Source organism: Bubalus kerabau, chromosome 3 (assembly GCF_029407905.1).
Source record: "Bubalus kerabau isolate K-KA32 ecotype Philippines breed swamp buffalo chromosome 3, PCC_UOA_SB_1v2, whole genome shotgun sequence".
Classification (NCBI taxonomy): domain Eukaryota; kingdom Metazoa; phylum Chordata; class Mammalia; order Artiodactyla; family Bovidae; genus Bubalus; species Bubalus kerabau.
In genome coordinates, this window is record NC_073626.1 from 157,085,458 (window position 1) to 157,373,815 (window position 288,358).

A 288,358-nucleotide genomic window follows, 5' to 3' on the forward strand; every position below is an offset into this window, starting at 1 on the left:
CTTTCTGATTACCATGCCTTTCCTCTGTAGCTTAAGGCATTTATATGCTAGTAGGGTGAGCTGGCAGGACAGTAACCCAGGAGGACAGGGTATTAGTTTAAGAAGGGATTTGCTAAATTTCTTTGACTTTTCTCCTTCCATTTAGTAGACTAACAATCTAGCCTGGAAAACTAGGGAGTAAGTTCAGAATTACAGAGTTTTCTTGTCATGTAAAGAAAACACATTTTCTGTCTTAAGATGTGCTGTTCATTTGTAGAATGGGGATCAGATGTAGACAAAGCTCGTTTGTTCTCCATCCTGGGTAACTAAAGGTAGGAGAAAGGAGAGAGAGTAGGTAAATGGAGAAAAGAGTGAATGTAGCGCTAATTTTCTGCTCTGGTTTTCATGCGGGAGTGTGTGTCTCTCTCTGTGTTAAATATTTATTGAATGAGCTTAATGTGGAAGGTGAGCCCCAGTGTATCATTTTGGACCTTACCACTTCAAAGTGAACTAGACCACACAGGACGACACAACGAAGGAGACATTAGGCCTCAGGGTAGCCACCTCAAGTTGAGTGCGACGTGGTCTCGGTCTGGCATGACTAGGGGACCTCTGAGCTAAGACTGAACTGTGGTGCCCATGGGAAAAAGGGAAGATGTAACAAACACTCAAGGGTGAGGATGAGTCAGCCAGGAAATATTGATATAACCACACGCTGATCAAGCCAAGAAGACCAGATCACAAGTTATTAAATATGTCAGCCCGACTTTAGTCATTAATCCTAACAAAGAAAATAGTGCCCAGGAAACAGGGGGCATTGCCCACCCCAGAGACTATTGTAGGCAGAAGACACTGCCCATGACAAATTTGACCCTTTCCATCACTCATTAGATCCCTTTTCTGACATAACTGGAAATTCCCCTCCAACCACCACCTGTTAATAGTTCTCTGCTTCCTTTCCCCTTTGTGGTTGTTGCTGAATCTCTATAGACTATAGCCTGCCAGGCTCCTCTGTCCATGGGATTTTCCTCCTCCAGGGGATTTTCCTGACTCAGGGATTGAACCCTTGTCTTCTGTATTGCAGGCAGATTCTTTACCACTGAGCTACTGGAGAAAGCCCTCCTTTACCCTTACTCTCTTGAAAAATTTAATTATATATTTCATCTTCACTTTAACTCCTATTTTTTTATTAAACTTATTCCTGGGTTTTTTTTTTTCCTTCTATCATTCTACAGAAATGTCTCTTATCAAGGTCACTCATGAGTATGTCAAATCCAGTGGTCAGTTTTCAGTTCTTATTTTAATCCTTCCAGCAGCTACCTGGACAAGGTCAGCCACTCCCTCCTTTTTAGAAACACTTCTCTTCTCAGTTTGCGTGTTACACATTATTTATGGATGTTCTTTCTCTACTTCAAAAATACTGCAGTGCCCCAGGATGCTCTCTTTAGATGGTTTCTCTGCTTTAGACACACTCATCTCCCTGAATAACCCCATTCAGACTTATGGCTTGAATGCCCATCTCTATGCCAATGATTTTCATGCTTTAGTTTTTCAGGATGGACCTTTTCCTGAACTCCAGGTATGTCTATCAGCTCATCAACATTTCCTCTAGATGTCTAATAAGCATCCTGAACTTAATGTGCCTTAAATCCAGCTCTTAATATTCCCTCCTAAACATGCCTTTGCCTCTCCAGTTTCTGCCTTCTTCAATAAATGATAATTCTATTAATTCAGTTGCACAGGTCAAAAACCTTGGATTCATTCTTGACTTTTTTTTCTTACACATTTCTCACTAATCTGGCAGTAAGTCCTATCAGCTATGCCTTCAAAGTAATACATCTAGAATCTGACCATGTCATACTGTCTCCACAGCTACCACCTTTATTCTGCTGTGCTACTTTCTGACTTCCACTTTACCTCCCTGTGGTCTGTCCTCCAAGCTACCAGAGAGGTCCTTCAGGCTTGCTGTACCTGTGATTACAAAATGTTCTTAGGACATGGTTTGTTATGCCACTTTTTCAGTTCTGCTGGTCTCTGCTTGACTTTATTAAGTATGTGAGCTCTTCCTATGTTGTAAACAAGATGGCAGTTGTGAGCCCTAGACTAACTCACTTCCATTTAGTTTAACAATCCCAGGAAAAGAAACTCTCTCTCTCAAAATTTAAATATTAATTCAAGGATGATTGACTCATTTTATTGGAGTCATCTGTCAACCTCTAAGCTAATCAAAGAGGTCATGAGAAACCTGGCCATCCTGGGTCATGTGCCCACCTTAACTGCTGGGATGGAGCAAAGTCACAGTCATCAACAACCTCACAGAGACAACCTGGAACAGCAGCAAGAGGACCTCAGAAATCAGAAAAGGGAACGAATGTAGATCAGACAGGAAATTTAGCTAACTACCATAATTGGACACACTGTGTTTATTTCTTGACTTGATTTCTGCATCTTGGGGCAATAACCCTAGGGTTGGAGGTCCAAATATGGTTGCTTCATGAAATATGAAATTATATGCAATATTTTATGCATTAGCTATTATTAAACTGAGATTAGTCCATCAGTGGCTGATGGATATAGATGGATACAGAGGACAACCCTTGATTACTTACTATAGTGGCATGAGTATGGACAAAAGTTAACCAAGGATTAACAATTTAAGAAGAGAGAGAGGAAGAAAACTCATCTTGAAAGCCAGGGTAAACAGGCTTGTTAGTTATACATTACAGCAAATGATGACTAGAGGTACATATTTTGGGAAGGATTATTTGAGGGAAAATGTAATCAAACAAGGCTGCAACCAAGGTGCTGGTCAGGGCTGGATTATTATCAGAATACTCAACTGGGGAAGAGTCTGTTTTCAAACTTGGATGTTTATTGGCAGCACTCAGTTCCTTGCAAGTTGTCAGACTGAGGGGCTCAGCTTCTTGCTGGCTGTCAGCTGCAGACCATCTCAGTTCCTTGTCAATTGTTGGCCAGAGGCTGCCCACAATTTCCAGCCAAGCGGCCCCCTTAACATGGTCTCTTACTTCATCAAAGCCACAAGGGAGAGAGGCTCCCAACAAGAAAAACATTACAACCGTGTGTAAGTAATCACCTTCACAAGAAATGGTTCCTGCCTATACTCAGTTAAGGGAATTGATCACTTAAGAACAGGAAAACAGGGGGTGAGGATAATTAGGGGCCATCTTAGACTATCTACTGTACTATAACAGCTTATTTTTCTCTCCTTGGTCAGATTTGCAGAAAATATAAGTTAAAAACAAAAACAAAAACAACAACTTGCCTGCAATGTGGGAGAGCCAGGTTCGATCCCTGGGTTGGGAAGATCCCCTGGAGAAGGAAATGGCAACCCACTCCAGTATTCTTGCCTGGAAAATGCCATGGACTGAGGAGCCTGGGAGGTTACAGACCATTGGGTTGCAAAGAATCAGACACGACCGAGCGACTTCACTTTCACTTTCTATACTCAATAGATGATACACTACATATGTAAGTCACATTGTGGTTATTGTTCAGTTTCTCAGTCGTGTCCTACTCTTTGTGACCCCATGGACGGCAGCATGCCAGGCTTCGCTGTCCTTCACCATCTCTCGGAGCTTGCTCAAACTCATGTTCATTAAGTCGGTGATGCCATCCAACCATCTCATCCTCTGTCATCCCCTTCTCCTCCCGCCTTCAATCTTTCCCAGCATCAAGGTCTTTTCAAATGAGTCAGTTCTTCACATCAGGTGGCCAAAGTATTGGAGCTTCAGCTTCAACATCAGTCCTTCCAATGAATATCCAGGACTGATTTCCTTTAGGAAGGACTGCTTGGATCTCCTTGCAGTCCAAGGGACTCTCAAGAGTCTTCAACACCACAGTTCAAAAGCATCAATTCTTCGGCACTCAGCCTTCTTTATGGTCCAACTCTCACATCATGTTATAGCTCCCCTATTCAGGGAGGGTTCTTGAAATGCTAGACAGGTCACACTTATTAAAAAAAGATGATCAACTCTCTATTTACTTTTTTTTAATTTAAATTTATTTTAATTGGAGGCTAATTACTTTACAATATTTTATTGGTTTTGCCATACATCAACATGAATCTGCCACGGGTGTACACGTGTTCCCAATCCTGAACCCCCCTCCAACCTCCCTCCCCATACCATCCCTAAACTCTCTATTTAAATAAAGATAAATTATTTAACAAAATAAGCTATACATTAATTTCATCATCCAGAGTTTGGGACTTCCATAATGGGAGAATACTTTTGAAGTTCAACTTGAGAAGGAGTCAGAAAAGTTCTTAAAGCAGTGAGAATAAAAAGTTAGCATAAAAAGAGAACATTCCCTAGCTTAGTTAATGTGTGTGTGTGCATCTCACCAAAGAATCTGACAAGAAGGTTTAGGGTTTTTCTGGAATCATATCTGAGGGTTTCCTTTGGTAAGACTTTCCATTTATTTTCTTCTTAATCTATAATGTACGTTGGTTGGGACATCTTGCTTACAATATTTTAGCCCAATAATATTTAGTTAATAAATATCTTCATTTAGTACTGAATTGTTTTAGACAAAGGCAGGGAAAACTTCTGTGATAGTAACTAAATGTTTTATTCAGCCTGGTTATTGGAAATTTTGAGGATTTTGGCCTATTATTCTACTGAGTTGCCAAGAATGGTAGTTTAAGTAAGGGGGCTTTCCTTTTTAACTAGAGATTTCTCAGGGGACTCCATGCAACAAGAATTGAAAATCTGTTCTGAGGTATTGAAAGAGCCACTTTGGACATAACTTGTTCAGGGCATAGACCTTTTCATAGTGCTGGCTCCATTACACTGGGAGTTTTATTCCCATTTGAATAGAATAATAAAAAGTAAAGTGGAAATAGATATAATGTGGGGAAATAAATTTAAAAATTATTTTATTAAAAACAATTATGTAAAATTTAAAAATAAAATAAAATTAAAAAAACAATAGTCAATATTTATAATAAATGTAAAATGGAATAGAACCTTAACGATTGTGAATCACTACATTGTAAACCTGTAACTTATATAATATTGTACAGCAATTACATAGTTCAATTACAAACAAACACAAAATCCCAGTAAGTATAAAGCAAACTCTTTTGAGCTCAAATAAATGTAAAGGATTAATAAATCTTTGTAGATGTAGGTGACACGGTCCTGGGTTTCTTTGTGAAGAATTTTGGGGTGGAGGAGGTAGGAGGGAAGATCAGAGTCTTCCTGAGGATTTCTAGGGGGAAAGTGTAGTCAGGGACAGAGTCTTCTTGTTTGTGCCAGAGTCTGTACTTCAGAAGTCAAGGGAGCAGTAATTGGGGCCAATAAGGTTAGTAGTTCTCTTATCAAGTCAATAAAGACATAAATATATCTCATTCTTAAATTATTAGTGAATTTACATTTGAAAATGTCAACATATTAAAGACTTTATTTTTATTTTTATTTTTTTGGTGGGGGGAGACTATGTCAGAATATAGTCTGTGGAGCCAAATTTACTTTTTTGTTATATGATTCTGAGCAAGATAATTACTTTTATTCCCAAAGTTCAGTGTCCTCGTCAATAAAAAGGGGCTAATGAATTGAAAGTATGTTGTGAGAATTAAGTAAGAATAAGTGAAGTGAAGTTGCTCAGTCGTGTCCGACTCTTTACGACCTGATGGACTGTAGCCCACCAGGCTCCTTGGTCTATGGTATTTTCCAGGCATGAATACTGGAGTGGGTTGCCATTTCCTTCTCCAGGGGATCTTTCCGACCCAGGGATCGAACCCAGGTCTGCCGCATTGTAGACAGACGCTTTACCGTCTGAGCTACCAGGGAAGCCCAATATTGACCTAGTATTTCACACATAACAAATTCTGAGTAATTGATAGCTGGTGTTTTTATAACTATTTCTGTCTTCACCTTAGTTTTTCCACTTGTGCAATGGGAGTGACTAAACATAACTCTATATTGGCAAAAGTATTTGCTTTTAAATATAATATTTATTTTACTCTTTGGGAAAATGCCACATTAAGCAGTACTATTAATAAAATAATGATATATTCAATGCTTGGCATTTTGATGAACTGTGCTTTATGCAGAAACATTTAAGTGTAAAATGTTTGGTCATATGCACATTTTCCCCTAGCAGTTAACATTAAAGTATAATAGCTAGTCTTATAAAGCTAAAACAAACATAATTGTGAAAAATACAGAGCAAAAATTATGAAAATATTTCTCAGTTGAAATAGACTTCATTGGTCCTTCAAAGATTTGTGGAACAACATACATTAGCACTGTGCTGGGTATGGTGGATACAATGAGGAAGGAATAACAGGTCACTATTCTTGAGGACCTTGGAGTGTAATGCGAAGAGAGAGACAGTAGAGAGATGCTTATAATGCAGTGGGAAATGCTTCTGCAGAGGCCTGAGCAGATTTTGTAGTGAGGGTGGAACCATGCCTGAGGCTCTCTGGAAAGATTTCCTTAAGGAAAAGACCCATGAGAAAGGTGAAGAAGAGGAGTTTCTAGGTAAAAGCTAAGTGGGAATAGGGAAGAGGTCTTTCAAGAAAAAAAGAGTAGTGTGAGCAAAGGAGCACAAGTCTGAGAAAAGATCTGTCATCATAGGAAACAGCAAGAAATGCATTGAAGTCAAACATAGACTGCATGAGGAAGAGATAGGTGACTGTGGCTGGATTATGAAACACTCTGCAGATCAGTTAAGGAGTTTGCATTTCATTCCACAAAGTGTGGAAAACCAGTCTGGGTTTATAAATAGGGAGGGATAGGATTAACTGTCACAAATAATGCCAGAGGAAATAATATCATTCCCTTTTGTTGTTCTGTCCTTAATTCGTGTCCGACTCTGTGACCCCATGGACTGCAGCACACCAGGTTTCCCTGTCCTTCACCATCTCTCAGAGTTTGCTTAAACTCATGCCATTGAATCGGTTCCCTTTTACCTTGTTGTTATTACACTTGAAAACTTAATGAAGCAAGCAGGCTCCCAGGGGCCCCTGGGGGTAAGGAGATGCAAGCCCGATGCACCTCCCTTACCCGCACCCAGGAGAGCATTTGCTGTTGTCAGGGAACTGTCATCTCTGAGGAAAGAAATGAATTGTTCAGGCAGATAGTATATTTGGAGAAAGTAGTTGTATATATAATTTTCCCAAAAGTTTTAGTATTATGAAAATCAGGTTTTATAGGTAAAGCAAAGATTGCCACCATCCTCAGAGGTAATTCAGGTGACTCATATGAAAAAGAAGGTTCTGTACAGGTTATCCAGGGTGGAGACAGTCCTCTGAGAACTGGGAATTCTCAAAACATTTTCTCTACTGCAGATAACCCGAAAGGGATGTGGGTTGAAATAGTTTCTTAATGTATGTCCCTTATTTATACATAAAAATGTGCTGTGAAACTCTTTTTTTAAAATTTATTTATTTTAATTAGAGGCTAATTACTTTACAATATTGTATTGGTTTTGCCATACATCAACATGAATCCGCCACGGGTGTACGCATGTTCCCAATCCTGGACCCCCCTCCTATACAGCATATCTTTACAGACAAAAAGGCAAGAAATAAATGTGCAGAAGCGTACAAAAGCAAAGCATTGGAATTCTGATTCCAAAGAAGGTACTCAAATCCTCCTATTCTAATGGATTCACTGTAATATCTGTATTATGGAATGTATTATGGTCATCTTTCCTTTTTCTTCTTCATAAGAAAACTACCTCATTGGAAACTTCACTACAGTTCATAAACAGAGTAGAAACTCCTGGTTTCCATACCAACCATGCCAGCTTCTCTTTGTTTCTCATTTATTTATATATTCATCCATTTAACCAACAAATATTTATTGTTACAAATATTTATTGTGTGTGTAGGTACTGATGGGAAAATCAGGAAGATCTAAGTAGATCTCCTGTCCTCATAGAGCTTCGTGTCTAGTGAGGGGGAGATACTACATAAACACCCAGTAGTGCAATCCCTGTCTTCCAGAGGCCAGTTTGAACTTGTCTGCCTTCTGAGAATGACTGGCTGGAGCACCCCCAGATCCATATCCTGGGGTCAGAAGCTCCGCTCAGCACATATGCAGACCCCTGTCATTCATGGCCTCCCCTCCTGCCAGGTTTCTCCTGTTCTGGGATGAAGCCTCCACTGTTCTGTGGTTCTTTCAAAGAAGATATTAACTCATCTCTTCCTCAGTTTCCACTGGACACTCATTCACATAAAGTGTTTGTAGGTAGGACTGACTTTAAGCAAGATTTGGGAGTAGGAGGACAGTCCACAGCATAGCTGCACAGCAAATGAATGTGAAAACATACTTGGATATTCATGGTTTTAGAAGTCCATTCAACCATCGAATTTCTCATTGGACTTTCATGTCTCTTCAATACTCAGCCTTCTGTCATATCACTGGTTCCTCCTTTCTCCACTTCCTTTCTCTCCTCCTCCTGTGTTTCCCTTCCCACAACTGCTCAGAAGCAAGCAACCAACCACCCCAATAACAAACACAATGAACAGTAAACAAATCCCTTTATTCTTTCATGGAGCCTGACCATTTTTTTGCTTATTTGAATTCCTAAAACACTCAGAATTACACTTTCTACTCCAAAAGGCTTATCTATGTATTATATGGAACAAGGATATTTTCTATCCTAAGAGAAATTCTGTTGCCATCTGTTAAGATATATATATATATATATATATATATATATATGTATATATATGTGTGTATATATATATATAGTTTAGTTTATCAGGATATATTACAAATTAGGATGCACACTCTAACAGAAAGTTGTTGCTTTTTGGTTGCTAAATTGTATCTGAATCTTTGTGACCCCATTGACTGCAGCATGCCAGGCTTCCTTGTCCTTCACTATCTCCCTGAGTTTACTCAAACTCATGTCCATTGAGTTGGTGATGCGATCCAACCATCTCATCCTCTGTCATCCCCTTTTACTCCTGCCCTCAATCTTTCCCAACATCAGGGTCTTTTCCAATGAGTCTGCTCTTTGCATCAGGTGGCCAAAGTATTGGAGCTTCATCTTTCAATGAGTATGCAGGGTTGATTTCCTTTAGAATGGACTGGTTGGATCTCCTTGCAGTCCAAGGGACTCTAAGGAGTCTTCTCCAACACCACAGTTCAAAAAAATTAATTCTTTGGCATTCAGCCTTCTTTTTGGTCCAATGTTCACATCTGTACATGACTAATGGAAAAACCATAGGTTTAACTATACAGACCTTTGTCAGCAAAGTGATGTCTCTGCTTTTTAATATGCTGTCTAGATTTGTCATAGCTTTTCTTCCAAGGAGCAAGTGTCTTTTAACTTCATGACTGCAGTCACCATCCACAGTGATTTTTGGAGTCCAGAAAAATGAAATCTGCCACTGTTTCATATGCACCCCCCCCCCCCCCCCACCATTATTTGCCATAAAGTGATGGGACGATGTTAAAGCTGAAACTCCAGTACTTTGGCCACCTCATGCGAAGAGTTGACTCACTGGAAAAGACTCTGATGCTGGGAGGGATTGGGGGCAGGAGGAAAAGGGGATGACAGAGGATGAGATGGCTGGATGGCATCAGCGACTCGATGCACATGAGTTTGAGTGAACTCCGGGACTTGGTGATGGACAGGGAGGCCTGGCTTGCTGCAATTCATGGGGTCACAAAGAGTCAGACATGACTGAGTGACTGAACTGAACTGATGGGACCAGATTCTATGATCTTGGTTTTTTGAACATTGAGTTTGAAGCCAGCTTTTTCACTCTACTCTTTTACTTTCCTCAAGAGGCTCTTTAGTTCCTGTTAGCTTTCTGCCATTAGGGTGGTATTATCTGCATATTTGAATTATTGGTATGTCTCCTGGCAATCTTGATTCCAGCTTGTGATTCATTCAGTCTGGTACTTCACATGATGTACTCTGCATGGAAATTAAATAAGCAGGGTGACAATATATAGCCTTGATGTACTTCTTTCCCAGTTTGGAACTAATCCATTGTTCCATGTCTGGCTCTGTTGCTTCTTGACCTGCATATAGGTTTCTCAAGCAGCAGGTAAGGTGGTCTGGTAGTCTCATCTCTCTTTAACAATTTCCCACAGTTTGTTGTGATCCACAAGGTCAAAGCCTTTAGTGTAGTCAAAAGAAAGTTAGGAAGTACAACAGAATACAGTTTTAGGACTGGGGAGTTAAACTGAAAAATTAGGGAAAGGAGTTTCCCTGAGAAAGAACAGCATTTCTGAAGTGCATTAGCTAGGCACAAATTGTGGCAGAAGGGGACTTCAAGCAGGGGGACACACTAAAATACACACAAAAGTGTGGGGAGAGGAAGGAGTTTGGTGTACTGGAAAAACCAGAGAGGGCAGTATGGCTACACCCCAAAGAGGAAGAGGAGAAAGAAACTGATGAAGGTGGAGAAGTAAGCAGTAGCTAGGTCCCATGGGACACTGCCATCCATATGACTCCAAGTTTTAAGTTTCTGGCTCTTCTCTAACAAATAAAATGACTTCATGAATTTTTTTTACTAAATGTTGACTTTATTGACTTTCAAAACAGAAAACAGTTGCACTAAAGCTGACAATTCATACAGACAAACAGACACACACACAAACACACACACACACACCCCGCCCCCACACACATAATATAGAGCACCTTCCCCAAGGGCCTCATGGTTTGGCATTATTACAAAGTCTATTCTGTGGCCATATATATGATTCTGGGTCAGCTGGGTAATTAACTGAAAATTATCTTCATATTCATTTTCCCTCCCCAGGAATGTTTCCCGCAGAAAGACCCAGAATATGAAGTTTTCTAGAACAGTTTTGAAAAATGTTGCCTGCCAGCAGCATGTGAATTCTCTATTGTCTTTCAAGACTTTTATCCACCCAGCTGACACATCCATTTCCCCTGAAGAGCAAGTAGCTTGCTCTGCCCTGTGCCTTACTATTGGCAAGGCGGTGCAGGAATACATTGTAGTCTGTTTACCACCAGGGTAAACTGCCCTTCTATAACATTCTTGCAGAAAGGCATTTTGGGGGGTTCAGTAAAGTCTCCATCTATTTACAGGTACTGAAAATAACATACACACACACTCTAGACATTGTGCCAAGGTTACTTAATCTTTACTGCCAAGGTTAATTAATCTGGCCCTTGGCACTTTAGACCTCACAACAGATTCATGTATTCATGATGATATCCATCCTGTTATTTTCTGAAAATAAATTATTTTGTATGCTTTCCCAATTCTACCTTCTCCAAGCTACCTTACTTTTCTTCTCCACTCTTACTTTTCAACTACTCATAACAATGCCTTTTAAGCTGTCATTTTATTGAAAGTAATAAATTAAGACATTCATCTTGAGCGGTTTCACCTTTGCATAAGATTCAGCAACTTACACACCAGCATGCTCACAGTGTTAAGCAGATAGGAATTCAATTCAGTAGCAAAAACATTCACTGACCTTAGAAAGAAAACTTTCCGATTATAATTACTGGCTAGTCTTACACAGTTGCAACTTTCTAATACGGTATAATACTTTAAGATTAAATATTTTGAGGAATTTGTATCTTCTGTGCTTCTTCCCCAAAACGAAGTCATGGGCCACTTGCTGAGACTGATTTTGCTGGAGGTACTGAGTCTACAGCTGGTCGTCTTGGGAATCAGTGCTTACAGTGGATCCTTGGCTGCTGGTGTCGACAGTTTCATAGCACTTTTGGTCTTTGGCAAAGTTGATGAAAACCTGATTTTTTCAAGGGAAATGAAGCCATTAGCACTTGTAAGCCAAAGGAAGAAATAAGGGGTGTGCATATGTGTGGTGTGTGCACAATGGGAGAGCAAAGAAAAAGAAAATTAGATTTCATAGTGCTAAGTTGCTTCGGTTGTGTCCAACTCTTTGTGACTCCATGGACTATAGCCCACCAGGCTCCTCTGTTCATGGAGTTTTCCAGGAAAGAATACTGGAGAGAATTGCCATTTCCTCCTCCAGGGGGTTCTCCTGATCCAGGGATCAAACTGGTGGTGTCTCTTACGACTCCTGCGCTGGCAGGCAGGTTCTTTACCACTAGTGCCACTTGGGAAGCCCCAGATTTCATAGGGGCACCCCCAAATATATACACAAACTCTCGTTAGGAATCCTTCCTTTAGGTATTGAAATTTAACTGGAGTTTGAAAACAGTACCTATAACTACATTTATAATCATAATAAAGGATAAAATCTAAAGCTATAATTGAATACCTATAGCCACATATTTGCATCTATTTGACCTGCATCAGTATCTTTCAAGTATAAATAAGGAGCCCAATCCAAGCTCCTATCAAACGTTTCCATGATGATGTTGAGAGAAATTTCACTAGTTTTAAGAGTTAATACACTGAAATAAAATTTGTATACAAATGTCACAGTATGTTTCTTATGCTTACTATTTAACAGGCAGCCATTTATGACTTTGTTTAAAATCATTCATTCTATTAGTCATAGATTCATCCAGAAAATATTGAGAGACATGATACTGGTAATTGGTTACAAGTCCAAGGATAAATCTGTGTTGGCAAAGCCATAACTGCCTTAACTCTCCATAAATAAAACTCTCTGTAAGACGCAGCAAGATTTGGAGGCCACTTTAGCTTCCCTTTCAGGCCCTCTCCAGTGACAGGTACAATCTGATGCTCTGTATGTCAGGTCAGTTGAACTGTATAGAACTAAAACAGTGCAAAGGTGAAGGAGGATGCTCCATGAAGCCTCCAGTTACTGTATATAAATGTAACTAAGACAGATGATTTGAATGAAACAAAAGAATCCTGCATTTACCATTTTGGTTGCCTGAATCTAGCAGATCTAAATCTCACTAGATAACCCCATCCTCCCCTAATCTAGGAAGCCAATCAATAGAAATGTTATTTAAGAAACATTCCAAGGAGAAAGGAAGGAAAGTGTTAACAGCTATTTGTTTTATAGATGAAAATAATTGTTGCTTTACATATACAGACAACCAATGGGTACAGATGTCTTAGAGAAGGAAAAAAATTTTTCTCTCCATTAAAATTAGTTAACTCTTCATATTTTTTTATAACATTCCAAAATGCACTTATAAATAAATTAAGCTAAGTTTTTCAGGTGTAAGATTAGATATTGCTTCAATTAAAAATAAATTGAAGGTCATTAAAAAGATGTAATTATGTACAATTAAATTTTTTTTTAATAAATAATCAGAATGTATTAATGTGACACTGTGTACATGGACCATGGTATCCAGCTTACCTCTTCCAGAGTAGTCTGACTCACTAAGAAATTTGTGATATTTAAAGCAGTCTTGTTGGCCTCCAGCAGATCAAAAATATTTGCTACTCCTCCTGCAGTGACTGGCACATGATATTCTAACATGCTGAGGTGCTGATCCTGTGGGAACCAAAGGGGAAAAAAAATTATTCCACAATGTCAGATAATACTGAGTAGACTAGACATAACTTGACAAAGAGCTAAGAAACACACTGAAATTCATTCCTCTGGAAATGATCAGTTCAGTTCAGTCGCTCAGTCATGTCTGACTCTTTGCAACCCCATGGACTGCAGTATGCCAGGCCTCCCTATCACCAACTCCCGGAGTTCACTCAGACTCACGTCCATCAAGTCAGTGATGCCATCCAGCCATCTCATCCTCTGTTGTCCCCTTCTCCTCCTGCCCTCAGTCTTTCCCAGCATCAGGGTTTTATCCAATGAGTCAGCGCTTCGCATCAGGTGGCCAACGTATTGGAGTTTCAGCTTCAGCATCAGTCCTTCCAATAAATATTCAGGACTGATTTCCTTTAGGATGGACTATTTGGATCTCCTTGCAGTCCAAGGGACTCTCAAGAGTCTTCTCCAACACCACAGTTCAAAAGCATCAATTCTTTGGTGCTCAGCTTTCTTTAGAGTCCAACTTTCACATCCATACATGACTACTAGAAAAACCATAGCCTTGACTAGACTAACCTTTGTTGGCAAAGTAATGTCTTTGCTTTTTAATATGCTGTCTAGCTTGTTCATAGCTTTTCTTCCAAGGAGCAAGCCCTTTTAATTTCATGGCTGCTGTTACCATCTGCAGTGATTTTGGAGCCCCCCAAAATAAATTCTGCCACTGTTTCCACATCTATTTGCCATGAAGTGATGGGACCAGGTGCCATGATGTTAGTTTTCTGAATGTTGAGCTTTAAGCCAACTTTTTCACTCTCCTCTTTCACTTTCAGCAAGAGGCTCTTTAATTCTTCGCTTTCTGCCATAAGGGTGGTGTCATCTGCATATCTGAGGTGAAATATCAAATATTATTGATATTTCTCCTGGCAATCTTGATTTCAGCTTGTGTTTCATCCAGTCTGGCATTTTGCATGATGTACTCTGCATATAAGTTAAATAAGCAGGGTGAGAGTATACAGCCTTGACGTAATCCTTTCCCAATTTGGAACCAGTCTGTTGTTCCATGTCCAGTTCTAACTGTTGCTTCTTGACATTCATACAGATTTCTCAGGATGTGACAGGTCAGGTGGTCTGGTATTCCCATCTCTTTCAGAATTTTCCAGAGTTTGTTGTGATCCACACAGTCAAAGGCTTTGGCATAGTCAATAAAGCAAAAACAGATGTTTTTCTGGAACTCTATTGCTTTTTTGATGATGCAGCAGATGTTGACAATTTGATCTCTTGTTCCTCTGCCTTTTCTAAAACCAGATTGAACATCTGGAAGTTCACGGTTCATGGACTGTTGAAGCCTGGCTCAGAGAATTTTGGGCATTCTTTTGCTAGCATGTGAGGTGAGTGCAATTGTCCAGTAGTTTGAGCATTCTTTGGCATTGCCTTTCTTTGGGTTGGGACTGAAAACTGACCTTTTACAGTCCTGTGACCACTGCTGAGTATTCCAGATTTCCTGTCATATTGAGTGCAGCACTTTCACAGCATCATCTTTTAGGATTTGAAATAGCTCAACTGGAAAAATAATATGTATGTTTGGAAACTAACAGCTTTCGAAGAAGAGATAAGTTTTGTGAATGTCTGAGAGAAAACAAATTTAAAAGCTAATAAAAATTCTAAAACATTCTACCTTCATGTGTACTTAGAAAGTGACTATAGTCTTGCCTAGAAAAAATATTGTGGAATGATATTGCTGGTGTCAGATTACAATAAGTTCACATAAGCTTTTTCAGAGATAACTTTTAAAAATTTCTTTTGTTTTAGTTAGAATTGTTCTAAAAGGCTAAGAATTAGTTCAATTTATATTGGCTAAAGTTGGCAGATTTCAAAAGCATTGTCTAGGGGAAATCTCATTCAAATAATGCCACATTCTTTCTTAACTCTAAAAATCTTTTCAATTTATTTAGTCCATGGTATTACCGTCAATTTAGTACTCTATTATTATTTCCTTGGAGTATCTTTAAACATCTTGCTTTTCTGAATATTTTATCAGTTATCATGTCCCATTTATTTTTCCCTTTAAAATAACTCTCAAATGTAACCATTCCTCTCTATGTGCACCATCAATATTATTAACTTGATGTTTATCATTCCATATCTGAGTTATTGCAACAGCCTCTTCAGAAGCCTAGAAACCATATACTCTCATGTGTTCCAACACAAAGTAGCTAGAATAATCTTTCCTAAATACTAGTTTGGTCAGGATGTTTTTTAACTGCATAATCAACCCCTGTAACCTATATGGGTCAGATGAAGATTGTTACTGGAAACCCCTCTTCTCACACCTTTGCTTACTGTCTAGCCCCTCTCCTTGATTTGTGTTTACATCACGCCTGTCACTGCAGTCAGGCCATCTTACTTATTTTTACTTTCAAATTATTGTTTTGCTATCTCCCTTTTTAGAGATCTGGAAACCATCATACACTTGTAAAGAATGGTCTACATAGGAAGACATCAAACTTTTATCATCACTGCACTTGTCTTGTAAGCTCTAGTCCCATGAGGAACAGACCAGGACAAATACAATCTCAAGTTCACTGAGAGAAAAAGCACTATGACCAATGCAATTTGTGCAAAAATAAAGCGTTCTTTAATTTTAAATTTGATTTTAATTTAGATGATAGAAAATGGTCCTTGATAAGCATCATAAAAGCTATTTCTTCCTGGAAAACTTAGTTTAGGTTTCAGAGGTTGAGGGAAAAGTATTTTGTACAGATAAAAGAATTGTTTTTAAAAACGCTCCCTATTTGGCTTTCCAGAATCACTTTATGTTAATATGGTGCCTGACAGTTCATGAAGCATCTTTGTGGACATTTTATCATTTAGTTCTCACACGAGTCTTGTGAAGTATATATCAAAAGTATTTATAAAATGGGAATATGAGGCTTAGAGACTTTAAATCTCTTGCTGGAATCACACAGGTAGAATTGGATCTCAGTCTAAGTCTTCTACTTTCTTTTCATCATTCCACACATGATTTTCGTTTTAAAACAATTATTTGCTATAATCATCTTGTACAAATTATCTGCACATCAGAGATGATATAATGATAACTTTTTTGTCAAGTGCATTTAAATGTGTATTACATGAGATTTATGTGTACGCATCTGTGTGTGCCCATTCTGTTAATACACATATGTAAGATTAAATTAATTGAGTCATGTTTCAGGTAGTGTGTGATTGAGAACTTGATTTCCAAGCAATTCTCCTCAAAACTTTGTGGGCTTATTTTTCAAATGAGGAAAGCAAAGGAGATAATCTCTTCTAGCTGTGACATACAGACAGGAACTCTGTAATTTTTTTTTTCTAAGAAGGAAAGCCCTTGGTCATATGTATCTGTCATCCCTCACTTCTCTAACATATATAACCAATAAACTACTTAAGTATACAATCCAACCTGAAAACTAATACAATATGGTCATAAAGCCTTTGTGAGGAAGAAATAATGGTATGTAAAAGGATTATGATATTCTTAAGCAGCTACAAAAATATATAACTTAATTTGAAGATTTTATTTGTTCATACTAAGTATGCTTCAGAATATCTTAACCATCTTGAACTAATAAATATATTAAGATGAGTAATAAAGGTATGGTCAACTTGAAAATGACAAACATCCACTACCCTATTACAGCTATCAAAACCAGTCAATCTCTTACTTACTTTTAAGTATGTTTTTGGAAAGTGCAGCTGCATGAACCTTGTGAGGGCCTCCATGCTCACTCTGGCATTCTTCACGTGAACCTTGACAGTAAATCCTCGCCCAAACCTAGAAAGAAGTGCAAAACATAATATGAGTTATGTTTTGCTGAAATAGCTCTTCTGGAATTCTAGATAATGAAACAGGACCCAAGCTGACAATTATAGGCCCTTTTCCTTTACAAAGAGTATCACTTTGCAATAAAAAGTTCAGGGCATGTTGCAAACTGGAAATAATGCACTGCTCTGACTTCTTATTTCTACCACTATATAAAGTCAGATCCTTTGGACAAAAGCTGCATTAGAAATGAAACATAAAGTCTTTCTTTGGCATTCATGAATTGGTGTGTCTTCTGTCCTTCAGTTGTGTCTGACTCTTTGTGACCCCATGGACTGTAGGCCATCAGGCTCCTCTGTCCATAGAATTCTCCAGGCAAGCATACTAGAGTGGGTAGCCATTCTGTTCTCCATGGGATCCTCCCAACCCAGGGATCGAACCTGGGTCTTCTACATTGCAGGCAGATTCTCTACCATCTAAGCCACCAGGAACTGATGTCAATTTTGGGGCTAAACACTTTCTAATTTAAAGCAAAGAAGGTCTTGATAGGCAAGTTATTGAAGATTTGGTATCAACTGTAAAGATTAAAATCATTGGGGTTTTAAAAATAAATAATAAACCAACATAACTGCTAACTTTTATACTTTATACTTTTGCATCAGAGTAGTGTTTGTAAACAAGTCACAGCAAACTCTCTGAGAATAACATATAAGTTCTTTTTCATTCTTTTTTCGTATCTTGATCAACTTTGTTTTATAAGAAAGTCAAGCTGTTGTACAGATAAAGATATAAAGGAATGTCATGGTGTTTGAAGATTAACATGGATATGTATAAATGCGTATGTACTCTGGCAAATATATTAATTTATTTTTAATTTGATAGTATGATATTTATGTACATCTCCCCAATGTATTTTTGGTTAAAAGGTTTTAAATGTAGTAAAAATGTTAAATAGCTTACTGAAAGCCTATGCAAATGACAAATGAACATACTAGACAAAAATCAATGCCTTCATGTACTTGTCAAGATCTAATTTGTTAGAGTTAACTCTTGAGAGTATTTTGGTTGGGGAATAATAATCATATCATTATTATATTATCATTATTATTAGCTTTTAGGCCTTCTAGGTTTGGGGGTTATTAATTAAAAAACATTCAATCCTCAGTACTATTATTTAACTTTAAAGTGAATCAATGGTTAGCTTCTCCATTCCAGTTTTACTACGCATTGTAGGATAGGCTGCTGAGATACTCTTTGAAGGCAAGTATAGCCCTGGTAGATTGATTACTCTACACCATGTGTTAAACATGCATTTGTTCTTTACCTGCTCTTAATGTGCTGCAATGATCCAATACATTGGAACCTTCCATTCACCATAATGGCCAACCTTGTACAGAGAGCCTCACATTCTTCCATGCTGAAAGGCAGAATCATGTCAGCATTCTGGGCACAGAAAATTGGCTTAAGTTCCTAAGCATAGGTTTAACTCTTTTCTTTACGGCACCTTAGGAATACTGTTTGAATATTTGAGTCCCTTAAACTGTCTTTTCCTTTGAAGAACAAAAAAATCTTTTAACATATAATGTAAATGTCTTTGCATAGGGTTTATTACTGTTTCTTTTCAAACTTGAGGACATCTTTCTCACCTGGATTGCTGCTCTATCAAACAGTATTTCTTTCAAGCTCTTTCAAGCTTTGACTTAAGACCTACATTTTGTAAGAAATATTTCCAAAATAATACTAAGTTGTTTTCATTATGCCTTATACTCAATATTTAGATGACTTTTTATTTATTTATTTATTTTGGCCACACCCCACAGCATGCAAGATCTTAGTTCCCTGACCAGAGAGTGAACCTGTGTCCCCTGCAATGGAAGCACAGAGTCTTAACCACTGGGCCACCAGGGAAGTCCCTCAGTTGGCTTTTATGTTTTTGTATTTATAACCAGTTAACCTGTACTTGATTATATAATTCTGACTTCATGGACTATGATACTGGAGGAGATCTTAGGTATCATCTTGAGATCTTAGGTATCACCCTGTCCACTTAAACACAAAAGTTAATGGAAAATCAGTGATTGGCTTCAGAACAAATACTGTGCTTGGGGGCAAGGTTAGTATATAGGATATAAATAAGTCTCAGTTCTAAACATATCTAGTTCTTTTTCTACTATATGATCATTATAATGAAAGGATAAACTTAATACAAGGCCAATCTTATAAGAAAGGCACAGATAAAAAGCTTTAGTAGCTTTTTTACTTAGTTGATTGGCAGGGTCTACTTTATGGAGGAGGCTTGTGGACTAGTTCTGAAAGGATTAGTAAGATTAGAATTTGGAAAGATTTTGTGTAAAGACCAACTCTAGTAGAAGGCACAGCAAAGACAGGGCATGGTGATAGGAAAGGGCAGGGAGTGTATGTGGAACCACGGATCACTCAGATTGATTGATAGGAAAGTTAGATGAGGTTGGATAATAAAAGGCCTTGCAAACTAAGCCAAAACATGCTAAATTTTATGTGATAGGGCAATAGAGAGGAATGATTGAGTTAAGAGGGTCAAAAGTTATGGAAATTTTATTTTTTAATAGATTGCTAGGCCCTACCTCCCCACAAGAGCTGGGATCTCACCGGAAAATCCTCTTGACTTCCTCTTTTGACTATGAACATAAAATACTTTAATCCAATTGTGGAATTCACTCTCAGTATATGTTACACAGGATTACTTCCTCTCATCTGTCATCTGACTCTAAAGTTCCACACCCAATTTACCTATGAGAAGTGAGGATGACAGAACATTTATTCTGGACTTCTTCTGAAATGATCTTCCAGAGGTGCCGTTTTGACTTAGGATCCATCCCAGAGCTTGGCTCATCCTTAATAGAAAGTTACAAGAAGAATTTATCAAATTAATTAAATTTTGATGAGGTTCTTTACATGAATCATTGCATCTCACTTGCCTAGAACAGAAATCACTTTTCGAGGTCCTATGACTAACTTATTTTATACTTAACAGGCTTTTTTCTGCTGCTGTCAAAAAGCTCAAAATTAATCATTTTAAATTGTCAATCTGTTTTAAACAGTCTCAGTGAAGTTGACACTCTGCTACTTTACACATGTCTCTTATATTTCTTTGGAAAAAAATCTGCTTCAATTACTGACAAAGCCAGAGTTTTGATATTTAATACTATATCATCACATATATATCTGAAGCTACATCAACAAGATTGCTGCCTTGCTCCTGATGGTAGAATTGTGCCTGTAAGTGATAGATAATATGCCATGTGAAGCACTGCTGCTGCTGCTGCTAAGAATGCATTTTTTTTGTTAATATGATTGAGGTGCATTTTCAGTTTTATGTTATTAATTGAAATGTAATACTCCTTGGGGAAATAAAAGTAAGATTTGCAGAAAATGCCAAATAGAAAGATATAAATTACATTTTAAAGTAAATGACGTTTTGAAAAATTATTCAGGCATAAAATTAGAAATGTAGCAATGGAGAACTAAATAAGCAATAATAGATCCTGACAGATGATTAAAAAATCAAACTGTAGGTCAAGATTAAGTAAAAATTAAAAATATATGTCTGAAATGGAAAGTATGCAGATAGGATCAGCAAAGGCTTATTTTTATAGCAAAGGGTTAAATTGAAATTTAAAGAAAGAAATAAGTATTAGTTTGGGGAAACAGTAAAGATTATATTGTCACTGTTCCTATTTTTGAAGACAATGGCATATATAGTAAGTATATATAAAAAATATATATAGTATCTTTCTCTCATGGCCTGATTTCAATTCAGCTCATTAATGCATAACATTTGCATAGAGCTTTTTAACATTTTAAAGTACTTTACATCTATTATCTCATAGGGGTGCCTAAGGATTGTTTTCTTAAATTTAAGGGACACTTATACAATAGAATTCCATTATGAGTGTCAATTGGCAGAAACATAATGCATTATATGCTTCCGGTATTATACAGAGAGGGCTTATGCATTACTCTATCTGGGCAGTTTAAATGATTTGATGTTCTATATTATTTAATCCCTGAAATAATGTGATGATTTATAACTGGTGATTTTATTGCATAGTTAGGCCTCTTTTGAAGTTTTGGAAGTCCTTGAATGAAAGGGATCTTCCAAAATAAGGGCAGCTTATTTCTCTGAAATAAACACTTTTCACAAGGTTTGGCTTGGGGACCAGAATGCTATGTCACCCCTAAGGTAACTTATATTTCCAGGTGATCAATTTAATTTTTCAGCTTTTAATCAAAATATTAACATGACATGTATTTCTTGCTTTCAAAAAATTCAGGTAAAATAGAATGGCATATTTTCAAGATTGCATCTCAAGCTAGGTAACTCATGTTTTTAAGCAACAAGGAGATAACATTTTAGGACAATGTGTTGGAAGCTGGAAAATGTGTTAATTCACCTGATCAGTTACCAATAGAACTGATTCCTTCAATAACTGGGAATTAAATTCTGTCATAGTTTTACTTACTCATCTGAATATCCTGAATTTGTTTCAGCTACTTCCTATTCCCATGTTTCCTCTTAAATTACCTGAGCCATAGCTTCAGACAAAAAATATTTTTGAGGGCATATTATTATGGCAACAAATTACCTGGTATAAATTTCCTTAATGAGACAGTATATGTGACGTGCTTTACATAATAACCACCACATAGTGATACCCAACCCAGGAATCAAGTGGAGGTCTCCTGCATTGTAGGCAGATTCTTTACCAGCTGAGCTACCAGGAAAGCCCCTAATGAGACCTCAGTAAATGCTTATTGCAATAATGATAATGAAATGTTATACACACAATTGGATATGTGATTCTAATTGGGCAGTAGCCTTTTTCACAATGATTCTCTTACCAGCAACAGAATGGAAGGTTTCCCTATCAAGGCCAGTGCAGTTGACAATTTTCTTTTTGTGCCGTAACTACACATAGAGGTAACTTTGTCCTTGTAGGGCATCAGGTGAAGTCTCCCAAGGAGTTTTTGAACAGTCTGCGGGTGGAAAAAAGGACTTGTTGATTTTCCCTCGCCAAAACCCTTAAAGCATTAAATGGAAAAAGAGCTACTTGTGAAAGGAGTTTTATAATGAAGAAATACATATTTTAATTTTATTTTCAAAGGTACACTTAAAGATGAATCGTTCATTTAAAGATAAACGCAATTCCATGGAGGCCCATTCATAAATACGATTTCTTGTCCCCCCAACACATGTGCGTGTATGTGTGTATGTGTTTACAATGGTTCTTTCTGCTGTATTGACACAGGATTTACTTTTAAGCTTCAAAGAGCTAAAACAGAATTCATCCCTTTACAAGGCAGGTTTCTTATTGATTGTCATCACTGTTTCATCTTTTTTCTTACTGTGGGATGAGCTGTCACAAAGGCTTTAGGTCTATTTAAAAATGACCCAGTATCAAAACTGTCGTGTATTAACTTAGGAATCTTGGGTTCTTGTGGCTATTTCAGTAGTTAAATAGCTCTGGCAAATAGTGGAATCCTAGGAGGATTTAAGAATTCCCCAAGGGGTGCAAAAATAGAGAAAACTGTCCAAAAGATTAGTCTTTCCATTAAAAAGGTAAATAATTGTAGTGAGGTATAAAAGCACATTTCAAAAATCAAATTGGAATCTATTCTATTTTACTTGGGCATTTTGTACATGCCCAGTCAACTACTCAGTTGTGTCCAACTCTCTGACACCCTATGGACCCACCAGGCTCCTCTGTCCATGAGATTCTCCAGGAAAGAATATGGGACTCAGTTGCCATTCCATCCTCCAGGGGATCTTCCCAACCCAGGGATCTAACCCACATTTCCAGGCAAATTCTTTACCACAAGTCACTTGGGAAGCCCATTTTGTAGGTAATTCCATGTTTCAAAAGTTATCTGAACACTAAAAGATATATAGGCATCACCAACCAGGGCTCAAGCCAAAGCCTAAGGCAAATCTCCTTCTTTATTTGACAGTTTTTAAAAGATAATGGAACAAATATGGGCCAAGATGTTTCTAAAGCTGAGTTCATAGGTGTGTTTATGATATATATACAATCAAGCTAATACTGCTTCCATTATCACTGTCAAGAGAAAATTGTCATAGTTTTCCAGATGTCAGCTTGGTCTTGAGTGTGGGTAGGTGGGAAGCATAAGCAAAAATGGTTTTCAAATAAACTAGTTCTTCACACTTATACTCACTTCTTTAATATCTTTTTCTGGAATTCCATGTACTCTAGCATAGAAATATAAATGTTCTTCTATGGTTACCAGGTCATCCAAAGCATCTTCCTGAGGACAGTAGCCAATTAATGAGCTGTGAGAGTTAACGTGAGCCAGAGACCTGAAGAAAAAGCGTCAAAAACATGAATGACTTTCTAAAGACATTTCCCTCCTAGCCCTCAGATGCTGGGTGTGTGTGCATGCTAAGTCACTTCAGTTGTGTCTGACTTCGTGCGACTCTATGGACTACAGCCTGCCAGACTCCTCTGTCCATGGGATGTTCCAGGCAAGAATACTGGAGTGGCTTACTGTGCCCTCCTCCAGGGGATCTTTCCAATCCAGGGATCGAATCCACACCTCTTAAATCTATCTGCTTTGGCAGGTGGGTTCTTTACCACTAGCGCCACCTGGGAAGCCCCTCAGATGTTGAGAGGGTAGTTCTGTTTGGGTTGTGGTGATTGGTGAGTCTGGTAAAAAGATATAAAATGATCCCACCATCATAATCACACTGAAAAATTTAAAAATTTCCACTCACTTGAGTAGCTGGTTTTCTCCTAAGGATTTAATAATATAACCACAAAATAACATCAAAAGTTCACTTTAATTATTTTTCTCATTTAATTATGTTGTGTTTGGTAATTTGAAGCACTTGTTTTTCATACCCAGTCTTATTTCTGATCAGAATGTTTCCACTTGTAGGAATTATGTCTCCTGTCAGCATCTTGAAGATGGTGGTTTTTCCTGCTCCGTTCACCCCAAGAAGTCCAAAGCACTGGTTTGAGGGAGAAAAAAAAATGTAAACTAATTCAAACCAAAGACAAGTTTCTATTATATCTCTTTTCTTCCTTTCCTTGCGTGAAATAAATTATCAAAGTACTGATTATTGCAGTGCTTTGCTGGCATTGATTGGATAAAGCTTTCACTTTTAAAACAAATGGGTACTTAGGTATCTTTTTTTCCTTTAACCATCTGAATATTTGTGTATATACCTAGGACTTGTTTTTACATATTATACTCTAGCACGCCTCTGTGTGACATGATAGAATATCCAATAAGGCAGATATGCTAACCTGACAAAGTAATTGTATTTATAAATTTAAAATTATTCACACAAAATCACAACTTTACTAAATAAGCAACTGAAGCAATAATCTCTTTATCCGATTGAATAAATTTGATGTGTTTAGTTTGCAGCCCTCCTCAGCAAAAAAGGAAATACCCACATTCTCTTTCTGCTTTCAAAGCTGTCTTAACTACTGCTTCTATGAAAACAGCAATATTATGAATATGAATGCAATTTAGGACCTCAGTTCTGACAACTGATTTCTATATTCTGTCTTTGCTGCTGCTGCTGCTAAGTCGTTTCAGTCGTGTCCGACTCTGTGCGACCTCAGAGATGGCAGCCCACCAGGCTCCGCCATCCTTGGGATTCTCCAGGCAAGAACATTGGAGTGGGTTGCCCTTTCCTTCTCCAAGAGGCCTAAAAACTAAGAGTTGAAAAGAGCTCCCTGAAGAGACTTCTTGACTGAAAGTCCACTCAAGAAGGATAGTAACTTGGGAAGGGGATCAGGATATGGTGAGTCCTCCCTGCCAAGAGGGGAGGGTTACAGGATAAGTAACACATAGACACATGTAAATTATATATATAGAATCCATCAAAATATTTAAAGGCTGACTTCATATTTCTAGAAAAAATTAAGGAAAGATAAAATTTTTGTCACTTACCATGTCAACATAAAGGATGCATGCATGCCTGCATGCTCAGTAATATCCAACTCTTTTGCGACCCCCATGGATGTAGCCTGCCAGGCTCCTCTGTCCATGGAATTTTCCAGGCAAGAATACTGGAGTGGGTTGCCATTTCCTCCTCCATATAAAGTAGACTTAGAAACAGAACATTGTTCCTTACCTCCCCAGCAGGTATCCCAATGCTGATGTTGTTTACAGCTATAATCTTTTTGTGGATAAGTTGGTAAGTCTTTGTGAGACGATGGAGTTGGACCAGGTCATAATCATTTGCACCTTTCTCAACTCGAAATCTTTCAGCCTGCACATCTTCATCTTCATCTATTGTCTCAATAACAGATGAAGAACTAAATTTTCTAAAGAAGAGTCTAAAAAATGAACCCGATGATTTTGCATCAATAATTTTGAAATGACACCACTCAGTTTTGACATCTTTTTAAAAGTTCTCACTTCACAAAAGTGTGCCAAGTTTGTTTTATATTTTTCATGCATTTTGCTAAATAACTTAAAAATTAGCATGGGTGTTCTTTATAATATTTGTTATAATATTTGAGAAACAGTTTTTGCTTTCAATGACTTAAATACTTACAGATTCCCTATTACAAGTCAGAATCTTAATTCTAGTAACAAAGAACTTTAGTTTGGGTTTGAAAGTTACCCCTAACAGAGAGACCAGAGTCATTAGTAGGACTCAACACCTACAAGACCATGATCAATGATCATCTTTTTTTTTAATTTGTCCTATTTATTCTTTGGTCATCAATAATACAAATGTTATTCTATAGTCTTTTTTTTTTTTTTTTTACTATGAATGTCTTACCTAGGACCTAGCCAATATATTAAGGTTATCAGTCCTGAAAACTCTAAGAAATCTCAAACCCACTTCAGTATCCTGTCTACTGAATACTGAAAAAAACAAACCAACAAATCAATTTAGGTCTTCCTCTCAATGTCCCTGTTTCTTTTAATGACATCCCTAGAGATTCCAATTGTGATATTTTCTTTGAATCTTCCCCAATCTAAAATCCACTCATGCAGTCAGCATCCTAATACTGGAAATATCTTAAAAACAGCCAGTTATTTATCATTTTCTGTTTCTGTTACCATCACAGGCTTTCATTTTTTTTCTCACTTAGGTTTATCCAGGAACCTCAAACTGCTTCATTGTCTCTGAATCTTTCCTTCCAATCTGCACTACCTCCACAAAATCACAGCTCCTAAAGCACCATTTGATCCTGTTGGTCTCTGTTAAAAAAACTTCAATGTGCTACTATTAATATTAGTTTATTGAGTAAAGTCCAAGCTATCACTCTTTAACCAAGCAATCAGTATACTCCATAATTTTTCAACCCCATGCTTCAGCTCCTACTCTTTCATTATATTTAGTCTATGCTCTAATCAAATTTTATTCCTTATTTCTCAAATATGCCACCCAATTTTTCAATCTTTGTTCTTGTCTTCCCTTTTATTAATTTAAATCTTAATTTCCAATAAGTAATACATGCACTTCATTTATTAAAATTAAAATGGTACTAAAGAATATTTAGGGAAAAGTCTCCTTCAAATACATACAGTTTTTTAGCAGAAGCATTCATAATTAGAAATAGTTTATGCATATATATGCATAAAAATATATTTCCTTTTTAAAACCCAAATGGTAATATACTTCATATGTAGCTCTGAACCTCGCATTTCTCATTTAACAAATATTAGAAGTAATCCAAAATATGATATAGTGAACTGCATCATTCTTTCTAATGGCTGCATAGTGTTTCACTTATAAATTATGAACATAATTTATTTAACCAGTCCCAAATGCAGTACATTTAGGTTATTTCCATTCTTTTGCTATTAGGAATGGTTACTATGATGAATAAATTTATATATACATAGTTCTGCATATTTGTTAGCATATCTGTAGGGAAAATTTCTAGAAATAGAATTGTTGGGTCAATGATGTTTATTTATGATTCTGTCATCATTTTACTCAATCTTCTTTTTCTGAATACATTGCTAGTATCTACATACTCAATTTTCTTTTCCCACTTCTACTTTCTATCCTTCTAAACACAACTCAAAGACTGTATCTTCTGTTTCTGTACATATTTTCTCTCTACCACTGAATTTTGATCTCTTTTAGACAAACAACTGGGCTTGTTAGTTACAAATTTTACTACCTCATTTTACAATACTTGCAGAACCATAGTAAGGCTTGAGAAATATTTACTGAATGAAAGAGATTGTGAATTGTGCGACAACTTTTAAAGTTTTTTGAGCAAAACATTCCCATTTCACTAATGGAAAAGCTTAGACTATTGACCCTTCTCTGAACATTTTGAATTGAGTTTTGTCATGGATGTCAAACACTGTTTTCATTGTATTTACCTGAGTTTATTTATTAGCCACTCATTGATTAAAAGTCGCAAGAAAAAGAACATGGTTCCCTGAGAAACTAAAGCCACAAACATTGCACCTAGTTTATCCATCTCAAAGGTTTCACTTGGATACTCCACTCCATATGCTTTTAAGAAGTCCAGGACCGACTGTTGTTGAGAAAGTTCGATCAAACCATAGCCAAAACAGAATTGTGGGAAAATCAGGAAAATGCGCTTGAGGGTTTCAGAAATAAGTTCTAAAGTCTGAAATAAGAGAAAAAAAAAGTAAATAAAGTTCAGTGTTAAGTTTCCAACAAATTGATGAAAATTTGAAACTAGATGTAGATAAATACTGAAACTTGAGAAGCTTATCTAGATTGGTAATTATTGCATGTACATGCTGAATTTACATATAAACATTTACTATAACCAAATGGTGTCAATTTATTACCAAAAGAAAAGCAGAAAAGGATTATATATATATTTGAGATGGTCTAAGGTGTCAGGTCAAACCCTGGGGACTTCAGAATGTAGTAATAGCAAGGTGATAGAGTACCTGTGGGGCTTCCCTGGTGGTTCAGGTGATAAAGAATCTGCCTGCATGTGGGAGACCCAGGTTCAGTCCCTGGGCTGGGACTGAAGGCCCTGGAGAAGGGAATGGCTATCCACTCCAGCATCTTTGCCTGGGGAATTCCACGGATAGAGGAGCCTGGTGGGCTATAGTCCATGGGGTCACAAAGAGTTGTACATGACTGAGCAACTAACACATAGGTAGGTGCCTGAGTAAAGAGGGATTTAGTAAACTTTTGGATCTAAGGTAATTCCTACTTGAAGAGGGAATAAAATGGTAAAATGACACAGAAGGAGAAACAACCTATCTCAAAGAGGAGCAAATGGCACATTTTCATGCTATTTATACTTGGGACCAACCACTTGCAGCTCATGAATTTTCTTATTCCTTCTGGAGTATGCTTGTCTATTCCTTACTTAATTTTAGCTTTATTCTTTTCCATTCAATTGTCCAGCATTGTTAGGGCTTCCCTTCTCACTAATCATAATTGTTAGCTATGAATGGAAAGTGATGCCTACAATGAAGTAGATTCCAATACATGACTGAAAGGGAATGAGTTAGGTTTTTTCTCTATGAATGTTCAAATGAATCTTAACTCACAGTCATACAACTAAGACATGTTGTCTTTGTCCCTCCCATACCACAACAATTTGTTAGTAAGTCATGGAAAAAGCAAGAGAGTTCCAGAAAATCATCTATTTCTGCTTTATTGATTATGCCAAAGCCTTTGACTGTGTGGATCACAATAAACTGTGGAAAATTCTGAAAGAGATGGGAATACCAGACCACCTGACCTGCCTCTTGAGAAATCTGTATTCAGGTTAGGAAGCAACAGTTAGAACTGGACATGGAACAACAGACTGGTTCCAAATAGGAAAATGAGTACGTCAAGGCTGTATATTGTCACCCTGCTTATTTAACTTCTATGCAGAGTACATCATGAGAAACGCTGGACTGGAAGAAGCAGAAGCTGGAATCAAGATTGCCGGGAGAAATATCAATACCCTCAGATATGCAGATGACACCATCCTTATGGCAGAAAGTGAAGAGGAACTCAAAAGCCTCTTGATGAAAGTGAAAGTGGAGAGTGAAAAAGTGGGCTTAAAGCTCAACATTCAGAAAACGAAGATCATGGCATCTGGTCCCATCACTTCATGGGAAATAGATGGGGAAACAGTGGAACAGTGTCAGACTTTATTTTGGGGGGCTCCAAAATCACTGCAGATGGTGACTGCAGCCTTGAAATTAAAAGACACTTACTCCTTGGAAGGAAAGTTATGACCAACCTAGATAGCATATTCAAAAGCAGAGACATTACTTTGCCAACAAAGGTCCATCTAGTCAAGGCTATGGTTTTTCCTGTGGTCATGTATGGATGTGAGAGTTGGACTGTGAAGAAGGCTGAGCGCCAAAGAATTGATGCTTTTGAACTGTGGAATTGGAGAAGACAGTTGAGAGTCCCTTGGACTGCAAGGAGACCCAACCAGTCCATTCTAAAGGAAATCAACCCTGGGATTTCTTTGGAGGGAATGATGCTGAAGCTGAAACTCCAGTACTTTGGCCACCTCATGCGAAGAGTTGACTCATTGGAAAAGACTCTGATGCTGGGAGAGATTGGGGGCAGGAGGAGAAGGGGACGACAGAGGATGAGATGTCTGGATGGCATCACTGACTCAATGGATGTGAGTCTGAGTGAACTCCGGGAGTTGGTGATGGACAGGGAGGCCTGGCGTGCTGCGATTCATGGGGTCGTGAAGAGTTGGACACGACTGAGCGACTGAACTGAACTGAACTGAAGAAATTTAGCTGACTGATTGGCTGCATGATTTCTCCAGTGTCATACAAAGTATCTGACTGAGTACCTCCATTCCCCTACTCAAGCCCTATCAAATGTCAATAGTTTTGTCATTGCATAAATACAATCAGGGAGCCAAATCCTTTGAGCTGTTTTGTAGATACTGAAACCCCACCAGGTGGTAGAAGTTAACTTGTAAGCTGCCCACAAGCACAAAGACCCCAGATGACTGGAATTAGAAGGCTGATGAGATTGACCCCAATTACCTGACCACCAGCCAATCAGAAGAATGTCCATAAGCTGATCACATACCCCACAACCTTGTCTGCCTCACCCTGTCTTTAAAAACCCTTCTCTGAAAGCCACCAAGGGAATTTAGGCCCTTCGAGTGTTAGCTGACTCAACTCTTTGCTTGGTGCTCTACAATAAAATGATGCACGTGTTTCACCAAAAAATACAATCAGAGACATTAAACTAGATAAATACAACCAGAGACATTAAATTAAAAATTCTAAAAAGAATTTTTAAAGGCCATAGTTTCCCTTCCACGACATTTAATACAATCAAATGAAATTCTTCTATTCTATTTAGAGAATGCAAAATACAAAAAATCTTTCCACCTTGAACATATTGAAGCATTTGATTCAATCACTGAAGTTTAGCAGACTAATAAGGGACCTTACCGCATCATTAGGCTTTTCCTTGGAAAGAAAGTACACCACCGACAGGGAAACAATGGAATTGATGCCAAAAAAAAGGTTGATGCAGACGTAAGTGATGAAAGCCATTCCTGTATCATGGAAGAGCCCAGCCAGCAAGTACATCCAAGAAAATGTGGCATACCTTTATAATAATAATACCAAGAATTAAAATCATACCATGATTACTCTTTTACTAAAGAAATAAATAGCTTAGATGGTGTTCCAAAGTGAAAATAAACATTAGGATGAGTTGTCAAGCCTTGTAGTTAGACCTCTTTTTTTATCTCTTTTTAACAACAGCCAAAAAAAAAAAAAGTGAAGCGCACACTTTTTTTTACCCTTACAATAAAGATGTTATGTATTTTACAATGTCACCATATGACTAAATCATGAAGCATACTTTGAAGGAATCTTCAGTAGTCGTTACAACCACAAATTAATTTTCACTCGTGAAGAGTCAGACACGACTGAGCGACTAAACAATACAGTACTGGTACCTCACCCAGTCAAGATTTTTTTGGGGGGTGGAAATATGAGTTTAATAGATACATGTATTATAATTTAAAGTTGAGGAAAAAAAATGACCTCATTGTTGGCTAGCTAAGAAGACAGAGCGTGCTTAGAAACTGCATGTCCTGTTTTGAGCAAACACTTGAGTGACCTTTGGGGTAAAGAAGTAAAACTAGAGACAGAGAGATCCTTCATCAGCTACAATTGCTAACTAAATGGATACTACTCATGCATTCAGGGCAGAAAGAACTGCTACTAAAGTATTGATATTGAACTGTACTGCTCCTATTAATTACCCTAATTCAGAAACAATTTTATGTTTGTGTTCTTAGGTATTCATCATAATAAAAATAAATATACATGAACATATTCACTTTTTAACATCATATATATTTATATGTACTCACAATTTGTTAATACATAAATTCACAAATGTCTATACATTTTTCTGATCATTTTGAAGAGTCCATTTGATGTAAATTAAATTACAAATATAAATCGCTAAGTGTAACATTCGGCACCCAGTTAAGTGCTCATTATTAATAGGTATACTATTAATAACAACATTAATTTTCACAAGTATTACACTTTACAAACTATGGACTAGCAAGTGTAATATATTGCTAATCATTACTCGTGGCAAATGAAACCCCAAGACATTTGTAAATTAGCTAAAGAGATTTAGGTTTGCATCTAGGAGCATTTAATTCTGTAAATTCTTCTTTCACCACAGCTTACCCAAACAGCAGAAGTAGGAGAGATACAGCGCTTAGGTTGTTTTCACTGTAGAAGGCAGGTAACTTGAAAATGGTAATGACACCAATTGAAAATGCTACAGGCACCAAGTAGAAGGCCTATGGGAATATGTAAAACGACGTTTAACATATGGCAAGTTTTTTCTTTTTTTGAATCGATAGCCCATCTAGTTTAAAACTGTAACAAATCAACCTAGAAACACTTCAAGAAATGAATTATTATCTATGTTCTTGTTGCTTGTAATGTTCAGTTCATTTTACATTGATTTCACTCTTGAATTCATCTCCTGCAACAAGAGGTCAAGCCAGTCTCCATCTTTATAGAGAGAGTCCGAGTCCCTGGCGTTCCTGCCTCTAGACTTTGAGACTTGGGATCATTTGGTGACAGAGGGTCAGTGAAAAAGATAAGACAGCCAGGTATCTTGGTATTAGATTCAGTCCTCAAAGTATTGATTTTATTTTGAACGCTGGAACTCTCTCAGATGGCGGATTTCTAAGGCTTGGTTATCAGTGTGAGCCACTCTGTGCAAAACAGCAGGACGGTGGATACTACACATTCTTGGAATCACAAGGACATGAACAAAGAATTCAATGTTTCACTGGCAAGAGAAATAGTAATTGCTGAAGAGTTTGTGGCAAGATGTACACAGTGAAAGAGATGGTAATTTAATTAGGGAGGAAATTGTCCTAATACTGGAATGAGCACCAGAAATATAACAACAGGATCTGAGTAGTAAGTACCCCTTCATAGGAGTGTGCACTTTTAGCTTTCTTGACACATTAAAGCTCCTATTAAGTCCACAGGACTCATTTCCATTTTTTTGTTTGTTTTTTTTTTAAGATTTGACTTCTACAACAAATGCATTTCAGACCTCACTGGAGTCATTAACCAAATGGATAGGCAGTTAATTACTCTTCAGTCCTTTGAGCCAATGGCCTTTACAGCAACTCAGACAATTTTGCCATAATTACCAGGCAAATGCATACCCATCCCAGGCATTTGGTCAAGGTTGGCACATTTGGAGTCAAGAAAATCCATCTGAACTTTGAGACCAATTTATGCAAATAAGAGAGTTATTAATGAAATTCATCCTTTATTTTCCCTAGTAATCTTCTCTAATGTGTCATTCAGCAGAGGCTATTACTTCAGATTTTTTACTATTAGTTGATTAAATTTTTATAAGCTTGTTTATGTGTTGCCACTAGGCAAGACTATTCTGCTTTAAGCTTCCATTTCTCTCCTTTCAAGCTTCAACATACTTAAAACTTGGTGAAGGGGTTGGAGCATATTTTCCAGGTTCCACTCCCAAGATACAGATCACATGAGTCTGGAGTGAGGACCAGTGACCTGCATTCTAGCAAGTATCCTGGGGAATCTGATATAAGTCCTCAGACCATGGAGATAAGGGCAGGGCAGGTGGATTTCTCTTTTTTCCAACCACTGGATGAATATAAGCCTGATGCAAATTTTTTTTCCTTAATTTACTGTCTTTGTGGTAATAATCTGAACAAACTGAGACAAATAAGTTTCAAACATAAAACTGTCTTCTTGGAGAAGGAAATGACAACCCACTCCAGTATTCTTGCCTGGGAAATTCCATGGACAGAGGAGATTGGTCTCCCTCACCCCTGACCTCTGTCAAAGCTATGATCCCTATATCCAGCAGCTTTCAGCAGGATGCCTGAGAAATAAAGTGTGAACTTGTTTTTTAAAAAAAAAACAAAAACAAAAACAAAAAACCTGTCTTCTAGAGTTGGACTATAAAGAAGGCTGAGCACTGAAGAATTGATGGTTTTGCACTGTGGTGCTGGAGAAGACTCTTGACAGTCCCTTGAACTGCAAGAAGATCAAACCAGTCAGCCCTAAAGGAAATCAACTTTGAATATTTGTTGGAAGGACTGATGCTGAAGATGAAGCTACAATACTTTGGCCACTTGATGAGAAGAGCCGATTCATGGGAAAAGATCCTGATGCTGGGAAAGATTGAGGGGAGGAGAAGAAGGGGACGACAGAGTATGAGACGGTTGGATGGCATCATGGACTCAATGGACATGAGTTTGAGAAAACTCTGGGAGACAGGGAAGGAGGGGAAGTCTGTAGTGCTGCAGTCCATGGGGTCACAAAAAATCAGACACGAACGACTTAGCAGTTGTACAACAACAACTATCCAAATCAGTCCTGTCTTTCTTGCAAAGACAAGTGACTCACCATGTCATAAATGAAGTTGGTTACCCAGTAGCAGGTGACACTGATGCCTGAAATGTGTTGCAGCTGCTTGGCTTTTGTCTGATGCTCCCGTACAACGTAGGTGACAAAGCTGGCAGTGGTGACAGAGTAGCCCATCAGGATGGAGAGTGCCACTAAAATATCGACCAAGCTGCTCATTCTGTAGTGAGCAATAGGGAGAGGAGAGCACACATAAGTTTGGGGAACTCTTCCTTTCAGGAAGATTCATGGCAAAAGCCATCAACAAAACAGTACAAGAGTTGGCTGTGACACAAATAAGTCTTCCTACAAGGCAGCCGGATAATATCTTCCACATGACTCGGCTGTGACCCCGGGATAAATAGCTTGAGTGCATCTGAATCGACTAGGGATATTTGATAGAAAAACCTGAGTCTCTAGGGGTTACAGGGTGTATGCAAGAGATACATAGATCTTGAGCATACTTAAATGCTATGCAGGGACGTTGAAATGATGAAGCACTTATGCACTTGACTTATAAAAGCAGCAGATTCTGTGAAGCTACAGTCAACAAGCTGTACTTCACAACCTCACTCTACATGCTTTCAGAAACTGCCTTTTATCCCAGTCAGTGACTTATATTACCAGCTCTTCTAGATTAACATTCATTCGGATACAACTGTGATTTCTAATTATAGCACTTCTCAATATGCCAAGGAGAAAGGAGTCAGGCCAGATATATCTGCTTACGTGGCTTGTTCTTGATCTTGCACTCCTGGATAAGGATGGCTATACATGATGATACCTTAAAGAGGAGACAGTTCTTTTCATTAGTATGTATTCAGTTAATCAGAAACATTAATTTTTATACATGCTACTGTATAAAATAGGTAACTAATAAGAACCTATTGTATAGCACAGACAGGGAACTATACTCAGTACTCTGTAATGGCCTATATAGGAAAGGAATCTTAAAAAAAACAAGAGGGTGGAGATATATATATATATATATATATATAAAACTGATTCACTTTGCAATACACCTGAAACTAACATAGCACTATAAATCAAGTATACTCCAATAAAAATTTTAAAAAGAAATACCAATTTTTACATGAATAGTATGTAATACTTGCAAAAGAATTTTACTTTGGTGATTATTTTTTTAAATAAAATGATCCCCTCTGCCCCCCAACCCCAATCTCATCAATACCATACAACTGATGGCACTCAAATGCACACAGGAAAAAACCCAAACCATTTTTCACATCATGCTTGGAATTTGGGGGGAAGGGATAAGAATTTACACTTTTTATATATAGCATGCTTCCCATATACTACATTTAAGTTATTATTTTCCAGTTTTTTATCTCCATCTGGCAATATGTATGTTTGTATTACGGCACTTTAGAAATGTATGACATTTGAAGAAACAAGTCAAAGCGAGACCAGTTACTTGAGGATCCCCTAAAGAACAGACACTTTCCACCCCGCCCTTCATTGTGCCATTGGTTGTCGTAGGGAAATACTGCAGCCTGAAAGGATCCCTTCTCCTCCTTTACTGCTTCTAAGATACCTATTGCTTTAGAACTCTACCAGGAGTACAGTTTGGGAGCTTCGGCTTCTGGAGGGGTTTTTATTGAGACAGAAAGATCCAAAAGGATTCAGAGAAACTAGCTGGCTCCAGAAAAGTAGTCAATTAATTCCGATACAGTCCTAGATTACTTGTGCCCCCCAGGGTTGGTTGTATTTTCTGAGTTAGGTAGCACAGTGCTTGCCTCCCTTTCCCAAGAAAATACTGTCTAGCCAGGGCCCAGATGGGCTGGGAGGTCTTGCAAGGGGCCACATTGTGAAGGCAAAGCCCATGCTGTCTGAGTAACTTTGGAAACAGTAGGGGTAGGAGGGAGGATATCTCTTACGTACTTTTCCCCGTATAGTCAAAAGCTGAGCAAGAACTTTCTAACTTACTGTTTATATAGTATATGTTCATTGTATTAGATATTAAGACTGTTCCATGGTACCAAATATAGATTATTCTAAAGCTCTATTCTTTCCACTAACTTAAATTTATAATTTTTACTAAGTAGATTATGATATGTTTTAAGGTTAAAATCTGCAACTGTTCTGTATTGAAGAAAAATATATAAAAGTTAAAGCAAAACAAAGAAACTAACAGCAATAATAATCATTTTGATGTATAATTTTAATTAAATCATTGGGGGAATGCATCTTTCTTATCTTTTGTGTAAATTAATGGGTTGTCTTTTACTGAGACTCAATTTTCCTTGGGACCTACTTAAACCTTGTTGCTGGATTATAATATAGGCAAGGGGAAGTCATTTCTCTTATTCCTGACTTATATTGATATTTCAGAATCAAGAAATACTCTATTTCACCAGAGAAATCTTTACAAATACATTTACTCCAATATGAAAAATGCTGCCGAAACAATTTTTTTCTATATCTTTGGCAGCAACATCAAGTTATCAGAGTTTAGAATCTATATTACCATCTTTTCTGTGGATTCTATATCAACTAGCACAATCTTGGGTACAGTGATTAGTCGATGAATGCTTATTGACTCTAATAAAACCTCAAAGTTTCAATTATCCCCCTATATACAATATACATGAAAAATAACACATTTTCTGTAGTTTCTACACTTGTAAGCCTAAAATGAGTAACTTCCCACTGACCAATGCTAGTAATGCAATAAGAATAAACATTAGGGTAGAGAGAACAACGTGTCAATATTTTTGGAGAAGAGCCTGGTTGTACAACATTTGTTAGTGAAAACAAGTAAATTTGTATTCTAGAGGAGGAAAACCGAATTTTCAAGTTAAATTAACCACTAGAGGGAACCACATGAATGTAACAGATATTGACTTGCAAAGCAAAGCTAATTAAAAGGTTTTTATTAGCATGTTAAAATTCAGAGAATCAATTTTACAACTAAAGGCAAAATCTCAATTCATGTAGAATCCAACAAAGATGGCTTAAAACAGCTCGTGTAGTACGGGGAGGTGGCAGGAGGCTATTTGAACTGATTTTAAAAAACAACATTATTATGGTATATCCCATACACTCATTACAATATAATAAAAGTATTTTAAGGTGACATGGTTTTCTTCTTTGAAAGAAAACAAGCTCCTTACTGATAGGGTAGAAAGTTACCACTTTCACAAGCCTATATAAGAAAAGTTAATAAAAAAAAATAGAAGGCACACTACTACCAGTCTCCACATGTAATTCAAGCTAAGCCTTACTTTTAAATTAAAAACATTTACTTTTAGGGTCAATACATAAAGTTTATGTTCCAGAATTCTTAATTCTTTATACTCTGTAACTTAAAAATACAAGCCTGCCGGGATCCAGAGTGATTCTGACTGCTTTCATCTTGGTAAAGAACACGAATAATAAATGAAACCTGAATATAGGTTTCAAAAGTTGATTCTTCAAAGTGGCATTGTCTCTTTTTCTTCCCTACATACCTTTGCAACGCTTCTTCCTAGTCATTTCTATGGTTCCTATACTGTTACAGCAACAAATATCTTTTGCTCTCAGTAAAACATCCTAGTGAAAGTCAGACATTCAATAGTATTTCAAACCGGGTTGCACTAGACTCACCTGGCTTTACTCATCATTTAACTTAATTTACCACTTTGGACTACACTCTTTATTGATGCTCTGGATCTAAGCACTATCTATCAATCTTGTCATTTTCTTCATGGTTCCTGCTGCTAGGAAAATGTCAAAGCAGTGGGGAAAAATACTGTTTTCTCATAAATGAAGACTCTGAAAGATTCTGTCCCTAGAATGAGTATTTGACTCTACAGTTTACTTCCACAATTGCCAGAATGCCCAGCACATGCTATTATGCCCGACAGTAGGGAGATGAAAGAAAAGACAACAGCATTTCTTTTTTAAACAGTCTGTTAGCCTATTTATTAAGCTAGAAACTATTGGTAAGCAAATATGTTACTCCATTTTCTCCATCTTTATTATTATTTTTGGGGATCTGTATGGGAAAATAATCTGAGCAAGGCTTAATAAGATGAAATGGAGAGTAATTTAATTAGGAAAAAAAAATCAGCCTTTTTTGAATTCCAAACCCTTTAAAAAAACTATGTGGAAGGGACTTCTCTGGTGGTCCAGTTCGATAAGACTCCATGATCCCAATACAAGGGGCCCAGGTTCGATCCCTGCTTAGGGAACTAGATCTCATATGCTGCAATTAACAGATCCCATGTGAGGCAACTAAGACCTGCTGCAGCCATATAAAGAAGTAAATATTAAAAAAAAAAAAGACTATGTGGAAGCTTCTTGAGAAACCCCAAAAGTAGACTTTGTTGAGTGTAGAGAAGTATTGGGAAAATGAAGCAGCAGGAGCCAAACAAACCTGGGTTCAAATCCCACTTCTGACTCCCAGAGAAATAATAGTATGAAACAATAATACTCATCATGAGAGGGTGCTAAGTATTAGCAATATTTTACACAAAGCATGTGTCCTTATGGTAAGTACTCAATTAATGGTAACACTTCGTTTCTGGTAGAACTTCTAAAGTTTTGTTTTCACATTTAGATTTGTGTATAATATTTATTGACATTATCACTTTATTTTTTAGCCTATGTACAAGTAAATAGTTATAAAATGCTTTCCTGTGAGATATAACTACAAGGTGTAAGAACAGAAATAAGTATAAAGTCAGCATTATTATCCTGACTTGATAAATGAAGAAGCTAAATTAACCTGAAATTGAGGAGATTATCCAGAATGTTCCATCTGGTGGTAGTTACTACTTCCAAACTCCTTTTAAAGATCTGTGGTTTAAATACCATAAAATAGCTGCCACAGGGAGGAAATAGGGTCTAATGCATATTTTCACATGGAGAGTAGCAAGAGTTTTAATACAAGGAGCTTCACTAAATAACTTTACCATGTCGGGCAGCATCATATTTTGACATGTTAACTCGCAGGAGGAAATTATTCAGGCTGTTGAGGTAAGCTGGAAGGGAGTGATAGCCTTCTGGATCATACCATACCTGTAACATTCCAAAAGAAGACAAGATCAGTATGGTGTTCAAATAAATTAGGCAGTCTTTATATCTTACAGACTATATAATTTATATTTAAAATAAATGCACCAGCTTCCCCAGTAACTTATTCATCTTGGCAGATTATGAACCATCCACCAGAGTGCTGACCACAAAACTCTAAGTTTCTAACCTAGAGATGGGTGGAGATCATGAAAACAACTTTTTCCTGCTTGATATCACCAAGTTAGTAGTTATCCTAGACTTTCTCTACAGGTAAAGCTTGAAATAAACAGAAGTCATTTTAAATTAAAAACATTTATTATCTTCATCTCTGTGACTGGTCTATGGTGATTCTCGAACTAGAAGTAAGGCAATCTGTCTCAATAATAATAATAATAAAAACAAATGGCGTATAGGCAAGGCTGTAGAAAGAAATAAAATATTAGTACATATACAAACATTGTGTCCTTAGCAACAAGATTGATAACCTTGAAATACCCCCACTAACTTTTTATTCCTAGTTACAACTCAAAAGAAAGCGAGTTACTTTATCTTCTATGTCAAAAGGAAAGGGATTTAAAATGTTGTTGTTCAGTCGCTCAGTTATGTCCAACTCTCTCTGATCCCATGGACTGTAGCTCAGCAGGCTCCTCCGTCCATGGAATTTTCCAGGCAAGAATACTGAAGTGGGTTGCCATTTCCTTCTCCAGGGGATCTTATTGAACCAGGGATCAAACCCACGTCTCCTGCACTGGCAGACACTGGCAGGCAGATTCTTTACCACTGAGCCACCAGGGAAGCCCATGTTTAAAATATTCAGTCCAGTTCAGTTCAGTCGCTCAGTCATGTTCGACTCTTTGCGACCCCATGAATTGCAGCATGCCAGGCCTCCCTGTCTATCACCAACTCCCGGAGTTCACTCAAACTCACGTCCATTGAGTCTGTGATGCCATCCAGACATCTCATCCTATGTCGTCCCTTTTTCCTCCTGCCCCCAATCCCTCCCAGCATTAGAGTCTTTTCCAATGAGTCAGCTCTTCGCATGAGGTGGCCAAAGTACTGGAGTTTCAGCTTTAGCATCATTCCTTCCAAAGAAATTCCAGGGCTGATCTTCTTCAGAATGGACTGGTTGGATCTCCTTGCAGTCCAAGGGACTCTCAAGAGTCTTCTCCAACACCACAGTTCAAAAGCATCAATTCTTTGGTGCTCAGCTTTCTTCACAGTCCAACTCCCACATCCATACATGACCACTGGAAAAACCATAGCCTTGACTAGATGGACCTTTGTTGGCAAAGTAATGTCTCTGCTTTTGAATATGCTATCTAGATTGGTCATAACTTTCCTTCCAAGGAGTAAGCGTCTTTTAATTTCATGGCTGCAATCACCATCTGCAGTGATTTTGGAGCCCCCCAATTTCCCATGAAGTGATGGGACCAGATGCCATGATCTTCGTTTTCTGAATGTTGAGCTTTAAGCCAACTTTTTCAGTCTCCACTTTCACTTTCATCAAGAGGCTTTTTAGTTCCCCTTCACTTTCTGCCATAAGGGTGGTGTCATCTGCATATCTGAGGTTAAAATATTGGTATACCTCAAATCAAGAAAGGCAATTAGTAATTCAAAATTACAAATCTGATTTAGAGAGAAATTATTTAATGTTCAAACTCCCTTATGTAAGAATATTTACTCTATGTGTGGAGAGAGGAAGAAAAGAAACAAGGGGGAGCATTCAAGTCCCTGGCACTACTATTTACATTCTACATGACCTTATAAAAGCCAGCTAAAATATACTCAATAGTATCTTTCTCTTGGGGATGTTGTGAGGATGTAAAGGTAGTTGGTATAAAATGTGACACTAGTGCTTCGTTTATAAGCCACTAAATGAGTATTTGTTTCTTCACTTCCCACAAGTTTGTACATGTCTCATACTAACAAATGAGAAATCTGTTATGACCAATTTAAGATTTAAAGACTACCTGTGATCATATGGGTAATCATATATGTCTGATTCTGTGACTGTAGCTTGTTTCAAATACAAAGCATAGATATAGTCTAGAAGCAAAACGTCAACAGAATTGTTTATATCATCAAATTCTGTCAAGTTTCCATGTTTTTTAAAAGCATTGCCTGGTGGCCCAGACAGCAAGAATATGCCTGCAATATAGGAGACCTGGGTTCAATCTCTGGATAAAGAAGATTCCCTGGAGAAGGGAATGGCTACCCACTTGGCTACAGAATTCCATGGACAGAGATGCCTGGTGGGCTACAGTCCATGCGGTCAGAAAGAGTTGGACATGACTGAGCGATTAACACATAAGTTCAGTTCAGTCGCTCAGTCGTGTCTGACTCTTTGTGACCCCAAGAACTGCAGCATGCAAGGCCTCTCTGTCCATCACCAACTCCCGGAGTTAACCCAAACCCAAGTCTATTGAGTTGGTGATGCCATCCAACCATTTCATCCTCTGTCGTCCCCTTCTCCTCCTGCCTTCAAACTTTCCCAGCATCAGGGTCTTTTCAAATGAGTCAGCTCTTCGCATCAGGTGGCCAAAATATAGGAGTTTCAGCTTCAGCATCAATCCTTCCAATGAATATTCAGGACTGATTTCCTTTAGGATGGACTGGTTGGATCTCCTTGCAGTCCAAGGGACTCTCAAGAGTCTTCTCCAACACCACAGTTCAAAAGCATCAATTCTTTGGCACTCAGCTTTCTTTATAGTCCAAAACTCACATCCATATATGACCACTAGAAAAACCACAGCCTTGACTAGACGGATCTTTGTTGACAAAGTAATGTCTCTGCTTTTGAATATGTTATCTAGGTTGGTCATAACTTTCCTTCAAAGGAGTAAGCGTCTTTTAATTTCATGGCTACAGTCACCACTACAGTGATTTTGGAGCCCCCCAAAATAAAGTCAGCCACTGTTTCCACTGTTTCCCCATCTATTTGCCATGAAGTGATGGGACCAGATGCCATGATCTTAGTTTTCTGGATGTTGAGCTTTAAACCAACATTTTCCCTCTTCTCTTTCACCTTCATCAAGAGGCTCTTTAGTTCTTCACTTTCTGCCATAAGGGTGGTGTCATCTGCATATCTGAGGTTATTGATATTTCTCCCGGCAATCTTTATTCCAGCCTGTGCTTCCTCCAGCCCAGCGTTTCTCATGATGTACTCTGCATAGAAGTTAAATAAGCAGGGTTACAATATACAGCCTTGACATACTCCTTTTCCTATTTGGAACCAGTCTGTTGTTGCATGTCCAGTTCCAACTGTTGCTTCCTGACCTGCATATAGGTTTCTCAAGAGGCAAGTCAGGTGGTCTGGCATTCCCATCTCTTTCAGAATTTTCCACAGTTTATTGTGATCCACACAGTCAAAGGCTTTGGCATAGTTAATAAAGCAGAAATAGATGATTTTCTGGAACTCTCTTGCTTTTTCCATGATCCAGCGGATGTTGGCAATTTGATCTCTTATTCCTCTGCCTTTTCTAAAACCAGCTTGAACATCTTGAAGTTCACGGTTCACGTATTGCTGAAGCCTGGCTTGGAGAATTTTAAGCATTTCTTTACTAGCGTGTGAGATGAGTGCAATTGTCTGGTAGTTTGAGCATTCTTTGGCATTGCCTTTCTTTGGGATTGGAATGAAAACTGACCTTTTCCAGTCCTGTGGCCACTGCTGCGTTTTCCAAATTTTCTGGCATATTGAGCACAGCACTTTCACAGCATCATCTTTCAGGATTTGAAATAGCTCAACTAGAATTCTATCACCTCCGCTAGCTTTGTTCATAGTGATACTTCCTAAGGCCCATTTGACTTCACATTCCAGGATGTCTGGCTTTAGGTGAGTGATCACACCTTCGTGATTATCCAGGTCATGAAGATCTTTTTTGTACAGTTCTTCTGTGTATTCTTGCCACTTCTTCTGAATATCTTCTGCTTCTTGTAGGTCCCTACCATTTCTGTCCTTTATTGTGCCCATCTTTGCATGAAATGTTCCCTTGGTATCTCTAATTTTCTTGAAGAGACCTCTAATCTTTCCCATTCTATTGTTTTCCTCTGCTTCTTTGCATTGATTGCTGAGGAAGGCTTTCTTATCTCTCCTTGCTATTCTTTGGAACTCTGCATTCAAATGGGTATATCTTTCCTATTCTCCTTTGCTTTTTGCTTCCCTTTTTTCACAGCTATTTGTAAGGCCTCCTCAGACAGCCATTTTGGTTTTTTGTATTTCTTTTTCTTGGGGATGGTCTTATTTCCTGTCTCCTGTACAATGTTATGAACCTCCGTCCATAGTTCATCAGGCACTCTATCAGATCTAGTCCCTTAAATCTATTTCTCACTTCCACTGTATAGTCATAAGGGATTTGATTTAGGTCATACCTGAATGGTCTAGTGGTTTTCTTCACTTTCTCCAATTTCAGTCTGAATTTGGAAATAAGGAGTTTATGATCTGAGCCACAGTCAGCTCCCAGTCTTGTTTTTGCTGACTGTATAGAGCTTCTCCATCTTTGGCTGCAAAGAATATAATCAACCTGATTTCAGTGCTGACCATCTGTTGATGTCCACATGTGGAGTCTTCTCTTGTGTTGTTGGAAGAGGGTGTTTGCTATGACCAGTGCGTTCTCTTGGCAGAACTCTATTAGCCTTTGCCCTGCTTCATATTGTACTCCAAGGCCAAATTTTCCTGTTACTCCAGGTGTTTCTTGACTTCCTACTTTTGCATTCTAGTCCCCTATAATGAAAAGGACATCTTTTTTGGATGTTAGTTCTAGAAGGTCTTGTAGGTCTCCATAGAAGAGTTCAACTTCAGCCTCTTCAGCGTTACTGGTCGGGGCATAGACTTGGATTACTGTGATATTGAATGGTTTGCCTTGGAAACGAACAGAGATCATTCTGTCATTTTTGAGATTGCATCCAAGTACTGCATTTGGGACTTTTTTGTTGACTATGATGGCTACTCCATTTCTTCTAAGGGATTCCTGCCCACAGTAGTAAATATAATGGTCATCTGAGTTAGATTCACCCATTCCCATCCATCTTAGTTTGCTGATTCCTAGAATGTCCATGTTCACTCTTGCCATCTCCTGTTTGACCACTTCCAATTTGCCTTGATTCATGGACCTAATATTCCGGGTTTCTATTCAATATTGCTCTTTACATAGTTGAACTATTCTATGGAAATGAGTTCATTCATTTCCATGGCTGAGAGTTCTATTGAATGAGTATATAACAATTTATTTATTTACTCTACTGTGTATGGACATTTGGGGTTGCATATTCAGCTAATATGAGATATCCTACTATGTGCATTTTTGTTATGTAACCTGGTGCTAAGATCATGGCATGACTTTATTTTTTGGGCTCCAAAATCACTGCAGTGGTGACTGCAGCCATGAAATTAAAAGACACTTACTCCTTGGAAGGAAAGTTATGACCAACTTAGACAGCATATTGAAAAGCAGAGACATTACTTTGCCAACAAAGGTCTGTCTAGTCAAGGCTATGGTTTTTCCAGTGGTCATGTATGGATGTGAGAGTTGGACTGTGAGGAAAGCTGAGCACCAAAGAATTGATGCTTTTGAACTGTGGTGTTGGAGAAGACTCTTGAGAGTCCCTTGGACTGCAAGGAGATCCAACCAGTCCATTCTAAAATTAATCAGTCCTGAATATTCATTGGAAGGACTGATACTGAAGCTGAAACTCCAATACTTTGGTTACCTGATGAGAAGAGCTGACTCATTTGAAAAGACCCTGATGCTGGGAAAGATGGATAGCAGAAGGTGAAAGGGACGACAGGGGATGAGATAACTGGATGGCATTACCGACTCAGTGGACATAAGTTTGAGTAAACTCTGGGAGTTGGTGATGGACAGGGAGTCCTGGCATGCTGCAGTCCATGGGGTCACAAATAGTCGGACACGACTGAGCAACTGAACTGAACTGAACCAGGTACTTGTGTATACACGTTTCTTTAGGTTAAATACTTAAGATTGGAACCACTGTATTATGGAGTATACATTATTCCAAATGATTTTCAAATCAACTGACCCATGTTTTATTTTCAACTCATGAAAATGCTTGAACATTTAAAGTTCATATTCTCATTTGTATGATATCCCAAAAGAATGATCACAATTTACCTTGGCAAGCGTTCTATTAGCTGGAACAGTCGTTACATCAAAAAGAAGGTCTTTAGTCAAAGGCAGTCCCAAACTCCAACCTCCATATCTACATGGAAAAATTGATATTTGTTTTAATGAGAAAATATTCATAAATAAATCTAAAATGTTTAACTAAAAGCTCATTTTTTTCTTTCCACTAAGTACACATTATAGTATGAAATAAATACAACCTGACAAATATTTTACAGTTTTATAGATTTCTTTTATCATATTTTTGTCTAAAGTGCACATTATAACTAGAAATTCATGGACTCTTAAAAATAAAAAGTGGATTTAAAAAATTCAAATAGAAATTTTAAGGAAAGGTTAGTTTAAATATTGACCAAATTAAGAATGGGTTAAATAAATAAATAAGAATGAATTAAATACTAAATAATATTTTAGTAGTTATACTAAAATAATTTTCTTGTGACTATTACCCTAAATGTGATGCTGCAGAGCTATATTTTTGAAGTGCAAAGAATACTACAGGATATTCTTCACATTTTTTTTTAAAGTAGGTTTTAGAATGGTTTGTTTATAATAAACCTCATTTTGTTGAAAATATTTAATGTATATTCAAGTGTACTTGCCACCCTTCTCTCCTAGCTTTATTAAGATATAATTGACAGATTAAAAGTGTATATATTTAAGGCATACAATGTTTTGATATATGTATATGTTGTTAAATAATCCCCACAATCAAGCTAATTAGCATATCCATTATCTCACATAGTTACCATTTTCTTGTATATGTTGAGAATTCTTCAGGTCTACCCATTTAACAAACTTCATGTAATAATCTGTATTCTTAACTAGAATTGCTGTACTTAGACATCCAGAATGTATTCACCTTGCTTTACTGAAACTTTGTACCCTTTGACCAGAATTTTCCCACCTCACCCTTCCCCCAGACCCTAATAACCCCTGTTCTACTCTTCTGTTTCTATGCATTTGACTATTTTGGATTCCCTATAAAAGTGAAATCATGCAGTATTTGTCTCTATTATTTCACTTAGTATAGTGTCTTCCAGGTCCATCCACGTTGTTGCAAATGTAAGCCTCTCACACTTGCATCTATGGCAAATGTTCAGGTGGCTTAGGAACGAGCCTGCGAACTTGCTCTACAAGAACACATTTTATTCACATGCAGGTATCATACTCCAAGTTTTGAGATATTCAAATTGGAACTAAGGACAACTGTCACCAAAAGTCATGCCTTAAAACTCTCCATGTTTGCACAATCCAGTCAACTTGTTTTTTGCTTTGAGAAAAAAATATATACAAATTTAACAATACATTTTTGAATCCCAAAACGATGCTTTACAATGTGCTCAAATAAATCTTAATTTAGTTATTAAATTAATTTACTTAAATTTTAATATATAAAGATGCTTAGATAAAACAGAATTTACCCACATAAATAATCAATAGATATATTTGCATTTTATTGTCACAAATTCAAGACAGTTAACTTAAAATTAGAAAACAAGATATTCTAAATTAAATTTTTTATAAACAGTTTTTTTTTTTTTTTACCTTTTTTGTGTAAACTCATTAGCAGTTGATATAAGATAATTTTCCAAGTGGTGCCCAGTGAGGTTATAAATTACTTGGGAAGAATAAGTTCTTCTATGAGGTGGTGAATAGTTAAATTTAGGACATTCCTGAAAAATAAGGTTAAAAAAGTTTATTTGGGACAATGCTGTACAAATTAAATAGACAATGTCAAGAAGCTTCAGTTTCATGATTTGTCTATATATGCAACTGGTAGAGTATGATAAGGGTGTCTTCTGCCTCTAAAGATCTGTGAAAAAGAAGTCATCTTGCCTTTGCCAAGAAATAACACAAAGTTATTATTTATATAGAGCACATACTTTGTTTAAGACTCACTTAAAGCCAAAAAAGAACACAAGTTAACCAATATTAGAGATTTCTTTCACTGTACTGACAAGCTTGATATGTCTAGAGAACAACATTAAATTTATGATGACTCAAAATTCTCTCAGTTATTCACAGGGAAGAAAAAAGTATCTGCCCCAAATTGAAAAGATAATATTAACAGAGATAAGTTCTCAGGAATGGACAACAGTGGATGAAAGAAGAAAAAAGAAAAGTCGCTCAGTCATGTCCGACTCTTTGCGACCCCATGGACTGTAGCCTACCAGGCTCCTCCCTCCATGGGATTCTTCAGGCAAGAATACTGGAGTGGGTTGCCATTTCCTTCTCCAGGGAATCTCCCAACCTGGGGATTGAACCCGGGTCTTCCGCATTGTAGGCAGATGCTTTACTGTCTGAGCTACCAAGGGAAGTCAAGTATATATTATATTAGTTTTAAGGTTTAACCTAAACCTAGGTTTCAGATTTCAATTTTACCCATATCTAAATCTAATTTATATATATGTCTTGTATACATGTTGCTTATTCATATATAAGTTGCAAACATAGTACAGAGAGTTCCTGTATGCCTGTCACCCAGTTTTCCCCATTGTTAGCATCTCATGTTACCATCAAAATTCAGTGCCTGGGTCCATTACTGTTAACCAACCTCAGAGCTTAGTTTAAACCCCTTATTTATAAGTTTTTAGCTCTCTGCACTTCCTGACTTCTTACTTTCCATTGGAGTGTATCATGCTTCGCTGCCATAAACTTTAGTTTGGGAAAAACCTAGCACTTTTCCAGTTTTTCCTCCCATCTTCCACATAGTGTCTCAGAGCTGAGACTAGTACCACATGTGTGGATCAAGAGCTTGCTCTAAAAAAAGAATGCTGAATTTTACCTTGCATCAAGTTATAAAATTTGAAGATCACATTCTATAATGCCTCTGGTTTCATAAAAAGAGATATGTATGAATGTAATTTTAGCTTTAATTTTTTATTGAATTATACATACAGAAAAGCATATATATGGATACTGTATGATAAATTTTGACAAACTGAAAACACCCTTGAACCAGCAACTGGATCAGAAAACAAAACAATGCTAGGACCCTAGGAGCCCCCCTCATCATGTTTCCTTTCAACCCTACCACTCCCCAAGTAACCAGCATAGAAGAGTTTTGTCTGTTTTTATATTTTATACAAATGTAATTGTATCATATATACTTTCTCACATCTGGACTTTTTTTCACTCATCATTTGTTTGTGAGAATATGATGTGTGTAGTTGTAGATCAAATAGAGGAAAACAATAGAATGGGAAAGACTAGAGACCTCTTCAAGAAAATCAGAGAAACCAAGGGAACGTTTCATCCAAAGATGGGCACAATAAAGGACGGAAATGATATGGACTTAAAAGAAGCAGAAGATACTAAAAAGAGGTGACAAAAACATACAGAAGAACTGTACAAAAAGGGTCATGGCATCTAGTACCATCATTTCATGGCAAATAGATGCGGAAAAATTGGAAACAGTGACAGACTGTTTTCTTGGGCTCCAAAATCACTGCAGATGGCTACTACAGCCATGAAATTAAAAGATGCTTGCTCCTTGGAAGAAAAGCTATGACAAACATAGACAGTATATTCGAAAGCAGAGACATCGCTTTGCTGATGAAGGTCCTTATAGTCAAAAGCTATGGTTTTTCCAATAGTCATGTACAGATGTGAGAGATGGACCATAAAGAAGGCTGAGCACCGAAGAACTGATGCTTTCAAATCGTGGTGATGGAGAAGACTCTTGAGAGTTCCTTGGACTGCAAGGAGATCAAACCAGTCAGTCCTAAAAGAAATCAGTCCTGAATATTCATTGGAAGGGCTGATGCTGAAGCTGTAGCTCCAATACTTTGGTGACCTGATCTGAAGAGCTGACTCACTGGAAAAGACCCTGGTGCTGAGAAAGATTGAGGGCAGGAGGAGAAGGGGATGACAGAGGAAGAGATGGTTGGATGGCATCACTGACTCAATGGACATGAGTTTGGGTAAACTCCGGCAGTTGGTTATGGACAGGGAGGCATCCATGGGGTTGCAAAGAGTCAGACACAACTGAACGACTGAACTGAACTGAAGTGATTCTACTGTTGCTGGGAATTTAGGAGGCTATTACAAATATTATTACTATGAGTATCCCAGTATATGTCTCTCGGTGAACTAGCACTTCTGATGTGTATATAATAGGAATGGAATTGGTGAGTCCATAGGGTATGTATATCATCAGCATTAGTAGATACTATCAATGCTTTTAGAAGTTGTTTACATAAATTTGGATTCCCATCAGCAGACTATTAAGTTGAAAAAATTTTAATCTACTTTTTTTAAAAATTAAAATCTATCCAGATTCTATTTTTAAACACTAAGTTAGTAGACTTTTACTATGAACTAAAGAAAACACACAAAGAATTAGTTAGGTTAGATGAGAGATTAGAAAACACTTTGAGAACTGGTTAAGAATAATACTTATAATGCAAGGATTTCAAAAGATGCTTGCTGGATTCTAGTTTTTATTGTTAGTAACTGTCTTACATGAGACCACAAAAAATGGTTGCATTTACTGAAAACACCTTTATTCTAAAATAGTGTACCAAGACAGTATAAGATGTAATCATATGGCACTTTGAAGAAAATATTGCTAGATTCCTCCCCATGGGGAAGTGTTGATAGCATAGTGACTCTCAGAAACTAACAGTGACCTCCTTTCTTCAGCAATCTTTAATTTCTTAAAAGTTTACTGAATTGATAGACCTAGGGCTTCCCTGGTGGCTCAGTCAGTAAAGAATCCGCCTGCAATGCAGGAGACCTGGGTTCTATCCCTGGGTTGGGAAGGTGCCCTGGAAGAGGGGATGGCAGCCCATTCCAGTATTCCTGCCTGGAGAATGCCCATGGACAGAGGAGGCTGGCAGGCTGCAGTTGATGGGGTTGCAAAGAGTCAGACATGACTGAGCAACTAAGCAGAGAAAACAAAAGTGTGTTTCTATAGAATACAGACAGGGTGTTGGTTGGAAAATCTTTAATGTTTCTTTCAGGACATGAATTATTCTCGCATCCTGGAGGTGTTGCTTGGAGGCATACCGAGTTCTGTTCTGGACTTAAACACTACTAACTTCCCAGCTGACCACTATGATAGCAATCTCACTGTGCTTTCAAATATTACGTTATGGAGGCATTTTGTTGTGTGAAACACAGAGCTTTCTAGTTACAACTTAACTGAGCCCCCAAACTCACTTTTAGTCAGTTTCCACAAAGACTGTCATAGAATTACCTACTCCAGGAAGTTTGTCCTAAGATGGATTTAAAACAGTGACCTGAAGTTCAGTGTTTCTGAGCTGTCCAGATCCACACCACTGAGCTACTAGCTTCTATAAAATGAAACTATATCCACTCTTTGGTAACCTAGAAAGATCTTTAAAGCTTTGATATTTATTCCCTTTTTTTTTTTTTTTTTTTACTTCACTGAAAGCGAATTCCATCTTACCTGGGTGTTTTCTGAGCAGGAGCAAACGCCAAAATTAGTGATAGGTTCTTCTCCACTGCTGTTCCATTTTCCCAGACTGTTTTTGTTTAAACACCTCCTGCAAGTAAGAATGATATTAAAGTGAGGTGTGTGTATATTCTCATGTTTATGTATAAGCGGGTATTTGATATTGAATTCAGGTATAGTTCTCAGTTCAATTTACTGATTTTTCACAACTTAAAAATACATTGCACTACCATTTCCAAGTGATCTGACATCTGATGGGGGAATGAGGGACAGCATTTAACGATTAAGCAGTGCTGAGACCAAAGCTCATTGCCTCAATGTGGCAGGATGGAACTTCTTGATCCCTTTATTTTCTTTGTTCTTTTCATCCTCTCCTCTGAAGAGAAAGGGATTTTTAGAAAAATAATGCACTAATGTCAAGTTTGCACGTGTCATGTACTATCTTGGAAGTTTGAATTTTTGTTGCTGTTCAGTTACTACGTCATTTTGAATAAGCAACACTATATAGTGCAAAAGTCTGGGGACTGGAGTCAGAAGACATGGGTCTTGGCTTTAGCTATACGACCTACTCTCTAGATTTCTTTTGACAAGTATCCTAGTTCACATGAGCCTCAGTTTCTTCATCTTAAAAATGAGATTAACAATTCACAGGGTGGTTGTGATTGTTTAATGAAAATATGTATACAAACAAACTTTACAAGTTATAAAGCACCTCTTACTATTTCAGTATAGCATCACCATGGAATGAACTAAAGGCGATTAAGTCTTAAAAGATAGACTTCAATCAGAGGGCTGACCTCCTCAGTCAAACAACGCACACTCACCCATCCACACTCTGCCACATACATGAACACACATGCATGCATGTGCACACACACTGGAATGCTGGAAAAAAAAAAAAAGAACTACTTACGGATCACTGATATTCAAACACATGTTGTCAATGCCAGGGAAGTTCCACATTGCTGAGACCAGGTCTTTTGTGCTTGGGTGATAATTTCTATAACATTAAAGGACAGAAACAAATTCATGTTTCCTTCACTAGAGTTCCATATTAAACTCATGCACATGAATAATTCGAAGAAATGACATATGCTGCGTACAGAACTATTTTCTTAAAAATCTAAGAGAGATGTAGACTCAGAAAGAAGGTCACACAAAAAATAAGCACATGTCTCTATTTGGCTGTCTTATTATTTTCCTGTCACATGCATTTAGTGATCACCTATTGCATATATAACATTATATTATACACAATTCTGATACTGCTATTCTGTATTTAATAAAAAGTTATTTGCCATGTATTACAACAGATTGAGAAGCCATACCTAATCTGGTTTTCCTGATTAAATATTCATTAAAAATAAAAATCTACCTTAACTTTATTTTTAGACAAATACAAAAACTCTTACAGTTGTTTGCTAGTGAGGGAAGTGTCATGTGATAAATAAAACTGTATATTCCTTTGGCAGGATCAGGAATTGTGGCTCCTGAGTTCTTTATTCTTCAGCATTTTATGACATTCATTCAGCCACAATGCACCTCTGGAGGCATTGGGAAAATGTTGTTTCAGTTAAAGGGAAGACACTTACGCATAGAATGTTGTCTGTTCCGAGGTACCATAAAGAGATGGGGTGATTTGGAGCTCTGGATAACTGTTGCTGGAACTTCTCAGCGTGCCGAGGCCCATGGCAGTTGTTACAAAGACAATGGGGAGAATAACCTGTGCTATGAAGCCCTTCCAGTTCCGGCGGGTGTGATGGAACCTCTTAATGAGAATAGCCATAATCTTCTTCAATAACAGTTCAAAACCAACCGATCTCTCTCCTCTGGTCAGGATTTTGTCTGATTTTAAAAAAAAGAGGGAGATTTAACCTGGTTATGGGAAATCTTGATAAATCAAGAAATAAAGTAACTTCAAAGACTATGGATCCTGCTTATTTAACTTATATGTAGAGTACATCATGAGAAACGCTGGGCTAGAAGAAGCACACGCTGGAATCAAGATTGCTGGGAAAAATATCAATAACCTCAGATATGCAGATGACACCACCCTTACGGCAGAAAGTGAAGAGGAACTCAAAAGCCTCTTGATGAAAGTGAAAGTGGAGAGTGAAAAAGTGGGCTTAAAGCTCAACATTCAGAAAACGAAGATCATGGCATCTGGTCCCATCACTTCATGGGAAATAGATGGGGAAACAGTGGAAACAGTGTCACACTTTATTTTGGGGGGCTCTGAAATCACTGCAGATGGTGATTGCAGCCATGAAATTAAAAGACGCTTACTCCTTGGAAGGAAAGTTATGACCAATCTAGATAGCATATTCAAAAGCAGAGACATTACTTTGCCAACAAAGGTCTGTCTAGTCAAGGCTATGGTTTTTCCTGTGGTCATGTATGGGTGAGAGTTGGACTGTGAAGAAAGTTGAGCGCCGAAGAATTGATGCTTTTGAACTGTGGTGTTGGAGAAGACTCTTGAGAGTCCCTTGGACTGCAAGAAGATCCAACCAGTCCATCCTAAAGGAGACCAGTCCTGGGTGTTCATTGGAAGGACTGATGCTGAAGCTGAAACTCCAATACTTTGGCCACCTCACATGAAAACTTGACTCATTGGAAAAGACTCTGATGCTGGGAGGGATTAGGGGCAGGAGGAGAAGGGGATGACAGAGGATGAGATGGCTGGATGGCATCACCAACTCGATGCACATGAGTTTGGGTGAACTCCGGGAGTTGGTGATGGACAGGGAGGCCTGGCGTGCTGTGATTCGTGGAGTCGCACAGAGTTGGACACGACTGAGCGACTGAACTGATGCACTGAACTAAAGACTATGGATGAATGGTGTAATGTGACCCAGTAGGAAAAGCTGATATCGTAGAGATTTGGCTTTGAGGTTCAGCTCTTCACTGATTGGGCTTCCCTGGTGGCTCAGACAGCAAAGAATCTGCTTGCAATGCAGAAGACCTGGGTTCAATCCCTGGGTCATGAAGATTCCCTGGAGAAGGGAATGGCAATTCACTCCAGTATTCTTGCCTGGAGAATTCCATGAATAGAGAAGCCTGGTGGGCTACAGTCCATGGGGTCACAAAGAGTTGGACACGACTGAGTAACTAACACTTTCACTTTATTCATTGATCAGCTATGGGCCTGAGTCTCTCCATCTTAAGAAGCACATGTAAAAGTTCTTTGAAAATTATAAATTACTATACACAAAATATTCTTTGTCATATACATAGTAATTTTAATGTCAAAGTGAAACATCTAGAATTTTATAAGTGAATATTGTCCCCAATCTCCTGAAGTCTCAGTGCAGAATCAATATGTATTACTGACTACTAATATTCAAGAGGTAGCTTCTATCAGGAGATTGGACTCAAAAAAAATTAAACAAGAGAGCAAAACATCAGTCTAGTATAACTCATCCCTGTTGTTGGTAACTTGGTAACGGTAAGTCTAATTGGCTCTCATTATGGGGCCCAATCGGAGAAACCGATGGCACCCCACTCCAGTACTCTTGCCTGGAAAATCCCATGGATAGAGGAGCCTGGTGGGCTGCAGTCCATGGGGTCGCTAAGAGTCAAACATGACTGAGCAACTTCACTTTCACTTTTCACTTTCATGCATTGGAGAAGGAAATGGCAACCTACTCCCGTGTTCTTGCCTGGAGAATCCCAGGGATGGGGGAGCCTGGTGGGCTGCCATCTATGGGGTCACACAGAGCCGGAAATGAATGAAGCAACTTAGCAGCAGCAGCAGGAGAAGCATGGGGCCCAGTGAAGTCACCATAAATGTAGGAAAAGGAAAATGCTCTCCTCCAAAGTACAATTCTAGTTCAAGTACTTATTTGTTGCATTCTTTTTAGAAATCTGGACTGACTATATAGCGTTTTAAAAACTCCATTTTTACCACTTCAATCACAGAAAAGATCTCATTGGAAAAAATGAGATCCTCCCTCCTCCCCAACAAGCCTACCCCACTCCCATGTCTTCTGAGAGTGAGAGCCACACAGTGGTGGAGGTCACAAACTGTGGCTTGGGTTTCTCAGGTGGCTCAGTGGTAAACAATATACCTGTCAATGCAGGAGTTGGGAGAGACACAGGTTCAGTCCTTGGGTTGGGAATATCCCCTGGAGAAGGAAATGGCAATCTACTCCAATATTCTTGACTAGAGAATCCCACGGATAGAGGAGTCTGGCAGGCTATAGTCCATGGGGTTGCAAGAGTAGGGACACAACTTAGTGACTGAGAATGCATGTCTCAGTAGTGCTCATACAACAAGTAATTTCAGCAGCCCCCTCTAAAAATAGTTTCAAATATGACATTTCTTCTGAAGGTCTGCCACCAAGCATTCCTTTACATGTGATAAAATGACAGTATTTGTCAACTCTGTGGATATTTTTAATCCTCCATCACAAATTATTCGGCACAAAAATCATGATCTTCATTTAGCTGATAAGAAAAAATACAACACTGCTTAATTTAAAATGAATTCCAATTAAATTGAGTGAACAAGTTTAAATGAGAACTCATATCTCTGCAAAGGGGAATTGCAGAAGGAGCTAAATATTGTAAGTTAATTAGTATGCTTTTCTGTTTCTTGAGAAATTACATGTCGATGACTTACAGGTGTATCAAATGGAGCAAATATGTGCTTTCTAAATGATAATGTCAAGGAGGGGAACATTCTGACTGAAGAATAGTTTCAAATTATGAGACAAATGCAGAGGCAAATGCATAACATTTGCTTCCTGAAGCAGCTGACCCCACTGTAAGTCCTCAATTCCATAGTCTCAGCAATGATGTTTCCAAAAGGTGACATCTGAGCAATCTAGCAGAAGACAAATGAGACTCCCAAGTTCCTGAGTTATACAAACACCAGAGATTATATTTTCTGAATTTTAGAGTCAAGCAAATGTTTAATCATAAGTTCTATTCCTAGAGATTTTTCCCAATTTAAGCAAACTCTTGAAATGACTACTCCATAATTTATACATGGTTTTACTATATGCTTCCTTAAGTAAATAGTATTTCCAAAGGCATAAACTAACTGTCAGAGTATAAGACAGGATAAAAGCTATTTTAAAAAGAGCCCAATTCCTCAAAGCTGTGACAAGTAACAGCATATTCCAAACATATCTTGTGTGAAGACTTGGAGGTGGGGGGGAACCTATTATTATAGATTCTTCACTGTTAAGTCCGACTTCATGAATTCAGTGCTTGCTCAGATGCTTCAGTCATTTAAACTCTTTGCAACCCATGGACTGTAGCTTGCCAGGCTCCTCTGTCCATGGGATTCTCCAGGCAAGAATACTGGAGTGGGTTGCCATGCCCTCCTCCAGGAGATCTTCCCGACACAGGGATCGAAACTCCATCTCATATGTCTCCTGCATTGGCAGGTGGGTTCTTTACCACTATTGCCACCTGGGAAGCCCTGTTGGACACCATCAATTATATGAAGTATTGAACTTATTGGACACAACTAGTTGGAATAAGTCATATCCTGAAAATGATTCCTCATAGCTAGACAGGATACACATCACTACCCTAACAAGGAAGTTCATGTTCTTCAAAATATTTTTGCAATAGGGAATTCAATTTGGTTTGAAAAATATTTTGTATATAAAAATGAAGGTTATATTTCTTTAGTCTTTTTAAATTTAGAAAGTATAAAGTTGAATTAAAAAATCTGTCCTGTGATTTTCTCATTTATGCTGTTCATTGGAATTAAGCAAAATGTGTACATTAGATTTATTTTACCATCTCTGTCTGTGAAATTGCTGCTGCTCACAGATAAATCATCAGGGGTTGAGATGCCATTGGTACTGGAACTTCCGATTTTCTTTGTTGTTAAGTGCTCAAGACTCCTATTATTTTTTTGTGACTCTTTAGTCAAGTTCAGAAAGACCTAGAAAGAGAAGCAGGAACACTTCATTAGCATAAAACATGCATGTGTTTTCTAGCTTTTAAGCTCAATTTTTATTTTAAATTTTGGTCACATTTATTGAGACTTTAAAGGAACATATTCATAATAAAAGATATGTTTTCTCTAAGTGAAGCAACATGCTTGTTCTCAGAAGTCAGTCTTACATAAGAATGGTACTGAGATAATTTTAAGATTTTCTGATTTGGTAAAATGTTTGTTTATAATTTTTATATAATCAAAACTGTCTTTATTTTTGTTTCCCTTTACTTCTTAAAACATTCATTACAAATTTTTTTTTCTTTTTAAAAAGAACTGTTCATATTTATTCTAGGGGAACAGCAAGTTAATCAGCCTCAAGCAAAAAGGAAATGTCCAGGTGTACCTCTTCCACGGTGGTATCTGAAATGCCATAGCACCCAATGTTGAGGTCACCCAGGCCACTGTCCAGGGCTCTCAGGAGTGAAAGATAGGCCCCCGAGACTTTGGTGCTAAATGGAGGAAGCACATAGACAAGCTCTCCCCCGATGTCCTCCTTGAGGTAGGCGTCAGGGAGATGTGACTGGATCATTGCCGTCACAGCTGCGGTGTCACACACTGTACTTGCATTTAGATTTGGACTCTAGAGACGAGAAGAGAAGTTAAACACTCCCTTGTCTTCACACTGTAGGGCCCAAGGGCCCCAGTCAAAGGGTGGCGAGTTCTTTTAGGCCAGTACAGACCTGTGCCAGGGAGTATATCACTTCTCTCTTGCTCCCTGTCCCACTGGGGGTCCCTACGGTTGTCTGTCAGTCACTATCCTAGGGCTTGTCTCCCACCTCACCCTGTCCCTTCTCCAGACTCCTTGCTCACCTCCTCCCTCTCTCTCTCACCCCAGAAACAACAAACGTTCGGTTATTCAATGCTTCAGGCTCAGGCGCGCTCCCTCCTTAGGGTCTTTGCAATTGTTCCTTTGCCCCAGATAGTGACAGGGCTCACTCTCTTCTTGGCCTTAACTCCTGGGTCATCTGTCACCTTCTCAGAGACGCTGTCTACTTAAAATGGCACTTCCTAGTGTTCCCTATGCCCTTTCCTCTGCTTTGTTCTACCCATAGCAGTTATCACTTGCTAATATTCTAAATTATATACTTATCAATTTTACCATGCGAATTCCCCACACTCCCATCAGAACATAAACTCCATAAGAGCAGAGATCTTAGCATCATCAGTTCACTGCTGTCTCCCCACTGCCTAAGACAATGTCTTGGGCACACATTAAGATATCATATATAACTAATAAATACAATTTTAATTGAATTAAGGAATGTGACAATGAACTACTTTTTCTGTTTTGGGAGTCACATTAGGATGATAAGATATAAAATAAATGAGAGTAGTCATAGCATAAACATCTTGCACAACACAGATAAATAGCACTATTTGAGATAGTAAGGGAGCCTTAGAAACTAAGCATTTTTGTTCTTTGAAGATGTGAAAGCATCACTGGTCTGGCTGAATTAGTCTCCACATTACCAGTCGAGGAACACTGATCAGAAAGTGAATATGTGACTGCATATTCCTTCATTTGCTTTTTATAGAGCAGAAAATCTAATTTTTAGCCTTACAGGCTGAAATGTAGGGGAACTAACAGGCTGATCATTCATCAGTAGCCTTAAGTATAGACTTTATCTAGTACATTGGTTCTCAATGTGCAATCCCAGACCAGCAGCATCAGTGTCATATGGGTAATGTGGACCTTGGTAGAAGTGTAGTAAATTCTAGAACCCCTTCCCAGATCTACTGAATCAGAGACACTCGAAGGTGGAGCCAGAAGTCTGGATTTAACCAAGACCTTCAGTGGTTCTGAAATTTGCTCGAGTTTGAGAAACATGAATCTAACTTATTAATAGTGAATTTTAGCAATGTATGAAGTTGGACAGATTCTACTTCTGTTTCATACCAAACTGAATTTATGACCCTACAATGAGGTATAGTTTCTCTCCTACAAACCTTTTTCTTGGTGAGTGTGAGGTGATACCCATCTCCAAATGCTTCCTTGAGATAAAACGGTGACCCGCAGCAGCGCAGCCCTCCTTGCTCCAGGAAGGCAATGCGGTCACTCAGAACTTCAGCCTCATCCAAGTGGTGCGTCGACAGAATGATTGTTCTGTCTTGAAAACACAGAGAACAACCCAAAATGAAAAATGAAGCTACAGTTGCCAAGATATACTGAGTTAAAATAAGTAAATACTGTGATTTATGGAGAGTCACATTTTATGAGCTAACTGAAACACTGATCAGAGGGGCTTCCAAAATGATCAAAGAGAAATTCAGAAGGGGTGTTCCTAAATACCTGAGGCGGGTTGTGGGGGGTGTTCTTATAAGTTGACAGCAAATATGCTCTAAGGCTAAATGTCCATACTCTGTAGTGGGGGCTGCTGCTGCTGAGTCACTTCAGTCATGTCCGACTTCTGTTAATCCCTTATTCTGTTCCCTTGGCTTCACTTCCATTCTCTCTTTCTGTCTCTCTCTCTCTCTTCCCCTCCCTCCTTTTCTTCACTATGAAAAAGCAGTAATTTTAAAGACTTCTTGAAAATTTCTCTCTGATTAATCCACTCCACTCTGATTGCTTCTTTGCCTCACATCCTGCTAGCACTTATTTAGTCTGTTTTCAGTTTATTTTCGTTTGTGTATGTTTGGTATCTCTAATTAGATTCTAAGCTCCTCTAGGCAGAATTTGGAACTTCTGTTGGATTTTCACACTCTTACAAAGGTCAGTTAAGTGCTCAATTCACAGTGGGCTCTACATAATTATACACTAATTGATCCAGAAATTTAGCTAGGAGAAGACAAGACCTGGGAAAAGGAAGAGCACACCTTAGATGTTTAACAGAGATTATAAACAGAAAAGACTTCAACTTGTGTGCTTACATCCCAGAAGGCAAAACTATAACTGCTGGCTGGAGAAGTTATAAGAAGGTACTCATACCAGTTTTGTTCTTGGATATAACATCCCATATACTTCGCCGAGAACATGGGTCAACACCAGTGGATGGTTCATCCAGAATTACCACCCTTGATCCTCCGATGAGAGCTATGGATATGGATAACTTCCTCTTCATTCCTCCTGACAGTGTTCCAACTCTCTTATGACGATGGCTATATAGTCCAGTATCTTTTAAAGTCCTTCAGAAATGATGGACAGTGGTTATGTTTTACAGACAGAGTATTTGAATTTTGGAAAAATACAAAAAGCACCCTAAATAAGAGGTATTCATTGAACAACTATTATGTGCTCAGCAAGGTAAACTATTGAGGATTCACGACATAGTTTTCTGTTGTTTATCATCTAGTTGGAGGTATAAAATTAACACTAAGAAAACACCATAAGGACTATATGGTTCATTATTTTATTCATTCATTTGACAAGTATTTATATAGAGAGTCCCTGCCTGTTTTCTGCCAGACTGTGTTTTAGGTGCTGTGGAACAGCATTGAGCAGATAATGTTCCTAACCCATGAGGAGATGATGATATAGTATAGTTGTGTATCAGGAATAATGCAGGGGAAATTCAGTTGATAAACATATTCCCAAGAAGATTATAATTTTCTATTTTATAAGTGTAATAAAAAAACAAATAACACCGGCTATATGAGATGAGTGCCTGGGGTGTGCTATTTTGGGCATCTGTTTCACACATGGTGGCTCGCTCAGAGAAGGTGACGTTTGAGCAGGGACCAGAAGGGGCAGAGTAAGTCTAAGGGCTGTCTGGGAAACGCTGCTGTATGTAGTGGGAACATGGGCAGCCCGGAGGCAGGAGCAGGCCCAGCGTAACTGAGCGTGCACCTGGGCGAGCATGCCTGGAGCAGAGTGAACGCGGAAGCAGAAGGAAATAAAATCAAAACCGAACTTGAGGGCAGGTCAGGAAGAGTCTCACAGGCCTCGATAAGGACATTCCTGAGTTTCACACTGAATGTGGTGAGAAACCATTAGAGGGCTTTGACAGAGGAGTGACATGGTCTAATCTGTAGTTTAAAAAGGTCACCCTGACTGTTCTTTGAAGAATAGACTGTACAAGGGAATGTAGAAGCCAGGGGTCCAGTTAAGACTTGTATGGTGGCCATGGAGATTGGAAACAGAGGAATGGGGGCAATACAAGACCAGAAACGAAGGCAGCTATTTCCAGTGTAATAACTGGCTGCTGAGGAGAATGTATACAATTCTCATAGGCCCTTATACAAACCCATAGGCCCTTAAATGTACACAATAGCAGAAAAGTAGAAAAACTGAAAACAATTGTTTCCTGAGAAACTGTTTCCTACTGGTATTATTATTGTAACTTGACATCTTTTTGAGAGAAGTTAACCAGCACATGTTCTCATTCCTGTCATATCTGACCTTTTCACTTCTTCATGCAGCTGCTTTTTAGTCCAGTGAGGAACTTTGATGGAGCCGTAGAGGAGAAGGTGCTCCTTGGTGGTGAGGTAACTGAACAAGACATCATGCTGCATGCAGACGCCCATGTTCTTCCGCACAACGTGCAGATCTGTTCTGATATCTTTTCCATAAACAAAGATGGTACCTGCCGAGGCCCCAAACAGTCCAGTCAACATGGAGCTGGAAATGAAGAAACCATAAGTTAGGTGTGAACCAAAACTTTGATCTAGGTTTTTGGACTAAATATATCTCTGTTGTTAGCAAAAAATGTTACGGTGTATCTTCCCAGGGCAGGTCAAGCTATGAAGTAAAATCGGATTAATTGGGAGTAAAAATTAAAATTGCTTTTAAGCTTCCAATACTTTAGTGTTACAGAAGCACTGCATGTGATGATGATGGTGGTGGTGGTGGCAATAATGACAGAAAGGGTTGGGCTTTTTAACTGCAAATGCACTCCCTCCTTCAGCAAGCTCCCACACATCCCTGGCATCAGGTAGTTCTCATAGGCCATTAAGCCTCAAATTTCTATTTCGCACGTGAACTTTGGTCATCTTCAGTCCCCCAGTCTGCCCTGTGACTAGAATATTCTCACCTACAGAACTCATCGTATTTCAGATGGTCAGTAAACTGAGCAGTTATTTAATATCCATCTTCTCCACTAAAATATAAGCCCCATGAAGTCAAGGAAAGGACATATATATATATTTTTTTTGTACCACTCTTACCATCTAACTAGTATCTTACACATAACAGATCTTAAAGGACTATTGTGGATTAAATAGGGAATCAATACAATGTGTGATTCTTCCCATAAAAATGCATTAAAATCAAATAATGTATTTCTTTATATATTCCTTATACTCAGAAAACTACAATGGGGACTTTCTCAGCTAAAATGATAGCCTCATCAAAATCCTTCTCCATCCCTTTTCTTTATTGTCCTCTTATTGCTTATTAGAGATCTTAATTTTTAAGCACTATATTCTCAGCATGGCAACCCACTCCAGCATTCTTGCCTGAAGAATCCTCATGGATAGAAGAGCTTGGTGGGCTACAATCCATAGGATCACAAAGTTGGACACCACTGAAGAGACTTAGCACAAACACAGTACATTCTCACTAGAAAGCCAACTCTGCATTGAAACAGGTCGTATAAATGAGAGCAGCTGCATGTTTGCTCTTTTCATAACTCTCTTTTGTCCCCTTTTAATTACTTAAAAATATGTTTTGGCAGTCACTGAGCTTACTCATGATGACAGTAAACAGCATATCTGACAATGGATACTTTTTCCCAAATAAGACAAGAACACCAGCAGCATCTTAGAGCTCACTCCAAGCAAAGCCTAATGGAGCACTGGAGGTGAGTCACAGAAACAATTTCAACACAATGTCACTTTTAAAACCATTCAAATCTTTTCTCCATCAGGACACAGGAAAATGCTAGTTAAGTGAAGAGAGAGGAAGAACAGCCCATGTACTGTTTGTGAACTTTTGATCTATATCTGATAGCTAGTGATTCTCTTCTTTTTTCCATGAATCAAGGCAAAGGATCCATTTAATAGAGCAGATGGGGCTGAGTGTGTTTATACCAAGATTTGTGAATCCAAACTGGTATACAGGCCAGGGTAAAAATGCAAATAAGTGAAACAGACTGACTGTATGAGGCAGTAAAGTTGGTGGGGAGCAGGGATGAAGAACTGTCATTAAACCCGCTTTAAGAACAGTCACTAATAAGTCCAAAACAATTGTCTCTATCTAAGCCTGTAGGTCCAATGTTTCCAAAACTTTCTAATATTTAAGAGATGACAGGAATGTTTATTTTTATTTGAAAACTCTCCTATTTTTATTTGAAAACTGGCACAGAAATAAAATATTTTGAGAAGTAATAGTGGGCCAATATTAGGTAGACCAAAATGAACCTATCTGGTGGGTCTGATCCAGACTTCGAGCTCACAGGCTGAAACTTGCTTCTACAGTAAGCAAGTTGAGGTATCTTAATCCATCTGGGAGCTGTAACAACTCTATTTTTATGAAAGAATTGGGGAAATATTAAGTAATATGCTTCCATGACACCTAAGTATTGAAAAGTAGCATACATGGTGGTAGTCTTCCCGGCTCCATTGGGCCCCAGCAATGAAGTAATATGACCTTCATAGAAGTTCAGATTGAGGTTATCAACAGCAATTTTTGAGCCATAGATCTTTGTGACCCCATGCAGAGCAACCCCAACTGTGAGATCTTTAGGTTCAGGCTCAATGTTGGAGGAAAATTTGTATTCAGGACCTGGAGAGAAATCAAGAGAAGAGTTGTAAGCTCACAAGGAAAGAAAATGCAGCTAGATTTAGACTTTTCCTTAATTAAAAACCAAAGACTATAGACACAAACCTCAAAGTAAAAAAATAATTCCAGATATAAATGGTCTATTATAGTCTTCCACCTTCTCACTTGTTTTAAAAACGAATGAGAGTGTTGGAACCACACTCTAAGGTTTATATTACCTGTCTCTGTCAGAAAAAGAAGTTTCAGAATATAGTATCATAATACTGAATTCTCCTTTATTCAAATCAAAGATCTCAAAAATTCAAAATACAAGTTTAAGGCTTGGTCTTCCAATTGAACAGGGTGATACTTATGTATAGAATAAATGTCTATACTTGGTGGACAATGCTTACTCAGATCTGTGGTTATAGAATCAGTTCATTAATTACTCTCTACATTTCCTTTATGCATCGCATATGGCTCATCCTTACTTTATAAAACTGACACTGCTCACCCAATGTCAGTAAGTCACAAGCCTTAAATTGTTTGTTCTTTCTTGGTAATGGGTTATGCTAAATTATCCATACTTGTTACTTGGTTACTCCTTATGACTAGTGACAGATGGCTGGAGTGAGGGGTGCAGACTGTGGCCAAGGAACAAAATTTTTCTCTGTGTGAATCTAACTGGACCACAAAGGGATCTGCAATCTTGGCCTAATTAGCACCATATGCTAACCAACTGAGTTAATGAACCCAGAAAAAGCCACGATTAAATCTCCCTACGAGTCCAAACACATATGTGTACACATATTCATCCATGACTAAAAGGATGATAATTTTGCCATTTAGAAAAACATAATTAAAATCACTAGTCATGTAAATTTTACATCACTTCTCTCATAATAATGCATGTTGTTGGCCTACTTGTCTTACTGGCAGATGGGTTGGTGTTTTGCATCATGATATTAGTAAACATAAGCCCATTGCTTTTCTCATGATTCACTTCTGCACATCCCAATCGTTCTTTCCAATAGGAAGGAAGGAATGGAAAATACCACGGAGCTGCCATACCATATGTACCTGTAACACAAATGTATTAGGAAAAGTAGTTTTAAATCGATTGTTAACATTAAGCATCAGTTGGGGAAGGAGGAGGGAGGAGGGTTCAGGATGGGGAACACATGTATATCTGTGGCGGATTCATTTTGATATTTGGCAAAACTAATACAATTATGTAAAGTTTAAAAATAAAATAAAATTTAAAAAAAGAAAAAAAAAACATTAAGCATCAGAAGTTAAATAACAGTATTTACTATGTAGTACTTAGGAAATATTTTCATTTTTTTGATACTATATAAAACTAAAGTTGTCTCAGTTTCCAAAGTAAAGTAAAAAAGAAAGCCAGTTTTTAATTCTTTCCTTTACAAACAGCTTCAGTGGTACAGTTATACACTATAAAATTTAATCATTGTAAATGCAGAGTGTGATGATTTCTAGTAAATAAAGTTTTGCAACCAGAACAACAATCCCCAGATTCCAATAACTCCAAAAAGTTATCTCATGTGCTTTGCAAATAATCCCTGGTTTCAACCCAAGTCAGAAGCAATCACTGATCTGCTTTGTCTCCACATTTTTCTCTTTTACAGAAATTTTATATAACTGGAATAGAGTAACAATCTTTCATTCATTCATAGAATCAAAAATGTGCAAATATAAATAAGACTTAATGGAAAAACTTCTGAGCATGTTGAAGTTTTAACCATTTGAGACCTTGGAGGGGAACCCCACTAGTCTTGTTCCATTAAATTTGATAAATTTTCCTTAAAATTAGGAGACTTGATTTTTGCCTTTTATAATATCTCATACTCCCATTTGGAAAGACTGGACTCCATGCTTCTTAATTCATTCTATCCTTTAAAGGAATATCAGAGGAAAAACTTCAACAGTGCATTATCTCAGGCTGGAAAATTTTGGTTAGTTTTGGGATGGAAGTATTTTTGGAGATGATATTTGGCAAATAAAATATTAGAAAATATATATTAGCAGTTTTATAATGATGACAATCATGAAAAGCATGTATGTGTAGGAAGAATGATCATACCTGGGAAAACGTTCCGGACATACCAAGCAATAAGGAAATAAATGAAAGAGTCAGCGAGGATTAGACAGCACAGCCAGCCAAATGAAGTGGTGTCATCCTGAACTGGGGAACTGTACATATTTTCCCACTGAAGACCTAAGTGAACACATACGTTTATTCTTCCGTGATACATTCTGTAGGTGTGAAAGATAAAATCCAGTTGAAAAGAAAGTGAACCTACCGATGCCTTGCTCCTCGTAGCGTGCAATGTACTGACCTGCATAACTGAAAGCTGTTGGAGACAGCAGGCTCTGTGAATAGAATCAACCACAATGATAGTTCTTGTAGGTTTCATACATTTCACCCAGAGAGGTCTTAACCTACTTCAAACTTTGGGCCCGTCTATAGGTAAAACTGACACTAACTCTGATCATATTTAAAAGCACAGAGGTCTCTTACCAAGCACACTACAACTTTGGAGGAAGAGGGGAGGCAATCACAGAAAACAAAAGAAGGAAAATTATAACTTGGAAAATATTTGTCAAAAATCCAAAATACATATCTAAACTTACTAAATGTTGTTCAGCAATTTACAAAACTGGTAATTATAGAGTAATGCAATGTTAAGATTAACATCAAATGAAAGGTTAGGGGCCAGAAGATGTTTTTACTTCATAGATTGTCTTCAAGTAATAGAAGTTTTATGCATGAAAATATATTAAAATATCAATTGAGTACTTATAATGCAACAAATAAAAATTTAAATGTTGTTTAAATACAAGGTGGCCAATGTCAAATGAAAGTTATTTGTCCCTATTTCCACGAACAACAAAGTTCTAATATGAGACTCAGTCAATGGTGAACTTAACTTCTGCTTTCCAAATTTCAATATCAGTGAACTTAATGTTTTCATTAAAGTTCTTAAATTAATTTGGTACTTTGAATTGAAAAAGCAGAAAAGAACTCAAAATTGATTGTATGCTATCAGTGCATTTGTTTTTATGCCTGTAGGTTACATGTCATAAAAACCACAAGAATTAGTCATATATGAGAACAATGCCAGTAATAGAGGTTCTAAGATATTTATGGAACTGGGCCAGAGATAAGTCAGAATTCTTGATGATCTTCAAAGCATGATATATTACATTCTAACTGCTCTTTCTTACAGCATCATCTATTATGATTTTAGAAACAGTGGAGGAAAAGTTTTCTTTTCATAGTCTTATGCTTGTATGGTAGACAATGATTAGGACAGTTATGCATATTTTGTAATTACTGCATTTGTACATTTAGAGGGTCTAAACACACACACAAAAGTTCATTCCTTTCATACCCTGGCCATTCAGTTGTGACAGCTGACTTACCATGAATACTTTTATTACATAGCTCAACTCATTTTCAACTGTAATCAGAACAATAAATGGAAAAAAGGCAATGATGTAAATGAGGCTTCCGATCAGAGCGGCAATGTTGGTGCTGTTGAAGAAGACACTGATCAGATAGCTCATGGCGATAACCGAGAAGCTGTAGTCCGAAAAATACAGGAACAAAATGAACCCATTTGTTTTAGGAAGAATATTGCCAAACTTGAGTATGATGATGAGGATGACAATGGTAATCAGTAAAAATGCAACACTCTCTATGAGCCAGGCGAAAAAGTGGCTGCAGGAGTTCACGCCCATCATCTTCATGTACTGTAAAGACAAAAACGTGTTAGTCTCTTCTTAAGCTAATATATTCTCAGATGACAATTACTCCTGTACCATTTCAAAATGTTCATGAGACTCTTCAAACACATGAAACTAGGCATTTTAACGATGTTTCTCAGGATAGCATTTGTCCACGCTCACTATGTGACATTAACATGGCTATTTATTTCAGTCCATCTTAGATTGTAGCTCCCAGGCTGCCCCAATGTAATGAATGATTTGGATGGTGAGGTTTGTTTTATTTTTTTGACAAGCTCATTTTATAACTGGTATCTAAGTGATGTTTCCAGATTAGTTGAGAATAGACACAAAAATTTATGTTATCCCCTGCAGAATTTTACAACATGAATTTGATATGTGTGCACGTAAGAATATTTCAAGTTGGTGAAAACTCATGATTTATTTCAAATTCAATGTATGGACTGAGATAATAAAACTCCATTATTTTCAACTAAACATTAATGAAAAATGCAATAATTATTCATATTCCTGTAATAAATAAAGTAGACCAGATTCCTAAGATGTTAAACTATGCAAGCTTTGAAGAAGACTTTCTGCTTTTTGGCATAATTTCCCTATCCTTAAAATCACTAACAATCTAGGTCAGGTTTGTTATCTTTGTTTTCCAAAAAAATTATAAAAGTCCATGCACCCAAAATGAACACATGCATCTCAGATAATCTACACCTCTCTCTCAACTGGTATTATGTATTATCTCAGTGATATCCTTAGTGGTCAAGGCATTCCATCAAGGTGGAAAGACAGACCAACATGAGGTGTTTTTGTGTTAACTCAAAAGGATTCTGAATGATCTGAAGCCCCCAGGACCTTGGGTGTTTTGAATCAGTGACTTGAGTTTGTACCCGGTTTCTAGTTGTAACAACTCTTGATTAATAGTAAGTTTATGAATCTAATATTCCATCTTAAAAAGAACAAAATAAATGTTCCACTAACAGCTTTGTAATCCACTATTTTTTTTTTTTTTTGAAAAATCAAGGACGTACAATGTCCTCCCCTTTAAATCTAACTTGTCTAGGAAAAAAAAATAGGGAATGTGCCAAATCTTTTACTATACAAGCAAAATATGATTTTTACTTTCTGCCTTTGCAATTTATCACATTTTGATAACTTTGTTGCTCCAGTTGTTACCATGGAAACAGCTACCTGACTGCCACTAGTCTAAGCTGTGGGCCTTAAGCTAATCACCACTAAGGAAGTCCCATGACTTCTCCTCTTAACTTTGCCCTTTTCCTCACTCTCTTCTCTCCCTACTACTCCTTTCCTCCCAGACCCTGCACACTTTACAGCAAAGACTCAACCTATGTTTCTATAGGAATAGATGTGTGTGTCAAAGTAAAAAAAAAAAATCAGCATGGAGTGAAGATTCACTATGGAAGGTTTTATCCAATTGCTATGTATCTATCATTGAAAAGAAAATTAGATTTTCGTGTGAAAGAGACCTCATAGATCTTATTTTAGCAATTTCCCTGTATCCCACCCAATTTGAAAAATTACTGTGTCATGTTTGATGCCTTCATTTCAGAGATACCAATTCTTTTTTGTATTTTGGCCTTTCCCATTATTTGTATTTTGATGTTTTTAATGTTTTTAATGTTATTTGAATATAATTATATGGGAAGTTATAGAACCCATGTAACTATCCGAAAGCTGATATTCACCACTTAATTTCATTTGGCCTATACAAAAATTTTCTCCTCCACCCAACAGCAATGTATGTCAGGAGGAGGCAGTACCACTATATTTTACAAAGTGGATATAAAGTATCCAGAATGCTATCAAGGACATGAAATGGAGCTGACTTCATGTTTATAAATGTGTTTTCCTTCCCTGACAGTAGATAGCTTCAGTATAAAACATTTATATATCTAGAAAATTCTCCATTCATAGCCTTGTTAAAAATAATTTAGCAAACCCAAAGAGCAGGCATGAAGGTGTTTATCGTAGTAATTTGGAAGTTTTCAAGGCTCAAGATCAGATTTCTATTCCCAAGAATTGGTAAAAGTTGGAGACTGATCATTGCTTTTTATCAAAACAGAACAGATTAGGTGCCTCCAACAGTGTTTACTACTTAGCATTCTAGCATCAAACTTCAGAGTTAAACTTCAGGATTTTATGCCATGAGAAGAACAGCTGTTATACATAAAGAAAAAAAGCAATGAGTGCATGTAGGTCATCCATAAATTATCCAGATTCACTGCCAACTTTGTGATAATCAACAAGACCAAGCTTGCTAATGGAAGGTGGCCCACAGAGAACGATGGGCTGTGCTGTCTTGGATGTCGTTGGAGTCTCCTCAGAGTGACAGATGCAAGTGCCAGCTTGTAATCAAACAGCCACTTGTCTCAAGTCTCCCAAACCTGCTGGAGCAATTCATCAATATCTGATAACCTGTTGCTCAGGAAAACCCCTCTACACAGTGATCAAACTCTGCTCCAGTTCTCAGCAGGAAATAATGAGAAGAAAGAGATTCTGTGAGATTTTAGACAAATGAGTCATCACATTCAAGAGAAGCTTATGCACAGGGACTGACATTAAATACTGTCAAGAAAAGAAATCATAAATATACATATATTTACTTGACAGCAAGTTTTCATTCAACAAGAATGTCAAGAACTGGTTAATAATATTTTTGTACTTCAAATTTTATATTCTCTTATAGATATTTATGTTATTGTTTTTAGTAGGATATAAAAGATATTGTGATCATTACTTGGAATATTCCATATTCTTACTAGTAGGATGAATAGTATATACCAATAAGACATAAAAAGGAGTAAACTGGTATTCAAAAAAAGGGGACAAAATTGCCTCAAGTGAAGTACCACAGAACTACAGACTTTTGCATAATTTTTGGCAATCATTCTGCAGACTATAGATATTTTAGGATACCTGTCTGAATTGAGAGACAGAACTCCAAAATTTTGTCTCAAACTGAATATAAACAATGAAATCCCCATAAATGACTTATTTTAGACCAAATAGATGAAAATAACCATAAAACCAAGAACACAGTGTGAAAAACAACTCTTCTGTGTGATATAAAATCAGCCTTTGTATAGTTTTATATTTTAATTTTTAAAAGCAAGAAATGCAGAATAAAGCTCAACTGATGGGCATTTTGAAATAGTTTTCTAACTATATGATTAATTTTATCAGTAAACTTATTGGGCATTAGTATTTGTACTAAGTCTCTTTAACAAGTTAAAGGAATTTACTAGAATCATACCATAATGAGGTCAAAGATGAATGCCTTCATTGAATTAGCAACTGACTTGATTTCTCTGTCTAAATGTGAGAACAATTACAGAAGGAAAAAAGATGTTTTGTTCTGTTTTTTACTTTTTTATTCAATTGGAATGAGAAGGAAGTAAAGAAGGGGCAGCTTTAGATCTTAGTGAATATTAAAATGATAATATTAAGATCTTGAGTTGCTGGTAATTTAAGAGATTGTCCACCATTATCTTCAAAAGTCTTAAGTAGTCTATGCTACTAAAATAAAATTGGGAGAGGGAAGTTAGCTACGATATGGAAAAGGACTAGTCAGAAGTGCTAAAGAACTGTTAACATATCTTGATTGTCCTCACCACATAAAAGAACAGATAACTACATGATGTGAATAGAGATATAACATAATTCTAGGGTGTTAAATATTACTGCAAAACATAAATGTATCAAATCAGCAATTTGTACACCTTAAATTTGCATAATGTAATACATAAATTTTCAGTAAAAAATAAATAGAATAAAATAAACAAGCTCTTAATTAAAAAAAAAAGTTTAGCATGGCAAAGTTCAAGAAATGGCATGCCTTGTAATTATCATTAACCAAAAATTACTCTAACTAAATACAACACAGAGATAAACACACACACACACACTGTTGGGGTTAAAAAAAGCCAGTCCAGATCCACCATTCACTAATCTATAGTCTTTAGCAAGTCATCTATCTCTTTCTGGGCTCAGCTTTTTCATCTCGAAAAAGGAGGAAGCTAGTTTAGAACTGTCAGGGGTGGAAGGAGGTGAGCAGGTGTATTAGGAATATTTTGCTTCCATTAATTCATCTCACAAATAGATCATATTCCTTTAAATTTAGGACACTGCTAATTTAAAGATGTGTCATTACTTTAACTGCCACCAAGAAAGAAAAATCGCTGCCAAATGAATTATGACACCCTATCAAATATATCTCAATTTCAGAAGCTTTAAAATGTGAACAAAAAATCATTATCTTCGAATTGATAAAAAATGAATAATTGAATGCCTCTTCTGTTCTGGCAGTGAGAAAGTACATTCTGGAAATATAATGCTGAATAAAGTCTAGATGACATGACTCAAAGAGTTTAGGGATTGGGCACAAATGAATATGAACTGAAAGACTCAAATCCTGATGTCTGATTCCAAGTTCAATAATCTTCCACTATGTAACTTTGACTCCCAAGACGAGCTGGTTAAATTTTCAAAGTGGATGCCTGTAAAATGAAGACACAGAGCTACCAAACAGAAACTAGTTCACCATTAAAAATGCCTTTCATATCTTCTATTGAGAAAAACTCTTTATTGAGCTTTGATATTTTTTGGTGACATCCATAGATACACTCAGAGAGTTCTATTTTCAAGCCAAAATAACACAATATGCATGTATTATACACACACACATATAGAATAGACAGATACATAACACATGTATATACACATGTACATATATGCTGCATTTCTAACATTTTAAGGTAGATATTTATTTTGCTGTAGAAAAGAACTCAGAGTCTATCACAGTTTTCTACTTCAGAGGTTTCCTTTAATTTGTAAAGATTCACTTCGGAGTACTAGGAATCAGACAGAAAAATATAAGGTACAAGCTTGCAACCAAAGTTATGGTTCAGGATGTGAATTTGAGCTTCTAAACTGGGGTTAAGAAAAGATTGTACACAGTCCTGAAAACAACACGGCTCAAACAAGTTGATGAGACTTTTACTAAACTATAACTGAAATATAAAAACACAGCTGAAGGTTACCTTAGGAAGCATCACTACGAACAAAGCTAGTGGAGGTGATGGAATTCCAATTGAACTACTTGAAATCCTGAAAGATGATGCTGTGAAAGTGCTATGCTCAATATGCCAGAAAATTTAGAAAACTCAATAGTGGCCAAAGGACTGGAAAAGGTCAGTTTTCATTCCAATCTCGAAGAAAGGCAATGTCAAAGAATGCTCAAACTCCACACAATTGCACTTATCTCACACGCTAGTAAAGTAATGCTCAAAATTCTCCAAGCCAGGCTTCAACAATACGTGAATTGTGAACTTCCAGATGTTCAAGCTGGTATTAGAAAAGGCAGAGGAACCAGAGATCAAATTGCCAACATCTGCTGGATCATCAAAAAAGCAAGAGAGTTCCAGAAAAACATCCATTTCTGCATTATTGACTATGCCAAAGCCTTTGACTGTGTGGATCACAATAAACTGTGGAAAATTCTGAAAGAGATGGGAATACCAGACCACCTGACCCGCATCTTGAGAAATCTGTATGCAGGTCACGAAGCAACAGTTAGAACTGGACATGGAACAACAGACTGGTTCCAAATAGGAAAAGGAGTATGTCAATGCTGTATATTGTCCCTGTGCTTATTTGACTTATATGCAGAGTACATCATGAGAAATGCTGGGCTGGAGGAAGCACAAGCTGAAATCAAGATAGCTTGGAGAGATGTCAATAACCTGAGATATGCAGATGACACCACCTTTATGGCAGAAAGTGAAGAAGAACTAAAGAGCCTTTTGATGAAAGTCAAAGTGGAGCGTGAAAAAGTTGGCTTAAAGTTCAACATTCAGAAAACAAAGATCATGTCATCCAGTCTCATCCCTTCATGGCAAATAGATGGAGAAACAGTGGAAACAGTGGCAGACTTTATTTTTTTGGGCTTCAAAATCACTGCAGATGGTGATTGCAGCCATGAAATAAAAAGATGCTTACTCCTTGGAAGGAAAGTTATGACCAACCTAGATAGCATATTAAAAAGCAGAGACATTACTTTGCCAACAGAAGTCCATGTAGTCAACATTATGGTTTTTCCAGTAGTCATGTATGGATGTGAGAGTTGGACTATAAAGAAAGCTGAGTGCCAAAGAATTGATGCTTTTGAATTGAGGTGTTGGAGCAGACTCTTGAGAGTCCCTTGGACTGCAAGGAGATCCAACCAGTCCATCCAAAAAGAGATCAGCCCTGAATTTTCATTGGAAGGACTGATGCTGAAGCTGAAACTCCAATACTTTGGCCACCTGATGCAAAGAGCTGATTCATTTGAAAAGACCCTGATGTTGGGAAAGATTGAAGGAGAGAGGAGAAGGCGACGACAGAGGATGAGATGGTTGGATCATATCACTGACTCAATGTATATGAGTTTGAGTGAACTCTAGGAGTTGGTGATGGACAAGGAGGCCTGGCATGCTGCAGTCCATGGGGTCGCAAAGAGTTGGACACTACTGAGCAACTGAACTGAACTGAACTGAAGAAGTATAGGCTCAAACTCTAGGACAACCCTCTAAGTCTGATGTTGAGCTAACAAAAACATGAAGCAGTGTTTTGTACTTTGTAAGGAGAAATAATCAATTGCCTAAAAGCACAGGAAATGTAAGTCTGAAAAGTACAAGGGCTAACAGGTTACTCTAATCTCATTATTTCAGATTGTCAGGCAGGCCTTGCAATAATTAGTGTGCCCTGGTTTTGAAACATTTCCCCTATCTTTTCACTTAACTTCATGAGTGTAAGAATGGGTTCATTATAGGATTAGCAGATAAAATAATTCTATTGCAATACAATCCAAAATTCACACAATGCTGTTTCATAAATCTTAAAAAGAAGTAAGATATTTTGGATTTGGGGATAATGATGAAGAACATGCTCCAGAAGAGATCATGCTTTACATCCCAAGTCATGTCTTTCATTGTCATATTATTAACATAATCAGTAGCATAACATGAAATTCTTAGTCTCTATAAATCACAATTCAGTGAGAGAGAACTGAAGGAGACCAATGGCACCCCACTCCAGTACTCTTGCCTGGAGAATCCCATGGACGGAGGAGCCTGATGGGCTGCAGTCCATGGGGTCGCTAAGAGTCGGACACGACTGAGCGACTTCACTTTCACTTTTCACTTTCATGCATTGGAGAAGGAAATGGCAACCCACTCCAGTGTTCTTGCCTGGAGAATCCCAGGGACAGGGGAGCCTGCTGGGCTGCCATCTATGGGGTCACACAGAGTCGGACACAACTGACACGACTTAGCAGCAGCAGCAGCAGCAAGTATACTAGAATGAAAATTTGCTTTTGGGGAACTGAAAAAAGACATATATCTTTGTCCATGTCCATGTCTATATCTATACCTATATCTATATCTGTATTTATATCTATATATCTTCATTTGGACTTAATTACTATGCCAACAGTTTTCCTGCGTTAGTTATTATTATTATTAGCATTTAAACTTCCTCTGTTAATGCCTAAGTCTTACAGGTAACTTCTTGGGCAAAAATTACTGTCAGAATTGTAAACTGTATTCAGACTTTATTCAGATTTTGGTTTTCAAAAACACTTATAAGACAACTTCTATGCAATTTTTTGGGAAGACAAAATATTGCCATATCAGCTGTCTTAATGATTCATAAAATATTTTTCCATCTAATTCACCAGATATAGGTCAGGTTTCTGAGTTTGCTCAGGTATTATGAAAATCATAGTCATTAATTATATATCCAAGTAGAACTTATTTGTAATAAGAGATTCTCAACATACCTCATGAAGCCGGAGGTCTTTCTCATAAACAAGCTTTTTTACAAATGCAGCTATAAATACAACCCAGGCAACCATGAGCACGATTGGAAGAGAATAAGAGACACTGGTAAGGAAGCTGTAAGGAAAAACAAAAACAAAAACTCAGTGGCCAAAATGAATGCCACATTTGCTGATTGTAATATACAAAGAACACACTCCCTCCTACATTGAAATTATTAATATGACTATTTTATTTATTAAGTGTGAAGCTGACTTAACAGTAGGTACATGATTTTCTTGCCATAATGCTGCAAGAGTAAAACAGTTCTAGATTGTTAGATAAAATTGCCAAATTGTTTAAAGGGTGTTTGAGTATGTCCTGTTCAGGAAAATAGTTGTTCTATAGATATAACTACAAGGCTCTAAGCCTTCTGTCTAAACTAAATTCTTATGTAAAAGGCAGATTCAAAGTTAGATGATGATTGGTTTATCTAGCTAAAAGCTGTATTTTCTCAAATTACTGTATTTACTACTCTTCAGAAGCTCTTGCCCGGAAAATCCCATGGACAGAGGAGCCTGGTAGGCTACAGTCCATGGGGTCACTAAGAGTCAGACACGACTGAGCGACTTCACTTTCACTTTTCACTTTCATGCATTGGAGAAGGAAATGGCATCCCACTCCAGTGTTCTTGCCTGGAGAATCCCTGGGACGGCGGAGCCTGGTGGGCTACCGTCTATCGGGTCGCACAGAGTTGGAGACACGACTGAAGTGACTTAGCAGAAGCAAACCAAATTTCCCAAAATGAAATAAAATAAAACTCAAATAATATTTAAAATGCAAAGAACTTGGATTCCTCAAACTAATGCTCTAGGGGATGTTTCATAAACAGTATAGAAATGTTTTGTTTTTTTTTCTGGTAATGTGCTAAACTAGCAGGTCATTGGAACACTTCATTGGACTGCAAATATATTCCTGAATTGTTGGCCCATGATACCTGAATGTTCAAATGAAGTGTTTATCAAAGTTGAACATACATCAGAATCACCTGAAGGGCTCATTAAAACAGATTTCTGGGCCCCACCCATAAGCTTCTGATTTATTATATCTGGGGTGGGGTGAGGAATTTGCATTTTAAACAATTTCCCAAGTAAAGCTGATGCTGCCAGTCCAGAAACTACACTCTAATAACAATTATTCTTACATTAGCCACTGACTATGGGCTAAGGCAAAGGAATAGCTTTCAATGACAGAAACTCTAAATTGAGCTGTTTTACACCTTGGGCTCATTCTTGCCTGGAGAATCCCAGGGACGGGAGAGCCTGGTGGGCTGCCATCTCTGGGGTCGCACAGAGTGGGACACGACTGAAGCGACTTAGCAGCAGCAGCAGCCACTGACACTTTCACTTGCAGAAATGTCCCAAGGCCATTTTCTTTTTAATCTAAAAGACCAAGGAATTACCTTCAAGTTCCCCATGAAAAATGCAAATATTAATAGAACATGACATCACCATCGTTCAGTTTCACTTTAGCATCAGAAGTGCATCACCGTCAGAGATATGAAGGATTTTTGGTGGGCAAGGACTGAGGGTTGGGGCCATATCCAGTTTTTTTTTTGTTCCTGGGGAATTGTCTGGCATGGGGAAAGCACTTAAAGAATACTTGCTGAATGAATTTTGTCTTGGATCAGATCCAGCCTTGATGCTGTTTCTGGCTCTAGAATTAGGCAAAGGACTTCATTCATTAATAACAACCCTCCACTAATGTTTCTTCAAGTGACTGTGTATTTTAGGTTTGATATAGTATGAAAGAGAAAATTCTGGTTTGTAACTTAAGGACCAGTGCAGTACCAGATATTCAACTTTGGCCAATTTACTTGGATTTCAATTTTTTCATCTGGAAAGTATGGCTGATAATATTTGCTCTCACCTTATGAGGTTGTTTGGTGTAACGAATGAACTAATATATGTGAAAGCCCTTTGTATGCAACAAAGAGTTTATATGTGTACGTTGAGATGTTAGTTTGTACTCCCATGAAGAATGCAGAGTACAGCTACTTTACTCTCAAAAGACACATCCCGGTACCCACCATTCTAGGTCCTAAAATTTACAAGGGGAAAAAAGTCAGCAGGAACACAGATGAGGATTTTCATTTAATTGAACCCACAAGTCTTTACTATTGATGCAAGCTGTTGCAAGTCACTCTTGGTTCATGCAGTAAGGTCTGGACTGGCTGCTCAGAAGCGGCTGACCTTGACAGCAGGCTGATAGAATCCTCGCCTGTCAGGAAGACAGAATCCTGCCGTCCCGCATCACTGTTGCACAAAGGGCTACATAAACTCATCTCCTCTAATGCTCTTAAAGCAGCCAAAGGAGACAGAAGCATTGATAGAAACAGAAAACAAAACAAAACAAAAAAACAGACTCATCTGAATTGTATATAAACTCTATAACTGGGCTGAATAACAAGTACAATTTGTTTAAAGTACTATTCAGCCTCAAGCTTTTGTACAGGAGAATGAGCTTGAAAAACTTAGCCCTCCAACCTTATTGTCTCACTGTGGTCAGATATGGAGGAACCATCCAGTGCCCACCTGACTGGCAAATACTGTTCAAACTCGACTTTCTAAAAGCAGGATCTTTACATTTTTTGTTCATTTAGAAAAAACATTTTAGAGAAAGATTCCTACCAAATACACAGTTTCAGATAGCATAATATTTATCTTAGAGAGTTGATCAATACTGTTTTATTAAACTTTTTCCTTAAAACTAACCCTGCACTCACAGATTTTTAATTAAATTTGAGAGTTGGAAGGGATTTTAAGATTATTTTGTTTAATACTCTCATTTGACTAGAGAAAAGTAAAACCAGTGGGTAACATCAAAATCATGCAGTGATGCACTCAGGTCTGGAGTCCAGCTCTTAACTTTGGGGACAAAGTACTTGGAAGGGTAAGGGTTATGATAAAGAAAACATGGATCATTTGGTAAGAACTTTAGCATCATTTGGGTAACAGTGAGCAGCTATAATGAGCTGGGCCCTATACTGTGAACCTTTCCCTGGATACAAGCATTTGACAAAGATTTGGTCAATACTATCCCTTCCACTTGATAGCATATGAATGAATGAGAAGAAATGAATTCCAAAAAGAGTGGTTGATTATGTAAAATGCCTGCAAGTGCAGGGACTTACTTGTCTTTCATGTAGCAGGGATAAGGAATTGCTTGGACCTGGACTGCTATTTCCTGGGAGTTCCTTCCAGTCTGCAATTCAATGATTGCTCTTTCAATACTATCCTGTAAGTAGACAAAAGCCCTGCCATAGATCTGGTTGTGTGATGGAGAATTGTGTGGCCCTGGGGCCCAAATCTTGGCTCTAATGTTTCTTGTGGTCTGTGAGGTCTTGAGACTCATGCGGATGGTGTATTTTACAACTGGAGGAAGAGAGACGTTTTCAGAGTCATAGCTTCTGTGCCGGCTGCTATTAGGAGGAAGCTTAAAAATAACACCTAAAAATAAAATGGCAACATCAGAAAGGTTATTTTATGGTTGACATTATCCTTTGTTTGGAGGGTCCACATGGGGGCAGCCAAACAGGCAACTGAGTTAGTAATGTGACAGTAAGTTCAGACTTTTAATTTACAGAAAAGATTGTTAATTGAAAGTGACAATCTCAAAGATTCAATGCAGGAGTTTGAGAATATAATCACAAACTAAGTGGCTACATTAAATATTTCACTCTAAGCCACTTACTGAAATTAAACACACATATACATTAAAATGAATAATCTTGACTGATTATAAGGATGGACTCAATTTTACCCTGTAATATGTAATTCTTTTCAGCTTTAATTTTAACCATATCAACAAAATTACACATATTGAAGGCTTCTCAACCAAGATAGTTGGTTGACGACATGAAAGGTTCTTATTTCCAAGGACATCAAAGGGGACAGTGCCCTCGCCCCGGCCCTGACTACTTTTTTTTAGGTCTGGATGAAAGAAGTGACGGGAAGAATTTGGCCAATTTTAGTACAAAGAAAAGCTCAAATTCTAGTAGAATAACACTTACTTCCAAAGAGTTCATTGCTTTTGTAGAGTCTTTTAGCCTCTCTTTCCATTTTGTCTACACTTTCTGCTGCCTGAATACGGTCATATAATACACAGGAGGAAATATTCACTGTCAGGGAAGATAGTATGCTAAGCTGATCAATGAGGTCAATGCTGTTCTCTAATTTCAGCCTTAGAATATCTAAAGAAGAAAAAAAAGACACAAAGCATATTATAATGTTGTTTCTAGTAGTAATGGGACAAAGATACTGATTTTTTTGGTACGTATTAAACCTTGAACTAGATTATAAATAATATAAACTTGCAGAATTTACTCTAAAAATGTCAAATACTCTATATCTGGGAAGATGTAGCCAGTTGTACAAACGCTTATTGAGAAGAATTTTGAATTAGTTATAGATACAGTAAACTCACATACGAAGAATGTATGTATGTGTGCTCAGTACAAGCTAATTCAAAAGCTAATTCTACTCTGCTACAATTTAATTAACCAAAGACTAAAGGTGAATAATTTTAAAATTATTCTACCTGAATTATTTAGGAAGAAAACTAAAAACTAGAGGTGAAAAGTTTGAATAAACAGAAATGCTTGCTTTGTTTGGGGAGTGTTGATGTAAGAATTTAAGCAACGAACGTCTATGCAGAGTGTGTGGAACAAATAAAAAACATCATTTAATAAGTTGTAATACAGAAGCACTTCTTAGCAGACTGTGACAATCTATGACACATAGTTACAACTTTCTGATATTGTTTGATTTAAAGTCTTCTGTGAGTTATCTCTACTCATATCTGTATTAATCTAGATGATCAAGATTTTATTTCAGGTAATTACTCTGGAAGAAAAAGAATTTAATTGCTCTTCAATTTCATAAATCTTTATGAGGAAATCAACTGAGACAAAGGGTAAATATAAAATTGTAAGTTCATAAATCACTTGGCCAATTAAATTTTCACTGACTTGATCATGAATACTGAGAAGGCTGTGAATGTCATAAATTCCTCTTTACAGAACCCATACATGTCTCTATCATCCTCCAATAGAAGATTAAATTTCTCACAGAGGGCAGCTTCTTGAAGGACATCTCTCATTATAACTTAAAATAAAATGTTTTGCTTGATATAGATGTTTGTGGGGGGAGGGGTAAAACTGTGGTTGAATAGTGGCCTCCAGTGGCCACTGAAAATCAACACACCTGCAAAGGATTCTTCAGAAATGCTGGTAGATGGAATCAAAAAGCTCTAAAGAGTCAGTGGCCTCCAAATTCGAACAGTATAAAATCTCTTTAATATTAAATTAAATATACAATTATACAGATAGCAAGTCTCACTTATATGGTTATTTTAATCTTATTTTAAACTCTGAGACTCATCTCCTATATCTAAAGTTAGGAATGAAAAAAAGTATATAAGAACTTTGTAGTTTATCCCTGATATTTTGATCAAGTGTTTCCTTACCCAAATGATACTTTTAGAGAATAAATCACTAATATCTTCATTTAATCAAACAAGGTTGATATCATAAAATACATACAATTATATATAATATAAATAGGCATAATTCCTCCCCACTGGTTTACAATTTAAACACTTAAGTCCCAGTAGTGCTGGAGAGGAGAAAGAGAGGCATTAGCTCTACTGCTGGCAAATTCTGATGTTTTCAATCCCTTCCTCTTACCCATGGTTGCATAGCAACCAGGAATCAGACACAGACTGAATTAGATATCTTGCATCCCTTAGGTTGAGGGTAGGAATGTGGTAGAGGGAATGCATAAGTTCAGACAGCTTTCTTTGATCCTTTTCTGCTTGTCCCTTTTAAACGATCACGAGAGGAGGACCTGACCTTGTACAGTGATTTAGGTTTATTTTCTTTTGAGTCTCCACATTGCTTTTGTTTTTCTCACTCTATAACCTCTTCTGGTTACATTCTGAGTTAGTCAAAGCAATACTAAGGCCAGTGGAGATAAAATTATAAATGTAGCAGAAATAAACCATTTCATCTTCTGCTTTTAAAGACTTGCTTTTCACCAAGTTACCCCCAAAAAGTGTCCTCTGGTAGAAATCTACCTGTGATTGAAGAACAAGCTGCATTTACACGGAATACATTGCATTATAATTATTGAGACCAACTACACGAACTGGGTATCCAAATAATCATTACGTTTAACTGTACAATTTACTAGGAGAAAGATGGATAGATACACTCAGGATTTTAAGATCTTATATGGGACAATGCTTTTCACATTTCTGACATGACAGGTAAATAAAGGTTTTTTTGAATCTGGACTCACCGAGTTCATCTATCTGTTTCAAAAGTTCAACAGCATCGAGTCCCACGGAGAATTTTACAAAAACTTGCACAAAGGGATTCCTTAGAGTATTCTAACAAACAATAATAGGGAGTCAGTTTCAATGGACATGTTTAATCACTGTCTCTTTACTAACACCACAATGAAATGAGGTATCACTACTGGGCATTCTCAGTCCACCGTCTTGGAAAGGGTCCCATACAAATCTTCGAGAAAGAAAGAGAAGGTTTGTGACTGCTAATTCTGAGTTTTTGCTCCTCTATAGACACAAATTTGTCACCATGTAGAAGTAGCCAGATATAGCCATAATTAACCACATAGAGAAACCATGTTTAACTGAAAATGCTTTTCCCCCATAGCTACTGTATCAATTGTTTTTAACATACGTTATAGAATTTTGATGGTTCATAATTGGACTTTGTTCAGTTGAAACAAACAAAAGAGGCTTTAAAAACGGTGGTGTCTATATGGAATTTGACATCACAACTGATTTATATTCTAGTCCTGCTATTTCCTAGCTGTGAGGCTTTCAGCAAGCACTCAGCCTTTTCCAGCCTCAGGTTATTTTTCTGTAAAGTAGAATCTAACCAGATTAGTCAAATGTAAATTATTATGGTATTGTTTTATTCTATAATAAGTGCAGCTGGGTGAACACAGAAAAAATAAACTGATCATAAAACTTAAAATTACTCCATACTGATGGCAAGACTGAAATTTTTTTAAAAAGTGTTTAAAATATAAAGACTCTTTTCTCCACACCCTCTCCAGCATTTATTACTTGTAGACTTTTGGATCGCAGCCATTCTGACTGGTGTGAAATGGTACCTCATAGTGGTTTTGATTTGCATTTCTCTGATAATGAGGGATGTTGAGCATCTTTTCATGTGTTTGTTAGCCATCTGGATGTCTTCTTTGGAGAAATGTCTATTTAGTTCTTTGGCCCATTTTTTGAGAAGCAACCTAGATGCCCATCAGCAGATGAATGGATAAGAAAACTGTGGTACATATACACAATGGAGTATTACTCAGCCATTAAAAATAATACATTTGAATCAGTTCTAATGAGGTAGATGAAACTGGAGCCTATTATACAGAGTGAAGTAAGCCAGAAAGAAAAACACCAATACAGTATACTAACGCATATATATGGAATTTAGAAAGACGGTAACAATAACCCTGTGTACGAGACAGCAGAAGAGACACTGATGTATAGAACAGTCTTATGGACTCTGTGGGAGAGGGAGAGGGTGGGAAGATTTTGGAGAATGGCATTGAAACATGTAAAATATCATGTATGAAACGAGTTGCCAGTCCAGGTTCGATGCATGATACTGGATGCTTGGGGCTGGTGCACTGGGACGACCCAGAGGGCTGGTATGGGGAGGGAGGAAGGAGGAGGGTTCAGGGTGGGGAACACATGTATACCTGTGGTGGATTCATTTTGATATTTGGCAAAACTAATACAATTATGTAAAGTTTAAAAATAAAATTAAAAATATATATATAAAGACTCTAATAGCTATCTCCCAAATTAGGAGACATAACTTCTACCACTGAAGTTATCTACTAGGTAATACTTATTGAGTTCTTACTATGTGCTGGGTACTGTCTAATAGAATATACCTTGATTTTCTCACTTAGTTTTCCCTAATACCTAGACATAAGTACTATTACTATCCCCAGTTCATAGATGACAAGGCTAGGACTCAAGAAGCTCTATAAATTCCTTAAGAATGTACAATTAATAAGGGCCAAAGGGAAAGTCGAAGAGAGAGACTTCAACTTGATTAAAGAAATGTTTATTCATCTTATGTATGAATTCATGACTTCGTTTTTATGTGAGCTAGGCTTAAGTTGTTTTCTTTTTAGAGGATAGTTCAGTACCACTTATTATTCTGTCCTTCTTACCATTATCTCATTTAGTTATCATGGAGGTAAATGATTAAGAATAATATGTATTAATATAGCATATATAATTTGCTAAACATATGGCTCCTAAGGAACCTAAGTGTAGTTGGCAGCATGAAGACAGATGGCTATCACACAACTATATACGATGATAACCCAAGTTTTTTAAAATCTAATTATTTACTAGGAATTTGCTCATTGTAGAAAATCTGAATCAGAGCATTACTAATAAACAAAGCACTATGTTAGTTCCAAGTCAGAGATGATCCAGCAAATTATTTCCACTCTCTTACTGTTCCTGTTACAATCAATCCTGTCTATGATATAGAATATTATTTTCAAATGCTTCCACACAATGTAATCTTCACAAGTCTGTGAAGCAGTTATCAACAGACCCATTTTAGAGTTTCATAAACTGTAAAAAGTATTTTAAGTCATTTGCCTATGATTTCACAATGGCAAAGCCAGGTCATGTACTAAAATCTTGAAATATCAAATTCTGTACACATTTTCAGGAATAAATTTTCCTCAATAATTAAGAATAATAACTTATTTTGGTCTAGAACAGAATAAAGATACTCTCATTAGATGGTGATACTTTTATGAACATGGTCACAGAACTGAATGATGATCCGTTTATGAACAAGGTCACAGAATTTTCTTCTTACCAAATTACTGTACTTTGGAACTATTATGCATAGATGATGTCCCTTGTTAATTCACTTCTTTAGCCAGCAAAACTTTCCTTAATGAAATAATATGTGTGGGATTTTTATCTGTTCACTGAAAAAAAGTTTCAGGAGAAAAGAGCAATTTCTCACTGAGGAAATACATGTGTCAATAAGGCATTGTTTATGTAGCCCTTATTATCTGAAACTCACTAAAAAAGGCCACTTGGAATGAACATTTGTGATTATCAGATGTAGGGAGTGGGTAGATGGGGAATTGGATGAAGGTGGTCAAAAGATACAAACTTTGAATTATAAGATACCAGGGATGCAATCTACAACATGATGACTATTAATTAATACCGCTGTACCACACAAAGGAACGTTGCTAGAATAGATCCTAAGAGTTTTCATCACAAAGAGAAAATTCTTTTTTCCTTTATTTTTATTGTATGTACATGAGATGATAGATGGTAACTAAATCTACTATGGTGATCATTTCGTAATGTGTGTGTGTGTGTTCAGTTGCTTCAGTTCAGTTCAGTCGTGCAGTCGTGTCTGACTCTTTGTGACCCCATGAACTGTAGCACGCCAGGCCTCCCTGTCTATCACCAACTGCCGGAGTCTACACAAACCCATGTCCATTGAGTCGGTGATGCCATCCAACGATCTCATCCTCTGTCGTCCCTTTCTCTTCTTGCCCTCAATCTTTCCCAGCATCAGGGTCTTTTCAAATGAGTCAGCTCTTCGTATCAGGTGGCCAAAGTACTGGAGTTTCAGCTTCAACATCAGTCCTTCCAATGAACACCTAGGACTGATCTCGTTTAGAATGGACTGGTTGGATCTCCTTGCAGTCCAAGGAACTCTCAAGAGTCTTCTCCAACACCACAGTTCAAAAGCATCAATTCTTCAGCGCTCAGCTTTCTTTATAGTCCAACTCTCACATCCATACATGACCACTGGAAAAACCATAGGCTTGACTAAATGGACCTTTGTTGGCAAAGTAATATCTCTGCTTTTTAATATGCTGTCTAGGTTGGTCATAACTTTCCTTCCAAGGAGTAAGTAAGTGTCTTTTAATTTCATGGCTGCAATCACCATCTGCAGTGATTTTAGAGCCCTAAAAAAATAAAGTCTGACACTGTTTCCACTGTTTCCCTGTCTATTTCCCATGAAGTGATGGGTCCAGATGCCATGATCTTAGATTTCTGAATGTTGAGCTTTAAGCCAACTTTTTTACTCTCCTCTTTGACTTTCATCAAGAGGCTCTTTAGTTCTTCACTTTCTGCCATAAAGGTGGTGTCATCTGCATATCTGAGGTGATTGATATTTCTCCCAGAAATCTTGATTCCAGCTTGTGCTTCTTCCAGCCCAGCATTTCTCATGATGTACACTGCATATAAGTTAAATAAGCAGGGTGACAATATACAGCCTTGATGTACTCCTTTTCCTATTTGGAACCAGTCTGTTGTTCCATGTCCAGTTCTAACTGTTGCTTCCTGACCTGCATATAGGTTTCTCAAGAGGCAGATCAGGTGGTCTGGTATTCCCATCTTTTTCAGAATTTTCCACAGTTTATTGTGATCCACACAGTCAAAGTCTTTGACATAGGCAATAAAGCAGAAATAGATGTTTTTCTGGAACTCTCTTGCTTTTTCCATGATCCAGCAGATGTTGGCAATTTGATCTCTGGTTCCTCTGCCTTTTCTAAAACCAGCTCGAACATCTGGAAATTCACGGTTCACGTACTGCTGAAGCCTGGCTTCATTCCAATCCCAAAGAAAGGCAACACCAAAGAATGCTCAGTTGCTTCAAGTGTGTCCATCTCTTTGTGATCCCACTGACTGTAGCCCACCAGGCTCCTCTGTCTGTGAAATTTTCCAGGTAAGAACACTGGAGTGATTTGGCTTTTCCTACTCCAGGGGATCTTCCTGACCCAGAGATTGAACCCGTGTCTCTTTGTCTCCTGCATTGGCAGGTGGGCTCTTTACCATGAGCACCACCTAGGAAGCCCAATCATTTCTCTATATATCTCAAACCATCTTGCTCTACACCTTAAACTGATACATTGATTATGTTAATTATTTCTCAGTAAAACTGTGGGGAGAAGGAGAAAACTGACATTTAATCAAAATAATATTGTGTTTAAGATCAGAGAAAGTAGGATATTTAAAAAATGGACATATTTAAAATCAGAACTACATTTAATAGAAAAGTGTGGGGAAGACATTTGATGAAAAGTTTATTTTAAATTATGGGCTTCCCTGGTAGCTCCTCTGGTGAAGAATCCACCTGCAATGTGGGAGTTCAGTTCAGTTTAGTCTCTCAGTCATGTTCGACTCTTTGCGACCCCACAGACTGCAGCACACCAGGCCTCAGGCCTCCCTGTCCATCACCAACTCCTGGAGTTTACTCACTCATGCCCACTGAGTCGGTGATGACATCCAACCATCTCATCCTCTGTCGTCCCCTTCTCCTCCTGCCCTCAATCTTTCCCAGCATCAGAGTCTTTTCAAATGAGTCAGCTCTTCACATAAGGTGGCCAAAGTATTGGAGTTTCAGCTTCAGCATCAGTCCTTCCAATGAACATTTAGGACTGATTTTCTTTAGGATGGACTGGTTGGATCTCCTTGCAGTCCAAGGGACTCTCAAGAGTCTTCTCCAACACCACAGTTCAAAAGTATCAATTCTTTGGTGCTTAGCAACGTGGACGGAGAAGGTGATGGTACCCCACTCCAGTAACTCTTGCCTAGAAAACCCCATGGACGGAGGAGCCTGATAAGCTGCAGTCCATGGGGTCACGAAGAGTAGGACTCGACTGAGTGACTTCACTTTCACTTTTCACTTTCATGCATTGGAGAAGGAAATGGCAACCCACTCCAATGTTCTTGCCTGGAGAATCCCAGGGACAGGGGAGCCTGGTTGGCTGCTGTCTATGGGGTCACACAGAGTCGCACAGAGTCGGACACGACTGAAGCGACTTAGCAGCAGCAGCAGCAGCAACGCAGAAGACTTGGGTTCAATCCTTGGGTTGAGAAGATCCCCTAAAAAAGGGAACAGCTACCTACTCCAGTATTCTGGCCTGGAGAATTCCATGGACCATCCTAGGGGCTGCAAAGAGTCAGACACAACTGAATGACCTTCACTTCACTTATATTAATTGTGCTAAATATCTATTTAGAAATTAGTGTTATATTTCTAATAAAATTTAGGTTGCAATTGTAATTATGAGTAAAATGCAAGTGAAGTGGCTCAGTCGTGTCCAACTCTTTGCAACCCAATGGACTGTACCTACCACGCTTCTCCGTCCATGGGATTTTCCAGGCAAGACTACTGGAGTGGGTTGCCATTTCCTTCTCCAGTGGATCTTCCCGACCCAGGGATCGAACCCAGGTCTCCCGCATTGTAGGCAGACGCTTCACCGTCTGAGCCACCAGGGAAGTCCCTAATTATGACTATTAGTCAAGATGGGTAAAACATCTTTTGGGTATAACTTTTTTACCAAAATTGTATGACACAAATTCTTTGTTCTATGTTTAACTTTTTGAGCCATGATTATAAAGAAGGGAATTTTTGTTGTTGCTGTTGCAAAAATCTTCTAGGGCTTAATCAATTCTCCAAGGGCCTCTATCAATTCTTGGACTATCCAATCCATACTATTTTGAAGTTCCTAAGTTGTCACCATTCCTGAAAATGTTCTCTTCTCCCATTGATAATGGGTCTAACTCTGCTGCCTGATGTTTGGGCATACTAAGTCGCTTCAGTCATGTCTGACTCTCTGCAACCTTATGGACTGTAGCCTGCCAGGCTCCTCTGTACAGGGGATTCTCCAGGCAAGAACACTGGAGTGGGTTGTCATGCCCTCCTCCAGGGCATCTTCCCAATCTAGTGACTGAACCCACATCTCTTATGTCTCCTGCATTGGCAAGCGGGTTCTTTATCACTAGCCTGATATTTAGCTGCCAATAGCTCTCTTGGTGATTGGAACATTCCCAACATTACTTGCATCCTCTTCAGAGATTTCTGCATCTTTTATGAGAATTGAGATGATACTTTTCAACTTGTGTGTGTTGTATTTGAGGTGTTTTGTCAAATATTTCAACCAAAGAACTACCTAAATTTAATATTCTTCTTCAGAATATCAGTACTTTAGGAATTCTGGTTTAGTTAAAATAGCAAAACATAACTTAGAGAAATAAAATAAGCATATTTTAAGTAGATTTTATGGCATTTTAGTTTTGGAAAATAGATTTATATCACTAAGTGTGTGTCAGAATTAACTTGTAAAATGATTTATCTCTGAATTACATACAGAGAAACTGTGGTATAAGGTGAGGAAGGTTACAAACATGAATGACATATCTGTTATCCTGTCTCACACCTGCTGTCTGGAGGAGAGGCAATTTTAATCTGTTGAATGTGGATTCTACATTACTAACTGCCCATTCTCCTAATGAAGGTGATTCAAATCTCAACAAAGTATAATCCATACAAAAGGGAATGACAGAACTGTCTCCCACCTGGAGCATTGGAATCGTCTGGTTTAACAGTTGGAAGGAATTCATGAAAAGCGGTGACTTATCCATCCACTCTTGAGATTTTTCTCTTAATTCTGCCAACTGCCTGAGGGTTATATTAGACTAAAAGACAAAGAAACAGAAATAAATCTGGCCCATTGGTATTTTTCCTGTATTTCTACAAGATATCTCAAGGTTGTTTTGTTATATAACTCTAAGAAACAGTTCTAAAAAGTAGAGTTAGTAAAACATTGTCAGAAATTTCCCACATGGTCAAAATTTTTTAAGTGGCAGCTTTTATAGGGTCAAGGTTACAAATAAAAATTCTGGAAAATTTAAGGTTTACTTTATGTCCACTGAAAATGTATAGCTGAAAGGAAAACACATCTTCTGGAATTCTCACAAGTTACCCACTTTTAGCAATGGTACATTTAACTTTACTACTAGAGAAACATTCTAGTTCAAGGATATAAGAAGACGGATGCTTTCTTGTAATGCTGGCGGAAAGGGATGTGTATAGCTTTTTCTGGAAAGCAATCTGATGACAGTCATTAAAATAGAATACAATATTCTTCAGTCCCTCAATCTTAAACATTCACCTCAGTGAAATAAAAATATCCCTGTGTCAAGTCATATACACAAAGTATTTGTTGCCACATTACTTACATGAACAACAACAACAAAAGTAAACACTAGAAATAAAAAGAATGTCCAACAACTGAGAATTGACAGAGTATGAAAAAATGTTCAGTCTTCAAAAAGAATGAATAAACTGTATCTACTGAATTGGAAGAATTTCCACAAGGTATTGCTGTGTGACTAAAGTAATATGTAGAAAAGTATTATAATGAAGCCTGATTTTAATAATGCAAACAATGACCATTCTGCATATGAATGCATCCAGAATAATAATATATAAAGGATTAGAGGAATGTACATAAATTATCAAAAGCCACATCTTTGAAAGTTAACATTCATTAGTTTACATGAAAGGAAGAGCAGGATCAAGCAAGGAGAAAAATATGAGAGGCAAGCAAAACAAAAAAACTACCCTTAGAAAATAAGCATTTAATGACTTCATTTGTGCAAAATTATGGAGAAGTGTGCAGCCAATAAAGCAAATAAGATATTAAAACACAAATAGTAAAAGCAAAGATCATTCTGGAAATCAGTGATGACTTCATGTCTATTTTTATATAGACCAATATTTACATAAACTATAGTTTAATGACCAAGTAATGATAAAGTATAATTTTTTTACCTTCACTCTTATCATTTTGAAAGTATCAAGTTTATAATTCAAATCACTAATGTCAAATTTAAGAATGAGAGAAAAAGGCTATTATGGTTATACTATGTAGTTGATAAGTATAGTTACTGTTAATAATGCTGTCTTTCTCAACATCTATCTTGTATATAATTATAGGATGTTAAATTGCATAACCAAATATGAATCCTATATGAATTGCTATAATTTAGCAATTGCTTTTGTTCAAACTAGCTATATATGCCCACTATTATTTTTTCTAGTGCCATTATTTTTACACACTTTGAAAGTTAGATGCCAGCTGTAGAAAAATTTCCTGCTTTGGGTGATAAATTGAAAAGTCTGAGGTCATGCTACAACTAACCTCATTCTCAAGTGTCAACATGGTTCATTTCTCTTCAAGGAGCTACTATCCAGTCTACATCGTTACACATATACAGGGCAGAAGTTGAGAATTGTTAAGAGTTTCAGAAAGCCAAAGGTAAACAGTATGTAAGCTAGAAAAATATCTGAGCCAACTAGAGTAAATTTGGAAGCTGACTGCTTTAAAGATCATCTTAAGATAGAAACTTTGAGTATTAATGGTCAAACCTTTTCCATTATCGCCTTTGTGACGGGGGTGTATGGTGCATACAAAATCCTTCCCAACAACATAGGTTTCAAGAAAGCCCAAATCACCAGTCCAGCAGGCATATTAATGATGTCCTTATAAAGGGAAAAGCAAAACGGTGCTGCAAAGAGAAAGCACAATAAAATCATTTAATATATATTTAAAATTTATTTATGGTAAATTGACAAAAATTATTGTTACAACACCCCAAAATACATGTCTTGTATGTCCTTTGCTATCAACAAATGCAAGGCATCTGGTATCAAAGTAAGAAAGCATAGTAACACATCCTTTTTGGGTGTAAGTTTAATCTAACAAGAAAGTGCATAATAAGTGATGGCATTTTGCCAAGAGGAAAGGTTAGAAAGGTTGAAAACCACATTTCAGAATGTCTTCCAACAGATCTTCTTCACTTAATTTTACAAAATATACAAAATTCTGCTATTGCAACAGATACATAAGAGCTGTCCAATAAATGTTTGCTGGATGAATAAAAAGATGTATAAATGTGTCAATCCAATTGCTCTACTAAACACCCCATATTGCTCGGAAGAACTCAGCTGATCATATTTCACATCTCAAAGCTTATAGATCAAATAAACAGCTTTGATGTGCCACTGAACATTTGTAGTTCTCCTACAGTCATGAAACTCTTTTATGTGTGAGACAAATTTCTAATTCTAAAAAGTTAAGAAAAAATACTGAGCAGATTTAAGGCACGTTATTGTATCATTCACTGGCAAGGTGTAGTGGTTAAGAAGCTAGACTTGGCGGCAGATTGCCTGGGTTTCAATCCTAGCTTTGTTTTTTCATGTTGGGCAACTGTGGCCAGGTTACTTAGTTACTTTGTGCCTCATTTCTCTTGCTAAGTTGCAGCTATAGTAGCACCTACCTCATAGGGTTGTTGTGAAGAGTGAATGAGTTGATATGCAGAACATGCTTGATGTGTGGCAAGTGCTATATGAATGTCTTCTTTGGGAAAATTAATGCTTCATTTAAAATAAAATGCTAAGATTACAACACACCATTTAAAAAAAAAATTAAAAATGGGGAGAAGACCTGAATAGTCATTTTTCCAAAAAGGAAATGCAGATGGCCAATAGGCACATGAAATGATGTTCAACATTGCTAATTAGGAGGGAAATGCAAATCAAAACTACAATGAGATATCACCTCACACCTGTAATGATGGCCATCATCAAAAAGAACACAAATAACAAATGATGGCAAGGATGTGGAGAAAAGGGAACCCTGGCACACTATTGGTGGGAATGTAAATTGTTACAGCCACTGTGGAAAACATTATGGAGTTTTTCTCAAGAAACTAAAAATAAAACTACTCTATGACTCAACACTTCTACTTCTGGGTATATACCCAAAATAACCAAAACACTACTTTAAAAAGATACATGCACCCCAATGTTCATAAAGACATTTTTTACATTTACCAAGATATGGATGCAACCTAAGTGTCCATCAACAGATGAATGGGTAAAGATGTGGTATATATATCCACAATGGAATTTTAGTCATAAAAAAGAATGAAATGTTGCCATTTGCAATAACGTGGGTGGATTTGGAGGACATTATGCTAAGTGAAATGTCAGACAAAGACAAATACTGTATGTCATTTATATGTGAAAACCAAAAACCACAACAAAATAGTGAATATAACAAAAAAGAAACAGACTCACAGCTATAGCAAACAAAGTAGCGGTTACCAGTGGAGAAAGAGAAGGAAGAAGAGACAAGAGGGTGTAGGGTACTAAGAGGCACAGACTACTATGTATAAAATAAGATACAAGGATTTATTGTACAACAGAAGGTATATAGCCAATAAAAAACAAAGACTAAGATTTAGTAGACAATGTTAGCAGGTGATATTATCATGCTGATTTTGAAGTATACTCACTGGCATGTAAGGGAATTCCATACTTTGCAGCAATTTGCTCTTTACTTAATTTATGAGTTAGAAAGTCCTTAGTGTGATTGCCTTTCTGCCTCTGAGAAGAGGGCAGCAAGGCAACTAAATATTCAGTGGTAATTCCTTGGGAGCACAGTGCTTGGGAAATGGTACTAAATGATCCCTGGGGAGTGTTTATCCGGTTGTTTCTGTACATTGCCTGTGAGATAAAAATACATGATTTATTAACATTATATGAGCTATAAATGCTATTGAAAACAATATGAAAAACCTGATAATGTTTGGAGAATTCTTTCAATTCCACAATTTCTTTAAAATAGTATCCCAAATGCAAATGCAAATGCTAAACTTCTGCAATTCAAGAGGCAAAAACTTTTGCCATAGTAGAAGAGTTTTTCTGAAAGTGACTTTGGACAACGTACTCTATCTGTAGCTGAAGGTATTATAACTAATCTCAAAAGTTAAGCCCCACTCCCATATTCTTGCCTGGAGAATCCTAGGGACAGAGGAGCCTGGTGGGCTACCGTCTATGGGGTCGCACAGGGTCGGATACAACTGAAGCGACTTAGCAGCAGCAGCAGCAAAAGTTAAGATGACAAAAGGAATTTTCCAGCACGAACATTACTGGGCGGCTTTTCTACCTGTGTTAGTGGAAAACTTCTGGGCAGATGCATTTGTTTCAGGGACCTCATTTTGTCTAGCAGCGGTCGTGTGCCAGAAGCCATCTGATTGAGGATCTCTTTTAGCCTTACGAAGAGTTCTATCATCTTTTCTATTGGCTTTTGATTTTCCCTAGGGAAAAATACCTAACAGGAACAAAAAAGAAAAGAAATTATTTTTTTTGTGGAGAAACTGGAACCCTCCCACACTGTTGGTGAAAATAGCAAAAGGTACAGTCACTTTGTAAAATATTTTGGAAGCTTACTAAATAAACATAAATTTACCATACAACCAAAAATTTGATTCCTAGATATTTACCCAACAGAAATTTAAAAAATATGCCCACACAAAGATTTGTATGGGAATGGCTATGGCAGCATTATTTAGAATAGCCAACAAGTGGAAACAATTCAAATGGATGGATAAACAAAATGTATGTCTGTAAACTGGAAAACTATTTGACAAAAGAAAGAAATTACACACTGACATGTTACAACATATATGAAACTCAAAACATTATACTAAGTGAAAAAAGCTAGATACAAAACCCACAAATTGTACGATTCAATTTAAATAAAATGTCTAAAAATGACAAATCTATGGAGACATAAAATAGATGAGGTGGTGCCTATGCTAGAGGTCAGAATAAGATAACTGTAAATGGACAGAAAGCTTCTTTTTGTGTTGAAAATTGCGTTTGGGATTGTTATAAAATCATATTGTGGTAACAGTTGCACAATTCTATAATTGGCTTAAAAAAACCCATTAAACTATACCCTTAAAGTGAGTGAGTTTTAAAATATATAAATTATACCTCAATAAATTTGCCAAAAATAGGTGATTTTAAAAGTCAGAAAGGCAAATGTCAATTACATAATTCTTCATGTACACTATTATTCAAAAATCACAATTGCTCCTTAAAATCAGAAAAGCTCTGTCAAAAATCTCACATGGTTTATCAGGCTTAATCATAATCCCACAATGCATTTCTGTTGCAGGAAAAAAATGCTGAAATTATTTTTTTAATGTACATTTTATTCTCTCATTCACTCATTTATTCAATAAACATTAATCGAGTGCCTGTTATGTTCCCAGCACTGGGTGAGGTGATGGGTATCAGTTCAGTTCAGTTCAGTTGTTCAGTCGTGTCCAACTCTTCGCGACCCCATGAATCGCAGCACGCCAGGCCTCCCTGTCCATCACCGAGTTCACCCAGACTCACGTCCATCGAGTCAGTGATGCCATCCAGCCATCTCATCCGCTGTCGTCCCCTTCTCCTCCTGCCCCCAATCCCTCCCAGCATCAGAGTCTTTTCCAATGAGTCAACTCTTTGCATGAGGTGGCCAAAGTATTGGAGTTTCAGCTTTAGCATCATTCCTTCCAAAGAACACCCAGGACCGATCTCCTTTAGAATGGACTGGTTGGATCTCCTTGCAGTCCAAGGGACTGGTGATGGGTATAGTAGTGCCCAAACTGGCATCATCCTTTCACTCAGGGAGTTTTGTATTAATAGGAAGAACAGATATGAGATAAATCAATGAATAAAAGGCTGGGTAATATGAGAAGGTAGGGAGTTTAGCTGAGAAATCAAAAGAAGTCTTTCCAAGATGACACCATAAAGGAGAGAATGAACAAACCATAGGAGGAATAAGGAGACATAGGTAGTAGAGGGGTAAAGATCTGTGAAGTTCCTCAAGAGGGAAAGCTGTTGACATGTCCAAGGGGGTCAAAGACCACTATTGTGAGCACAAAATTCAGTTGAAGAAATGTTACAAAGACAGAGCTGTCTCTATAACACAGCTATTAACTGCAATCAGATTCATTTTTTTTCTTCCAGTTCTGCCAAAATTCTAGGCAGTCCTACATTGATTTGAAATAAATTGATTAATGATGAGAAATTTTTCATTATTTTTATTTGCAGTTCCTGAAAGAACTGGGAGAAGGCAATGGCACCCCACTCCAGTACTGTTGCCTGGAAAATCCCATGGATGGAGGAGCCTGGTAGGCTGCAGTCCATGGGGTCACACAGAGTCGGACACGACTGAAGCGACTTAGCAGCAGCAGCAGCAGAAAGAACTAGGAATGGTCTTCTGCTTGTAAAATGCACATATTTAATTACTAAACAAGAAATAGTTTGATGTGTGCACTACAGAAACATTGTAAGATGAACATTAAAAGTTTAGATGAAAAACTTAATAATTGCAGTTTTTCTGCATTTTAAGTCATATTCATGCTCAGTCATATCCAACTCTTTGTGATCCCCTAGGCTGTAGCAAACCAGGCTCCTCTGGCCATGGAATTTTCCAGGCAAGAATACTGGAGTGTGTTGTCATTTCCTACTCCAGGGTATCTTCCTGACCCAGGGTTTGAAACTGCATTTTTTGCTTCTCCTGCATTGGCAGGTGGATTCTTTACCACTGCACCACCTGGGAAGCCATACATCATAGTTTATGTAAAATAACTATTGTTTAGTTAATGAGTATTTGCTAAGTTCTTCTATGGGCCAGGCACTGTTTTTGGTATTTGAAACGTTTCAGTGAACAAAGAGGCCCTTATGGAGCTTATAGCCAAATAGAGGCAGACAGAAAATAAACAAAAGTGAATATTAAATAGAATACATAGTATGCTGGAGGTGCACTAGAAAACGAACAGAGCAAGGAAAGGAGGTTTGAGAGTGCTGTAGATGAGGTTGGTTGTATTTTAAATAGGACTCTCATGGTACCTTATTGAGGTCAATGTTGAATAAAGACACATAGTTCTGGAAATCACAGGAAGGACACCTCCTAGAATGGTTCCATGCAGCAGCCCTGGACCCAGGGAGTAGCCACATAGGAAATGGGATTTGAGAAACAAGGAGAGGATGTGCAGACTCTGGGGCCCCTGCAGGAATCGAGGGTTACTGGGATAAAATGAGGAGCCATGGGGAGGTGCTGAACAGAGGAATGACATAATCTGATTCAAGTTTTAAAAGAATTGCTCTTGCTGCTTAGGGAGTAGTAGGGTGGGGTTGGAGTGGTGGGAACAGGCGTGGAGGCAAAGAGATAAGTTAGGAGGTCACTTCGAATATAAACTAGGATAATGATGACCTGGAACAGGATTATTTACAACTAGTCCTAAAAAGTCATCTCCTTTGCTACAATGTTTCAATAACACAAGTCTGCTGTGTTGCTTCTGATTTTATTTTACTTTAAAAAGAAAAACATTTTTTTCAGTGTTTTTAATAACATGTAAACAATTTTAACCTAGTAGAGATTTGAGTGAATATAGGTATTTAATTTTCTTACGTTTACATTTTTATTTCAGTTTTTTATTCACTAAGTACTTATAAAGCATCTATTTATTGCAAGATGGAGTTACTGATGACTTTACAGCTCTAATAATGACAATTTGTTTTGTTCTACTGGATAAATAATGGTAGCTTCTATCTAAATCTAATGAAGGTAAGACAAAAAAAAAATTTTATAATACAAAAAAAAATCCCTCAATTCTTTCACTTGAAAAAAAAAAACTTTGTTCTAATCTTTATTTTTATCCTATCAAATTAATGCTTATTCACTTAAAAAAAGTTATTGTAACATTTGTATTTCATTCTCTAGTGTATATTAAATTTAATTCCTGGTCTTGAATATACAAATTGAAAGTTAATAAGGCCATAAGATTAATTTCCTCATCTATTAAACATGCAAATTTGCAATATATGATCTCTAAGGTTCCACTTAGCTCTAAAATTAGGTTCAACTTAGCTCTAAAAGCTTTAATTCCAAAAGCTGCATAAATGGATTGCATTCCTTATAGTATCAGAGAGCATACAGGTATAATCAAATATTTTTATACTAAACAATAAATTTAAAAACATTTCATCCACAGTAACTTGCCTTGTATGTGAAGTTGTAAATGTCTAAGTAGTGCAGAAATGTAAGTCCAATGAGGTAAGATAGACGGGATCTCTCTGGAAGAGGCATGATGCAGAATTCCTTCATTGCATCTTCCAATTTGGGATTGGTCATATTACTATCACAAGAATGCAACCAGAACACACTAGAAATAATCTGCAAATTGGAAGAAGAAAAATACTTTAGCTTGGAATCCTTTCAAGCCACCTGTCCATTTGGAGTTTTCTTATACTTTTAGACTTCATTTTAAAAATAAGACAAATTAACCTTAAAAATCAAATAATTTTTTGTTTAAAACACTAATTGCTATCAATAGGCCTATAAAGAGTCCATGTGTGTGTTCAGTCACTCAGTCATGTCCAACTGTATGTGACCCATGGACAGTAGCCCGCAGGCTCCTCTCTCCATGGAGTTTTCCAGGCAAGAATACTGGAGTGGATTGCTATTTCTCACTCCAGGGGATCTTCCCAACCCTGGGATCAAACCCAAGTCTCTTATGTCTCCTGCACTGGCAGGGGGATTCTTTACCACTGTGCTATCTGGGAAGCCCAAAAAGAGTACATGAAAGTGAAAGTGAAGCTTGCTCTGACTCTTTGTGACCCCATGAACTATACAGTCCATGGAATTTTCCAGGCCAGAATACTGGAGTGGGTAGCCATTCCCTTCTCCAGAGGATCTTCCCAATCCAGGGATCGAACCCAGGTCTCCCACATTGCAGGAGAATTCTTTACCAGCTGAGCCACAAGGGAAACCCAAGAATACTGGAGTGGGTAGCCTATCCCTTCTCCAGTGGATCATCCTGACTCAGGAATCGAACCGGGGTCTTTTGCATTGCAGGCAGATTCTTGACGGACGGAGATATGAGGGAAATCCTTAAAGAGTACATAGTTCACTGGAAAGCTTAAGAAATATCATGGGAAAAGAGACAGAAGAAATCCATAGTGATTCCAAGATTTCTTGCTTGAAAGACTTGGTAAGTAGTGGTATCAAGAAAGAAAATTGGTTTGCATTAAGTTTGGGAAAATTACTAGTTTAAGACTCTTGCTGCCTTAAAATTTTATTGTTGCTTTATTTAAATTGCATTTCATTTATATAATCATTTGAAGTTATAATCTTACCCAGTAAACTCTGGGATCCAGAGGTGAATGGTGAAGAAAAAAAATTTAGAATCACACAATAGTATGAATCCTGGACAGTAAAGGTTGTTTGGAAAATGACGTGTGACTACAGGAAGTTAAGATGTCATTTCTATTTCTACCGAGGTGAAATAAATAAAAATGTTTATGAAATTCAAGAATATAGAAACTTTTCTCTTTCCTTTTTAAAGTAATATGAATGTATGCTCTCTTGTCTACCTGCTTTTACTTACTAAACTGAACCTGTTCTTCAGAAGAAATCACAGAAGATGTGATTGCTGAAATTAGATCTTTTAGGATCTTATGAGTGAAAGGTGAAATCAAGGGGTAAAGGTAAAGAAATATTAATTGTTAGAACTAGAGGAAGAAAAGTGAAGGTAAAGCAGTTTTAATTTTTGTCTGGGGGAACCAATTAAAAATGACACAACTAAACATAAATATTTCAAAGTCAGCCTTAAAGGATTTTAAAAAACTTTATCCCATATTGGAGAATAACTGGGTTGTGTTTAGAAATGACACACGGTGTCACACGTAAGTTTGAAATGGATGAGGTCTTAAGCTCTGCAGTTCTTCTGGAAAATTTCTATGACACTTCCAGACAATGAACTTGGAAAAGGGATAAAAGATAAAACATTTCAAATGGAAAACCCTATTATCAGCCTATGAGGAAATGCCATTACTCATTTTCACAGCAAAATACGTTTGGTATACCTACAAACTTATCCAGAGTTTTCTCAACCATATCTATTTATATACTCAGTCTTATCTCAGAGATAAAAAAAAAAAGAGTATTCATTTTTACTTTAGTTTCAACGAATTGTAAACAGTCTTCCTTTTTTCCCCTGATTACATTACTGAAACTTGCTTTGATATCATCATAATAAAATGTGAAAATTGACCTCAGCTAATGTGATTGTGATAGTGAACCGAAAGAATTACTGATGGCACCATTTATTTAAAAAAAGCATCTGGGGGTGAAGATAAAGAGAAGACAAAGAGGGCAAAGGAAGGGGAAGGAAAAGTAGAGGGAGAAGGAACAGACAGTGGTAATGTTCTTACTTCAGGACTTTTCCTTCTATTTTCACCTAAGAATTAGGCTTCTAATTTTATCATCTGCATGGAAAATTCTCCAGATTTGCATGCAGCTTCTCCGGGTTTTACTGATTAAGTGCTCAACAAATACTAAATGCTATTTAAACTTTTAAAAACCTGGATGTAAGTACAAACATATCCCATCCCACCTCAGCTCTGTTGTCAGGGATGGGAATGGCCAGCAAATTGTTGATACTCTGATTGGACATTCCTGTTGCTCTCCTCAGTTCTTCTTTCAGCTCATCAACATTTTTAAACATTTCTATTAACTGGCCTGCAAGAAAATAAAACAACACTTACATGTGGATTGCAATGTAATTCTTTTTAGTCATTCTAATATAAAGAAACCTTCTAGACTAAAGCATATACTCAACATATATGCCTTGTGTCAGGAACAGATGTCTCTCAGTTTTGGCAAACTTTGCATCTTTAGAATCTATTTCTATCTGATTTAGACTTATTCCTGTTATGATATCATTAACCCAAGGTAACAGATTGTTCTGGATTATAAATTTTCCTTAAATGTGTACAACGCAAGGTTGATTCAAAGAAAATATGGTTTCCTTGCAGACTTTGATCACACAATTTGCTAAATATATATCTCTCTATTTGATTTAAAACATCACACAAATTCAAGATGCTTTTTCACCTCAGATCACATAAAATTGTCAGCTTGGGACAAAGTTTGCTAAATCTGAAACATAATGCCATAGTGCATTTTTTTCTTAACTTTGCCCAGCACCTTGTTTTAGAAAGGGTTTTCATAATCATTATTTCCATTTTCAAATAGAATGTGTTTAACTTCTAACTCTTTTAGAATAGTTATTATAATTATGTCACATCTGGGTCATTTGATGAATAACAAACGATATTTTGACTTTATTTTAGGAGATTGTGATCTCCATTTTGTAAATGCCTTTTCAGTTTCTTTATAAAGTATCCCTCATGCAAATATACTTTCTTTATTTTTGGACTTAGTGCCCTTCCAATTTTGTGGCTGCCTGTTGTCCAAAATTCTGAATGTCTTTCTTTTCAGTATTGAGGTATTATGCAAAGAAGAAATGTATTGCATGATGCATCATGCTCAGAATACTAATAGGAGGTTCTGAATCAATATTTCTGTGGACACCAGTGCATCTTTATTTTTAAAATCAGATTATTCTCACGGAAGTAAATAAATTTCATCCTTGCTCTTGCAACCTACTATTTAATGTGCTTTAACATATGAGAGAAATAAAAGGTGAAAGGTCTAACTGGTTAAATTTTTGAAGACATTTTGCTATGAAATAAAATTTCACTATTTCATTCTCTGCTGGCTTGCTCCGTGTTTATTTTAGACAAGTGACCATATTTGAAAGCTTCAGGTGTCTCATGTATAAGGGCAGATACAAGGTAGGTTTCATTAGGAACTTTAAAATATAGCCTTTCCTATAAATTTATATTTAAAAAAAATAAAATAGCCTTTCCTAAACTGTAGCAAGAGAATCACACACATTCTAATAAGACAGCATTTAAAATATGGATGGGGAAACACCTGGTTTTTCAAAGGTGTCTGCACTGTTATTGACATGCAGCATGGCTTCTATGGTTGGCGTTAACCGTGTGATATTTTCCAAGTAATTCATTTGTAATGCCTGTTCTAGAAACCTGCAACAAAGCAGAAGAGGAAGAGAAATTGAACTAGGAATATCAATAATTATTTGAGAAGAGATTTTGCCAAGGAAGAAGACAATAAAAAAAACTCACCGATCCATATCTAAATTAATTTTGCTTGGATCCCCAGAAAGCAAATCCCTCAGTTTCTCAGGCAGAACACTGTCGTTATACAGTAAGCTGGTGGCTATTTCAGTGCCAAGCTCTGCTGCTTCCAGGAGCTGCACATGAAACGCACTCTCTTCACATAGCTTCCCAAAGTCCACACTGGAGAGCTGGCACATTTCCTCTATTGAATTGAAAGTTTCAGGTTCACAAAGAAGCTTGGTCAAGTTTCGAAGCTGAGACAGCTTTCCAGAGGGGGAAAGAGTGGGAAATATTAGTGACATTATTCTAAATATTTAGTATTTGATAATAAACAACCAAAATTGATTTACTTCCTAAAAACATTTTGCTTATGTGTTTAGTTAGTTGGCATATGGCAACAGCTTTACCACAAAGCACTGTTTTCTGTCATTTGAGTTTATTGTTCTCAAGAAGTTTTAGAAAACTTTTGAACCTATTAGACTTTTTTCTCAACAGTATTCATAACATAGATTCACAGGTTTAAAAAAATGTAGTTTAATCTCACTTAAACCACAAATACTTAAACTAATTTTATATTTTAGCATATTTTTAAAATTATGTGTAAGGGCAGACAGCAGAGCAGATTTGATTTGAAACTTCAAGAAGGTTTTCTTCACACTCACAGGATGGCTACTATCAAAACAAACAAATGAACAAACAAATAATAAAACAAACAAATAAACAAATAAAGGCAAAAAATAACAAATGTTAGCAGGACATGGAGAAATTAGAACCCTTGTGCACTCTTGATGGGAATGTAAAATGATGTAGCCACTATAAAAAAAATAATACAGTGGGTCTTCAAAAAATTCAGAATAGAATTACCATAATACTTAGCATTTCTGCTTCTAGGAATATACTCAAAAGTATTTATTAAAAGCTGGGTTTTAAACAGATATTTGTAGACTCATGTTCATAGCAGTTGTATTCATGATAGCCAAGAGTGGAAGCACTCCATGTGCATCGACAGATGAATGGATAAACACATGTAACTTGTATATGTGTGATGTGTATATAGTATACACATATAATGGAATACTATCCAGCCTTAAAAATTAAAGAAATTCTCTCACATATTACAATGTAGATGAGTCTTGGGACATTATGCTAAGTGAAATAAGCCAGTCATAAAAAGACATATGGAATGATTCCATTATCCAAAGTACTGAGCACAGTCAAATTAATAGCAACAGAAGGTAGAATTGCAGGTGCCAGGGACTAGGGGGTGAGGGGAATGAGAAATAGGTGCTTAATGCACACAGGATTTTTCTTTGCAAGCTTAAGAGTTCTACCATGTGTGTATACTTGACACAACTGAACTACAGAGTTAAAAATGGTTAAGGTGGTAAATTTTATGTTATATGTATTTTACCACAAGTTTAAAAAAATTAAAAAGACTTTCTAAAACTGCAGCATGAGAATCACACATATTTTAAAATATGGATTTGTATATACCTGTTTTTTCAAGTGTCTACACTGCTACTGACTGACATTATCTTCTATCCTCTTATTGATGGAGGGAAACTTTTGTTCTATGGAATGCTTAAAGGGGTCTAAAATCCTTTACTCAGAAAAAAAAGGAGAAAAATGAAAATCAACTAATTTCCTACCCAGTCAAGTATATTCCTCCTTGCAGTTCACTATGCTCTGTGTGTTCTGAGGATATATCCCCAAGTTATATATCCTAGGGGAAAACATTATGCCTCTGGGAAAGCTAGTTCTGTTGTGCTCAGAAGCAACCCTAGAGCTATTCATTTTAAGACGTGAAATAATTTGGAGCAACATCTAAAGAAGCAAATATATGTGCCATTCATTACAGCTCAGTTTCCAATCAGCAGCTGCATTTTGACAGAAATGATACAAGAAAATGTTCAGGAATATTTCTTTGCATATGTCAAATGGGAAAGGTACAATGATGCATCTTGGATGAGAGATTTATAGTAACTACATGTAGGCACTAGCAATTAAACACAAATCATTTTAGACAGTAAATATCATTGGTCTATTTAATATCTAATTGACTTCTGGGTTTGAACTATCTAAAACGGTTTCATATGTATTAAAATTCTAGTCTTATTGTTATGAGAAACTTTCCATTCTGCAACAAACTCAATCATATTACCAGTAATGATATACCAATAATGATATATTTCTCACTTGTTCCTTCCTTTGATTTTCCAAATATTAGATATGATTATATTTCTAATGAACTTCTCTGCCAGTGACTTTTATTTTGGTGATTTCTTAAATAAAAAGATAAATACTGGGAGCTCAATTTATTTTCTTAATTGAGCTTTTAGGGGTGTAGTAAGTTTGAATGACTTTACTCAGTAGAGGCTGAAATATATTTTTTAATTGCAAGTTTGACATACATGTATAAGAAACCAATAAAAGTCCATATAGAATAATCTTGGCTTGATAAGGCAAAATATATAGAAAGAGAAATTGGAAATCTAGCCCTGCTATTGAAGTAGAATTTGTCCTCTGAAATAAGAATTTAATTCAGGATTAACAATGCACCCTGGTGGAGAAGGCAATGGCAACCTACTCCAGTACTCTTGCCTGGAAAATCCCATGGATGGAGGTGCCTGGTAGGCTGCAGTCCATGGGGTCTCTAGGAGTCGGAAATGACTGAGCGACTTCACTTTCACTTTTCACTTTCATGCATTGGAGAAGGAAATGGCAACCCACTCCAGTGTTCTTGCCTGGAGAATCCCAGGGACGGGGGAGCCTGTTGGGCTGCCATCTATGGGGTCGCACAGAATCGGACACGACTGAAGCGACTTAGCAGCAGCAGCAGCAGCAGCACTGTGAGGCACAGCCATCAAGGAGCAACATGATGGTCACTTAGTATTTGTCATTAAGAGCTGAACGATAAGAAGGCTGAGCACTGAAGAATTGATGCCTTTAACTGTAGTGCTGGAGAAGATTCTTGATAGTCCTTGGACATTAAGGAGATCAAACCAGTCAATCCTAAAGGAAATCAACCCTGAAGATTCACTGGAAGGACTGATGCTGAAGCTGAAGCTCCAATACTTTGGCCACCTGATGTGAAGAACCGACTCATTGGAAAAGACCCTGATGCTGGGAAAGATTGAAGGCAGGAGGAGAACAGGATGACAGAGAATGAGATGGCTGGATGGCATCACTGACTCAATGGACATGAATTTGAGCAAACTCCGGGAGATGGTGTGGGACAGGGAAGCCTGGTGTGTCACAGTTCATGGGGTTGCAAAGAATCGAACATGACTGAGTGGCTGAACAACAACTACTTTTTTCTAAAAACAATACATGCATTAAACTTTTAGAAACTTCATAGTTTATTTGTACTCAACATACATTCAGAGAATTATAATTGTTTCTTCAAAAGTATGTGTCAAGTCCAGATTACAGGTTTGTCAAAGACTTATGTATCAAGACCCTGACCTACATAGTAAGGTCTCAGCCTAAACTTGAACGATGACCCATAACTAGCTCCATGTCCAGCTGTGATTGAATTCCCTTTCGTCTATGTTTCCTAATGTATCTGAATCAGAATTGTAAGTAACATGATGGCACAGACCTCAAAATATCATATGCATAAAGATGCTGAAACAGCAATGCTCCTGGGCTCTTAGAAGGTGAATAAAAAAAAAAAAAAGAGGCCTCTTAAAAAATGTGAGAGTGTTACAGTATAAATAGTGCGCTATCTGTATTTTTGCTTAATGTGGGGAATATCCATTTTATGAGTAGTTTCTCAATCAAGAGGTTATCCTTCCCACCTGAGAGACTGAAAAGAAAAGAGAAAACAGACAATGAAGGGAGGAGAAAACTCAAAAGCTCAAGAAGAGTAGAATGTTCAGTGCTAGAACAGAAACAAAGTTACCAGTGAATGACAGACATTGGCATTTTTGAGGGTCTAAACCTTCTTAGAAATATCATGAATAAAGAAGTTAGGGTGGGCCCTGACTATCACAATCAAGATACTAGTTACCAGGGAGGACAAAACAGGGGAGCAAGAACATATCTTGTTCTAGGAGTTTCTAGACAAACTCTAGGAGCTTGTCTTCATCCTTTCAATGTTATGTACTGAGTATTTTCCATGTGTTGGACTCAATGCCAGGTGCTGAGGGTACACAGTAAAACACACATTTATTCATGTTCCTATGGAGCTTGTAGTCTACGAATGAATAGGTTCTGTCAATTGCAAATCGCAGCCATGCTTGTTATAAATGGCAAAAGATTTTCTACCTAAGGAACAGAATTATAGTTTATTCATTCTGTGGCTTCTCAACCTTTTTTCATAACATAACCTACAAGGGGAGCAAAATACTCAAAATGTGGATGCTGTTTTAAATTATCCTTTGCTCCATTCCCGGGACATTAGTGCAAATGATGAGCATGTATTGTTTCCATTTCCCAGCGTACATTGTGTGCTGCCCAGTTACTCTGCAAGCTGAGAACTACAGGGAGTAATTGCCCTGGTAACACTATTACATCACCAGGGCTCTCCTTTAATGCCATCATTTTTTCACACATTTGTGAGTCCGGTCTTAAGATCCTGCTACTGCTAGATGTGATACTTTGAAAAAGCAGAAGGCACAATTTCATCAGATTTTACACTCTAGTTGGAGAAATAAATCCCACATATACAAGAAGTTATAATACTAAGTAGTAAATTCCAAAAGCCAGAAATCTCACTGTAATTGGAGACTCCACTTCCCTATGCCTCACATGCCACTGGCTGCCAAGCTGGGTCAGTTCAACCTCCTACAATGCTCTTGACATTTTTTTCCTTCTGTTCTCTGCCACTGACATCTTACAGGGCCTCACGGTTTGCTTAGGTTATTGCAAAAATAGCCCATTTTGCTTTCTTTCAGTCTGTCTTCCACAAGTCTCCTAGAGAGATCATTTTCTAAAATGAGGAATTTACCTTCTTCAAATTCACAATTTTAAGGATCAGATTCAAACTCCTTGACTAAACAAACTCCTTGATCCCCCAGGCCTTGGAGATCTGAGCCTCCTTTCCTGCCTCTCTTATAAGCACCTTGTGCTCTAACTGGACTCATGACTTCAGGTAACCCCTAGCTGTCCTTCATATTCACACCTCTGTTTGCTTTCCAACTCACATCACTATGTCTGGAATGTGGGACTATTAACATAATCCTACACAGTCTGGCAAGACTCAGAGTAAAGAGTATCTCCTTCATGAAATTTCTTCTCTCCACCTTCATCCTCTGCAATCGAAGTCAGATATACCACCTCCATATACAGAATCCTGTCCAACCACATACCACAACACTTGTCTCACTGTGTTATAATCACTGGTCTGCTTTTCCATCTCCTTCACTGGATTGATTACAAGGACCTCTGGGGTTAGAGATTATATCTTTTAAATAAATAGAGTGGCATTATGGGAGCACAGAGGATGGATGGAATGAATGAATGGGTAAATATGATATGTGCACAAAGTCATTATCCTTATTTGGAAACAGGGAGAAAGGAGATACTCTGATATTATAGGAGTGACATTTAAACTTGTCCTTGAAGGATGAGCAGGTCTTTTCCAGATGAATGCATAACTTCTTTCTTATTTAACTAAGACATAAGTCTCTCATATAAACTAAAATAGTGCTAAATTAAGTACACTAGAAATTTGATTCATGTAGATAGAAGACTAAGCCTACAATGTAAGTAATCTAGTATAACTAGCATATTTATTTGTAATATACAGGGACACATGTTTTCTTTGCCTGCTTAATTAAACCATGTTGACTATACAGACATCATCCTGCTTGCACTGAATAAACCAATTCTAATTTTACTTTATCCATGGCTACATAATCCAATTAAACTGCTGTTCTTACTCAGAAAGCTGCTTTCAAAATTTAATAGGGTTATTTAAGAAATAGAGTGGATTTCATGGGAACCTGCATAGTGTATGCATGAGCTAAACAAAGAAAAAGAGACAAATGCCAACCAATTCAAACTTCAGAGTTAACATTTTTTTCTGTGGCTTCTTCCCCCTTTCTTCAATATCATACATTTTAATATGATTTATGGGTTTCTGCTTCTGATGATAATAAAAATAAGGTGAGTCAATTTCTCAGATTTTTGCATACTGTCAAATCCAAAACATTTAGCTTTGAAATCAACATTTATAGCTTTAAAATCTAGGGAGATCTCAAATCAGAAATCAAATTTTTAATGTCTATTAAAATCATGTAGTTTAATGAGACAACTATATCAGGAGTCATTTCTTTACATATTGCATTCTGTAATTAGGCTCTTATGGGTCATTTCAGACAAAGATAGACACCAATTAAAAACAGAATACAATTACACAGCACCAACCAGAACTCGTCACCCCCTTTCTAGCATTAATCTAGAGTCAAATAAGACTAGGACTTATACAAAGTTAAAAATTACAAATATATCTTTCCATAGAATTACAAGAAGTATTGAGGGCTTTTTTTTTTTTTTTTCCCCTTTCATGGCTTACTTTTGATTTCAAGACTTCAGGAACTGGAGGGAGGTAATCCTCATAGGAACCATTTTGAAGAAAAGAATTTTTAAATCGAATTGTAGAGTGCAGCATTCTTAAACTTTCTGTAAAAGAGGAGAAAAGAATTACCTTACGTGAACTGCAAGGTCATTTAGGAAATCTATTTGAAAGACACCTTCATCCTAATTTATTACTACGTTTTTTCTAAGATAATAGCCTACTTGAATCTAACTATAAAATGAGTGAAAATTTAATCTTTCCTTGAACCATGGAGGGTATAGAGTTCATTATTTTTAAAATATTCATAGATATTCTGCTTAGAGACAAAAATATTTCCAGCAAAGGTGCTACACAGTATTGGTTCTTTGTGAACCGAATACGTTATTATTTTGGGTATATTATTAAGCTGAAGGGTTTGAGAGAGAATAGGTTGTATAATCACTGTGATACAAATATGCCCTTCCACCCTTGATTAATTCATGCCCGGTATAGAGAGATCATACTCAAATATTAGTTGTGCTATTTGCTTGCCATTAAGTCTCAAAAAAAAAAACCATTTTGGTGTAGGAATACTGAATGTATATCTCCTACAAATAGATGTTTTATCTTTAACAAAGAAAAAGAAATATTTGATTAAATGTAATCTTCACAGTTGTCCGTGTAGGTAGAAGATGGAAAACAAAGTGTGTAAGGATAGGAAGTAAAAAGTAGTCTGCTACAAAAATGCCTTTATTTATGTAATTTACATCTGCTTTTGGAAGTCTTCATTATCCTTTTTATTATTTTTTGACAACTAAGATTAAAGGTATAGAAAATGTCATGGAGAGTTATGTGAACTCCTAATTCTGGAGACATGGAAAGTTTATCTAGGTGGTCACTCTCATGTTGGGCTTCCTGGATAGCTCAGTTGGTAAAGAAAGCTGCTGCAATGCAGGAGACGCTGGTTTGATTCCTAGGTCAGGAAGATAAGCTGGAGAAAGGATAGGCTACCCACTCCAGTATTCTTGGGCTTCCCCGGTGGCTCAGCTGGTAAAGAATCTGCCTGCAATGCAGGAGACCTGGGTTCAATCCCTGGGTTATGAAGGTCCCCTGGTGAAGGGAAAAGCTACCCAGAATTCCATGGACTATCCATGGGGTTGCAAAGAGTCGGACACAACTGAGCGACTTTCACTTACTTACTCTCACATTATTTCTTATATGGTTATTATACATTAAAGTTTGTCCAGGTGGCCAGGTAGTACTAGCAGCTGCAACAGGAGTAGTAATGTAATAATATGATTAGATATTACTTCATATATCAAACCACTGAAACAGATGGATATGGAAACGAAGATTTTAAAAGTTTCTTCTGCTTTAAAGCAAACATAAGACTTTATTTTAGAACAAAATCAAAAACCATGAGTAGGATTTTGACTCTTAAGAAAGAAGAGCATTACCTTTTGATCCCCTGGCTAAATTGCCAGTGACATTTCTCACGCATGCCAAATAAGGAATATAAGGACTATCTGCTGATATATTTAAGAGGGCATTTTCAAACTGTTCCAGTATTAGGAGCCTATAGAATTAGAAAAGAAGATGCAAATTAAGTCATATAGAAATAAAGTAAAGCTATTTTGTTGTGATCCTGTGAGTCCCTAGTTATCTGGCACTGGTTGACTTGAGCATTGAAACCCTGGCAAGTAGGACATCTTCCCTCATCCAGCCCAACTGCACAATGGTAGCACTACTCTGGATTCTCTGAGTATTTACCTTTCCCATGGGCATTACCTTGATATTTAATTACTTTAATATCCAATCATAAGTGATCTTAAGATCATTTCTAGGCACGTTTACTTGAAAGAAAAATCACTGGGCTAGCGTTGCCAGATAAAAGACAGGGATCCCAGTTAAAACTGAATTTCAGCAAAATAACAAATAATTTTTCAGTGCAAGTACATCCCACAAGTCTTGCATGTTTCTTTCCTTTCCTTTCTCCTCTAAATCTGGCTACCCTCTCTCTGAACTTCCGCTTCCTCTTTTGTCAAATGAGAGATGGGAGCTAGGTGATCTGCTAGGTCCATTCCACTTATAACATTCTCTAAATAATTTAAATTCATGTAGTTGTGATTACAAAGAAATGGTAGAATCCAACTGAATAATGTCAATTCCTTTTTCTTCTTTAAGCAACCAACTCAGAGTTCCCCAATTAACCACTTTTTGTATCCCTTTCAAATTGACTGCATGTAAGCACATAGTCTAATATTTGTGAGGCAAACCTATGTGGGTAAATGTATGCACGTTACACATGCCCAGTCATTTCATCTGTGAGGCTGCATCTCTATTTTGTAATTTCTTCCCTTAGTGTCTATTACTGAATTTGATGTACAGCAGAGATAGAATAAATGTCAATGGTTGATTTGGGTACCATCTATTTTGAATCAAACTGCACAGCACACAAATTAACTAGTTATATTAGATGTTAACTTAGATTTTATTCAAATACTAATGGAAGAGACTCATCCTAGCATAGCCAATAAACATGTAGGATGATGTTTGCACTAACATTATAGTCTCAGGGTATTTGGATGTGGGTTAATGACACTGGATTATACAGTGGAAGTGAGAAATAGATTTAAGGGCCTAGATCTGATAGATAGAGTGCCTGACGAGCTATGGAATGAGGTTCATGACATTGTACAGGAGACAGGGATCAAGATCATCCCCATGGAAAACAAATGCAAAAAAGCAAAATGGCTGTCTGGGGAGGCCTTACAAATAGCTGTGAAAAGAAGAGACGTGAAAAGCAAAGGAGAAAAGGAAAGATATAAACATCTGAATGCAGAGTTCCAAAGAATAGGAAGAACAGATAAGAAAGCCTTCTTCAGCGATCAATGCAAAGAAATAGAGGAAAACAACAGAATGGGAAAGACTAGGGTTTAAAAATCAGAGATACCAAAGGAACATTTCATGCAAAGATGGGCTTGATAAAGGACAGAAATGGTATGGACCTAACAGAGGCAGAAGATATTAAGAAGAGATGGCAAGAATACACAGAAGAACTGTACAAAAAAGATCTTCATGACCAAGATAATCACGATGGTGTGATCACTGACCTAGAGCCAGACATCCTGGAATGTGAAGGCAAGTGGGCCTTAGAAAGCATCACTATGAACAAAGCTAGTGGAGGTGATAGAATTCCAGTTGAGCTATTCCAAATCCTGAAAGATGATGCTGTGAAAGTGCTGCACTCAATATGCCAGCAAATTTGGAAAACTCAGCAGTGACCACAGGACTGGAAAAGGTCAGTTTTCATTCCAATCCCAAAGAAAGGCAATGCCAAAGAATGCTCAAACTACCGCACAATTGCACTCATCTCACACGCTAGTAAAGGAATGCTCAAAATTCTCCAAGCCAGGCTTCAGCAATATGTGAACCATGAATTTCCTGATGTTCAAGCTGGTTTTAGAAAAGACAGAGGAACCAGAGATCAAATTGCCAACATCCGCTGGATCATGGAAAAAGCAAGAGAGTTCCAGAAAAGCATCTACTTCTGCTTTATTGACTATGCCAAAGCCTTTGACTGTGTGGATCACAATAAACTGTGGAAAATTCTGAAAGAGATGGGAATGCCAGACCACCTGACTTGCCTCTTGAGAAACCTATATGCAGGTCAGGAAGCAACAGTTGGAACTGGACATGCAATAACAGACTGGTTCCAAATAGGAAAAGGAGTACGTCAAGGCTGTATATTGTCACCCTGCTTATTTAACTTCTATGCAGAGTACATCATGAGAAATGCTGGGCTGGAAGAAGCACAAGCTGGAATCAAGATTGCCAGGAGAAATATCAATACCCTCAGATATGCAGATGACACCACCCTTATGGCAGAAAGTGAAGAGGAACTCAAAAGCCTCTTGATGAAAGTGAAAAAGAGAGAAAGGAGAGTGAAAAAGTTGGCTTAAAGCTCAACATTCAGAAAACGAAGATCATGGCATCCAGTCCCATCACTTCATGGGAAATAGATGGGCAAACCATGGAAACAGTGTCAGAATTTATCTTTGGGGCTCCAAAATCACTGCAGATGGTGACTGCAGCCATGAAATTAAAAGACGCTTACTCCTTGGAAGGAAAGTTATGACCAATCTAGATAGCATATTAAAAAGCAGAGATATTACTTTGCCAACAAAGGTTCGTCTAGTCAAGGCTATCATTTTTCCTGTGGTCATGTATGGATGTGAGAGTTGGACTGTGAAGAAGGCTGAGCACCGAAGAATTGATGCTTTTAAAGTGTGGTGTTGGAGAAGACTCTTGAGAGTCCCTTGGACTGCAAGGAGATCCAACCAGTCCATTCTAAAGGAGATCAGCCCTGGGATTTCTTTGGAAGGAATGATGCTAAAGCTGAAACTCCAGTACTTTGGCCACCTCATGCGAAGAGGTGACTCATTGGAAAAGACTCTGATGCTGGGAGGGATTGGGGGCAGGAGGAGAAGGGGACGACAGAGGATGAGATGGCTGGATGGCATCACTGACTTGATGGACATGAGTCTCGGTGAACTCCGGGAGTTGGTGATGGACAGGAAGGCCTGGCGTGCTGTGATTCATGGGGTCGCAAAGAGTCAGACATGACTGAGCGACTTATCTGATCTGATCTGATCTAATGACACTGGATCCTTGAGGAACTTAAACAAGAAAATCTATAGCAAGAAAAGTCTCTAACTTACCAGTCAGGGCACAGCTTATTGGTCAGATGGTTGACTTTCATTTAAATATAGTCCATAGCTTCCATGTTTAGAAAAACTGCACCCATTCCTGAGCTTTCTTGCTTTTGTTCAGGCACTTCTTTGACCAGAGACTCTCCTCTTATTACTGCCTCTCTTTCTTTTGTGTTTGTCTTCCTCTTTGTCATAATTATTATAGCATTGAGCCATTTCCATCTTAGTGCCATGCTCAACAGCAAAATATTTGTCTAACTTTTCAAATGAAATAGCACAAGAACTTCTCATGACAAATTTTCAAGCTTTAAATAGAAGAATGTTGAGCTAAAAGTGACCTTGAAATATCATATAAGCCATTATCTTAGTTCCATGAAGAACATCTGATTACCAAGATTTTTGAGATTATATTTAATATATACCAAAAGTTAAGATATATATATGCCAACTGTTTTGGCATAAACATCCCAAGTATTTCTTTAATCCATTTAATTTACATATTTTATATAAAATATTACCTACATCCTAAGAATGCTTACAAAAAAAGATGAACTTACAGATATATGCATGCATATTGTTCATATACACACACAACAAAAAAAAGTAACTTTAGTGCAAAAATAAAGAGAAGGGAGAAGAGCTATGAGGGAAAAAATATTTTTGAGCAGCTTTCCAAAGAAAATTCTGGACTACAAACACTTTTATCTCATGCTAAGTATTTCCACTCTGTGATTGTTTTAAAGTGGGAATGGAAAGGGAGCCCAAAGATAATAAATCCCTTAATTTCACCAATCTCAACAAGAGCCATCTTAAAAGTAATTAATTCTTCCTAATAAACTGTCAGCTAGCTGTCAGCAACCAACTACATTTGTTGTGTAATTTTCACATCTGAAGAACTAGCACTATGCATGCCCCCAAGGCTCTGATAAAGATACCTGGCTTTAAGCAATAAGTACCCAGTTGTCTGAAGTCAGAGGTTTTTTGTTTTTTGTTTTTAAATATTTTGCTGGCTATACAGGGAATGTGTTTAAATGACTTGATTATTTGGAATATGGAATCCTGTCTGGGGGAAAATTGCCCAGGATTGCAAGACTGCTTTTGGGAGAAGCATCTAGTTCAGGCACCTTAGAGGAAAGATGTGGGGGCAGAAAGAGAAGGTGGTTGTTGATGGAAGAATTTTGCCTAGAACTACCCAAAGTTGGGAAACTTCTCACTGAATAATAGGAAGTTTATAAACAATTGCATAGATTCTATTTTAGAAAAATAAATGAATGGTTAAAAATAAGGCCTACTATTTGTTTTTATTTGTTTCCATTTCCATTAGCCCACAAAAACATATCTTTTGGGACTAAAGTCAAATAATTTCAATAGTATAATTTATTAGGCCAAAACAACTTTTACATAACAGATCACCTAGTCTCTAAATTTGCCTTGAACTATGTGAATTTACTTCAGTGAGCTTCTAGAGGCAACTGCTTGAATTTTCTACCATAACTGTTAGTTATTTCAGAGAACTGCTTATGTTAACGGTCCTTAGAAGCCAACATTACTTCTGTTATTTCCACTGCCTATTCACTGTCTCAGGAATAGGTAAATATATAAACATTTATGTGAACCACAAATAGTCCAAAATTAAATAACTTATAAACACTTTGGCTACTTGAATACTACTAAAGCAAACAAAGTTTGCATTACCTTGGGGGGTCAGTTTTTAATGTCAATTTTTAAAAACCGAAATCAACAGTAATGTAAAAAGTTGGAGACTTCTACATCTTTCATATGAAGATGAAAGACTTTGAAAAGAGTTGGAAATTGGGCCTCCAGCTAGATTTTCTTCATAGACATAAGGTGACCTATCCAGACAGAACATGTGGGACCTAGTTATGCAATCTTAGAACTGAAAACCAGATCTTTATGTTGCGTTATCTAAAAATATCACTGAATAATACCAAAAAATAAGTTTCAACTTTACTGCACTTCAACTTTAACTTTTTCTTTCGTCAGTCAATAGTTGATTTTTTCTATTCTTTGGTCTTACACACTGATGAAAAGAATGATGTTTATGAATTGTGCTGCTTGCTTATTCAGTCAAGTTACTTACCAATTTAGGAACAAACCAACAAACCAACAAAGACTTACTGTGCAGCCAGGCTGCTTGGGGATAGTGACTGTCCATCTTCCTCACTCCACAAATGTGTTGTATTATCAGAGCCACCTAAAGAGATAACATTTAACATTTCATTAAAGGATTTATTTTTCTAAGTAAAAATCATCCCAGGTCAAATTAGTGGGAAGAAAAGCAGACAGTCTGCAGAATTTTTCTCCAAACGACTTTACAGAGATGTCTAAGCTCAGTTGGAAACATTTAAAATATGTATTTATCAATTGCCCCCCAAGTGAAATAATCCCAATGGTTAGGCATATGCATTTCTAACAAATTATTTCTCTGTGCATCAAACCATTACATTATTTTACCCTATGACCTGTATGCATAGATAACTCAAATATGATAATGCAGATTGACTACCTTGGTGACTTGTTAATCAAATTAAACCAATTTCAATCTCATGGGTCACTGGATTTTTTCATTTGTTTGCTTTCATTTGTCTAGAATGTAGCCTTAGGAAACATCTGCCATCACTAATCTATATTTTTTATCTTTCAAAAACCAGCCAGTGATTTCAATTGAATGCAGCTGTGAATGTAAATTAACTCATGTTTATAGAATCATTCTGAGTGGTCTCAAATAATGTGAGGTTTGGAGTATGGAAGGCAATCACTAAGTCATGTCTAATGGAAACCATATATGAAGGTCTAATTCAACACAGAGAATTGCCCCTAGAAGTTAAATGGGTCCCTGAGTCAGCTTGCTGCATAGCATTCTATCATTGCAGGGTGAGTGTAGCTGAGTAGTATTCCATATGTAACACAGGGAGAGCAGTCTGGCACTCTGTGGTGACCTAGAGGGGCTGGATGCGGGGAGGGGAGGGAGGCTCCAGAGGGAGAGTATATACGTATAATTATGACTGATTCATGTTGTATGGCAGAAACCAACATAAAAAGCAATTTTCTTCCAATTAAAATTTTTTTTTAAATACACTTTCCTGAATAAAAAAAAAAAAGTAAGTGCAACAACATTCACATGCAAAACTTAAAAATGGCTACTGCATAAATAAAAACATCAGAAATCCAACGCTTTCATTCAACTCCTTTAAAGAAATGGAATTACTTAGTTCACTCTTCTCTGTAGACACTCTTAATTCCTCATATATAATCCAGAAGTTCCAGTGCTGTCGTTTTTCAACACTGGCCTTATCATTTTCCATAGGGTACTTTATTGACAGCTTTAATACTTCTCCCATTGTCTCTAGTTAGTATGTTCTAAAGTCTTCTAAAAAGGTCGTAGCACAAAATTAGGCAGCCATCTGTACTTTTCTCACGCTGATCATTTTGTTTATTTAAATAAGGATGCGTGTAAAAGACTCAAAGATTTAAAAACCTCCTTGTCTTCCTCTGTATCAGTCATGTCTGAGTAATGTCTGTACCATCTCTAGTAACTTGGCAGAATTGCTTTTTCAGTTTTCCTCTCTGGCAGGAGTCCCTCTCTTCTCTGCTCAAGACAGCTAAGTATTATTGCTCTAAAGACAGCAATGCATCAGTGAGTGAGAGGACCAAGAAGAAGATATTCAGTATAAATAAACCTAGTTAATAATGGTAATAACCATTGTTTATTGGCATCCATATATAGAATTGGAGAAGGAAATAGCAACCCACTCCAGTATTCTTGCCTAGGAAATCCCATGGACAGGAGCCTGGTAGGTTAAAGTCCATGAGGTGGCAAACAGTCGGACACAACTTAGCAACTGAGCACATATATAGAATAATCCAGGATAGGACTCTGTGAAGATGTATGCTTCTGCAGTGTAAAAGTATATAAAACCATTTTTCCAAGATCAAATCTTGCTCACTTTGAACTCCTATGAGCTCATCAGTGTTTGTATATTATATGACTGGGTCCATTAGCATTTATATACTGTATGGTTATGGAATGTCTCTTCTTCATCAGATTATTAAAATGAATAACTAATAGAAATTAACTTTGTATATATCAATTATAGGCTTGACCTTGATGTTAAGTATGGACTTTGCCCTCTGGGCACTTGTCCTTCTCGAGTTTAAAGTATCTGAGAAGTACCATATTGAATGGGTTTTAATGAAGTGGAAATTGTTACAGCCCTTTAAAAAGCAAGGTTTTATTTTTATTTGTAGAATTAGGCATATATAAAAATGGTGCCCAAAGACAGAGAAAGAAATCTAGTGCACAGATAACCTCCTTTCACCAGTAAACATGGCTTTTTGTTTAAAGATGTAATTTAACACTTGGCAAAAGAGTAAACTTCAATGAGCCAAAAAAGGTAATCTTCACCCTCAAAACTCAGTTTTATAAATGGAAATACTAAATAGTGAAGCAGGGATCTTTACTGGGTCAGAGCTGAGAATTAGATTCCTTAAAACAGGAAGTTAAGATTCCTTAAAACATCTTCTCAAATGTTTATTAGCATCTCCATATTGTCATGGTTGCTGAGGAGGTTTCTGAAAAAACCTTGAAGTGTGTTCATAATCAAGGCTGACTCAAAAGTAGACATGAGGTGTGGAAGTTAGAATTAGAAATAGACATGGAGTGCAGAGAGGAATGGAGCAATGGCTACTGAAAAATGTATCATGTGGGAAGGAATCTGGCACAATGAATCACACTCTATGACTGGCCGAAAGTGGAGCCATTCTGAGGTTTTGTGGTGGCGAGTACTTGTGTGAGATATCCTAGAAGCAAGTGTGTACATGTCTCAGATGGTAAATACGAGTAAGGCCAAAGGATAACAGAGCTTGGGGACCTGGCTCTGGGCATAGACAGATTCAGGCTCTCAATCTCAGTTTAGTCACTTGCTGGATGTATAACATAGGCAAAGTGCCCAGCCTCCCTTTGCCTTAGTTGTTTTGTCTGCAAAATGGGATAATACATACCTCTTATAGAGTTGTTTTGATGATAGAAAGGACTTAAGATAATAAAATATTTATCATCGATAAACAAAAAAGAACACTACCTTTTTATTTTTTCTACTTTTTGTTTGAAAGAAGGGAATGAGACCTTCAAAGCTATCTGAGTCCTGTCAATCATTAGAGAGGACTCAAGCAAGCAACTCTGCTCTGAGTGACCATTTCACTCCAGTTTATTTAGTGTAAAGCCAAGGGAGGACATGTGTTCACAAATAACACTAAATGCTATAAAGAATACGCATGGGTGGCTTGGGCAACATGGCAGGTATTTGTACTTCAAAACAAGTTTGGGTTTCCTGAAGGATTCCCAGAAATACATGGAAGAATTTTTCAAAGGTCCTGAAATTTCTGCTCAAGCATGCATGCATGCAGGGGCTTGGGGTTAGTGACATAGCAACTGACCTTAATACTACTGCATTGGTATCTTTAGACTGATGAAGTCACATGTGTAGGAAATTTTTCAAAACAAATATAAGCACATCTAATTCTAAAAATAAAAACATATATCCTTAATGTATTAATATTTCCTTGTCATTCTGATTATCCAATGGCATGGTTTAACACATGGTTTAACACATGCTCAAAATTATGAGCATAATCATAGAAATGTGGCATGGCCATTGTTAAGTATTGAAAATTGAGCTATATTGTTCATCAGGAAAAGTGTTTTGCTGCCTCAGTTAATGAGAGGTTCTTTGGCTTCTAAGGCACTAAAGAACTTATGTCCTTTGTAACAAAAATTTCAACTTTATCCTTCTATACAATTATAAGGTGTGAGTCTGAAGATGAAAAGGAAAGGAATGGTAAGGAGAAATCTGAAGTTCTCAAGTCTTTAAAATGCAAACAGAAAAACGTACAGAGGAAATAATTAGTGTTTGTTATTGTACTGTCTGGTTTTTCTGGGCCGGACCTTTTCTTAAAAGCATAAGGCTTTTTTTTTTTTAACCCTAATGTTCATGAAGACCACTGAATTTAACAAGAATCAATCCTTCAAGCTAGTCATTAATTTTGTGACTGAAGGCATAAAAATTGTTGTAGACTAAGAAATTTGTATCCAAGAGTATGTTAGATTCTCCTTCAAGAAGTCTTAAAAGCCTTTAAAACCAGCATTTCATATGAAAACAGTTTAAGATCTTGTAATAAACAATCAGCTTTTGACCTGATTACTCATCTGTAATCCAAAAGTAAAGTCTACATACTTAAAAGCTGGCAAGCTCAGCTGAGAAAGCCTATTCCTAAACTCGTTCAGAAGCAGTAAATACTAACCAAATATTTCACTTGTGAAGTAGGGATTTATTCCTTATAGTCCTAAATGTATGTCTGTATATGGCTGGGTGTGTGTGTGTGTCTGTGCATTTCCATGCATGTGGTGTATAATGCTATTCTCTATATGCAAAGATGATCTTTTCTGATTCACTAGCAAGATGCTATGGTTTGTCTTACTGGATGGGAGAGTAGGTCTATACTGATCTATTCACGCTCTGATGTCCATCATGCATTTTCAAGATGGCTGGCTGAACGGTGAGTTTTATCCAAAGAAAGACTCATTCTAATTAAAAAGGCAAATTTGGGGGAAAAGGGCAAAAATACTGCAATTCAGTGTAGGCATTTGTTCAAAAAGTTGTGGTAGAAATCTACTTGTTGAGGCTTAGTCCCTTTCTCTGGTATTTATTTTCTCGTACCAAGCATAAACATAGCTTTATAATATAGTTAAGAGAGACCATTCTCATAAAAATAAAAATCCTAGAAAGTCACAGCCTCTTTTCCAACCATTTCTCCTTGTCTCCGCACTTTGGTTAGCTAAAGATCCAGATTTAGTGGTAACATATGTTGCCACCTAAGAATAATGTAGTGCATAAATGGTTGCTTCAGTTGCATTTTGTTTTTTATTCCTAATGGAACTGAATACAGAACTGCAATGCAGAATTGAATACAGAAAGATAGAAATACAATACCTTCAGATGGGGAGTCCAGGGTATACAGCAGATGTTTAACAGATTTATGGAGAGTTCTGAAACCTTCGTTAGTTGTGACACGTGGATAAACCTTCTGCACAACCCACAGCACGCTAACAAGTCGAAAAACAATTAAACCAGATTGCATTTCAACATTTGCAGACAGAAACAAAAGGTTATTCAAGGAGAAAATAGCTACAGTATTGAAAATTATTCTTATAACATAAAAGACAAGATGCTGCTTTGTCATTTAATTGCTTGTTTGTCTGTTCATGCACAAAATCCCAACAAAGTATTCTTGAACCATACAGGATTCTAAAGCCTAAAAGGTCTTAAAGTAAGGAGTGAAGTTCACATCAGTTTTTTGTTATTGTTATTGTTAAGATCTAAAAACTAAGTAGTTAGAAACAGCAGTTTCCAATAAAAGGATACCTCTTTTTTTGTTTTTAAAGGAAAAAAATTAAATATTGGAAATTATTTTCATTAAAAATCAAGCCCAGATAAAGGATCCACTTTCAGGAATAATTATTAATTAAGTATTTGATAAATATTTATCTTTTGCTAAACAAATGTTAATTTTTTTTTTTAAATGGCAGCCTGCCCTAATTAGAGATTGCATTCTATCCTCTAAGTAGCCCACAGGCATTGCTCCAGGGGGTAGCTCAAAAATTAATATCCAAACTAACTGGCACTGTCTTCCCAGGATTTTTATGTTACTAATAAGATGGGCAGCCTACACCAGGAATGAAAAATCAGCAAATTTACTGGTTCATGCTTAAGTTCATTCAGTATTTCCAAAAAATCAATTACCGACTTAAGAAATGCCTCTTTTTTTAATCTCCTATTGTCATTAGTACATTTAAAAAATGTTAGCATTGTACAAGTATGTTTGAATTTCATAAACACTGTGAGGCAATACATATAAATATATATATGAGTGGTAACTTTGAACAAAAGGCTTTGTTAAGGATTTGCTATTGTGAGGTTAAATGTAGTACATATTAGCTAATAGCTCTTCCATATGTATCCTAGTCAACTGAAAGGTCACATCAGCAACAGCATGTGCATATACTTTCTACAATATTTTTTGAATTTTTAATATTTAAATTAAGATCATTTTAATTTTAGCTCCTAGCTATGAATAACTATTACATTTAGAGCGCTAATTTTTTGAATGTCCTCTAATTTCTAGTAGGTATGTGTATGGATATATAAACATATATCTGTTTATTTATGGGCTTCCCTGGTGACTCAGTGGTAAAGAATCTGCTTGCAATGCAGGAGCTGCAGAAAAGGCTTCAACCCCTGGGTCTGGAAGATTCCCTGGAGGGGGACATGGCAACCCACTCCAGTATTCTTGCCTGGGGAATCCCATGGACAGAGGAGCCTGGCAGGCTACAGTCCACTGGGTCTCAAAGAGTTGGAGACAACTGAAGCAACTTAGCATGCATATTTATTTATAATATTATTTGCTTCTCTAATAATTCCAAAAAGTCAATTCATTTGTCTTGTTATGGAACAATAAAGTTCAAAAGTTAAATAACTTACACAAGGTTATCCAAATAAATAAAACTGGTTGTGTCTAATTTCAAAATTTCTGCTCTTTCTCCTCTACATTTTGACTCTGGTGCTTTGCCCCAACATGGCAGAGAAGAGGAGGACAGACCATTTCTGCACTGAGCCACAGCCATCATTAGCTTGTTTTTCCGGCTGCGTGTTTGGCCACGGTGGGATGGCTGAATTTTTCTCGTCTGTGCTCTGTATACATAACAGCCGATACCTCAGGCATTTTTATATTTGCCCCAAGAATATCCTTGTTCCCAGACTTTGAATTGTTTCTGAATCCTGGTGAGTATGGAGACCAGGTAAACGTTCTGAGACTGCAGATTTCTGCCAGCCTTCACCCAGCTTGGTCTCTGCTTGACTCAGCTGATCTTTCATCTCAAAGTAACACCTTCAAAGACTGAACATTTGGCAAGGTCATTGTCAGCATTAGCTAATAAAAATGTCAGTAGACATAATTCATCTTTTTCTATCAAAATGTGACCCCAAAAATGACACCTGATCCCCATCCTCTATGAGATCCTTTAAACTATTGATAAAGATAATTTTACTTCACTTCATTGGTTTTGTTTTCCTGTCCTATTTATCATATACAAATGGAAGTTATCCAAAACAAGTCTCCTTGTAAGGTAATTTAAAAAGGAGTTTTTGTGATTCATATATAAGTATACTACTTTCTTCTCATAAATAGTGACTATCACCTATGTTTTTTTAATATGTTTTTCTTGGTTTTTGAGATTGCTCATTTTTGCTAACCTCTGTCATAATCTTGACAGTTTGCAATCTGGATTTGGTGACTGAACTATATAACAAGTTACAACTTTATAAAACTGCTGGAGGATATAACAGCAATGAGTTTTGATAGGGTTTATTTGTTCATATTACTTGATCAACAAAGAGTAAGATAAACCAATGATTTGGTGACAAAATACAGTCATTTGTGGAGAATTTTAGTGACACTTTAATAATAATAGTTAAGAAGATTTGACTTTAAAAAATGGTTGACATAAAAGGTCTTTCAACAGAAATATAATGCAAGACATTTAATTTTAAATTTTGTAGTAGTTACATTAAAAATGTTAAAGAAACAGATGAAATTAATTTTAATAATATATTTTACTTGACCCAATATATCCAAAATATGATCATTTCAACATCTAATCAATATAGAATATATTAGTATTTTATCTTCTATTGCATTATCTTCAGATTTCACAGTATATTTTACACTAATGAAGCATCTCAACTCAGATGCTAAATTTTCATTGAAAATATTTAATCTGTATTAGAATTTCATTGCAATTACCAGTGAAAAGTAGATTCACATACCCATGTTGTTTCAAATATATTAGAAGTTTTTCTAATAAATTTAATTAAAAATTCAATTCCTTAATGATAGTAGCACACCAAGTGCTCCAAATCATGTGACAGCCTGTGCACCTTAAATTTACAAAATGCAACATGCCAAATTTATTACATTAAAAAATCCCACAAATAGCTAGAGGCTTTCGTGTTAGAAAGAACAAGTATATAAATTGGCAATAAAATTTAAATTAATTAATTAGCTAAATAATAAATAAGTAAAAGTCAGCTGCTTTAAAGAAAGTTATCCTGGTTAGAAAAAAGTCAGATGTCATCTGCTTTATAATAATCTGAAGCTATTTCTTTTAAAAGCTGTTTTCATTATTATGTAGACTGGTTTATAACATTCTAATCATTACCTGAGAACATATCTATGGTATAATACACTAATTTTATTTTAAATTTTAAGGGAATTAAAATAGCCACAGTGCAATGACCTTATGTAATTTACTCTATCAAAATGATGTCTAATGTATTTTTAATTAATTTATTTTTGACCAAAGGGTATTTTTTTGGATCTTCCACCTTTCAGTGAGCATTATTTTGTGGGAGTTCGGTTTTTATCTGTTGTTTAATAACCAAATTTCATTAAGGTATAATTCACATACAACATGATGAGCCTATTTAAGGTTATTATTCAACAAGCTTTGACAATATATACAATTATGTAACCACCATGCTAAATAAGATATAAATTATCTTATTTTAAGGTGATACAAAATATCACCTTAAAAAAGTTTTGTCATGCTTCCAACAGTTGCCCCAATACCCACTGTTCTGATTTCTAACACTATACATTAACTTTGTTAATAATACAATATCTATACATCTAGTATGTATTCCTTTTTTTGTGTGGTCTGGATTCTTTTGCCAGCATAATATTCATAAGATTTATCTGTGCTGTTGTGTGATTAAGTAATCTGTTTATTATTCTTAACTGAGTAGAATTCCAATTTTTCATCCATTCTGTTTATGGATATTTGTTTTTCTCTCAATTTCTAGCTATTGTGAATAAATCTGCTATGAGTATTAGCATACCAGTCTTCATGTGGGCATATGTTTTCATTTTCTTGGGTAAATAACCAAGGGTAGAATGGTACATCACATGGTTCTATTTTTAGCTTCATTAGAGCCTGTCACACTGTTTTCTGACATGGTTATATCACTTTACACTCTAACTTGCAATGTATGAATTCTATTTGCTTTACATTCTTGCCAGCAACTAGGGTTGCTCATCTTTTAAAACTGAACCCATTTTAGTGAGTGTTAGTGATATCTTATTGTGGTCTCAAGAATATCTTGACTGCTTTCATTGCCACACTGTACAATTCAAACAATCTCGTTTCTCCTTTAATTGATTTACCTGTTTGTTTTCTAAAATAGAATATACAAAGGAGGAAGAGAACCAAGTGTCAAAATGCTGAGTGAGTGAAAATTTCCTGAAGAGCCAAAATGAGAACCAAATCGAATTTACTAATATCTTGCTTCTTTTATAGTTTAGTTATGCTGCTAAGTCATTTCAGTCATGTCTGACTCTCTGCGACCCCGTAGGTGGAAGCCCACCATGCTCCCCCGTCCCTGGGATTCTCCAGGCAAGAACATTGGAGTGGGTTGCCATTTCCTTCTCCAATGCATGAAAGTGAAAAGTGAAAGTGAAAGTGAAGTCGTGTCCGACCCTCAGCGACCCCATGGACTGCAGCCTTCCAGGCTCCTCCATCCATGGGATTTTCCAGGCAAGAGTACTGGAGTGGGGTGCCATTGCCTTCTCTGAGTTTAGTTATGACATGTTATTTATTGTGGAAAGAGCACAGGACTTGGATTCAGATTCCTTGAGTTTAGGTTCTAGCTTTACCACTTACTTAGTTGTAGAACCTTGAGGAAGTCTTTTGACCTTCCTGAAGAAGTCATTTGACTTCCATGAAGGTGTGTTTTCTTTTTTGTTGTTTTGTTTTTGTTTTTGTTTTTTTTTAATTAATTTTATTTTATTTTTAAACTTTACATACTTGTATTAGTTTTGCCAAGCATCAAAATGAATCCGCCACAGGTATACATGTGTTCCCCACCCTGAACATTTTCTTTTTAATAAAATGCAGATATCTGTGGTCTCAATCTCAAAGCACTGTTATGAGAATCAAATGAAATTAATATACCAACATGAGGGTTTATTACAAGGTCTTTGAACAAATATAAACATTTAGAAGTTCTCCAGAGAAGATGAGAAAACTCCTTTCTGGTGCTTCAGACGTTAACCACGGAATCCACTGTGCTCTTAGTGACATATTAGAGAGGCATCCGGGTTCTGGAGTATAAAAACCCAGGTTCAAACTCTCTTAGCTGCAAGATCATCAATTATTTAATTTTTACAGCCCTCTATTATCTCATTTATGAAATAAATGATAGTTCTGTTGTTAAGTTTCAATGTGAAATATATGAAGGGTCCAGTAAAGTGTTTGGCATGTAATAGGCACCAGTAATTACTGGTTGTTGACGCAGTTGTTTTGTTTAATGCACATTTCCAAATTAGCTAGGCATCACAGCCAAAACCTAAGTATGTGTTCATCAAATTCTTAATGCTAGCATGCTCAGATCTCATTTATGAGGAAAATAGACTTTAAAGGGATTTCTTCTGCAAGTTTTTTAAATCTTTGTGTCATATATGTCAAATAAAGTCAACCCACTATGCAAGGTTGTTTTTTTTACTGTGTAGTACCAAAAATCCAATGAAATATTTTCATCTTGAGCATGTAAAATACTAGATGCACAGAGCCTTTGTGGTCCCTGAGTGAGACTGAGCCATTCCAATCAACCGTTGGTCCTGTTCTACCATCTTTTCAGAGTTCTGGGATATCAATTGACATTACTGATGTTATGATTAGTGTTCCTCAATTCCCTATATACATGTCAATAACCCTGATGACCACAGTGTATCTTTCTCCTTTGCTTATCTAATACCCTCACGTTCACTGCCAAAATCTGCAGTAAGTGCTGAAAGGTTATTTGCTGTGTTTAAATTAACTACTCAGCAGTGATCTTCAAGGTAACATTAGAAGGAAAAAAAAGAAGACTTCGTTATGAACAGTAATTCTTACCTGTTTGCATTTCGAAGCACATCAAATAGATTGCTTAGTGTGCTGTCATTCTGGAACACATTTGGAAAACTGGAGAGAAGCTCCCACACAGCTGTCTGTTCTTGTACTTGTGAGAAAAAGGATAGCACTTTAACCATTTCCTGAAACATTGTCTTCTGGTTGTTTGGATCACGTGATAGCTTAAAAAAATAAAACCACAGACAGGGTGAGACGAGGCTTCAATATTGTAACCACATGGCTGACTGTCTTTGAAAACACTGAAAGTTGAGAGTTTCAGTTAAGTAATTCAGATTTTCATTTCGTTTGAAGTAATCCTTTACTTCAGAGAAGGCTATGGCACCCCACAAGAGTCCACTCTTGCCTGGAAAATCCCATGGATGGAGGAGCCTGGTAGGCTGCAGTCCATGGGGTCGTGAAGAGTCAGACACAACTGAGTGACTTCACTTTCACTTTTCACTTTCATGCATTGGAGAAGGAAATGGCAACCCACTCCAGTGTTCTTGCCTGGAGAATCCCAGGGATGGGGGAGCCTGGTGGGCTGCTATCTATGGGGTCATACAGAGTCGGACATGACTGAAGTGACTTAGCAATCCTTTACTTGGAAAAACTATAACCATTTCAAATGTTCTTACATGTAATTTATTTTTGCTTTTATTTCCAATATTCTGGGAGGTGGGTCATAGAGGATCCTGCTGTGATGTATGTCAGAGAGTGTTTTGCCTATGTTCTCCTCTAGGAGTTTTATAGTTTCTGGTCTTACGTTTAGATCTTTAATCCATTTTGAGTTTATTTTTGTGTATGGTGTTAGAAAGTGTTCTAGTTTCATTCTTTTACAAGTGGTTGACCAGATTTCCCAGCACCACTTGTTAAAGAGATTGTCTTTAATCCATTGTATATTCTTGCCTCCTTTGTCAAAGATAAGGTGTCCATATGTGCATGGATTTATCTCTGGGCTTTCTATTTTGTTCCATTGATCTATATTTCTGTCTTTGTGCCAGTACCATACTGTCTTGATAACTGTGGCTTTGTAGTAGAGCCTGAAGTCAGGTAGGTTGATTCCTCCAGTTCCATTCTTCTTTCTCAAGATCGCTTTGGCTATTCGAGGTTTTTTGTATTTCCATACAAATTGTGAAATTATTTGTTCTAGCTCTGTGAAGAATGCTGTTGGTAGCTTGATAGGGATTGCATTGAATCTATAGATTGCTTTGGGTAGTATACTCATTTTCACTATATTGATTCTTCCAATCCATGAACATGGTATATTTCTCCATCTGTTAGTGTCCTCTTTGATTTCTTTCACCAGTGTTTTATAGTTTTCTATATATAGGTCTTTAGTTTCTTTAGGTAGATATATTCCTAAGTATTTTATTCTTTCCGTTGCAATGGTGTAATTTAATTTTTCCTATAATTTTAGATGTTGGCATATTTAATGTTTGGTTAACAAAACCATTTATACAAAATACTTTAAATTGGGTTTTGGGAAATTAAAATTAATTTCTTAAAATAAAATTAGCTTCTGAGTAATACATTGGTTTTTCTCTAGGATCTAGTTTAGGATATATAGAAAAATACTCTCTATATCCATTAGTAGTGCCTGCTCAGTCTCTAAGTTGTGTCTGACTCTTTGTGACCCCATGGACTGTAGCCCACCAGGCTCCTCTGTCCATAGGATTCTCCAGACAAGAATACTGGAGTGGGCTGCCATTTCCTCATGCAGATCCATTAGTAGACCTTATATTATTTGCATAGAAAACCTTTAAAATTTAGGTGTTTTATGTATAAATGTGTGAATATATATATATATATATATACACACACACAAATATATGAAAATGTTTACTATTACAATTAAACATGCTTACAAAATATTTACAAAGTTCTGTTGCAATACAAGGAACTTTAGTTATAATAATGATTTATAGTGAATATCCTATAGTCACATCTTGTACTCTAAGCAAACAAATAAAAGAAAACCATGATCTTTACTCTTGCTCTGGATCACAGGTCCCAGATAATAACTTCAGAAGTATTTTCTTCATTATATTCCCACCTCAAGCAATTTTCTTAATAAGCTCATTCATACTAGTAGTCAGGCTTTCAGTCAGTTCAGTTGCTCAGTCGTGTCCGACTCTTTGAGACCCCATGAATCGCAGCACGCCAGGCCTCCCTGTCCATCACCATCTCCCGGAGTTTGCTCAGACTCACGTCCATCGAGTCAGTGATGCCATCCAGCCATCTCATCCTCTGTCGTCCCCTTCTCCTCCTGCCCCCAATCCCTCCCAGCATCAGAGTCTTTTCCAATGAGTCAACTCTTCGCATGAGGTGGCCAAAGTACTGGAGTTTCAGCTTTAGCATCATTCCTTCCAAAGAAATCCCAGGGCTGATCTCCTTCAGAATGGACTGGTTAGATCTCCTTGCAGTCCAAAGGACTCTCAAGAGTCTTCTCCAACACCACAGTTCAAAAGCATCTTTAGTTGGATCTTAATTCAAGGTCTTTCATGCTGAAAATGTGATTTTGAACAAGGTATTCTTAGCCACACTTTCTATATGGCTTCTGAGTTTGTTGAGATAGAGTTCTAAGTGCTCTACATTGAATTGGCGTTATGATAACAATGTTTCTAATCCAGTTCATTTGGAAAACTCAGGTTAATGAAGAGTAATTTAAGCATTCTGTACTTCAGTTCAGTTCAGTTGCTCAGTCGTGTCTGACTCTTTCCAACCCAATGGACTGCAGCTCGCCAGGCTTCCCTGTGTATCACCAACTCCCAGAGCTTGCTCAAACTCATGTTTATCAAGTCAGTGATGCCATCCAACCACCTCATCCTCTGTCATCCCCTTCTTCTCCTGCATTAGTGAGTCAGTTCTTCATATCAGGTGGCCAAAGTATTGGAGTTTCAGCTTCAGCATCAGTCCTTACAACGAATAGTCAGGAATGATTTCCTTTAGGATGGACTGGTTTGATCTCCTTGCAGTCCAGAGGAATTTCAAGAGTCTTCTCAACACCACAGTTCAAAAACATCAGTTCCTCGGTGCTCAGCTTTCTTTGTGGTCCAACTCTCACATCCATACATGACTACTTGAAAAACCATAGTTTTGACTAGACGGACCTTTCTCAGCAAAGTTATGTCTCTGCTTTTTAATATGCTGTCTAGGTTGGCCATAGCTTTACTTTCAATGAGCAAGCATCTTTTAATTTCATGGCTGCAGTCAACATCTGCAGTGATTTGGGCACCCAAAAAAATAGTCTGTCACTGTTTCCGTTGTTTCCCCATCTATTTGCCATAAAGTGATGGGACCAGATGCCATGATCTTCATCTTTTGAATGTTGAGTTTTAAGCCAGCTTTTTCACTCTGTTCCTTCACTTTCTTCAAGAGGCTCTTTAGTTCTTCGCTTTCTGCCATAAGGGTGGTATCATCTGCATGTCTGAGGTTATTGATATTTCTCCTGGAAATCTTGATTCCAGCTTGTGCATCATCCAGCCCAGCATTTCCCATGATGTACTCTGCCTATAAGTTAAATAAGCAAGTTCACAAAATACAGCCCTGACATGCTCCTTTCTGAATTTGGAACCAGTCCATTGTTCCATGTCTGGTTCTAACTGTTGTTTCTTGACATGCATACAGATTTCTCAGGAGGTAGGTAAGGTGGTCTGGTATTCCCATCTCCTGAAGAATTTTTCACAGTTTGTTGTGATCCACATAGTCAAAGGCTTTGGTGTAGTCCATAAAGCAGAAGCAGATATTTTTCTGGAACTCTCTTGCTTTTTCGATGATCCAACAGATATAGGCAATTTGATCTCTGGTTCTTCTGCCTTTTCTAAATCCAGCTTGAACATCTGAAAGTTCTCGGTTCACGTACTGCTGAATCCTTGCCTGGAGAATTTTGAGCATTATTTTGCTAGCATGTGAGATGAGTATAATTGTGAGGTAATTTGAGTATTCTTTGACATTGCCTTTCTTTATGATTGGAATGAAAACTGACCTTTTCCACTCAGTGGCCGCTGCTGAGTTTTCCGAATTTGCTGGCATGTTGAGTGTAGCACTTTCACAGCATCATCTGTTAGGATTTGAACTAGCTCAACTTGAATTCCATCACCTCCACTAGCTTTGCTCATAGTGATGCTTTCTAAGGCCTACTTGACTTCGCATTCCAGCATGTCTAGCTCTAGGTGAGTGATTATGCATTGTGGTTATCTGGGTCATGGAGATCTTTTTTGTACAGTTCTTCTGTGTATTCTTGCCACCTCTTCTTAATAAGTTCTGCTTCTGTTAGGTCCATAGCATTTCTGTCCTTTATTGTGCCCATCTTTGCATGATATGTTCCCTTGATAACTCTAATTTTCTTGAAGAGACCTCTTGTCTTTCCTACTCTATTGCTTTTCTCTATTTCTTTGCATTATTCACTTTTTATCTCCCCTTTGGAACTCTGCATTCAGATGGCTATATCTTTCCTTTTCTCCTTTGCCTTTAGCTTCTCTTCTCAGCTATTTTTAAGGCCTCCTCAGACAACCATTTTGCCTTTTTGCATTTCTTTCTCTTGGGGATGGTCTTGATCACCACCTCCTGGAATGTCACAAACCTCCATCCATACAATAAAATTCATAGGATCAAAGGGGAAAAACGTTAGATGTGAACATGTTGAGTTTATTCTCATTTATAAAGTTTTGAGGCAACTCAAAAATTTTGATTTTGTGAACTCTTATTGTATGTGAAATTTCATTTAAAAAAGATGATCAGTATCTTATTTTCTTATTTTCACATTATAATTTAAGACTAGCATATGAAAAAGGTCATTAGCACTTCATATAATAAAGTTCTTGTTTCTAGTGTATAATATTTTGGAAAGAGGGATATATTCTTTCATAAAAATCAAAGTTTTAAATTAGGTTTTATCTTAGAAGAAACATTTAAAAGATTACCCATTATTCTAGCTTCTGGAATTACCAGGCTCTGAGAATTTAATTATTAAACTTACATTACATCCTGAGTAATCTTACTTAAAAATCTCAGAGAAAACAGTCAATCTTCATTCACCATAAACCAAGGTCAAATTTCATCTCCAAAGATGAGATTCTACCTCCATATTAACCATAAAGCAATATTTTTGGTTTAATGGATCATTTCAATCCAGCACATTTAAATGGAAAGTAGTCATTGCTTAGAATTTGACATCATATGTGAACCTCTGTGTGATGAATTCGTGCCAAATGTGAGCCAGTATTTCAGTCAGCATTTTCCAGTCCATGAGACCTATGGACTTGCTCTTTGAATCAGTTTGAGTTGCTTTGTGCATACAAGAATGGAAATGATACATTTCCTGCTATTGTTATGAGACCCTGATCATATTAAAATGTTTACACTCACCTGAGAGAATTGGTTTGTTAGTTCTTGGAGAGAAGACTCTAAAAAGGTCTTGTTGGACAGGCAAAATATATTAAGAACATTTTTCCCTAGAGTGGTCCAAGAGAAGGCATAATCAGCAATATAACCTGGATAGTTCTCACACAGTTCTCTTCGTATATCTTCTGAAGTTGAATTTTGCTGTAAAAGCTAAAAATGTGTGTGAGAAAAGTGGTATAACAATGTTAGTAAATACAGATATCAAATATACTAGCCTTCAAGGAAACGAACCTGTCTACATAATAGCCATTTTAAATTCCTGCATTATAGCAACTATGAAATTAAAACTAAAATACATTGGGTTTACCCATGAAAATCCCTGAGAGAATATGTGACTATAGTGATTATTGTCATCTTTATGATTTAAAATATTCATATATGATTTTTTTAACTGAACTCATTTCTTGTATCTGACGAGACAACCTAATATACTAGATCTTCTCTGACAAAAATCTTCAGGCTTAAAAATCTTAGCTTTTCCTGGGCCTTTAGCATCAGAGATTTAGGGGTCCTAACAATTTGTGACACCTCATGGGGAACTGGCCAGGATTTCTGGAAGACTTCCAAAGAGGATGAGCTTCAGAGTCTAGTCTCAAGATCAACAGTGTTTATTTAGAAGAAGTAGAAAAACATGGATTATGTTTCACTGGAAAAGCAATAATTTCATTTATGAGTTATGCATTAAAAAAAAAGAAAAACACATATATGAAGATACACAGAAGTATGTAATTACCAAAGGCAATAATTGGAAAGCATTTTTATAATGGAGGGCCCCCATATATTTCACAGTACAAGCTAGTCACAGATGTAGCACTATTTTCAGTTACAATATTGATCACATTCACCATTATTAAGTTGTTTAGATATTTATAGAGCCAATTACAGTGAGTTGCAATATTTAATGCACCCTTCCTAATAATTGATTCTTACAACCTGTCAGGTGAAGGCTAACCACCTTCATCCTTCCCCTTTTATATCACAAAATCTACACTATGCCTTCCAGTGATTCAACTTCTAAATATAATGAAATAAGACAGGATCCATTTACTCTAGGATATACTCTAAGTGCCAGGTCTTCTAGTCATTCATCTATATCTCTTTCCTAACGTCACATATAAATTTACTCCAAAATGATTTCTCTACTTATTCTTGCAAGGGTTGCAGAAAGCAGTAAACAGAAAGAAAGAGGAATCAGAGAGATTGCTGACACAGACATCAATATGTCATTCTAATTTTTATATCCTTTCTCTGCTCCAACTACTCTGAAAATATGTATCTATACATAGAAAATTCATTTTTTACTTATCTCCACTGGATATATGACTTTGTGCTGCCTCACAAAATTCTGAAATTTTATTCCATCTGAGAAAGAGAACCTGGGAATTTCAATACAATATAGTGTGGTGTTTTTTTTTTTTTTTTTTTTGAGAATAGCATTGCTATTTTAGCTATTAAAGAATTTAACTGATATAATACAAGACTGTTTGCTTCTAGTATTAGAATATAGAAGAATTGGAGTGGAATAAAATCATAAATAAAATAAAATTATTAGAATATGGAAGAAATGGAATGGAATAAAATAACTTTTCCTAGTTTACACCCTGATATGACTTGTGGAGGCTTTATACCAGAATTAAGTGGGCACATGGGGGGTTCCTCCGTTACACAGGGTGATTTAGGTACCTCAACTATTATCTACATCAGGATTTCAAAATCTAGACTAAACTGACTGTGAAGGTCTTATATATCATCTAGCACTGGCAGAATTGCCTTGATAGGTATGGTGACTTTTCCATACATTTTGAATTGTTCTTTGGTTTACTGACATAAATAAGTTTATTAAGATGCCTCAGTTCTACATAATGTCAATTCAAGGGGAACTAATAGACACATATTAAGTAGCAGTGGTTAAGGTCACAGGAATATGAATAACATGAATAAAGACCAGGGTTATGTCTCCATGTTTCAGATGGAAGAAATGTCTGCTAAATAAGATGGAGATGTATTATTAAAATTCTTTTGTGTGTGTGTGTGTGAGAGAGAGAGAGACAGAGAGATAGAGAGAGACAGAGACTGAGAGAGAAACAGTCCCTCTATGGCAAAATGTTGAAAGTGATCTCCTCTTAATTTCTGAAGAGCATGCAAAGCAGGACTCAAATGCCCATGGGCCAGCCAAGTAACTTAAATGTATGAATCTGGTTGGATAAAAGACCATAAGGAAAAGTGGGGATTTCAGTTAACAGAAGGGTACCTCTTCGGTCTAAAGGCATTCAAATTCAATTTCTTACAATCCTTGTATATGTGCACACGTGCACATGTAGCTCATAGGTTGCCAGTACACACCTCTTAGAAATGATGTTTATCATTTTGCAATCTGGAATCTTAGAGAGGAAGGTGAGTAAACCAGACAGAAATCCATAGGTAAGCTCTTTAAGCCATGCTAAGGAAAGGGATTTTATTACTTTGGAGAGATATTTTTTATAGCTCCAATTTTTCCAAAAGCATTATTAGTATGGATGAGGGAGCGAGTCTGATGGCTGCTCTAGCTTCATTTGCTTTCATACAGCATTTTTTCTTCCCTGCTTCAGAAAATTAAAAGATCACATATAATGCCACCCTATTTTTTTTACCAAATGAAAATCTTAAGTTCAATTAAGGGACTTAACAGGGAAGTAAATAAATATCCAAGACTTTAAGGAATTTAGAATGTCTCTAAATTAAGCTTTTTATCAAAGAGCTCCTAAGAAAAGAATCTCTCTGAGATATTACTCCAAATGGGAGTACTCTTCCTATGAGGTGCTTGTTTACCTGCTTTTTATTATGAGCCCAATATAAAGCTGATTGAAATTACCTTTTCCAAACTAAGAATCTGGGCAAGCACTTGACTACCATTGAATGTATCTGTTCCAATACTTTCCAGATCAGCACTTGGACTAGGAAATACTGTGGCTGTTGTAAAAAGAAAGAAAAGATTAGCAAAATAAACACACAAACTCACACACACACACACACACACACACACAAGAATCCATAAATATCACTTACGCTTTCATATACTCCACAAGAAATGTGTTCAAATATGCACCTTCCATGAAAGTTTCCTACTGGCAAAATGCTGAATCCAATCAGTTTTTCCTTTCACATAAAATTGTGATGCTTTTGGTCTGCTCTTGGGTTCTTTCCAATCATTCTAGATGTCATTTGCTTTCATTCCAGTTTATATCATTAAACTTTATCACCAATATTATTGCCTAATAAACGGAATCATTTCAGTGCAAGCCTAGAGGATCTGAGGTGCCTCCACTAGCCCCACAATCCATCACACCCAACATCTGGTTGAAGAATCTGCCAATGCGCAATACACATCTGGTGATAATGTGTTTTTTTTTTAATTATTCAATTGGGAGGCTAAAATCTGCTTAAGATCATAAATTCTCTCCTCCCCAAAGTGGTTTCTGAATGATATTTCAGATCAAATAAATGGGAGGAAGCAATTAGTCCAGACTACAGTATACTCTAATTAAGTAATTCCCAAAGTGGTCTCATCCAATACCATTTATAATGTGGCACAGTGTTCTGGGTTAGGAACATTAGCTGAAAAAGTATGTTCAGATCTATAGCATTCATTAGCCAGTGTATTGACTTTTATAAATTTTGGATAGAAATACTTTATTACCCTCACAACAAAGAATCTTAATATTCAAAGATACAGTGACCAACATCAGCGGGACCTAGACTGACCCAGAGGGATGGTATGGGGAGGGAGGAGGGAGGAGGGTTCAGGATGGGGAACACATGTATACCTGTGGCAGATTCATTTTGATATATGGCAAAACCAATACAATATTGTAAAGTTAAATAAAATAAAATTAAAAATAAAATTAAATGCTCACAGGGCTGAAGAATTTACATTCCTCTAGACCAAAGCAATACATTTGTGAGATGACTGGCCAGAAATATAATCCATGGCTATTGCACAGAGCAAAGCTAACTGGCCCACAACAGTATGATCTTATTCTTCTGTTCTTTAGCCTACTCTGTCAGACACCCAGAGATCATTCACCACAGCATGTTAACTCCTCAAAACCATTCACAAATGTATTCCTACTACAATAACAAAAGATTTTTTTTTCATGTGGCTCATCAACTTAGACTGGAATATTAGTGTCATAGAATCTTAAATATCACATGGCATTTTTAAAGGTTCTTTTTCCCCCCCAGAGCACCAATCATATTCTAACATAGAGGAATCTCTGTTTTGTTCACTAATATACCTCCAATAGCTCGGACAGTACCTACACGATAGCAGGCACCTAATGAATATTTGCTAATGAATATGAAACGCATGCTGTCTTGAGAGTTTATTCTCAATTTGTGGCTTCTAATAACTGTATCTCAGGAACATCTGCAGCAGAAGTACCTGAGCAGAAGGTTCAGGAAGCTCAGCATGTGGTATTCTGCACACTAACATCCGAGGGCCACTGGCTTAGCTGTGAGTGAAGGAAGCACACAGGCACGATGAATGACTGTGACACTGAGTGGTGAGCGGGAGGAAGAAGACTGTTAGCTGGAAAGTCCCACCCTGACAGTCGGTCTAGTACGAGCTCAGCCGGATGACTGCAACAGGGAGGGTGCTTAACCTTGTTGGGCTTCATACTCCTCACAAATAAAATGTAAAGCTCAGACAAATCTCTGAGACTCCATTCAGTATGTTTTATTGCTGGACATTCTAACCATCACAGTGTCATTTAACTGTAGACAATGGAAGAGTTCCTGGTCAGTTGTCGGAAAGTGTGTAATTCTCAACATTATATTAGTACCATTTAGGCTTTTGCTCCTAGTGTGTATCACAGTAATAACTTAATTTCCAATTATTCTGAAGACCTTTGCATGATGGCACCACCACACTCAGGCAACTGTAAGGAGTGTTTAGATCTCTCAGGATAGGCTGGGCATTCCATCTTTGCTTGAATTGTTAAAAGTACAACTTTTAAAGATGAGACCTTTACTGGTTGTTCCAAAAGGCCTGTTCTAAACTAGACAGAAGAGGATAGCTTACCCGGTGATGCATGCCTTTTTTGTGGAACTTCAGTACTCTGGAGTGATAAATTGCTGTCCTTCTCCAGGTTGGATGACTTTCTCAGAATTTCACTAGAGAAGAAAAAGCAAGAACTCTGTATCATTCACATTAATTTCAGTTAGTTACAGCAAAGTGTTATGTGGTAGATTCCAGGGCTCCCCTAGGACTTTCAAATTTTTAATCTACTTTCCAGGATTTTATGACAAAACTCACTTCACCATATATCAATGAATATATAAGGAGTCCTACAAAGTAAATTTTTCTTCAGAGAAAATGGCCTAGATAAGGTTGAAATAGTTTTTTTTTTTTTTTACTATATTCTTACAGTAAAAAAGAACATAGAGCTAAACACCAAAAATATTTACAATATATATATATATACTTTCTTTTAAAAACATGGTGGATCCCAAACAGATGAGAGTCAAAGACTGCTTTGGGTACTGAAATAAAGGTCTGCTTATTTGTCAACCTTTAAAGGAAAACAAGTTTCTACGTTAAATTATAGATAGCATTTTGAAGATTATCAAAGATGAATACTTTCAAGAAAGATTCAAAGAAGAAGGGGCAGAACACACATCTATGGTTTATCTAATTTTAAGGAATAGGGACAGCAACAAAAACCAAAGGGAAAGCAACAAAGATCAAAAAGAGCAAAGAAAGAGCAAGAGAAAAGACTGAGTAATAAATAGGAGTGGGGGAGGAAAACAAGAGGTGATAAGAAACTAAGGAAGTATGAGCTTGGAGAAGCAAAAGCTACATCTCCTCCATAGGGGACATCTTGCCCATTTCCCCACATTCAGGTAAAAGCCCTAAAACTACTTCTTCAAATATTCTTTCAACACCAAAGACAAGTTCATCCCTTTCCCAGAAAGCCACTGGCTCAACAGTTCTGAACTTACTCAACAGAAAATGGCTCCTCTGGACAAGGAACTCTAGAGGCTTCTTTTCTAACGGGACCTGCCTTGAACAGGAAGTGGCCATAGTTACATGGCGGTCCATGCATCCCATGTTACAGGAGTGGGGAGGTGGTTCACCTCCTCTTAGGTGGTCCTGGTATGGCTTTTTGTCAGGGATAGAGCATGGGATATCATATGTGCTTTGCAGTTCATCATCCTGAAAATTTCCCGGGTTTATTTTGTATTTACAGCATGTAGTGTGATGGCATACATACTCTGCCACTGCACAATTATTATCTGTAAACTCAAAATGGAAACCACAAAGTAAATGTACAACAGCAAGCATTGTGGGTAAAAACATGAATTAAGGCTGTAAGGTAAAATTCAGTTTATCTCCTCCAGGAAAGGTAATTGGTTCTTTTAGCTCCCTATTACGGAGAAGGCAATGGCACCCCACTCCAGTACTCTTGCCTGGAAAATCCCATGGACGGAGGAGCCTGGTAGGCTGCAGTCCATGGGGTTGCTAAGAGTCGGACATGACTGAGCAACTTCCCTTTCACTTTTCACTTGCATGCATTGGAGAAGGAAATGGCAACCCACTCCAGTGTTCTTGCCTGGAGAATCCCAGGGACGGGGGAGCCTCGTGGGCTGCCGTCTATGGGGTCGCACAGAGTCGGACACGACTGTAGTGACTTAGCAGCGGCTCCCTATTAAATTGCTAAAGGAGGACAGGAAGGTAGCCAGTCTTACTGAGTTCAGGGTAATCTCCGACCATGCTTATAGACAAAGAACTCTATGCTTCTTAGACAATGAATGGATTTCCATTATTTTACACAATTTAAGCACTTTGTACCTACTGAGTTTATATCAATTTTAAGTGTACTATGTTTGCTTGTGTACCTATTCCTATCACTTTTCCATTTTAGGCTGTGACATCTTTGGAAGTAGGCACCATGATGATCTTTTTATTTGAAACATCTAGTATATAAAACTGAAGAGCTGATTAAATAAAAATAGATGTTGTTGCCAGAGTGTAGAAGAACTTTGGAGTTAGTAGGTATCTTTCAAATTCCATCTCTGCCTCTTCCTAAAAAATTGCAGCCTCATCTATAAGTTAGGAATGATACACCCACCTTGCAAAGCTCTTGTGAATATTGTGTGATGTGTACTTATCGAGTTCCTATTGGGGCCCTGTCATCATAGATACTCACCAACATTAACTGTCAAAGTGCCCACAAAGATGGTACAAAGACACAGCCTTCACCATCAGTATGCAGTTGAAACCCCACACTTATGTATCTATGGTCCTCACAAGATCCTTCTAGAATACTCGAAGCTTCAGGATCTCTGGACATCAAATGGATGTACCCTTATTATTCATAAACTGGGGCGTGCACACAATGGCTGGTGAGGTGGGAAGAGGCAAAGGGCCTAACCCAGAATTTTATAACCCTTTCTTCATTTTTAAATTTAATTTCTTTATCAGTTTACTCATAAGAGGAATTTACTATTTGAAGGAATGATCAATTTTCTCTTTGGTCTGTAAAACTCTTAGGAAGAGTCTATCTACAATGCACTCTGTTGGCAGATGGCACATGACAAACACTGAATAATGTTAGCTTCCATTGAATTATTGAATTCAATAATTGAATTGAATTATTGCATTCATTGAATTATTGAATTTCACTGAATTATTCCACTGAATAATGAAGAATTATTTTTCTTAATTATTAGCTTCCATTAACTATCTGATAGTAAGGAAGCAACATTTTTATTTATTTATTTTTATCCTTTTTAAATTTTAATTTATTGTTTTTATTGACAGATAATTACTTGACAGAATTTTGTTGTTTTCTGTCAAACCTCAACATGAATCAGCCATAGGTAAGCATATATCCCTTCCCTTTTGAACCTCCCTCCCATCTTCCTCCCCATCCCACCCCACTAGGTTGATACAGAGCCCCTGTTTGAGTTTCCTGAGCCATACAGCAAATTTCTGTTGGCTATCTATTTTACATATGGTAATGTAAATTTCTATGTTACTCTTTCCATACATCTCATCCTCTCCTCCACTCTCCCCATGTCCATAAGTCAATTCTCTATGTCTGTTTTTCCATTAGTTCAGTTGCTCAGTTGTGTCTGACTCTTTGCAACCCCATGGACTGAAGAATGCCAGGCTTCCCTGTCCATCACCAACTCCCAGAGCTTACTCAAACTCATGTCCATTGAGTCGGTTATGCTGTCCAACCATCTCATCCTCTGTTTTTCCATTGCTGCCCTGTAAATAAATCCTTCAGTACCATTTTTCTAGATTCCGTATGTGTGTGTTAGAATATGATATTTATCTTTCTCTTTCTGACCCACTTCACTCTATAATAAATAGGTTCTAGTTTCATCCACCTCATTAGAACTTACTCAGATGTGTTCCTTTTTATGGCTGAGTAATATTCTATTGTGTATATCTACCACAGCTTATTTATCTATTCATCTGTCGATGGACATCTAGGTTGCTTCCATGTTCTAGCTATTGTAAATAGTGCTGCAATGAACAATGGGATACATGTGTCTTTTCAGTTTTGGTTTCCTCAGGGTATATGCCTAGGAGTGGGATTGCTGGGGCATATGGTGGTTTTATTCTTAGTTTTTTAAGGAATCTCTATACTGTCTTCCATAGTGGTTGTATAAATTTCCACTCCCACCGACAGTGCAAGAGCGTTCCCTTTTCTCCACACCCTCTATTGCATTTGTTGTTTGTAGAGTTTTTGTTGATGGCCATTCTGACTGGTGTGAGGTGATATCTCACTGTAGTTTTGATTTGCATTTCTCTAGTAATGAGGGATGTTGAGCATTTTTTCATGTGTTTGATAGCCATCTGTACATCTTTGGAGAAATGTCTATTTAGGTCTTTTCCCCACTTTTTGACTAGGTTGTTTGTTTTTCTGGCATTGAGTTGTATGAGCTGCTTGTATATTTTGGAAATTAATCTTTTGTCAGTTGTTTCATTTGCTATTATGTTCTCCCATTCTGAGGGCTGTCTTTTCACCTTGCTTATAGTTTCCAGTTTTCCCAGCACCATTTATTGAAGAGGCTATCTTTGCCCCATTGTATATTCTTGCCTGAAAAAAGCAACTTTTTAAAATAGCCTGGTCTGCCTCCCTTGTTGCACACCTGGCTCTGCAAAGATCCTTGGAAGAGGAAGCACCCAAAGATGGCAACACATGCATAAACATATAATCAATCTTACACTGCATCCACCATATTTAGTCATAAACTCACAAACATTTATTAAATTCCCAGGACATATAGGGGGTAAGACAAATTTTAAAAAAAAAACAGGGATTATAATATGTTAATGATAATAGCTAAGGAAGGATATGGCCAGGGGATGATGACCACACATGAATGGGGGTGCTAAATTAGAGTTATCATTTGGATTTTGTATAGAGCAAGATCCTAGACTCATTACCTAATTCATGGCTCTTGCTACCTTGAAATCTTTTTGTTCATTCTTTCACTACACTAGTGGTTTCCAACTGGGGGCAATTTCTGGCCCCTCCCCTGCTCCCAGGGGATATTTCACAATATCTGGAGACATGTTGGCTGTTAACACTGGATAGGAGTGATGCTACTTGTATCTAGAGGCCAGGGATGAGGGTAGAGACCAGGGATGCTACTAAACATTCTACAATGCACAGCACAACAAAGAATTCTCTGGCCCCAAGTAGCAACACTGTACTAGGCTATGACAGAGAAGTGGATTTATTCAATGACGACTTACCCCTCATCAACTCCCTAGGACCAACTCAGGAGATTTAAAAATCCTATTCAGGAATTCAGAATAGGTATAAGGAAGTCTGAGAGAATCTTTCTCATACTGGATATCTCTGGGAGGTATATTAAGGCACTATGCAAAACTTAGGTGCCTCTTGAGTCTAGCATGTAAGCTCATCTGGATCCAGAAAATTCAATCTTCTGGGTGAGGCAAAAAAGGCTGAGTCAAATCTCCAAGTGGCCCATGGCATCATTTTGACTTTTACCAGACCCAGTTCACATGTCCAGTACCAGGGAGATGGTTAAGAGCATTGCCACTAAGATGCTGAAGAAGTGGATTCTGACTCTACCACATTTATAGTGCTTTACTTCAAAAGGGAATTAATAAGGGGAACATCTTGGATTCAAAATGTTAAACTTAAGATATTGGGAAGGAATCTAGGCTGAGTAGTTTTATTTCTTCTCAGACATGTCTACCAACAGTTCCTTTTGGGAAATGTCACATTTATAATATCATCCTAGCGGTAGGATTTATGCACTTATACTGAATGTCTTTGTATTTCCTGTGAGTGGGAAAGACTACCTGTGTGGGTGGCATCCATGTGCACCATGGTAATTCTGTCTTTGAAAGGAATTGCTTCTAGGAAAGACACATATGGCAAATCCTAAAAAGAAAATTCTGACATTTTTTTTGTCTCTAAGGATTAAACTTATTCTATTTTCCCTTTTCCCCCTGAAATATAGTTATACAGGTAATACAGTGACACCTGGAAAGAAGGTGTGAAACATGCTCCAGGCCCAGTTCTGACTCCAGCCTCAGATGACAGGTGTTACTAACTTTAGGGACAAATAAGAATGTTATAACGGCATTAAGGCCTCCTTGGTTATACAGTCGTCCTTCCTGACTACCCCCGAGCAGAAGTCATTCACAGGAAAATTTTAACTTTTTCATAATTTCTTGAATTTCGTCCTCGTGTTCATTCCTTCAAGGTCTTCCCTATTCAGATATAATCCCTGCATGCCCATGTGCATGCCCATGTTCAACATGCACCTCTCTTCCAGGTGGCTCACTTGCCAATCAACGATCAGTCAAGGTGTTAAGATTTAGAAATGCCTTAATATGTTGCTCTGTCCAAGGGCTTTTTATATTATTTGCAGGGACTTTGGAGATGTTATATCTGAGCTAATACATTTCTAAAAGTTTTCAGAGGCACCATGGTGGGGCAGATGAGGAAATGTCTTTGGGGCAGATGCACATCAGAAGCGTGTAGAATATGGGGGAGGAGATAACATTGCAGTAGCTTTCAGATAACCCTGTACATACTATGTTCTACCTAGCCCTGACAGGGAGAGTAATCTGGCAACATCACAAAGGAATTTGTAATTCTGCCATCACGGTCAGTAGCAAAGCTGTCTGCCTATTCCTTTAAACTGACTATACAAGGATCACCATTAATTTCTTTCTTAGGCTCTGAGATTCTTTTTCTATGTTGTTGCTGTTGTTTAGTCACTAAGCAGTGTCCAACTCTTTTGCAACCCGCTGGGTTGTAGCCCACCAGGGTCCTCTGTCCATGGGATTTTCCAGGCAAGGATACTGGAGTGTGTTGCCATTTACTTCTCTAAGACAGCTTCTCGACCCAGGGATTGAATCCACATCTCCTGCATTCGCAGGCAGATTTTTTTACCACTGAGCCACCAGGAAAGCCCTTCTTTTTCTATTTCAAATATACCTTCCTCTAGTCTGGTAACTACCACCCTATCTGACCTTCATGATCTCACCCATAGAGGTCTCTGGAGCACTCTTCTGATATCTCCCCACCCAACCCTCTCTCTACTCCAATAAAATATCCAACAGTAAGATATATATTCTTCAGACAGAAACAATGTCTCAGAGTGCCTATATAACTATTCACCATCTGTTGTCTAATGTTTTAGGCACAGTGAGAACGAAACAGTCATCACATTTACCATGTGACAGATTAATTTACCTGTTTAGTAGTTTCTGTCTTTCTCTCACCAGATTTTAAGTTTTTATGGGAATCCAGCATGTAAGGTCATCTGTATCCACAGTAACTTGGATAGTCTCCAGCACATGTACATGTTCAATACATTCTAACTCAATGAATTAACAATTTTGCCTGCATGGCAGTTAAAGACTTCCTTCCACTTTGTTTTTGATAAATGATGTTTTCACCTTTATTTTTATACAGATACTCACTAAAATGATTACTAGATGGTTATCCATTACTCTGAAATTAATACAGTTATGAAACCTAATACATCTTACTTCATGTTCATAGTCAAATGAGGATGCATACCTGTTCTATTTCCAGTTACCCCAGATTCCCAATAATATCTTTAGTTTCTAAACACATACATATTTTTCACTACTAAACAAAAGCCTTGGTACTTTAAAAAAAATGCCTCTGAATAGAATCAGATTTGCTGTGTTTTAGTTTCTATAGGAGCCATTTGATACTACGAACAAAGGTATGAATTTGGAAACCATGGGTCATGGATGAGTGTCAACACGACAGAGACAAGGAGTAAATCCATAGAGGCAGTTGCCCAGCAGGAGCTGCAGGAAGGCTGAATTGTTTCTCCAAATAATGACCCTGGGAGCTCTGCAAGATGATCTTTGCCATTTGCCAGCTGTGTGAGCAACAGCACAGTCAGGAGCCCCCACTGTTCTGATGTATTCTTAGAGGCAGTGCAGGGAGGAAGGACCATAAGGGTAAGTCCTGTGATGTTGGATCATCCCTTGTGCAAAAGAGCGAGAAAACAATAAACGTGATCATCTCTTCTTTCAGACAGCTAGTTACAGTTGATGCTGAGTTGGTGGTCGAATTTTTTTTAAACCACCTCATCCTTAAGCTAATGCTTAAAGAAGTATGAATTTAATAACAGAAGACTGGTGCTAATGCAAAAATGCATCAAAACACCTGGCAACTGGCCAGTAAGTAGTGACCTCAGTGTGATCCTGTCTTTAAGAAGAGCATTCTATTAAACATGGTGGGCCTCCTTTGAGAAGGCCGAAGATAGCCTTTTTTCCCCTCACTTAGCAAACAGAAAAGGAAGACTGTTTTGTTTCTTAATGTGGCTATGCTAGTGAATCTTTCACCAAAGGGAAGCACTTTAGTGAAATGACCTACCCAGTATGGAATGGCTTACCTAGTTACCACGTCCCAGTTTCATTGTATGGCTATATAATACATAAAAATTAATAGCGTGGTGGGAGATATCATTAATGCAATTTTATTAGTGCATGTAACTTCCAAATTAAGCTCCAATTACTTGGTAGTTTAGAGAAAATACTGAATATACAGCAATATACAGCTTGAGCTCTAATCTGGAGATTAGAATAAAAGTGGAAAAAAAGAGACATGATCAGCTATCTAGAGAATAACCAACAGAAGCTAAAAATAAACTTGGACTTTAACCTTAGTTCTAAAATCAACTCAATGCTTCATCTCAGGGGGCTCCATAGAAATACACAGAAAAATACTTTTGGGGGGGTGATAATATGTATAGATAGACTTCTTAAATATTGATAACTATTCTCCTTGTTGTTAGTTAGTTCTTCATGAGAAAAAAAAAAGATACAAAGAAGAGAGCACCAAGTGGATCCAGTTTGTAAATAATGGACAGTAATTTCCCTCATATCGCCTCTAACACTTGGTTCACGAAATGTCCATCTCAAGTACAATTTCTCCATGAAGGTTTACCTGATTACATCAGCTGAAAGCTCTCTTTCTACTCTAAATATAGAGGATGTCTTGCTTCAATTTCCTCCTGGCATTCTTTTTTTGCACTATCTCCTATTATCACTCATTTATCATTTACCTTCTCCTGCTAGCCCAGATGGTAAAGAATCCATCTACAATGCAGGAGGCCTGTGCTGGATCCCTGGGTTGGAAAGAAGGGAATGGCAACCCGCTCCAGTATTCTTGCCTGGAGAATCCCATGAACAGAGGGGCCTGATGGGCTATCGTCCATGGGGTTGCAAAGAGTCAGACACGACTGAGCAGCTAACACTTTCACTTTCACTTTTCTCCTGCTAGAACACAGGCATAAATCATGCCTAACTCATCACTCACACAGGGACACAGAGACTGTGAACTAGTTGAATGAATAAAGGATTCATTCACTTTATCTCTACACTGAGTACCCGGGGGGACAATAGCTCTAGTCATCTTTTGTTCTCCTTGCAGAGATACACAACTAGCTGCTAGTTGAGGTAATGCTTGTATATGCTTAGAACATTAGTCTCACAAACAATATGCCATGCCATTTCCCTGTTTAAAAATTTCCAATGGCTTCTCATTATACTAAAAACAGTTGGCAAATTCCTTTCGTTTCCTTACCTGTTTGATGCTTCCTGCTCTTTCTCTGGGGTTTTTCATTTTTTTCAACAAATCCCTTACCCTTTTCATCATCCTGCACTATGTTCTATCTGTATTAGGCAAGTTTCTATTCCTCTAAATGATCAAGTGTGTCCCCATTTCAGGATCACTGACTGCTTCTCTGCCTGGGACTTTCTCTTCTAGATGTTCATATGCTGGTGCTGGCTTCTCCCGGTCCTTGTTGGTCTCCACTCAGATGTCACCTTCCAACAGAGGCCCTTCTTTTGCTATCCTATTTTCCTATTTAATTCTCACCTTTCAGTTTCTACCTCTTAATTTGCTCTATTTTCTTGCCGGAACATTTATTATTATTGGTGATTATGGGCAATGGCAACCCACTCCAGTACTCTTGCCTGGAGAATCCCATGGACACAGGTAGGGTGCAGTCCGTGGGGTCGCTAAGAGTCGGACACGACTGAGTGACTTCACTTTCACTTTTCACTTTAATGCATTGGAGAAGGCAATGGCAACCCACTCCAGTACTCTTGCCTGGAGAATCCCATGGACGCAGGAGCCTGGTGGGCTGCCGTCTACGGGGTCGCACAGAGTCGGACACGACTGAAGCAACTTAGCAGCAGCAGCAGCATGCTATTTATTCATTTGACTGCTTTTTTGCTTTTCCATTAGAATACAAGTAACAAAAGGGTAGAGAATTTGTTTGGTTCATCTCTGTATTACAGTGCCTAGAATGATGCCTGGCACACAGAAATTTCTCAGCCACTATTTCTTGAATATATTGATAAATAAATCAGTGAACATCAGAGCACTTTATGCATAAAGACTAAATTACTTATTGACACAATAAAAACCAGTGTGAACTAGCAACCCAACAATTACATTGTATCTCAAATCATTTCCAAAGATAATTCTTAACATGTTGATATTTTATGTTAAATAGCTTGCAGTTACTTACTCTCTCAAAGTATTACCCATACTAACTGATAATCAAAATCATGATGATAATATTGAAGGAGAAATGGTGCTACATGCCAATGAATTTAAATGAAAATTTGAGGGACAAAATATCTCTGATTACAGATAAATATCATCTTTTCTTGAGAAACACACAAAAAATTCTCTACCAAAATAATCTCATGGTTGATTCAGATTACAATGTTATTATTTCTACAAATGGTTAGGCTCTTGACTTCTACTAGATTTAAAATCTCAGGATGGAAAACTGAGGTTGCAAATGGTCTAGATTCCCTATCTTTATTCTTCAGCTTCTCATACCATAAAATAGGACACATTAACCTCATTTAAAGGTGGTTCTTCAATTAAGTATACTTCCAACTTTATTACGTTGATTTCTAGATCCCTATTTCCTTATTTGCATTTCCTGGTTTCTGTTATATCTAGTAGTACCACATAGAAGATAATATCCCTGACCTTGTCCTATATCTTATGTTTGTGATCCAGTCTTAGGGCAATGCCACTGACAATTTGAAGTAGGATAGAGAATCCCTGAGGGAAGTTAAGAATGACTGCCTTGACTATCCAGTATTTTTTTTCAATTAGAGTATAGTTGATTTTTTTTATAGTCAATTTTTGGGGGCTTCTCTGGTAGCTCAGTTGGTAAAGAATCAGTCTGTGATGCAGGAGACCTGGGTTGGATCCATGGGTCCAGAAGATCCCTTGAAGAAGGAAATGGCAACCCACTCCAGTATTCTTGCCTGGAAAATTCCATGGACAGAGGAGCCTAACAGGCTTATGGTCCATGGGGTCACCAGAGTTGGACACAACTTAGCAGCTAAACTACCACCATAGTTGATTTATAATCCTGTGTTAGTTTCAGGTGTACAGCAAAGGTGTACAGATGTATATACATGTAATCACCTTTTTCAAAGACTCTTTTCCCATATAGACCATTACAGAGTATTGAGTAGAGTTCCCTGTTCTATACAGCAGGTTCTTATAGCTATCTATTTTATATATAGTAGTGTGTATATGTTTGTTCCAGTCTCCCAATTTGTCTTTCCCTCTCTTATCCCTCAAGGGAGCATAAGCAAAAACTGAGTAATTCATCCAAAGTGGATTATACCTAATTCCACATAAACATGGTAATTCCAGTTTGCAACCACTTTGTTCTTTCATATTTAGATCATCACATTTGTAGATATAGAAAATAAAATTGTATATCTAACCTAGGATGGCTTCCCATATATTTCATAAGGAAACAAGACTTGATCTCTCAAAGCAACTAAATACACTTGGGAGATGCCCCTACCTGTCTTTAAATAGTGCTCCGTTAATTCCTTTCCTACGAAGCAGGTCTTGTGGCCCATAGGGTGTGTCTTTGCATTTAGAGTCTGTGTCACAGAGTAGGGTTTGCAGGAACGGGAAGAATCCAGTACTAGGAAGGTTTCGAGGTGCAAGGTAACCTGAAAGTCAAAAAAAAAGCAAACAGTTATTAAATCACTATGATGTTTCCTTGGGACGGGAAAGAGGTGCAGTAACCATTCTGTGAAATTATCTTCTGGATTATGACTGTTTGGGTCCCCCATGGATCAAAAGACTTTAAAATGCTTGTTGCCCCACAAATTTCTCTTCCTGGGATTTATTCTAAAGAACTAGCTGCAAGAATGTTTGCTGGAGTGTTAACAATAAATCCATATTATATTATCCATATAATAAAATGCAATGCAACCAATAAAAATGTCAAGTAATATAGATATTTATAATACATTGCTAATTTAAAAGAGTAGATCAGAAAACAGTATGACCAGAATAGCCATAATTTTTTCAAAAATATATAAATATATGTGGTATATTAAAAAATCTGGAGCAGGGCTTCACTGGCGGTCCAGTGATTAAGACTCTGTGCTTCCACTACAAGGGAAGTGGGTTTGATCCTTGGTCAGGAAAATAAGATTCCTACATGCCAGGTGGCAAGGTCAAATAAACAATAAATAAGTTTTAATAATAAAAATAAAAAGTTCATTCTCTAAGTCTGTGAGTTGGTTTTTATTTTATAAATAAGTTCATTTGTATCATTTCTTTTGAATTGGAGGAATTTTTTTTCCTTAGTGGTATATTTCACATGACCTTGTTTACTTTCATTTGATTATATATTAACTATTTTTTCCTACAATATACATATCTTCTTTTGTAATCAAAGGCATTATAAATGAAGCCAATCTTCCAGATGCAGGAAATATTTTTGATGTCCTCAAAATTTTAAATTATCCTATACACACAATATTTTCTTCCTATTTAAAAACCAATAATAATGATATGAATGAATATGCAGATAGTCCCTAATATTAAAGACACAATTATTGTAGCAGTTAACCGGTTTTATAACCTTTAAAATTTGCTTTATAAAATATGATGATAGCATACACGAGTTAAGCCACATGCAAGCTGTGAATTACAAATCTTTTCACAAAATTAGGTTAGGTACTAAAACACTGGCTTCCTGCTAATAATATGACCTGCTGATTGTAAAGAGGTCACAAAACTAGTATTGATCAGCTGAACAAATCACCAAAAATTTGTAAGGAAATCTTTAAATATTTTTATTATATACCACTTGATATATATAAAATATGTCCAATGTATATGTAAGTTATAAAGCATAATAAATAAATTAAGTGGCTCTACAAAAAAAAAATGAATTTTCAAAAAAGCTTTAGAAACCATGAGGATAATTTTGACCAAAGACTGAAAAGTGAAACCTTAAGTTCTCATGAACCTATTAAAATGAGTGGCAGTACAGATGTTTTCATTATAAACATAAAGAATTTTTTTTAAAAAAGAAAAAATAGTAAGAGCAATGAGGCTAAGTATGCATTATTAATAGAAAGAATAATAAGTAGAAATTTAAGTAACTTAAATACAGATATTTTTTTAAAAAATTGAAAATAAAAAGGAAGAGGTAGTAGGAAAATTGGCCAGGAAATAAGAGGAAACAAAATGGAGAGACTGAAAGATGCAATACTGTAGACTTTGAACGTGGAGGAAAGAGCCAAAAGCCAAGGAAAGTGGGCAACCTCTTCTGCTGCTGCTAAGTCTCTTCAGTCATGTCCGACTCTGTGTGACCCCATAGACAGCAGGCCACCATGCTCCCCCCCGTGCCTGGGAGTCTCCAGGCCAAGAATACTGGAGTGGGTTGCCATTTCCTTCTCCAATGCATGAAAGTGAAAAGTGAAAGTGAAGTTGCTCAGTCGTGTCCGACTTTTCACGACCCGATGGACCACAGCCTACCAGGCTCCTCCGTCCATGGGATTTTCCAGGCAAGAGTACTGGAGTGGGGTGCCATTGCCTTCTCCCTCTAGAAGCCAGAAAACAGATCCTCCTAGAGCCTCCAGAAAGAATGCAGCCCTGCCAACACCTTTAACTCACAAAGACTAAATAAATCCTGGACTTCTGAACTCTAGAACGGTAACTTAATAAGTTAGTGCTTTTTCTAAGTCACAAAGTTTGTGGTAATTTGTTACAGCAACCACAGGAAAAACTAACACAATAACACCAGTATGGATTAAAGTTTTGAAAATTCAAACAAAATTGGAAAGAAATCCACCAGACTACTCATTACTACCTTCTAAGAAGCTTCTTTTTCTGATACCAGAAAGACCAGTGTCTTCCCTAATATTAAACAAGTGATAACTGGAGTGAACCTTCAGTGTTTTCATCGTAGCACGATTCCCTGAATAAGCTCAAGAGCAGCAAACTGCCTGTTAGCGGTTCACATCACTCTGTCACAACATTCTGCCATACACACCTCTACAGTTCTGCAGTGGAATTTCACCATGAATGGTAAGTCACCCCGTTACACAGATCCCACCCGGAACCGCTCATTCGGGGTATGGGGTTATTCCTAGTCCATCTCAAGCATGTGCAGGGAGTCATCAGAATGGAAGGCAGATAGAAGGGCTACAGATGATCCCTCTCCCCTAAAGCACTCATCAAGCAGATGGTGTGACTGACCTAGTGCTGAAAACAATGGCAGTTCAGCTGTAGGAATAGAGGAATAGAGGAAAAGAAGGGAAAAGATGTCAGGGGAAGAAGATCTAGGAAGAGGTGGAACATTACAGCCAGTGTTACTTATTCTGGAACTAATGACAGTTTGTAAGTTAGTAAAGAAAAATTTGAAAGAATTTAAACCTACAACATTCCTTGATGTGATTAATAATAGATATGCCTATTTTATAGGAAAACTCATTAAGGAATCTCTTCAGAAACAAGACCCTATTGTGTTCAAAAAGTATAGACAGTCAACATTATGCAGTTTTTTGATAATTGATGTTTAACCTGTTACAATGGGTTCAAGGAAAAGAGGAACTGGCTGACGTGTGTACAAAGTTAAGCTAACACAGTGTTGTGCAGAACATGAACTGCCAGAATTATGTATTTTACCATCACCTTTTAACAAGAACCATATACTCATTAAAATAAGAGCGTCTGTGGCAACAACAATAACACTGATTTATTAAGCACCTATTGTATCCCATGTAGCCATGAAATGTTATTACAGGGAATGGATGCAAAGCAAACATTTTTAATAGTAAACTACCAGTTAACTAAGCTTTTAACTAAATCAAATTTAGTTGTCATTGTTTTAAGAATGAAATAGGCATTATAAAAAAATCCAGTTAAAAAATTTTTTAAAGATACTTTTTAAAAGATACTTTGTAAAGAATTATGATATCCATCTGTACATCTATGTTTATCTAGAAAGAGGATCAAGTTTGGTTTTCCTTTCCCTTGCTGCACAAACATCCTTATTCAGGACAATATTGATGTGTGACATTATGTACAAATAAAAGCAGTAGTTGTCAAAGTGCAAGCCCTGGCCCAACAGAACCAGCATCACCTGGAAACTTATTAGAAAGGAAAATTTGAGATCCTACCTCAGATCTACTTAACCAAAACCTATGAGGATGGGGTTCAGCAATCTTTATTTTAACAAGCCCTCCAGGCAATTCTGATGCACACTAAAGTTTAAGAACAGTAAGATTAGATTACTGACAGGCTTTATTTTCTTGGGCTCCAAAACCACTGCAGATGGTGACTGCAGCCATGAAATCAAAAGACGCTTGCTCCTTGGAAGAAAAGTTATGATCAACCTAGATAGCATATTAAAAAGCAGAGACATTACTTTGCTGACAAAGGTCCATCTAGTCAAAGCTATGGTTTTTCCTGTGGTCATGTATGGATGTGAGAGTTGGACTATAAAGAAAGCTGAGTGCAGAAGAATTGATGCTTTTGAACTGTGGTGTTAGAGAAGACTCTTGCAAGTCCCTTAGACTGCAAGGAGATCCAACCAGTTCATCCTAAAGGAAATCAATCCTGAATATTTACTGTAAGGACTGATGCTGAAGCTGACGCTCCTATAATTTGACCACCTGATGCGAAGAGCTGACTCATTTGAAAAGACCCTGATGCTGGGAAAGATTGAAGGCAGGAGGAGAACAGGATGACAGAGGATGAGATGGTTAGATGGCTTCACCGGCTTGATGGACATGAGCTTGAGCAAGCTCTGGGAGTTGGTGATGGACAGGGAGGCCTGGCCTGCTGCAGTCCATGGGGTCTCAAAGAGTCAGACATGACTGAGTGACTGAACTGAACTGAACATTAGATTGCAAACTTTTCCATTAGAGTTAGATAGTAAATATTTTAAGCTATGGTCCATACTGGCTCTATCACAAATACTCAGCCCTGCCATTGTAGCATGAAAGCAGCCATAGACAATATACACATCAATGGGCCAGCTTGTATTCCAATAAAGCTTAATTTACAAGAAAAGGCAATGGACTGGATTTGGTCCGTAGACTGTAGTTTGCTGAACCCCCAGGAGGATAACCTCTTACACATGTCCTTCTCCCTCTCCTGCCTCATTCATTCCTTTTTTTAAAAAAAATATTTATTTATTTTATTTATTTGGCTACATCAGCTCTTCGTGAGGGACTCTCTAGTTGTCATGCATGGCCTTAGTTGTCTGCAGCATGTGGGATACTAGTTCCCTGTTGTTCAGTCACTCAGTCGTGTCTGACTCTTCAGGACCCATTGCCTGCAGCACGCAAGAATTCCTTGTCCTTCATTACCTTCCAGAGTTTCCTTAAACTCATGTCCATTGAGTCAATGATGCTACCCAACCAGCTCATCCTGTGTCACCTCCTTCTCCTCATGTCCTCAGTCTTTCTCAGCATCAGGGTTTTTCAAATGAGTCAGCTCCCCGCATCAGGTTGCCAAAGTATTGGAGCTAGCTTCAGCTTCAGCATCAGTCCTTCCAATGACTATTCAGGGTTGATTTCCTTTAGGGTTGACTGGTTTGATCTCCTTGCAGTCCAAGGGACTCTCAAAGTCTTCTCTGGCACCACAGTTCAAAGGCATCAATTCTTCAGTGCTCAGCCTTCTTTATGGTCCAACTCTCACATCCATACATGACACTGGAAACCCCATAGCTTTGACTATATGGGCATTTGTTGACAAAGTGATGTCTCTGCTTTTGCATACACTATTTAGGTTTGTCATAGCTTTTCTTCCAAGGAGCAAGCATCTTTTAATTTCATGGCTGCAGTCACCATCGGCAGTGATTTTGTTGCCCAAGAAAATAAACTCTGTTACTGTTTCTATTTTTTCCCCACCTATTTGCCATGGGTCAGATGCCAGGATTTTAGTTTTTTGAATGGGATCAAACCTGCATCCCATGCATTAGAAGGTAGATTCTTAATCACTGGACCACCAGGGAAGTCCCTCGTTCATTTCTTGCTTGCACTCATCCTCACTCCTTCTTTTCCTCTTCCCTTATCTCAACTAATCTATTTACTATTCCCTTTTCTCTATTTCTCAGTCTTCTGTCTTTCCTTTCCACACACCGCCTTCTTGTTTCCATGTCTTCTTTTCTCTCCTCCTCCTGCTACTGCCCTTTCTCTCACCCAGCCCTCTATCTCTTTATCACTGATATAGCCACAAATGCATTTTTCCTAACATCTTCTCTTATTCCTTTTTTTTCTTTTTCACCACTACAGAAGGATTTTTGCCCACTTCCATAATAAATTCAGGAGCTTGTTGCTCACTGGCACTATCTATAGAAGTACTATTTTCTACTTATTGTATTTTTAGAGAAAGAAATGTCACAGCCTTTTTGGTAATGAAGCTGCTTCCATTTGACATCATTAGGCTCAGAAAGCATTCTGCAGGCTGCCTTGGTGACATTTGTAAATATTATAATAATGGTAGAATCGGAGAACTTCCACTGTGTTTCTTTGTGTTTTTCTCAAAGCAGTTCAGAACCCAACCTAGGTGATTTTTTGTGTTTTCAGGTGAAAGGAATTTGTTCTTTACCCTAGCAAAGAGGTGAATGATAAATTTTGGAATAAAATCCTGGCTTTTAAAAATATGGAGTTATTCATTTGAGGGGTTATGTTTTTCTTAACTTTTTGGATACAGGGTCACATTTGTAGAAAAAGTATCAGTCCTTCTAAGCAGGCAAATGAGAAGTCGCCTTGTGAAACATCACACCATGACAAGCACACGAAATAGGACAAACATTTCTAGAAACATTACATACAAATGATCCAATAACCCGATATGAATTAAACAAATATGAGAAAGAAAATGAATCTCAGAAGTAAAGGTGTAATAATTTATTTAAGTAAGTCCTTTTCTTCTTCTAGTTTTTGAGCAAGTTTTATTCTCAATTGCATTGTAAAAGACATATTGAAAATTATGAACTACATAAAACCTGACATTTCAAATTGTCAGGCACTACAGGACTGTCCTTGTTCTCCTTCCCATACACTTTCCACTTAGAGGATCAGCTTGTCCTGATCCTGTTCCGCTGCCCACCACAAGGTAAAATCAAATACAACGGATCTTTCTGACTTCATTCCTTCTGAAAAACTGCTTTTATTTATTTTACCTTCACGGCCCAGAGAGACCTTGCATACACACATGCTAAGTCACTTCAATTGTGTCTGACTTTTGCGACTCTGGCCCACCAGCCTCCTCTGTCCATGGAATTCCCCAGGCAAGAATACTGGAGTGGATTGCCATCTCCTCCAGGGGATCTTCCTGACCCAAGGATTGAACCCACGTCTGCTGACATCTCCTGCATTGCAGTCAGGTCTTTACCGCTGAGCCACCGGGGAAGCCATAGAGGCCTTAGCTTGGGGTGAAATACTGATAGGACTGAGAATCTTCAGAGCCATCAGCTCAATAAGACTGCCCTTTTGAAAGACTAAAGAATAAGCTATGTGAAAGAAAGAAAAGTTCTAACATATTTCTTAGCACAATGCTTGGCACATTGTAAGCAATTATTAATTATATTAATAAATGAATCAATGAATAGATGAATCCCTGAGGGTCACAGTAAGACAGAATGATTTAGAATTTTAGCATAATATACATCCTTGTTATTTGTAAGGCAAAGTTTCCAATTTTATCACCAAGTATAGTAAGTTCAGAGGATAATAATGGATATATTAACAGTAAGCTCAGTGGATAAGTACAAAGGATAATATTGCCTTATATTCATGTATCTTATAAAAGTAGATAGGCTGATATTGATTAATGAAATCAATAACATTTATTGTTACAGGCCCTTTAGTTCTTGGTTTCTACAGAAATCTAGCTAGTACACATTGACATCTCTAACACCAACTGCTCAGTTTATTATCCACAAAGTGAATTCATCCATCATCTATTAAATAAATGTTTACTGAACAGATACTGTGTGGCTGGCACTGAGGAGGTGCTAAGTAAGGTTCATTCTTCTATTAAATTTTCTTTCATTTAAACATTTTAAAATGTAACTCTGGGTTATTTGTATTTGTGTATGAGTGTGTTTGTGTGTTAGAAAGAAAGCAAATTAGTGTCTGATTTCAAAGCTCATCATGGTTTTAGTATATAAACTGCATATAGAAGCCATTTGTTTTCCTGAAATGTCAGAAATACTGTGAATAAAATATAATTGAAAATACATAGTAAAATATTGGTTTAAAAAAAAGATTCACATTTTGACAGAATTAAACAGCTATCATTTCATGTAATGGCACCCCACTCCAGTACTCTTGCCTGGAAAATCCCATGGACGGGGGAGCCTGCAAGGCTGCAGTCCATGGGGTCGCTGAGGGTCGGACACGACTGAGCGACTTCACTTTCACTTTTCACTTGCATGCATTGGAGAAGGAAATGGCAACCCACTCCAGTGTTCTTGCCTGGAGAATCCCAGGGACGGGGGAGTCTGGTGGGCTGCCGTCTATGGGGTCGCACAGAGTTGGACACGACTGAAGCGACTTAGCAGCAGCAGCATTTCATGTGAACCCCATGACAGCTCTATAGGACAGGTAAGGCAAGTGTACACCCATTTCACAGATAACCTCAGAGAGACCAAACAATTTTACTCAAGGTCACATGAAAAACAAGAGGCCAGGGATGGATCTAGAACTATATGACATAGGACAATAATGAAAAAAATATTTTGTTCAGTTAAGTTTCGGTACATCTTGGAATGAACAGACTGAAACTTTGAAGAACAGGTACCACCTCTGTTGATTCATTGAATTCCCAGGGTAAATTAATCTATGTCTCTATTTTCACATCCACCAAATTGAGGATAATGGGCCTTGCCACCTCATGGGGCACAAGGGAGATTAATTGGATACAGCTTGTGTAAAGTCCTATGAACGCTGAGGAAGGAAAGGCCACACAGAATCATGAGTTACCAATGCTTACTGTTATTGCAACATTTGTCTAATTCACACACAGTGACTAGGGCTCTGCTGTTCTGCCTGGTCTCTCATCTCTGTGCTGTGAACCAATGGGTGGATAAGAGGATTGCATGCCATGTTTCTTCCCCTAGTAATTCATAATGTGTACCTGTATCAACTGGTGTAGTGCTTCAATTACTGCATGCTCTGTGGGTGTGGTGTCATGACACATCCTTCCTAATTCTCCCCAGACAAGTCTTGCTTCACAAGTGCTTTCCCAAGTTCAAATCCGTTGGCAAATGTAGACTGTCCCTGGCAGTGAGGGCTGAGGCACAATGCTTAATCCTTAAAGTGGTGGGTAAGGAGGTCCTATACACAAAAGGTTGGCATCTGTATATGTCTAATGGCTAGAGCTCAAATACTTTGGCCACCTGATGCAAATAGCCAACTCATTGGAAAAGACCCTGATGCTGGGAAAGATTGAACACAGAAGGAGAAGAGGGTAGCAGAGGATGAGACGGTTGGATGGCCAATCAATTGAGCTGAATCACCAATTTAATGGACATGAACTTGGGCAAACTCCAGGAGATGATGAGTGACAGGGAGGTCTGGTGTGCTGCAATCCATGGAGTCACAAAGAGTTAGACATGACTTGGCAACTGAACAACAACAACAAACTGGCTAGAGTTATTGAGAAAAGAACAGATTTGGGTGACTGAGATGGCATTCTGCATGCTGGGATCCTTCCCACATCTCCCACTCTCCCTGGAGCTCCTTCTAAGAACCACAGTCAATGGATTTTCAAAGATGCAAAAAATGTCCCTGTGGAGACAATGTGGGGCTCTGGCTATGCAGTTGCAGGCATGAGAAGAAGTGGGGAATGATTCCTGCCTGCTTTGTATCTTTGGCTTATTACTATTATTTTTTTTTTAAGATAACAGGGTGAGGCAGTTTGGACTAGGGATATTGCAGTCTCTTTGGATGTTATCTCTTCAGTCCTCAAAGTACACACTTGAGTTGATGTTCAGTCAACTCAAGTTGATGTTCAGCCAAAAGGGCTCCATAACCCACATTACTAAGTTTCTGGAACAGAATGAGCAGCCCTTCTTTCTGCATATTAAGGGGACCCTTCTGGGTGATGGCTTCCAAAGGGCATGGTCTATTCAAATCATAAACAAAATGATTTGATTCAAGGCTAGGACACACAACAGGAACACATATATGCTAGATAATAAACTCCCATATGGACTGACTCTGGAGAAATTTAAAAGTAAGAATCTCCATAATACTATTAAAAAGTATTCCCACTTGGCAAAGAATGTTGAATTCTACAATTCATCTTGGGTGAGTGGGGTCTGTTTGTCCTGTTAGATGGCCTACCATAACCTGTATTTTGCCTTTCTGAAATTTGTCTTTTATGCAGAGGGACTCACAATTGCATTTTTAAAATCTCCCTGCCATGGCCATTCACAAACAGAATCTTGCCAACAGTTTTGTTTCTAAGTTAAAGTTAAAAGAAAAAAAAATTAATCCTGACTCCTCACTTCATTGCAGGACATTCTTCCTATTAAGCTTAATTTCTTAATTTTCTCTGGATGTGGTTGACCAGGAGAGAGCCTTCTGGCCTCTGGGGCAAGGCTGATATGAAGCTGGGTATACATTGGTATGACTGTGTGGATTGGGCATATCAAAAAGACCTGATAGAGACGTGGGCTGAGAGCCACTGTGCTGAGCCACATCAGTTGCAGCCTCTCCCCTAAGATAAGCTCCCCTCCCACACAGATCCAGCAATATCAGCTAAAATTTAGCAAAAAGAGGGGGTACTCCAGAAGAGCGATATTTCTCCCAGGGCCACCACATCTGCTCTGACTTGTTCAGGAGTTCTGACTGTGCTAATTGTTAACTACACTGCATATCAGCCAGGTACCTGGGTAGTTAACCCACAAAGCCTGCACTGGAAGAATGAACTGAGGAACTGATTCTTCTCTCCATGTGATGTTTGGGATTGGGGGAGTGGGAAGAAAGGGAGCATCAGGATTTCCATCAACTCTGGGACCAAATGAGTTTAGGAAAAAGAATGTATTTCCTTTCTTTTTCTTGTTTCTTAAGGTAGCACTGGTTCCTATCCTGTGAACTAATGTTCCATGGGGAAACAGCGTCTTAACCCATTTTTTCACAAACTCCCAACTGAAAAGTGACCTGGAACTGGAAAGATTTCCCTCTAACCCCCACCCGCCACTTCCAGGAGTGTAATTTTTATATAATGAAATGTATTGGCTTTGAGTCTCACTGTACTAAAATTCCCTTCACCAAGTTAGCTTAGATAGAGCAATTCAGCAAACACCCTAGTATTTATTTGTGGGAGTCCATTACAACTGTGCATTACAAATGTGGGAGTCCTTCAGCAAAACCCAAGCCACTGTTTGGAGAAGGAAATTTCTTACCAGAAGGATTTAGGGAGGCTTTTAAAAGTACACACTCTCTAATGGAAAAAAATAAGGTAATGAGGAAATCTGAATGAGAACAAACAAAGATTAAGAAAAAACAGAATCAGCACATAATAGGTGCCAAAGGTCTGTATGTTATTAGAGATGGACCACAAATTTGAGCCTGAATGTCCTAAGGAACTGAAAGAAATGATCATTTAGCCAGTTCACAGTATTAATAAAAATAAACAAATGCTTTGGGAGAGGTACAGCTTTCCCTATATTGAGAGAAATACTAATGCTCAGGCATCAAGAGCTATACTTCAGCAGGTTCTGGTGCATTTGCTCCCACCCAGCACAGGAGCATCTTTGAAAGTGACTAACCATCCAGTAACCCATCCTTAATGGTGAGTGACTGAGAACCCCTGAGAGTGTCTGCCACTAAGCGGCAAAGACTAGGGAGAAACTGAGGAACTGAGCTCCCTTTACCACCTAGTAACAGAGGTCATTTCCAAGTTGGGCCACCATCATCATAGTCCTGGTATACAAAATGCTGATTAAGGCAATAAAAATAGTGTAAAGCTGTTTGGTGTTAGATAGAAACATATCCCCTGCAAACTTTCCCCCAAATCTTTGCTTATCTGATAACTGGCTTAAGTTCTGAGTTAACTTTTAGGAATTACTCTTGTGAGTGAAGTACAGGACAGGAACAAGAGTTTAAAATTATCCTTTTTAATCCTAGCTTTGCAAGTGATTTACTAAGTAAATCACTATGACCTCTACCATGAGTCATTTCCTCACTTATGCAGGAAAAATAAATCTGGGTACCTATCCATCATAACTATTACAAGTAGAAGAATCTCCTATAAAATGTGGTTAGCCATGTTGAAGTATTAAGCACTTAAGATGAAAATTATGTTTGAAAATTAAAATGTGATCTCAATAACCCATTAAGAGTTATGACATGGAGAAAAGAACTTCAGTTGTCATCCCTATAGAAGTATGCTACTAATAACTGGTTTTTTTTTTTCATTCAGAAATCTGATTCAGTTATGATCACAGAGAATTTTGTGCATTACAGTATAAGAATAAAAGTCAGAGCAATGCATTGCTAGGAGCATTGTATAGAAAAGAATTAGGTCTTATAAAGGCAGAACTTAGTAACTTCTCTGATTCAATAGACGGTCTTGGGAAGAACAGGATCTGATCACAGGGTTCCAAATCTGATCATTCCTCAACAGCTTGTGTAATATTCATATCTTTGGTATTCATATTACATTGATTTACAAATGATTCTTGTGACAACCTGCCAGTGGAAAATGTATGTCACAACCTTTTCTTTCAAGCAGAGCTGCTGACAAGTAGCAGTCTCATCTTCTTGTCAAACTTGACTTTCTCCTAAGCCAAAGATCCTCTTACTAAGACTTCTGCCAATCACAAAGAGACAACTTAAGTGATCCATGGCTTGCTCTGTAACCACAACATATTAATGGCCTTCCCCCTCCCTCTCTGTAGAACAACTTTTCATCAGAGCCACTGTCTCATTGGGAAAGAAAAGAGAAAAATTCCCCAGTGGCATTTTCCTAAGTTGTAGAGTCAAAAATATTAACATAGCAATTAGTATTTCCCATTTTTTCTAAGAAAAAAATTCTTTTTTTCTGAAAATAATGTACCTCAGAAAAATAGAATTGAAATCATGAAATGCCATTTTACACCTATCATATAGGCCAAAGTTTAAAAAGTCTGACCACACCAAGTGCTGGAGAGGATATGCAGCAGCGGGAGCTCTCATCCCATGGTGGGGAAGAAGTATGTTAGTAAAGCTACACTGTGGAAGTGTAGCAATGCAAGAGACCAGGGTTCGATCCCTGGGTCGGGAAGATCCTCTGGAGAAGGGAATGGCAATCCACTCCAGTAATCTTGCCTGGAGAATTCCATGGACAGAGAAGCTTCATGGGCTACAGTTTGTGGGGTCACAAAGAGTCAGACACAACTGAGCAACTAACACACACATACACACACACACACACACACACACACACTGTGGAAAGCATCTGGCCACATTCAACATCATTGAAAATACACATAGCTCTAGGTATACATGCTAGACCACATGTGCACAGGTGCACAAAGACATAAAAGAATATGCATCACAATTCCATCATAAATAAACAAAATGAAGAACTGATATCATCAAAGACCAAGGATAAGTAGATTGTGATATATCTATGCATGGAGTACATGGTCAAACTGAATACAGTAAAGTTGTATAAATCAACAGAAATAAACATATAAAATGCAATACTGAGGGAAAACATAATGTCCAGCTTCAAAAGTATGATGCTAAAGGATACTAGAGTGGGGTACCATTTATGTAAATTTTAAAACCCTGTGGTCAAAAGGCATAAACTTCCAGTTATAAGATAAACAAGTCCTGCGGATATAATATATAACATGGTGACTATAGTTAACAATATTTTATTGTAAAACTGAAAGTTTCTAGCTAAGTAGATCTTAAAAGTCCTTATCACAAGAAAAACAATTTGTAACCATGTGAAGCAAGGGACCAGCAAATTTGGAAAACTCAGCAGTGGCCGCAGGACTGGAAAAGGTCAGTTTTCATTCCAATCCCAAAGAAAGGCAATGCCAAAGAATGCTCAAACTACCGCACAATTGCACTCATCTCACACGCTAGTAAAGGAATGCTCAAAATTCTCCAAGCCAGGCTTCAGCAATACGTGAACCATGAACTTCCTGATATTCAAGCTGGTTTTAGAAAAGGCAGAGGAACCAGAGATCAAATTGCCAACATCCACTGGATCATAGAAAAAGCAAGAGAGTTCCAGAAAAACATCCATTTCTGCATTATTGACTGCCAAAGCCTTTGACTGTGTGGATCACAATAAACTGTGGAAAATTCTGAAAGAGATGGGAATACCAGACCACCTGACCTGCCTCTTGAGAAATCTGTATGCAGGTCAGGAAGCAACAGTTAGAACCGGACATGGAACAACAGACTGGTTCCAAATAGGAAAAGGAGTACGTCAGGGCTGTATATTGTCACCCTGCTTATTTAACTTACATGCAGAGTACATCATGAGAAACGCTGGGCTGGAAGAAACACAAGCTGGAATCAAGATTGCGGGGAGAAATATCAATCACCTCAGATATGCAGATGACACCACCCTTACGGCAGAAAGTGAAGAGGAACTAAAAAGCCTCTTGATGAAAGTGAAAGTGGAGAGTGAAAAAGTTCTCTTAAAGCTCAACATTCAGAAAACGAAGATCATGGCATCCGGTCCCATCACTTCATGGGAAATAGATGGGGAAACAGTGGAAACAGTGTCAGACTTTATTTTTGGGGGCTCCAAAATCACTGCAGATGGTGACTGCAGCCATGAAATTAAAAGATGTTTACTCCTTGGAAGGAAAGTTATGACTAACCTAGATAGCATATTCAAAAGCAGAGACATTACTTTACCAACAAAGGTCCGTCTAGTCAAGGCTATGTTTTTTCCTGTGGTCATGTATGAATGTGAGAGTTGGGAAGAATTGATGCTTTTGAACTGTGGTGTTGGAGAAGACTCTTGAGAGTCCCTTGGACTGCAAGGAGATCCAACCAGTCCATTCTAAAGGAGATCAGCCCTGGGTGTTCTTTGGAAGGAATGATGCTAAAGCTGAAACTCCAGTACTTTGGCCACCTCATGCAAAAAGTTGACTCATTGGAAAAGACTCTGATGCTGGGAGGGATTGGGGGCAGGAGGAGAAGGGGACAACAGAGGATGAGATGGCTGGATGGCATCACTGACTCGATGGACATGAGTCTGAGTGAACTCCGGGAGTTGGTGATGGACAGGGAGGCCTGGGGTGCTGCAATTCATGGGGTCGCAAAGAGTCGTACATGACTGAGCGACTGAACTGAACTGAACAGAGGCAAGGGATGTTAACTCCTTGTGATCATTTAGCGATATATACATATATTGTGCCATTATGCTATATAACTGAAACTAATATTATATATCAACTATATCTCTGTAAAACTGGGAAAAACACTTACAGTTATGCCAGGAGACATATAAGGTAAAGGTTCATTTGGCACTGTTCATAACAGAAGAAGAAGTAAAAGAAGCACTTAATATGCCAAGAAGGAAATTAGCAGAAACAGTTTTCTGCAAAGAATTATAGAATTGTCCCTGATTCCTGATAATGTCCAATTCAGAACAAAGCCCTGCTTCCTAGGACCTCAATTATCACCCAAAGTCTAAATCCTACAAGAAGTTCTATTTAACACTCTCTCACTGAGACATAACCACAGTTCCTCATGGTGTGCACTCTCCCTAGTTCCAAGGATTAATAAAGTCAGCTTTTCCAACAACAACAAAATTAAATGACGTCCAGAAATCATGAAAGCTTTTTTTTTTCTTAAAAGCAGGAAAATAATATAATGTCATGAGGTAAAAAAATACGTAGTAGAAAATATAATATAAGCATGGGAATGTTACACACTGGGTTAATGACAATGGTTTCCTTTAGGAAGGGAAGGAGGGAGACAGAAAGGAAGGGAGAGAAAATGATGCTGGAGGTTTAAAGAGGGCCTCAATGGTACCTTAGGGTTTAATCTCTTTTAAACAACAACCAAAAAATTCTGAAAAATATGACATAAAAATGCTAGGGTTTGATAAAGTTAGGTAGTGGATATGTAAATGTGTCATTTTTTTTTCTTCCCAGTGGGTTTTAAATACTTCACATCTTTATTTTAATGATAATATGCTGGAATTACGTTAGATTCAGATACTATTTAGAGACTAAAACACCACCACCACCACGTTAGGGTTGAACTAGGGGGTTTTCCCAGGTGGCACAGTGATAAAGAGTCCACCTACCAAGCAGGAGATGTAGGTTCAAGCTCTAGGTCAGGAAGACGCCGTGGAGAAGGAAATTGCAACCCACTCCACTATCCTTGCCTGGGAAATCCCATGGACACAGGAGCCTGGCAGCCTACAGTCCATGGAATTGCAAAAGAGTCAGACACGACTTGCAAAAGAGTCAAATACAACTTAGCGACTAAACAACAGTAAGGAGGAGGTTTTAGTTACTAAAGTACCAGAGAAAACTCATTATAATGCAACTTTACCCACAAGCCAGTTTAAAAATAGCTTAAAGCAATGCTCTTTGAATTGATACATTCCATCCACTTTTTGTGAATGTTGTAACTCACTGACCTAAGTTTTTTGCTTACTGTCCTTGCCCTGTGTATTAATTTCTCTTCCTGAGAGGCATGGCTAATTCATAACTCATTAAATGCATGACTCTATTGTTCATTATATATTACTTTCATCTTCTCTCCATTGAGCATCATCTGCTATTGTGTTTACTCCATTACCAAGCTTAATTAAGTCCTTCAAGAGTTTCTCATAATCCTCCAAACATGTTTGGCAAATATGTACCGTTTATTTGTATTGCTTCTGAATTATTAATAAATATGTTTTAAAATGGTTTCTAGGTTTCTAAAATTCATCTCATTCTTTAAACTGATTGCCATGCTCTCTACATTTTTGCTTACCTTATCTGGTTTTTGGAACTCTCCTGGGATCTAAACTTTTATCTACTATTAAGTTATGAAAGTGAAAAGTGACAAAGTTAGTCGCTCAGTTGTGTCTGACTCTTTGCAACCCGAAGGACTGGGTTCTGCCAGTCTCTTCTTTCCGTGGGATTCTCCAGGCAACTGCAACTTATTTAAAGAACCCTACATTCTGAGCCTTGTGGGAAGATCACAACAGAGTGCCAACTGCAAATATTCAGTTAATTCTTTCAAGGAATTGCAGCAGGTTAGAAAGACATAACTTAATTTATTAAAACTATACCAAGTGAGCTGCTTGGGAAGTCATTTCTTTTTCTTGCTAAAAGAAAAATGTGCTCACATCTAATGTGAATTCCCAGGATCTCTCTCCTCACATTTTAGAAGCAAGTTAGCCATTAGCCAGCTGGCAGCTCTTTAAAGATACTCTCACAATTACTGGTAAATGATATAACTTTATTAGTGAGTCAGTTTCATTCTGCAATCTCTTCAGATTTTTTTAAGTGATAACCAAGTTAAGCAAGGCCATTTCAATTCCCCAGACTCTTATAGCTTTCACCAGCACTCAGGTCAGTGGTCTCCACCATCATGCAGACAAGAGTGGTGCAAGATCATGAAGCACAGTGTTTAGCCTGGACTGTCTGAGGCAGAACTGACCTAAGAGATTTTACCACACAAATGCTATCATGGAATTCCTGTTACTCTTTTAAACTGTGGGAAATTTTGTCTTTAAATCCCTCCTTAAGCGTATGCAGCCCCAGATGATAAGTTTCTTTTTTGCTATCCATTCTTGGATAATATTGTTCCAATATGCATTTCTATATCAGCAATACAACATTGTTACTCATTCACTCAATCAATATGCAAATGACCAGCAAACACCTTGCATATACATAACACAGAAATGTTATCAGTGGGCAAGAGACTTGTAACTGTCTCTACCCTAATGTCCCTCTCATTAGAGAGACTAATGAGAGATACGAAAAAAGCAGAGTTCACCATGTTAGCAAAATGAACTCTGGTCACCCCCATCTTTATTTGGGGGCTTTAATACCTGAGAATTATATCCAATTGAATCAGTAACCTCAAGGCAATTTATCCCTTCTTTTGTATTTTGGAACTGCCCTTCCAGGATTAGACTTTCTGAGGCAACAATAAAATTAAATTCGTCTCATAAATCCAATAATTAAAATAAACTGGGATGAGAACCAGCACATGAACTAGGTGAGTATTATAGTGCATTATGTTTCTTCCTCCTTGTCCCTTCTTAAGTACATTCAGTGAACTTCAAAAAAGCCCTTTTTGTGTCAGAGGCAAGCAGATGCTTTTTGTCTTAGCCTAAGGACTTAGAGAGAAACAGAAGGATATGAAAAGTCTTCAAGTGCTTTCAGAGATGATAGACAACAAAAATTGCCTTCCTCACACTATCCTGTCTTCCCAATTCAATTTCTGGAAAAGGTGAAGAAACACAATGCAGTTGCTTAACATACGAGAAAATCCTCTGTAGACAGTGGTGGGTTTCTTTCCAGAAAAAGGTGACAGTATGTGAAACTAAGGAATTAAAACTTGAAAATCACAGCACTTTCTTTCTGACTCTGAGACAATAAAGTATAAATGAGGGAGCCTTACTAAATATTCAATATCAAATCCTCAGTTCCAGGCTGAGGATATTGATAAATAATAGTAATGAAACATGGAAGATATCTGAAAGTTCATAATGATCTCCAAGATTATTAAACAAGATTGATGTTTGCTATTTGCTATGACCAGTGCATTCTCTTGGCAAAACTCTGTAAGCCTTTGCTCTGCTTGATTTTATACTCCAAGGCCAAGTTTGTCTGTTACTTCAGGTATTTCTTGAGTTCCTACTTTTACATTCCAGTCCCCTATGATGAAAAGGACATCTTTTTTGGATGTTAGCTCTAGAAGGTCTTGTAGGTCTTCACAGAACTTCAGCTTCTTCAGCATCATGGCAAATAGATGGGGAAACAGTGGGGACATTGACAGACTTTATTTTGGGGAGCTCCAAAATCACTGTGGATGGTGAGTTCAGCCATGAACTTAAAAGACCCTTGCTCATTAGAAGAAAAGATATAACCAACCTAGACAGCATATTAAAAAGCAAAGACATTATTTTATCAAGAAACATCCATGGACAAAGGTCCATCTAGTCAAAAGCTATGGTGCTTCCAGTAGTCATGTATGATGTGAGAGTTGGACTATAAAGAAAACTGAGCACCAAAGGACTGATGCTTTTGAACTGTGGTGTTGGAGAAGACTCAAGAGTCCCTTGGACTACAAGGAGATCAAACCAGTTAATCCTAAAGGAAATCAGTCCTGAATATTCATTGGAAGGACTGATGGTGAAACTGAAGTGCCAATACTTTGGCTACCTGATGTTAAGAATTGACTCATTTGAAAAGACCTTGATGCTGGGAAAGACTTAAGGCAGGAGGAGAAGGGGATGACAGAGGATGAGATGATTGGATGGCATCACTGACTCTATGGACATGAGTTTGAGCAAGCTCTGGGAGTTGGTGATGGACAGGCATGCCTGGCATGCTGCAGTCCATGGGGTCACAAAGAGTCGGACAACACTGAATGACTGAACTGAGCTGAAGATTGATATAATTTCACTGACTTCTTACTATGCTTAAAGGAATAGTTAATTTCTTCCAGTTCAACTGTAGTTTTTCCTGATCATTGTCCCTGTTGTTTTATGTCATTCAAGTCAACAAAATGAGTTTCCAGCTTTTACTTAATGCTACTAGGCATGCCCCAATTTCTTCATAAGCATCAGACTAAAAAAAAAAAAAAAAACCTCCTTTTGGGAACAATGCACAGATCTTATTTTGTGTTCCTTAATAAAATGTATAGGAAAAAAATTAATAGAATTAAACTCCAAGCAAGAGACCGCCAACATTTTTAAAAAGTGAGGAAATCAGGTACAATATAAAAAATCAGGAAGAAATAAGTCAGATGTACCAAAAAGATTAACATCAAAATACTGACTGGGGTAGGATTCCTTAATGGATAACCAGATGGCTAACATTTATTGTATTCCTAATATGTGTTTCTTCATGTAACATATATTGTTTCTTATTTTTATAACAGCTCTGCTGGGTGGAGACTTTTTCCTTATAACATGTAGTAACTTGGATAGACTATTTTGCATGTATTTGGAAAGCTTGTTTTGCATCTTTAGTCCCAAAACATTTTTCCAGCTTGCTTATGGGAAAATGAGGTCTATTATTAGTAACTTCTAGTGTGATTTTTTAAATCTCCTTTAAAAAACTAAAGTGGAACCCCTTCTTTGAGATGTAACTAGATGAGTCTGAATTTTAAAAGGATCTATCACAGAACTAAGACTGGAGAAGGAATTGGAAACCCACTCTAGTATTCATGCCTGGGAAATTCCATGGATATAGGAGCCTGGCAGGCCACAGTCCATGGGGTCACAAAGAGTCGGACATGACTGAGAGACTGAGTATTCATGCAGCATAGGACTAAGACATATTCTTAACTATCAAAATGCTTTAAAAATAAGCATTTATAAATCTAAAAAACAACTGCCCTGGGCTATTTAAAAGAGAAACATTTCTTATTTACACTTTATAGATTAAAAAAGAGAGACACTGCCAGAGTCAATGACATGCCAGAGTCAGCCCAGTCAGTGGCCTTAAGGAATATCTATTCCTTCCCATGTCCAGTGGGATACTCCATTGGGAAGTCAAGACTTTGTTTTAAGTGCCCTATTCCACTCAAAGCTCTATTTTTCTACTTGCTGCAGTAACTGAAGTTTCGTATAGACGGTAGTAGAAGTATCCAGTAACCCTTAAAAGGAGTGGTTGTAAATCAAGCTTTTCTTTTCTTTCCCCTCAGAATCATGTCATTTTTAATCTTTTCTGGACCAGATCTAGGATGTCCGTTTTTCTATTAGTTAATTGAAGAATGAGAATTAGTTGATTGAAGATGAGAATTGTTTGGCTTATCATTAATTTTTGCTTCCTACATTAAGCTTGGTTTTATGGTGCCAATTCAGTCCAGGAAAAGGAAGATATCAATTATCTTGTCTAAATTTTTTTTGTTGTGCATATTTATATTCAAAAACTCCAGTTAAAATTTATCTTCATTAGCTCTCCTTAGTCTCCCTCCCTTCACTTCTTGACAAAACAAACGAAAATTCAGGAGGGAATGATTTGATTTAGTTTCCCCCTAAAAAAAAGTGAATTCAAAACAGTGGGCTGCTTTGGCATATATTATTTCTTTATAATTCATCAGAGATGGGGGCAGTCCTAAGATGGCAGAGGAATAGGATGGGGAGACCACTTTCTCCCCCACAAATTCATCGAAAGATCATTTGAACACTGAGCAAATACCACAAAACAAATTTTGAACGCTGGCGGAGGACACCAGGCACCCAGAAAGGCAGCCCATTATCTTCGAAAGGATGTAGGACAAAATATAAAAGATAAAAAGAAAGACAAAAAAGTTAGGGATGGAGACCTATCCCGGGAAGGGAATCTTAAAAGAGAAGTTTCCAAACACCAGGAAATGGGTCTGTGGGGAATTTGGAAATCTCAGAGAGCAGCATAACCTGGAGGAAAAAAATAATAAAACCCACAGATTGCACGCCTAATTGCAACTCCCAGCAGAGAAGTAGCCCAGACGCTCACTTCCGCCACCAGCAAGCGGGGGCTGAACAGGGAGGCATGGGCTGCATTCACATATGAAGGAGAAATCAAAAGCTTTTCAGACAAGCAAAAGCTGAGAGTATTCAGCACCACCAAACCAGCTCTTCAACAAATGCTAAAGGATCTTCTCTAGACAGGAAACACAGAAAAGGTTTATAAACTTGAACCCAAAACAACAAAGTAAATGGCAATGGGATCATACTTATCAATAATTACCTTAAATGTAAATGGGTTGAATGCCCCAACCGAAAGACAAAGACTGGATGAATGGATACAAAAACAAGACCCCTATATATACTGTCTACAAGAGACCCACCTCAAACCTAGGGACACATACAGACTGAAAGTGAAGGGCTGGAAAAAGATATTTCATGCAAATGGAGAACAAAAGAAAGCAAGAGCAGCAATACTCATATCAGATAAAATAGATTTTGAAAAAAAGCCCATGAAAAGAGACAAAGAAGGGAACTACATAATGATCAAAGGACCAATCCAAGAAGAAGATATAACAATTATAAATATATATGCACCCAACATAGGAGCACTGTAATATGTAAGGTAAATGCTAAAAATATGAAAGGGGAAATTAACAATAACACAATAATAGTGGGAGACTTTAATACCCCATTCACACTTATCGATAGATCAACTAAACAGAAAATTAGCAAGGAAACACAAACTTTAGATGATACAATGGACCAGTTAGACCTAATTGGTATCTATAGGACATTTCACTCTAAAACAATGAATTTCACCTTTTTCTCAAGTGCACATGGAACCTTCTCCAGGATAGATCACATCCTGGGCCATAAATCTAGCCTTGGTAAATTCAAAAAATTGAAATCATCTCAAGTATTTTTTCTGATCACAATGCAGTAAGATTAGATGTCAACTAAAGGAAAAAAAAACCTATTAAAAATACAAACATATGGAGGCTAAACAACACACTTCTGAATAACCGACAAATCACAGAAGAAATCAAAAAAGAAATCAAAATATGCATAGAAATGAATGAAAATGAAAACATGACAACCTAAAATCCTTGGGATTCAGTAAAAGCAGTGCTAAAGGGGAAGGTTCATAGCAATACAAGCCTACCTCAAGAAAAAAGGAGAGAAATCAAACAAATAACCTAACTGTACGCCTAAAGCAACTAGAAAAGGAAGAAATGAAGAACCCCAGAGTCAGTAAAAGGAAAGAAATCACAAAAATTAGGGCAGAAATAAATGCAAAAGAAACAAAAGAGACCATAGCAAAAAATCAACAAAGCTAAAAGCTGGTTCCTGAAGAAGATAAATACAATAGACAAACCGTTAGCCAGACTCATCAAGAAACAAAGGGAGAAGAATCAAATCAACAAAATTAGAAATTAAAATGGAGAAATCACAGCAGACAACACAGAAATACAAAGGATCATAAGCGATTACTATCAGCAACTATATGCCAATAAAATGGACAACTTGGAAGAAATGGACAAATTCTTAGAAGAGTATAACTTTCCAAAACTGAACCAGGAAGAAATAGAAAATCTTAACAGACTGATCACAAGCACAGAAATCAAAACCATAATCAGAAATCTTCCAACAAACAAAAGCCCAGGACCAGATGGCTTCACAGCTGAATTCTACCAAAAATTTAGAGAAAAGCTAACACCTGTCCTACTCAAACTTTTCCAGAAAATTGCAGAGGAAGGTAAACTTCCAAACTCATTCTATGAGGCCACCATCACCCTAATACCAAAACCAGACAAAGATGCCACAAAAAAGAAAACTACAGGCCAATATCACTGATGAGCATAGATGTAAAAATCCTTAACAAAATTCTAGCAAACAGAATCCAACAACATATTAAAAAAATCATACGTCATGACCAAGTGGGCTTTATCCCAGGTGTGCAAGGATTCTTCAATATCCACAAATCAATCAATGTGATAAACCACATTAACAAATTAAAAGATAAAAACCAAATTATTATCACAATAGATACAGAGAAAGCCTTTGACAAAATCTGACATTCATTTACGATAAAAACCCTCCAGAAACCAGGCATAGAAGGAACATACCTCAACATAATAAAAGCCATATATGATAAGCCCACAGCAAACATTATCCTCAATGGTGAAAAACTGAAAGCATTTCCCCTAAAGTTAGGAACGAGACAAGGATGCCGACTCTCACCACTACTGCTCAACATAGTTTTGGAAGTTTTAGCCACAGCAATCAGAGCAGAAAAAGAAATAAAAAGAATCCAGATTGGAAAAGAAGAAGTAAAACTCTCACTGTTTGCTGATGACATGATCCTCTACATAGAAAACCCTAAAGACTCCACCAGAAAATTACTAGAGCTAATCAGTGAATACAGTAAAGTTACATGATATAAAATTAACACACAGAAATCCCTTGCATTCCTATACACTAACAATGAGAAAACAGAAAGAGAAATTAAGGAAACAATTCCATTCACCATTGCAATGAAAAGAATAAAATACTTAGGAATAAATCTACCTAAAGAAACAAAAGACCTATATTTAGAAAACTATAACACCCCACTCCAGTAATCTTGCCTGGAAAATCCCATGGACGGAGGAGCCTGGTAGGCTGCAGTCCATCGGGTCGCTGAGGGTCAGACACGACTGAGCGACTTCACTTTCACTTTTCACTTTCATGCATTGGAGAAGGAAATGGCAACCCACTCCAGTGTTCTTGCCTGGAGAATCCCAGGCACACAGGAGCCTGGTGGGCTGCCATCCATGGGGTCGCACAGAGTCGGACATGACTGAAGTGACTTAGTAGTATAAAGCACTGATGAAAGAAATCAAAGAGGACACAAATAGATGGAGAAATATACCATGTTCATGGATCAGAAGAAGCTGTATAGTGAAAATGAGTATACTACCCAAAGCAATCTATAGATTCAATGCAATCCCTATCAAGCTACCAATGGTATTTTTTTTAGAGAATTAGAACAAATAATTTCACAATTTGTATGGAATTACAAAAAACCACGAATAGCCAAAGCAATCTTGAGAAAGAAGAATGGAACTGGAGGAATCAACCTGCCTGACTTCAGGCTATACTACAAAGCAACTGTCATCAAGACAGTATGGTACTGGCACAAAGACAGAAGCATAGATCAATGGAACAAAATAGAAAGCTGAGAGATAAATCAACGCACCTATGGACATCTTATCCTTGACAAAGGAGGCAACAATATACAATAGAGAAAAGAAAATCTCTTTAACAAGTGATGCTGGGAAAACTGGTCAACCACTTGTAAAAGAATGAAACTAGAACACTCTCTATCACCATACACAAAAATAAACTCAAAATGGATGAAAGATCTAAATGTAAGAGCAGAAACTATAAAACTCCTAGAGGAAAACATCGGCAAAACACTCTCTGACATAAATCATAGCAGGATTCTCTATGACCCTCCTCCCAGAGTAACAGAAATAAAAGCAAATATAAACAAATGGGACCTAATTAAACTTAAAAGCTTTTGCACAATGAAGGAAACTATAAGTAAGGTGAAAAGACAGCCTTCAGGATGGGAGAAAATAACAGCAAGTGAAGCAACTGACAAAGAATTAATCTCAAAAATATACAAGCAACTCCTGCAGCTCAATTTCAGAAAAATAAGCGACCCAATCAAAAAATGTACCAAAGAACTAAACAGACATTTCTCCAAATAAGACATACAAATGGATAACAAACACATGAAAAGATGCTCAACATCACTCATTACCAGAGAAATACAAATCAAAACCGCAATGAGGTACCATCTCACAGTGGTCAGAATGGCTGCTATCAAAAAGTCTACAAACAATAAATGCTGGAGAAGGTGCAGAGAAAAAAGAACCGTCTTACACTGTTGGTGGGAATGCAGACTAGTACAGCCACTATGGAGAACAGTGTGGAGATTCCTTAAAAAACTGGAAATAGAACTGCCATATGACCCAGCAATCCCACTGCTAGGCATACACACTGAGGACACCAGAATTGAAAGAGACACATGTACCCCACCCAATGTTCATCGCAGCACCATTTACAATAGCCAGGACATGAAGCAACCTAGATGTCCATTGGCAGACAAATGGATAAGAAAGTTGTGGTACATATACACAATGGAATATTACTCAGCTATTAAAAAGAATGTATTTGAATCAGTTCTAATGAGGTGGATGAAACTGGAGCCTATTATACAGACCGAAGTAAGTCAGAAAGAAAAACACCAATACAGTATATTAATGCATATATGTGGAATTTAGAAAGATGGTAACAATGACCCTATATGCAAGACAGCAAAAGAGACACAGATGTAAGGAACAGACTGTTGGACTCTGTGGGAGAAGGCGAGGGTGGGATGATTTGAGAGAATAGCATTAAAACATTTATATTATCATGTATATTATCATATGTGAAATAGATCACCAGTCCAGGTTCGATACATGAGGCAGGGTGCTCAGGGCTGGTGCATTGAGATGACCCTGAAGGATGTGATGGGGAGGGAGGAGGGAGAAAGGGTCAGGATGGGGAATACATGTACACCCATGGCTGCTTCATGTGAATGTATGGCAAAAACCAGCACAATATTGTAAAGTAATTAGCCTCCAATTAAAATAAAAATAATAAAAAATTTTAAAAAACTAAAAAAATCAGAGTGCTAATATATAACAATATAATAATTTTAAAAAATTAAAAATAAATAAAAATATGCATTTATCTTGGACTGTAAGGAGATCAAACCGGTCAATCCTAAAGAACTTCAAGCCTGAATATTCATTGGAAGGACTGATGTGACCCTTTGGACTGTAGCCCACCAGGCTCCTCTGTCCATGGGATTCTCTAGGCAAGAATACTGGAGTGGGTTGCCATTTCCTTCTCCAGGGGATCTTCCCGACCCAGGGATCGAACCCAGGTCTTCCGCATTGCAGGCAGACACTTTAACCTCTGAGCCACGAGGGAAGTCCAAAATAAATAAAAATATGCATTTATCTTGGACTGTAAGGAGATGAAACCAGTCAATCCTGAAGAACATCAAGCCTGAATATTCACTGGAAGGACTGATGCTGAAACTGAAGCTCCAGTACTTTGAATACCTGATGTGAAGAGCTGACTCAGTGGAAAAGATCTTGATGCTGGGAAAGATTGAGAGCAGGAGGAAAAGGAGCAGCAGAGGATGAGATGGTTGGATGGTATCACTGACTCGACGGACATGAGTTTGAGCTAACTCTGGGATAGTGAAGGACAGGGAAGCCTGGCATGCTGCAGTCCATGGGATTGCAAAGTCAGATACAACTTACTGACTGAACAACATTTAATACATTTAAATACATTAATACAACTTAATAAAGGAAATAAGTCCTGAATATTCATTGGAAGGACTGATGTTGAAGCTGAAACTCCAATACTTTGGCCACCTGATGCAAAGAACTGACTCACTGGGCAAGATCCTGATGCTGGGAAAGACTGAAGGTGGGAGGAGAAGGGGACGACAGAAGATGAGATGGTCGGATGGCATCACGGACTCAATGGACATGAGTTTGAGTAAGCTCCAGGAATTGGTGATGGACAGGGAAGCCTGGAGTGCTGCAGTCCATGTGGTCACAAAGAGTCAGACATGACTGAGCGACTGAACTGAACTGAATACATTTTAATGTTAACTTAATGTTCAATTTAATATTTAAAAACTTAATACATTTAAGTAGATGTATGTTTGTATATATATTATCATTTATTAAATAGTATTTTGAAAATATATTTGTGTGTTTAAATATTACATACACACATAACACACATGTCTTTAGGAAAGCCCAAGAGAATGCAAGAGGGAATATTGACACAGGGAACAGGCAGGCATTTAGGAAGAAGAGTTTCAGAATGGAGTTTTGTCCCTTCATGAAATCAGTAGAGGAACTTGAAGTTTCTAACACAAAGTCAGTGTCAAAAAGGCCATGAATACATTTCTGTTACTAGACGACTGGAACTGTCCTCATTATGAGTGTTACACAAGTTGTGTAGACCTCAGATAGAGATAAGAATCCCTTTTAACAAGTACACATGCAGATAGGTATTATGCTTAAATAACATTTTAATGCCGTCTTTTCTGAGCAGGTTTCCCATCTTCAGGATAAAGTCTAAACTTCAGCATTGAGTAAAACTCCTGCAAGCCCCCACCCTCTACTAACTTCCAATTGCAGGATGGCTCTCCCACCAACTAAGATAAATAGTTTTGTTTCTATTTTGGGATAAGACTTTATAATTGTGCCATAGAGTTTACAGGAATATAGGCCCAAGGAAGTTAATATTCCTTGTTCAACCGTTTGCCTTCTTTCTCTTCACTGTGTCTAGCCTGAAGGTCTTAACGCTGATGAACTGAGGGGAAATAAGGATCAATGACCCATGAAGAGTCAAGATGAGGCTTGCACATGCACACCAGGTCTGTTTGCTCCACACACAAGCCCCTTGCTAACCACCAGTCCTGTAGTTCTTAGAATATATCATCAGTTATATGTCCCTGAAGAGTTGGCTCAAGACGGTGTCTTTTTCAGGTGGCACCAGTGGTAAAGAACCCACCTGCTAATGCAGGAGACATGAAATGTGGTTTTGATCCCTGGGTTGGGAAGAGCCTCTGTAAAAGGAAATGGCCACCCACTCAATTATTCTTGCCTGGAGAACCGATGGACAGAGGAGCCTGGTAGGCTACAGTTCACAGGACAACAAAGAGTCAGACAGGACTGAAGCAACTTAGCACACACACAACATGTAACTATTTCTAACTCTTACAAATAACATCACATTTGAGCCTCGTTCACATGACCATGAAAGCTAAACATCATTTCATCTTTTATGGATTGGGTATTAAAAGCTCAGTGGCAATTGTAAGTAAACAAAGTAGTACGTTAAAACTGCAAGTTGTGGTTCCAAATCTCACACTCTTTCCCCATATTATTTACATTGTGTGAACTGAAAGCTGATCCAAGTATAGAAGAACCCATCTCTAATTAAATCTCTTCCTAACTTGCCTATTATTATAGGCATTTCTCTAGATTTGTGTGCTTTTAAACCAGATTAATGGATTATGTGACTGAGACACTGGGTATCTGACATATCCACAGGGATTACTGCCTGTTAGTCATTAACATAGGCTCCCCTGGTGGCTCAGATGGTTAACATGTAGAGTCACCTACCAGAGAACAGGTCTCTGTGGTAATGAATAGTGCAAAGTGAAAGTTTGACAGAGAAAGGAGGCTGGGAACTGTCTTAAGCATGAGACTGTCCCTAAATAGGACTTTAGAATTATAGCTCTAGGTCAATACAGAAGTGTCAGAGAGGCCTGGAATGATTCATGGAAGCTAGGGAGAGAGGCTGGGAGTGTCCCATGGTCTGAAAACACTAATTGTCTTTGGGAATCAAAAGTGATTATATGTCAAAGTCCCTTTACACTGGAAAGTCCCTTTACAACCAGAAAGAATTTGCAAGAGAGAGAGGGGAAAAAAAAAAAAAAAACTAACTAACCACACTCAGTTGTCCTTTGGGTAAGTGTAATACAGGCTTTCATTATTTCTCTAGAGTGTGCTAAGTAGAAGTCCTATATATGCTAAAGCTGAAACTCCAGTACTTTGGCCACCTCATGCGAAGAGTTCACTCATTGGAAAAGACCCTGATGCTGGGAGGGATTGGGGGCAGGAGGAGAAGGGGACGACAGAGGATGAGATGGCTGGATGGCATCACTGACTCGATGGACATGAGTCTCAGTGAACTCCGGGAGTTGGTGATGGACAGGGAGGCCTGGCGTGCTGCGATTCATGGGGTCGCAAAGATTCGGACACGACTGAGCAACTGATCTGATCTGATACTTTACCAATCTTGGTGCTTTCTTGAGGACAAGGAGGTTGAAACCCACAGGTCAGATGGGTATATTGAGGCAGAGAAGTGGCATGTCAAGTGGTTTAGAATATGTATTCAATCTAGTGACTAAGGTAAATGGGATTTCATGCTGAATGCCTTAGTTTTAACTGTGACGCATATTTTCCCCTTAAACCATCATTTCAAAATGGAAATATTTTTGGTATAACTTGGTCTTTATGATTTTCATGTTTACTATTACGGAGTTTCTCTTTTTATATTTTATTTTTCTTATAAAGAATATTTTCAATCTGTACCTAAAACATCAATATGTACCTTACATATGAATCACAACTTCTGCTTACAGACAGCATTCTTTCAGACACCATAAAATGTGATAACCCTTTATTTATTAAAAGTCAATCTGAGCCACAACTATATAGTTTATTGTCTTACTGCTCAAACAAAATGGTTGCAGTTGTCTTCCTGTAATTCTTTAAAATAAAAAATGGAAAATTAGAGAAGGAACTACAAATGCTAAGGTCAAGACAGTCTTCTGCTGATCTGAAATGGCTGCAAGATTAAAGCTTTTCAACTACCAAGGCCAAATTAAAATCTTTAACTCTCAAAAGAGGGAGCTTGGCCAGAAACTTTTCATAACTATTATGCCAACTGCATAAAGAACAATGTGTCAATTTGATCCCAGGAATGCATGGATAGTTACAACTCTTCATGAAGGTCAATTTGCCCTACTGGTAAAGTTTTATGTGTATACATGCCATATATAGATAGGATGGCTAGAGTAGGAGCTCAAAACTTATATGGACAAATGAACAACACAGTGTTTGGTGCCTGTAGAAGAAGCTAATGCTGTGATAGCCACACTTGATTTACAATGAGCTCCCTGAATTTCAGATGTGCTAGACTTTCACTGCTGTGAATACTAACTGAAATGAAGTGAACCAGACCAAGATTTCAAAATCTGTTTGGCAACAGGTTATTATGAGGATTTGTATGATGCTAGCTCCAGTTCCATCACGGCATGACTTTAGCTAATTTGATTTCACCTCCTCTTTTCTTCGGGGACAAAAAGGAGGCAACAGCATATACCTTGAATGATATTGTTAAGATCAAATGAGATGTTGTATGTAAAAGCTCATCCATAGTCCTGGGCACAATAAATGTTAATTCCTCATACATAAATATTTTTTATATTGGGATTTACTTCAGCAAAACCTGGCCTAAGCTAATTTGCTTTTATATGGAGCAATTCTGTCTTCTTCCTTTTACTATTATATACACAAGCATAAGTTTCTCCCTCTGTTTCTCCCTTCTATAACTATTCATTCTATAGATAGTTTAGCACTTGTTAGAGGGCGTGCTGGGCACAGTTACTAGGAAGGGTGAAATTAGAAGGGAGGAGGAAGGGCAGAAATGTCTAACGAAGCGTCGTTCTGCTTCCACAAGGAAATTCAAGCACATAGGCACTTGGAGAATCAAGAAATATGTAACTGACAAACCTCAAGTGCAAGTGAAAAAAAAATTATGTAATTTTAATATTAATGTAAAGCATAAAAGATAATAATGGTGGCAGAAGAATCAGGACACCAGGATTAAAGACAAGGCAAGTGACAGTAAAACAGGGAGAGAGTAAGGAATGGGGAAGATTTAAGCTATGAGAGGAGAGCATTTGTTCCGCTAACCCACCCTTCTGGTCAGAATCCAGGGCTGTCAGCAGTACACCAAGTGCTGGTCCACTTATAGTGCAGCATTTTTAGGAGGAGGCTGGCAAAAATCACTGCGTCTGATCAAAGGATCCAAAAGTTAATGGATACATACAGCCTATATTTTAAAATACATCAGGATACAGTATGTTGTGTGTTCATTAATTTTAACCTAGCAACTATCTTTAACTTTTGAAGTTAATTCAAACCTAAAATCCAGAAGCTACTAGTTAACGTTTGAAGTTCCCAAATCAGGAATACACAGCCTTTGGGTATTTAAATCTAAATGAAAAACTTTAGGAGGACCTGAGCCAAGGTGGCATTTTGCAAGGGCAATGGTTCTCTGGCCTTAACTTCAGTCAGTCCTAGACTGTGTCAGGTACTATAAGGGACATCAGAAGTACATTTTCATCAACGTAATGAATGTTCTTCAAGCTGATGTGGCTTGGCTAGAGATAGTGCAAATGCACTTCCATATTTACATGAACAGGGTGTAAGAATCACCAGACGGTAGGCTGGCATTTCCATTCAGCCTTGTGCTCCAACACCAACCAGATGATTCTGGGGCAAATGCCCACTGCTACTAAATGAGTGCTGCATATGTCTCCAGGGCACCTTTCTGGCAAGGTCCTTGTCAGAGTGCCTATAACTACGAAGAGCTGGGACTGCATTGAGCTTCATGAACAGTTTCGTGTGACCTCTTTTTTGCATGTTTTTATGGATGGCAAACCAGGAACTTGTTTTCATTATAAATACACCAACTGCCAGCAAGGTTGTCAGGGAGGGAACCCACAGAGCTCATTTCTCTCAAGCTATCAGACAATTATTCCTGTTGTCTACCAAGAAGATCCTAACAACTATGAAAGGCCAAATTGGCTTAGGAAATTCTAAACAGACAGAAAAGCACAAAGTAGCAAATAGTTGACTAGAAATATTCAAATAGTTGACTAGAAATCCAAATCTTTAGGTTCCATTTAGACCACAAATTTATTCTTTGTGCCTGCCTCTGGGCTGGGTATTAGGAGCAAATATAGATATGGAAAATAAAATTCTTAAAAGAAGTGGGCATACAGGCTTTCTGTGTCTGTGGTCACACAAGTGAACATGTATGTGTGTTGTGTGTTGAGGGACTTAAGAAGATAGAAAAGAGAAAAACTTGTGTCTGAACAATTACAATTGGTCTAATGTTTGCTATGACAATGAGGTCGTGCACTGCATATCTATTAAAGTATGAAATTTGGACTCTTAATACCATTTGTTGGCAAGGGGTAATGTGGACAAGAAGGGGTTAGAGAAGTGGTACCTGCCAAGAGTTTTGAAGGACAACTTGAAGCTAGCAGAGAGAATGACAAGATAGGGAGAGAATAATATATGCAAAAGCATAAATGTAAGAAAGCCCTTGAGGAATGTGAAGTACAATAAAACCCCATGATAACGCAATAACTTGAATTCAGATGCAAAGCATTGGCTCACCAGATCATTTCATCATCCCTGCAAAACAGGCTTCTGCATTTTACATGGTTGAATGTTCTGGACCCCACTTATGATGATATGGCAGCATTTCTTTTAGTTCACTGAAAGTGGCTAGAGTGTGAAGTACGTGGCTGTGAGTGATGGGGAGAGGCTCATGGCCAGAGATGGCACTGAAGAATTAGGTCCAGACATGATTAAAACAGGACTTAGGGTGGCATGTGACAGTCTGGGTATTAACCTGAAAGTAATGTTGAATCAGAAGGATATAAAGCATGGAAGCAGTGTGTATAGATATGTGTTTAGAAAAATAATTGGCATCAGGATAAATGATAAACTGAAGGGGCTAAGACAGGGAGATGTAAACCAGATAAAAAACTATCGTAGTTAGAGCAAAGGAACAGGATGACGATCTAAACTAAGGCAGTGAAAGTGGAAATGGAGACAAGAAAATTTCAAGAGACATTTGGAAGTAAAAACTGAGATCACTTGGTGACTAAAGGATGTGAGTGAAGAGGAAAAATGGTTACCATTTTACAACTTTGAGTGACATGGAGGATAGTAGATCCATTCCCCACATTATGAAATGGTTAGTCTGAATGGAGAAGGTAGGGAGTTTAGTAACAGATTTGTTGAACAATTTTAACTAAGCCACATTTCCTAATTACCTCTCTTTGGGTATTGCAACTGGGTTAGTCTAACATGGCAAGAACCATTCGATTTCAATAGCTAGAACTGAGTGGGATTAGATTCATTTATCATGAGTTGACTGGGAGATTTGGGAAATGGAGCTGTTGGAAGCTTAGTCTGGGGATATCTGTCATTACAAAAAAGTAGAATTTTAATAAAGGAGAGAAGGCAAATTTTATTTCATTAAAGGAGAAGGAAACAAGAGTGAAGACGAGTGTTCTTGAAAGAAGCCTGTTAACTCCTAGTTATGGTCCTGCATTGGTCGTTGGTCATGCTGAACAACATTGGTGATGGAACACAGAGGCTCTCAAATGAGCAAATGGGGATTTGGTGCTTTGGGGGAAACTTCAGTGGTGTGCTGATGTAGTCATTCCATAAAGCATTGGTATATCCATCCATCCAATAAATATTTATTGAATATCTGCTAAGAGCCATACATACTGAAAGAGTTGGGAGAGTTTAGACAAATTTTGAAAGAAAAGCAACAACAAATCTTGATCAGATCACTCAAAGATGCAGACCTCCATTCTATAAGGAATCCAGAGACATGACAGGAATAATTAAAGTGAATTAACACCTACTCAGGATTGACTGAGGCTTCCCCAGTGGCTCAGTGGGTAAAGAATCTGCCTGCCAATGCAGGAGACAAACAGGAAATGCAGGTTCTATACCTGGATCGGGAAAATCCCCTGGAGGAGGAAAATCCCCTGGAGGAGGAAATGGCAACTCACTCCAGTATTCTCACCTGAAAAAAATCCCATGGGCAAAGGAGCCTGACAGGCTACAGTCCACAAGGTCACAGAGAGTCAGACACGACTGAGCGACTAAGCACAAGCACTGGTTTGACTGAACTATTTTTAGCTATGGCTCACATTTTTTGTTTTTTTCTCAAGGTTTACTTATGTTCAAATAAGCTCCTTATAAACCATATATACTGGAGAAGGCGATGGAAACCCACTCCAGTACTCTTGCCTGGAAAATCCCATGGACGGAGGAGCCTGGTAGGCTGCAGTCCTTGGGGTCATGAAGAGTCGGACACGACTGAGTGACTTCACTTTCCCTTTTCACTTTCATGCATTTGAGAAGGAAATGGCAACCCACTTCAGTATTCTTGCCTGGAGGATCCCAGGGACGGGGGGAGCCTGGTGGGCTGCCATCTATGGGGTCGCATAGAGTTGGACACGAGTGAAGCAACCTAGCAGCAGCAAACCATATATATATATAGCTTATTTTTTTCATGATACTCATATTCCTTCTTCTAAGAATGGGAAAAGAACATGTCAAAAGGAGAAGAGTGACTGCTATTACTCTAAAACTATTAGGAATCTTTATGTTTAAGAAAATCAAGACAAATACTAGCAAAAATATGACAGTAAAACAGACTCCCTTTTACAGATCAGTGTGCAGGCCAGAAAGCCTCCAAATATTTCTGCTCTCAAAAAACATTTTTTCATCAATTTAATTCTGTGTGATTGCTGTCTAGGGCCTACTGGAGGGAGTAGAATTCTTTCAAACGTTGGTTCTATTAAAATGTACTTGGCTTCACCACTATAAACAGTTGATGCAGCAATCTTCATTGCCTTCAGTTTTAAAGTACAGACTCAAAAAGAGAAAAGTTCCATTAATAGTGGTTGTCACTAAAGATTACAGGACAAATCTCACATTAAGAGGATTTTTATCCAGTGTGCTTTTCTTGGCACAACTTCACATATATGATCTAGTACATAAATACAGAAACCAATGAACAAGTTATATCCATTCTCCGATCTCAGGATAATTTAGAATGGCAGAACTAAGATAAGAATCATTGATTTCTTTTTTGTCTCAAACGCTGGATCAAAGATTCTTACAGCATGGATTGTAATAAATAAGTAGTTTCATGTGGGTAGTAAACGACTGATATTTTCATAGCTCTAGCCTGTGTCTTAATTTCTTCCCCAGTAGCAACATAATATGTATAACAAATACATCATGGAACCTGAGTTCAAGCCTGAAGCTCTTCATTTAACAGCTGTATAAACTTGGGAAAGTCATCTACTCATAATAATCTTTTCTAGAGCATTTACTGTATACTTCTATAGACTATAGGCATCCTTCTCTATAATATCTCAAACTATCTTATGACATGCTATCATATTAGATGTGCTATATTAACTCCACCCAAAATGCTCTGAGGTAGATACTATGATTATCCACATTTTCCAGATGAAGAAATAGACTCAGAGAAGTTAAGTGATTTCTCAAGGTCAAACTGAAACTTGAATTGAGCACCCCGAACAAAGGTCCATGGGTTTGGTCATTAGGCTCTATTTATGATTCTGAGAATTTTGATTTGCTCATCTGTAAACTAGAAATCGTAGTCATGAATCTCTCAGGATTTTTACAAGAATTATTATAAAACACAATATTACTTTAAAAAGGGATTACTGTTATAGTCGTTGTCCTAGCCTCTGATTCCCAGATTGAAAGATAGGGGAGAGCTTTTTTTCCTTTGTCTCCCAAATTCAATCATCCCCACATCCTACTGACCCATTCTTCCTAATATCTTCAAGAGTTATTCATTCTTCTCCATTCCTGTTTCTCCAGCTGTGCAAGTGAGAGTGCTCGTCACTTCTTATAATTTTGGTAACTGGTTATTTTTCTTGCTCCAGCTTTCCTCACCCTGTTATAGTCTTCTCACACTATTTGATTAATATACACAAAGCACCATATTTCCATGTGTCACTCTTTACTGTTTATTAGCTAAAGACATCCTGATATCATCACCCTGATATTTGGAACTCTGGGTCCGTTGGTCTTATATTATGTATTCAAACTCATTTGTCAGTAGAATCTAATGGAATTGGGAGGGGACGTTATCTGTCATGTGTAAAGCCTTGCTCTTCTGTGGTGGAAAAGACAGACTTAGGCATAGAACTCATGAAAGGGAGACCAGGACCCACACCAAACAAATACACACATAGTAAATTACAATGATAAAGAAAGAATGGTATGAGGGTGAAAACTAACCTAGTATAGAGGTTCCGGGACGTTTCCCTGAAACAAAATAAGACCGTTCATCTTACATTCCCCACCACCATGAACTCAGTTCTTCTCTTCCTTCCCTTGAAAAACTTATGATCCTTTCCAGCAAATCCAACTATCCTTTTAGTCTTCCTCAGAATGCAACTTAAGTCCTACTTAAAATATTAAGCTTTGCTAACTTCTCCAGCCTCCAAAGACTGAACGTTTTAACAAATCCTCATGCATTTGTGGGTCTTCATTCCAGCTATCTGTTGATAATGCAATAGATTATGGATTTCAGGGTGAGGTATGGGTGACTAAACAACAAACAGCTCCCACAACTTGATCACAGATGCATATATCTAAAAATCCCATGTTCTTCTCCTCTCGATTCCACATAGAGTTATAATAAATGAGGGTTTGTTTAATGAATAGCTGAATATTCAGGAGTTGTACACAGCTAGATTTCTAAAATCTAAGTAACAAAAGTAGGCACCAGAATCATGGTTCTAATATGTAACTTTCCTAATGTTTGAGATTAAGCTAAACTCAGACGGTAAAGCGTCTACCTACAATGCAGAAGACCCGGGTTCAATCCCTGGATCAGGAAGATCCTCTGGAGAAGGAAATGGGAACCCACTCCAGTACTCTTGGCTGGAAAATCCCATGGATGGAGGAGCGAGGTAGGCTACAGTCCATGGGGTCGCAAAGAGTTGGACGTGACTGAGCGACGTCACTCACTCTTGCTCATTTGCTTTAGGTTTTATTTGAGTTTAAAATTGATACTCTTTGTATTAACATTGCAGAAAAACTGACGACCTATTGTTCTGGAGGTTTGGCTACATTACCTAATGTTAACACAGAATTTACAGTAACCCCAAAACTGAGCCAGCCTAGGAAATTCACTGGTCCCTATCATTTACTCTCCAAATTATATATTTAGTGCTAAAAGTGAAAGTGAAGTCGCTCAGTCATGTCCAACTCTTTGCCACCACATGGACTGTAGTCTACCAGGCTCCACCATCCATAGGATTTTCCAGGCAAGAAAACTGGAGTGGATTGCCATTTCCTTCTCCAGGGATATTTAGTGCTGCTGCTAAGTTGCTTCAGTAGTGTCCGACTCTGTGCGACCCCATGGACTGCAGCCTACCAGGCTTCTCCGTCCATGGGATTCTCCAGGCAAGAACACTTGGAGTGGGTTGCCATTTCCTTCTCTAATGCATGAAAGTGGAAAGTGAAAGTGAAGTCGCTCAGTCGTGTCTGACTCTTAGCAACCCCATGGACTGCAGCCTACCAGGCACCTCCATCCATGGGATTTTTCCAGGAAACAGTACTGGAGTGGGGTGCCATTGCCTTCTCCTATTTAGTGCTAAATTCCCACAAAAAACTAAAGATAATTCACCAAAATAAAGACCTTAAGTTTCAGCCCTTGGCATGTTGCTGAGAGGAATGTAATCCATGTAACAAAGCTCTGTGGGTTTTTCCCCTGGTTTCCAGAGCTCTGCTTAGCATGCAATCTTTTTTTTTTTTTTTTTTTTTTTTTTGGTTGCTAAATCATGTCTGACCTTTTGTGACCCCAAGGACTGCAGCCCGCCAGGTTCCTCTGTCCATGGGGTTTCCAGGCAAGAACACTGGAGTGGGTTGCCAGGGGATCTTCCTGGTAAGGAATCAAACTCTTGTCTCCTGCATTGGCAGGTGGATTCTTTACCAGTTAGCCACCAGGGAAGTCGAGCATGCAATCTTAAAAACAGCTAATTAAAAGTAACAGGATTCAGTGGAGGTGGGTGAAGTTTTCAGTGGAGATTGAGTTCAATTTTGGTACAAAATTTTGCTACAGTATATAGTGCTAGAGTTCTGTAGAGAGGTGTATGAGGGCTTAGGTATGCCGTGTTGTTCTGAGATTTATTTGTTTCCCTTTGTCTGTGGGTTAAATATCAAAGCATAGTACTATTCATAGGAGAGAAATTCCAGTTGAACCACACTTATTTCTCCCCTCTAATCTACTTTCACTCTTAAAAGACTGTATCCAAAATACTGGCACAATGATACAGTTCATTCTACACAGAATCCTGGAGTTCCATATCTCCTATAATTTTTATATCTATAATAACTTCTATCCTTTATACAAGATGTCCTTTCAACGAATATGATAAAATAATAACCTGCACAAGAAACAAGCATTTTGGCCTGTACTCCCCAGTCTTTCTTTGACTTGTAAATAAATCTGAATGGATTTCTTCATATCTCAAGTCTTCATGTATTATTGCACCAAATTTGTTCATTCGTTCAACAAATATTTGTTGGGTAACTACTAAATGCCCTGCAATATTCCAGAGAGTGATTCTGTTAGCTTTGCCAAGAGCAAAGTGAGTGTTTCTAATAGAGATGAGTGATTCTGTTTGACAGATAGCAAGGTGAGCAGAAAGAGAAACTGGGTAGTAAGATCCAATTACATCTTGGCTTCAACACTTGCTTAGTGAGATCTGTCACTGAAACATCTGAAAATGAATATCTTCATCTACAAAACATCAACAGTTCAAAAAATATTTAATGAAGCTTCCATGTGTGAACATCTGTGCCAGGTGCAAGGAATGCAGTATAGCCTCAAGCAGACGAGGACTCTGCCATGATGGGGCTGGATATTTCAAGCAAGTCTAGTGCATGTTATTATTGTACCACTGGCTCTTGCTATTCCATGTGATGGTTTTTAAATGTGTTCACAGAATATTTGACACTCTTTCCTTCAAAAGGCAGAACCTAATTCCTTTGCCCCTGAATATGTGTCAGACTTAGTGACTTGTTTCTAACGAATAGAACATGGTAGATAATATGCTCTGAGGCTTCCCAGGATAGGTGACAAAAAGGACAGCTTTCACTTGACTGTCTCTTGCATTGCTTGGTCTGGCAGAGCGGCTGCCATGTCAAGAGGACACTGAAACAACTTACAGACAGAAGCTAAGGCTCCTCATCAACAGTTGGTACCAACCCGTTAGTCAGGTAAGCAATCTACATGGAAAACAGACATTCCAGCCCTAGTCAAGGTCATGTGAAGACAACCCTAGCCAAATTTTAACTGCAATCTCATGACAGACTTAAAGCTAAAACTGCACAGTTAAGTAGTAACCAAATTTCTGACCCATAGGGACTGGAAGATAATAAATGTTAGCTGTTGAATTTCCCTGGTGGTTCAGTGGTAAAGAATCCACCTTGCAGTGTACGAGAAATGAGTTTGAATCCCTGGTCTGGGAAGGTTTCCCATGCTATGAGGCAACTAAGCCTGTGCATCAAACTACTGAGCCACGATCTGGAGTCTGACTACTGAAGTCCCCATGCCCTAGAGCCCATGCTCTGCAACAAGAGAAGGCACTACAATGAGAAGCCCTTAGCCCTGGCACCACAACGAGGGAGTACCCCCTGCTTGCTGCAACTAGAGAAAGCCTGCGCACAGCAATAAAGACTCAACACAGCCAATAAATAAATTAAAAAAATATTTACTGCTGTTGCCACTAAGTTTGGGGAGGTAATTTGTTACAGATAACTAATACAGCCTGTGATAGAAACACCTGGATGAAGATAAACAATTATAGCAGGAAATCTTTCAAACTTCCCTTAGGTGAACCTTCTGTATTGGAAAAAGAAAAATTAAATACCTCCTCACAATTTCCTGATAGCTCAGTTGGTAAAGAATCCGCCTGCAATGCAAGAGACCCCTGTTCAATTCCTGGGTTGGGAAGATCTGCTGGAGAGGGATAGGCTACCCACTCCAGTATTCTTGAGGTTCCCTTATGGCTCAGCTGGTAAAGAATCCCCCTGCAATGCAGAAGACCTGGGTTCTATCCCTGGGTTGGGAAGATCCCCTGGGGAAGGCAGAGGCTACCCACTCCAGGATTCTGGCCTGTAGAATTCATTCCACAGACTGTATAGTTCATGGGATCATAAAGAGTCAGACATGACTGAGTGATTTTCACTTTCACAAGGCTTCTATTACTATAGAAGAAGATCCAAACTCCCAAGTCTAGTATTAAAAACCATACATGATTGTTGGATAATCAACAAGGACTACTGCATAGCGCATGGAACTCTGCTCAATGTTATGTGGCAGGCTGGATGGGAGAGGAGTTTGGAGAAGAATGGATACGTGTATATGTATGGCTGGGCTTCCCAGGTGGCACAGTGATAAACAATCTGCCTGTCAATGCAAGAGATGCAGGAGACACAGTTTCCATCCCTGGGTCGGAAAGGTCCCCTGGAGTAGGAAATGGGTACTCCAGTATTGCTGCCTGGATAATCCCATGGACAGAGGAGCCTGGTAGGCTACAGTCCATGGGGTCTCAAAGAGTTGAATGGGAATAAATGACTGAGCATGCATATGTATGGCTGAGTCCCTTTACTGTTCCTCTGAAACTATCATAGCATTATTAATTGGCTATACTCAATACAAAATAAAAAGTTATTTAAAAAGAAAAGAGTTGGGTGTGATCCAGGAAAATTTGAATGTTAAAAGAAAAAAGACAAACCATAAACCTTACATGATTGAATGACTCCCAACTTGATCTCCTCTACTCTTTAGCACTCTACTTTGGCCAAATCAGTCAGTCTTACAGGAAACCAACCCTGTATACTCATTGGAAGGGCTGATGCTGAAACTTCAAAACTTTGGCCACCTGATGTGAACAGCTGGTTCATTAGAAAAGATCCTGATGCTGGGAAAGATGGAGGGCAGAAGAAGAGGACAACATAGGATGAGATGGTTGGATGGCATCACCGACTCAATGAACATGAACTTGGGTAAACTTTGGGAGATGGTGAGGGACAGGGAAGCCTGGCTTGCTACAGTCCATAGAGTTGTAAAGAATCGGACATGACTGGCGAATGAACAACAATGACCTGTTTGTTACAGATGTAGGCATGCCATGTAGAATATGAATCTCCAGAAGCATTTTTGTATCATCTCCACAGAAGGCAGCAATTCCAAAACAATGAAACAATTTTTTGGACAGTTTTCTCATTCTCCTAATATCTAGGAAACTAGCAGCACAGTGTTGCAGTGTTACAGTGTGAAGCACTTGTTTAAGTGAAACTGGATTCCCCAGGGTATGCAACTTAACCGTGAAATCATCTTGGAGAAACACCTGTGCAGAAAACTTCAGGAAATTATGAGAACTTCCTTCCTTAGTCACAGTACTCTCTGAGATGAGGCCTTCTCCTCAACTGTCCTGAAAATGCTGTCTTCAACATGAGACGTGAAAAATGGTAAACCTGTGGACATCTTTAGGATTGCAGCAAGAGATTCAATGCTAAAATGAGGCAGAAAATGCTGGGAATGGCTGCAAGATAACTGAAGGTGAAAGCAGATTCTTCTTTAAGATTACACAAAGAATTAAATTCATTTTTTGATTCACTTTAGTAGTAGGGAGCTAGTAGAAAATGCAACTGTCTTAAAATAAGAAAAGATAATTAAAAAGAAAGGAAAAGATAGCTCTCAAACATTGGGTTGCGTAAGAATCATCTAAGGAGTTCTTTAAACTGTCAGGTCCCCAACACCACCCCCAGTCACCACACTCAGCACCTCAGCACCTCATCATCTCTACCACCTTTTCCATCACCATCACCAGGTGACAATTCAGAAAGCCTAGAGTCAACCCACTGAAATCTACATCTTTCATCAAGTGTATTTAGATGATTTTGATTAAGGTAGAGTGGTTAAGGTTATCTGTTTGCAAATCATGAAGGTAGAGAAAAGATAAGAAGAAAAAATACTGCCAGTATTGTGATTCCTATATCATTTTCTCTTTAGCTATTATTCCACTCCCCTAAATTGTGTTAGTCTCATATGGACAGTATGAAATTAGAGGATCATAGCTAGTTGTGCATGGAAAACCTCCATATTATAAAGAGTGGTGATGGTGGTTCAGTTGTTCAGTCATGTCCGACTCTTTTCGACCCCATGGAATGTCTAAAGAAATCTGGATTTAAAAATCTGTGAAGAAAGTGAGGATTGAAGGGGGGGTGTTTAAAATTTTACCATTTCCAGGGCAATCAAGAGATCATGAAAATGAAAAGTGAAGTGCAAGTTTTAAAACCAGAACTCTGTGCTCAAACCACTTACCAGTTTTTACTAAACCATCTTTCATTCTGCTGCAGGAGCTTTTTCTAAAATGTTATCTGATCCCAGTGTTCAGATTTTAGTTGTGTGTACATTTTTGTGTTACATGCATAGAAAAAAAGCATGAGAAAAAGTACGCTGAAATGTTAACAATGGTTATCTTTAGAAGGAAAGCTTATGTGGGACTTCTTTCTGAGACATTAAAACTTATATTACTAAACTTTTAAATAGTAAGTGCGTATTTCTATGGTCAGAAAAAAAAATATTTAAACAAAAGTAATCTACTAAAAAGTTCATCCGCTTCAAAATAAAGTCCAACATTTTTAATATTGACCAAAAAGCCTCATCTCCCAATGCTCGCAATAAACATTCTCTTTTTTCAGACAAAGCAAACTCCAAATTCCTGGCACATCTAACTCTTTCATGTCCTGTGCCCTCACTCATGTTGACCACTCTCTGTTAGGAATGCAAAGACACTGTCTAGTTGACAAACTCCTACTCATTACTCAAGAGCCGCGCTAAGACATCAGATCTTCTTGTGAAGCCTTTCCTGATACCCCAGGCTGTGCTATATGAGCCACACTGGAGCCTAAAGCAAAAGAAAAAGCAGTAATATTGATCTTGATTGTATTTAAAATTTTGGTATTCTGTATGCAGAATTTTAAAATTAATTGATATTTTAGAATATAAAATATAACTGAACTTGATTAATGAGTTTATGTTAATCTTTCAAATTTTGCCTTGGATATGCCTCCTTGTAGCCCCAGCCTTGATTACAGGTAAAATTTTCTGGACTCCATCTTCTCTGCTGCTTCTGATCTTGGTCCTACCTCCACTGTGGAATTTATTGCATTTATATTTATTGATTATAGTTCCTGATGTACAGTCTGGTGCAGATTTTTGCTCTGAGTCCTCATGATGTTTTGGATCAGCACAGACATAAGAGATACATGTTAAATATGTGACAATAAGAAGAATAAATGTGAAACTTTAATTAGCTCTTAAATTTTCTGAGCTGGTTTCTTTATCAGTCAAATAATGAGAGACCAGATTGTCTCAGTGATACTCAATTATTGATATTATACTCTCTGTATATATTAAAAATATAAACAATATTTTATATCATAAATAATATAAAAATAATATCCAACACTAATGTAGCTCTTATTATGTCCCAGGAACTTTTCTAAGTATTTAACAGGTATTAATTCATTTGATTCTCACAACAACTCTGTGAAGTAGGTGCTGTCCTTAACTTCAATATACAGATATGGAAAATGAGGCTTCAAGTATCCAAGAGATTTACCCAAAGCTTGTGTTTGAATCCAGGCAGTTTGGATCTCTAGTCTATGCTCTAGGCCCCTACACTGCCTCTCACAATAGTAATGATTTTATATATAAGCATAAATATGTAAATATATAATTGAAATAAAGATTTTATTTTCTAAATGTGAAAATACTATCAGTTACTCTAATTCTAACCCACAGTGAAATTCTAACTGACCTGAGACAAGACAATATTGTATGCTGTGACATTTCTTCCATGAGAGATACTTTCACTCTAAAAATACACTGGTTCATTTATCTAAGCAAAGGACATGATATGACCTAATCAAAGAGAATGAGAAAATTTTGAATAGTGAGAGTAGTATAGAAATGAATAAGGTTTGGTAAGCCAGGTTTCCTGGGTGATGCTTAAAGGAAGGTTTAATAAAGCAGTCACTCAGGAACACACACAGTCAGCCAACCATGAAGCCAGACCCTCACCTGTGAGCCTGTGTGTGGGCTTTATACCCTCTGACAAGTGCAAACAATTGGCTGAAATCACTTCGTTAAATCAGGCTCTGAGCTTCAAGGGTATAATGGAAATAAACATCAGCTGATAGTAGTCACCTCGGCAAATACCATTACTATACTTGTAAGAAATCTTGTAATAAAATATCTTTGATTTTATAAGAAATCATTTATTTATTTGTATTTATCATACAGGCTTGGATATTAGAGGTCCCTATGTGATCATAATAGGAATTCCTCTGGTCTCGAAGAAAAGGGAAGAAGAGGGGAAAGGAATGAAAAAGAAGACACGTGGCTCCCAGAGCCACTTTTCAGTGAGGCAGTAACTCTGGGAAGCTTGTCAGGGGAATCATCAAAAGTAGGGATGATGTGAAATGACCAGAAAAAAAAAAATCTCCTCCTCCTCACCTCCTCCACTGTACAATCAACAGCTATTCTTTACTCTTTATCTTTCTACTTGTTAAATTAAGTGTTATTGTACTTGAAGGTATTTCCGGTTCTCTGGTGCAATTCTGGGTACCAAGCCTTAGAGGGGATTAGTTGAGAAATCCTTTTGTCATGTTACGTAGCATTAGGGTGTGCATCGGCACGGTGTGAGAGACTGGTAGAATTCCAAGTCAGAGAGATAGGCCACTGCCAGCAGGAGCTGTGGCCGGCCCTGTGTACAGAGTGGTGGGGCCGTGTTCACGTCCCCCTTCCTTCTGCTCCACATGATCTGCCCGAATACCAAAAGAAGCACAGTCACAGACTAATCCCAGACTCAGTGTCTATGAATTTCCAGAATTTATCTCCGTGTTACCATCTAAAGGGTCAGTAATGTTTCCAAAAAAAGTTAACTACTGATTTACAGATGCAAGAAGTAAACGACAGGACTCTGGCTTTGAAATTCAAAAACTGTTCCAACATTTTATGGAACTTAACCAAGAAGCAGACTGTAAATCTCTCCCACACAAAAATCTCTTGTATGCATTCACAAGGACTTATTAATTTGTGAGGGAAATTCCCAGGTGAATCCACCTGGGGAGGAGTGACAGAGCTTTATATCTATTTTCTTCTCCTAATATAACCATATAGACATTTTTGATAGCAAGGTCATATTTATTTGGAGAGAAGTAAAAATCAAACCTTAAACAAGTTAACTTCTTGTCCTTAACCCACCTGATTTACACTGATAATTTTTTTTATTATTATCCATCTCTGGATGAGTTTTGTAATCCAAGCATCCATATCAATTTTTCAAACTATCAAATTCTGACCAATATATTGCACTCCTATTTTGTTCCCTATGTTGGGAATTATGTTGTATCTGAGAAGAATTTGAAGTTATGATATGATTTCTGCTATACATGTACTATCTGTCCAATGAGTCAAGATTAAGCATAAGTCATTCAAAAACCACTACTAGCTAATACATTCACAAGAAAGAGTAAAGGAGAAATAGCTGTAGTTTGAAGGGTCAGGAAGGTGAAAGAGTAGGCCATAGATGGGAGCTTGTCGTTTAATAGGTGATGAGGAGGAGCTATGAACATGGGACATGCGGAAGAATTTCAGACATGGTTTCTTTAGGCACACACAACATACTGCCCAACAGAAAAAACAGAAAGCTGGATGAATCCTGATTATGAAGGTCTTGAAAGTGAGACAAAGAAGAGTTGAAACTTGATTGACCTGAAGAATATTTTAGGGATATATCTGATGACAAAATGTGGGAAGTGTTAAAGGCAGTGCTTCCAGAGATGCACCCCCTGAAAAAAAAAACAAAACAAAACAAAACAAAAAAAACCTTTTGAAGAAATCCAGGCATGAAGCAATGAGATCTTGAACCAAAGGGTGGCAGGAAGGATGGAAGGGAAGGGATAACTCCAGGATGCATTTCACAAGATGGGTTCTGAACTGAAGGATAGTGGTTTGGGGAGGTGAAGTAAAGGGAGGAGTCAAGATGACTCAGATGGTTCTAACCTGAGAGACAGCCTCGTGTGGCTGGCATGCCTGAGGATGGAGAAATTGGATGGGGCAAGCCTCAGCAGAAGATGAATGATGACGAGTTCTGAGCTTCCCAGAACAAAGCCTACATTAATTTCAGCCGAACAACATAGAAAAGCGTATTGTTTACTGTAGGCCCCTCAACTATGACTATTAAATCATGAGTGTTATGGGGAGCATGATACATCCTGGAATTCTGTCCTCATGCACTTGTCTTTATGTCCATAAATACACACCACACAAAAAGTCAGCAGCAAGAACAGGGCCGGATAAAAGCCTCACTTCTTTGGCCTTCACAGCCTTCATCAGTGAGAGCCCTCATAAGCTCTTTCCTCTTAATAATTCAGATCCCAAAAGTATAACAACACCCATGTATCCCACAAACTGCCAATTAATCAATAATTCCAGGCTTTCTTCTTACATTTTTTCCCTAGAGCAGCTGACAAATTGAGTTCACTTTTACAACCATGTTCTATCTCTTATAGTACTAACAGGTGGTATGAAGAAGAAAATGGAGAGGTTGTAAACTCGAATGAGTCCAAACTTTAGGATTGTTGGCCTTTGTAACCTGGAAAAACCCACTGTGTGGGATGGGAGAGGGGAGGGAACTGTGGTTAAAATGAAGGCTCAGGCACATAGTAACTATATGAACATTAGTAAATTACTTAACATTTCTCTGCCTTGGTTATCTTTAAAATAGGAATAGTCATATTCAAGGAGATGATGTAAGTATTAATTCAGGAAATCCATGCAAAGAACTTAGCAAGGTACCTGCTGATATTGTCAATAAAAATTTACTCTAATTACTATTTTTATCACATTCATGAAGGCAAAAGGCATGCTTTGGAAGCCCAAAGACATGGTAGGAATGATGACGTCGCGTTTACCCAAAGCTACTGAGTCACATCGGGATGGGTGGAATCAATATCACCCTCTGATAACACAAGTTTGGATATCATTCCAGTTGGCACTTTCCCTTGCCTTCCAACAGTCCCTGTTTCCAGATGTGGGATGGGTTGGCTTCTTCTCTTCTAAGGGGGCAGGGATATTCGAAAGTGACAGTCTTGAGACACTACGCATTTCATTCATCTCATGATCATATTTGTAGAATTTCCATTATGCTTTTAGTGATATTTCCACTAGAAAAATAATGCTTCTCATTAGCTTTATAAAAATGTGACGTCTTGTTGGCAAGACTACATTTTTTTTTTTGGAGACTTCTTATCTCACTGTGGCAGGGTCTTACTACTCTTGAAAAGCAGTCGGCTCCTCAGTGATGAGGAACTGTTTGCCTGCCCTTTCTTGAGAATTACGTATTAAAGGGAGACAGAAGTAACTCACTGCACATTATAGCTTGACTTCGCCTAAATGTGATTTGGGAGTTTGGTTTGGTTTGGTTTGCTTCTGCTCCCTAAGCATAGCACTTTGGCTTTAATGTTTGCCTCTTGACAAGCCACCACCTGTAGCGATTACAAGAGGTTAGAGCTATTTCAAACTTGGCGCCTTAGCCCATTCCTTCTCCATGTGAACAAGAAGCATCTGGGACTCCTGCCAGCCTATGGAAAGTTTTCTTTACTTGGAACTTATTATTTGCAGGAGCAAGTTACCTAAGCTGTCGGTGGCAACACAAAAGGGAGTAAGTGAAGGGAGATGATGCTGAAAGTATGCATTTTCCCCTGTCTGGCGATCACCACAGCAGGGACTGCAGCAGCTCCCTTATTCACCAGAAACCCGGTCTTCTCCAGAGCCCTCAGTCAGAAAGACTATGGAGGGAGTCCTTTGAGTTGATGATATTTACTCTGACTGATTTATCAGTCCTACATACCTGCCTGGCTAATCTGGGAGCAGAAGGTGCCCACGGGATGACAACTCCCATTTTCACCATAGCTGGGTTTCAACTGGGGTGTAGTCTGGAGTTTCATCCTCATTTCTCTATTGCCCAACTAGTACTGAAGAAGTCACTGTAGCCCGAAGAGGATTTTTAATTTGTTAAGCAGGAGTTGATTTCTGTGATACTAGAACTGCAATGATTCATGCAGAATTTGTCAAACAGAGGCAGTATTTCACATTAAAAACTATACATACCTCAGAATCTTCCTCTTGTCCATATTTTTACATTTCATGATAGAGATGGAGAAGGAATTTATATCCCTAATTTCTAATTTTTAGTCTTCTTTTGTAAAACCTAACTAATTGAAACATGAAAAATTAGTACTGACTACTAGATGTAAGAAATGTCAGTCCACAGGCTTAAAACCATATTCTGGAACCAGACTGTCTGGGTTCAAATTCTGACACCACCACTTATTAACTGCAATCTTGGATGAATTACTTCATCACTCTGTGCCTTGGTTTTCTTGACTGTGAAATTAATGACACAGCCATTACATAGTAGAAGATCAGGAAGTATTTACCATGATTATTACTAGCTCATTTTAATCTTTTGGTATAGTAGATATAAGAAACAAAGAAAAAAAAACAATTTTTAAAAAACAGAATTAAAAAACCTAAATCCAAACTGTCATTTTGAAGTTATTCCCTCTCTATCACAAGGGAGGGGGAAGAGTAACTGCATCTATACCAGTTTTAGATTCTCTACATTACTCTACAGAATAGTAAGTACCTCCAATGATAAAATTACATTTTATACTCTATTGATTATAGGGTGAGCTGAAATCTTGGACATACTTTACATTTGAATCTATGTATAAGAGGATAAAATACCACACAAATCTCATGGAAAATGATTTAGTAAAAGTAGTTTTTAATGCCTTTCTCTCTTATTGCACATGATGGAATTTTGGCAAATTAAAATATCCTTGGGTCCCAGTGTTCTCATCTGTAAATTGAGAGGGTCCCATTCAGTTCTAATAACAAACCAATAGACTATTTCCTAGACTTAGTCTTATAAGGTCTGAGAGACCAATAAAAATACTTTTAATGTTTCAATTTTTCTACAATTTTGTTCCCTCCTCCCCACAAACAATCACCTCAAAACCAATTGTTAGAGTATGATAACAGATTCATAGTTAAAAATGGTTATTCATTTCCTTTTGGACTGTGTGTTTTGCAGGGCCTTTTATTTGGTCTATGAAGCACTTGTCATATAGTTTTTTTGTTCAAGCTTTTCTTCATAATTTAATGGGATAATAAGAGCTCTCCATGATTTTCCCCCATGAATCTCTAAATCCTATTGGTGGTGTGGTTTAGTCGCTAAGTCATGTCTGACTCTTATGACCCCATGGTCTGTAGGCTCCTCTGTCCATGGGATTTTCTAGGCAAGAGTACTGAAGTGAGTTGTCATTTCCTTTTCCACTAAATCCTACTGTGCTGTGCTTAGTTGTTAAGTCGTGTCTGACTCTTTGTGATCCCATGGACTGTAGCCTGCCGGGCTCCTCTGTCAGTGAGGATTCTCCAGGCTGCCATGCCCTTTTCCAGGGGATCTTCCTAATCCAGGGATCAAACCCAGATTTCCCACATTGCAGGCAGATTCTTTACCATCTGAGCCACGAGGGAAGCCCTTCCAACACTATGCAATGGAATTAATCTGTTATAAAGAACTAATATATGCACAATATGAAGAAAATAAAATTATAATGTTTTTATAAGCAACCTAATCAAATCTCATCAATAACTCTACATAACAATTTGTGCAAAAGTCCTTTAGAAATGATTAAATGCAATTCAAATGTAAGGAATTATTTATTCTAGCACCAAGAGTTTAAATGCTTCACACTAACTGAATCAATATTTTCTTTTGAATTATCATATTGTGTATGATTCAAATAGATTCCACCATGGCTCTCATCTTACTTCTTAAGACCAGGTGATTGAGAAGCGCTGTACTTATTTTTAAAAGCCACTAGCTCATTATTCTCTTTACAAATACTTCAGCACAGTATTCTTTTATTTGGTGAGTTACCATAATTTATCTGAAATGCAATTTGATTTCTCATAAATCTTATTTACAAGCTTTTTAGGAGATGGCTGCTTTGTGAAACATTAGACATCTGACTTGACTTTACTCCTCTCCAAGAAACTGACTCCAAAGTCTAATGAGGTGGATGAAACTGGAGCCTATTATACAGAGTGAAGTAAGCCAGAAAGAAAAACACCAATACAGTATACTAACGCATATATATGGAATTTAGAAAGATGGTAACAATAACCCTGTGTACGAGACAGCAAAAGAGACACTGATGTATAGAACAGTCTTATGGACTCTGTGGGAGAGGGAGAGGGTGGGAAGATTTGGGAGAATGGCATTGAAACATGTAAAATATCATGTATGAAACGAGTTGCCAGTCCAGGTTCGATGCACGATACTGGATGCTTGGGGCTGGTGCACTGGGACGACCCAGAGGGCTGGTATGGGGAGGGAGGAAGGAGGAGGGTTCAGGAGGGGGAACACATGTATACCTGTGGCGGATTCATTTTGATATTTGGCAAAACTAATACAATTATGTAAAGTTTAAAAATAAAATTAAATTTAAAAAAAAACAAACAAACAGAAGTAAGAACAACCTTGGTCAAATCTGAGGGGTTAAAAGCTCATCCTGCTCAATTCTGAAGACTTTTCTGAATCTCTTCCACATTTCATCCAAGATCCAAAAGAAATCATGAACTGGGTTGGGCCCTGTGCCAGTTTTATAACTTGGTAATTATTAAATGTAACTAACTAATATTAATTGGAAAACAATTTTCTTTTAAACTAAATGTTTTGATACATATGCACTGTTCAAATATTAGCCCAGAAGAGAGATGAGATTTTTATAATGCTCTGGATTTCATCATTCAGTTGGTTAAATTCCAGTCTATGGCTTCTCCCATGATACAAAAGTAAAGGATGATCTAGCTTGAGATGGCTGCCTGTTTGTGTTGCACACAACATGGTGATATTTATGAGTTATCTGTGACAAATGATAAGTGATTTAAAATGTTTAAAGATTAAAATATATTCTGGCTTCTACATATTATATTTTTCTAGATAAACAGTACAGGCTCAACTTCTTACTCTTTTAATTCAAAAGACTGAAGAAAAGACATATTAAGTATTTATACAAATATTGATATTTCCAATTGGAAAATTTACTCAAAAAATGAATTTTAAAATAAAGCACTGAAGTGGTAGCAAAATAAATTTTAACCAGAATCCAAAAGTTAGAGAAATAAACAAATGTCATTTACTTACAAGTTGGCTTTGGTTTTGGAGGAAATTTGGTCCGGGTAATAGCCAAAATTATGAAAATCATAACTGGCCATAAAATCAAGACAAGTGTCCAAAGCTGCAAAGTAACAACAGAAAAAATGTTAATTATATTGCTAAACCAAAACATCTGACAACAAGAACATTATTCTACAAAATTCCAATACAAGCTAGATATTTGCCTATAAATGTTATTAATAAGAAAGGAATGAGATTTTTAAAAATCTAAGAGACCTTGAAATAAATGCAATAAGGAATTTTCCAGGTTTAAAACCTTAAAATGATCTTCTGAAGCCTGCTTTCCAATGACCTTTCTTAACTACCCCAAGAATGATGATCTTAAAAGTCAAGTATGATCAGGAAATTCCTAACTTGAAAATCCTGGAGCTTCCCAGTTGTTTGTTGAATAAGGCTTAACATGATAAACAGGGCATACGAAACCCAACCTAATTTCAACCAAGACATATCTTACCACTTCCAGTATTAGCATGCTAAGCCCAGGTATAAAGATTAGTTTGTAACATTGGATAATAACTCAATAAACATTATTGAACAAGCGAATGAATGAATGATTGCTGAGCCACCAGGGAAGCCCCCAATGAATGTTAGAGAAATTTCTGTTAGAGAATTTCACTGTAAGACACTTAAGGAGTGGCTTTCCTCCCCATGTAAACATGATTCAGTTCATAAGACACCATCAACTTAATATTTTACATACCTATAAAGTTGGTTCCAGAGCAGTGAAAAACATGTATTCACAAGATAGCTCAGTTGGTAAAGAATCTGCCTGTAATGCAGGAGACCTGATTTCGATCCTTAGGTTAGGAAGATGCCCTGGAGAAGGGATAGGTTACCCACTCCAGTATTCTTGGGCTTCCCTTGTGGCTCAGCTGGTAAAGAATCTGCCCGCAATGTGGGAGACCTGGGTTCGATCCCTAGGTTTGGGAGATCCCCTGGAGAATGGAAAGTCTACCCACTCCAGTATTCTGGCCTGGAGAATTCCATGGACTGTACAGTCCACGGGATCACAAAGAGTCAGACACGACTGAGCGACTTCCACTTTTCTTTTCACAAGAACATTAACTGTGATACGTAAGCAGTTTGAGTGCTTGAACCAAACCACACAGAACATTTTTCTGTAAGTCAAACTTTAACTATGTTTCTGATTATGCAGTCAGACGCATTTTCATTCCTCCCCCATTTTTCAGAGATGATGTGCTTCTGCCAAATCTCAATCTACTGCCTGGGGCTCTTCAGTTCTCCGAAACAATCTAGACCCATTCAACCACCAATCCTTAAGTAATGTTTAACCTAAATTTTCCATGAACATCTCCATGTGTCTCCATTAGCACTGACCTCCTTGCTGGCAGATACGTCACCACATTCTTAGGCTTTGGGTTTAAGGGCAGTTTTAAAAAATGGAGCAAGTTGACTATCAATCCTAAGGTACTAAGTTTAACCACAACATAAAAGCTTGCAGACAGGCTCGCAGCTACAGCAGTGTTTCTCAAGCATTAATATGCATGCAAAATCACCTAAGGATCTTGTAAACACATAGATTCAGATTCAGTAGATCTAAGGCTGGCTAGAGGTACTGTATTTCTTTCTAACAAGCTCCAGGTAAGTGCTGCTGTTGCTGCGGTCCATGGACCACTCTTGGAATAGAGTGATTCTAAATGCATATTACCCCACTGAACTAGCAGAGCTGTTTAGTGTTGGAATATTTTTGTTGGAAAGTTCCTTTGAGCTCGCCTATTGAACAGAATTCTGGGCATTTGTAAACTTGGATAGAAAAAAAAATTATATTTTTAATTTCTCCAGCTTATGACTGAAATAATATTTCCAATAATGGAAATTAATGTAGTATTTCCATTAATGACAAATGTAGACTAGGAACTATAACATTATTATAAGTACCTGTGACCTTGTCACCTATAGAAACCACAGATATTTTCAAATCATATTAGTGCTGTTACAGATACTTCAAAGTACTGTTTGTATTCATCATAGAATTACAATTAGAATTGTCATGGCTTCACCTTTATTTATTTAATGCTATATAAACCATATATTATCATATCATGAACTTGCATTTTGATACTTAAAAACTGAATTTCTATATAATTGGTTTTATTTGTAATGCTATTTTTTTTCTTGATTTAAAAACATTATTCTTAGAAGGACCATAGGCTTCACCATGTTGGCCAAGACATCCATAGCACAGAAGTGGTTAAGAAGCCTTGATCTGATCCAGCTCCCTTTTTTATTCTTTGGCTGCAGAAGGTTAGCATAATTAATCCAAAGTTAGATATCCAGTTGGGAAGCAGAGCAGGGGACAAGGATCTGGACACCTGATACTTAAACTAGCATTAAAAAAAAAATGATACCACTCCAAGGAGCAAACAAGAAAGTACTACAGGAAGTGCATAGGAATAATATGTGCTATGAAAATATAAGATGTGTTACTATTCTAGCCTAGTCTCTGATACGTTCAAAAATTAGTCTAGATCTAGACGATCCTAGATACAAGGTACCATTTTTATTCCATGTGACTCATAGAAAGCCTAGAGATAAATCCACGCACATATGGACACCTTATCTTTGACAAAGGAGGCAAGAATATACAATAGATTAAAGGCAATCTCTTTAACAAGTGGTGCTGGGAAATCTGGTCAACCACTTGTAAAAGAAAGAAACTAGAACACTTTCTAACACCATACACAAAAATAAACTCAAAATGGATTAAAGATTTAAACGTAAAACCAGAAACTATAAAACTCCTAGAGGAAAACATAGGCAAAACACTCTCCGACATACATCACAGCAGGATCCTCTATGACCCACCTCCCAGAATATTGGAAATAAAAACAAAAATAAACAAATGGGACCTAATTAACCTTAAAAGCCTTTGCACATCAAAGGAAACTATTAGCAAGGTGAAAAGACAGCCTTCAGAATGGGAGAAAATAATAGCAAATGAAGCAACTAACAAACAACTAATCTCAAAAATATACAAGCAACTCCTACAGCTCAACTCCAGAAAAATAAACGACCCAATCAAAAAATGGGCCAAAGAACTAAATAGACATTTCTCCAAAGAAGACATACAGATGGCTAACAAACACATGAAAAGATGCTCAACATCCCTCATTATCAGAGAAATGCAAATCAAAACCACTATGAGGTACCATTTCACACCAGTCAGAATGGCTGCAATCCAAAAGTCTACAAGTAATAAATGCTGGAGAGGGTGTGCAGAAAAGGGAACCCTCTTCCACTGTTGGTGGGAATGCAAACTAGTACAGCCACTATGGAGAACAGTGTGGAGATTCCTTAAAAAACTGGAAATAGAACTGCCTTATGATCCAGCAATCCCACTGCTGGGCATACACACTGAGGAAACCAGAAGGGAAAGAGACACGTGTACCCCAATGTTCATCGCAGCACTGTTTATAATAGCCAGGACATGGAAGCAACCTAGATGCCCATCAGCAGATGAATGGATAAGAAAGCTGTGGTACATATACACAATGGAGTATTACTCAGTCATTAAAAAGAATACATTTGAATCAGTTCTAATGAGGTGGATGACACTGGAGCCTATTATACCGAGTGAAGTAAGCCAGAAAGAAAAACACCAATACAGTATACTAATGCATATATATGGAATTTAGAAAGATGGTAACAATAACCCTGTGTACGAGACAGCAAAAGAGACACCGATGTATAGAACAGTCTTATGGACTCTGTGGGAGAGGGAGAGGGTGGGAAGATTTGGGAGAATGGCATTGAAACATGTAAAATATCATGTATGAAATGAGTTGCCAGTCCAGGTTCGATGCACGATACTGGATGCTTGGGGCTGGTGCACTGGGACGACCCAGACGGCTGGTATGGGGAAGGAGGATGGAGGAAGGTTCAGGGTGGGGAACACATGTATACCTGTGGCGGATTCATTTTGATATTTGGCAAAACTAATACAATTTTGTAAAGTTTAAAAATAAAATAAAATTAAAAAAAAAATAAAAGTCAACATAAGGAATTAAGGTTAAAAATATTTGATGTTTGTGGATTTACTGGTTTTATATTTAAAGTCATAGTTATTCTTTTAAAAATATATTCATCTGAGTAGCTACTTTTAGGAACATCCATTCATTTTCCATAGCAACCTCATGAGAATTCAGTGAGCAACTGAAATCAAATACACCAACACAAATGCACATTCACATTCAAATAAGGGACATTTGTCACGGGTTATCTTTAAGCTATCGTTTGGTTGATCTAATTTGATGGTTTCATGAGTACGTTTCAGTAAATCCTGAGATTAATTTTAGACATGATTTAAATCCAAACAAAAAATGCAATCTGTATTGGAGTAGTTTAAGGTAATTTAGACCCTGTTACAGGTAAAATCCACAGCAAGCCCATAAACAATGTATTATCACAAGATTTCCCTCAGGATTTTAGGTCAGAGAGGTCTGGAGAACATTTCTGCATACAGCACCATAGAAGGATAATAAATCCAAAGCCCTCCACATTGTGATCTTGGAAATGTTAAGGTTGACAAGTTAATCACAAAAGCAAGAAATAAGCAAATTTTAAATTTTCATAGCAGCAGGATTGCTTGCAACACCATTCTAAATATTATCATAAACAACCTAGAAGCAATGCAATGCCATGGATCTAAATACTAAACCAATGAGCTGTAACTTTGTTTGTTTGGAAAAAATGCTGAAATATTGATTTTACATAAACATACATCAGAGCTACTTGAAAACTCTGGGAAAAGTAGTTTTTAAGAGTTTCATACTTTTGCTAACATTTTAATCATGTTTCATGTGCCTCTATACCTCACTTGCATTCCACCTCCCCTGCACTCTTGATATCTAATGGCATATGCACACTGAGTAATTTACAGTTTTCTAGTGGGCCATGTGGAGAAGGAAATGGCAACCCACTCCAGGGTTCTTGCGTGGAGAAACCCAGGGACAGGGGAGCCTGGTGGGCTGCCATCTACAGGGTCGCACAGAGTCAGACACGACTGAAGCGACGTAGCAGCAGCAGCAGCAGCAGCAGTGGACCGTGGCATTTGTCTCTTTTTCTCTCTCCACAGTTTATTTTCTATTGATATGTTCCTTTCTGTTTTTTTCCTCTTCACTCTTTTTTTCTGAAAAATTCAGTGCCCTAAATTCCTTAGGTGGAGCAAGCAAGGTCAGTCCACACCAGGACTCAGGGCACCACGGTGACACAGTGAGCGAAGTGGGTCCCTACCAAGGTGAAGAGGATACCCACGATACAGCAGCCAGGCACTGGGGTGTCAGGACCCAAGTTGGGTAAGGAGGGTGTCTGTGCAGGGCAAGGAGCAGGTGACTGGTTTCACATAGGAAGGTTCACCGAAAGTAAGTATATCCCCCATTAGAGGAGCTGTGCTTCTCACTATCCAACAGGGAGATTATAAACATGGAAAAGGCAGAAACTAGAATGAACTCTGTAGTATCAGGTTAGAAGTAAAGATATAAAGGCTATGAACTACTAGTTCATGAACTATAGCTAGAAATGTGTGTACAACTTCTTTCTTTCTTTCCAGTCCCACAAGTAGTTTCTGCCTCATTGTATAACTTCTCTGTCCCAGTCCTGGGAATACCTATTTTTTCAAGAAATACTAGCTTCTATTAGAGGATGAGAGATAAGTATGCTCATTGCTATTGGGCTATCACTGTTCTCCAGGCTGAAGAGAGCTATAAAATATATGTAGAATGTATATAGATACAGAGATAGATACATACATGCATACATAAATTTAAAGAAATAGATAGGCAGATCAATAGATAGAAGGGTGCCAGACATACTGCTCAGAGAATCTCAGAGAATGTTGGAGACACATCAATAAAACACAGATACCTGCTAGTGGCCAAATTTGAACATCAAATCTGACCCACTGGCCAAAATTAAACATTAAAAGACTTGATAATAAAAGAGTATATCTATATCTCACTGTATAAACTAGGAATCCATGAGTTTATGTAAATATGAATAAATGTATACAGAAACAGATACATTGAAAGCTTAATGAGAAACACAAATATGTACATGGTCACAAAGTATTTCCCCATAAAAAGTGAAGTTGCTGAATCGTGTCCAACTCTTTGCAACCCCGTGGACTGTAGCCTGGTAGGCAAGAATTCTCCAGGCAAGAATACTGGAGTGGGTTGCCATTTCCTTCTCCAGGGGATCTTCCTGACCCAGGGATTGAACCTGGGTCTCCCACATTGAAGGCAGACACTTTACCCTCTGAGCCACCATAAAGTGAGACAAATTGACACCATGCACCACCTGATGTGTCATAATATGAAAAACAGAGCATCGTTCTGTGATATTCCTTCCAGAGATAAACAACCCAAGTCTCTACAAAACAGGGCTTCCCTGGAGGCTCAGAGAGTAAAGAATTGGCCTGCAATGCGGAGACCTGGATTCGATCCCTGGGTTAGGAAGAACTCCTGGAGGAGGACATGGCAACCTACTCTAGTATTCTTGCCTGGAGAATCCCCATGGACAGAGGAGCCTGGTGGGCTACAATCCATGGGGTCACAAAGAGTTGGACATGACTGAGCAACTAAGCACAGCTACAAAGCAACAGAAACTCTACAAAACAACTGGTCTTAGATGTTCAAAAGGTGTCAGGGTCATGAAAGTCAAGGATGATTATTGAACAGTCACAAACTAAAGACATGAAAACTAGATACAGAACATGATTCTAAATCATGTCTTTTTTCTATAAAGGACATGTTTGGGAGAACTGGTGATGCTTGAATTGGATCTAAGAATTTAATGGTGGCACTGGCTTATGTGCCACCAACATTCATTCAAGAAACTAAGATCATGGCATCTGGTCATATCACTTCATGGCAAATAGATGGGGAAACAATATAAACAGTGACAGACTTAATTTTCTTGGGCTCCAAGATCACTGCAGATGGCAACTGCAGCCATGAAATTAAAAGAAGCTTGCTCATTGGGAAAAAAACTATGAAAAACCTAGACAGTGTATTAAATTGCAAAGACATCACTTTGGCAACAAAGATCTGTACAGTCAAAGCTGTGGTTTTTCTAGTAGTCATGTATGGATGTGAGAGCTAGACCATAAAGAAGGTTTTGAAAGTGAAAGTTGCTCAGTAGTGTCCGACTCTTTGCAACCCCATGGACTATATAATCCATGGATTCTCTAGGCCAGAATACTGGAGTGAGTTGCTGTTCCCTTCTCCAGGGGATCTTCCCAACTCAGGGATTGAACCCAGGTCCCCTGCATTGTAGGCAATTGTCTTTACCAACTGAGACACCAGGGAAGCCCAAAGAAGGCTGAGCACTGAAGAATTGACACTTTTGAACTGTGGTGTTGGAGAAGACTCTTGAGAGTCCCTTGGACTACAAGGAGATCAAACCAGTCAATCCTAAAGGAAATCAGTCCTGAATGTTCATTGGAAGGACTGTTCATTGGATGCTGAAGCTGAAACTCCAAAACTTTGGCAACCTGATCCGAAGTACTGACTCATTGGAAAAGACCTTGATGCTGGGAAAGACTGAAGGCAGGAGAAGAGGGTAACAGAGGATGAGATGGCTGGATGGCATCACCAACTCAATGGACATGAGTGTGAGCAAGTTCTGAGATAGTGATGGACAGAGAAGCCCGGTGTGCAGCAGTCCATGGGGTTGCAAAGAGTCAGACACAACTGAGCAACTGAAGGACAATGACTGGCTTATGTTGGAAGATGTCCTTGTTGTGAAGTATGCACACCAAATTATCTGAGATAATGGGGCATCAACCTCAACTAGCTCTCGAAAAAAATATATATTTGTACTGTTCTTACAACTTTAAATTTGAAATTATTTTAAAATCAAAAAAAAATTGAAATTATTTTAAAAGTAATTCCTTTTGAGAATCCAGAACCACTTTTTTAAAGACAGCAAGAGAAGGGACAAAGGACCAAGAAAAGAGATTAAAAAAAAAAAAATGCTTTATATCCAAGGAAGTCTATCTTTTGCATGCATATGGTAAGGTTTGGAGAATTAATGATGATAACATATTTCAGTGGCTTTGAAATCAGTGAGGTCATCCACTCAAAATTCTAGGTTTAAATCTTAATAAATTCCTTGAATAAACTAAATGTAAATTCACTCTAAATTTTCCATTTAGTGCTGATCTGTAGTAATTTTTAGCTCAATTGAATTACCTAGAAACATTTACCTCTGTATTTGCTGAGAACTATTGTTTCAAATCTTTAAAAAAAAACTTTCAAATCTAATTTTCTAAAAAAACCTTGGCAAAGCACATAATTTCAACTTTATGTCATTCACATTCCATTACTTTGTTAGAACCTTTTATTTCAATTATTGTTAGTCCTCTTAATTCTGTATGTAGCCACCATTTTTATTATTTTCATTAAAAGTAAATAATAAAATAAGATACAGTAAACTTTAAATTACTGTGTTACCATATATTTAAAAATTTGAGAAAACTACTGTTATTTGAATGCCTGTGAATCACATATTCACTCTCTAGTCTTAATCATGTTGTTTGTTGTTCATAGCTTAAGTCCTGTCCAACTCTTTGTGACCCAAGGACTGCAGCACGCCAGGATTCCCCATCCTTCACTATCTCCCAGAGATTGCTCAAATTCATGTCCATTGAGTCGGTGATGCCATCCAATCATCTCATCCTCTGCTGCCCTCTTCTCCTTTTGCCTTCGATCTTGCCCAGCAACAGGGTCTTTTCCAATGAGTCAGTTCCTTGCATCAGGTGGTCAAAGTATTGGAGTTTCAGCTTCAGCATCAGTCTTTCCAATGAATATTCAAGATTGATTTCCTTTAGGATTGACTGGTTTGACCTCCCTGCAGTCCACGGGACTCTCAAGGGTCTTCTCCAGCACCATAATTCAAAAACATTACCGACTCAATGGACATGGGTTTGAGTGGACTCCGGAAGTTGGTGATGGACAGGGAGGCCTGGTGTGCTGCGGTTCATGGGGTCGCAGAGAGTTGAACACGACTGAGCGACTGAACTGAACTGAAACTAAAAATGTGCATGTCTGTTATGTGTCAGACACCATAAAGAACAAGCAGATTCAAATGTTTGGAACAATTAAAAAGGCTTAAGGGAGTAAATGTGTATGGATCCAAAAGACATAAAAGGGCTTGGAACATTTGACCATGTAGCTGAGTGAATTGTGCAAGATCAAATTCATTTTAATCTGATTTAGAATTCAGTTTGGAATTTTAGTTTAATTCTAAATTGTTTAATCAAACATTATTTTAATGCATGGACCAACCTATTTCAAAATTTTCAAGTCTTCCTTTTTATTTAGCCACTGTGAGAGAAAGTTAAATGAGCAAGGTGAGGATGAGGGAGGAAGTGTCAAATTTAATCCAATGTTAAAAGTTTATCAAGTTGTGGGAATATCTATGATAGAAAAATTAGGTCTGTCATCAACTGAGCTAAAATGTGATCCGCCAGCTAAATAGTTACAAAAGCAGAAAATAAATAGGTGTAGTTATTTTTCTTTCTTTGGGTCATGAGTCTGGAATTAGATTCCACTTCTATAGAGACTTGTAGTCACTTTTTGATATGCTTATTTAGAACCCATCTTCTTAATGAAGGATAAATTCTTATCTTGCACTACCTAGCCTTCAAGCCGCCAGTCTCTTTGCTGTCCCAGGACTCTGTTTCCTGTCATTAACTGTCATCTCATTAGGTAAGCCTCCCTGTTGCTAACCATATCCGGTGAAATGTATGCTCATTTTTCCATTATTTTTTAGAGTTAAATTATAAGCCCAGCAGGGTAGCTTCTCCATCTAATTGATTTTCTCTATTACCTAACATTTCTGTTGGTATCTAATGTATTTTTTCACACTCCTCCAAGTATTCATTTTTTGCAATAGAATTGAGAATTGACATTACCACTAATGTTAAAAAACAGCAATATCTAAAGTCCCCTTAGTGAATATGATCTCTTTGTTGATGGGCTGAACTCTGAGCAGGGATTAGAGAATATTGGGAAAGGAAACTAAATTTAGGAGCAATAGAGAAACAGCAGGAGGTAATCGAAAGAAGAGATCCATTTTTGGTAAAATCTAACTTTGCATTTTAAAATTCACTATATGATGCTGGACAGGTTCCCTTGAGCTCTTGGGGACCCTGTAAAATCAAGGCAGTTAGACAATTCCAAATAGTTCAGAATTCTGACATTTGATTTTACAAAAGAGAAACATAAGCACTAAGAATAATTTTGACGGAAGTCACCTCAAAAATTAAAGATTCTGTCTTCCCTTTTTTGCAGCCAGCTCACCTCTGAGACTGTACAGTGTTTTAAAATTGTTCTTTCAGTTTCTAGGCTAATATATACTTTTATAATAAACTTCCTAACTAATCCCCATTCGACTTTAATAATTTTACTATATTTTTACTTGTTTTTTCCCTGTATTTGTTTCTCCATTTGTAGATTCCTAACTTCTTCCTCTAGACTATCCTTCCCATTGCCTTGCTTTATGATAGACTCTCTTGAAAACAAAGTGAAAGAGGATGTCATGGAGGTGATACTGGCATTTTTCTTTAACATTCACTAAGGACTATACGTGGGCTTCCCTGATAGCTCAGCAGTAAAGAATCCACCTGCAATGCAGAAGGCATAAGAGACGTGGGTTTTATCCCTGGATTGGGAAGATCCCCTGGAGGAGGGCATGGCAACCCACCCCAGTATTCTTGCCTGGAAAATCCCATGGACAGAGGAGCCTGGAGGGCTACAGTCCACAGGGTCACAAAGAGTCAGATGTGACTGAGCATGCAGACGCACAAGGGCTATACATCTCCAGTGCACACAACTTAATTTCTATTTTCCTAAGGATATATTTTTAAAGTGCCATATTCAGAACAATTGCTAAGTAGAGATTTAAATACTTGCACTTTAAATAACTGTTTGATGGATGACAAAAGTCCAGTTCCTATACACAGACTATATCCTCTCTCAAAGTTATATACTCCTTTTTATGTTCAGTCTTCTAATTTGTCTATATTTTCTCTTTTAACATTTGTAAAACTCTTATCTCCTTCAATATTTTTCAAGCCTAATTTTCCAACCTCTCGAGTTTCTCTTTCTTCCCTCATAAGTGACACTGACCCATGCATGTCCTTCCACCTATTTTGTCATCGAGCTTATTTTCCGATACCAGGATAGAGGATTGACTCCAGGTAAAACTATCAGAAAGTGAAGTGAAGTCACTCAGTCATGTCCAACTCTTTGCGGCCCCATGAACTATAGCCTACCAGGGTCCTCTGTCCACGGGATTTTCCAGGCAAGAATACTGGAGTGGGTTGCAGTTTCCTTCTCCAGGGGACCTTCGCAATCAAGGGATTGAACCTGGGTCTCCCTCATTTCAGGCAGATGCTTTACCATCTGAGTCACCAGGGAAGCCCTAAAAACTGTGAGAAAGTGTACCTTTATTTGTCCTCTAGCCCTCCACTTAGAATTGTCCTTCCTTCTCCTTTTGGCACCACCATTTTCTAAAGGTCTCATGCGTCCCTCTAGTTGCTCATAATGGATTCAAGTGGGCCTTTGGTATTGTCCCAAATTTTAGACTTTCATGATCTCACTTTCTGCAAACCAAGACTTATCTGTCCTGAGTCACACTCTTTTAAGGTGCTCAAGGAACTCGGTCCTGAATATTCATTGGAAGGACTGATGCTGAAGCTGAAACTCCAATACTTTGGCCACCTGATGCGAAGAACTGACTCATTTGAAAAGACCCTGATGCTGAGAAAGATTGAAGGTGGGAGGAGAAGGGGACAACAGAGGATGAGATGGTTGGATGGCATCACTGACTCAATGGACATGAGTTTGAATCAACTCCAGGAATTGGTGATGGACAGGGAGGCCTGGGGTGCTGCAGTCCATGGAGTCGCAGAGTCAGACGCAACTGAGCAACTGAACTGAACTGAACTGAACTGAAGATCTGAATCATTTGATGTCACAAAATGAACTAGTAGCTCATGTATTTTCTTTCCCATCTAATACAATTATGTAAAGTTTAAAAATAAAATAAAATTAAAAAAAAAAAGCAAAGTATATTACTGGGGACTTTCAAGGATTCTGGCTACATAGGAATAATATAAGTCATCATAGTGAAAACATGTTAACATGCCTGATGTCCATCTTCTTTAAATGTGCCATGTCCAGCAGAAATTGATTAAAATGGAGAAAAGCACTAAAGTAGAATATTGATATGCCAGCTACTTTACAGAATAGGAAGGAACTTATTAAAGCTTCTAAAGATAAAATTTCTCAACGGAAAAGTTTATTTACCTGAGGGATTTTATTTTTAATTTTTAGGTAAAATGGAGTTGTAAGGAAAATGTACCACTTCAGCATTCAGCTTATCAGCAACAGTTACAAGTCTTCAGTTTCGCTATTCTTTTAACTACTGAGTTTTCATCACTTAGGAATTTTACTGTATATAAATTTCTTCCTCTCTCCCACACTCTCTTCACCTGAATTTCCTTTCACCATTTCTTTAAATAAACTATGACACGGACATTTCCCAAATCCATCTATAATTTATTTGCCGAATGTTTCACCATTTATACAGCACATTTGGTTCTTTCCACCCTATGAGACAGATATGGTAGACCCGATGCCCATTTTAGAAATGGGAAAACCAGTGCTCAGAGAAATTGTGATATGACATTTAAGTCATGTGGCTGGTGAGGAACAGAACCAGGAAGCTAATTCTTGTCTTCTGACCACAAGCACCAGACTCTTTCCCTGCTAAATTTCACACAGAACCTACCATGGGAAAATTATAGAAAGTTTCACTTTTGTGTTGTTTCCAATTTAAAAACTGAAATTAAACTATTAATGATTTAAAATTTTATGTTCAATACCCACACCCATACAATCACAGAATGCCTTGTGATTTTAAATCCTACCCACCAAATTCACAAAGGCAAATCAACTTCTCCCTATTAATATATACATCAGAACACTTAAGTACGGTGTCAGGCACTGCAAGCAAACCTAGAGTGAGACAAGATATATAGACACAATTTTGGCACATTATTTGTAAATATTTATATTATTCATTTTAGGCTGGGATAAAGTATACTGAGTGCCTTTCTGGATTTCTCCAGTTTTCTAACATTCTTCTCAATATGCAATACCTCACTAAAGTCAGGTCCTTTCTCAGTCTCCTGGCACCCTATCTGGTAAGGATTTCACAACTGGCTATATAATTTAAAAAGCAAACATGAATGTAAGAGCTCAAAAAATAAGCAGACTGAAGCAGTAAAGTGATTCAATAACATTCTTAAAGCTTTGCATATATATTGACCCTTGTTTGGCATTTCTAGTAAATAATTTTTAAATACTCAAAATTTCATAGATGATTTTCTATACCAACAGCCCTCAAACTACTTTCTTTCTATATGTTTCTTATCAATTCACATTTCTATCACTTTTGGTTTTCAAGTACAGTTCAGTCCCATTTATTGAAAACTTTCATCTGAAACTTTTCTTCATCTCATTTTTAACAGAATTTGCTAAGAAAATTCCTGAAAGCTTTTGGCCACAAATCTAGAATTCAGCACAAGTTCCAATTCAACCAGTAACAAGAAGTATCCGTTTCTTTGCCTGGGGCATGTCCTGGTTTATTCTTTTAATTTACTGAAATCAAAAGGCAGATTTGGGAGCATGTTTAGACTCGCCCCATGAGCTGTAAAACAGATGCAGAGATGATCTCTAAATATCTTATTTCTGCTTTAGAAAGTGATTTAAAACTCTTCTTTTTTTACCTCTCATTAACTCCACATTTTAAAATGGTCTGGAACATTGCCCCCATGACCCCACTCCCTTGTTTTACTCACCGGCTGTCTTTTGACACCCAGCCAGTTTTTCCAGACCAGGACCCGAAGCTGATGAAACTGGGAAGCCATCCTTCAAGATGCCACAAACAAGAGAATTCCTCTTTTTTCCTCCACCCCTCAAAAGAAGAATTGGTTCCCCGTCCAACTTGCTGTGTGTCAATGGGTCAGGAGCCTATTCATGGCATAGCTTTTCTGGGAGCTGGGGTAAGAAACCCACAGATCTTCTCTTTCTGCTGGATTTTTCTCTTGGGTTAATCCTGCCCAAGGAGCACTTCTCAACCAGCTCTTCCCCTCAAACGATGATGCAGGCCAGGATCTTTTGGTGGTGTTTGCTTATTTTAAAATAACATCCAGTAGCTGCCTGTTGCATGGAGTCCAGACTCAAGAGAGAATGAATATCATTCAGATAATGCCCTACTGGAAAAAAAGCTGAGCCCACACCTCCTACTCTCCATAAAATTAACTGCCTATTCCACACCTTCTAGAAGGTGTCACCTGCTCTGGACACGTCATAGGAATTAGGTGGGACCCTTGCCAGGCCAGTAGGACTTGTCCTACATTCTCTCACCTTCTTCGCTACATAGTGCCTGCTCTGGCAGAGGCAGGGCACAGAGAGCACGTTACAGACTCTGGGACTAGTGACTCTCATAATAAAGTGTCATTAAGATGTTTTACGTCCATGAGGCCAGAGCTCAGCTGAAACACTTTGAGGCTCAGGCCATCATGAGATATCCTAGAGAAGGTTTCAACGTTTAGTTTAAAGTGAAGTTAATGCTTTGATTTGGGGAAAAGTAACTATGCTGGCTTCTATCACAATTTGCTAGGTTACAAAACATGCAGAAAATAAAAGGCAGCCTGTAGGTGACAGTGATGACATACACTGGATTCCCTTACCTGGGGGCCAGGGAGTCATGTGTCTATTACAGGAGAGCCATGTTGTTTCAGACTTCATGGTCAAAGGAGACATAGGCTGGCCCAGGATATCTCTGAGGGTACGATATAATGAGTGAGTTCTAACTGCACTTGAAATCTCTAAATCAGCAGAAGGAATTTACTGGTGATTAAGGGAAAAGAAAAAGGACTTGTGCTTGAATTATTCAAGGCACTTTATAATTAAGTATAAAGTACTTAATGATATTATAAATATAATTTTATTATAAATAACAAATTTTAATTGTGATTTAAGGTTATATACAATCCAGAAGTCTGCCACAAAAACTTTTAGGAATAACTTTGCTTTAACATCTTAATGACAACATGTTCCCTCTGATATTCAATGCCTATACTATCTGCCTGTAGCCAATATAGTCCAATCTTATAATCCAATCAGTTCAGTTCAGTCACTCAGTTGTGTCCGACTCTTTGCGACCCCATGAATCGCAGCACGCCAGGCCTCCCTGTCCATCACCAACTCCCGGAGTTCACTCAGACTCATGTCCATCGAGTCAGTGATGCCATCCAGCCATCTCATCCTCTGTCGTCCCCTTCTCCTCCTGCCCCCAATCCCTCCCAGCATCAGGGTCTTTTCCAATGAGTCAACTCTTTGCATGAGATGGCCAAAGTACTGGAGTTTCAGCTTTAGCATCATTCCTTCCAAAGAACACCCAGGGCTGATCTCCTTCAGAATGGACTGGTTGGATCTCCTTGCAGTCCAAGGGACTCTCAAGAGTCTTCTCCAACACCACAGTTCAAAAGCATCAATTCTTCAGTGCTCAGCTTTCTTTACAGTCCAGCTCTCACATCCATACATGACCATTCTATCATTAAATGCCTGGCCACGTGCCAAATTGGTGTATATTACAATATGCAAATATAACCTCTGCTTTCCCATCCAGGCTTGCTCATGCTAACTCCTCTACCTGGGATTCATGCCTCCCTCTTAAAGCACCTTCCTCTCAAAATTATCCCCAAATTTACATCTTCCATGAAGCCTTTGTAGGTATACCCCAGAGGATATCCTCTCTCCTGTCTTTTTGAATCCAGTATAGTTTTTTGTTCATATTTCTTTCAAGGAACTTGCATTTTTGCTCCATTGTGACTTTTATACAATCATTTTTCCCACATTAGATTGTAAATGCTTTGAGAGAATAGACTATTCTATATCACAATATTTTACACATGATCAATGGCTGCTGAATTTAATGGAAGACAATATTTGAGTCAAGACTAGTGAAACTCCACTTTGGTCCTCACGCCTTTCCATGACTGCTCCAGACTCTGTGAAATAAGTTCAAGCAATGTTTGAATTTTCCCTTCAAACCCAGAGCAAGTGCTGATTCAGCTTCCTGGTCCCCATGCCAACTCTGCTACATTGACGGCAGCCAGCCTGGGGCTGACTGGAGCTACTTTGGCACATACCTATTCCAATTCTGGCTCTTTCCCTACTGTGATGAATCCCTTTTAAGCCCAATCTCCATGAGGCAGGCAGTCTTGAATATACAGAATGTTTTTTTGGACAAGATTAAAGACAAGGTGCTCTTCAGACAGCTGAGGGCCATGGCAAAAATACCCTCCTTCACCACTCCTGGGATGCAGTGTCCAAAATTTATCTGGCTCTCTCCAGCTCTGCTGATGACTTGAGCTCCTGCTTCCCTGCATTCTTTCTCTGCCATCTGTCACAGTTTACGACTCACTGATGGTTTGGTTCACAAATAAACATTACTCAGCTGAGAAACAGGGTGGGATTTGGGGATATGATTCCATATATTGGGAGAGGCATTATAGACACAGAATCAGTTTATTCATTCAGGTTATCTCAGGTTAAACAGCATTGACTCACTGTGCCACTGATGCAGGTGAGAGGTCAGCTCAGAAAGTCCCAGATGGTTTTTCCCAGAAGCTGCTCATGACCTCTTCAGTGAAGTCATGGAGATTTTTTTTTAACTTCAGTTCAAGATTCTCTCTCGGGATGTCTCCTTGCTCATATACCTTCATCTACTACCTCTAATATTCTGATGAAGATAATGTATTTTTTTTATGATCCCTGACTCCCAGGAGATCTATTTCTTCAAAGTGATCTCAAAATGATACATTAGGTGTTTAATATATGTAAGATATTCCTTTATATGGACTTCCCAGGTGACACGAGTGGTAAAGAACTCTCCTGCCAATGCAGGAGACATAAAAAGATGTGGGTTTGATCCTTGGGTTGGGAAGATACCCTGGAAGAAGGCATGGCACCCCATTCCAGTATTCTTGCCTGGAGAATCCCTTGGACAGAGGAGCCTGGTGGGCTACAGTCCATGGGGTCACAAAGAGTTGGACATGACTGAAATGACTTAGCATTCAGCATTCATCCCTTTATACTCGATGGCACACAATGTCAATAGCTCCTAACATCACCTACATTTCCTTGAAGGCTGGGGTAATCTTTCACAAAACATAATTCAAAATACTTTAAGTAGGATGACATAGACAATCAGATCTCCAATATTTGCCCCACTCTGAATAGCTATGTCTTGGCATTTATAGCTTCTTTAAGATTTTCAAATCTCCTTTTATTTTTTTAATTTTTATTTTATATTGGAGTGTAGTTGATTTACAATGTTGTGTTAGTTTCAGGTATACAGCAAAGTGATTCAATTATATGTATATATATGTCTATTCTTTTGCAGATTTTTTCCCATGTAGGTTATTACAGAGTATCAAGTAGATTTCCCTGTGCTATATAGTAGGTCCTTGTTGATCATCTATTTTATATATAGTAGTGTGTATATGTTAATCCCAATCTTCTGATTTCATTTTAAATTTGAGTTTAAAACCATCTTTTAAAATTCCATTGAGGAAAAGGCCTTGCTTAACATTACTCTTGGAAGCTATAGCTTACATAAATAGGGATCATAACCTCTGATCAAAATAGAACTGGAGTTTGAAGCCTATTAAGCCCACTGTCGGAGAAGGCAATGGCACCCCACTCCAGTATTCTTGCCTGGAAAATCCCATGGACGAGGAGCCTGGTAGGCTGCAGTCCATGGGCTCACTAAGAGTTGGACACAACTGAGCAACTTCACTTTCACTTTCATGCATTGGAGAAGGAAATGGCAACCCACTCCAGTGTTCTTGCCTGGAGAATCCCAGGGACGGGGGAGCCTGGTGGGCTGCCGTCTCTGGGGTCGCACAGTGTCGGACACGACTGAAGCGACTTAGCAGCAGTAGCAGCAGCAAGCCCACTGTGCTCTTTTCCCCACTGAGGCCCAGTGTGCAATGGCTGAAAACAACAGCCTCCTTGGTCATGTACACAAACTGATGCCTGTACTGATTGCCAAAGACCTTGGAGACAACTTTTCCATTGGCCATTCATGACTAACATGCTGTCCCCAGTCTAGGCTTCAGACAGTTATGCGTAGCGCCTTTGGAAATCCCTAGGACAGAGTGGCCAGGGTCCACATGGGCCGAGTCATAATGTCCATCTGCACCAATTTGCAGAACATGGCGCATGTGACTGAGGCCCTCTGCAGTGCCATGTTCAAGTTCCCTGGTTGCTAGAAGATCCACATCTCCAAGAAGTGGGGATTTACTAAGTTTAATGTGGATGAATTTGAAAATATGGTGGCAGAAAAGCAGCTCATGCCAGATGGCTGTGAGGTCAAATATAGCCGTAATTGTGGCCCTCTGGACAAATGGTGGGCCCTACACTCATGAGAGTTTTGGGGCTGTCCCCATCTTAATCATGCCCACCAATAAATCCTACCTTCCTGTCCAAAAAAGAAAAAATAGAACTTAAAGTAACTTTTAGACCAACCAAAAGGAAAATGTTGGAGAAAATGTACAAGATGATGAAAGACAATGAATTCTATTTTATTTTTTGCATAGAGGAAGATATAGGTTTGTGCCTCACTCCTGACTATAGACTGGGATGTTACTGACAGATGCTTTAAGATTTCCCCTGAGGGAAGAAAGAAAAATTTGGCAACCAGCAATATGCTGGACCGAGGACACACAGCTGATGAAAAATATATTTTTTAAGCAAAAACTAAACTGAGCAGCAAATACACAAAGTTAGAACAATACAATACATGAAAGAACACACTTCCAAGACAAACCATTCAATATCATAGTAATCCAAGTCTATGCCCTGACCAGTAATGCTGAAGAAGCTGAACAGTTCTATGAAGATGTACAAACCCTTCTAGAACTAACACCCCAAAAAATGTCCTTTTCATTATAGAGGACTGGAATGCAAAAGTAGGAAGTCAAGAAATACCTGGAATAATAGGAAAATTTGGCCTTGGAGTACAGAATGAAGCAGGGAAAAGGCTAATAGAGTTTTGTCAAGAAAACACATTGGTCATAGGAAACACCCTCTTCCAAAACACAAGAGAAGACTCTACACATGGACATCACCAGATGGTCAATACCAAAATCTGATTGATTCTATTCTTTGCAGCCAAAGATGGAGAAGCTGTATACGGTCAGCAAAAACAAGACGAGGAGCTGACTGTGGCACAGACCATGAACTCCTTATTGCCAAATTCAGACTTAAATTGAAGAAAGTAGAGAAAACCACTAGACCATTCGGGGAAGGTGATGGCACCCCACTCCAGTACTCTTGCCTGGAAAATCCCATGGATGGAGGAGCCTGGTAGGCTGCATGGGGTTGCTAAGAGTTGGACACGACTGAACGACTTCACTTTCACTCTTCACTTTCATGCATTGGAGAAGGAAATGGCAACCCACTCCAGTGTTCTTGCCTGGAGAATCCCAGGGACGGGGGAGCCTGGTGGGCTGCCGTCTCTGGGGTCACACAAAGTCGGAAACGACTGAAGCGACTTAGCAGCATTCTGGTATGACCTAAATGAACTCCCTTACGATTATACAGTGGAAGTGATAAATAGATTCAAAGGATTAGATCTGATAGAGTGCCTGAAGAACTATGGAAGGAGGTTCATAACATTGTACAGGAGGCAGGGCTCAAGACCATGCCCAAGGAAAAGAAATGCAAAAATGCAAAATGGCTGTCTGAAGAGGCCTAAAGCAAAAAGCAAAGGAGAAAAGGAAAGATATACCCATTTGAATGCAGAGTTCCAAAGAAGAGCAAGGAGAGATAAGAAAGCCTTCCTAAGTGATCAGTGCAAACAAATAGAGGAAAACAATACAATGGTAAAGACTAGAGATCTCTTCAAGAAAATTAGAGATACCAAGAGAACATTTCATGCAAAGATGGGCACAATAAAGGACAGAAATGGTATAGACCTAACAGAAGCAGAAGTTATAAGAAGAGGTGGCAAGAATACAGAGAAGAACTATACAAAAATGATTTTCATGACCCAGATAATCATGATGGTGTGAAACTCACCTACAGCCAGACATTCCGGAATGTGAAGTCAAGTAGGCCTTAGGAAGCGTCACTACGAACAATGCTAGTGCAGGTGATGGAATTCCAGTTGAACTATTTCAAATACTGAAAGATGATGCTATGAAAGTGCTGTACTCAATATCAGCAAATTTGGAAAACTCAACAGTGGCCACAGGACTGGAAAAGGTCAGTTTTCATTCCAATCCTAAAGAAAGGCAATGCCAAAGAATGCTCAAACTACCGCACAATTGCATTCATCTCACACTCTAGCAAAGTAATGCTCAAAATTCTCCAAGCCAGGCTTCAACACTACTTGAACCATGAACTTCCAGATGTTCAAGTTGGTTTTGGAAAAGGCAGAGGAATCAGAGATCAAATTGCCAAAATCCTCTGGATCATCAAAAAAGCAAGAGAGTTCCAGAAAAACATCTATTTCTGCTTAGACTATGCCAAAGCCTTTGACTGTGTGGATCACAATAAACTGTGGAAAATTCTGAAAGAGATAGGAATACCAGACCCCCAAAAATAAAGCCAGCTGCTGTTTCCACTGTTTTCCCACCTATTTGCCATGAAGTTTTAGGACCAGATGCCATGATCTTTACTAGTGTGTGAGATTAGTGCAATTGTGCAGTAGTTTGAGCATTCTTTGGCATTGCCTTTCTTTGGGGTTGGAATGAAAACTGACCTTCTCCAGTCCTGTGGCCACTGCTGAGTTTTCCAAATTTGCTGGCCTATTGAGTGCAACACTTTCACAGTGTCATCTTTCAGGATTTGAAATAGAAACTGGTATTCCATCACCTCCACTAGCTTTGTTCGTAGTGATGCTTCCTAAGACCCACTTGACTTCACATTCCAGGATGTCTGGCTCTAGGTGAGTGATCACACCATCATGATTATCTGGGTCATGAAGATCTTTTTGTACAGTTCTTCTGTGTATTCTTGCCACCTCGTCTTAATATCTTCTGCTTCTGTTAGGTCCATATAATTTCTGTCCTTTATTGTGCCCATCTTTGCATGAAATGTTCTCTTGGTATCTCTAATTTTCCTGAAGAGATCTCTAGTCTTTCCCATTCTATTGTTTTCCTATTTCTTTGCATTGATTGCTGAAGTTGGCTTTCTTATCTCTCCTTGCTATTCTTTGGAACTCTGCATTCAAGTGGGTATACCTTTCCTTTTCTCCTTTGCTTTTCTCTTCCCTTCTTTTCACAGCTATTTGTGAGGCCTCCTCAGACAGCCATTTTGCTTTTTTGCATTTCTTTTTCTTGGGGATGGTCTTGATCCCTGTCTCCTATACAATGTCACAAACCTCCGTCCATAGTTCATCAGGCACTCTATCTACCAGATCTAGTCCCTTTAATCTATTTCTCACTTCCACTGTGTAGTCATAAAGGATTTGATTTAGGTCATACCTGAATGGTCTATTCAGGTGGTTTTCTCCACTTTCTTCAATTTTAGTCTGAATTTGGAAATAAGGAGTTCATGATCCAAGCCACAGTCAGCTCCCGGTCTTGTTTTTGCTGACTATGTAGAGCTTCTCCATCTTTGGCTGCAAAGAATAGAATCAATCTGATTTTGGTATTGACCGTCTGGTGATGTCTATGCATTACATCATCGAAAAAGCAAGACAGTTCCAGAAAAACATGTACTTCTGCTTTATTGACTATACCAAAGCCTTTGACTGTGTGGATCACAACAATCTGTGGAAAATTCTTCAAGAAATGGGAATACCAGACCACCTGACCTGCCCCCTGAGAAATCTATATGCAGGTCAAGAAGCAAAAGTTGGAGCTGGACATGAAACAACAGACTGGTTCCAAATTGGGAAAGGAGTACATCAAGGCTGTACATTGTCACCCTGCTTATTTAAGTTATATGCAGAGTTCAGTTTAGTTCAGTTCAATCTCTTAGTCGTGTCCGACTCTTTGCAACCCTGTGAATCGCAGCACTCCAGGTCTCCCTGTCCATCACCAACTCCAGGAGTTCACTCAGACTCACATCCATCAAGTCAGTGATGCCATCCAGCCATCTCATCCTCGTAGTCCCCTTCTCCTCCTGCCCCCAATCCCTCCCAGCATCAGAGTCTTTTCCAATGAGTCAACTCTTCCCATGAGGTGGCCAAAGTACTGGAGTTTCAGCTTTAGCATCATTCCTTCCAAAGAAATCCCAGGACTGATCTCCTTCAGAATGGACTGGTTGGATCTCCTTGCAGTCCAAGGGACTCTCAAGAGTCTTCTCCAACACCACAGTTCAAAAGCATCAATTCTTCGGCGCTCAGCTTTCTTCACAGTCCAAATCTCACATCCATACATGACCACTGGAAAAACCATAGCCTTGACTAGACGGACCTTTGTTGGGAAAGTAATGTCTCTGCTTTTCAATATGCTGTCTAGGTTGGTCATAACTTTTCTTCCAAGGAGTAAGCGTGTTTTAATTTCATGGCTGCAGTCACCATCTGCAGTGATTTTGGAGCCCTAAAAAAATAAAATCTGACACTGTTTCCACTGTTTCCCCATCTATTTCCCATGAAGTGATGGGACCAGATGCCATGATCTTCGTTTTCTGAATGTTGAATTTTAAGCCAACTTATTCACTCTCCTCTTTCATTTTCATCAAGAGGCTCTTTAGTTCCTCTTCACTTTCTGCCATAAGAGTGGTGTCATCTGCATATCTGAGGTTAGTAATATTTCTCTCAGCAATCTTGATTCCAGCTTGTGCTTCTTCTAGCCCAGGGTTTCTCATGATGTACTCTGCATAGAAGTTCAATAAGCACGGTGACAATATACAGCCTTGACATACTCCTTTTCCTATTTGGAACCAGTCTGTTGTTCCATGTCCAGTTTTAACTGTTGCTTCCTGACATGCATACAAATTTCTCAAGAGGCTGGTCAGGTGGTCTGGTATTCCCATCTCTTTCAGGATTTTCCACAGTTTAATGTGATCCACACAGTCAAAGGCTTTGGCATAGTCAATAAAGCAGAAATAGATGTTTTTTGGAACTCTCTTGCTGCTTCAATGATCCAGCATATGTTGGCAATTTGATCTCTGGTTCCTCTGCCTTTTCTAAAACCAGCTTGAACATCTGGAAGTTCATGGTTCATGTATTGCTGAAGCCTGGCTTGGAGAATTTTGAGCATTACTTTAATAGCGTGTGAGATGAGTGCAATTGTGTGGTAGTTTGAGCATTCTTTGGCATTGCCTTTCTTTTGGGATTGGAATGAAAACTGACCTTTTCCAGTCCTGTGGCCACTGTAATTGGTGGGCTCTATTAAATGTTGGATGTGTCAATTTTTGTCAGTCAAACAAGTCAAATAACACACTCCAGGACCAGGGCAAGAGGGAATTGATCCAACCACAGGTAAGATATTAATGTGGCAAAAATACATTAATTTTTAAATAGTATTTATTAAAGGACTTTTCAGGTGGCACAGTGGTAAATAAGCTACCTGCCAATGCAGGAGACTCAAGAGACATGGGTTTAATTCCTGAGTCAGGAAGATACCCTGAAGTAGGAAATGGCAACCCACTCCAGTATTCTTGCCAGGAAAATTCCATGGACTGAGAAGCCTCGCGAGCCATGTCCATGGGGTCACAAAGAGTTGGATATGACTGAGCGACTGAACACACACACACACACACACACACACACACACATACACGTTAAAGGTCTACAGTAATAATATAATAAATACTAGATCTTAAAGTCTTATATATTCAACTAATCATTGTATAATATGAATCTAGTACAGGTCTCATCCTGCAGTAGGTGGTCAATTAATGTTTACTGAAAAACTGAATAGCAAACATTTGTGACGCATTTATTGAATCATTATATGAGGTCAATTATATAGAAACTGGCATCATCCCCATGTTCAGAGGAAGAAAGTAACATTCACAGAGATGCTTTAACTTGCCTAAGTTCACCCAGTTAGAAGTGGGGTCAATGGAAACAGCAGAAAGGGAACCCAAACTCTGTGTCTGTACTTTTCCTCTCTGGGTCACGCTACCTCCAGTCCTGTGTACTGCGCTGCATGGGGAGAGCTGAGGAGGAATGGGGAGAGCTTCAGGGTTTTTTCTGATTCTCCAGGGGCCTACAAATCACATGGATTAAATTTTTTTAATGCCAAAAATAAATACACGAAGAATAACTACACCAGGAATTCAGGAAAAAGGAACACTGCTCTTTTCAGGCTTCTTGGTAGAGCATCAAAGAACTTCTCAGCCTGGTCCTTGCCAGCCTCATCAGGTGTCATCTCTCCAGTCTCAGCCATGCCTCCTGCCATCTGCTGTAATGCCTTGGATGAGGACTATCTACTTTCAAGCTTTGGTTACTAGTCTCCCTCTGCCAAAAATAAAATCATGCTCCTTAAATGACTGACTCAACTGTTACTCTCTCTCTGAAGCCTTTCCAGCCCTTCCACACACCACACCCCCACTCCTGGCTGAATTAATCACCCCTTCATCTATTTTATCATAGACCTCCGTTCAGAGTCAACTCCTGAATTAGCCTTTGCCACAGTCAGTTGACCTCCTCAACTATTCCAAGCCCCTTGAAGAAAAGGACTGTACCCTATCAAAACTAAAGGTTAGAGATTAATCCTACATCCCTGGAGAATGGTGAGAACTCTGGCCTGATTAAATCTAAGAGCTGGTTTGAAGTGGTAGACAACAAAGTTTGGAGAGTGGGGGACCTTAACACTGAAGATCAGAGGATGCCATACTGAAGATTATAATGGCAAGTTTCTGGCAACTCTTCTAAAGAAACAGATGGGATGAAATTGAGGCTGTGAGAAGACAAAAAAAGTAGCTGGACGACAAATTCAGTTTGAGACCGGAAACTTGTTTTGAATGGGAGAAAACAAAGTGGAATTGAGTTAATGATGAAATGAAATAGTTTAGGAATTTTTATGGGAACCAGATCCATAATTTTAGTCCTTCACCTCCAAATTGGTTTTTGTTTATAGCATCAGTGACAACTTATTTTTTCCTCACCATTGACTTTTTCAATTAGATGCTATGAGATGCCCATCACAGCTAGGATCTAATCTTTATAATAAACTTGTGATGTCAGATTATAGCCTCTGCTATAGATAAGGAGGCACAGGTCAAGTAGCTTTTCTGGGTTACACAGCTAATGAGTGTAAGGACAGTGATTTGAACCCAAGTTTCTGGGTTTGCAAAACCTGTTCTCCAACAGGCAAGCACGGATAAGAAAACATGGCAAGTGTGTGCATTTAACCTGGGTGGAAATGTGAAATAAGTTGGGAAACTGAAGCCAACTCATGGCAAAAATAACAGCATCATCCTTCTATGAGGAGGGTGGGGTTCCAAGAGAGGCTTATGATAATGAGGCACTAATTGCTAATACCTCATTACCTAAGATCGACCTGTGATGAAAGGTGGTGATAGCCAATGCTATGAAAGAGGTAGGTGTGAGGAAGGTATCAGATTCAGGATTTTCAGGTGCTTTATCCACACTGAGACACTCCAATGATTATGTGGTTAGAATTGAGTTAAGAAGTGTTAGTCACTCAGCTGTGTCCCCATGGACTGTAGCCCACCAGGCTCTTCTGTCCATGGGATTCTCCAGGCAAGAATATTGGAATGGGTAGCCATTCCCCTCCCACTGAGTCAGGGGATCTTCCTGACTCAGGGATCAAACCCACATCTCCTGCATTGCGGGCAGATTCTTTACTGTCTGAGCCACCAGGGAAGTCAAGAAGCAACTGGTACAAATCTGATTCACAAAATCAGGAAGTAAAACATATTTTAAGTAGGACTCACTTCAACATAAGTGAGACAATACTCACTTCAAGCTAAGTTAAAAGGCAGCTTCTCTCTTCAACATGGTACAGTGGTACAGAATGCCCCATCACAAACAACATGGTCTTGTAAGAAGAACCATTTTGATATTAATAAGTAATGATTATCTTATCATTGAGCCATGTGACTCTGGGAATTATAGAGTGATTAACAATCTTGCAAAGAATTACTCGCCCACTCATCCAGGATGAGTAGTAATTTACTTGGTCAAACTGGTAAAGTGTGTTGAGTTAATTTTACTACATACGATGCTATAATCTTGTGGGGATAAGAAACAGAAGCTAATTGGTCCTTTTTTAGCCAACCCATTAAAACTTAAGGAAAGATTTGATGTATATGATCAGTTTCCCTCCCACCGCCCCCCCACACTTTTTGCAATATAAGTTTTAATCAATTCTCCACTTTAGAGGAAAAAGTGAAAATGAAAAATACTATCATTGTTTTATTCTCAACTTGTGTCTTTCCCCACAAAAAAACCTAACACAGCTTAAAAGACAAATCTGTGTTTTTATCTAGTATTACTTTATTTCTCTCTCTAGGAAAGAACATTACTCCTAGATTAGAGAAGGGACTGGTCAATGATTTCAATTGGAACCAATAACAAAATTTTTTTGTTTAAAAGTCTGGTGATTCAAGCATTAATTGTCATGTCTGGAGAGCTAAAGTCTCTGTTTTCATGCCCCTTCATGTGGCTCCTTTAACAGCATTTCCTTTTCATCAGGTGCCCCACAAGCCATATTTTGGAATGAAGGAAAAGAAAAGATAACAGAGAGAAATGGAAGGGAGTAATTTGTTTTCATGTATATTGGTATATGATAGCTTGACTTCTGAACAAGAGAATGTATTTTTTAAATAGAATGGAATAAATTCACAGGTCCATACTCAAAAAATCTATTTCTGTATGTGTGTATATAGATATAAAAAAAACCCATATAGATTTTACAGATACAAAAGCATATGCATAAGTATATAAAAAAATTCACAAAATTTTAGGCATTATAGAAACACACATAGATTATAAATATGAAGAAAATGGTGTATAATAAAAATGAAACATCTGGCCCTCCAGATATGCATTTTAATGAGTACTTTAATGATAGCATGTGACAAATGGAGCATATGGCATATCAGTGAAGTCTTGCTACAGAGAACTGGACAGATCTTTTGAACCAAATTTTGTAGCATCTAGATTTACCCAGAGTATTTTTCTAAACTCACAAATTCAAAACCAATTTAAATTCAATAACTGAACATTTGTTAATTTTTTATTGTTTATACATTAAACTTCTTCCTAGGGGAAACACATGTAGCACAAAATGCATATATCTCAATCTAAAATGACAATTTGAATGACTGTGATGAAGCTAATCTTGCTCATTCTGCTACTACTCAGGCTTTTTCTTTGGACCATGGAACTGTTTTAAAAGCTGGTTATGATCTATACAAAGGCCTCAATAAAGAAGAAACTTGTTCAAAACTCTTTGAGAGGCTTGCAGAAACTTTCCTACAACTAAGGCTCTTATGGGAAACATAATCCCATTCTCACCTACAGCTTGACCCTCAAATCTTCAGCCTGCCTTCAATAATGAAAGTTCATTGCTTAGAGCAAACAACAAGCATTTTGTGTAGCACCAGGAGCCCCTGAAATGGAGTTCTTTTGATGGTATGGTTCTGCAGCCTCGGGAGGTCATTGGCAAGATGCCACTTTGATATAGCAACTTCATTCCCTAAACTAGGGGCCAAGTGAGAAATGTCAAATCATGTTGAAAGAGAAGACACTGACTTACTGTAAAAGGAGAGAATACTACAAGAGCTTATTTTAAAAGACTTGTTTGGACAAACAAGGAAGCAGGGCACTTGGAGGAAAAGAGCAGAGGGAGTTTAGCGAGGAGACAGACACTGAGGCCACTTTTCCACTGGATTCTGGAAGCTCCAGTGCTCTATCTGGAAAGTGGGGTAAGAGTTATGCTTAGCCCACAGATTTGTTGGGGAATTAAATTAAACGATCCAACAAATGCAGACAGCTAAATGTTAACTAGGTCCTTGCTGTGCCCAGTTCCTACATCTGCATTTGTGGCTTGAAATAACACCCTACATAATCCAGATAAGAAATTCAACCCATTGGTGGTATGTATAGAAAAATAAAAACAAAGCTTTCCCTTATTGGAGATGAGTGGCTCACAGACTGGAGAGTGCGTGACCTCTCAGTCTCACCAACGTACCCTCTCTTCTTTCCCATTTCATGTTTTCTTCATTCCACTCTTCTTCCTCCTATTCTTGGACAGTTAAATTCTTCCCTCTCTCTCGCTGAGTAGCCTTACTTCCTCCTGAGGCCTGGATGCCTCCTTTCCTCCAGATGCTAGAGGGATGCATTGACATTCCATCTTACCAGTCACTAGAATAAGGCTATTTTCTCACCATAAGAAATCTGAAGAAGTAAAAATTTTACAAACTCCTTACAGTTGATTACTATTCAGTTCAGTTCAGTTCAGTTCAGTCACTCAGTTGTGTCCAACTCTCTGCGACCCCATGAATCACAGCACACCAGGCCTCCCTGTCCATCACCATCTCCCAGAATTCACTCAAACTCACGTCCATTGAGTCAGTGATGCCATCCACCCATCTCATCCTCTGTCGTCCCCTTGTCCTCCTGCCCCCAATCCCTCCCAGCATCAGAGTCTTTTCTTGACTCAATGAGTCAACTCTTCCCATGAGGTGGCCAAAGTACTGGAGTTTCAGCTTTAGCATTAGTCCTTCCAAAGAACACTCAGGGCTGATCTCGTCAGAATGGACTGGTTGGATCTCCTTGCAGTCCAAGGGACTCTCAAGAGTCTTCTCCAACACCACAGTTCAAAAGCATCGATTCTTCGGTGCTAAGCTTTCTTCACAGTCCAAATCTCACGTCCATACATGACCACTGGAAAAACCATAGCCTTGACTAGACGGACCTTTGCTGGCAAAGTAATGTCTCTGCTTTTCAATATGCTGTCTAGGTTGGTCATAACTTTTCTTCCAAGGAGTAAGCGTGTTTTAATTTCATGGCTGCAGTCACCATCTGCAGTGATTTTGGAGCCCCCAAAAATAAAGTCTGACACTGTTTCCACTGTTTACCCATCTATTTCCCATGAAGTGATGGGACCAGATGCCATGATCTTCGTTTTCCGAATGTTGAGGTTTAAGCCAATTTTTTCACTCTTCTCTTTCACTTTCATCAACAGGCTTTTTAGTTCCTCTTCACTTTCTGCCATAAGGGTGGTGTCATCTGCATATCTGAAGTTAGTGATATTTTTCCTGGCAATCTTGATTCCAGCTTGTGCTTCTTCCAGCCCAGGGTTTCTCATGATGTACCCTGCATATAAGTTAAATAAGCAGGGTGACAATATATAGCCCTGACGTACTCCTTTTCTTATTTGGAACCAGTCTGTTGTTCCATGTCCAGTTCTAACTGTTGCTTCCTGACCTGCATATAGGTTTCTCAAGAGGCAGGTCAGGTGATCTGGTATACCCATCTCTTTCAGGATTTTCCACAGTTTATTGTGATGCACACAGTCAAAGGCTTTGGCATAGTCAATAAAGCAGAAATAAATGTTTTTCTGGAACTCTCTTGCTTTTTCCATGATCCAGCAGATATTGGCAATTTGATCCCTGGTTCCTCTGCCTTTTCTAAAACCAGCTTGAACATCAGGAAGTTCATGGTTCACATATTGCTGAAGCCTGGCTTGGAGAATTTTGAGCATTACTTTAATAGCGTGTGAGATGAGTGCAATTGTGCGGTTGTTTGAGCGTTCTTTGGCATTGCCTTTCTTTGGGATTGGAATGAAAACTGACCTTTTCCAGTCCTGTGGCCACTGCTGAGTTTTCCAAATTTGCTGGCATATTGAGTGCAGCACTTTCACAGCATCATCTTTCAGGATTTGAAATAGCTCCACTGGAATCCCATCACCTCCACTAGCTTTGTTCAATAGTGATGCATTCTAAGGCCCACTTGACTTCACAATCCAGGATGTCTGGCTCTAGGTCAGTGATCATACCATCGTGATTAGCTTGGTCATGAAGATCTTTTTGTACAGTTCTTCTGTGTATTCTTGCCACCTCTTCTTAATATCTTCTGCTTCTGTTAGGTCCATACCATTTCTGTCCTTTATTGAGCCCATCTTTGCATTCAATGTTCCCTTGGTATCTCTAATTTTCTTGAAGAGATCTCTAGTCTTTCCCATTCTGTTGTTTTCCTCTATTTCTTTGCATTGATCACTGAGGAAGGCTTTCTTATCTCTTCTTGCTATTCTTTGGAACTGTGCATTCAAATGCTTATATCTTTCCTTTTCTCCTTTGCTTTTCGCTTATTTTCTTTTCACAGCTATTTGTAAGGCCTCCCCAGACAGCCATTTTGCTTTTTTTCATTTCTTTTCCATGGGGATGGTCATGATCCCTGTCTCCTGTACAATGTCACGAACCTCTGTCCACATAGTTCATCAGGCACTCTATCTATCAGATCTAGTCCCTTAAATCTATTTCTCACTTCCAATGTATAATCATAAGGAATTTGATTTAGGTTATACCTGAATGGTCTAGTGGTTTTCCCTACTTTCTTTAAGTCTGAATTTGGCAATAAGGAGTTCATGATCTGAGCCACAGTCAGCTCCCAGTCTCGTTTTTGCTGACTATGTAGAGCTTCTCCATCTTTGGCTGCAAAGAATAGAATCAATCTGATTTCGGTGTTGACCATCTGGTGATGTCCATGTGTAGAGTCTTCTCTTGTGTTGTTAGAAGAGGGTGTTTGCTATGACGAGTGCGTTCTCTTGGCAAAATTCTATTAGCCTTTGCCCTGCTTCATTCTGTATTCCAAGGCCAAATTTGGAACAGTTGATTACTATTATTACTGGCTAAAATAATGCTTGATCACTTGGAACCTCCAGAACAATGACAATCATGGAATATAATGAGACTAATTCCATAGCAATTATTTCAAATTCATAGTAACATTCAATCATAAAGCAGAATATATGAGATCTGTCATTTTCTGTTTCCTATAGCCAAGGCAGTTTGAGTAGAAGGGTAGACTATTCTGGAATCTGTGACATATTTTCACGGGCCCATGAATTTCTTTTGAAGATTTAATATTTTGGGTTTTTCATGTTTATGATACTCTGAAAAGCTAAAGTAAGCTTATTCTACCTCATCTGGATGACCATCTTATGAACAATTAAGTGTCAAATGATATGACAACATTTCCTTCTACATCTTAATGTATAATATCATGAAAAAATAAACTTACTCCCTCACATCATACATGATAAATAATATATAAATATTAAAGGGAAAACAATAAAGCTTTCAAAGGAAAACAGAATATATTTGTAATTTTGTAATAAACAATGATTAAGCCGGGTACTGCACTAATAGTATGAGAAATGGAACTTTATTAAAATTAAAAGTTCTATTGCCATAAAACATCAGTAAGAATAGCCATTGAATGCTAAATCACAGGCTGAGCAAAAATAACAGTAATCTATATGTCTGAACAAGAACCCATATCTAGAATATGCTTTCTTGAAGTTCAAATTAGTAAGGAAATGACTAACACACTATTTCTATGTGAGCAAAAGACTTGAACAGGCACTTAACAAAGGTGATATCTAAATTCTAAAGAATGTATTAGGAAGTGCTCAACACAATTACCTATTGGAGAAATGACAAAAGAAGGCCCAAGTGATAGTGCACTACACACCCAAAGGAGGGGCCAAGGTGAAAAGAACGAAAATAGCAAATGCTCAGGAGCAAGAGGAACATCCTTACCTGGAAACCACTGAGGGTGCAAATCAGTTTAAATATTTTGGAAGACAGCTTATTAGTACTTAAGAAGCATAAAGTATGCCCATCCTGTGACCCAGTAACCTGCACCAAGCTATAGAACCAAGATAAATCAGAGTAAATTTCAAAGAAACTATGTGCTCAAGGATGTTCATAGCAGTTGTATTAATAATATGCAGAGACTGAAAAAATGCTAAATGTCCATGAAGAGGATAATTGAAAAAGAAATTGCTCTATATCAATACAATGGAATACTAAACAGCAGTAACCAAGAACAAAAAATACCTACACATACATTATAGATGAATTTCACACTACACTTTGTATTGTGAGAAAACCAGAATTTTTTTAAAAAAAGTAAATGCAGTATTGACATTTATATGATGCTCAAGAACAAGCAAAATGTAATAATAAAGGTAAGAATAGTAGGTATTTCCAGAAAGAGAATGGATACTAATATTCACTAAGAAGGGGCAGGCAAGAATATTCTTAAGTGATAAAAATCTTCTCTATTCTATCTTGGTATAGGTAGTGGTTACATAGCCTTATATATGTGAAAAAAATGAGCATGTAAAATTTGTGCACTTTGCAGTATATAACTTACACTTTAAAAGGAGGTGGTGTTATTTTTTTACTTAACAATATTGTACTGATTCTCCATCACCTCCACTGCACCATCAATCCATAAATATCCTGAATTCAGCTGTCAAAGGGCAAAACTAAAGGTGTGTTTATCCAAATTTTCACTTTTTTCTAGTGGAAGAGAACTTTTATAAGAAAAGTTAAAATGCCAGAATATCTTGCAAACAGGTCGCATACCTAGTAATGTGCTCAGAACAAAGCAAATATTCTTTTTTTTTTTTTTAGGAAACCTGAATTTATTAGCAGTAGTCTTTAAGTTACTTTTGCTTTATAAATTTTATATAATTTTTTAAATTTTATTTTATTTTTAAACTTTACAGAATTGTATTGGTTTTGCCAAATATCAAGGTGAATCCGCCACAGGTATACATGTGTTCCCAAAGCAAATATTCTTCTGCATCTTTATTTAAAGCTGTAACTCCATTTGCCCAATGCTATGAATATATTAATATGACCTGTCTTAAGACCACCGTTTGTTTCCCTTTTGCCCTACTACTAATAGATCATAACTATATGCAATGCCTCAAAATACAATGGCCTCTACCTTCTTAATAACTGGTTGTTAGTTTGTTGCATGAGTGCACGCATGCTCAGTCGTGTCTGACTCTTTATGACCCCATCTACTGCAGCCAACCAGGCTCTTCTGCCTATCAGATTTTCCAGGCAAGAATACTGGAGTGGGTTGCCATTTCCTCCTCCAGGTTTGTTGGTTGTTACCGCTCTAATGACTCACTTCCACCCAAAGCTATTACTCATTTGCACCATTCAGACCCTTGAAGTGAGGCTCCAAGTTCTGTCATATTAGTCGGGAAATAACGAGTGAAGCTTGTAGCCAACATTTTTAACTCTCTTAAATCTGTATATCCCTCCATTAGAAGGTCTAATAAGTTGATATGTTATAGAACTCTGTATACCACCTCAGCAGGCACTATGCTTGATTCTATATGGAACTTTATTTCCTACTCCAAAATATTAAAACATTTTTTTATTATTTTGTCAAGACAATATTACCACATTTTTCACTTCCAACATTCTTACAAAAATGATGTTCCAAAAATTAACCATTGAAAAGTTGCATGACATCACTGTAAATAGAATTGCTGCTACTGCTAAGTCACTTCAGTCATGTCCGACTCTGTGTGACCCCATAGACGGCAGCCCGCTAGGCTCCCCCGTCCCTGGGATTTTCCAGGCAAGAACACTGGAGTGGGTTGCCATTTCCTTCTCCAATGCGTGAAAGTGAAGTTGCTTAGTCGCGTCCAACTCTTCGTGACCCCATGGACTGCAGCCCACCAGGCCTGTTTCTTTAAATGCAAAAATAAAAATCTTTTTTTGTTGTTAAAAAAAAAAAAAAAAAAAATGATATGACAAAAATGTTCAACCTTTCAGTGAACTAATAAACGTATCTAGATCCTTTTTCTAATATGAAAATGCCAATTATTACATATCTCTTGGAGAAGGAAATATCAATCCACTCCAGTATTCTTGCCTGGAGAATCTCATGGACAGAGGAGCCTGGCAGGCTACAGTCCATGGGGTCACAAGAGTCGGACATGACTTAGCAACTAAACCACCACCACCACATATCTCTTATTATAACTAAAACTGAAAAGAATCTTTAAATTCCCTTACAGATTGTACAATTAATACTCTGTGGCAATATTTATAACTGAATTTTTTTATTTTTAATATACATTAAGGCTTTGATTTAAATCCTTAACATGATATAGTGAAGCAAATAAAAAGACTAATTACAGTAAGAAAAGGTGGAAGTAGATTTAATGCTGAAATTATACTTTCATGATAATGTTGAACAAATATGTACAAAATTTTTTTTAATTATAATTTCAGCACAGAACAAAAGAATTAGCAGGAAATTACTTGTTCACGACACTCTATAAGCCAAGATTTCTTGGTTATACTTTACATTCAGAGAATATCGGTCTTTGAAGGTTTTTGATTAAATATAAAGTCTGAACTAGCAAAGTTAGTTCAAAGCTTTAAAATAATTAAAAGCTTCAATTAATTAACAGCTTCAAAGCTTTAAAATAATTAATACCACCATGTATGGTTTGTATGAACACGCATTTCCTACATTTAGAGTGTACTGACTATACTGCCTCTTCTTTGTTGGTTAGAATCAATCCATTTAAATATCAAAAAATAGCAGGTAAACATGGACATAACCTCTATGATTAAAGGTATGAAGGACAGAAAATTAGATCATAAGCAACATTGAGAAACTCTGGGGATGGACGTTTGGGGACCTGAGATGATCTATAGATGTGTCGCTTGGTTAGCCCCGATTTCCAGTTACTCATTCAAAGTCTAATCTAGGTGTTGCTGTGTTATATTTTTGTAAATATGTTTAAAGTCCATAAACAGTTAACTTAAGTAAGAGTATGATATTAATAGATAATCTGGGTGGGTCTGATTCAATGATTGAAAGACTAAGAGTGAAACTGAGGCTTCCCTAATAAAGAAGAGATTTAGCCTGTGAATGGAAGCTTTCAGGCACAGAGTTCCAGCCTGTCCTTCCTGACATCCTGTACTACAGATTTCAGACTTGCCTGGCCAACTCCCACAATTGCATAAGCAATTCCTTGCAATAAATCTCTTAACATAGATCTCCCTCTGGTTCTGCTTTTCTGGTAGAACCCTAAGTGATACAGGGCCCCAGTAATCTGAGGACATGCATATGTTCAGCAATGATAAGGAATCAATATCAAATAAAAATTTAAATCCAAAAGAACTTGGTAGTTATTTAAAAACTAACCTCTCACATATTTTCTTTTTTAAACTCTTGATTTTTAAAAAAGTTTCTAAAACAGTTATGCTTATATCTAAATACTTGAGAGAAAAAGAAAGAACTTGCTTTCAGTAGTTTAAAAAAAATGGTATCTACTTCTTATGAAGAAGCATTATTGAATCATAAAACTGGGAAAGTTTCAGACAATTACTATAAACTATATTGGATGAACAGCAAAGAGACTGCAGTGTAAGGAAACTAACACTAAAGAGAGAATTTTAGCAAACAGTCATTAGTGGTAGGTACAAGAATGACTTTCCAAACTGTGAGAGAATTGTCTCAGTGGTTACAAGTCCAGAGAACAGACAAGATCTGTCACTCTAGTAGAAACCAATCAGGATCCATAACAAATGTGGATCTGTGAGCCTCCCATTTCCCAAACCCCACCATTACCTTGGCTCTTCATACTTTCAGATCATAAAACCAATGCTCAATAAACCCCTCATTATCTTGAAGAGGATCACAAGGAACAAGAAGAAATTTAGAAGACTGAGGCTTTATTCCAAACACATGCAGCATCATAAAGACATTATGTAAGCTGAAAAGGACTGTTAAACTGCCTATCAGCAAGCTTGTAGAATTTTTTTCCCCTCCATGTTATCCAGTGGACTAAAATACTATAAAGAAGATCTATTCTATTAGAGAAAATAAAAGAAGCTGCAATTTAGTTACACATTTAATAGCAGCATGAGTAAAGTTTCAACTTCATCATAATATAAGTGATCTGGGTTCTTTTCTTGAAATAACTAGAACTGAGGTAGTAACCCATGTCAAATGATTTACCAAAACCTGCTCTCTGAATAGTGTTCAGGAATATACTTAAATGCAGAGAGAAATGGCAACTCACTCCTATATTCTTGCCTGGAGAATTCCATGGACAAAGGAGCCTGGCAGGCTACAGTCCACGGGGTCACAAAGAGTTAGACTCGCAAGGAGTTAGACTGAGTTACTAACTTTCACATATACTTAAAGGATTTTTTGTTTGTTTGTTTTAAAATTATGGCGAGAGATTAAAGGATGCCTTAGAATAGAAAGACAATGGAACGGAATGTGTGACATCTGTTTCTTTTCAGATAACTTGGACTAAATTTGAATCACTGAGGTTTTAGAGTTGAGAACCAAAAACTGATGGAAATGTTCACAAGAGATTTCATTAAACTTTGAGTACAAGCAAAATTTCCTTGTTATGTAGGTGATAAAATGTAGCATAAAATTAAAAGAATGAGATTGGTGTTTCTGTCAAACAAAAGTTCAGTCATTTATAATCAGGAATTAAGACCCTCAGTCATTTTCAGACATCAAACCTTCTGGCACAGAGAAAGCTTGGAGGAAGGAAAAGACAAAGGGAATCTCAACTGATTAAGATTGACCCCCTAAGACAGCCAGATCAGAAGGAGATCAGCCCTGGGATTTCTTTGGAAGGAATGATGCTAAAGCTGAAACTCCAGTACTTCAGCCACCTCATGCGAAGAGTTGACTCATTGGAAAAGACCCTGATGCTGGGAGGAATTGGGGGCAGGAGAAGAAGGGGATGACAGAGGATGAGATGGTTGGATGGCATCACTGACTCGATGGACATGAGTTTGGGTGAACTCCGGGAGTTGGTGATGGACAGGGAGGCCTGGCGTGCTGCGATTCATGGGGTCGCAAAGAGTAGGACACGACTGAGTGACTGAACTGAACTGAACTGAAGTGAAAACAGCCAGAGTCCTTTAAGAGTTAGCATTAGTTCTTTAATAAGGAGGAAATGGAGCTTCATATCAGAATTCACCAAGGTCTTTTGTAGTGGAACTGTCCTGAACTGTGGCTTTAGTCTCATTATTTAACTAAAATATGCCCCACAGTCTCAGCCATTGTAAGATGAAGCATTGAATACTTAACTGAGTGTCATTTCAGGTATCCCTGAACCAGTGTGATTAATGGTTGTATTATATCATCATGTATGTTACCATTGTACCTAACCAGAATTTCATGGTCAGTAATAAATGTCACTGGGATGTATTATTATTATCTTCATTGTTCTTTTTAAATACTGGCAAGATTTCTAGGTATCATTTGGAATAAAAATTTATGTGTTGGCTTATATACTGAAATTCTGTGTCAATTAACACACACACACACACACACACACATATATATATTTATTAGAGTAAAATGTTGCTACAATGGTGTGCTTTGGAAGCTATTAATTCAATCTAAAAAAAAGTTATTAAGAACCTTGAAGTCTTTAAGTAACTATGAAAATAGATTGACAGTTAATATGAATGTTAAGAGAGAATGCACAAGTCTGTGTTTTTACACAGGCTGTGTGGATGGCCACCAGTGGACCACATATCCTGGTATTCATGCCTTTGTGCCATACCTTCCCATACTTAATAGAACCCACCTTTCTTTGCAGGAGATCAATCAAGATGGCAGAGTGGGAAGATGTGGAACTCACTTTCGACCAAAAACAATCAAAAATACATCCATATGTGGAAGAAGTTTCACTGATAACTAATTGGAAACTGGCAGAGAGACTCTTGTACAAACAAGGGTATAAGAAAGATCCACATGTAACTGGGTAGGAAGGGAAGGGAAGAGAAGCAATCAGGTTGGGATCTATGCCCCTAAGAGAGGAGACTCAGAAACAAAGGGAGAATACATGAGTGGAGATCCACTCTGAGGAGAATACAGGAGCAGTTTGAGCCGCATTTTAGGAGTCCCAATCCTGGGTCCTACATAGGGAAGATAAGCCCCCTTAGCTGGCTGAAGGGCTGCAGGAACTAAGAGGAGGGCTGTGGGAAGCCTGACTGAGCCCCGCTTGGGAGGAGTATGTGAGTGCTGGCTTGCTCCCAGGGCAGGGTGGAGAGGGCAGACTGAGGACTGCTCCTGTTTTCCTGAGACCACCCTGGAATGCATCCCAGCCTGAGCCAAGCAAACGTTCCAGCCCCACCTATTTCACCTTGCAGCTCCACGCTAGAGCAAAGGCTGCTGTGACTGGCTGGGAAGAGAGTTCAGACACAGGACACAGAGGTGACTCAGACCTCGGGCTTCATCTGCACGGGCACGGGCAGCCAAAGCTGGTGTTTACACAGGCAGGGCACCAGGGGTGGTCTTGATCTCTGACGGCAGCCAGACCTCCACAACCCATGCCCAATACTCTCCAAGAGCCACCCGGGCCCCACCTGCCCTGCAGCATGACTCCACAACAGACTGGTGGTCGTGGAGGCTGATTGCTGTGGTGAACAAAGGAGACTCAGATACAGCAGGGGCTGCCGTTGCTGATGACGCTGGCACAGGCAGCACACTGGAGGCCACCTGAGCTCTGTGGCTGGCCTGCCATAGCCCCTGACTGGTCACAAGCCTAGAGTCTGCATGGGCCCCTCTTGCTCCAACACGGCTCCTCTCTGTGGCAAAGGTGCCAATGCTGGGAAAGGGGAGAGCACGTATTTAAAGGGAACAGAGTCAACTTGGACCCAATCCTCAGAGCTTCTGCTCCATCAACCTGGGATCTAACCCCACCCCTGATAAGACAGTGACAGCCTCTGAGCAGAGGGGAAATCCCACCTCACAACTGGCTCCAGCTCTAGGTCCTTTGTCTCCATCCCCTCTCCCTACCGCAGTGATAACCACCAGCGTACCATGAAGACAGGTGACTTCTGCTCATATCAAGTCCAGCCCTCCTGCCAAAGGTACGCACACTGTATAGGGTTGCTCTCACATAAGGACACCCTTTCAAGACTGCACTTGATAAATTTTAACCTAAATTCATAAAAACAGAGAAAGTTAAGCAAAATAAAAAGCCAAGGGAACTGTTCTCAATTGAAAGAGCAAGAGAAAACCCCTGAAAAATAACTGAAACAGAAACAAACAATGTGCATCAGATAAAGAATTCAAAGCATTAGTAATAAGAATGCTAACTGAATTCTTAGAATTCAGAACAGATGAACAGATGAACACTGAGAACCAAATCGGCTAGGTTTCTACCCAGTAAAGTTACTATTTGGGGAGAGATACTTTAAGGCTATGTTACTGTACTGCTCCTCCTTCTACTATTGTCTACTAATTTTACACACTAAATTCACTCTTCTAGACTTCTATTTAGCCAATTACAAGATCCAAAAACTTAAAAATACTTTGAGACTAAATAATGGCAAAGTTAGAAATCTTTTCAGGAAGTACTAGCCTGACACAGTATAGAGGTTTAAGCAAAAATGTACATAATTTTGATAAAGTCCAGGGTTTTCTGTTTCTCAAAAGTTTTAGTTAAAAATAAATAGCTTTTTCCTAAATTATCCAGGTAATTATAGTTAATTGACCCAGATGTAGCATTATATGCTTTGCCAGCATTTCAAAGATGCATTTCAGTATCTATTAAAATGTCTTTTTATGATGTGAATTATTTTCTTCTCTGATAAAGCCTTACCATTGTGAATAATCAAACTATTCAAACTACTTTTCATAATGCAATTTAAAAGAAGCTAATGAAAAATCCTGAGTTCAGGTTCTAGGCTAGAAGTGTGCCTGCATTGGGAGGGGAAAGAAATTAGGAACATGCTCCCATTGACATTCTCCAGGAATTATTTTAGAACATAACACATGTTTAAAGTTTCTTAGAAACTCTAGAAAATGAGGAGTAAATATCACAAATTAGGTCAAATAAGGTACATTAAAATCAACCTGTAAGGAAGAGTATTACTGTTATTAATACAATTTGACTTAATTTAAAAACAATTTATAGACTTCATGTGCTATTACCAAAGGGGGAAAAAAAGGAGAAATTCAGCACAGAATGCCTATGTACCTTACTTTCCCTGAGATTAACATGCATTAACCCTTTGAAGCCCCCATCACTTGCACCATGCTGAACACACAGTATTTGTGAGTCTGTATGGAGTAGGGCTGAGAACTTAGCAAAACCACTCATAAATTCATAAAACTATTGTATATCAACCTATCTTTAAAAGTTAACAAGCATATTGGGATTGGTGGAAAATGCACACGTGTACATAAACAGTATAAGCTGAGGTCAAGAGTATAGCTTCACACTTAGAATAACTTAAGGTAAACACCCAACAAGTCTAAAACGTTATAACTCAAATTCTGTCCAACTTTATGTGCTCCAGGACATTTCTTCTGAATGCAAAGTCCTCTAGACAACTTAGAGAACTGGAAGGTTAGGAGGAAAGACACCAATTAGCACAGGTACTAAATTTTTTTCATGACCCAGGATATGTCAGTACTCTCTGCATCTGAGTTCTTAAAATCCATGTCTGTAAAATCAAAATTATGATACCGACTTGCTTCTCAATGTTGTTGTGAAGGTTATCCAGTAAGAGGCACAGCATTCTAAAACATTGAAATGGGTTCCTCTATAATAAAGTCAAATGTCAGTATCTGTTCCCCAGAGATATGGTAGATTTTTCTCTTCTGGGAGACTTTATGAAGTCATTTGTCCTGAAAGTTTGTAACATCCACTGGTCTGAAAGGAGAATGTTGGATTAAATTTCCTGACATCCTTTACAGCTTTATTCTCTTATAAACTGAATGCTGCTTTCATAAAACAGTTCTCAGTAAGGTCCGATCAGTGATATGTGCTCTGTCATCCATTCTTGGCCTTCCGAATTGTTCTCCAGATTGTGTCCACAATGATCTTTTTGAAACACACATGTAAAGCTGTCACACACACTCCTTTTAAAGCCCTTGAATGCCTTTCCTTTGGGTTTTAGGACAAAGATCAAACTCCTTAATAGTCCACAAAATCTACTGTGGTCAAAACCTACTATGGTCTGAGGCCTACCTTCATACTACCCTCCCAGATTCTCTCCACCATCTTCCCTCAGTGCCTCATCACCATGCTCGCTCCCAGCCAGGGCCAGAGCCTCATACATACCTCCTATCCTCTTCCAGTTAGTACCTACTTACACCACCCCCTCTTTTTCTTGGTCGCTTTCTTAAAAATATCTATTCTAACATCCATAGCACTGCGCTGATCTTCTTGACAGCACTTACTACTGCTGCAATTTACATTTTTGTGTGTGATTTTTTGATCCCTCTGTATCCTTTACTGGATTTTAAACATATTAGAATCCTTGATGTGTTGGGTCACATTGTATCCCAGGCCTTACACAGTGCCTTACCCAAAGGAGACTGTCCGTAAACTTCTGTTGAAGAATAGTATTTACTTAAATCTTTACTACTCTAATTGAAGGTAGTTAGTTCAGTTCAGTCGCTCAGTCGTATGTCCAACTCTTCACAACCCCAAAGAGACTGCAGCATGCCAGGTTTCCCTGTCCATCACCAACTTCCAGAGCTTGCTCAAACTGATGTCCATTGAGTTGGTGATGCCACCCAACCATCTCATCCTCTGTTCTCCCCTTCTCTTCCTGCCTTCAATCTTTCCCAGCATCAGAGTCTTTTCCAATGAGTCAGTTCTTCACATCAGGTGGCTAAAGTATTGGAGTTTCAACTTCAGCATCAGTCCTTCGAATGAACATTCAGGACTGATTTCCTTTAGGATTGACTGGTTTGATCTTCTTGTAGTCAAGTTAAGTCAAGTGAATCTCCCTCTTTGCATGACCTAGCTTCACATTACAAACAAGAAAGCAGTATATTGATGCTATCTTGCTATGCAAGATTTTTATTTAAATAAGATTTAAGAAAAATAGCAAAAATAACTTCTTTTTGAGTTCGGCATCTTTACTGAGAACACAAGCTGCCCTTGATCTCTGTAAGGAGTATAAATGCAGTGATGATCAGCAGCTATTGTGGAAACCCATTACTAGGTCTCAGAGTCACCCCTCAAAAGACAACAGTCCAGCCTGCTAAAAGGTCTAACCTAGATTTCCATCATTTTACATTATGTGCTAATACTTTCCTCTGTCCTCTTTAATCTTCTTGTGGGATAATGCTAACCATTTAAGCTTCCTATTGCTAGAGTCTTCTGGACTTCTTGTTTCTTTAAGGGCAATTGAAAACAGCTAGAATTATCAAAAGTATCCTGGGTAGTATATGCTTCCCGTTTCCATAAAAATAAAACCTGTCCTTAAATGTCAGCACATTTTTAAAAATATAAATCTATCAAGGAGGAAACAAACCTTTGAGTGAGCCCACCTCTTAGAGGAAATAGTTGAGTTACACGTAGGAAAGGACTTGAGAGCAGCTCTCTGAAGTAGAATAAAAACAAGAGCAGAAGTGTATTGGTTAAAACTCCTGACACCTGAAAAGAAGGAGCCCTGAATTCTGAGTACACAAAGGATTTGTTCTACCCTTGAGCAAGATGATTTCTTTGAGTCTCTATTATTTTCTTTAACAATAGAAATACTTATCTTGCATTCTATTTCATCCTCTGGGATTTTTCCTAATTATTTATTTAGATTATCTCCAGCTTTATTAAGATATTATTAGCATATAACATATTAAAGTTTAAGTGGATATACATTGTGAAATAATGACCACACAAGGTTAATAAACACTGTTAAGCATCAGGAATTCGCTGCCTGGCATGCACAGAAGCCAATACTACGACACTGGCTTTTGAGAAAGAAAAGAACTTTATTGTGAAGCCAACTAGCATGAAGACAAGACGTAAGGCTCTCAAATTTGTCTCCTCATCCAGGGTCCCAGGCAAAATTTAAGGAGTAAGGGGAATTTCAAACTTGGAAGCTGATTTCAGTTCAGTTCAGTTCAGTCACTCAGTTGTGTCCAACTCTTTGTGACCCCATGGAATGCAGCATGCCATGCTTCCCTGTCCATCACCAACTCCCCAGAACTTGCTCAAACTCATGTCCATCAAGTCGGTGATGCCATCCAACGATCTCATCCTCTGTTGCCCCCTTCTCCTCCTGCCTTCAATATTTCCCAGCATCAGGGTCTTTTCCAATGAGTCAGTTCTTCGCATCAGGTGGCCAAAGTATTGGAGTTTCAGCTTCAGCATCAATCCTTCCAATTAATATTCAGAATTGATTTCCTTTAGGATGGACTGGTTGGATCTCCTTGTAGTCCAAGGGACGCTTAAGAGTCTTCTCCAACACCACAGTTCAAAAACATCTATTCTTTAGCACTCAGGTTTCTTTATAGTCCAACTCTCACATCCAGACATGACTACTGGAAAAACCATAGCTTTGACTAGATGGACCTTTGTCGGCAAAGTAATGTCTCTCCTTTTTAATATGCTGTCTAGGATGGTTATATAACTTATATGCAGAATACATCATGAGAAATGCTGGGCTGGATGAAGCACAAGCTGGAATCAAGATTACTGGGAGAAATATCAATAACCTCAGATATGCAGATGATACCTCCCTAATGACGGAAAGTGACGAACTAAAGTGCCTCTTGATGAAAGTGAAAGAGGAGAGTGAAAAAGTTGGCTTACAACTGAACATTCAGAAAACTAAGATCATGGCATCCAGTTCTATCATTTCATGGCAAAGAGATAGGGAAACAGTGGAAACAGTGGCTGACTTTATTTTGGGGGGCTTCAAAATTACTGCAGATGGTGATTGCAGCCATGAAATTAAAAGACGCTTACTCCTTGGATGGAAAGTTATGACCAACCTAGACAGCATATTAAAAAGCAAAGATATTACTTTGTCAACAAAGGTCCGTCTTGTCAGGGCTATGGTTTTTCCAGTAGTCATGTATGGATGTGAGAGTTGGACTATAAAGAAAGCTGAGCACAGAAGAACTGATGCCTGTATCAATACCTCCAGACAATCATCCCAGGCATGGGTGAAAAAATCCCATCACCTCTCTAAGACAATTTTTATAGTCACAGAGCAATGTCTTTTATCTCCTGAGTCAGAGAATCCTCATTCATATCAGGTTTATTTTATTTTTTGGCTGCATGTCTCAGTAAGTGAAATCTTAGCTCCCCAAACAGGGATCGAACTTGACCCCCCCCCCCCCCACTGCGGTGAAAGCATGGAGTTGTAACCACTGGACCACCAGGGAAGTCCCTCATATCAGGTTTAATAAAATTTTGCTGTAGTCATCCAAGAGCCAACCCCTACTAGCCAACACTAACAAATGAAACAACCAGACAAAGACAAACATGGACAAAGAAATCCGAAGGCCTGGCACTTTAACCAGGGTTAGGGGCTCTAACCCTTAAACTGTGAGTACCGGTACCTCAGGGCTATAACCTTTTATGGAACGTTCACTAGGATTGGGCTGGGGTGCTCACTGAGGTGATCCTGAGAAACATCTACTCACCTTCTGCCTCACCTGGGGTCAAGTCAGTGCAAGCACACTCCTCACAAGAGGAGTCCAGGCTTCCTGCAGCCCCTCTTTTAGTCCCTGCAGTCCTCCAACCAGTCAAGGGGGCTCCTCTTCCTTGTGTAGGACCCAGGACTCAAGGAACTAATCTTTGACTCTTACCACTCACTCTCCAGGGTGGGTCTGTGCCTGCATATGCTCCTTTTTCCTCTGAGTTCACTCCCAGGGCAACCTGATTGTTTACGTGTGGATCTGTCTTATAGCCTTTGCTGTACAAAGATTTGTCAGTTTCCAGTTGGTCTTCCATGAGAATTCTTCCATAGTGGATGTATTTTTAAAGTGTTTGTTGGTGAAGGTGAGTTCCATGTCCTCCTACTCCACCACCTTGATCAATCCCCTCATCATGCTCTACACTAAATTCTCAGAACTAACTCATCTTAGAGCTATAAGTTGTACTTTTTGACAAACGCTATTTATCTAATTTCCAAGCCTCTGGCAACTACCATTCTTCTCTCTGTTTCTTTGGGTTTAGGCTTTTTTAAGATTCCATATGTGAGAACATACAGTATTTGTCTTTCTCCGTCTGAATTGTCACTTAGCATAATGCCCTCAGGTCCATCCCTACTATTGCATATGGCAGGATTTCCATCTTTTTTTTTTTTTAATTTTATTTTATTTTTAAACTTTACATAACTGTATTAGTTTTGCCAAATATCAAAATGAATCCGCCACAGGTATACATGTGTTCCCCATCCTGAACCCTCCTCCCTCCTCCCTCCCCATTCCATCCCTCTGGGTCGTCCCAGTGCACCAGCCCCAAGCATCCAGTATCGTGCATCGAACCTGGACTGGCAACTCATTTCATACATGATATTTTACATGTTTCAACGCCCTTCTCCCAAATCTTCCCACCCTCTCCCTCTTTCACAGAGTCCATAAGACTGTTCTATACATCAGTGTCTCTTTTGCTGTCTCGTACACAGGGTTATTGTTACCATCTTTCTAAATTCCATATATATGCGTTAGTATACTGTATTGGTGTTTTTCTTTCTGGCTTACTTCACTCTGTATAATAGGCTCCAGTTTCATCCAACTCATTAGAACTGATTCAAATGTATTCTTTTTAATGGCTGAGTAATACTCCATTGTGTATATGTACAGGATTTCCATCTTTTTATTGGCTGAATAATATTTCATTGTGTGTGTGTATGTATATATATATATCACATTTTCTTTATCCATTCACCTGTTGACAGACATTTAGGTTGTTCTGAGGTCATCGTGGCTATTGAGAATAATGCTCCAATAAACTGGGGGTGCAGATATCTCTTTGAGACAGTGAGTTCATTTCCTTTGGATATACACCCAGAAGTGGGATTGCTGGATCAGACACTAGTTCTACTTTTAACATTTTGAGGAACCTCTTTACTGTTCTCCATAGTAGCTGCATCAGCATTACCATCAACAATATACAAGGGTTTCCTTTTCTCCACAGCCTCATTTATTTTATCTCTTTTTAATAACAGCCATTCTAACAGGTGTGAGATGATGTACAATTGTGGCTTTAATTTGCATGTCCTCGATGATTAGGGAAGTTGAGCATCTTTTCATATATCTCTTGGTCATTGGTATGTCTTCTTTGGGAAAATGTTTATTCAGTTCCTCTGCTCATTTTTAAATTGGATTGGTTTTTTGCCATTGAGTTGTCTAAGCTTCTTATATATTTTCAACATTAACCCCTTATCAGATAAATGGTTTGCAAATATTTTCTTCCATTCTGAGGTTGCCATTTTATTTTGCTGATTGTTTCCTTTTACTGTGCTGAAGCTTTTTTTTTTAATCAATAGTTTAATGTAGTCCCACTTGTTTTATTTTTTCTTTTGTTACTTATGCTTTTGGTATCACATCTAAAAAATTATTGTTAGAACCAAAATCAAGGAGATTTTTAGATATGTTTTCCTCTAGTAGTTTTATAGTTTCTGGCCTTACATTTAAGTCATTTATCCATTTCAAGTTAATTTTTGTGAATGGTGTAATGTATGGGTCCAGTTTCGTTTTCTGCATGTGGTTGGTGGTTATCCAGTTTTCCCAAAACCATTCTTTTAAAGAGACTATCTTTTCCCCCAATAAGTCATCTTTGCTCCACTGTCAAATATTAGTTGACTGTATATGTGTGTTTTTACTTCTGGGATTTCAATTTTGTTCTACTGGATGGCTATATGTCTATCTTCATGCCATTTACTATACTATAGTATAGTATACTATAGTATAGATTTCAATTACTATAGCTTGTAATAAAGTTTGAAATCAGAAAGTGTAATGCCTCCAGCTTTGTTCTTCTTTCTCAAGATAATTTTGACTATCAGGGGTCTTTTTGTGGTTTCATATAAATTTTAGGATTTTTTCCTATTTCTGTTAAAAATGTCATTGGAATTTTGATAGGGATTGCACAGAACCTATAAATGGCTTTGGGGAGTATGGACATTTAACAATATTAATTCTTGGGGTCCATTAATTCTTCTGATTCAGGACATTTTTTTTTTCATTTATTTGTGTCTTCAATTTCTTTCATAAATGACATAATTGTTTAGTGTTAAAATTTAATAAATCTATGTACAAATTTAATGTACAAATCAAATTTAACCTCCTAGGTTAAATTTATTCCTGTGTATTTTATTATTTTTTATGCTATTGTGAATCTAAGTATAGCTTATCAGTTTTTCATGTGTCTCTCCTAGAATGTATGCTACCTGAGGATAGGCTATTACTCAAATTAAGAACCACTTTAGCAAAACTGAAGGCTCAAAAGAATTATTTGTTCAATTCATAAATTATTTCAACTCATTGATAGCTATAAATATAATAATAGTTCTTATACCCAAAACTATCTTAAGCACTTTATACATATGCTGACTCCTTTATTTTCTATCGTATAGCTGGAAGCTCAGCAATGTATTCACTGTGATCAAAGAGCAGCCTTTCTCTGCTGGGAAGGCCAGCCATTCTCTCTCAGTTTTCAAAGGAATATACATGGAGTATCAAGCAAACACTCCACTCAGCTCCTAACAAATAACAGTGAGACAAATAGCCCAGCCAATCTGCTCACACATTTCTGTGTCAGGTTGTGTAAGACATCTAGCTCAGGGCCACAAGGAATACCAGATGAATAAGGTCCAGCTCATTCTCCAAAGAGCTCATAACTTTTGCTGTTGAGTCAGCCATATGTGACTCTTCGGGACCTCATGGACTGTAGCTCACCAGGATCCTCTGTCCACGGGATTTCCCAGGCAAGAAAACTAGAGTGGGTTGCCATTTCCTTCTCCAGGGGATCTTCCCAACCCAGGGATTGAACCCACCTCTCCTGCATTGGTAGGCAGATTCTGACCACAAGCCCTAATAAAAATCTGTTGCCCACCCACCCCACCCACTCCCTTCACCAGCACATTTCCCCTGCTGGACTCGCAAAATGCATGCAGCCAGTTTTATATCATCAGGTAGGAAATAGGAGACTATCTTTCTGAAGAAATCAATCCACCCAAAAGAAAAGACTTCAGCCTTCATTCCTTTCATCTCCTTGTAGCTGAGAAAGCAACATGGGTCACCAGCAGCTCTACTGGAGCCATCTGAGAGAATTCAGCCAGGGTTCTCGCTCCTGCCAAGTGTGCTCAAACTATCACGATCTCATCTGGAAATACGGCCTCAATATGTGTCAACGGTGTTTCTGCCAGTACGATGACATTGGCTTCATTAAGTTGGACCAAGTGAACTTCCTTGAATGGATCATTCAGCACATCAGTCACTCAGTCACGTTCCACTCTTTGCGACCTCATGGACTGCAGCCTGCCAGGCTTCTCTGTCTATGGGATTCTCCAGGCAAGAATACCAGAATGGGTTTCCACTTCTTTCTCCAGGGGATCTTCCTAACCCAAGGATCGAACCCAGGTCTCCTGCATTGCAGGCAGAGTCTTTACACAGAAATAATACTAGCTCTTTGTATATAAAATAAAAGTTTAAAATTTCAAAAAAAGAAAAGCCTTCAGAAATTATTTTGAGAGTATCCTAGTGTGAGAGCCAGGCCCCATATCCTATCACTCTGTGGCAAGGTCCAGAAACAGAGCTCCCAGTAATGTATTCTTTACAAATGAACAATTAGAAACCACCAGACAATGAAAGGAAGAAGAAATAGCTTAAAGAGTTGAAAGTGGTTGAAATAGCAGGAATTGAGAGTTTTTCATTATAAGTAAAGTACTACTTTTTATTCTTAAATTATGTCCAGTCATTACTTTAATAATGATTAAATTTAAATTTTAATGGGTACACAGAAGCAGAGAAGTCTGGAAAGAGGTTTGCCCATTTTGTCGAGGTCTCCATGGGTAACATTCCTCACCATGCGGAATATGTAACCTTCAGCTTCTAGTCTCTGACTTTGCAAGCTCAAAACTTCATTTTACCTGCACATAAAAATCAGGTTCATCTCTGGAAGGAGTGAAACTCAATCACACTCATGAGTTGAGGTATAATAATTTAGGATGAGACCTCACCACTCTGGTAGCCAGGATGCCTATATCTGCAAAAATGGTGTACTCATTTTCTAAGGTAAACAATATGGTTAGGTAAACGAGAATCACTGGCTTATACTGAGAAATTACTAAAAAGGTTCAGAGCCCACGCACTTGCCACAAAATCTACACTGTTAAGACAGTTGCTTGGAACCAAAAGTAACCAAATTCAGTGACCTCACCCTAAACTGTTACAATGATTCTGCAAGGCAGTGTAATTATTCACTGCCTTAAATATTCAGAATATTCTCTTATTCTAAGAATAAGAAGCTGATGCTCAGAAAATTTAATAGTTTGCCTAAGGTCACACAGCTAGCTTCAATGTCAATAGAGGTTTGTCTGATTCAGAGTATTTCTGTTGTGCCTCATTACCTTCCCAGAATAAACAAGGAAATGGGTGATACAAGGACCACCCTTCTTATCTAAGCAGTTTTCCCCCTTTCTATCATCAAAGTCCTTTATAAAAACCCATCTTCTAAATATGGAGGATTAAAAATGAAAGAAAATGAAAGGGAATAATATTTAATGAACGCCTACTTACGTAAAGCTCAGTGCTAACAATTTAAAAATTTTTCTCTACCTATTTTAAAAATTGTTTATTTAATGCATTTATAAGTCTACCTCTTTTACATACTTTTGTTTATTACATACAAACAGCAGTTATTTTGTATTATTAAACCAGATTTGGAAATTTGCTCTGCCGTATTTTGAAAATCTTGTTGGCACTTTTACATCTGTGAAGTTAATTGCAGAAAAACGTGTTCAAAAGGTCCAACGTGTCTCCAGTGAGTAATGCCGCAGTCAGTTCAGAAAATGAAAATAGAAGTCATAGCATCATATTCTGTTACCACCACTGCTTGAAAGCCAGATCTTAATGAGCCCAGCTCCATAATCTGCCTGAGCGTTTATAGACCTTGGGAGGGGAACGCTAGAGCTTTAGGCTAAAGCAGCAGCAGAGAATGTCTCTCACTAGTGTAAGAACAGTGCTGGGTATGGCTGTTCTGAGGGCAGGCTCATCAACTGTGGCAACTTGCAGGGGGCACCACCCGGGGTGGGAATAGAGCTGGCCAAATTTGCCACTAGACATTAAGAGATATGTAAAATCCATCAACTTTTTCCAATTTCATTGTGGGGAAATGGAAAAAAAAATACAGTAGCCAGTTACTACACTGCCAGCATAGAAAAGCAGCATTACAAATACCTATTAACTTTTTTTGTGTGTGGAAATCCAACTATATACCTTGGGAAGGTGGGCAAAAGGTAGCAAGAAAGGCAGAAAAATAATAAGATGGAGCCAGAAATCCCACCTGCCATCTCTCTCAATATGCTGAGTGTGTATGCCCAAGACAAGTAAAAGCAAAAACATGAATCTGTTCTCTCAGTTTATCTCAGCTCCTCTGAGCTTCTCATAGTGTGAGAATCAGATGCAGTAAATAGAATTCTGCTACTCAGACACCGAAGATAGTTTTCTTACAACATGGCCCCTAAACAGAAGCCAACTTCTTCATCTGGTGCTCAACAGAAGATAAAGCAATGTATTCCAAACCACAAGGAAAAACTGGCTGAGCCAGTCCCAACTGCAAGATGCTTTGGTGGCCTCCAGTTGGCATCATTCTAAAAGGAGTTTTGACAGTAACTAACTAATTGGTAGTTTTTCCTTTCTTGCCAACTTGAGAACCCAACCTTGAGCTAAGATGTAACTTAGCTATGTGCTATGCTTAGTACTCAGTTGTGTCCAACTCTTTGCTACCCCATTGACCGTAGTCTGCCACGCTCCTCTGTCCTTGGGGATTTATCCAGGCAAGAATACCGAAGTGGGTTGCCATGCCCTCCTCCAGGGGATCTTCTCAACCCAGGGATCAAACCCAGGTCTCCCACATTGCAGGTAGATTCCTTACCATCTGAGTCACCAGGGAAGCCCAAGAATACTAGAGTGGGTAGCCTAGCCCTTCTCCAGGGGATCTTCCTAACCATAGGAATCAAACTGGGGTCTCCCGCATTGCAGGCAGATTATTTACCGCTGAGCCATTGACAAACCCAGGTTCTAATAAACTAGGTTACGGGGCTTCCCTGGTAGCTCAGCTAGTAAAGAATCTGCCTGCTAATGAGGGAGACACAGGAGACCACAGGAGACGTGGGTTTGATCCCAGGGTCAAGAGGATCCCCTGGAGTAGGAAATGGCAACCCACTCCAATAGTCTTGCCTGGAAAATCCCATGGACAGAGGAGCCTGGAGGGCTACAGTCCATGATGTTGCAAAGTATCAGACATGACTGAGCAACTGAGCACAAACCTAGCTATACCAGGTTCCAATCAGCAGCCTCTAGATAGGGCAGTCTAAGAGTGCCGGCTACTTTCTTAACTGAGGATGTTAGTAAGATTTTGAGATGCTATGAGGACAAAAGCCATGATGACGATATTAGCTATTCTAATGTGCAACTGGGATACATTTGAAGTGAGGACTCCCTCATTTCAAAGACCAGGGGTTCTGTGTAGTCAACAGATAGTAGGTAAGGGGACAATTCCAAGGAAGAATGCAGACGTAATCCTTATTAAGAGTGGAGGAGAGGAAGAGATGTATGGAGAGAGTAACATGGAAACTTACATTACCATATGTAAAATAGATAGCCAACAGGAATTTGCTGTATGTCTCAGGAAACCCAAACAGTGGCTCTGTATCAACGTAAAGAGGTGGGATGGGGAGGAAGATGGGAGGGAGATTCAAAAGGGAGGAGATGTATGTATACCTATGGCTGATTCATGTTTGACAGCAAACAACAAAATTCTGTAAAGCAATTATCTCTCAATTAAAAAATAAATTAAAAAAATAGAACTAAATGTGCCATGTATCTGATACTAAACTTGGCAGTCCTGTATTTTAACTTGTGCTATAAACAAATGTCTCTTTTATTATCTTAAATATTCCCTAAATTGTGTAGTGGTGTGATCTGAGGAGTTTTCAGTCAGTTCTGAATCCTTGGTAATAGGCTACAGGGACAAGAAAACTAGTCTAAAGCTATACATTTACTGTACATTTGGTTTCTATAGCTTAGGATATGTAATTTATCTTTGTTGGAGCCCATTTTTATTGTGGGATGCATCTGTTTAATACATCCTCTTGAATGATGAGATTTAAGTCAAATACCCAGTCAGGGTCCTTGGGATTGTTCCAGATACTGGAGATATACACCAAGCTGGACTGGTAAGCATTTTTTTTTCATACTGTAAAAGATGTTCTTATCGTTAAAAAAAGGTACACCTCACTAAACAACTGTTAGGATGCCTAAAAAAAAAAAAAATCCTGGCTCACACTAAGTATCATCAGAAGAGTTTCTGTAACTCTTATCACTGGTGGACATGCAAAACAGTACAGCCAACTCTGTAAAAAAAGTTTGAAAGTTTCTAATAAAATTAAACATATACTACTTAGCATACAACCCAGCAATTCTATTCATAGATATTTACTCGAGAGAAATAAAAACTTACATTCATACAAAAACCTGTATTTGAATTTTATGTTGTCGTTCAGTCACTCAGTCGTGTCCGTCTCTTTGTGACCCCATGGACTGCAGCACGCCAGGTTTCCCTGTCCATCACCATCTCCTGGACCTTGCTCAAACTCATGTCATTGAGTTGGTGATGCCATCCAACCATCTTATCCTCTGTCACCCCCTTCTCCTCCTGCCTTCAATCTTTCCCAGCATTAGGGTCTTTTCTAATGAGTCAGCTCCTTGTATAAGGTGGCCAAAGTATTGGAGCTTCAGCATCAGTCCTTCCAATGAATATTCAGGGTTGATTTCCTTTAGGATTGACTAGTTTGATCTCCTTGCAGTCCAAGGAACTCTCAAGAATCTTCTCCAACACGACAGTTCAAAAGAATCAATTCTTTGGCGCTCAGCCTTCTTTATGGTCCAACTCTCACATCCATACATGACTACTGGAAATCCATAGCTTTGACTAGACGGACCTTTGTCAGCAAAGTGATGTCTCCACTTTTTAATACACTGTCTAGATTTGTCATAGCTTTTCTTCCAAGGAGCAAGGGTCTTTTAATTTCATGGCTGCAGCCACCATCTGCAGTGATTTTGGAGCCCAAGAAAATAAAGTCTGTCACTATTTCTATTGTTCCCCCAACTATTTGCCATTAAGTGATGGGATCGGATGCCATGATCTTTGTTTTTTGAATGTGGAGTTTTAAGCCATCTTTTTCACTCTGCTCTTTCACCTTCATAAGGGTGGTGTCATCTGCATATCTGAGGTTATTGATATTTCTCCCAGCAATCTTGACTCCAGCTTGTGCTTCCTCCAGCCTGGCATTTCACATGATGTACTCTGCATATAAGTTAAATATGCAGGGTAACAATACACAGCCTTGATGTACTCCTTTCCCAGTTTGGAACCAGTCCATTGTTCCATGTCTGGTTCTAACTGTTGCTTTTTGATATGCAAACAGGTTTCACAGGAGGCAGGTAGGTGGTCTGGTATTCCCATCCCTTTAAGAATTTTCCAGTTTGTTGTGATCCACGCGGTCAAAGGCTTTAGCATAGTCAATGAAGCAAAAGTACATGTTTTTCTGAATTTTACAGCATATTATTTATAATTAATATTTATAACTTCCCCAAATTAGAAGTAACCCAAATGTTCTTTTAGCAAGTATACAGACAAACAAACCATGGCACATCCATGTTCTGTAATACCTCTCACCAATAAGAAGGGATGAACTATTGGTATGCACCAACCAAAAGAAATGAATCTCAAATGTATTATGAGCTTAATACTATATTATTCCAATTATATGACATTCTGGAAGATGCAATACTTTATAGTGCAGAATCAAATCCATAATTTCAAGGGTTAGGACTGAAGGAAGGGTTTGAGAACAAAGGGACAGGTCAAGGAAATCTTTGGTGTCACCGTACTGTTCTGTATCCTGATTGTAGTGTTAGTTATATATGGCTATGAATCTATTAGAATTTAACTCTACATGAAAAAAAAAAGTGAATTTAAAAAAATGTAAAAATATGTACAGCTTTACAACAAGATTTGTTTAAAATTAAGAGACTGGCAGATTCACCTAGAGGTCAGCAGTTTGAATTTAGGTGAAAAGGTAGAAGAATTTAGGCTTAAAATTGGTTATGAGCCAAGGACAAGCAGATCTAAGAAACATGGTATCAGGCAGGGCACAAGGAAAAGATGATTAGAGGGGAATTTTCTGTGATGTAGGCTAGGCATGAGTGCAGTCATGAAAAAAGGAAGCATTTCTTTACTTAAGAATCAGTTCTAATTTATTTTAAGAAATCATTTCAGAATTGTTCATTGATTTCTGTCTCTGGAAAGTAATTACGGAAAGAATTTTCCATGCAACAAATAGGTGGAGACAGTGAGAAAAATAAAATGTGCTTGGGATTGATTTTAAATGAACTTAGCATTTTCTCTAGCATTCTCATATAGTTGTTCCATATGAAAATAATTTTCAATAAAAATATATAAACACAATATATTCACAGAAATAGGCCAAATAATTAATGAATATGTCTTCTCCCTTCTCACAGTATGGGTAGTGCTGTAACTCACTGGAGGACAACTGTCATACCTAATAAGAGAGGATAAGGAAGAAGAAGTGGGCCTCCTTGGTGGCTCAGTTGGTAAAGAGTTTGCCTGCAATGATAGAGACCCGGGTTCGATCCCTGGGTAGGGGAGATCCCCTGGAGAAGGCAACCCCCCTTCAGTAATCTTGCCTGGAGACTTTCATGGACAGAGGAGTCTGGTGGGCTACAGTCCATGGGGTCACATAGAGTCGGACATGACTGAATGACTAACACTTTCATTTTCAAGGAGAAAGTGGATTTCAGATGGAGACAGAATCGGGGAGTTTAGCATAGCTCAACTTAGTAAGATTGAAACAGCTCAGAGATCATTGAAGGATCTCTATTGTTTAACAGATGAGAAAACTATGGCCCAGAGATGTGAAGTGACTTGCCAGAAGCTGCAGAATTATTAAATTGTATAACCTAATCTTTTGTTGCCAAATACAGTGTTTTTGGTTTGGGTTTTTTTTTTTTTTTCTTCCTATAAAAGCACAATTTGCTATTCTTTCCAAAGGGGAGAGGGAATATAGACCAAAATGTACAGTTCAGACACTCTATGATATAGTGGGGGTGGGGTGTATATTTGAAAATGTCATTAAAATGCAATTTGTTCTAAATAGTGTCCTGTTGCTAGCAACCGTAATTTGGTAATTTTCAGAACTCAGTCAAATGAAAAAAATCTATTATTATTTCTCAGACAGGCTGAGTCTCTCTCTCACCTCTAGTAGCTGAAAAGTTACACCAGCACAAAGACCAAATCAGAAACATGAACTTGGTGTGAGGTTTACATACAGGAGTATATTGCAGGCTCTTCAATTAAGTGGGTTGCTGCATGGCTTGCTCTAAGAAGATTTGCCCTCTAACCTCAAACTGTTAAATTCATTGTGCAACCCAATCTCAGTTCTTGGTATGCATTTATTCATTCTTCTAAAAACAAATTATGTACTGTTCCTGGAAAGAGTGCAGACAAAGTCCCAACAAATGGAATAATGGCTTAAGGCCAGAGATGGCCCTGCCCGGTAGATGCTGACCTCTTGCCTTTATCTTGCAGTTCTTGAGAGACTGCTGAACAACAAAGGTGAGGGAGAGAGAGAGAGACTCAGTCCAAAAAGAACTGATTGGATTTTTTTCACTTGGTTGAGTACAGAAAACTACAGTTACTAGTTACAGGATGTTGTTTAGAAAGGTTTTAAATATATAATTTTGGTTCACTGACCAAATTAATGCATTGCAGATCGATATAGATTTTTTGTTGTTGTTTATGGACTTCTATACATGCTCTGTAGCCCCTAGAAATCTCAAGAACAAAGTATTATAAAAGGGCCACTCATGTAATGGTAAAATAACAGCATTATTTTTCCAGAATTATCCATTAACCATCCTTGAGTGAGAACAGGAAAGTCCAACTTACTAGATGTTTATAAAGGTCAACATGAGAAAATATTCTTCCTAACTCCACACACGCATGTTACAGAATTACTGCTGCAACTCCATCAAATAAACAGCAATAATTTAAAATGATGGATGATTTTTTTAATGAAATTAATCTTCAATGGCAGATTTAATGATAGAAGAGGAGAACTGAAACTCAGTTTCTGAAACATCCTTACACATTTGTTTAATTCTTACTGTCTGTCTCTCCACAGTGGAATTCAAACAAAAACAGCACCCTGTCTTTTGACCATTGTGTTCACCCCCATATCTCTAGCGTCTGACCATAACTGACCTTTATTGAAGGAGAGAATCGATCAGTTAATAAGGCAGACATCTTTGATCAAGGGAAACTTCAGGTCTCCATAAAAAAGACAATAAGAGTAAAAACTTTTTGAAAAGATTAACGAATGCACAAATGAAAAATATTTTTGTTATTGTCATTTTAGGCTGAGGATACTCACTTCGGAGTATCTATAACCATCTGCTTTAAGACACTAGTGACAGGTGTCTTGGCCAATGATTTTGATACTCATTACATCACTACAAGTATTAGTAATTCTAAATATGAGATCTCATGACATTTTGATAGAAGGCCACCTACAAATGTGTCTGAATTGTACATGCAAACAACCTGAATTAATATCAAAGGCAAGGAGGATCTTTTTCTCAGAGGGCAAGAAGAGAATTCATACCAGTTTATCGCTTAATACTTAGGCAAAGGCTTTTGCTGGAAGATTTTTACCGTTCTTTTCAGTATTCAATCAAACTACTGTCTGAAGAGGATGTTGTGATTTGGATAATAATTTCTCAAACACATTTACATCCATAATTTCTTTTTGAACCAAGTCAATCAACACGCCATTTGGGATGCACCTGGAGGCAACTTGTTTGAGGTTTTTTCTGGAAAGTGAGGACTACTCAACATCCATTTGCACTTGAACTGCCTGTAAATACCTCCCCAAGTCCCTTAGCTGTACCAGGGAGAACAAAGGAAACAGCCATTTTCAGTCAGTGCTTTGTGATTTCTGTATTTCACAAGCTGCAGAATACAATAGAGGATGCACTCAGCTCTCTTCAGGGTCACTCTCTGAAATGGAGAGAAAAAGGCTGTTTTTTACATTTTCAAATGCTTTTCCCTTCAGTCCACTGCAACTTTCCCTGACAGCCATATTTGCAGGTGGCGTTGTCTTATAAGAGTTTCTCCCAGTTTTTCACTCAAATGGTGTGAGAAGTGGAGTAAATATCTTTAGTGACTTATTAAATGTCTAGCCCCCAAATCCTCTTTTTCAGTTTTATTTTTCAGTTTTAGTAGGCTGCAATCCATGGGGTCGCTAAGAGTGCGACATGACTGAGCGACTTCACTTTCACTTTTCACTTTCATGCATTGGAGAAGGAAATGGCAACCCACTCCAGTGTTCTTGCCTGGAGAATCCCAGGGACGGGGGAGCCTGGTGGGCTGCCATCTATGGGGTCGCACAGAGTCGGGCACGACTGAAGCGACTTAGCAGCAGCAGCAGCAGCTTCCTTTATTCTAGGGTTCCTAGACCCTTAGCCTGCACTAAAATCCCATGGACGGAGGAGCCTGGTGGGCTGCAGTCCATGGGGTCGCTATGAGTCAGACACGACTGAGCAACTTCACTTTCACTTTCCACTTTCCTGCATTGGAGAAGGAAATGGCACCCCACTCCAGTGTTCTTGCCTGGAGAATCCCAGGGACAGGAGAGCCTGTTGGGCTGCCTGTTGGGTTGCACAGAGTCGGACATGACTGAAGCGACTTAGCAGCAGCAGCAGCATAGCAGAAGCCTGCATTCAAAGAATTTAAGGCTGAACATGCAGGGAATTCTTTAAGGAGGGAGGAGGGGGATGACCCCTGGTAGGGGTAGGTGAAAATGAAAATAAAAACACGATGCTTGTGCTGCTGTGTTTATACAATTAACTTCTCATCACTCATCATTTCATTGAAGAATCTCTGCAGTACGGACCATTCCTACCTTTTCAGCTCCCACCACTCACACACATGAGTTTTACTATCCAGCCAGTCCAGACCTATTTTTCCTCCATAATTATGCTCTGCACTTTTCTCACCCTTGTACTTTTAGTCACACTTGTCCCTTCCCTTGGATCATACCCAGTCTATCTCAGCCTCCTCCAATCCTATTCATTCTTCAAGCATGCTAAGTCACTTCAGTTGTGTCCAACTCTTTGCAACCCTCGGGACCACAGACCACCAGGCCCTCTGTCCATGGGATTCTCTAGTGGCTCAGAGGGTAAGGAATCTGCCTTGTAATTCAGGAGACCTGGATTCAATCCCTGGATAGGGAAGATATCCCGGAGAAGGGAATGGCTACTCACTCCAATATTCTTGCCTGGGAAATCCCATGGACAGAGAAGCCTGGAGGGCTTCAGTCCAAGGTGTTGCAAGGACTGGGACACAACTAAATGACTAACACTTTCACTTTCACATAATATTGGGCTTCCTAGGCGGCACTAGTGGTAAAGAATCTGCCTGCCAGCGCAGGAGACACAAAAGACATGGGTTCGATCCCTGGGTCAGGAAGATCCCCTGGAGGAGGTCATGGCAACCTACTCCAATATTCTTGCCTGGAGACTTCCATGGACAGGGGAGCCTGGCAGGCTACAGTCCATGGGGTTGCAAAGAGTTGGACACAACTGAGTGATTAAAGCTTTCACTTTCATATAGTATTGGGCTTATATGCAGAGTTGCTGCTGCTGCTAAGTTGCTTCAGTCGTGTCCGACTCTGTGCGACCCCATAGACGACAGCCCAACAGGCTCCGCCGTCCCTGGGATTCTCCAGGCAAGAATATTGGAGTGGGTTGCCATTTCCTTCTCTAATGCATGAAAGTGAAAAGTGAAAGTGAAGTCGCTCAGTCGTGTCCAACTCTTAGCGACCCCCTGGACTGCAGCCTACCAGGATCCTCCATCCATGGGATTTTCCAGGCAAGAGTACTGGAGTGGGGTGCCATTACCTTCTCTGATATGCAGAGTACATCATGTGAAATACAGGGCTGCATGAATCACTAACTGGAATCAAGATTGCCAGGAGAAATATCAACAACCTCAGATATGCAGATGATACCACCCTAACAGCAGAAACTGAAGAGGAACTAAAGAGCCTCTTGATAAAGGTGATAAAGGAGAGTGAAAAAACTAGCTTAAAACTCAACATAAAAAAAACTAGAATCATGGCATGTGGTCCCATTACTTCATGGAAAACAGATGGGGAAAAAACTGGAAACAGCAGTGCATTTTATTTTCTTGGGTGCCACAATCACTGTGGACTGTGACTGTGGCCATGAAATTAAATGATGTTTGCTTCTTGGAAGAAAAGCTATGACAAACCTAGACAGCATATTAAAAGCAGAGACATTACTTTGTCAACAAAGATCTGTCTAGTCAAAACTATGGTTTTTCCAGCAGTCATGTACAGATATGAGAGTTGGACCATAAGGAAGGCTGAGTGCCAAACAATTGATTTTTTCAGACTATGGTGCTAGAGAAGACTCTTGAGAGTCCCTTGGATAGCAAGGAGATCAAACCAGCCAATTCTAAAGGAAATAAACCTTGAATATTCATTGGAAGGACTGATGCTGAAGCTCAAGCTCCAATACTTTGGTTGCCTGATGCAAAGAGCCAACTCACTGGAAAAGACCCTGATGCTGGGAAAGGTTGAGGGCAGGGGGAGAAGGGGACAACAGAGGATAAGATGGTTGGATGGCATCATCAACTCAATAGACTTGAATTGGAGCCAACTCTAGAAGACAGTGAAGGACAGGGAAGCCTGGCATGCTGCAGTCCATGGGGTCCCAAAGACTCACACATGCCTGAGTGACTGAACAGCAAGGTGGTGCTAGTGGTGAAGAATCCACCTGCCAATGCAGGAGACTTAAGAGATGCAGGTTCGATCCCTGCCTCAGGACATCCCCTGGAGGAGGTCCTGGCAACCCACTTAAGTATTCTTGCCTAGAGAGTTCATTCTTCAAGAGCCATCTCAAATCTATCTTTAACCCTTTATTTCTGGTCCCCCATCTAGACAGAACAATATAAAAATTGAATTATTTTTTACATCAGTGTGAGAAAACAATTGACTTAACCCTTTCAAATGAAAGGTGATACCCTGGAGCATAAACTCAAGAAACAAAATATTAGTCATCCTGTCCTTCCAAAAAGAAAGAAAAATCTCAAGGAGGAGGTAGGATAGAGACCTTTCAGGGTAATAGCCAGTGAAAATATCTGGTGGCTGAGTAAAAAAAAATATTTTTTAAATGGAGAAACCAACTTTAGATTAAAGTTGTTTGCATGGTGTGAAGATTAGTTTTTGTGTCAACTTGACTAAGCTACAGTACCCCAACTATTTAATCAAACACTAATCAATGTGCTGCTGTAAAGGTATTTTGAGAATGTAGATAACATCTACAATCTGACTTTATAGATAACATCACAAGCTGACTTTAGATAAAGAGAGTAACTTCAATATGGAGGTCAGCTTCACACCATCAGTTGAGGGCCTTAAGAGCCAAAACTGAGGTTTCCTGAGGAAGAAATTCCACCTCAAGACTGCAACATTAACTCCTGTTTGAGTTTCCAGTCTGTATATGCATATGTACATATACATAGGTATTACACGTATATTCATATATTGTACATATATAACAAATAAAAACATGTATGGGTAACACGGAGAAGGTGATGGCACCCCACTCCAGTACTCTTGCCTGGAAAATCCCATGGATGGAGGAGCCTGGTGGGCTGCAGTCCATGGGGTCGCTGAGTCAGATACAACTGAGCAACTTCACTTTCACTTTTCACTTTCATGGACTGGAGAAGGAAATGGCAACCCACTCCAGTGTTCTTGCCTGGAGAATCCCAGGGACGGGGGAGCCTGGTGGGCTGCTGTCTATGGGGTCGCACAGAGTCGAACACAACTGAAGCGACGCAGAAGCAGCAGCAGCATGGGTAACAAATACATATCATATATATATATATATATAATGTTGTGGATATGAGTGGTGATAGAAACAAGGTCTGATGCTGTAAAGAGCAATATTGCATAGGAACCTGGAATGTTAGGTCCATGAATCAAGGCAAATTGGAAGTAGTCAAACAGGAGATGGCAAGAGTGAACGTCGACATTCTAGGAATCTGCGAACTAAAATGGACTGGAATGGGTGAATTTAACTCAGATGACCATTATATCTACTACTGTGGGCAGGAATCCCTTAGAAGCAATGGAGTAGCCATCACAGTCAACAAAAGAGTCCAAAATGCAGTACTTGAATGCAATCTCAAAAATGACAGAATGATCTCTGTTCGATTCCAAGGCAAACCATTCAATATCACAGTAATCCAAGTCTATGCCCCAACCAATAACACTGAAGAAGCTGAAGTTGAACGGTTCTATGAAGACCTACAAGACCTTATAGAACTAACATCCAAAAAAGACGTCCTTTTCCTTATAGGGGACTGGAATACAAAAATAGGAAGTCAAGAAACACCTGGAGTAACAGGAAAATTTGGCCTTGGAATACAGAATGAAGCAGGGCAAAGGCTAATAGAGTTTTGCCAAGGGAATGCACTGGTCATAGCAAACACCCTCTTCCAAAAACACAAGAGAAGACTCTACACATGGACATTACCAGATGGTCAACACCAAAATCAGATTGATTCTATTTTTTGCAGCCAAAGATAGAAAAGCTCTATACAGTCAGCAAAAACATGACTGGGAGCTGACTGTGGCTCAGATCATGAACTCCTTATTGCCAAATTCAGACTTAAATTGATGAAAGTAGGAAAAACCACTAGACCATTCAGGTATGACCTAAATCAAATTCCTTATGATTATACAGTGGAAGTGAGAAATAGATTTAAGGGACTAGATCTGATAGATGGTGTGCCTGATGAACTATGAACAGAGGTTCGTGACATTGTATAGGAGACAGGGATCAAGACCATCCCCATGGAAAAGAAATGCAAAATAAGCAAAATGGCTGTCTGGGGAGGCCTTACAAATAGCTGTGAAAAGAAGAGAAGTGAAAAGCAAAGGAGAAAAGGAAAGATATAAGCATCTGAATGCAGAGTTCCAAAGAATAGCAAGGAGATAAGAAAGCCTTCCTCAGTGATCAATGCAAAGAAATAGAGGAAAACAACAGAATGGGAAAGACTAGAGATCTCTTCAAGAAAATTAGAGATACCAAGGGAACATTTCATGCAAAGATGGGCTCAGTAAAGGACAGAAATGGTATGGACCTAACAGAAGCAGAAAATATTAAGAAGTGGCAAGAATACACAGAAGAACTGTACAAAAAGATCTTCATGGCCAAGATAATCACGATGGTGTGATCACTGACCTAGAGCCAGACATCCTGGAGAGTGAAGTCAAGTGGGCCTTAGGAAGCATCACTATGAACAAAGCTAGTGGGGGTGATGGAATTCCAGTGGAGCTATTTCAAATCCTAAAAGATGATGCTGTGAAAGTGCTGCACTCAATATGCCAGCAAATTTGGAAAACTCAGCAGTGGCCACAGGACTGGAAAAGGTGGGTTTTCATTCCAACCCCAAAGAAAGGCAATGCCAAAGAATGCTCAAACTACCGCACAATTGCATTAATCTCACATGCAGTAAAGTAATGCTCAAAATTCTCCAAGCCAGGCTTCAGCAATATGTGAACCGTGAACTTCCAGATGTTCAAGCTGGTTTTAGAAAAGGCAGAGAAACCAGAGATCAAGTTGCCAACATCGGCTGGATCATGGAAAAAGCAAGAGAGTTCCAGAAAAACATCTATTTCTGCTTTATTGGCTATGCCAAAGCCTTTGACTGTGTGGATCACAAGAAACTGTGGAAAATTCTGAAAGAGATGGGAATACCAGACCACCTGACCTGCTTCTTGAGAAATCTGTATGCAGGTCAGGAAGCAACGGTTAGAACCGGACATGGAACAACAGACTGGTTCCAAATAGGAAAAGCAGTACGTCAAGGCTGTATGTTGTCACCCTGCTTATTTAACTTATATGCAGAGTACATCATGAGAAACGCTGGTCTGGAAGAAGCACAAGCTGGAATCAAGATTGCTGGGAGAAATATCAATAACCTCAGATATGCAGATGACACCACCCTTATGGCAGAAAGTGAGGAGGAACTAAAAAGCCTCTTGATGAAATAGAAAGAGGAGAGTGAAAAAGTTGGCTTAAAGCTCAACATTCAAAAAACGAAGATCATGGCATCTAGTCACTTCATGGGAAATAGATGGGGAAACAGTGGCAACAGTGTCAGACTTTGTTTTTTGGGGCTCCAAAATCACTGTAGATCGTGATTGCAGCCATGAAATTAAAAGACGCTTACCCCTTGGAAGGGAAGTTATGACCAACCTAGATAGCATATTCAAGAGCAGAGACATTACTTTGCCAACAAAGGTACATCTAGTCAAGGCTATAGTTTTTCCTGTGGTCATGTATGGATGTGAAAGTTGGACTGTGAAGAAAGCTGAGCACCAAAGAATTGATGCTTTTGAACTGTGGTGTTGGAGAAGACTCTTGAGAGTCCCTTGGACTGCAAGGAGATGCAATCAGTCCATTCTAAAGGAGATCAGTCCTAGGTGCTCTTTGGAAGGACTGATGCTAAAGCTGAAACTCCAATACTTTGGCCACCTCATGGGAAGAGTTGACTCATTGGAAAAGACCCTGATGCTGGGAGGGATTGGGGGCAGGAGGAGAAGGGGACGACAGAGGATGAGATGGCTGGATGGCATCACCGACTTGATGGACATGTGTTTGGGTGAACTCCGGGATTTGGTGCTGGACAGGGAGGCCTGGTGTGCTGCAATTCATGGGGTCACAAAGAGTCAGTCATTACTGAGTGACTGAACTGAACTGAACTGATATATATGAGATATGTATATATATATATATATATATATATATATATATAAAATGAGGGTCAACTATATATATATACCCTCATTATTCATGAATTCTGTAGTTGATAATTTGCCAATATACCAAAATTTATTTGTAACCCCAAAACCAATACTTGTGGTGCTTTGCAGTCATTCATTGACACGCATGTAATAGCAAAAAAATTGAGTTGTCCAGTGTGCACATTTCCTTCTGGAGTCAAACCATCAAATCTTTTTTGTTTCAGCTCTCATACTGTAAACAAGTTTCCCTTTCTTATATTTAGGGTCACTTTTTCTGTATTTTTGTTGATTTTGCCATTTAAAATGCCCCCAGCATAGAGCTGAAGCGTTGTCTATGTTTCTAAGTGAGAGAAGCCTGCGAAGTAAGCTTTATTTATTTATAAGTAAGCATGAGTTACAGTTCTGTTGGCTGTGAGTTCAATGTTAATGAATCTCTGTGTGTGTGTGTCTGTGTGTGTGTCTCTCTCTCTCACACACACACACACATTTTCCTCAAACAGAAACACACATAAAACAAAGTTACATATTGATCAGGTGATGAAAATGTTGGGACCAGGGACCCCAGGAACTCATCCTTGTACTTCCTCTAGGACACATGGTTAAGAGTTTGCTAATTCAGCATTCACAGCAATTTAACAGAACATAACTACTGTGGATTGTGGATAAAAATAATTGACTGTATACACATATATGTGTACATACATATGTATATCTATCTATCTTCTATTGATTCTCTTTCTCTGGAGAACTCTGATGCACATGGCAACTGTCTCAGGTGATGAATTGTTTCTGGTGTTCCAAGGAGAAACTGGTAGGAAGTTAAGGAAGCAAGAGAGAGAATGGGAAGCCAGGCAAGAAGCAATTTCAGTTGAAGTCCAACTCTGTTCCGGGTTGGTCCTGGCTATAGATGTCAATGGCTCAAACACTGTCTTCTGAGGAAGCATACAGGGCCAAGCCCACAGGAATGAAGCAGACTCAAGGTGTGAGGACAGAGAAGGAAGTGACTAGTAGAGATCAAGTCAGCACCATAAAAAAGGGAATCACCCTTTATCTTTGTAAACCTCACCCCTAGCACCTAACCAAATGCCTGCTGTACACTAAATGCTAAAAATAAGTGTCAGTCACTCAGTCGTTTCTTACTCTTTACGACCCCATGGACTACAGCCCACCAGGCTCCCTCATCAATGGGATTCTCCAGGCAAGAATACTGGAGTGGCTTGCCATTTCCTTCTCCAATGCTAAAAAATACATGGAACAAATAAATGATCTCTCCTGCTACATTTCACTAAGATTCACATGAATAAACAAACAAGGCAGAAAATCAACCATTCTCGAGAGTACTTTTCTGATGCTTCTCTAAAGCACAGCTGTTGAAGAATATCTGTGAAAAGGAAGAGTTTTTAAAATATCTTCATGGTTATTTGACAGATAATTCCTTTCATAGAACTATATGATAAAATTAAAATTCTTAGTCTTTTGTCACAAAATTTTGAGAGCTTGTCCTAACAATAACACAGGGAAGAAGTCTTATCCTGAGAAACACAAAACATATATTGCCAAACCAGGAAACTCTTTCTCTCTCTTTCCCCCTCTTTCTCAAACATAGACACACAGGAATGGTTACTATTTCCATTTTAAAATTTCTACATTCAACATAAAATTCACATTTAAATAAATAAACCAGTATCAGGGTAGTTTTCTACAAGGTGTTCACCAAGTGAGGAATAATATTTGTATGTAAAATGTGAGAAAAGATTTGTAGGGATAAAGTCTACAGTGGTACCTACCTTTTGCAAGAATCATACCAACACACTGGGCTGGCCAAAAGGTTCATTCAGGTTGTTCTGTACCATCTTATGAAAGACTTGAACGAACATTTTGGCCAACCCAGTATAACTTCCAGAGCTGATTCTTTAAAATTCTGTGAATATATTTTTTAGCAGGCTAGAAGGATTGGATTAACCCATAAGGCAGCTGAGATACTGCTCAATTATTAGGGATAGGTCCTTATCACCAGCATAATCAAGTTCCAACTCCTTAGCATAGCTTGTAAGATCTTTTCACCAGCAGTCCCCACAGCCTGTTGCTCCAGCCATATTTCCTGCCCCTCGCCCTTCAGCAGAGTTACTATGGGGCCACCCAAATTATTCATACTTCCTCCAGTGGAATTGGCCGTGCTCTGGTCCTGTTTCTTTTGCCAGGCATAGCCTTGTTCTCTATGGTAAATTCTTACTCATCCGTCAGGAACCAGCTTAAATAATCTGTGAAGCAATCCTTGAGCCTCTTACTCAAAGGGAGGTAAATCAAGATTACCTCTTGCGTTTGTTTGTTTGTTTTCACATATCCCACCTGATGGAAATTTTATCATACTGTATTTTAATTGTGGGGTGTGCAAACTTCCTAAGGAGAAGGATTATACTTTATTATCTTTGCTTCCATATGCTCTGACACAGAGCAAGTTTTCAATAAATAATGCACCTTTTTTCTATTTTAAGAAAAGTGATGATATGAAAACTTTGGACAAATGTAAACAGTAGGTGAATGATTTGTTACTTTAAGAATATTTAGGAGCATTGTAGAATGAACAAAATATCAACAATGAAAAAAATTCTCCCAAAAAGGAATAAGCATTAATGGATAAACCCCCAAAACAGTGGAGAATGACATAATAAAATGTTAATCTAGGTATTTAAATATGTTAAACATTTTTTCAATATGAGAATTTGGAATGAAGTCTTAACCTGAGACTTGGATAAGAAATCACTTCCTAGAATTAAGCAGATGCTACAGTATAAAACCAGCGATCAGTAATGGAAAGAAGTGTAAGCTGACCTACATCCTATCTGAAGAAAAGAGTGTGGGGATGAGGGGAGGACTCTAGTCAAGTGATCAATTCCATGAGAGTCTCAACATGAGATATAAGATGAGTGTTGCAGTAGACAGGAGGACCTGGAGATGTGTAGTCTGAAGCAGGTAATACTCAGAGGTCTAGTCTGGTAGGTAGCTGATGGGCATCAGGTAGTTCTGGAAACAGGAAACGAAATCTCAGACCTGAAGCTCGAGTTCAAGGGTAGAATTCCACACCCCTACAAAGACTGACAATGAAGTCATAGTGAAACAAGAGTAACAGGTTATCAAAACAGAAATTCAGGCACAAGTGAGAAGATGGAAATACAGTCTGGAATTGGGGTACAAGGTGGAGGCTTGTCAAAGCATAATCCTAAATATGACCACCAAGGCAGGGCACAGTGCCAATTTGGAAATGGCAGCAGAATTAGTGAGATGCTTAGTGAGGATGCTTGGTGAAGATGGAACTCCTCACCAAGGGCTTCTAGAGTTCCCCTAGTCAAGAATAGGATTGGATCCAGTGAGACCCACACAAAACATGCCTTGAGGAATCAAGAATTCAGGTTAGGGGAAAGAGAGGGGATGGGAGCCAGAAATGTCACGATGAGTTTTAATGGAAGTCAGTAAGAGCGCCTGCAGGGAAGGCTGGTTGCTCCCTTCAACATGCTAATGAATACTGAAGTATGCAAATGTAAGCCAAGATGACTTGTGACTCTTGATGGGGACAGGAGGAAGGAGGGAGCATCCAACCCACCTGATGACACCAAGGGCTTGAAGAGCAAAGCAGCTTTGAGTTGTTAGGATGCAGGAGAGAGAAAGAACTGCCTCAAAGAAAAGATTAGTTGATTCATAGCTAAGCAGCTCTGAAGTGAAACTTCAAAGACTCGCAAAGACAGAAAAAGGAAGAGGAGATGAAAAAAAACAAGGGCAAAACTTACAGAGAAAAAGTCCAGGTCAGGGTAGTACAGTTTGTTTTGAGACCACTTTATGCACCAGCAGGTAATTTGATCCTAGGTAGTAAGTATAGTATTTTAAACAGAATTAAAAAAACACAATTGATTTTCATAACAAAATATTTTCTAGAGCTATTCCAGTAAACCAACTTGATTATTTGGTGAATTTTATAACAGTGTAGTTGTTTTCATTTTTATCTTTAATATAACTAAAATCACTTTTATTGAGATTAACTCTTTCCAATTTATATATTACTCAGAAGTTATGACTATTCTGCTGAATTTATTGAGAACATTGTATTTTACCAATTATAGCTTCCCCATTGTGACTTTCTCTGGCAGCTCTTCTAACAAGCCCAATTTCTCTGTCAAATTTGACATATTTAAATGTCAAAAATATTTGATTCTGGTATCAGATTTTAGTGATTAATAAGCCCCATCATGTAAAGTTCTAGCTCTTTTATGAGAAGTATTTTTACAAATTCTAATTTCATCTATCCCAATATTTTTTTCCACATTTTTAATCTTTAACAAATTCTATAACGTTTCATTTTCTTCACTGTAAACTACAGTTTTTCCAGTAATCATATACAGATGTAAGAGTTGGACCATAAAGAAAACTGAGCATTGAAGAAGTGATGCTTTCAAACTGTGGTGTTGGAGAAGACTCTTGAGAGTCCCTTGGACTGCAAGGAGATCAAACCAGTCAATCCTAAAGGAAATCAACCATGAATGTTCATCGGAAGGACTGATGTTGAAGCTGAAGCTCCAATACTTTGACCATCTGATGTGAAGAGTCGACTCACTGAAGAAGATCCTGATGCTGAGAAAGACTGAGGGCAAAAGGAGAAGGGAGTGGCAGAAGATGAGATGGTTAAATAGTATCACCGACTCAAAGGGACATGAGTTTGAGTAAACTCTGGGAGATAGTGAAGGACAAGGAAGCCTGGCATGCTGCAGTCCATGGGGTCACAAAAGTTGGACATGATTTAATGACCAAACAACAAAGTTTTATTTGGTAATAATTTTATCCAAAATATTTATTATAATATTTATATAATTCAGTCATATGCAGAAACAAACAAAAAATAAAAAAGATCTCATGAACTACTATTACTGTTAAAGAATAAAAGAATGCCTGGAGAAGGAAATGGCAACCTACTCCAGTATTATTCTTGCCTGGGAAATCCCACAGACAGAGGAGCCTAGCTGCTACAGTCCAGAGGGTCCCAAAGAGTCAGACACGACTTAGTGAATAAACACCATATAATAAGATTAGTCTTTCATCATTGGGGAAACGTTTTAACAATTGGCTGTCCACTCTCCAAAAAAAAAGAAAAGAAAGCATACCTAGACCTTACAAAGAAATATGAGACAATTATATTTATTAGCAGCTCTAATTATGAAATAATGTTAGAGGCAAACACAGAAAAGAGGAAGGCTTTACTGAGTAGGACATGGAGTCCTGGAAGACATGAAGAGAGTAGACCTGGCCCTACAAAGATTTAAAAAAACTTCAGTATGGCAAAAGGTGCCAAAAAGATGTAATATAGATAACTGGCAGAAAATCACAACTGGTATGAACACACATGTCGTTTAAGAACAGAATGCTATGACATATACAAAGCAGTCAGGCACACAGGCGGTGCATACCAACAGGTGTGTCATGCTTGGAGAACTCGAATAAAGACAGTGTGTTAGGTTCTTAACCCCGTTGGTCAGAAAATTAGAAATTTATAACAAACATTGACTCTCAGATGGATTAAAGTCTAACCTGGTTAATGTGCCACACCTGTTTCAGTGCGGAAAACAGGAGGCTGGTCATCATTACCCGTGCAGATGTGTCTGCTCTGGTTTCGGGTGGTACTGTAGCATGATCTGTCCACTTTATAAATGTGTGTTCCTTTTGAAACAGTAACTCTAGACCTAGGAGTTTCATCCCACTGGAATAAACATATACATATAAATATAAAAAGAATAAAAGAATGTATACACTGTCATCTTTTGTATGAAAAAAAGAAAGATATATATAATAATACATAAACACATTTTTCAGAGAAGGCAATGGCACCCCACTCCAGTACTCTTGCCTGGAAAATCCCATGGACGGAGGAGCCTGGTGGGCTGTAGTCCATGGGGTCGCGAAGAGTCGGACACGACTGAGCAACTTCACTTTCACTTTTCACTTTCATGCATTGGAGAAGGAAATGGCAACCCATTCCAGAGTTCTTGCCTGGAGAATCCCAGGGACAGGGGAGCCTGGTAGGCTGCCGTCTACAGGGTTGCACAGAGTCAGACACGACTAAGCGACTTAGCAGCAGCAGCAAACACATTTTTTTCTACTTTTTGCAAAAAGAAACAAAAATTTCTGGAAAAATAAACCAGAAACTAATGGCAAAGGTTAAATATGCTTGTATGTGGAAATGGGTAAATGATAGTGAGACTTCTCTGAATATGTGTTTTTAATATACTTTTCTGTTTTGAACCATATAGACATTGCCTATTTAAAGACTAAAATGAAAAGGGAATTTTTTAAAAATCTAAAATGAATTCAATCAAAAATAAATTGACGTTAACAAACAATCACTCTGAAAAATACTCATTAGTTTGTGTTTTAATTCCAAGCTTATTTATTAGAAAATTAGAAGTAATTCTTCTTCAATAGTTTACTGATATCTGATGAATTCAATTCTTCTTTATATGTTTACTTTGTAGACTATGTGCTAAATGTTCATGCTATTGGTGGAAAAGCAGAAGAGAGAGTCTCAAAGTACTTCAGGGATAGACAATCAGTTCATCTCAGTACATTTGTTAAAGAAAAAAAAAAAAAAAAAAAGCTATGTTCTGATAATAAGGAGAAAGATCAGCCCAAGATTTCCAAACAAGAGAATAAAATGGCAGAGGGGATGGATCAGTGCAGGTTTTGCCTGGTACCTAAAAAAAGGAAGAATCCCAGAAGGCTAAAGGATGGATAAGCTTTGATCTTTGGCATAACCAACCAAAACCACAGCAACAAAAAGGAGGACTGTTACAAAGCTTAATAATAAAGACAAAAAATAAAGTTCTTTTCATTTCAAGAAGGTAAAAAAAAGGACAACACAACTGATCTCAGTGGCAAATATCTTATCAGGGGGCCTCAGAATTCAAGGAAAGCTGAGTCACAGTGGCTGAAGAGATTTTCTGAAGCTTTATCATCTAGTCCAGGCTATATAACCTTCATATGATAAAAAGAAGTGCACTTGATCTATTAAAAAAAAAAAAAAATGACTTTGTGAGGAGGGAAATCACAGGAAGAAACAAAGCAGTACTGTTTATCTTTGGATGGACTTTCAGAGAGAAATCCCCAACTTCTTACCAAAATATCTGTGAAAGATTAACCCTGAGGAACACCAAAAAAGAACTTAGCTTTGTTGTTAAGCAGGTTCCAAGGGTGAGGGTTAGATAATGAAAGGTTGTTGTTGAATCATGCAAATACACCGGGATTCTTGGCCCCCAGAGGAGAAGAATTCAATCCGGGGCCAGAGATGAGGCTTGATCGCTCAGAGCTTTTGTGTAATAAAGTTTTATTAAAGTATAAAGGAGATAGAGAAAGCTTCTGACATAGGCATCAGAAGGGGGCAGAAAGAGTACCCCCCTGCTAGTCTTCAGCTGGATGTTATATAGTCACTAGCAGTCTGTTAATGAAAGAAAGGAATGTCTTAAAATTCAGAATGGCACCAAATGGTTTATCCTGGGCCATAAAATGATTAACTTGAATCTTAAAGAAGGGCAGACCACCATACAAATAGTTTCATTTGCATAGATTAGGGGAACAATATCTGAGTATTACATACTGGTTTGTCAAGTAGGTTCTGGGCCAAGAGGCAGAACTGACTTGGAGACAGAGTTTGGGGTAAAGGCGTAGTACATTAGTATAGCTTAAGACAAACATTTTCATAAGAAAAAGGCATTGGTTATCTCTAGGCTCAAGAATAGCTAACTTCAGGCGAAACCAGGTGTCATTATGGCAACACAGTATTTTAAGAGAAACCTCTCTTTAAATTTGTATAGAGAAGGAAAAAAATATTGCTAGTTTGTTTCCTCCTGCCATTTAAGAGAGATAAAAATGTCTGAGACTTGCAGGCTATTTCCTCCATTTGGAAACCCCTCTCTCCTTGGGGACCCCTAGATTTCCTATCAACCTCCTAGGAAATGACTCTCTCAATAAGAGGAAAGACTTTTTTTTTTTTGCAAGAAAATGACAAAATTTTGTTCAGGAGTTCAGTTCAGTTCAGTTCAGTCGCTCAGTCATGTCCGACTCTTTGCGACCCCATGAATCACAGCACGCCAGGCCTCCTTGTCCATCACCAACTCCCGGAGTTCACCCAAACTAATGTGCATAGAGTCGGTGATGCCATCCAGCCTTCTCATCCTCTGTTGTCCCCTTCTCCTCCTGCCCCCAATCCCTCCCAGCATCAGGGTCTTTTCCAATGAGTCAACTCTTTGCATGAGATGGCCAAAGTATTGGAGTTTCAGCCTCAGCATTAGTCCTTCCAATAGACACCCAGGACTGGTCTCCTTTAGGATGGACTGGTTGGATCTCCTTGCAGTCCAGGAGTTAGGTTTCAAGAATTCTTTACACAGAACCATTTTTATATATTAGCCTGTATCTTAGCTTTATCTCTAAATGAGAAGTTTAGGGTAAACCTTAGTGTTTTAGTCTTGCATTTATTGAAGGACTTTTTACCACTATAAACATTTTCGTGCAGTAACCCTCTGTTGAACTTCACATTATTGATTTTTAATTTATTCCATAATAAAGCTCCTAAATGCAGAGGACCAACTACAATATTGTTTCAATTTTAACAGGACAACTGTATAAATAGTACCTAGCTTGTATTGAAATATAAATTGTTGCTTTCATATGGAGCTTTAAACTACAAAATATTCACACTCTCTAGATTCTTTCTAATGATCTCCTCCATTTTGGCCATGTCTCCCAATAGCTTTTCACCTCTACAAGCTGATTTTTGGTTTCGTTTTTAAATGCAATACTGGTGATTGGCTGTCTAGCAGACTAAGTTATGCTCATCCTCTAAAAATTAATTTGGAAGTTTAAATAAGGCTTGTATATAACAAACTGTCAGAATTTTTAAAAGTTACTGGATAGTGTAAAATGTCTCAGTACTTTTAATTAGTCTGCAGATACATTTCACTGCACAGATTTTTATGGAAAACTGGATTCTTTTATTAAAATAATTGTCTTTAATCCCAAATATTTTATAAATGGTTATCACATATCCAAAAAAAAGTGACCTCATGTGCAAATCATTTCACTTTCTATTCCTTTAAGTAAAGAATTAAAACGATCATATTTAACCCTTGGGCAAGCAATAAAATGCACTAGAGATTGTTGGAACAATTTGGGCTATTAAGCTCAACTACTGTATTTTACATATAATTCATACATCACTTCAAAAATACCATGAGCAAAAATGTAGCAAAAAAATCATCAAGAGAGAGAGATGCAAAGCAAATTTGATTCTGGAAGATTTCACAATCAGTTTGGTTGACCCCAAATGAAATATTCTTCATGTTCCAACTTCTAAAATTCTACTCCTACCACCTTCTAAAGAAGTAGTTAACAACAGTATGGACTAACAATAATTTATGGATATCCAGATCTCTTTGGCTTTTCTTTTTTCAGCCTACCTACTGCCTGTTTTTATATTGCCATGTGTCTTTCAGTCATTTAAAATCCATATCACAGAGGAGACCCAGATAGAAGAGCATGATAATGTGAGCTTAGACCTCTCTCTTGCAGATTCTGTCTGCCCCCATGGCAGTCAGGAGGTCCAGAGATGTTTGGGTGACCTAGAGCCAGCAAGGAGGTTGACAAGAAAGCACAGGAGCAGAGACAAGCACAGTTGGCCCCTCAGAAATGAGCGAGAGATGTTGCATGATGGGCACAAGTGTGAAGACAGTCCCTTCATGGGCAATCAATAAAGGCCATTCACACTGAAGACAGAGGACTTAGAAGTCATTACTATGAAAAATTACACAGTGAAGCTAAAACCCACAGGTTTGTGTGGTGTATTATCAGTCAAATTAAAAAAAATTTTTTAAGAGATATTTCATATTCTCTTTAACTTTTTAAACACTGAAATTTTATTTTCAATGGCAAGCATGAAGTAACTGGAATAAGTGGTCTGCTGGACAAATTCTCTGATGCTTTACCTCTGCAGCAGTTCCAAAGCAATGGGATGTAATGGTTGTTTTACTTCTAATTTTTTTTAAAAATACAAACATTTCACCACATGCTCTATGACAGAGCATGGGTAGACAAAGGTGCATATGAGAAAATTTTGAAATGAGACCCAAAACTAGCATGAGTATAAGGGTTCTGGCAGTGCCTTATGGCTGCGTGTGTTTCTTTTGCTTTGAGGATCCACTTTTAAGAAAGCTAACCAGCAACTAACACTTTTGAGTGTGAACGGCCAGTCTGATCTACACTGCTTTACTTTTCTGAAGTTCTTTCTATCATACGGATTTTACTCCGGACACCACATACAGAACCTGTCTGTGTTCCTGACAGAGGGGAAGGCCAACCTGTCAACAAGTCTGTCAACATCACATTCAAGTAAGGGAGCACTTCTGGCACGAAGACCGAGAAACACAACAGGAATCCTAGCTTTTGTTTGACTATGAGTTATACTGATGTTTTATATAATCAAAACAATAAACCTGGTTAAAGGTCTAGAATTCTAGGATGTGCATATGATTTTATCTAACCTCACCCACAGCTTGTCTTTGACCAGTTTATTTAGGAAAAACCATTGTTCTTTCCTCCTATTATAAGTACAATAGTATAAACTCTTAGTTGATGCTTCAGATGACTTGCTTCTTTTACCACAGTTTTTGTTTTCTCTACTTATTTTGACCAAATATTGGCGTGAGCAGAGGCTGCTGGACGGAAGCTTTCAGACAAACAATAGACGGGTCAAAAGCCATCTCCAGCTTTGAAATGTACCTAGTTAATGAACGGCCTGAGACAATAACTCCCTCCCCTATTCTGCCTGGTTACCTGAAAACAAAAATACTTGATGCGGAAATGATGCAATGAAAGGAAAGAAAAGAGCCAGAGGGTACAAAGTAACTTCTTAAATTCAGGAGTCTTTGATTCAACCCCCTAGTTCAGCTATTAATTAGTCCTATGCTGCTGCTGCTGCTGCTAAGTCGCTTCAGTCGTGCCCAACTCTGTGCGACCCCATAGATGGCAGCCCACCAGGCTCCGCCGTCCCTGGGATTCTCCAGGCAAGAACACTGGAGTGGGCTGCCATTTCCTTCTCCACTGCATGAAGTGAAAAGTGAAAGGGAAGTCGCTCAGTCGTGTCTGACTCTTAGCGATCCCGTGGACTGCAGCCTACCAGGCTCCTCCGTCCATGGGATTTTCCAGGCAAGAGTACTGGAGTGGGGTGCCATTGCCTTCTCCAATAATCTTTGGCTAAATCTGTAAGCATAATAAAATGGGTTTTTATATCATTAAGTTTTAGGGTGCTTTATTATGCAATAATAGTAACTGTAACACCTTCAACTCACTAGGGAATATTTCTCAAGATATTTTCCAGTTCATGGAAGAGTCAGAATAGCACCAACTGAGGGCCAGCATCAGAGTAGTCAGAATAGCATCAACATGTAGGACTGGGGTACACAGTGGCTGATAAACAGCCCAGCAATCACACTTTCTTTCTAATTCTCATTATTCTGGTGTTTTGATAACAATTTCTCTGCTTTAAAAAAAATAATCTTACCAATCATGAAGGCATTTTTAATAACATAGTTTATTTCTGTCTGTTTAATGTTATATAAATGGAATCATATTGCACACCTTTTCTTGTTTCTTCCTCTTTTGCTCTATATTAGGTGTATGAGATTTAGCCATGCTTAGGCAACTCACTTCCTAAAAAATCAGATAAGCTTCCCAAAGCAGCATTGCATAGAAAAACAGAATACAACTCAGTCTCTTTTAGTACACAATATGGAAAGACTGTTCATAGTTTGTGCCTTCTGAGGTTCTCTCATGCCTAAATTTTGTCCTTCCTTCCTTCCTTCCTTCAACACATATTTAAAGAGCAACTAATTTGTTCCAGACTCTGTTCCAGATTTTAGGGAGTGAGCAGCAAATTATAAAGTTCCTTATCCTCATGGGGCTTACATTTTAGTACATGGAGATAGAAAATAGTAAGATAAACTGATTTATAAATCACAAGAAAAATGCAGAAAGAAAAAGAGAAAAAGGAGGAGGAAAGGAAAGAAATCAGAATAAGAGCTTAAATTCAGAGAGACTGAAGAGAAGGAGATTACCCCTCTCAGTCCCAGCCATGGTTTATCTTTTAAATCCTTCTGACAATCATCTCATAACCTCTTTTCAGTCTCAATTCTCTACATATGGAATCCTAATCCCTTTCATTTCAGAGTGTTCACCCTTTTCCAGTAAAAAAAAGAAAGCTACTTGCTTTTTGTATTTTGCCAGCATTCTTCTGTGTGTGCTCAGTTGCTCAGTCACGTCTGACCCTTTGCGATCCTATGGACCATAGCCCACCAGGTTCCTCTGACCATGGGGCTTTCCCAGCAAGAATACTGGAGTGGGGTGCCATTTCCTCCTCCAGGGGATCTTCCCAGCTCAAGGATCAAACCTGCATCTCTTGCATCTCCTGCATTGGCAGACAGATTCATTACCACTGCACCACCTGATGGTCAACCAAAAACTGAAAGAGTCTTTTTTCCTTGAAGAAGCGTAAGTGGGCTGTGCTCCCCCAAGGTGCAGGAAGAAGCTCTACCATCAAAGAGAAACTCATCTCACTGTAACAAATAGTAACTTTCTTCTAAAACAACACAGTCTAGTCTCCTATAAGGGAATCATTTTTATTTCTGTAACTTGGCCTTGAGAGCCCTGCTTGTAAAATAACAATCCAGGAGTTATGATAATAAGTATGAGACTAATTCCTATTGCTGCTATTTGAATTGCAGGGCCACAACCTTACTTGAAAATGGCTGGGAAAATTCTCAAGTCTCTTGTGATAGTAGCTGGGAAGCAGGGAGGTCTCAATTCATCTCCCCACAGCCTAGGTGAGAAATTTGGACTGAATTCCACATGCAAAAGAAGAGGAAAGAATTGTTGCTGTTTTTAATCAGGGGACAGGAATCATCACAGGTTAGCTTTAGGGTAAATCTTAGAATGATGATACGATGTACTGATAATCATAACAAAAACAACATTAATAACAAGAAGGTGGGAGAACTAGTCAGAAAATGACTACAAGTGCTTAGATGAGAACTAATGAGCTCTGAACTGAAGAAGTGGGAATTAAGTGGGAAAAGTAAGAAATAGAATCAAGGTACACTGCAAGAAGAAATTGCAGAGCTTGATAACAAATCAAGTATCAGGCAATTGAGAGATGTCAGTGTTTCAAGTTTGGGTACTATGTGAAAAGAAATAAGGAATAAAGGAAGGAAGAAAAGAGACAATTAGGGCCAGGATGGTGGGGTGGAGAGGAAATAGTGTTGAACACTTTAAGTTTTAGATGTTCACTGACATCCTGTGCTAAGTCAAAGTTTCTCAATCCCTGAGTCAAGGAAGACTTCTCAGAAGCTATTTCAAAATAAGAATGTGGATCCTGGAGTTAGACGAGTACTGGTTTGAGTCCTGCCTTTACTTCTTGCTATTGATGTGACTCTTGGCAAGTTGTGCTCTCTGCTCAGTGTCTTCATCTTTAAAATGGAGCCAACAGTGCCTCTCTCATAGGAAGATTAAATAAAAGGGTTAAAAGATAAACTTTGAGTAGATTACTTTGAGTATTTCCTGGAATATAGTAGAGGCATATAAAAGTTATAAATCTTACTCTTTGTTCATTGCTTTATTCAACCTGACTTAAGATAAAGGCCCATATAAAAATGCTAGATTATCCTCATCTAACACAGAATCACTTCCTCATCTTTCACATCTCAAGATGTGATTCAAGCTTCCACATCTCAAGATGTGATTCAAGCTTGACAGTCAACGACTTGGTTTGCAGACTGTCCCAGGCTTTCTTTCCAATAGTGATGAGACACTTAGAGAGTGTCTGGTAAAATTCTCGGCCTAGGGAGATCAGAAATGGATTCTGTACACTTTACACTTTGTAACCATGATGAGAATTGTATGTCAGTACATCACACTTTTACATCCCTAATCCTATTCAAAATGATTTCAGTTAACAAAATGGTGATGTAAAAAGAAGTTATCTTGTGTGAGTAAGAAGGAGTCTCCTCCCTGATGGTATATGATAGCACATCAATGTGTTATGTGGGGGTGTGAACAAACAAGGTGGATCAGAATCCTTGGAACACACCCAAAGCTTATGAATGAATGCAATGCCCGGGTTTGTAATGCTTGCTACTGTGGTCTTAGAAACAAAATGTCTATTTTAGGTCATGGCAGTGATTCCTTAAAGTTTTAATGTCCCGTTTGTTTAAAATTAAATGCATACCAGGCAACTGTCATATAGTTTATAAAGATTTTAAAGAAAACCATTCATTCATTCAACATGTATTAAGTATAGACCCCATGTAAGAAAGGAAACAGACCTAGTAAAATTTGACAAATCCCACCCTGAAATTTGGCTCTGCCACTTTGTAGTAAGATTCTTATACCCAGTGAATCTAGCTCTCCCCTTTAAAATGAAGATAATAAATCTACCTTGCAAAGCTGATGTAAGCATCAAACACTGCAATGTGTTTTAAAGTGCCTAGAGCCTTGCCTGCACAAAAGGCAAGAATTAAAGTTAATTAACATTTTTATATTATTAATATAATTACTGACCATTAGATAAATATTCAATAAATAGAAATTACTACAACAATATTACACATGCCAAGTACCACAGTGCATGAGAGACAAGTACACTGTCTCTGCCCTCCAGTGGCCCACAACGTTATGGAGAAACATGTAATCCTCTTCATAGTGATATAAGATTGGTGGCGAATATTGAAAAATAACTCCCTGATACTGAGTTTGTCCTAGAAGTCAAAGTCATTTTAAGAAATGCAGGTCTATCAAAACATAATTGGCATCAGATTGAAAATAATTTCAACCTTCCACAAATACCACCCACAAAAGACTTGCTAGCTAAGATCTTGAGTAAAGACATCTGTCTTTGGTTTGGACAAGTGGAAGTTCTGGTTGTATTGTAGTGTCTGCTGATGGGATTATGATAACCTGAACTCTCTTGAATATTTAACCATTCTACTTGTTCCGTCTTGCATTTCTAACTCAGCAGAAGAGTAAACGTAACTTTGTAAATCCTATAGACATGTAATAGCGCTATAAAGTTTGAATCACTGCTTATAATTACTTTGTCATATTTACAAGTCCAAAGTTTAAATAGATGTGCCATAGAGTACTACTGCTACTGCTGCTGCTAAGTCGCTTCAGTCGTGTCCGACTCTGTGAGACCCCACAGACGGCAGCCCACCAGGCTCCCCACCATCCCTGGGATTCTCCAGGCAAGAACACTGGAGTGGGTTGCCATTTCCTTCTCCAATGCAGGAAAGTGAAAAGTGAAAGTGAAGTTGCTCAGTCGTGTCCGACCCTCAGCGACCCCATGGACTGCAGCCTTCCAGGCTCCTCCGTCCGTGGGATTTTCCAGGCAAGAGTACTGGAGTGGGTTGCCACTGCCTTCTCCATAGAGCACTAAGTAAATATTAAATACTCATACATTGTATCTTTATCATTAAGCCCATTTTTAGTAGAAAAGGGGCAAATACTCACAAAAACTTACAATATATCTTATGTCCCATTCAATTACTAATTCAACTGTTACTTTTAATGTTAGATTATCTTCATGCCTTTTCATTCTTCTTTGTAAACATTTGACAACAGCTCCAGTAAAAATATGTTGAGCCTATATCTGAAAGTATATCTTACAAATAACTAATAAGTGATGGCTATTTGCTCTGTTTCAAAAGAACTAGGAAATGTTTTGCCATCACCAACCATCTATATCAACGTAAGCTGCTGCTAAATTGCTTCAGTCGTGTCCGACTCTGTGCGACCCCATAGACGGCAGCCCACCAGGTTCCCCAGTCCCTGGGATTCTCCAGGCAAGAACACTGCAGTGGGTTGCCATTTCCTTCTCCAATGCATGAAAGTGAAAAGTGAAAGTGAAGTCGCTCAGTCGCGTCTGACTCCTAGCAACCCTACGGACTGCAGCCCACCAGGCCCCTCCGTCCATGGGATTTTCCAGGCAAGAGTACTGGAGTGGGTTGCCATTGTCTTCTCCAATCAACGTAAGCAGTAGATCTTAATTCTAGGAGTGCAAGTAATTCATTTCATATGTTAATTTCCAGGTATGTTCCAAGGACTGTTCTAGGCATTAGAAGTTAAAAGATTAATACTATATGATTATCTAGGTTTTAATAGTATATGATTATTAAAAGATTCCTGGATGTAAGAAGACAGACAACATCATCAGTAATTTTAATATAAAGCTGACTATGTCATCTATGCCCACACAGATGAGTATTTACCTGAAATGAATTCTGGTTTTTGGATGACACCTTTTGTAGCTGATACTGGTCTAGATGCTAATGAAACAAAGATTTTTACCCATTTTTACACAGATTGAGAAATTTTAGAAATGAACATTCATTTAGATTCTTAGTGATTCAAATTGAAGTACCTCTTTTCTTTTTAGATTTCCTTGTACTTATCCACAGCATTGTATTGTCAAGTGTTCCACCATTCATCCTACTACTATAAGAAAAGAAACAAAAATAATGAAATTATAAATACCTTGACTTAACATTAACTTTCTTGAAAAAGTCTGAAGATATTCTGCAGCATCATTGGGTTTAATTTGGTGCTTTCTGTCATACTTTGAATAGCTAAAGAAAATGTGTAGACCAAAAAAGTGAGAGTGGAAAATATCAGGAGAGACTAAAGACTCAACTGGGGATTAGAAAACCTGGCTGTATTCCTGTTTCAGACAATGATTTGCTGTGTCATGTCGGATTCCTTAGGTTTCAGCACCTCTGCTGTAAAATGAGGAAAGATGAAATTCTGATTCTAGGGTTCTTTAAAAAAAATTAATTTATATTGGAATACAGCCAATTAACAATGTTGTGATAGTTTCAGGTGGACTCAGCCAAACATATACATGTATCCAGTCTCCTCCAAATTCTAGGGTTCTTAATAAAAGAAAAGCAAGGTCTCTCTCCCAACTCCAACAGTCCCTTCAGTTACTATGAAAAAAGTTGTACCCCCAAGTGTTTATTGGAAAATGACAAAGCTTTATGCCAAGAACAATTGATTTCCTGATGATTTTCTTAAAGTGTTTCTCAAGTGGGAAAAATAGGTTCTGCGCATTGGTAGCTGGCTATTGTTGACAAATAGCTACTTAACTGATTCTCTCAGAGGCAAAAACAAATGATGTCAGCAAAGTAGTAATAGTAGTGCCAGGATGAAAGTTTCCCTCTTAATCCTTTATTACAAAGCCTAGCCACCAGGAAACAGAATCTAGAATTGAAAGCCTACTGTGAAGGTTAGTTTTATGTGTCAACGTAACTAGGCTTTCTTTCACTTGTGACAGTTAGTTTTACGTGTCAACGTGGCCACAGTAACCACTTATTCAAATACTAATCTAGATACTGCTGTAAAGGTAGTTTTCAGATGCTAACATCTACAATCAGTTGACTTTATGTAAAGAAGATTCTCCTCTATAATATGGGTGTGTGCATGCATGCGTGTGTGCTCAAGTCATGTTCAACTCTGCAATTCCATGGAGCTGCTCAGCTCCTCTGTCTATGGGATTTTCCTGGCAAGAATAATGAAGTGGGTTGCCATTTCCTCCTCCAGGGGATCTTCCTAACCCAGGGATTGAACCTGTGCCTCCCATGTCTCCCTCATTGGCAGTTAAGATTCTTTACCACTGAGTCACCTGGGAATTACAATATGGGTGCACCTCACCTAATTATTTGAATGACTTGATAAGAAAACTGAGGTTTCCTTGAGGAAGAAGAAATTCCTCTTGCAGACTGAAGTGTAGGCTGCTGCCCAAGAAGTTCCAGGTTACTGGCCTGCTCCATGGATATTGAACTTGCCAAACCAGACCCCACAACTGCATAAGCCAGTTCCTTGAAATCAATCAATTATATATATATATATATATATATATATATATAAAATGTATGCATGTATTCTACTGGTTCTGTTTTTCTGGTAGATTTCTAAGTCATACACCTCTATAAAGTAGATAGATAGATGGGCTTCCTGGTGGCTCAGTGGTAAAGAATCCACCTGCAATGCAGGAGGCGCAGGAGATGAGGGTTTGAACCCTGGTTCAGGAAGATCCCTTGGAGGAGGGAATAACAACCCACTCCAGTATTCTTGTCTGGAGAATACTATGGACAGAGGAGTCTGGCGGTTTAAGTTCATAGGGTCGCAAAGATTCAGACACTACTGAAGAGACTTAGATATATAGCCCATCTGTGTGTATTTAAACATACTTGAAAATCTATCACTCATGGGAAGATTTCATAAACCTTGATCTTGTAAGCTAAAACTATCAGATTAGAATAAAAGCGAATATGTGTATGTATGTGTGTGTGTGTATATATATATATTACTTAATATGCGTCCATCTTATTTTATACAAATTTATTTATTTAATACTTACTTCAACTCTGTGAGAACGGTATCCCAATTATCCTGTTTTACAATTAGGGAACCTGAGGCAAGGAGAAGTTAGGTACTTCCCCAGGGTTATGTGACTGATAGAACATAGAATGATGATTCAAACTCAGGAAGTGTGGCCATAAATTGGAACTCTGTAACCACCTCACTATTGCTGCCTCTTGGAATCAGTCCTGAATTTCTCCCAAAGACTACCACATGATACTATGGCGTTAATAAGTCTGGAATACCCAACTTCAGATTTTGATGTGGTTGCTGGAACCAAATTCAGCTAGATCACTGATCTCTCCAGCTAATTCCAAACTCATCAAACAGTAGTGAAGAATCCTCAGCCACTGTGAGTGGGTGTACTTCAAAGTTATTGCAGGAGTGGATGTGAGAGACTCTTTGCAATCCCATGGACCAGAGCCCACCAGGCTCCTCTGTCCATGAGATTCTCCAGGCAAGAATATTAGAGCAGGTTGCCATTCTCGTCTCTAGGGGATCTTTCCAATCCAGGGATCAAACCCCAATCCCCTGCATTGCGGGCAGATTCTTTTCTGTCTGAGCCACCAGGGAAACCCCAAGAGGGAGAGGATATATGTATACTTATGGTGATTCACATTGTTGGACCGTAGAAACCAACACATCCTTGTAAAGCAATTATCCTCCAATTAAAAAAATAATAACATAGAGGAAAAAAATTCATTGCTGACAAAAGCACATCTCTTCATCTACTCATTGTTTCCTTAATATTAGCTGCTAAGCCAGGAGCAACTACAGTCTTCAGGGATACTGAAGTGCTATATGAACCTTCAGAGAAGCGTTGAAACTTAGTCTTGGGTCTGAAGATGTTACCATTACTGAATAGGTTTGAAGCTTTTTATATTCCAAAACTTCCCCATGAAAGTTGAAGGAAGTAGAATTCTTAACTCACAATTGAATATTTTTTTTAATTTAATTTAAATTTTTTTTTACCTTTACAATATTGTATTGGTTTGCCATATATCAACATGCATCCACCACAGGTATACACATGTTCCCCATCCTGAACCCTTCTCCCTCCTCCCTCCCCGTACCATCCCTCTGGGTCGTCCCAGTGCACCAGCCCCAAGCATCCAGTATCGTGCATCGAACCTGGACTGGCGACTCGTTTCATATATGATATTATACATGTTGTATAAAAAGTACAGACAAGATGTCAGCCATGGTTGTGATCATGTTGTCAATTAAAATTCAGACAAGACTGATTGAGACTGGGTTACATCTTGTAAGCAGTCCAGTGTCCTTTAGACTTTTCAATCAGTTTGTATTCTTATGATTACCTAAGTGTTGAACTCCAGTTTCCACTGAATTAGACTCAGGCATCACACCATTCTGCTCGTGCTATTTTTTTCCTTTATTACATCAACTGAAACAGGTAGGTATTTCAATCCTCTTCCATAATTTTTATCCAATTTGGTATGTATCTAACTGTCTCTTCTGCCAAGAAGAATCCTCTGTGACTTGGAAATGAACAAAAGAGATTGGTGAGACTACCATATCCTTTCAGTGAAGGTCTGGGTATACTGGACTCTGTTGAGATTATCTGATTTTACACAGGTGTTCATCTCTATCTTTCTATTAATTAGACTGTGTTACAACTCTCTCAGAATGGTTAAAAAAAAAAAAAAAAGACAGCAATGCAATGATTCTTGTCCAAAGCAATGGTAATGAATTTTGCCCATTTAAGATACAATTTATTTCTGCCTTGTAGAAAAGACTGACCCCAAACATAAAATGCTACTGCTCTGTAAGAAATTAACTAGTTTTACATCTATTAGCAAATTCATTTAAGCATTCCAGATTTCATATTTATTGCTGTTCTTCAAATTCTTCAAAATACACAAAAATAAACTCAAAATGGATTAAAGATCTAAATGTAAGACCAGAAACTATAAAACTCCTAGAGGAGAACATAGGCAAAACACTCTCTGACATACATCACAGCAGGATCCTCTATGACCCACCTCCCAGAATATTGGAAATAAAAGCAAAAATAAACAAATGGGACCTAATTAACCTTAAAAGCTTCTGCACATCAAAGGAAACTATTAGCAAGGTGAAAAGACAGCCTTCAGAATGGGAGAAGATAATAGCAAATGAAGCAACTGACAAACAACTAATCTCGAGAATATACAAGCAACTCCTCCAGCTCAACTCCAGAAAAATAAATGACCCAATCAAAAAATGGGCCAAAGAACTAAATAGACATTTCTCCAAAGAAGACATACAGATGGCTAACAAACACATGAAAAGATGCTCAACATCACTCATTATCAGAGAAATGCAAATCAAAACCACTATGAGATACCATTTCACACCAGTCAGAATGGCTGCGATCCAAAAGTCTACAAGTAATAAATGCTGGAGAGGGTGTGGAGAAAAGGGAACCCTCTTCCACTGTTGGTGGGAATGCAAACTAGTACAGCCACTATGGAGAACAGTGTGGAGATTCCTTAAAAAACTGGAAATAGACATGCCTTATGATCCAGCAATCCCACTGCTGGGCATACACACTGAGAAAACCAGAAGGGAAAGAGACACGAGTACCCCAATGCTCATCGCAGCACTGTTTATAATAGCCAGGACATGGAAGCAACCTAGATGTCCATCAGCAGATGAATGGATAAGAAAGCTGTGGTACATATACACAATGGAGTATTATTCAGCCATTAAAAAGAATACATTTGAATCAGTTCTAATGAGGTGGATGAAACTGGAGCCTATTATCCAGAGTGAAGTAAGCCAGAAAGAAAAACACCAATACAGTATACTAACGCATATATATGGAATTTAGAAAGATGGTAACAATAACCCTGTGTACGAGACAGCAAAAGAGACACCGATGTATAGAACAGTCTTATGGACTCTGTGGGAGAGGGAGAGGGTGGGAAGATTTGGGAGAATGGCATTGAAACATGTAAAATATCATGTATGAAATGAGTTGCCAGTCCAGGTTCGATGCACGATACTGGATGCTTGGGGCTGGTGCACTGGGACGACCCAGAGGGATGGAATGGGGAGGGAGGAGGGAGGAGGGTTCAGGATGGGGAACACATGTATACCTGTGGCGGATTCATTTTGATATTTGGCAAATCTAATACAGTTATGTTAAGTTTAAAAATAAAATAAAATTTAAAAAAAAAAAAAAAAGAAATTAACTAGTTTTACATCTATTAGCAAATTCATTTAAGCATTCCAGATTTCATATTTATTGCTGTTCTTCAAATTCTCATTTTAACTAGTCTTCATATCATAGTTTCCTGCGTTATTAATGAGTTGAATAAAATGTTGACACACGTTCATTTTATATTTGCATGAGAGTCATATTAACTTTAAAAATTATAATACTCTGACCATTTGTGAAATGGACAATATTTATATTGAAGAAACACAAAGGATTTTAAATTTAATATTAAACATCCTCCTTAAAACCTCTTTTGGCTATTTAACCAACTCAGGTTCCAAACTCCAACCATGTTGTTAGGCTCGTTTCTTTTGTTTTCTCTACTCTCCCCTACCCTTATGCAAATAACTCTCCTGTATATATCCTGTTCCCCAAGCTCCTAAGAAGGAGACTTGAAGAATTAGTCTACAAAATAAAAATCTTTCCTCCATAAGAAGAAAAATAGTGCCAACTTTATCTTGGAAGATATCCTGGTAAGCAAAACTGGAGAAGATTGAAAAGGAAAATCAACCAGCAGACCAATTTGTATTCTATGGATGAAAAACCAGACAAGACTGATTGAACCTGGGTTACATCTCATAACCCAGAAATTATTTGTTCATATATATTCAAATACTTAATATATTATTATAGAAAATATGCCTTTTCTACAATATATAAAATTTGAGACTGAACTAGAAAATTTACATTAAGTATTAAAATGAGTTCCTTCAGTCTCGTTGAAATCTCTATAATAGGATTGGGGGGAAAGTTTTAATCTAGTAAAACACAAATTAAATACACTGTGTAGTAATATTTGATCCAATTATAAATTAATTCTTCAGAACTGGGAAGATATCTTCCTATGGAGGAAAATGTCATAAACACCCACATTAGTAGATTGGCTGCATTATTTAAAAACTTCAAATTTACTAGAAACAATTGTATAAAACATCATTGTTACAACATTATTTGGGGAAAAAACAAAGCTGTCTAAACTGGGAGAAACTTCCAAAATTTGTCTTGAATGTAGTTTCTTTATAAAAAAAAAAAAGAATAGGAATAGGCTTATTTTCAGTTTGATGGAGAAAATGTAAATACTTATAGTGATGTTGAAAGGAAATTTTAGAAATTTTTGAAGGCCTTACAAAATAAATAGAATAAATACCTCATATATATACAGCTAATAAAAATAATTGAAATAAAGTGCTATTATTCATTCAAATTCACAAATAGTTGCATGGCTTTCTTTCTTTCTTTAGCCTTGACTCAAAGTATCCTTAACGATGCCATCTTTTAACTAATACTATCAAACTTCACCACCAGCACTTCCTATTCTTTTCCTGCTCTATTTTTCCTTTGTAGCACTTATCATTACTGTGTCTACTATATGTTCTGCTTTTTAATTTTGGGTTCTGTTCCTTCCTCTAAATGTGCTCTCCAAAAAAGCAGTAATTTTTTTGTCTCTTTGTTTACTTCTGTATCTAGATCACCAAAAACAGTGTCTAGCATATAGTAGACCCTTAATAAAGTTTTGTTTGCAGAATGAACATTGCATTTGGGAGGATACAATTTTTTAAGTAGACATAAAAATTGTACAAAAATTGATTGTGAACGAGGCCATAAAGCCTGAAACTTCAAAAAATTTCAAAGATATCAAACGCATCATACTTTCTGACCACAGTGGAATTAAGTTAGATTTGCTAACCAAAACTTAACTAGGGATGCTCCCCATCCTAGGTCATGAGGGAAATGCAAATTAAAATAACAATTAAATACCACTATGCCCCTATTGGAATGGTCAAAATCCAAAACACTGCCAACACCAAATGCTGGAGAGGATGTGGAGCAACAGGAGCTCTCATTCCTTTCAGGTGGGAATGTAAAATGATACAGCCACTTTCGAAGACAGTTTGGCATATTCTTACGAAGTTAAACATACTCGTATAGTATGATCCCGTGGTCATGTCCCTTGGTATTTATCAAAAGAAGGTAAAAATTTATGTCCGGACAAAAACCTGCACATGATATATACCGCAGTCTTATTTATAATTGCCAAAACTTAGAAACAACTAAGATGTCCTTCAGCAGGTGAATGGATAAGTAAGCTGTGGTACATCCAAACAATGGAATATTATTCAGAGCTAAAAAGGAATGTGCCATGAAAAGACAGATGCATATTCCTAAGTGAAAGAAGTCAGTCTGAAAACACTACATACTATATGATTAAAGTTATATGAGATTTGGAGGAGGCAAAACTATGAGGACAGTAAAAAGACAAGTAATTGTCAGGGATGAGGGGAGGGATTAACAGGTATCTGGGGGGCAATGGAGATACCTATTCAATTCTATAATGCTGGCCAGATGCCATTATACATTTGTCCAAACCGATAAAATGTACACCACCAAGAGTAAACTGTGGGCTTTGTGTGGTTATGATGTGTCAGTGTAGGTTTACCAGTTTTAATAAATGTAACACTCTGGGGATTTATGTTGAAAAGGAGGGACACTGTATATGTATATGTATATGTATATGTATATGTATATGTATATATATATATATGTATATGTATATGTATATGTGGGGAAAGGTGAGATGTGAGAAATTGCTGTACTTTCTTCTCAAATTTTACTGTGAACCTAAAACTGCACAAAAAAATAAAGGCTTTAAACAATTAAGTAGGAAAACGACAACAACACAGACATAGGAAGGAGCTAGACTTTCTACTTAGTTATGCAACTGAACCAACCAAGGAATCCACAGTGAAAGGGCCAGAGGAATAGAGACCCTTACCCTTCTTCTCTCTCCTTCTGCTCTCCATCTTCTACTGCCAGTAATCCCCAGTGGCTGAACCTAAGAGGAAGTCAATGGAAACTAAGAAAAACCATTAAAGTGGTGGCACAGAGGTCAGCTATCCAGGGCCCCACGCTGAGTGGGAGGAGTGGAGAGTAATCTAAAGAGGTAATGAAAGATATCAAGCACAAAACAGTGTCTACAAACAATAACAATACTTAAAACAAGCAGACATAGTACTTAGTGATAATTAGTTGCAAAGATTTCCTTTAAGATCAGGAACAAAACATGATGTCCAATGTCATCATTCTAATCAAGATTTTTCTTGATATCTTCTCTAGGATATCACAGTAGAGAAATGTAAAAGAAGTAGAAAAATAAAAAAGGGAGAAAAACAATGTCATTATTTCCAGATGATGTGATCGTCAGGGCTAGGAAAACTTTCTAATATAAAGCAAATCAATCTTTCCAAATTGGTCTAGAGATTAAATGCAATTCTGATCAAAATCTCTAAAGGTTATTTTTGGGAAATCATGAAACTTACTCGAAAAAATGTATATAGAAAAGCTCAGGACCAAGGTCAAGACTGCCCTACCAGATCTCAAGCCATATTATAAAGCTACATAATTATAACTGCTGTATTGGTACCATGTGACAGACAGACCAATGGAATAGAACAGAGTCCAGAAACAGAGCCACACAGACAATATTATATAGTTGGCACTGCACAAGTGGGGAAAAGTCACTGCAGGAAATAGTTCTGAAATAGTTTAGTATATCCATATGGGAAAAAAAGGAAATTTGGCTCCTACTTCACACTATATAAAAAAATCAGTTTCAGATTGACTTATTATTCATTATAAGGCAAAATACACAACTTTCAAAGGATTATATAAGAGAATATCTTCACAACCTCAGGGTAGAAAGGGATTTCTTAAGCAAGGCCTAAAAATCAACAACCGTAAGGAAGATTAATGGAGAGAGACAAGATAGGAGTATAGGATTTAGAGATATCAACTATTATGTAGAAAATAGATAAGCAACAGGGATACAGTATGGCACAGGGAATTATCGCCATTTTTGTGTAAAAACTTTTAATGGAGTATAATCTCTAGAAATATCAAATCACTATGCTGTACCCCTAAAACTAATATTGTAAATAAAATATGCCTCAATAAAACATTTTTTAAAAATAGGAAAAAATGGAGGTAGATGACAACCTCACTATAAGATTGCTTACATAATTATATCCAGAATATGGGAAAAGTGTTTCTAATATTATGTTCAAATGAATCAGTTGCAAAGGAGTTTATATAAGACCATTTGCCTGCATGTGTATGTATATATATGTATATATATATATATATATATATATATATATATATATAAATGCACACAGGAGAGTGAAAAAGCTGGCTTAAAACTCAATAGTCAAAAAACTAAGATCATGGCATCTGGTCTCATCACTTCATGGCAAATAGATGGGGGGAAAAAATGAAAACAGTGACAGATTTTATTTTCTTGGGCTCCAAAATCACTGTGGACTGTGACTGTAGCCATGGAATTCAAAGACACTTACTACTTGGAAGAAAAGCTATGAGAAATCTAGACAGCATATTAAAAAGCAGAGACATCACTTTGCTGACAAAGGTCCATATAGTCAAAGATATGGTTTTTCCAGTAGTCATGTATGGATGTGAGAGTTGGACCATAAAGAAGGTTGAGCACTGAAGAATTGATGCTTTCAAACTGTGGGCTGGAGAAGACTCTTGCGAGTCCCTTGGACTGCAAGGAGATCAAACCAATCAGTCCTAAAGCAAGTCAACCCTGAATATTCATTGGGAGGACTGAGCTAAAGCTGAAGCTCCAATACTTTGGCTACCTGATACAAAGAGCTGACCCATTGGAAAAGACCCTGATGCTTAGAAAGATTGAAGGCAGTGGAGGAAGGGGACAGCAGAGGGTAAGATTGTTGGATGATATCACTGACTCAATGGATATGAGTTTGAGCGAACTATGGGAGATGGTGAAGGATAGGGACACCTGGTGTGCTGCAGTCCATGGGGTTGCAAAAAATCTGACACAACTGAGAGACTGAACAACAAAATTTCCTCTCTAATATGGGCAGATAAGAAAAACTCAGTAAATACCAGAGTAATAGATATAATCAATTCAAATTGATTTCTTGTGTTATCAGTCTTTCCATCGCAGCTTTGAGTAAAATCTTTAAGGGCACTCTCCCAGAGCCACTGTAGCACAAATTTTCCTGCATTCTATTCAAAACTTGCAATTCACATGAGTTATTTTTCTAGATTA

General features: G+C 38.1%; 2 protein-coding genes, 2 long non-coding RNA genes and 1 pseudogene across 4 annotated transcripts; 4 read left to right on the forward strand and 1 right to left on the reverse strand.

Annotated features, from left to right (window-relative positions):
* Positions 1-10,554: 10,554 nt before the first annotated feature.
* On the reverse strand, positions 10,555-211,531 carry ABCA12 (ATP binding cassette subfamily A member 12). Its single transcript, XM_055573389.1, has 53 exons — positions 211,463-211,531; positions 197,542-197,635; positions 146,608-146,761; positions 135,290-135,381; positions 133,082-133,179; positions 130,195-130,380; positions 124,831-125,009; positions 118,817-118,929; positions 113,946-114,021; positions 108,552-108,670; positions 107,113-107,219; positions 100,599-100,855; positions 100,387-100,499; positions 99,002-99,126; positions 96,607-96,780; positions 92,713-92,877; positions 92,060-92,270; positions 90,129-90,268; positions 88,274-88,393; positions 81,160-81,250; positions 78,873-79,052; positions 77,994-78,309; positions 74,824-74,938; positions 66,669-66,998; positions 65,546-65,615; positions 65,326-65,460; positions 64,158-64,304; positions 63,062-63,248; positions 60,927-61,145; positions 59,517-59,713; positions 58,538-58,698; positions 56,934-57,170; positions 56,386-56,533; positions 52,224-52,476; positions 51,545-51,631; positions 50,626-50,722; positions 46,758-46,885; positions 45,198-45,285; positions 38,967-39,072; positions 34,780-34,834; positions 34,054-34,231; positions 31,828-31,943; positions 30,562-30,721; positions 27,523-27,776; positions 25,301-25,505; positions 24,054-24,163; positions 23,371-23,512; positions 22,039-22,173; positions 19,927-20,030; positions 18,482-18,574; positions 17,064-17,169; positions 13,221-13,358; positions 10,555-11,702 (listed from the first exon to the last, which is right to left on the reverse strand). The coding sequence occupies exons 1-53, from the start codon at positions 211,529-211,531 to the stop codon at positions 11,601-11,603; spliced, it is 7,782 nt and encodes a 2,593-aa protein (XP_055429364.1). The 3' UTR covers positions 10,555-11,600.
* On the forward strand, positions 20,261-24,272 carry LOC129646734 (uncharacterized). The gene is made up of 3 exons (XR_008712148.1): positions 20,261-20,415; positions 23,443-23,773; positions 24,091-24,272. It is a non-coding gene; the product is annotated as an uncharacterized LOC129646734 (long non-coding RNA).
* On the forward strand, positions 95,831-97,860 carry LOC129646736 (uncharacterized). The gene is made up of 3 exons (XR_008712149.1): positions 95,831-95,998; positions 96,150-96,171; positions 97,462-97,860. It is a non-coding gene; the product is annotated as an uncharacterized LOC129646736 (long non-coding RNA).
* Positions 211,532-215,617: 4,086 nt separating the features above from the next.
* On the forward strand, positions 215,618-215,744 carry LOC129648081 (uncharacterized; annotated as a pseudogene).
* A 29,889-nt stretch (positions 215,745-245,633) lies between these two features.
* On the forward strand, positions 245,634-254,198 carry LOC129647320 (40S ribosomal protein S29-like). The gene is made up of 2 exons (XM_055574461.1): positions 245,634-245,801; positions 254,067-254,198. The coding sequence occupies exons 1-2, from the start codon at positions 245,634-245,636 to the stop codon at positions 254,196-254,198; spliced, it is 300 nt and encodes a 99-aa protein (XP_055430436.1).
* Positions 254,199-288,358: the final 34,160 nt, after the last annotated feature.

Coding starts and splice junctions, on each gene's coding strand:
- ABCA12 (XM_055573389.1), bottom strand. CDS start 211,531: ATGGCTTCCCAGTTTCATCAGCTTCGGGTCCTGGTCTGGAAAAACTGG. Junction 31,944..34,053: donor CCAACTTCATTTATGACATG/GTGAGTCACTTG, acceptor ATATTCCCATAG/GCCTTCTACTTGGTGCCTGT. Junction 22,174..23,370: donor CAGAAAAAGATATTAAAGAA/GTGAGTATAAGT, acceptor TTCCACCCGCAG/ACTGTTCAAAAACTCCTTGG.
- LOC129647320 (XM_055574461.1), top strand. CDS start 245,634: ATGGGTCACCAGCAGCTCTACTGGAGCCATCTGAGAGAATTCAGCCAG. Junction 245,802..254,066: donor GCTTCATTAAGTTGGACCAA/GTGAACTTCCTT, acceptor TTGTCATTTTAG/GCTGAGGATACTCACTTCGG.